This window comes from Sciurus vulgaris (assembly GCF_902686455.1).
Source record: "Sciurus vulgaris genome assembly, chromosome: 2".
NCBI classification, from domain to species: domain Eukaryota; kingdom Metazoa; phylum Chordata; class Mammalia; order Rodentia; family Sciuridae; genus Sciurus; species Sciurus vulgaris.
Genome location: NC_136462.1, coordinates 50,893,963 through 51,182,320, shown reverse-complemented (window position 1 = coordinate 51,182,320; position 288,358 = coordinate 50,893,963). Strand labels below are relative to the sequence as shown.

The window sequence follows — 288,358 nt, the reverse complement described above, 5'->3', positions numbered from 1 at the left end:
AGGTGAAATCATATAGTATTTGTATTTTGGTGCCTAACTGATTTCACTTAGCATGGTGTCCTCAAGTTCCATCCTTGTGTTAGCATGGGATAAGATTTCCTTTCTTTTGAAGGTTGAATAATTTTCCATTGGATGTATATGCCACATTTTGTTCATCTACTCATTTGTCCATAGATATTTGTGTTGCTTCCACTTCTTGGCTATTGTAGACGGTGCACAAATTGTGCAAATATCTTTTGGAGCCTCTGCTTTCAGTTCTTTTGAATATGTACTTAGAAGTGGGATTACTGAATCACTTCCTTCCTCTCTCAGGCTGAAGTGCATATATTTGTTCTTGTCTTTCCATCTGTCAATGGACATTTAGGTTAATTCCATCTTTTTTCTACTGTGAATAATGCTGCTATACACATAGCTGTACAAACAACTGCTTCTGGATTCTTTCTGGGTGACCATGTGTGGCTCCCTGTTTGTTTATTCATTCATTCAGTCATTCATTTATCATATATGCCTTACGTGCCCGCTATGTGTCTGGCACATTTCTAGATTTTTAGATACTTCAATGAACTCATTGGCAAAAGTCCCTACCTTCATAATGCTTATAATTTAGTAAGGGAATATATCCAATAAAACAAAAACATAATGAACAGATGGTATGTTATATGAGATTATGGGGAAATAGGACAGTTAGGGTAATAGGATGTAGTAGATGAGCTGCCATTTAAAATGGGATGCTCAAGATAGGCCTTACTGAGAAGTGACACTTGAGCAGAAACTTGATAGATATTTAGGGAGGAAGTCTTATTCAGTCATCAGGGAGAAGTGACAGAGAGTATCAATGTAAGTAATTTTTGTAAACCAAAATTAGAAGCATTCAAAGAATTGCGTTTCTAGGGTTATGTCAGTGACAATCTTCACTCCAGTGAGCATCATTTAGTGCAATCCATAAATGAAGTATAACTTGTGGCAGAGACAACTTTCTGTGTTCACCCAACTCTTTGATTTTTTTCTTGGATTCAGAGGAACACTACTTCTTGTCATCTGTGTCTATGTGGGACCATGTGGCTAGTCTGGGTAAAAGAAAGCAGATAGAAGTCATGTAGGTCACTGGGCCTCTGAATCTCCTAGGTGGTCCTCCATATTGCCTCGTTCTCTTTCTTCCCTTCAGCACTTTGGCTGAATGGAAACAGATAATCCGGTGGAGGACTCCAAGATTCTAGGGGATAGAGGAACCATAGGCTAAAAAAGCCTGGGCCCTTGAGTTATGACACAGAGCAAAACCTGTCTGAATTGGATCATTATATGAGCAAAAATTAAACCTTTTGTGTGAGTGCCAGCTATTGAGATCTGAAATTGTTTGTTATACCAATTAACCTGTCCTACCACTTACCCTATCCTAACACAGAGTTGAAGCAAGGTAGCTATTTCTTTTCAAGTTCCCTGTAAAGCAAGTATCCCTAGGCTGGGCCCTAGGTAGACAGCTCTCTGGGCAGGTGTTGCTGCTTTTCTTGAATAGGTCTGCTGCTACCATTTATGTTTGCTGGAATGAGAGAACAAAGCCTTCTCCATTATGAAAAAAAAGACCCTAGATTCATCGCCTTTGGATGCTGTCAATTTTTTACCTTCTGCCTAATTATAAAAAGGCTCTTCAATGGGCAGTCTTCTATGAGTAAACTCTTCCCAATATAATATTAAATATATATATATATATATATATATATATAAAACCAGTTTCTCTACTCCATTAATGCACCTTTGAATTAAAGTATTGACTAGTCTCTTCCAGTCGTTCCCTGTTTGATCTCATCCTGCTGAGGGGATCCTTTCTTCCTAGTTTACTTTGACAAACTTGGCTATTCTATTTAGTTTTCTTAGTGTCTGAGGAACTATAGCACTTCTTCCTAGGTCTCAGCTTTAAGGTGATTGGCATCTCTCTGGTTTTACCTAAAGAAATTCTTTTAATGAATTTTATGCCTATTCTTGATTTTATAGTTTGGGGGAATGAGTTGATTATCCATGGTTCTAAAGGATTCATTGTTTTGCCTTAGATCTCTCTACTCACTAATTTCTTGTAGAAGATGTTTGGAGTGCCCTGAACAACAGCCCCAGCCCAACTGATTTCAGTATAGTCATGGGGAACAATTCTATGGGTATGGCCAGCCTCCTACCCAAGGGTAAACCATGCTGGCTTTCTGCTTTTCTATCTGAGTGCTTTCTTAGAAGTTGTGGAAGGTGTGCACATGGCATCAGTGAGGGAAAGGGATGCCCCTGAGGACAAACTACAACCAATGCAGACAGAAGGTGAATAGGCCCAACTGTGGGCCCAACTCTCTGTGCTTCCACATCCTTGGTTGGATGATTTTTGAGGTGCTGTCCATGAAGTTCTCCAATCCAAAAGAAATGGGCCCTAATTTCTCTTACAGTTACCAATTCAAAATGCACTTTCTCACGGCATTTTTCCCTTTCCTGTTTCACTCTGTTCTGTTCTGCTCTAGGTCTATTCTCAAGTAAGCCACCATACCTAGTCCTTGTTTCAAACTCTGCTTTAGGGGAACCCAAACTAAGACATTTAAAATGAAAGTGACCCTAGAAATAGCAGATCCTCAGGATGGGACACTGAAACTGGTTGGATAGCAACAAGGACCCCACTATCAGTGATATGTGGGTGGTAAGAATTTCCCTACAGGAGGATGGGGAAGAGGATTAATTAAAAGAAGGAAGTGTTAATTTCTCATAAATTTTTGTTTCTAAGAGTAAATAATGAGGACTATGGTGTTGAGTGATTTTTGTTACCTGCTCTAGAAACCTTGAAGAAAGAGAATCACTGATGGTCTGTCAATTTAGGAAAACCCACAAAGTACACGACGCACTAAAGAGATTCTTATCTCCTACTGATGAGGGGAAGATGTATTACTAAGGAGGATGATTATTCTTTCTTGACAGGTATCCTTTGGTGAAATTGGGAACCTTGTACAAGAGAAGTAGAGAACTGAGAAATGAGATGGTTTATTGGGAGAATGTACCTGAGAAATTTGGGGTCCTGTATTCCCCTGGCTTTGAAGAATTTCCCTTTACCTTGCTAGAAAAGAGTAGCCCCTCTTTGCCAAAAGACCAAATAAAAACCTCAGAGGTAAGATGATGCTTGTCTTTTTCAAAGTCTATCCCCACACTGCATCACCACCAGATGAATCATTTGTATCAGCTCTCAGCATAGCCCAAGCAGTTACTGCAATAGGAGCAAATAGCTTTCTTTCTTCTGGAAAAACTGCAGAATCGTACTAATATATATTGGCAGGAACTTGAAAACATGTGTGGCAATGGATCTTGGAGGTGTTGGACAGAGAGATGAAATGTAAAGTTGTTTAGGGGAGTTGTTTATTGACCTGGGATCATCCTTCCATGACTCAGGATTTGACTTCCTGGCAAGGACATTAATACATTGTTGGCCAGGTTCTTTGATATTTGGACATGGTAATAACTTATGGCAATTGAGACAGAAATGCCACAAATACCTCAACAAAGTGTTGAGAGAAGAACGAGAAAGGCGTGTTAAAACAGGCTTATTACATGACACCAGAGAACAAGAGAAATACCTATGTTGCCCAGGAGGGTCCTGAAGACAGTCCCTTCACTAAAACAATAAGGGATGTGGTAATGAGAGAAGCACTGGTATCGCAGAAAAGTCAATGATGGCTTTCTTCTGCGGGCCTAGAACCAGGTCCCCTTAGCTCATCTGACCCAGCACAGATTACAGATGACAAAATGGAACCAATCAGTGGACAATCCCTATAAGTGGCCAATGTCTTGCCTCAGCATATCCAAAGACATCTCTTAGCTTTTGTCTTAGGACAAATGAAAGCTGGAAGTATAGGAATGTTATTGTGGTAGGGGACTATGATGGCTAAATATATGCATCAACTTGCCTGGGTTAAGGGATGTCCAGATAGTAAAACCTTTATTTGTAGGTGTGTCTATAAGGGCATTTCCAGAAGACCTTAGCATTTGAATCAGAAGACTTAAAAAATTTGTCCTTACCAATATGAGTGGGCATCATCCAACCCATTGAGGATCCATGCAGAACAGAGGAAAGACAGAGGAAAAATGAATTCTCTTTTTCTCTCTCTGCCTCTCTCTCCTTGAGCTGGGACATCCATCTTTTCCCTTTAGATAGTGGAGCTCCTGATTCTCAGGCCTTCAAATTCAGACTGAACTCTATGTCCAGCTTGCCTTGTTCCCTGACTTATAAATGACAGATTGTGGGGCTATTCAGTCTCCATAAATATGTAAGCCAATTTCCATAACAAATTTTCTCTTATCTATCTATCATCTATATCTGCCTACTTTCTACCAATCTACCTGTCTATCTATAATCTCCTATTGGTTCCGTTTCTCTGGAGAACTGACTGATTAAGGGACAAACTCAATGATTGAGGAATAGATATTAGTGAACAAACTCCTCCACTGTCTTATATTCATTCTGTTAATATCAGATTGTTCTCTTTCCATCTGTATCAGTAAGAAATCTTCACATATTTAGATCTGAGATCTTGAAATGTTCTCTCTGGCAGGACCCAACTTGCCACTTTATTTGAAAAACTTCTGGAATCCCACCTTCTACATGTATCTTCTCTCTGAGGAGTGGAATATGCACCAGCTCCTCCTTTCAAATTCAGCATCCTTCATCATCCTTTCATAGCCTCCCACGAGAGGCAGCCCTTAACAGACACTGAGGTTCAGACTGGTTGTTCAGAGGCCCCTGTGTCCTTTATTCCTCTTCTCAAAGCATCATGGCACTTCAGCTGGAAATTTCTGGACATCAAAAATAATGTCTTTGTAATTCAGTTCCTGGCACGAGGACATGCATGAGGAAACACTTAACAGCCTTTTTAAAAATGAAGATTGAGTCAGATTTAAAAGGCAGAGAACACAAAAGAAACATTTTAAATGTGAGATTTTAATACCTAACAAGTGAACAATATTTTGCTCTGGATTAACTTTACAAGGATTAGTAAGTAAGTTCATGTGGCTCTGATGTACTTCACAACACTCAAGTGTCAAAAGTAATTTTAAAACACAGAGACTGTAGTTTATATGGGATGGAGTCTTGTGGAGTCAACCATATTCCAATATAATGTTGAGTATTCTTTAGGGCATCAAGTAATATCCTAAATTCATGACCAATGGTATTCCTTGTGTCTATATAGCCTGAAAATGAATAAGAAAAATGATGGATAGGAGACAGGTCCACTAAGCAAATCCAAGAATATTAAACATGGACAGGTAAGCCAATAAAAACAGTGCTGGATGCATCACAATACTCAACTTCAAATCATTCTACAGAGCTATAGAAACAAAAACTGCATGATACTGGCAGAAAAACAGACACGTATAGCAGTGGTGCAGAACAGAAGACAAAGAGACAAACCCTCACACCTACAGTCATATGATGCTTGACGGAGGTGCCAAAAACACATTGGAGAAAAGACAAGCTTTTAAACAAATTGTGATGGGGAAACTGATTATCCATTTATAGAAGAATGAAATGATGCTGATAAGTGGATGAGGACATACGGGGGCAGGGTAGGAGGGGCTAGTGTTAGGGTTAGGGTTAGGTTTAGGGTTAGGGATAAGGAGGGTGGTAAGAATGAGGAAGAAAGGAATGTATAGAGGGAAAAGAGGGGTGGGAGGGGAGGGGGGAAGGGAAAAAAATAACAAAATGAATCAAACAACATTGCCCTATGTAAATTTATGATTTTTAATTAAAATTAAAAAAATATAAATAAAAAAAAGAATGAAATGAGACCCTTATATTTCACCCTGAACACAAAGCAACTCAAAACAAATAAAAAATCTAGAAATTAGACCAGAAACTGTACAACTCCTAGAAGAAATCAGAGACAATACTCCAGCATACAGGCACAGGCAACAGCTTTCTCAATAGGAGCCCTAAAGCTCAGGAAATAATGCCAAGAGTTAATATTTGGGATGGCATCAAATTAAAAAGTTTCTGCACAGCAAAGGAAACAATTTAGTATGTGAAGAGAGAACCTACAAAATGGGAGAACATCTTTGCTAGCTACTCTTCTGACAGAGAATTCGCATCTAGACTACACAAAGCACTCAAAAAATTAACACTAAAAATCAAATAAACCAATTAATGAATGGGCAAATGAAGTAAACAGATACTTCTCACAAGAAGAAATACAAATGACCAACAAATATATGAAAAAATATTCAACCTCATTAGCAATTAGGGAAATGCAAATCAAGACTACATGGAGACTTCCTCTCACTCCAGTTAGAATGACAGTCATCAAGAATACAAATAATAATAACTAATACTGGCAAGAATATAGAGAAAAACAAACATTTTTACACTATTGGTGGGATTATAAATTATGGAATTATAAATTATAAACTATGGAAATCAGTATGGAGGTTCCTCAAAAGACTAAGCATGGAACCACCATATATGACACTTTATTTATCCTAAAGAATTGAAGTCATCATACAACAGTGATACATGTATACCCATATTTATAGCAGCACAATTCACAACAAACAAATTATGGAACCAGTCTAAATGCTCATCAGTGGATGAATGAATAAAGAAAATGTGGTTCATATACACAATGGAGTTTTATTCAGTCATAAAGAAAAATGAAATTATGTCATTTGTAGGAAAATGGATGGATCTTGAAACCATTAAGTTAAGCAAAATAAGCCAAACTCAAAAGAATCAAGGTTTGTAAGTTTTCTCTCATATGTGGAAGCTGGAGAGAAAAATGGACAAGAAAAGTGGCGGGGAGCAGGTATCTAATGAAAATCAAAGGGAGATCATAAATAGAGGAAAGGGACTATGGGGTGAGAAAAGGAGAGGGAGGGAAGAAGTGGTAGGGAGTGATACTGAAAAATTATGTTGTCATATTGTGTGCATGTACGAATATGTAACAAAAAATCCCATTATTATTTACAACTATAAAGCACCAATAAAAAAATGCAGAAAGAGGGGCAAAAAGATGGATAGGACCCTAGGGATTATCTACTTCAACTCCCTGATTTTGCAGTTATGGACACTGTTACAAAGAGCTCAGGGTATCCAGCTAGTTAATGGGGTAGTGAGTCGTCTGTCTGGTAGGCCATGCCCTTTTAACATGCTATGTGGTTGTGGGCAGGGAGCCTATTGATTTTTCCCATGAATTTTGGACAGGACATCACATTCAAACCGTAGCAAGGACACTTGAATCTCACAGGCATAACACCGCATTCATATCTTCATCATACTCAGTCATTGGTTGGGAGCAGCCATGGGAATTACAGCCGGAATTGCAGTACAACTTGTGATGCGCTCAGAGGGACAGACACTGGGGTCATGGTCAGTTATGCTCATCACATTAGCACATCTGAGTGGCATAAGTTCAGTGTCATCATAGTCATAAGATGTACACTATAAGAAAATGGATAGATGGATAGCTCCCTAAATCTTTGAAACACAGCATGAGTGACCTTGACATTTTCTTGAGGTTCATTGCTATAAGCAGCTGTGCCAAGAGGCAATGCCTAAAGCAAGCTGGAGTAAAGCACATTTGAATTCATGGGCTAATAACACATGTGATTTCTGAATTGCCTCACAGATACACAAATAGCTGTAGTGTGCATATTTAACTTCTCTAAATGAACTTTGGCAGAGATCAGAATACCCGTCTATTCTGATACACTTTGGATTTGTTTTTGCTAATTCTCTGTTTCAGGTAAATATAATAAAGATAATGATATATTGTAAATGAGATGCCAATTCAGAACATTTCACAGTACTCCTTTGGAAGTGTTGGCTCAACAGACACTATAATTACTGGAAAGCAAATATGTAAAGCTGTCATACAAACTGAAGGGTTTCTACTGTTTCAACGAGGCATTTAATCAATCCATCCAGAGCAATCAACAAAACCAGTTGTTTATTGTTATATGTTACAAATTGCCTAGTGACTGAGTTTCTCCAGGTTTAATTGACTAGATGTTGAGCTGCTGTGATAACATAAACCAGCATGCCCACATGGCTCTTAATGTGGTCAAACTGCAGAAAAACGTACTAGAGCTAATATTAGTAAGACTCCATCCCCTCTCAATTATTTCACACTTGAAAACAAAATCACTATTGACTTTTTTTTTTTTTTTTCCTGCTCTGCTAACCTTGGTTCGCTCTGCTAACCTTGGTTCTCTTTATTCTGGGCCTCTCATTCAGTTATTTTTTTTTTTAATTTAGCTTTTAATTTTACACAGACTGCATTTTGATTCATTGTAAACAAATGGGGTACATAATTTCGTTTCTATGGTTGTACACTATTGACTCTTAAAATGATCACAACAACCTGGAAATTTAAATAATATACTGTGAGCTTATTGATTTTTAAAATTATCTTGCTGTAACTGAGGGGTGACTATATTTTTAAATCTTATCTGCTTCATCAGGATGCCTTTGTATTTCCAGGCCAGAACAGACCCTGTATGTACTACTCAGTGTATATGCTCAATGACCACTCCTTGATTTTATTTGTGTTACTCTAGAAAGACAAAGACAAAACCAGATCATTTCAGACTGTGATTCATTCTTGAAGTGTGGTTCCTGGACCCAGCATTGACATGCGTCCTTGTTAGAACTGCAAGTCCTCAGGCTCACTCAGACCTACTGAGGCTGACATTTTGGAGATGGGGCCAGCAGCATGTGTTCTAACGATCCAAGAAGAGGTTCCATGCCTACTTGGAAGAAGTCTTCATAATACCACTTCTCATGGTGTGTTTTCTGCCCTGCCATTATGTATTCTTTAGAAAGGTATTCTGTGGCATATCAATAGTGTTATCCAATGAAGGTGTTCCTTGTTTGAATAAGTGTGTGGGGAATTCTGGGCTAGAAAAAGTGAGAGCCAAGGGACCATGCCTTTTCACAGAGTGCCCTGCAGCCTTTACTCCACAGGCACCTGATCAATGTCCCATGAATAACACATCCCATGTTCTTTCTCCCAAAAGCCTAAATCTCCATCCCTCTCAGCAATTTAGAAAGAGAGAGAGAGAGAATTCTCCTTCTTCATGGCCAAAGTCCATCTTTCTTCATCTTGTGACTGACAGGGGAAAATAGTGTGATTTGATGTCATCCACTTCATGGCAAGGTGGTCACATTCACTGATGGACAACATGTTAACCAAAGTCTAAGATATTCAGTCTTGAATAATTACCCCTTTGGGACAACATTCAATTCCATTCAAATATGTACATATTTGAAGAGAAGATAGTTTTCTTTAAAGATACAATCTTGCTAAGTATGTACACAATTCTATTACCAAACTGAATTAAAACATCTCAGTCAGATGCCTCTATATTTGTATTATTTCAGTGGTTCAGGACATTCCCAAAATTAATATGGAGTTTTTTGCTTCACATCTGTCTGCAATGTAAAACCTAGTAAGGACTTACCCACAGAATAGATTTCAGTTTCCAATTTAGCATGCAGAAATTGGTTATGGACCCCGGGGGGGGGCGGTTTTTCAGTTCTGGTCACTTAAAATTCAAGCTCTACTTTCAGCAATAGGCAGAAACTGCAGGCAGCTGGAATATACTGATTTACCACTGTATAGGGGCTACTCAAACTTGAATTAGAGTCCAAATTATTTTTTCATTTAAAACAATTAATATGATTCAATGCTGTAACATTTAAATTTGTTTCACTGTTGATCCCATATTACATGCCAAACATCAGGAGGACAAACATGTAGAAAAAGGGATTCCTTCAGCCTCCATAGAAATGCTGCTGCATTTCTCATTTTCCTTTGCTTGAGTCAAGATAGACACAATGAACTACAAACCTCTAATAGCCATGAAAGGAAGAAGCTTTCCAAAGCCCAGATCCTAATGAAGGCTGATAAAATCTGGATGAGATCAAATTTGGAGAATAACTCAAGCATGACTTAAAATTTAAAGCCTCTTAAAGAAACACTCCAAATTATGCCAAATGGCTTATGCCCAGTTGCAATGAGAACACTTCAGTTCTGAAGGGGAAAGGGCATTAATTTAAGAATTGCTGGCATGGCAAACAATAGATGACGTCTCATCCCTTTATAGTCTATAATGAGTGTGTGTCATCCCAGTCTTTCCTCTAGCTCCTCTGACTCTAATTCATGCATTGTTAAAAACTTATTAAAATGCATTGAATCAGAGCACTGCAGACAACGAAAATAGAGACAATTTTTGACAGCAAGCCAAATAATGATAGTTTTTTTTTCTCACAGCGCATGTAAACAAACTGTCAGACACCCATACATACGAATGGAAAAATTATTCATAAAGGCGGTTGATGTCTGAGGTTCTGGGAACAGTTACCACCACAGGGAATTAATTCACTCACACATGTTGTCTGTGGAGAGCTGTTCTTTCCCTAAGTGTCATGTCACATTAGCAAACATTTCATTTCATGTTGTCCACCACTAAACACAAAACTCATGTAAATTACCATAATTAAAATTTAGGTCTTTCAAACCAAAAATATTAAGGCTTTTCCATGTTCTACTTCTCTTCTTTCCATGGGAAAAAAAATGAGGGAGTAAGATGTAGGGTAACTGTCCTGGAAGTTTGGAAGTCAGGTCTTAGAGAATTATTCGATGAACTAGTCATATCTATTAGAAAGGAGCATGGAACATCAAACACTCATAAGGGAGTTAGAATAATCCAAGCCTCATGAGATCAGAACAGTAGAAGTGTAACTGGATTATAAAAGGTCAATGCATATGCATCAGTTAGCTTCATGTTACTAGAGCAAAAATATCTGAGATAATTTATAAAGAGAAAAGGTTTATTTTGGTTTATATTTTTAGAGGTTCCCCACGATGGGGATGAGCATTGCTTCGGGCCTGGGATGAGGTAGCACATCAAGTCAGGAGTGTATGGTGGAACAAAACTGCTTACATCATGAGCCAGGGAGAAAAGAGAAAGAGATGAGGAAAAGGCCAGGGTCCCACAGTCCCCTTCAAGAGCACAACCCCAATGACTGAGGACCTCCCACTAGGTCCCACATCCTAAAGATTCCACCACCTCCTAATAATGCCACCCCGGGGACCAAGCTTTTTACATGTGAGCCTTTGCAGGGCACTTATGCAAATGATAGCAATATGCTAATGGATTTATTTTGACTGGATGAAAAGTTACAGTTGTTAATTAATCCTTATAGTAAGTCAGAAAGTAAAGTTTTAGTTGTAACTGAGACTGTCAGATGCTCCTGAATCTGTCCTCCCCCATTCTATGGTCATAGGATTGATAGCTAGGTTCATGGCCTTCAAGTTTGTCTACATATCCTAGGCTCCCTAAGAAGCCAGATGTGGCCTATGACTGATTTCTAACTGCAGGGATATATGCAAAAATGATTTTGTATCTTTTAAGCCTATCTACTCAAAGAGAAGGGGATGCTTGCTGGGTATGATGGCACAAGACTGTAATCACAGTGACTTGAGAGGCTGAAGCAGGAGGATCACAAATTTGAGGCCAGCCTCAGCAACTTAGTGAGAAATGAAGTGAGACCCTCAGCAACTTAACAAAACTCTGTCTCAAAAAATAAAGAAAGAAAGAAAGAAAGAAAGAAAGAAAGAAAGAAAGAAAGAAAGAAAGAAAGAAAGAAAGAAAGAAAGAAAGAAAGAAAGAAAGAATGGGGAAGTAACTCAGTGATAAAGTACCCCTGGGTTCAATCACCAGTACCACAAATTAGCAAAATAAAATGATACAATAAATAGAAGAGAAGGAATACTCTCCTCTTCCCCTTCCTCCTTTCCCATGACTGAAAGATGAACGGAGGCGTAGATAGAGGTGAGGGCAATTCTTCAGTGACCAGGACTGATAAGAGAGGATTCTGAGTCCCAGAATCATGGTGTTGCTGTGCAGCCCTAAGAAAAGGCATCTCTGCTGTAGAGGGAAAGAAAAAGAAAAACCAGTTCATCTAGTAAAAAACAGGAAAGAGGGAGAAACAGTAGCAAGTAGGAAACAATGAAAAATAAAGAATTTAAAATTACAAGCCAAGAATATGACTAAATAGATTGGTGGTTAAAATAAATGTGAGTGGGCTAAATTCCTCCACTAAATATGTTAACATTCATCAGGTAAGACAATGAGTCAGGCTGGGAGCTGTTAGGAAATTTAGATGAAGAATTAGAGAACTTCAGAGGAGCAACAACAGAAAGGATTTGGTGTGGGCAGAATTTTCCCAGGAAAGGAAGAACTTTACTTTCAAGAATTTCTGTGTGTGAAATTCCAGTTAGTAAGCTGAGAAAATCAGTAAGCTTTTCAGCCCCAAATCAGAGACAGAAAGAAGGACAGACTTGCTTCTTGAGTGATCTGAAGGGGCCTCCGTGAATTCTCAAGGAATGGAAGCTGGCGTGGGAGCATAGATGCAATGTGACAGTCAATTCTAGCGAAGAACACAGTCCAAGGTCAACCAAGTGAGGTTAAGTACTTAGAAATCCTCTAATTAGTAGGTAGTGTCCACCCTGCCATCCCCATACATTTAGTGAAAAACCCAAATGCCTCGGTGTCTTATAAGGTTCATACTACAGGAGAAACACAGAGGATTCCAGCAGTGGTGAAGGAGAAGAACGCTCATCCTCTAGTGTTACCCAAGGGCGGAAATATGAGAGAGCCTTCCATCTTCAGGTTTCTCTGGGCTTATTCTGCCATGTGCTGCCTGAAGGAGCCTGCTGCCATTCTTGTCACTTGTCCAGCTATGGTCATGCCTACTTTCAGTGGATTTTTGGGTGGAGTTCCTACTAATGTCAGCACCTGTTAGGATATCCTATGCCCCAGCTTCAACCGCTCTGCCGGGAAAGACTATACAAATTTCCCAATTATCTACAGAGCCAAGTAACAGAATAGTGATGTGAATTGAGTAAGATGCTGGGGAGGGATGGGTGGGAATGGAGGCGCAGAGGTAATGCCTTGACTCCTTTCTCATCCTTGGAATTAGGGATCTTCCTTTTCACTTCCAATTTTATGGTAGAGTAACATTCTTCAAAACCACAGTCAGGGTGAAGTTTTCTGGGATGTTACAGGCTATATTTTGCATAACTAGTCTTATTCTCAGTCTCTTAAATAACAATGTCCTAAGAATTGCCTTTATGTAAGGTATTCTGTTAGGTACTGAGGATCCTAAAATGGATAAAATGTGTCCTTTGCTTTTGATGAATTTACATCTAATGGAGAGAAAAAAATTCAAGGATGCACTTCCTCCTTTGTCTTCTCACCACATTTTCCTAATGCACAAAGACAAGAGCACACCAGCTGTTGATCATCAAACTTCTACAACTATTACAATACACATGCTGAAGAGGACTCTAGAATTAGCTGTGTTTGAAAGCAAGGGGACAGAAAATAAGTGTCTCATGTTGTTATAAGTTAAGTTCATTTTGCTAATATCTTAACATTACCAAAATTTAGAGGTAAAGTGAAAATATAGTATCAGTATTTGAAAAGACAATTTTGTATCTCTTAAAGTCAGTATTTAATTTGTAATTAAAAACAAACAAACAAACAAACAAAAAAAACAGTTCTGACATTACTGACACCCAAAAGATACCTCTTTTAAAATGTACTAATGAAAACTGTAAATATATGGTGCAAATGATTTCTGTTCACTTTTCAATGTTTTAGAGAGTTTTAATTCATGTACTTCTAGACTACTAATGATTTCTCCCAAAGAAAACAAAACTGAACTTCCAGTAAAAGGTAAAAAGTTTAACCAAGAAATTTGGAGACAAATCTTCCTGTCTTAAACATACAATTTTGAGACTAAGATTTTCATTGAAACTATAACTTCCAGAGATATCTTACCCTCAGCAAATGTGTTTTATACATAACAGAACAAAGGAAAGTCATTTGAGCTATGGTAGCATCAAATATTGTCATCAAAGAGTTGCATGTAATTCCTTACAACATTTAACAGTCACCGAGATATGACTCAATCTTAAGATTAATTAATTAATTAATCAGTGGCTTTGCTGTATTTTATTTTGAGATTATAACTTTACATTTATCCAAGATTAATATAAGAAATGGCCATGTGGAGAACCATTTTCATCTTTCTCTAAATAACTGTGAAAAAAATGTCACTCTGTTTCCTATGTACTAAGGGTTCCTTTTAAGAATATAGTATCAGAAAAAAAATGTCTTTTTCTGGACCAACTGATGTCTTTCCTTGTAACAAGTGATCATCATATAATGCATTACAATAAAAATTGTATTTGAGTGAATTCAGGAAACTTGGAATTCTATTAATGTTTAAGCATAGTAATGGTGTTAATCTAGGGTTGGGGCATATTTATTCCTTTCTGTATTTTCTGTACAGATACTCTTAGAGTAGAAATCTTTTTTAATATGGGTGCTTTGTGTTTTCTTAGGATACAAAATTTAAATTTGATTTTAAAATATTATGCTTCCAAGAAGCATATGTGCAATTTCCCAGGATCATAGGCAAACAAATGACTTAACCCCAAACGGTAGTTATAATGATGATCCAGGACATGCCATGTCCTCAGTGGGGGATTCTGTCAGACTGGCAGTCTTTTGGTTTCCCTCAAATGACACTTCTAGGAAGTTGTTTTTATAGGCCCACACTTGGCCTGGACCAGGGAGACTCTGCCTGTGTCAACTGCATTAAGAAGAGAGTTTGGTAAACTTTTCTGGGGAGCTGAGACAGTTGGCTTCCAAGAGTTATTCAAGAAAATGCGAGAAGCATGTCAATTTGTAATCTAGTCTAGCCTGGAAGTTTATGAAGGAAGACCCTATGAAGGGAGGAGGTAAAGGAGAATTTATCAACAAAGCCCTTTGATATTAATATTTGAACCTAGTTTTCGTTGGTCTAAATGCTATTTTTATGTCTAAAATAATACCCTGTGGGGGAAAAAATCAAGGCAACTAGGACATGTCTGTGCTTACCTGGGATTTTATAACAGTTCTAGTTCTAAGTAAAGGTTCTGTTTCTATTGTTCATCCACCCCCCCAACCTAATTCCCATCTAGTTCTCTCTTAACTTAGAAAACCTTCATTTAAAGAGAACCTTCACTGTGAATCTCCTTTACATGATGTAAAATGGCCTCTTTTAGAATTTAATTCTGCACAGCTGGACAAGCAGGGGGGTGGCGATACAGGTTGCCACAGAAACTGCTGTTGGTGCTGGGATTCTTTATGCTTTGCTCCTAAAAATAAGATGTGAAATGTACCGAGGGTGTGATTAGCGCAGCACAGAAGGGAATTTCTAAAAGGAGAGCCAAGCCTCCCGCCCCCACAGGATCGGGGGTGTTCTTCATAGTTGGAGGACAGGACAAGAATTCGGGAGCAGATGCTCAACATGGTTCCTCCCTCAAAAGGTGCAGGGAAAGACAAATGGGAAAAGTGGCTTTTGAAGAAGAAAACAGTCTTCCATCTAGCATAATCCACATACATTTCAAGGTTGAGCTGTCCTGAAATTACCCAGGAAGTAAATAGAACTCTTCTCCCCAAGCTACAAAGAAGCAAGGAGGTTGAATCAGACTGTTGCAGCCCTTGTCATGACCAGTTCAGGATGCTGTCAAGTTCCACCTTTGCCAGATGGTCCCCTGGTCAGTTTGGACATATGCAGTGAGTGACCTTTTCTTACCTAGGAAAACATCTGACAACTGGAATTCTCCGTCTATAAATAGAGTCTTTCTGTAACTTCTACTCACTTCCTATTTTACCTTTTGGAGCAACCAGGAGAAAACAATTATCATTATTATTTTTACTTAATAATAATGATTCCCTTAACACCAAAATGGAACAATTAACCTAGTGTGTCCACTCAGAGCTCAGGGAACCTCACCAAACTGAGAAGTCACTTTCATAGATCTCTGACTTTGGTGAAAAATGAAAATTTCAATGCAGTCATTCAAACTTTATCAACTTGAAGATTACATACAGAAAATTCTTATGTGTTTCTCAAATAAGGTCTCACATATGATTCATCAGCTGTGGGTCAGACACTATGGTAAGTGCCTATGTTACTTCATTTTATCTAGTTACATGAGGTAAGTACCTTTATTATCCCCATTTTATTGAGGAAATTCAGTTCTGTCTGAATGGTAGAAACTTCTTGGGTGTGCTCACAAAGTAGAGTCGTAAGAGCATAGACTTCAGAGTCAGAAAGGGTTGAATCTGAATACCAGTTCCTCTACCTGCTAAATCTGTAATCTTAGAAAACTTATGTAACCTCTTTGAAATCTAGATTTATCTTAAAAACCAGGATAATAAAATATCATGAGTTATCAGAAATTAAAAAAAAATATATGCTCAAAATGTCAAATATGCACTAGTGAGTCCTAAAGGAACTCTAGTTTTCTTCCCTTCCCTTGCAGTCCTAGAGGTCTCTGCTCCTGTTGTGTAGCAGAGCTGTAAATCAAATGTCACCTTAGAGCCATATATAACCAATCCCGGAAAAGATACCTATACGGCTATTAAAGAGTCAATCTGAGCAAATCAACCATTAAATTAATTAATCCATTTGTTAGCAGATTATAGTGAAATGATATGAGCTGCTGATACAAAAGAATTCACATACTTAAGGAGGTAACATAGAAATCTCTTTGATCACTAAAATGGAAGAAAAAATAAATATGTACATGCCATTGAGAAAAAGATTGAGACAGACTTTGTGCTGGATCTGAAATTCCCTGCTGTAACTACCACCTCCCATTCTTTCTGTTTTCACAGTCCCTCACCTGTGCCTTATAGCCCTATAGGACTGTCAGCAAGACCCTGGGATCCTGTTCTTTGTTTCCTCACTTTCTTCCCACCCAGCTGGACCCCATGAACAGCCTTTTCATTGAGATCTAGGCTCCTTTTCCTATGGTCACCTGCCAATGCCCCAACTCTGGACAATGCCGTGCTCTTCCTATTCCCCTGATAGTTTCAGTGTTAGCAAGATTTTAAGGGAAGTTTAGCATGGAAGCACACCCTCCACCTTTAAGGAAACCTAAGACATGTAAGTTCTCAGAGATGATAAGATTGGTTAGGTAGGCCTCATTATTTTTATATAAGTGTGAAACTTGTATGTATACATAAATAATGAAGAAACATGTGTTTTGAAACTCATGTATAGTTAGTTCTATGGCAGACAGACCTTGGTTCAAATCCTAATTCTGACATTTTGATTGTGGCCATGAGTCCATTACTCAATCTATCTGTGCCTCTGTCTTTATATGAAAATAGAAAAAAGGAGTAATACTAGCTAAAACATATTTAGTGCTTGCTTCAAGCTAGGTTCTCTTCTAAGCTATGTATAAAATATTTGTATTTAATTCATTTAACAGCCATAGTATTATTGTAAAAGCCAGAGTTGCTATGAAAAAAAAAAAAAAAAAGTAGTCCAAATTAGAAGCCTAAAGAAAAAAGACATTGATTTTTTTTTCCCTTCAACAATCCAATAATGATAGATGGATTGTTCTGCTCAAGTCATCCATGAGCCCAGCTGGTAGGTTACTCTGCCAACCTCAATATTCAGCTTTAACATCATTGCTTGTTGCCCATAATAATCATTTCCAAACAGCTGGGAGGAAAAGGGAGAAAGAGCAAAGGTCCAGGGAATGGACTTTTCTTTTTTAACCAAGTAAAACTGAGAGCATCTGCTCTCAATCCATTCATTAACATTTAGTCACATGGCTACATTTAGTTCATTCTAAGGGAGGCTGAAATATATAATCTTTAGCTGAGCAGCCATCTGCTTGGAAATGCTCAGGAAGGAGAGAATGAATATGGGGAGACAGTCGGGACCTTCCATCACAAAACCTTGTTAGATAGTCATCTTATTCACACTTTGCAGATAAGGAAACTGAAACACAAAGAGATTAAGTATACTGTCCAAGGACAAACAGTTCATAATGGTTGGGTCAAGATTTGAATCTCAGGCAGACTGTCTCCAAAGGGTTTCCTCATATTTACAACACACTTCCGCCATTTTTGAGCCTCCTGAGTTTTGTGGTTATTTACCTTTCTTTCTCTGTACTATTCTATAAGCTCCTGGAGGACACACTCTAATTCACCTTTAAATTTCTTAACATTGTAACTTTGTATATAAAGGATGTGTCAATCAGTTTAGTTCCAAGTGTCAGAAATTCATTCTAACTAGTTTAAGCAGAAAAGAAATGTATCAAATGATATCGGTAGCACAAGAATCTTCAGGAGGACCAGAAAATCAGTTTTGAAGGTCATAAGGCCCAGAGCTATGTGCAAATGCTACCATAGGATGGGTCCCTGTGGAGTCACCAGATGGAATCAACACTGCAGCTCACTGCTGACCTAAAAAATTCTCTGGAAGCTTGTCTTTGCAGTCACTTTCCCCAGCATGAATCTGTGTAGCAGTAGCCTTGGTGGGGCCCCAGCTTTTCATCTGAGTTGTTATATGTGTGTGTCTGATTGGGATGGCCTCTGTCATTCACTGGTTCCTACTTAAATGGGAGGTAAGAGAGAGTTTCTGACTTTGTCAAGGGAAGGCCAGGACTCAAAAGATGGAGAATTTCCTGGCATAGCTAGAGTGTTCAAACGGACAAGGTAGCCCAAGTATATTAACTGTCCACCCCAGAGGGGCTTGAATCAAGTGACTTTCCTCCTAATATTCCTAAACCCTTTCTTTCTTCCTAAGAAGTGCAGTACCTGATGATACTGAGATGATTTTCCTGCATCATCTTTTTTGCAACATCATTATTTTTCCTACAACAACGTTTTTAGAGTTCAAACAACTTTCCAATTCTAAAGCAGCTTTAAGACAATTATTTAATAGAACAATGGTAACCTAACCCATTTAGCTGCTGTAAGAAGTAATTAGCAACTTCAGTTACACCATAGCCTTTAAGTGGACTTTCAGTTTTTCTGTGTCTGCCTCACCTCACTTTTTTTCTAAAACAGTTTTGTTTTTCTTGTCATTTTTCCTTAAGGTTCTAGTGATAACTATCTACAAATAGTAAGTTTTCACATCTCTTGTCAATTGATATTTTCCTAGTTCACAAAAATCTTTAAAAGAAAAATATAAGTGAATGAAGAAACACTGAATTAGGGTAACATACTCATAAAATTTATTTGAAAAAATAAGTGATAACAATTCTTATTATAATACACAATGGAAAATTATTAAAGTATCATAAATGAAATTTATTAACCAAATGGTAAGAAATGGTAAGAAATTCAGAGATATAATAAACTGGAAATTTGACTGCCTTAGTTGGGTTTCCCATTGTTAGACAAGGATTCAAATGTGGATAGTTTATCTTAGAGGTAAAAGCAACAAAAACAAGAGCATGAGAACAAGAGACAAAGGTGTAGAGAGCGGTGACAGCGAATGGGAGAGCAGTGCCTGAGATTGGGGTCTCTGATGATTTCATGGCTGTGGTGCACCTGCTGCCTGGGAATGTTTCTGTGTAAGGGTACAGGATGCACAGTTGCTATGGTGATGCCTGGTGCAAGAGTCTTATCGGCTTTGACCTTGATCTCAAGCACATAGCTCCCAGGAATAGAGGAATTCTGAGCATGCAAGACAACCACAATGTTTCACCAATGCTACTACTCCAGAACCTGCTGGACAATGGACTTCTAAGTGCTGCACATTGCAATGTGGAAAAGCTACATAGATGTTTCTAGTCCTGCAACTTTCTTGAGAACAAAAACATATGCTTTTATAGTCTTTAACTTGATTATGAAACATATATAAATAAAATTGCTGGAAAAGCTCTTTAGATACTGATTCTCCATCAGATAGTAGCACTTCACCTGATCTCAGCTATTTATCTTCATATCTGTGTGTGTATGTGTTTTCTTAATCCCCCAACAGCTCTCACCAGTACTGTGGGTTTAGCTGTGCAGGTTGTTGCAGAAAGGAAGGCAGTCAATGCAGGGTGTGTTATTGCTTCATCCCACTGGAGGATTTCTGGGAGCCAGCGTAGGTCCCATCCCTCAGAGCTGTCAGCCTAAGAAGTGACAAAGTGCAGGAGGGGCCCCATTGACATCCCAGAGTGGGATTCAGCAGCAAGAATGCTTGCCCTCTGGTAAAGAAATGGAGCTGCTGGTAGTGGAAAATCAGCTAGAGCTGACCCTCAGATATGAGAGTGTTGGCTGCCAAGGTCAGTTACGAGGGTTTCTAAACTGATCCAAATCTCTTCACCCTTGATTCACACAAGATGTTGACCTACTAGTTAATCCCTTTATCTGCTAAAAGACATATTTGGATTTGATGTTTTCTATAGTTTCTGTGATCATTTTCCATTTCTTCATTTACTTAAAACCCCTGGTCAGAGTTCCATGGTTACTTGTTGTCACTATTACAATGTAAATGGAATGTCGAATACTTCTGCTATGTTGGAGAACTAAGTTCTAGGATATTATTTGTAGTATATGTATCAAAATATCTGATTTCTTGGTAGGATCTTATGGGATATTAGTCTAACTCTAATCTAGTACATTTTATTGCAATGTTTTCTGGCCACAAATAAGAGATAAGTTTTACATATTTGGAGAGGCTTATCTTGGAGAATGTGGATTCAAGGAATGCTACAGGAACACTCCTCATAATGAGAAATCACTATGGGCCTATGACTTCAATATGGAGCATAGATGTAAATGTTTGTCCAATTGCTCCTTCTCTGAGGGTGGGACATTGAGTTTTATAGATTTGTCATCAGATAAGCATCTGATCATAATGTTGAAATGGTAGCTACCTTCACTTTGGAGTTTGGGATGACATGGCCAAATGTTTTCTCCTGGTGGGCTTTAACTCCATTCTACTTCTGCTGAACTGGCACAAATGGTGCTTTCCTGTATGGCTCTATCTTCCTTATCCTGTTCTTTCTCTTTTCCTCTGTCTTCTTCCTTTCTTGTTCTCTTTCATTTTGTTAACCAGTTAATTTCAGTCCTGATAACACCTGGAAGAACTCCCAATTCAGTGCAGTTGTTTTTTTTTATCTAGGTTACCTTCCCTTTGCGGAGTGAAGTTGTTGGTACCATTCCATCGCTTTAGGAAAACAGCAGATGAGACCTTTTTTTAAAGCTTTCTTTCTTACCTATGTTTGCCAGATTTAGCACATAAAAATATAGGACATGGTGTAAAATTTGAACTTCAACTAAACAACAAATAATTTTAAAATATATGTCTCATGCATTATCTGGGACAAACTTATACTAAAAATTATTTATTACTTAACTGAAACTCAAATTTAACTAGATGATTTGTGTTTTATCTGGCAACCCCTGTTCTTAATCCTCTTCAAAATCTGCTCCTGCTTTTAAATCTGGCCTACCAACAATAACTGCCATTGGACTTCCATTTCTAACTCTTAAAACCAAGGAAATATCAGCATAATCTCATCATTTATGGTACAAACACAATGATTACAGCAAGAATACTTCACTAGAGAAAGTTTCCCCCTGACTTTTTCTCTTGAAACTGAACTGTTTCCAGGATTACATGGAATAATTAAAATGAGGAGTTCGATCATTATGGTGTTAAGTTGTGGGATAGAAATTAACAAGCTATTACTAAAAGCAGTTCTCATCTATCACATATGGCCTTTACAATTATCTTGTGTTATTTGTCAACCTGAATATACTGATATATACTCAAAGAGTTCTGTGTGGTGTTTGTTTTATGGAGAGAATTTAATATGTATCAGCATACAATGATAATTCTATATTTTTCCATTTCCTTTACATCTTTATTACTTGTATTTAATTTAGTGACTTTATAATTAATAGTATGGGAATTGTCAATTCTGTGACTTTATAATTAATAGTATGGGAATTGTCAATTCTGTCCTACCAATTGCTCTTTTTTTCCCTCTCCCTCTCTTGGGATGATTCTAGAGAGATTTGTACATTAAAGAAACACAAAAACGAATGAGAAAAAGGTGACACTTTTATTTCCTCTCCCAATATCCCTATTGTTGCACTAGAGTAAAGATGGTCTGGACCATGTGGCTCAGGGACTGGTGACAAAATCTGAATAGAATGAGGAAGACGTCCATGTGGGAGGGTAAGCCTGGCATGAGGTATGAGAACCTTAGCAGATGAGGAGAGAATTCATTTGGAAGGAAGAACAAGGGTAGGATATTGGAACCCAAGTGGGAAGGTGTTGGTCTCTCTCTCTCTCTCTCTCTCTCTGGCTTAGTTCACTGGGAGTGCGTGGGAACAAAAATGTTCTGGGAAAGAGGAATATGAGGTATGTGGATGGATCTGTTGGAGTGGAAACAAAATGTAAGATCTCTGTGTTGTGTGTTAGTAACTACCAGACAGTATCCACTGTAGAAGAAGCACCAAATAACCATGTGGACAGGAGGATATCTTGATCAGCGTGTTACCAACTTCTATTATTATATTTGTCCAACATGCTCAAGAACAGGTAGACACAGAGGAAGAGATGGAGATATGCCTAGACCCAACAATACATAAAACCATTCCTTGTCGCAGAATGTCTGACCTTTCAACAACAGAAAACAAAACTGACCCCTTGATGTGGTACCATCCTCGAGGAGACACATTAGCCACCAAGGCGATTCCATTAGATACCTTCTCTCTGGAAAGGTCAGTGATTGACCCTGATCAGGAATGACATAATCCAGACATGGGTTTGCCCTTTCCACCCACAGTGTCTCAGCCAGAACCAATATAAACGAGAACTCACAGGTTGTCTAATATCCTGAAAAATACCACTATACACTAGGCAAGTCTTCATGGCAAAGATGTTCAATGGGAGAGCATGGAGAAAATGAGACCACATAGGATGCAGCAACAAATAGATTAAACTGCACACGGTAAGTTCTACATGGAGAAGTATTTGTTTGGAGGGAACCATGTTATCATTGACATTATTTGGAATTTCTGGCAAATGATGATTTAAAAGATTGATTTTTAGTCAACTAAATGATTGTTTTAAAATTGTCTACAGACAATACAGATTTCTATTTTTTGTGCCAAGGACAGGTTTCTTACTTCCCTGTTCTTTGTTTTTTAAATTTTATTATTTTTTCTATTTAGCTTTTAATTTTTTACAAAGTGCATTTTGATTCATTGTACACAAATGGGGTATATCTTTTCATTTCTATGGTTGTGCACAATGTAGATTCATACCATTCGTGTAATCATACATGTACATAGGGTAATGATGTCTGTCTCATTCCACCATTTTTCATACCCCCTCCCTCTCATTTCCTTCTATATATTCTAAAGTTCCCCCATTCTTCTCTCATTCCTCACCCCCTTACCCCCATTATATATCATTCTCCACTTATCAGAGAAAACATCCAGCCTTTGGTTTTTTGGGTTTGGCTTATTTCACTTAGCATGATATTCTCCAATTCATCCATTTATTTGCAAATGCCATAATATTATTCTTCTTTATGGCTGAATAGTATTCCATTGTGTATATATACCAAAGTTTCTTAATCATTCATCTGTCAAAGGGCATCTAGGTTGGTTCCACAATCTAGCTATTGTGAACTGAGCTGCTATAAACATTGATGTAGCTGTGTTACTGTAGTTTGCTGATTTTAGCCAATATCATTCTTAATGGAGAAAAACTGAAAGTATTCCCTCTAAACACTGGAACTTCCCTGTTCTTGATATGACAATGACTCATGCATGGGACAGAAGACTGGGATAAAGTAACAAGAATGTTTGACAACATTTCTGTGTAAGACACACCTGTGGACTGGAGTTGCTTTGTAAAAGTAAGATATAGTAAGCTCTTAATTTTTTTTTACAGCAATTTGATTTTGCTGATATCCAGTATTATTTTCTAGTAATAAATTTTCATTGCATTTTACTAAAAATTTTGGCATGTTACAGTAAAGAAATCTTAGGAAGTGGTTCTTTATCACAGATACTTTGAGAAACATGAGTTTACAAGTGTCCTATTGGATTATAGAACACTTTAAAGTGTTTTGATTAAGCAAGATGGTAAGTTCTTATGAAAGAATGACTTACCACATGACTGCAGTTGAGCAAAGACACCAACAAAGCAGATTAGGTTGGAACATAGCTTATTACATTAGGACAATTCTGAAGATCAGAGTTTGTCCTTGGACAAAATTAATATGGTTTTCCCAGTACAAAGCTGACTAGTACCAAAGAGATTAAGATGTGACTCTTTAGATGGCTGGTTTCATTTACTTACTGAAGATGAAAGATTGGAACCAGATAATGCTGTGGGAATAGTGCTCATCTTGAATTCTTTCATGGGAAAGAATACAGGAAATTGAAAGAAAGCCAGAATCAAATTAGTAATATTCGAATGACTGTGTGCAAAGAAAGAGTAGGAGAGAGTTCGCATTCAACTCCAGAGCAATGTTAACAGGACTGACTAAGCTACTTAATAGAAGACATTTCTGACTGAAATAAATAGAAGAATAACAGAAGTGTCAATCTCTTAAGTGACAGGGATTTCTTTCTACTCCAATTTTAGTTCAGATTCTCCCTTGGTTCTTCTGTCATTTGTAATTTTCTTAAAACAGTTTAGCATTTTCTTTTCAAAAATGCCACCAATCATGATTCAGGTCGCAACTTAGTTCCATGATTGTAACTTTTTCTGTGATGAAGCACAGAGTAGAAAAAAAGAATACTTATCTCACAGGGGATTTTAAATCTGTGACTCTCATAAATTCTACTATAGATATTACCTAGTATAATTATTAGTTATCTTCACTTCATTATTCATCCATTTATTTTATACTTTTTTGGTGTACTATGAAATAATCCTTTGGCAAATAAAGGGACTAGATGAACAAAAAATAGAGAAAAGTAAATTGAAGTCTGAGGAATGCAAGATATTCTTGCCTATGGTAGAAAATGATTTTTCCCCCTTTTGAATGTATTATGTTTGGAAAATAATCTGAGAAAACCATTGTTTCATTCCAGCAGTCAACTGTGCTAAAAAATTTAGGTATATCAGCATCTAAATGCTTTATGCTTAGAATGTCTCTTACAAATACAGGTTTGTTTTACTGACTTTTTGAAATGAGAGACTATGTAGGCTTTACAGAACATATTTATATAGTATACATGCAAATATTATACACACATATCTATACATATATATTGAACCCAGGACCTCACACATACTACACATGTACACTACCACTGAGCTGCACTGCTATCCCCTATAGAAAACATGTTTGATCCAATAATCCATCATCCAATCTAGTTTTGTCTGTAAATTGCTATGGTCATCCAATAAACAGATTATCATATTTAAGTGTAAAATGTTACCTTTCTATTAAATAGTTATCTCATGGCCATGTTCAACATTCAACCCCAGGGTATAATCAATCTTGCCTCTAGAGAATGCTTCATATGCCTAGCTTCAATTTTCCTGCCATGGTTTCACCTCTCTTTCTATAGCTTTTCATGGCACAACTTTCTTCAAGAATTACTTTGGTAAAACATGATTGTAGGGCAAGGTATGAGAACAACATTTACAACTGTTTGATAGTTTTTCGATTGAGCCCAAAACTTACTGGACTTTCATTTTTCTTTCCCATCCATATCCCACAGGAGACAAAGCAGGACTCTCCTGACTGAAGCAAAGCAGAACCTTCAGGAGGAAGCAGAAGGAAACAAAGAAGGTAGAGGGGGTTGAGTCTCCTGGGAGTTTAGTTCCTATGGAAGGCTTAAAGTTTCCACACTTCCTACCTATAATCCAATTCTCCCCTGTGGCTAATAATTTCTAGTTGTTTTTCATGTGTTATTTCCAGAGGGAACATTACCCTTAACAGTAAATACCACACTATTTTAGAAGAAAGCCCAAGAAAAATGCCAAGTGTGTAAATGTAGAACTTACCAGTTCACCCATTAATAATCCCAGGTGAAGCAAAGAGTGGGCGAGTTAAATAAGGCTCTTCAAAGCTAAATTTCAAATGGCTGATTGATCTCCACAGCTTCTCTCAGCGTATGGATTGTAGGTATTTTCATTTGTAAGGAATTTTAAAAAAGTTTTAAAAAATGTGCAGAAAAATTTATTGAACATAAAACATAGGATCCCTTGTCTTCTAAGTTAGAGCTTTTCCGTGTTATTAACATTAGCATTGTATTTAAATATAGCAGTGTTTATTCGTAGAATAATCTTTTACATAATTTCCCCTCCATAAGACAATGAGTTCTAAAACATACCTATACTGTTGATAATGGTCATTAATTAGTAATTTCACTTTTACTTGTAAGTAAAATTTACGTGCGATTTCCCCCATTTACTCCAAGAAAAGCTATACAGGTTCAAATATTAGTGAAGTAGAAATGTTGATTTTGGCTTTTGTATAGGGCTACTTATATGAGACCCTTGAATTCTGAAAGCTTAATGAATTATTTGACTTTAATAGGTAAACATCTTTTTTTGTTTTTAAAAATTAAACCTTTAAGGTTCAGATTTCTCCCTACATACTCAGATTTAAAACATTTTGTAAATATCTTATATAGTACCATGGTGAAGGATAATTTCCATACCTATATTTTCTTGATTAATTATTATCTGCCATTATTATTTTGTAATTATTTAAATGGAGAATAAATTATTACACATTGTTTGTATTACATTTGTAGAAAACAATAGCATCTATGTTGGGTAATATTGGAGAACCTTAACATTAAAAGGCATTTCTAAATATAAAATACATTTCACTCCTTTATAAAACTTTCAGAAAGAAGTGTAGATAAAAAATTTATAGTCTGTATAAATTTCCCTTGTCATTTAAGAAAAATTAATGATTAAGTAAGTTCATGCATTTATCTGTATTTGAAGTCTGACACTCTCTATAATGAGAAAGATATACTCATTTTTCTTGGTTAAACTGCTTTGTACAGAATGGTTTTTTTTAACAGAAATTCTGCACTCTGAGGCATGGGTAATCCTATGGAGGCAAGCTGACAATTAGCTGGCTTTTAGTAGCCTTGAACCCAGCAGTTCTCTCTCAGTGTAATTGGGGAAAACATGGCCTCTTAAAGTCATCATGGGAACAATAAGCACCTCTGTATGGAATGAATGCCTCTCAGCCTGCAGCACACACGCCAGAGGCTGGTAGAGCCAGTGCTCACCTGCTGATGCAGAAGGACCCATGGATGCCACAGGCAGATCTCTGGCAGAGAGGAGTCTGGTTCCATCTCCCCCTGGAGCTCATTCCTTACTACCCTTTACTGCTGTTCATATCATGGTAACATGCCGCAGCAGTGGCTACATGGATTAGCGGTGGCAGGGAAGAAGGTGGTGACAAGGGGAGATGAGGGAAGTGAAGAAAGTTCCCATCTTTACCAGGGAATGTACCACGGTAGGAAAACAAAATTAAAACTAAGCAAACAAGCAGAAAACAAGTTGTTTTTCCTATGCTCGTGTTCACCTCTCAATGCTCCTAGTACTTCACTTCTACCCTGCACATATGGGCTTGTTTCCCACACACCAATTTGTGCCTCCATCAGGCACAAACTCTATCCTATACTTCAATTCTGAAACCACCAACCTGGAGTTAGGGTCAAATCCCACAAGTTGAGTACTTGGTCCTACAAAACTGCCCCCATTTCAGATACCAGTCACAAGTCTAGTTCTCCAGAACTTCTGACCAACTAGCTATAAATTGGGGGTTCCTAAGACCCCCCTCTTGAGTTCAGTTAACTTGCTAGAGTGACTCGCAAAACTTGGGGAAATAGTTTATTTACACTTACCAGTTTATTATAACAATTTTACAAAGGATTCAAGTGAACAGCCAAATGGAAAAGATGCAGGAAACAAGGTATGAGAGAAGAGGCATGGAGCTTCCATGCCCTACCTGGGTACACCACCGCCTGGGGACCTCCACGTGTCAGCAATCAGGAAGCTTTCTAAGCCCTGTAGTTCAGGGATTATTACACTGACTCCATCATGTTGGCATGATCCCTCCTTAACCCAATCGCCAACCCTTCTCCTGCTCTGGAGGATGGATGGTGGGACAGAACATTCCAAATTTCTAAACACAGCTTGCTATTTCTGGTGACCAGCCCACATTCAGAAGCCCACCAGGAGTCACTTTATCAGAACAAAAGATGCTCCTATCACTCAGGAAATTTTAAGTAATTAGGAGCTTTGCACCAGGAACCAGGAACCAAGACCCAATATTAGACCAAAAGATGCTCCCAGCACTCCTGCCACTCAGGAAATTACAAGGTTTTATGAGCTCTGTGCCAGGAACCAGAAACAGAGAAAAATACATATTTTTCTTATTATTTCACAGTCCTACTCATAAAAATGAAAAAGGATTCAGTATTAACTATATTAAACATCTGAGGCAACGCCAGAACAGAAACCACTTGGGGCATCTCAGAAGTTACTGCCAGTAGCTGGTATCTCCTTGAGCCTAGAACCCAGCTTCTGGAGTGATGAAAATTACCATGTTCTTAAAGATCAGATACCTCAATTTTTTTAAACTTGAAAGTTCTAGGTCATTTTCGTGGGTGATTTTTCTCTCAGATTTTTATTGTTTAAGTACATTAAGCTCATAGACAAAATAGTTTCAAGTTCAGGTCAAGGGCAACTACACTTTGGAAAAATAAAGGGAGTATGACTTAGTTATGGTCATTTGAATACAAAAAGCCTGAGAGGAGCATCCATCTTAGGTTATCTCACCTATTCGTCTCATGCTCATGTTTCAAATTATAATGGTCCAAATTTTCTTTCCTGAATTTTAATACTCAATGTTTATAGCTGTTTCATTGATTGCCCTCATTTGTTTCTCAGAGGGCAGGTTTTCATCCGAAGGTACCTCATAAATCACTTTCATCCATTCTCCCATTCGGATAGGCTATCTTCTTTTCTAAGGATAAATGGGATGGCAAAATTTGTATTCAATCCAAATGATATAAAATTGGCTGTGAGCCACTGCTCAAATTTCTATTTTTATATGTCTCCCTACCTTTGTAAAAGTTCCTTTGAACACAGCTCAGATTTCTGTTCCTCTTGATAGGCTACATGCAACATCTTACAATTATTTATATTTGGTTTTTGCAAATGTTTTTAGTTTATCCAATGTTGGCAAGTCTTGCATTTCATCAGGGGTGTCCAGAATCTCTGTAGAATCATGTTACCTAAGCAGCTAACAAATCCTTAAAATGCTATTTTACTACTTATGAATGATAGTTACCTGGAACGTTGAGTCTCATTATAGGCTGATGCTGTAAGACCAAGCCAACAGATTTGCTGACTGTTGTCATTTTACTTGGGGCTTGGGGTTTTCATTTATTCAGAGATTCACTAATGTGCCAACATCCGTTATGTAGACTTTATGTAGAAGGGGCAAGAACTCACCTTCCCATTCACACGGCATCAGGATGGGCTCTTCTCATGGATGGGAACTATGTGACTGCTTGGGCTGTGCTCACACAAGCCCCTCTCCTTCTTCTCTTCCTCCTACCAACTGCTGCTGCCTGAAGGCCTGGAATGATTCTCTACTGAGGTTCAGATTGACTGGACTGGATCCCAAGGGACATTTGGATGTATTTGCCAAATATTCTTACCAACTTGCCAGAACCAGCTCTGTGTGCTTTGTGAGAGGGAGAAGGAGAGCTCAAGATTGACTTGAGGTGGAAATTGCAAACTACTATGTTGTTAATGATGCTTCTGCTCCCAAGGACTATAAGCAAATTATTACAGTTCATATATATACTGTTTGTGCCCCACATAATGATATTTGCCAACAACAGATTGCATGTATATTGTTGTCCCCAAGACTATAGTGAAGCTGAAGAATTCCTATTGACTTGATAGCTGACTCGAGACTATAGAGTGATGCATTACTCACGTGTTATTTGTTGTATAAACAAATGTACTATGCTGCCAGTCACATAAAAATATATTAAGACAATTATGTATAGTATATAATATGTGATATAATAAATGACTGTTACCAGCTTATGTATTTTCTTATACTTTTTAATCATTATTTTCGCATGTACTCCTACTTACTAAATGAAATGTTTATGCTAACTTATACTTTTTAATCATTATTTTCATGTGTACTCCTACTTACTAAATAAAATGTTTATGATTAAATAGTATGCTGTGTTATGCTGGTAGCAGCCTGTTACATCTTGTGTTTACCTTATCTCTTGATTACATGGAGGGGCCATGATGAATGATTGACCTGTACCCTCTAATCCTATGTAAGTACATTCAGTGGTGAAATTACCTAAAGACTCAGTTCTCAAAATAGGTCAACATCCTTGAACGATTCATGACTGTAATTCCTGTAAGAACTGGGAAGGTCCAACAAAGGAAAGAGCAGAAAACTGTGTCAGGCGGAAAATGGTGCACAGTTTTCTGGGCTTCCAAGTTTCAAGACTTCCTTCCTGGGAAAGAGATTTTCTAATTTCATTGAGGATTACCAAGAGCTTCTCACTTACCATGGATTTACTTGCTCCTACTACTCAGTTTATATTCCCTTGCATATTTCCCTTTGGAAAAGAAAGTTATAATTCAATTATAACATTTTCCTCCATTGTAAAGTGTTTCCTTCAGTTTCTGCCAGCAGTATTTCATGATGGAGAGCAGTACCAGTAATCTACCTGCTTGTCTGAAAAGTAGACAGATCTTTCAGATAACACTTAACATACTTCAAAAGAGTACATAATGACTGCAAATGGCTCTATACCGACTACCCTCAAAAACATGAACAAGAACTTCTAGTAGACAAACACCATTCAAAGGAAGTCAGGACAAAGGAATACATTTGGGGTATATAACTACAACTGTGAAATAGAATACTGAATTCTAGTGATACTTTTCAAAATTCTGGTTTAGGACCAAAGAATCTTACTAAAGAGAGATCTTTGGGAGGTGTACTTTTGGTAGAATATTGACTGTGTTATATTTTTGTAGAGGTGGAGATCCTTTTATTAATCTAAAAGGTTAATGTCATTGAATCTTCAAAGTATAAAAGAGAAAATAATAGGTTTTATAGCTTTACTCAGTAGTAATGAATGGAAAACAACTCTCACTTTGAGTCTCACATTAGGCCACAACAAGCAGAACAATTTACGGATCTATCTTTTCAATTTCAGCTTCAGGCCATACTGAGCACCATGTTTTACAACTATGATGTTAATAGATGTCGTGTAATATGTTAATCAGGTATACCCTGAAGTGTCAGGCAGCCAGCTGTGCCCAGCAGGTTCCCATGACCCAGCAGATGGCCCACCATTCAAACACATTGCCACACCTGTTCTTCAGGGGACTCCTAACCCTTGATTTTCCCTTAAACTAAATGAACTTTTTTTCAACTGTGTATGGAAATCATTATATTATATTTTATTACACAAAAGCTTGTATTTCAGGTCTCCACTGGGGAGGCAGAGATCTGAATGTTTTTTGAGTCCACAGTAGGAAATAAATGGGAATAAATGCAAGTATTATGGAAAGAGAGAAAGATTTGTGGCCTATAAGCAGAATTCAGAAGGCTGGTCCCCCACAGCTGCCCTCTGTTTGCTGAGCCATTTCTTTTGCAACTGGGACAATACCAGAGGCTGTGTTGGACAATTAAATTACCCCTGCAGATGGCCACTCATGAACCAGGTGCTGAACCACCTTTAACCTAAAAAAAGCAATCAAGTTGGTCTCAGAAGATAGGTTAATGCCAACTCATAGCCCATTTTAGATGACTTGAGAAGTAAAACTTGAGATAAAAATACTTCGTGTTTTAAAAATCTTTCAAGGACTGGGTCATTAAAATATTTTTATCTTGGAATTTCATTTCTTTATCTCCAGTTTTTTGAAGGTACAAGTTTGTATATTTATACAAGTCATCCCCTGTGATATAAGTAAAAGAGCTAGTCACAGATCCCTGAAATATTTTCAAAAAGATCACTGGGAAGATCAAGGTGTATTGAGGCAAATGTCATATGCATGAGAGTTTCTTGGAGGGCTGGGGATGTAGCTCAGTGGTAGGGTGCTTGCTTAGCATGAGTGAGGCCCTGGGTACCACAATCCCCAGTACCACAAAAGAAGAAAAAACAAACAAACAAGCAAAAAAACCACTTTGGATAGTTTTCTTTAAGTTTTAGAATCTACAAATTACTCTACTAAAAATATAACCACAGATAGTTGTACTGAAGCAAATCAATATTTTTATGTGTTCAGCTGCAACTCAAAATTCAGGTGTTACTGTTAGTTTGATTTAGGACAAAATGGTAACCTATAATTTAAAATAGAACACAGTCAAGACATGGAAAACTAAATCTCAAAGTTCTTCATTAAAAGGCAAATTAATGAAAATTGAATTAGGCCAATGGGGCAGAAAGATTTCTAGTTGTAAAATGAACCAAAGCAGGTCATTGGATTGACAAACAAGAAAAATATCTGATTCTCTAAACCAGAGGCAGTTTGACAGTAATTGCTACATAGGAAAACTCTCAAGTAGGCATATACAGTGGTGGAAGGAGGACAAGGTGGAGAGTTTCTAGTATTGGGGGCAAATGTAAACCTTCAAGACATTATGTTTGTATACTTTTCACACAATAGGCCACTACTATTTATATCGGCTTGAGGTTATTTAATCTAACATACTCCTTAGAACATTTTCTAAAACTCTTTTAGTCAAATCTTGGGGTGGTCTGGGGGGCAAGAGCACTGGAAAGCAGAATTTCCTAACTGTAGTTTTGTCAAATGGGAGCGTGCATAAGTGAGCTGGAATGAGCAGAAAGAAGAGTTGTCAAGTGTGTATGCAGCATAGTTTCTACAACTTCTCCCTGTCTTAAGATGGATCTTAGAGCAGGGATTATTTGAAAGTTACTATGTGGCAGGCTTATTGCTTGGTGTTGGGGATCCAGTGGTAAATCATATATATATACACCTAGTCTCAAACCTGTGGGATGGGTTTAAAGCCAAGTCAGTAGAGGTTAGGAGGAAAGAAAGGGAAACTAGAATGATTTCGGTTATTGTGGTATCTCCCAATTCCAACTGCTTCAATTTTGGGGGTGAGGGAAGGGAAAGAAGAAAGGAGAAGAGACAAAAAATAGAACTAAGGGAGAAATGGAAGCAAGAATATAGATATGAAAAATGAATAAATACTTCAGAAATAATAATGGCTAATAACATTTTGAGAGCTCACACTGCCAATTCTGTTCTTTTGTTTGTACAAATGCACATAATATATTTCTATCATAATATATAAGTATGTATTATATATTACATACTTATATAACATGCATGAATATAACAAATTAAGGATGAAAAATTTTTAAAAATACTATGAGCAGTAATTTACTGGGAATGGTTTAACATCAGCTTACAAAAATAAAAAATCCTGAATTATAGTGTTTTTGCTGATTTCCATCAAGGCCAATTTCAAGCTACCAACCTGTGAAGTTATTGAACATAGAAGCTGGGTAGAGATTCACAGCAGCCCAGAAGGACACCATTATATGCTGTTTTCCTGAATAGATACGATAGACACAAATAACCTCAAAAACATAGATATTAGTAAAATGTAGTTAAATATTTAGGAAGTGATGAGTTCTGAGCATTATCTTTGATTGAATATAGTTCATTGATTAAATTGCATCATAATTTATCTTTTAATAGTGACTTTAACAGTGGATTGCAAAATTCCTCAAAATTTAACAATTGTCTTTTGCAAATAGGAACAAGCCCTCATGCTACTGCCTTTGAAATAAGTACTACTATTATTCACATTTTACATTAACAGAAAACTGAAGAACAGAGTTTTATAATTTGCACAAGATTCTATAATTTGTGAATGACTGAGCTGGGATAACAAATACAGGCTTCAAACTTCTTTTACTTCTGGGGACATGTAGTAATTCCTAGTGACCCCAATTCATCTCCTTTTAGTCTACTTACTGATTGTAACAGAAACTATTTTGATAGATATTTAAGTAGGGAGTGTTGCTTTAGGGAAGTGTGGGTGATTCTTTGGCTTACATGGGTAAAAGACTAGTTAAAGGGAGCCCTGAGAATAAAAAAGTCTACTACTTCCCTCCTTTGTACCACAGTGGGTGGCTACATTTCAAGTCAAGCTCAAAATGCAGAATCTTGTTGAAAATACTTTAGGGGGAATAGCAATGTGAATTTACTTTTTTTAAAAAAAATAAATTTAGCCTAAGATGTCATTTCTGGCTAAGATGAAATGATTAATAGCAACATAAGAGTCATTGGGCTAACTCCATACTTTTGCCAGAATCTCAACAGAGATTTCTGTGTGGGTCATAGTTCTAAACACAGAAGACAATATTTAGGGAAGAAATGTTATTTAAGCAAAAAGTTTTCCATGAGAGTAAACTAAACATTGCTGGTTATAGCCACTACTAACTCTACATTGACGAATAGCACATAACTTTCTATCATGACTTTTAGTGATTTTCATTTTATGAATATTTTTAAATAATAATAATTTTAAAATTTAGAGCAGAATAATATATACCCTCTAGAATAATAGCTAATTTGGAATATAATATTAACATTAAGGTTGATACCATGTATAAAATTTTTTCATTATGGTTATGCATTTTAATGATCTATAAACTATTAAAAGCAATTTATATTATTACATTTCATTTTTGCTATGAAATTTTGTGATGAACTAATAAATAGCTCTAGACTCATAAATGAATATTCCAGTAAGTTAATTTTATATCTATAACTTCTGGTCCTAGGCTATATGTTTATAAAACTCAAGCAAGTAGAAAATATCCATATTCATTTTTGCCAAAACCTATAATTCATTTCAAATTTAATGGAAGTGAACAAATGTATAAAAACATTAATTGCTTGAAACCCAATTTATTTAGGTTGTGAATTCACAAAGATTGTGCCTCCATTGTCTCCATGGTAACAACAATAAAGTTAACAGAAGAGGTGTCTTTTAATCTCTATATAAGTGGTTACAGACTTTACTCAAATTTAAACCATCAAATTAAACTTACATTCAGTCAATTTAAAGATTAAAAATATGATAAATATACTTGAATGTAATTTTTAATATCCAAACAGTCTAGTTATCAAATTCATTGCTAAGTACAAGTGTTCTTCAGAGTACAAGGATTAAAACCAATGTTTGAATGTATTTCAATATCACTAAGCTATTCAGTAATACAGTTGTTTAATGACCCTGTATAACCTTGCTAATTTTTTCATTCAGTTTTTCCTGGTGCCAGTTCTATTAATGAATATTGACCACATTGATCACAAGTTAACTGCCAGAGATGGTGTCCAGATTATGCTAAAAGCATTGGGAAATGAGATTTGGGCAGTGGCCTTGACAAAGTCAGGTGAACCCAAACCCCTGCTTTGGCTATTGCGTGTTCATTTTCTCTCTTTCATGCTCATTCACGGCCCCATCTGCTCTAAAGCCTCCCAAAGCCACATGACATTTAAAACTCCTCAGTGATAGATCTTCCTGGCTTCTTACTTATCCAGTTTCACTTTCTGCCATTTCAGTTACCTTCAATCAACTGCAGTCCAAAAATATAAAAGTTTTAGAAGTAAACAATTTATAAGTCTTAAATTGCATGCCATTCTCAGTACTGATGAAATCTCATGCTGTTTTACTCCCTCATGCTCAGGACATGAATCATCCCTTCATCCAGCATATCCACAATGTATATGCTACCCATCCTTTAGTCACTCAATAGCTCTCTTAGTTGTCAGATCAACTGTTGTAGTGTCAAAGTGCTTGTGTTCAAGTCACCTTTGTTTTACTTAATAATGGCCCCGAAGCTCAAGAAGAGTGATACTGGAAATTTGGATACAACTAGAAGAAGTCGTAAAGTGCTTCCTTTAAGTGAAAAATTGAAAGTTCTCAACTTAAAGAAAAACAACAACAACAACATAAGTTGTGGTTGCTAAGAGCTACAGTAAGAATAAATCTCCTATTGGTGAAATTGTGAAGAAGGAAAAACAAATTCGGGCTCTATTTTTTTTCTGATCTAAAACTGCAAAAGTTATGGCTACAATGTGTAAGTGCTTAGTTAAAATGGAAGAAGCATTAAACTTGTGCATGTGAATAGGAAAAAAACACAGTATGTATAGAATTCAGTACTCTCTGTGGTTGTAGGCATCCACTGAAGGTCTTGGAATGGATCCTCTATGGATGGGGCAAGGGGACTACTCTATAGTTCACTTCAAATGTTCAACATTAATTGTATTGGCCGAATAGGGACATAGCCTGAAAAGTCTCAGACTAAATCATTTCTGAATGAGGAAAACATAAAAGAGCTGCTGACATTAACTTTTTTTACAGGACTGCTACTATGGGCTTGGCAAAGATGGCTACATGCTTAACAAAACATTTCCTTTACTTCCTGGCTGCAGGTTCAATATTTCCCAGTCTTCCTTACAGACAACTGAGTTATGGCCAATGGAATGAGAGGGCAGAACCATTTGGACCAATGACAGGTTTGTCGTACCAACATCCCATGTGATCCTTCATATCTTCATAGTCTCTTTTTGCCAAATGGGTGCAGAAGATCCAGTGGAGAAGGCTGAGATCCTTGCAGACAGTAGAGCCCCAGACGGAAGGAGGATTTGCCTAAATGACCACGTTGAAGTCTGCCCTTCAACCTAGAACATGCTCATTAGACTTTGCATGAGAACAAAATATGAACTTTAGGTGTATGAAGCCATTGACATTTTGAGATTGGGCTGTCACAGCGGCTAGCCTTACTTGCCCTACAATAATGGGAAAGTAATGTTTCATACAATATGAAACCTTTTATCTTTTATTCTTTTGCTAAGCCTGCTCCGTTTTGTTTAAACTAAACTACTGTTTTTTATACAATAATGACTCTTGATGCTGATCAGTCAACTAAAAAACAGCTATTTTAAGTGTAAAACAAAAGGCATTACAGAGGTTCAGAAAAAAGGAGAAAAGTACAGACAAATACACAAAATATATGGCTTTCAATGATTTTATCACATTAAATATATGCCTTTCAATGATCTTATCACATAACATGCAAATCGTGGAAAAAATAAAACACAAGTAGTAGTCTCTTGTTAAATAAGGAATAGACACAAAAGAATAGGACCCAACAGAGGAAACAAGTCAGCTAAAATAATATTGTGCAGGATAATTACATCTAAATGTACAGAATTTTAAATTGTTAAATTAGAAGTGAAATCTCTTAACATTTCTTCAGATGAAAAGCCTCTCAAAATTGTTATAGGTAAATATAACTTATTTTTTAAAAAAGATAAAGATAAAAAGGAGTCAGCAAACCACATATGAAAAATCAATCGGTAAGGTGACCGTAAGTGGCCTGCAGATGCCAATCCCTGATGTGCTTCTCTAGTTCAAAGAGATGGTGTTAAAAAGTTACTTATCAGTAAGATTTACAACCAGTGCAGTAGTGATTTTTTTCTTTCATATACTTCAGACACAGGGTTCTTGAAAATTTTACGTATTTATTTTTGTTCTGTTTTTAGAAAAATTCTTGGTTATGTAAATTCACACTTCATTGTCACATCTAAAATGTAGAGTCATATGAGATATTTGAGTTTGACCAACATAAAGTTTGAATATTTGAAAGGCAACCAAATGGAGAATTCTGAGTTTTCATTTTGCATATTATACTAACATAATTTAAAAAATTAAAAAACCCTAAGATGTAGTTTAGATATTAATACAAATAACTATCACATTTAACATCCAATAAACTATCTGTCCACTTCTTTCTTTGTCTATTTCAAAACATGGCCTTAAATATCAAAAGTGGGTGTTTTTTGAAAGCACCTTCTAAAACATAAAAAATGATATGAATGCAGTATTTAAGATATTTTCATTCAATTTAGATGTTTTGAGACAATTTCATAGCTTACCATGCAATTAAGACATGAGACCTAGACTTCTTTCTTCAACTTCATACCCTCACTTTAATATCTAAGAAAATGAAGATTTGGAGACATTCTTTTATTTAAATGACATCAGCATCGTTATGGGGTCCCTCTCTCTTTCTTCTCTCTCTCCTCTCTTTTTCTTACACACACACACACATAAGAAAAGAAATAGAAAACACAAGGGTAAAAACAATAAGTAAAAAAATAAGTAAAAAAAACAGGTAACAGGAGCAGTCCTATGAGATTTTCTAGTCATGTTGTGCTATGAAATTTCTACAAGATCACCACCATTCTGATTTACATTTATAAGACAGTCACACATTACCACAGGGTTCAATATTAACCAATATTGTCTCCATAATCTCTCACTCTTCCCATCATCGCCCTTAAACCTTTATTAAGTATACTTAAATAATAAAGACAGACTGCCTTCTCTTGATTATGGATGCCTTCAGTTAGGCAGAGCTTTTAGTATATGGTATAATTTTCTGAAGATAAGCTTACGGAACTTGGAAAAACAAAATTTTAACAGCTCTGACAATGAATTGAAATTCATTTTTTCATGTATACATGGACACTGTCAAACTATTATTCTTGCCAATTACATTGTTGGAGGGGACTTAAAATTTGGGGGCTAGAGAAAGTTCTGTAGGAAAAATTGTCTTTCATTGACAAATTATTGTTTTAGGAATACCAGGACAATAGAAAGGAGTTTCTGGGGAAATGGGTCAATCATAATGGTTAAAAAATAAAAATGAGGGGTTGCAAAGTTCTTAATTAACTCTTTATTTCATCTGGACATTAAGGATTAAGTTCACCAATAGGACATCGAAAATATGAGAACATGTCTGAAGTCAACACAAGCCTAAAACTAACTCCATCATAAACTGGTTCAGCCTTCCAAAAAAAAAAAAAAAAAACCTTCTCCCAGTTCTGAGTCTTTGGAGTGAGGCTGTGAATTACTTAGTCTCTGAAGTCCAGTAGATCTGATTTGAATCCAGTCTCTGTCACTGTCAGAAGCCCTGGCACATTGCTCAGCCTCTTTAGGACTCAAGCTTCTTCCTCTGCAAAATGGAGATTGAGAGTGTACACCTCATTCAACCACTGTGCGAAAAAAACAGCATGTGTATGACCCTCTCAGTCCATTGCCTGGTATATAACAACCATTACATAAATGTTTGTGTCTTGCTATTATTGTTGTTGTTATCATTAATACTATAATACAACTGATAGGCCAAATAAGCTCATGGCAGAGCCATGGAATACTCTTACATCATGTTGCTCTATCACATCTATAATATGATTTAAAAAAAATGTTTTCTAAAATTTGTTTTTACTGAATTCTCTTAAGATAATCTCTCATTGTAATCAAAAGAAGCATCTTCTGCCATCTAGTGGTTTCTTACAAGCAGCAAGGAAAAACTTTAAAAAGACACCAAAAACCAAATAAAACCCACATTAATTTTAAACAAAAGACCCATGTTGTCAGTTTTTCAAAAGAAGCAATACATAGAAGACAAAAACCATTACATTTCAAATACTGAAATTTTATTACTGTTTTCCTCCAGAATATTGATTAAATTTCATCTGAATATTTAAATGCTGACAGCATCTCTGCAGTGACTGGGATCATTTATGGTTTTTTGGCAACAGTAAAGTTTGTTTCTTTGTGGCAGAAGCAAAATATAATGTGATAATTCTGCACTCTATGCTTTCAAAATACAAGTAGAAGGAAGCTGATTTTTTTAAAAAAATGTAGAGTGTTCAGGACTTTCTATTTGTTTCTTAATGTGGGAAGATAAACCTGCTTCTATCATTCTTTAAACTAAATACATGTGTATTATGCAAGAATTACAAAAGTCCACTGAACAAAAGAAGCAAGAAACATCTCTAGACAGAGGGAACACTGGATGTCAAGGCAGATGTATTAGGGTTTTCCAGAGAAACAACCAGTTAAAAGTGTGTGTGTGTGTGTGTGTGTGTGTGTGTGTGTGTGTAGATAAGGATGGGGGAGAGATTGATTTTGACTTACTATAGAGAATTGGCTCATATGATTATGGAGGTGGCTGGTCCCGAAATCAGAGTGAGTGAGTAGGTAAGCTGAAGACCCAGCAGAGACAATAGTTCAGTTTCTGCCTGGGTTGAAGACCTGCGACCCAGGACAGCTGAGGGAGTAGTTCTAGTCTGAAGGCTGGCAGGTTTGAGACACAGAAAGAAAGTTTCTATTCAACTCCAAAAGCAGGAAAATAAAAAGCCTGTGTTCTACTGGGAAGGCCATGGGCTATCCATTAGGAAGAATTCTTTCTTCTTAAGGGGAAGGCCAGCCTTTTTGTTCTTTTCAGGCCTTCAACTAAATGGATAAGTTCCAACCACTCCAGGGAGGGTAATCTGCTTTACTCAGTCCACTTACTTAAAGGTTAATCTCATCAAAAACATTCTCTCAGAAACACCTAGACAGCAATGGATATGGAAGGACAAGTTCTGGAAACGGCAAGTAACTGCAGGTGTTTGGGCCTTTGGGGTTCAGGGTAAGGAGAGTGAATAGGAAGGTAGGTGGGGCTCAAAGTGCTTGACTGTGATATTTTTGGACTTCAGTGTGAAATACTGGGAATGACCATAGGTCTCCATACAGAAAATTAGATGATAATAGGAAATTTTGATAAGGACAAAAGCTACCATTGATTACTTACTATGTGCCATAAATCTTTTTGTTTCCAAATGTTACCTCAATACTTATGATAACCCTGATTTGCTTGTTTTAACTTATTTTACTTATTAGGAAACTGAGGCTCAAGGAAGTTAAATAACTTAACTTCAAAGATTCAAAGATGATCTGTCTTGAGATCACACGTCTGTTCTAGTAACACAGAAGGCCAATGGAATGCTTCCTGAGATGGCCATATTTGTTTTTTGATAGTAAATCATGTTCTGTTCTTTTGATTCAATCTTTGAGAATTAGGGAACATACTTTGAGGAGTTGGGTTTTATCTTAAAATGTTTTTGCTAACTTTATGCACAGTAATTAGTTAGGTACTTGCCATATGATTCAACATTTTCTACCAGCTTCTGATTCCAGAAAGGGTGAGTGTATTAATTAGTTTTTTGGTTGCTGTGACTAAAAGACCTGACCAGAACAATTTTAAAGGAGGAAAAGTTTATTTGAGGGCTCAGGGTTTCAGAAGTCTTAGCCCATAGAAGGCCAACTCTATTCTTTGGGGCTCAAGGTGAGGCAGAACATCATGGTAGAAGAGTATGGAGAGAGAAGCAGTTTGATCAGGAATCAGGGAGAGACTCCACTCTCCAGACACAAAATATATACCCAATAGCCATGCCCCAATGAATCACTCCCCCAGCCATATCTCATCTGCCTCCACTCAGTTAATCCCATCAGGGATTAATCTACTGATTAGGTTAAGGTTCTCACAACCCAATCATTTCTCCTCTGAACCTTCTTGCATTGTCTCATACGTGAGCTTCTAGGGAACACCTCACATCTAAACCATAAGAGTGAGTGAAAGGTGTTAAGGTGAAGCATTCTTGGATGGAACTGTACCTTCATCCAGTTGTCATTATGACACAAGAAGACAACATGAACAACTGCCCTAGGTTTACTGGGCTAATCTACATTAATAAATAACATGCATTGAGTATGTATTATACATATTAACTGTTATAAGCTTCACAGTTATCTAAGACTGAAGCACAGAGAGATTATATAACTTAAGGTCACAGGTTATTAATTGGTAGAAGCACGATTGAAAGCAAAGGTATCTGATTTATGCTATATTTTTAATCTTAAGTGTCCCCCAAAGGTCTATGTGGCTTTGTCCCCTGGGAGATACTATTGGGAAGTGATGGAAGCTTTTAAGAGGTGGGACCTTATAAAGGTCTTTGGGTCATGGGTGTACATTTGAAGGGGATAATGGAACCCCAACCTTTCTCTTTCTCACTTCCCAGTCATGAAGTGAGTGGTTTACTCTGCCACATTCTCCCTTGCCATTGCCATCTGGTATTCCCATCAGAGACTTAAAGGCAAGGGGTCCAATTGATCAGGAGCTGACCCTGTGTGCTAATAATAAACATTTTTTCTTTTTAAGTTGATTATCTCAGATACTTTGTTACAGTAAAGGAAAGTTGACTATCCTGCTCTAAGCCCTCACTTTTAAGCATTTTGCTGTGTAGTCCCCACTGTGCTAGACTGCTTCCCAGAGAAGACTTGTTCTATCCAATATGACAGAAGGGCATCAACTTCTTGGATGATAGTGGGCATGGGCAGCCTTCAGGCATCATGCAGGAAAAAGAGACTTCATTGCCTGCTACTGTATTCCATGACCTCCAGCTAAGGGGTAAATAGAAGCTCAAATTATACCTGTGATCCCCCTCCCCTAGAAAAGCAGTGTCCTCGAGTCACCATCCCTACCAGTACAGGTCCCCTGAAAGGCTTCCTCTGTGAGGAGGAAAGGGTGTCTTTTCCTAATATCCTCAGTGTTGCATGGGGATCTGATTTGGTAGGGACAGTGGAGTAGAAGGTAGGATAGTGTGTAGAAGAAACACACACTACACAGAACTCTGAAAATCATAAAACACGATCCTCTATTTCAAAGCTTTTTTCAAGAAAGAAGGAAGACACTGTTCAAACACCAGATCCCTTTGAGAGTCAAGTTATTAGATGAATTTAAAATGACCAGTTTACAATGCATGGTTTTCCCTTAGGACTGCTTAATTAATAACTGTTGGTCAGTTTGGATACAATTGGAAGGGAAAGATTGTATTAATAAATACTCAACTTCTCTGAAATAATCTTACTAGCAAGGAGACAGGGAGTTAATTTAGAAGATCCTGGGCTGGGAATGTGATTCAGGGGTAGAATGCTTGCCTAGTGTGTGTGAGTCCCTCAGTTCCATACCCAGTTCTACCAAAGAGGGGAAAGGATTCCTCCTAAAATCCCACCTTGGATTATATGGACAAGACTGAACAGGAAAAAAAAAAAGAAAAACTCTAGCAAATCATGATTTTTTAGCAAAGCCACTGTTATTATTTAACCATTACAAGTTTTCTGCATTGATACATTCCTTGAACATTGGGCATTAGAGATATACATTGATTGATATTAAATGATAATAAGATAAGCAATATCTTATGTAAATAGATCTTGACTTTAAAAAAAGTTACAAATTCAAATAACAAAATAAGAAAGATTGTGGAATCAAAGAAATATCTGGGAATGTGTAACACATCCAGAATTGCTTTGAGCTAGGGCAATGCTCTCTAAAAGTTTGTGTCTACCCTACCACAACCTCCATTCTATCTTTAAGATGCCAGATTCCTGACTATAATTTTCATTAGAGGTAGGTGCCATTCTGAAATCTATCTTTTAAGGAATCTTTCAGCTGGGCATGGTGGTGCATGCTTGTAATCCCAGTGATGTGGGAGACTGAGGACAGAGGATCTCAAGTTTGAGATCAGCCTCTGCAAGAGTGCCATCCTGTGCAACTTAGTGAGACCCTGTCTCAAAATAAAAACTAACAAATGGGCTGGGGATATGGCTCAGTGGTAAAGCACTCTTGGATTCAATCCCCAGTACCAAAAGAAACAAATAAATAAAGGACTCTTTCAACAGACATTTTATGAATAAAACAAAATGACTCAATGAAAGTGCTCAAACCCTCACTGTGCAATAAGAACTTCTTAAAGTCTAATTAAACTTTCAATTCAGCCAAAACAGACACATTCACATACATAGTACAGTAGTTGACATCTCCCTCCTTCCCAAGTGTTGTGATATCTGATTCATGCTACACTCTCACAGATGAGTATGCTTTAACTTGGTGGACAACTCATCAGTCCTGAGGATTGCTGCTTATCTGATGAGAAAAGACCCATTTTTCTGGTAGAACAATCTTTTTAAAAAGTCACTTATAAGAGACAAATTCTCCCTTGCACTTCCCAGTTTCATTACTTTTCAGAGCATCCCAACTTCAGGTACATGATTATAGCTTTTCTTTAAAAAGTATTACTACTGCATAAATAACAAAAGATTTTGAAAACCAAAGAGTACATTTACGTGTGTGGTCAGAGGATGACGGTGGTAACAGCGAAGCTGGTAAGAGCTAAGATTTATTGAATTCTTATGATGCTCTGGATCAAGCAATGTGCTGAGTAATTTACAAGCATTATTAAATTTTTAAACCAATATTTATGGAGCATCTACAATAAGCCGGGAATATCTCTAGGCACTGTGGTGGAATGAGAAAAAGTCCTTGTGGAATTGACATAATAGGGAGAGTTGCAATAAGCAAAGTAGGTAAACACATAATAGAACGTCAGGTAGTAATGAATGCTATGAACAACAACAAAAATGATGCATGGAGCATCTGACCTTTAAAACCAACACGATATTGTGAAAGGGACTGATGATAAGCAGTTTCTTAGGCCAGATCCTAGGAAACATTGTTGCTTCCACTTTTGCTTTCTTGGATGGCTCACTGTGGAGGAAGCTGGTCACAGAGACCTCAAATAACCCTGGAAGAGACCTATGTGGAGAGGGGCTGAAGCCTCCCACCAACACCCAGCACCAACTTGCCAGTCACATAAGAGTCACTCTGGAGGCAGATTCTCCAGCACCAGAAAAACCTTCAGATGAAAGACCCGAAGGACATTTTAACAACAATCTCATGAAACACTTCACACCAGAACCACTGGGAGATAAACCACTGATCAGAGGACTTACTGATACAGAAACTGTGAGAGATTATTGATTGATTGATTGATTGATTGATTGTGTTGGGGAGTGAACCATGAGTCTTACTCATGCTAGGTAAGCATTCTACTACTGAGCTACATCCTCAACCCTTTAAAAAAATTTTTTTTTTTTTTTTTTTTTTTTGAGACAGGGTCTCACTAAGTTACAAAGACTGGCCTTGAACTTGCAATCCTCCTGTTTCAGCTTCCTGAGTAAGTTGGATTGCAGGTGTATGTTACCATGCCCAGCTATTTTTACTTTGCTACTAGTATCTTGAGGTAATTTGAGGCAGAGGCAGCAATAGCTAAATAATATAACAGGCTTTTGTAAAAACAGATGCTCCTGTTACTATTGGCTCAAACCATTATGTAGAATAGAAATATTAAAAACCTAAAGCATATAAACTTGTTGCCTTCAATTTTTTAAAATAAGTGATCATTTCTACAATTATTGAATTTCAGAGGGATAATCACGTGTAAGTATAGTATATCAGTATAAATTCAAATAATTTGATATTTATCTACTACAATATGATACATAAATATATGTTAACATGCAATGTTTTTCTTTATTTACCTGTCATACTCATGGGTAGAGAAAGTGTCATCTATAGCCAGGAGTGCTTAGATAACCATCTCTGTGATTGTCTAGTTCAAGCATTTCTTATTGTCCTGGCTATGCATCATTTATGATTCTTTCTGTGCCTTGGGCCATCTGCATGGGAAGAGATGCTACTTCAGTTGGAGATTTTAATGCTAAGGGAACACATTTCTCTTTCTCCTTCTAAAACTAATCACATTTCAGAATTTAAGCACCGTGTCTCTACCTTTAACTTTCCTCATGCCTTTTGGGCAATTATAGCAATGTATATTAAACTAATCTTGAGCCTCCAATCCCCTGAAACTTGCTAGTTAATTACAGTAGTGATAAGTTATCTTTCAGATGGCCAAATCTTTGTTTATTACCTACGAAATGGTAACTTAGGGTTTCACATGGTAGAATCTCTTTGAGCACTTAGATTTTTCTCTAGGTAGATTTAAATATTTTATCCATGAACAAGAACATTATAAAATATTTAATATGTTTCTTTAAAGTTAAATTTTAAAGCCAATCTCATGAATTTAGAATGACCCTTACTTTTGCCTTTCTGCATATAAATGGGAGAGGAGAATATGTGATTAATCTCTCTAATCTTGGCCTACAGAGCTGTGAGATCATTTGAGGAGCTATGTTCCTTCATGATGACATGTGGTCCCATGCTTCTCCAGCGTGTTTTGCTTCTAGTTTTAGTGACAATCTTCCACTGCCACTTATTAGGCAATATGAAAGTATTTCTTTTGCAAAAAGGTTTTACTGATATAAAACCTTTTATCTTTGATGATGTTAGTGATGCTATTTACTGTACTATGTAGAAGATAAAATCTTTCCTATAATTCATCAGTAATGTGTAAGAAGATTTCTTTCACATACATGTCAGGAAAAGTCCAACATTTCAGTTCATTTGGTAAGTTTTGCATTAAAGTTCAAGACTGCATAAACATATTTCAAATTCTTAAAACATATGGTCAAATTATTTCCAAAAGTGCTGTTATATTTATCAGACTTCCAGCCCTCTTTGATGACTATGCTGTTGCAATACATTCAGCTCTATGTATCCTCAAGTTTCACATCTTTAGATTCAATCAGCCTCAGAATAAAATATTCAAAACAACTGTATATGTACTGAACAACTGTGGACATTTTTCATGTCCTTATTCCCTAAACGATATAAGATAGCAACTACTTATATAGCTGCTACATTGCATTAGGTATTATAAGTAATCCAGAGATGACTTAAAGTATGTGTGTAGATTACATGCAAATATTATGCACTTTTCTATGAGGGACTGAGCACCTGAGGTTTTTGTTATCTGGTACCAATCCCCTGTGCTTACTGAGGAATGACTGCATCAATTACTTTTAATTTTTAAAAACTTAAATCATATAAGAAATCCATACTTTTCATTATGTTTATATTGTTAAGAGAGAAAAGTTTCATTAGATCGACTGAATATATATGTATATATATGCCCATACACACATAACTGTATTTATACACAAAGTATATGCACATTCATGTCTGTTGAGTTAAGTAATTTTGATGCCTTTAACTCTGAGCTGAAGATTTAATTTGCATACGGAATCTTGTTGGGACTAATGACACATTAACTAACTCAGGCTGACTCCTTACTCCCTGGCGAGTGAGCAAGATCAAGGCCTCAAAGGCAGTTTCAATAGTTAATCGGACCACCGTCAGGGATTGGTTAACAATAGTTCCGCGAACGTGATCAGCTCCAGCTCGTGCTTCCATATAGTCTTATGGGACTCTTGCCTGCGTGAACCCCCCATGCCTTGCTGACCTTTAAGCTGATTGGTTCCCACCTAGCCCCCACCCTACATAAAAGCTGTGTGACTTCCTCAATAAAGGAGTTCCTGCTGTGATGGGTCTCCCTGACGCCTCTGATTGTCCTCCGCACGGAGGGCTGGAAGCGGGCGGTCAGTCGGCCTTACCTATCCCGGTCTTGTTGGGGAGAGTCCCCTTCCCTTTCCGCTGGTCGAGAAGAACAAGGGGGCTTAAGACCCCAACATCTGGCGCCCAACGTTGGGCCCCTCAAGGCTGAATCGCAGCCAAAGCGAAGAGGCAGTTTCGAAACCGAAAGTACCGGCAGATGGGGCCAAGCGAGTTCCGAGTAAGGCATCCCGGAAAAGATGGGGCAAACACACACCACACATGGTGACCCTGCGCTCTCAGCTCTTAGACTCATGCTGAAGAGTAGGGGCCTTGAGTGGTATGATACACAGGCGGAAAAAGCCTGGGACACCTTTACTCGGGTGGCCTCTTGGCTTCCCGCCGCTAATCTTTTTGACTGGTCCACATGGGATCGTGTAAAACGACTTGTTAAGAAGAGGGAAATCAATTTAGGGGAGGGTCCCCCATTGGGAGTCTACCCTACATTATCTGCCCTTAAGGCCTGCTTCTCTCCAGGACCTCCCAAAGGGGGCTCCAAGTTTCTCCCCAAAGAGCCGCCACCTAAAGAACCGCCGGCTCCTCCCATTACATCTCCTTCCAGAAACTTGCCACATAGTAAACAATGTTGGGAGACCTTTAATGAGGAGCCCAATCCATCTCCATCCGCTCCTCCCGAGGTTGAGGAACCACGAGGGCAGCCAGCCTCTACACATAGGGAGGGCCCACTACCGCCCTAGGGAGGCTCATTGATGCCATCTTGTATTCTGGGGCCACATCAGACTCCAATGAAAGCCCTCGCCCTCCTCCTTCCGGAAGGCGGGAAATCTTCCCGGCGGCCATTTTATGATGCTGGGGGAGAACGCACTGACTCTACCCTCCCCCCTCCCTGTATGGCCTTCCTGGTAAATGCTAATCCAGGGGGTAACCAGCCTGCTCTATGGTACCCATGGGAGACACAAGATTTAAAGGAACTAAAGAAAGCTGTTTCAGAGGATGGGCCCAATTCCCCTTGGGCTGAAACCATCCTTCAGGGCCTCGCCCACCAGCAGTGCACCCCTCAGGATTGGAAGAACCTAACTAAAGCTGTCCTTCCTGGTCCTTTATATTTAAAGTGGTGTGCCTTTTTAAATGAAGAATGTCATGCTCAGGCTGAACGGAACCAGGCCGCTAACCCTCCCGTCCTGGTTACTTATGGGATGCTCTCGGGGTCCAGTGACCAATTCTCTACTGGCCTCTTACAGGCTGCCATCCCAGCCCCATATCAAGAACAAGTAAGAGCCCTAGGTTGGCGGCATGGAAAAAGCTAGAGGAGGGCCCCTCAGAACCCCTCATCGCAGGAATTACCCAGAAGGCAACTGAAGACCTAGCAACCTTCATTGAAAGGGTAGAAAGAAGCCTTCAGAGAAAATTTCCTCCAGGGCCCCTAAGAGATCAATTTGTTAAAATGTTAGTTTGGGAAGGAATGACTACCGATCACAAATTGGCCTGTGCAGGGATGAAAGATCGCTCCATGGGAAGGTGGATAGTGGCTACCAAAGATATTGGCACGCAAGCGCATCAGTCTCAATCCTTGGTTGCAGCCCTACAGGCCCAAACAGCCTCACTTGCTGAGGCTCTCACGGCAGCCTTGTCACCAGTCGGGGCTAAGGGCAAAGGAGTATGTTATGGCTGCAGGCAACCAGGCCACTTCAAGAGGGATTGCCCCACTGGTCGGGTGTATTCTGAGGCTCTGCCCGGACGCTCTAGAAGTTCAGCTCAAAGTCTGGCCAGTTCAACTCAAAGGCTGGCCATCCCCAAAACGCCTTGCCCAAGATGCAGAAAGGGATTCCATTGGCAGAAGGATTGCAAATCTAAATTCGACATTGAGGGGAAATCTGTAAACTAATCAGGGGGCATCCTCCAGCCCCATCACACAAAGGAGGTTTCTCCCCCAATAGCCCCCCTAAGGCACATTGGACTGTTCCCATTGTCCCCGGGGTCAGGCCAAAAATGGACATTTTTATAGCAGGAAAGAAATTCCGCTGTCTCATCAACACTGGAGCAGATAGGACTGTGTTAAGAAAGGAGGAAGTTCCACCTCAATGGAGGTTGATTCCTGGCCCCAGTTGCTTGGGGTAGGAGGTAATATTAAATCAGAAGAGACCAAAGATTGGCTCAAATGGCGGGATGTGGACGGTGCCCAGGGAGACGTGCGCCCCCTCGTGGCCTCAGGTCTTACTGCAAATTTACTAGGACAGGATATCTTAGGGGAAGCAGAGGTCTTTATATAACAACTGATCACAAGGCAGTGTATGATGACCTCCTTGAGCAAGAGGAATATGAACAGCAATTTAATCTATCTGGCCCTTTTAGCAATTACAGAGGAGACCTTCTTTTTGAGGCATCTAGGCAGAAGGTCCCAGCTCCCTGGGTAAAGCCTCACCACCTAAGGGCCACTGTTCCAATAACGCCAGCCATCCAATGGCTCTCAGGTCCCCCAATATGGGTGGAACAGTGGCCGTTACCCCAAAATAAGCTTCAACATTTAAGAAATATTGTACAAGAACAACTAACCTTAGGTCAAAAAATCAGCCTTTAACTGCCTTCCAACGACACTGGGCCAATCAGGTGCCTTACCTGAAAGTTGAAGTTGAATGGAAAGATCCATTAACTGGATGCTGGCGTGGTCCTGATCCACTAATAAGTGCTGGCAGAGGTTTTGGATGTATGTTCCCAATTGGAGAACCAAACCCTATCTGGGTGCCCGCCAGGAACCTCAAATACCATCAACCAGAGCAATAAAATTCACCCAAGAGCACACCCTCTTGAGGTATGTTTACTGCAAGTATTCTAAAATCCCTCCTCCTCCTCCAACTTGGACTCAGCTGTTTCTGCTTCCATTCCCCAGCCCAGCCCACCTAGTCCTCCTGCCACGAGGTCCCACATATACCGGTGTGGAGGGAGTAACCAGCCCAACAATCAGTGGCATGTCCTAGTACGGAGTATGATATAGTAGCCCCAGTCCCCACAAGTACTGGGAGATAATTGTTTCACAATTTTCTGCATCCAAACCTGAATTGATTACTAATCAGGAATAAGGTTTAAAATGCCCTAGGCATCAAGTTTCTGCTGGAGCATTTTAGCCCCTTTCAGATCCAAATCTCAGTCAAGGCTTACATTGAAATGTAAATAGAGAAAGCCTGAAGGCTCACTAGGACACTGGTCTCAAACCCAAGGAAAAAAAAAAAAAAAAAAAAAAAGAGCAAAAAGAGTCTTTCTTGAACTCCAGCAAAAGTAAATTTTATGGTGATTTACTAAAGTACTTAACGGCCATATCATTTTTCCAGGACTCTTGTTTTTTTTGAATTCTACATTTTTTTTGAGCTCATGATTTTTTTGATCAGTTCTATTTTTTATTCAACTAGAGTTTTTGAACATCTGTTACATTGCAATGGAGAGTCACCTATAAGTTACAAGGCCTTTGATGTTGTGTTATGTGTATGTCGTGCTGTCTGGTGTCATGTTTTGTCTGTATCAAAACTAAGCGCTCCTAAAATTAAAATTTAAAAATGGATCCAAATACTTTTAATTCACATGATTTAAAAAGGTTCATTTTAAATTGGGTAAACTAATAGAAGTAAAATGTCTTTAAGATTAACTCACAAGTCTCTAGGTGGTCGAACTAATAAAATGTTGATGTTTATAAAACATCTAACATCAATTTTTCTAGTACTTTCCTCCAACAAGAAAAAGCTGGCAAATACTGTTCAGGACACTTGTCTGATATCTTGGTTTTTACAAAATAAGTGAATTAGAGTTGACATGCATGGGATTCAAAGGGTTCTAAAGGTTTCAACTGTGTTTCAAATTTCAGTTGTTTCAGAATGTGAACAAAAAGGGGTCAACAGGAAAAAAAATAAAAGGTTCTAGATATGGAAATATATTTAGTGAAAAACAAAATGTTTCTGGGTAAGAAAGTGCTTATGTGATAAAATACATGAGGGTCTAAATAAGTGCTAAGAAACTCTGTAAAGGGCAAGTTTCAATAAGTTTGCATGTAACTAAGTTGGTTGTATGTATATGACACAGTTAAAGCTATTTAAGGTTTTTTCCCTTAGGTGAAATACTAATGTTCTGATATAAACCAAAGTTTAATCTATATGGTAAAATGACAAGGATTTCTTAGAAACACTAATTTACTCTTAACTTTGTGTCTATTAAGTTTTATTCTTTTAGAACAAATAGTCTTAAAAATTGGGGTATACAATTATGGTTAAGCAACTGTTAAGAGTATTGTACTATGTTACAGAGTCTAAATTTTTCTTTAAAAAACTAAATTTGGATTAAACAACATGCTATTATATGATGAATGGATAACAGAAGATATTAGGAAGGAAATTAAAAAATTCTTAGAGGTAAATGAGAACAAAGAAACATCATATCAAAATCTCTGGGACACTATGAAAGCAGTACTTAGAGGGTAATTTATTTCATGGAGCACATTTAATAAAAGAAATAAAACTCAACAAATAAATGACCTAACACTACAGCTCAAAGCCCTAGAAAAAGAAGAACAGAACAGCACCAAAAGTAGTAGAAGACAGGAAATAGTTACTAACTCAGAGCTGAAATCAATGGAATTGAAATAAAAGAAACAATACAAAAAATTGACTAAATAAATAGTTGGTTCTTCAAAAAAATAAACACAATTGATAAACCTTTAGCCACACTAACAAAGAGAAGACGAGAGAAAACCCAAATCACTAAAATTCGGAATGAACAAGGAAATATCACAACAGACAGGATTGAAATACAAAACATAATTAGAAGCTATTTTGAAAATCTATACTCCAATAAAATAGAAAATTTCGAAGACATCAACAGGTTTCTAGAGACATATGAATTGCCTAAACTGAACGAGGAGGACATAAACAATTTAAATAGACCAATTTCAAGTACTGAAATAGAAGAAGTCATCAAAAGCCTACCAACAAAGAAAAGTCCGGGACCAGATGGGTTCTCAGCCGAGTTCTACAAAACCTTTAAAGAAGAGCTCATTCCAATACTTCTCAAAGTATTCCATAAAATAGAAGAGGAGGGAACCCTCCCAAACTCATTCTATGAAGCCAATATCACACTGATACCTAAACCAGACAGAGACTCATCAAGCAAAGAAAATTTCAGACCAATATCCTTAATGAACATCTACGCAAAAATTCTCAACAAAATTTTAGCAAATCGCATACAAAAACATATTAAAAAGGTAGTGCACCATGATCGAGTGGGTTTCATCCCAGGGATGCAAGGTTGGTTCAACATCAGGAAATCAATAAACGTAATTCACCATATTAATAGACTTAAAGTCAAGAATCACATGATTATTTCAATAGATGCAGAAAAAGCATTTGATAAAATACAGCACCCCTTCATGCTCAAAACACTAGAAAAAATAGGGATAGTGGGAACATTCCTTAACATTGTAAAGGCTATCTATGCTAAGCCCATGGCTAATATCATTCTAAATGGTGAAAAACTGAAAGCATTCCCCCTAAAAACTGGAACAAGGCAGGGATGCCCTCTTTCACCACTTCTATTCAACATCGTTCTTGAGACTCTGGCCAGGGCAATTAGACAAACCAAAGAAATTAAAGGGATACGAATTGGAAAAGAAGAACTCAAACTATCCCTGTTCGCTGATGACATGATTATATATTTAGAGGAACCTGGAAATTCCACCAGAAAACTCTTAGAACTCATAAGTGAATTCAGTAAAGTAGCAGGTTACAAGATCAATGCCCATAAATCCAACGCATTTTTATACATAAGTGATGAATCTTCAGAAAGAGAAATTAGGAAAACTACCCCATTCACAATAGCCTCGAAAAAAATAAAATACTTGGGAATCAATCTCACAAAAGAGGTGAAAGACCTCTACAATGAGAACTATACAACACTAAAGAAAGAAATTAAAGAACACCTTAGAAGATGGAAAGATCTTCCATGTTCTTGGATAGGAAGAATTAATATAGTCAAAATGGCCATACTACCTAAAGTGCTATACAAATTCAATGCAATTCCAATTAAAATCCCAATGACGTACCTTACAGAAATAGAGCAAGCAATCATGAAATTCATCTGGAAGAATAAGAAACCCAGAATAGCTAAAGCAATCCTTAGCGGGAAGAGTGAAACAGGGGGTATTGCAATACCAGATCTTCAACTCTACTACAAAGCAATAGTAACAAAAACGGCATGGTATTGGTACCAAAATAGAAAGGTAGATCAATGGTACAGAATAGAGGACACGGACACAAACCCAAATAAATACAATTTTCTCATACTAGACAAAGGTGCCAAACATATGCAATGGAGAAAAGATAGCCTCTTCAACAAATGGTGCTGGGAGAATTGGAAATCCATATGCAACAGAATGAAACTAAACCCATATCTCTCACCATGCACGAAACTAAACTCAAAATGGATTAAGGACCTCGGAATCAGACCAGAGGCCCTGCAGATTATAGAAGAAAAAGTAGGTCCAAATCTTCACCTTGTTGGTCTAGGATCAGACTTCCTTAACAGGACTCCCATAGCACAAGAAATAAAAGCTAGAATCAACCACTGGGATAGATTCAAACTAAAAAGCTTTCTCTCAGCAAAGGATACTATCAGCAATGTGAAGAAAGAGCCTACAGAATGGGAGAATATCTTTGCCAATCATACTTCAGATAGAGCACTAATCTCCAGAATCTATAAAGAACTCAAAAAACTCTACTCCAAGAATTCAAATAATCCAGTCGACAAATGGGCTAAGGAAATGAATGGACACTTCACAGAAGAAGATCTACAAGCAATCAACAAACATATGGAAAAATGTTCAACATCTCTAGTAATAAGAGAAATGCAAATCAAAACCACCCTAAGATTCCATCTCACCCCAATTAGAATGGCGATTATCAAGAATACGAGCAACAACAGGTGTTGGCGAGGATGTGGGGAGAAAGGTACACTCATACATTGCTGGTGGGGCTGCAAATTAGTGCAGCCACTCTGGAAAGCAGTGTGGAGGTTCCTTAGAAAACTTGGAATGGACCCTCCATTTGACCCAGCTATCCCACTCCTTGGCCTATACCCAAAGGACTTAAAATCAGCATACTACAGAGATACAGCCACATCAATGTTCATAGCTGCTCAATTCACAATAGCCAGACTGTGGAACCAACCTAGATGCCCTTCAATTGATGAGTAGATAAAGAAACTGTGGTATATATATACAATGGAATATTACTCAGCCATAAAGAATGATAAAATTATGGCATTTGCAGGCAAATGGATGAAATTGGAGAATATCATGCTAAGTGAGATAAGCCAATCTCAAAAAGCCAAAGGACGAATGATATCGCTAATAAGTGGAGGATGACACATAATGGGGGGGAGGGAAGGGTTAGTGTTAGGGTTAGAGTTAGGGTTAGGGAGGGGGGCAAGTATGGAGGAAGGAAGCACTGTATAGAGGGTAAAGAGGGGTGGGAGTGGTGGGGGGAAGGGAAAAAATAACAGAATGAATCAAACAACATTACTCTATGTAAATTTATGATTACACAAATGGTATGCCTTTGCGCCATGTACAGAGAAACAACATGTATCCCATTTGTTTACAATAAGAAAACAAAAAAAAAAAAAACAAAAAAACTAAATTTGGTAAGATAAAAATGTCAAGGTAATTGTGAAATGGTCACTCTTTATATATTAAATGTGTTCATATTTTCCAGGTATACAAGTTTTTAAAGCAGGGAATTTATCAAGCTGCTATTCTCCAAACTAAACTTGTCTGTAATAGTAATTTTAAACTTAAAAAGAGTAAATTTTATTGGGAATTTATTTCTATCATTTAATGTTCTATTATAGGACCTGTCATCAATAGGGTATATGTAAAATTTGTTAAATGTATTTCTGAAGGTTATTGAGAGCCTGATTTGTTTAAAGGTTAAACATAAAAACATTTTGTCACTTTGCCACACAAAAGGAAAGTTAAAAGCTCTCTTAGCATTTCTTAAATTCATCTTTAGATACAATGTTAATCTGTGTTAACTAATGTTCATATAGACTCAGGATTCAATATATGTAAACTGCTTAAAATGACATTTAAGAAAGAGTGTAATACGCAGTAGCAAAAATGGGATAGCAGTGATTGAGATTGGGGTCTCTGACCTCATGACTTTGGACAGTGGACTTCCTTGAGAGCTACACAGAGCTCCTAACATTGCACTTTGCAGCTCTACCATCTTAGATATACAAGCTCAACTTGATTCCTTGGCCGCTGTTGTCCTGCAAGATCGTCGTGGTTTGGATCTGCGAACAGCGAAGGAAGGAAGGTTTTGCCTGTTCCTTGGTGAGAAGTGCTGTTTCTACGCCAACCGCTCTGGCATTGTACAAGATAAAATCAAAAACCTACAAGAAGATCTGGAACATCGTAGGAACGAGCTCCACTCTAATTTCCTCTGGACTGGGTTACATGGGTGGCTCCCCTACCTCCCCCCGCTTATGGGACTGCTAATCACCATTATCCTTGTGTTCACCTTTGGGTCTTGCATAATCAATAAGCTTATCCATCTCCTGAAGAGCTAGGCTAAATCTGTGCAGCTCATGGTGGTCTGACAGCATTATACTGCCCTTCATAATGATGATTGGGAGCCCTATAGGATCATGGATCACTTGTATCAGGACACTAGAGTCTAAGTGTCTCTCCCTTAAGCCCTGCTCCTTCTGAGGGTCCCGCCTGAAGTGCTAAGGTGGTAGCCAATGACGGGTAAGATTCATGGGGAGCTCATACTGACCTAAGACAGGAAATGAGGGCTAGAGCCTCATTGTCCAATGACGGGTAAGGATGTTGCTCTGCCGTGGACAACCTGAGACAGGCACACCTTCGAGTAAGGCGGACCCCCAAACTGCTAGGGTGATGGTCCATGACGGGTAAGACCCTTCCAGGGGCAACCTAAGACAGACACACCCTTAATATAAAACAAAAAAGGGGGATATGTTGGGACTAATGACATGTTAACTAACTCAGGCTGACTCCTTACTCCCTGGTGAGTGAGCAAGATCAATGCCTCAAAGGCGGTTTCAATAGTTAATTGGACCACCACCGTCAGGGATTGGTTAACAATAGTTCCGCAAACGTGATCAGCTCGTGCTTGCCATATAGTCATATGGGACTCTTGCCTGCGTGAACACCCCATGCCTTGCTGACCTTTAAGCTGATTGATTCCCGCCTAGCCCCCACCCTACATAAAAGCTGTGTGATTTCCTCAATAAACGAGTTCCTGCTATGATGGGTCTCCTTGACGCGTCTGATTGTCCTCTGATAGAGGGCTGGGAGCGGGTGGTCAGTCGGCCTTACCTATCCTGGTCTGACCTTGTTGGGGAGTGTCCCCTTCCCTTGCCGCTGGTCGAGAAGAGCAAGGGGGCTTAAGACCCCAACAGAATCTGATGATACAAATGACCTGTAGGTACCAAAGAAACTTTAATGAACATGATAGTTCATAATCTAGAGCCACAGTCCTATGGGAGAGACACAAGCAGGCAGGCAAATTCACTACTGTATGATAAATGTGAAGTTGGAAATTCAGGGTTCAGTTGTGTATGAGGGAAGATGCCTTACCCAAACCATCTGGCTCAGTTAAGACTTTCTGAAGAAAGGGATACACAGGTAAAGTCCAAAGATGGAATCTGAAGATGGCATAGCTAGTTATGTGGAGCAAGAGAATGAGGACGGTAATAGGCCTTCTGTAAAACCCCAGAAGAATATGGCTTGGTTAAAGTACTGTAAGAAACCCAGTGTAAGCTGGGCTCAGTGACAAATGCCTGTAATCCTAGTGACTAAGGAGGCTGAGGCAGGAGAATCACAAGTTCAAGGCCAGCCTCAGCAAATTAGAGAGGCCTAAGCAATTTAGTGAGACCTTGTCTCAAAATAAAATAAAAAAGTGATGGGGATGTAGCACAGTGGTCAGGTATCTCTGGGTTCAATCCCCACTACAATGTATATGTGGGAGAGAATGTAGTATCTCACCAGGAGGGGAGGTCTCCAAAAATTTTATCCACTCCAACAACTTTTGAGTTTCAGAGGCTGAATTTCTGGTGAGTTGACTCCACACATGGGATGAAAATTCTGCTTCTAGGTGTAACAGATGGAGAATGTTGGAACCCTGATCACCCCACATTGCTCATGTGGCAGAGGTTCTACTCCAGGAGAAGCAAGCTCAGAACACCAGAGCCTACTGCCCCACCCAGTGCCTGAGTAGTGGCTGAGAGACTACCCAGGGGGAGAAGCAGTCATTCAAAACAGAGCTCCAGCCAGTGTGGGTGGGGTGATGTACACACCTATAATTTTCACTACTTAGTAGGGTGAGGCAGGAAGATCTCAAGTTCAAGGCCAGACTTGGCAACTTAGTGAGATCTTGTCTCTAAAGTAAAACGTGTTTAAGGATATAACTCTGGGGCACTAGCATACATGGGACTGAATTCAAACCTAGGTATCATCAAAATAATCAATAAAAGGAAAAACAAATAGAAAAAAAAAAGTTTTGAACTCTCCCCTAAGGAACTGACTTTTTTGGAAAAAGTGTGTGGGAGACACACAAGCCTAAAGTCAACATCAAATACAGTAGTTTCCCTAAATGCAGAGCAAGAAGCTTTAAGTCATTAGTTCATCAGAGACCCAGGAAAAGAAACAGCTAAAACATACTCTCCTGGTTTCAAAACCTAAAGCTGCATTTTTTTAAATTATTAGAATATGAAGCAAATAATGCCATAGAGAGTTTTATTTTAAATAGAGCAATCACCCAGCACTTGGTATAATATAACAGCTGGTTGTGAGACTAAATTAGATGTAATAGGGACATCTAGAAAAGATACAAAGAGAACCCTGCTAAAACTCCTATATTCCTATGGTGACTTGTGTGCAAGTTCAAGGCTGCATCCTCTGAGAAGTGATAGCATAGGATTTGCCTTTTGGGAGAAGTGGATTTCACTAAAAGACCCTAGCCAAGTCACTAAACAATCAAATGACAACCAAAGACAAATCTGAGGGAGGAGAGGGAACTCGGTATCCAAAGTTACTACGATATACCACCTAAAATGTCAGTTTTCAATGAAAAATTACGAGTCAGGCAAAAAAGAGGAATGTATGACCCACACACAGGAGGATCAAAACCAGGCAATTGAAACTGCCTGTGACCTAGCAGCTTGGGAGAATGAGGTAGGAGGATGGAGAAATCAAAGCCAGCCTCAGCAACTTAGTGAGGACCTAAGTAACTTAGTCAGACCCTGTCTCAAAATTAAAAAAAAACAAGCTGTGGATGCCGCTCACTGGTAAAGTGCTCCTGGATTCAATCCTTGGTACCCCAAACAAAACAAAACAAAAAAACAAACAAAAAAAAATCACAAAACAAAAAACACTACCCATGAGAGGATCAAGGTGTCAGATTTAACAGAGACTGCATTATTGGTATATTCAAAGAACTTAAAGAAATTGCCCTTAAAGAGTTTAAACAAGTTAGTTGCAATTTATATAAAATACTTAGCATATGGAAAACCATACAAAAAGTACACTAGCATTTACCTAAGGCCAGAGAAAGAGATTATTGCACAGAAGTGAATGCTAATAAATATGGAGTTTCTTTTAGGAGTGATAAAAATGTTCTAAATTAGATTGTGGTGACGGTTTCAACTCTGAGATAAACTAAAAAACATTAAATTGTACATTTTAAATGGGGAATTGTATGATATGAAAATTATATGTCCATAATTTTATTTTATTTTTTTAAATTTATTTTTATTATAAACAAATGGGATACATGTTGTTTCTGATTGTACATGGAGTAACAGCATACCATTTGCTTAATCATACATTTACATAGGGTAATGATGTTTGATAAATTCTGTTATTTTTTCCCTTCCCCCCCAACCCTCCCACCCCTCTTTTCCCTCTATACAGTCCCTCCTTCCTCCATTGTTGCCCCCCTCCCACCCGCCATTATGTGTCCTCATCCACTTATCAGTGAGATCATTCACCTTTTGGATTTTTGAGATTGGCTTATCTCACTTAGCATGATATTCTCCAATTTCATCCATTTGCCTGCAAATGCCATAATTTTATTATTCTTTATAGCTGAGTAATATTCCATTGTTTATATATATCACAGTTTCTTTATCCATTCATCAATTGAAGGACATCTAGTTTGGTTCCACAGTCTGGCTATTGTGAATTGAGCAGCTATGAACATTGATGTAGCTGTGTCTCTGTAGTATGCCGATTTTAACTCCCTTGGGTATAGGCCGAGGAGTGGGATAGCTGGGCCAAATGGTGCGTCCATTCCAAGTTTTCTAAGGAATCTCCACACTGTTTTCCAGAGTGGCTGCACTAATTTGCAGCCCCACCAGCAATATATGAGTGTACCTTTTTCCCCACATCCTCTCCAACACCTATTGATGCTTGTGTTCTTGATAATCACCATTCTAATTGGGGTGAGATGGAATCTTAGGGTAGTTTTGATTTGCATTTCTTTTATTACTAAAGATGGTGACCATTTTTTCATATCTTTGTTGATTGCTTGTAGATCTTCTGTGAAGCGTCTGTTCATATCCTTCGCCCATTTGTTGATTGGGTTATTTGTATTCTTCGTGTAGAGTTTTTTGAGTTCTTTATATATTCTGGAAATTAGTGCTCTATATGAAGTATGAGTGGCAAAGATATTCTCCCACTCTGTAGGCTCTTTCTTCGCATTGCTGATAGTTTCCTTTGCTGAGAGAAAGCTATTTAGTTTGAATCTATCCCAGTTGTTGATTCTTGCTTTTATTTCTTGTGCTATGGGAGTCCTGTTAAGGAAGTTTGATCCTAAGCCAACAAGGTGAAGATTTGGACCTACTTTTTCTTCTGTAAGATGCAAGGTCTCTGGTCTGATTTTGAATTCCTTGATCCATTGTGAGTTGATTTTTGTGCAGGGTGAAAGATAGGGGTTTAATTTCATTCTGTTGCCTATGGATTTCCAGTTTTCCCAGCACCATTTGTTGAAGAGGCTATCTTTTCTCCATTGCATATTTTTGGCACCTTTGTCTAGTATGAGAAAATTGTATTTATTTGGGTTTGTGTCCGTGTCCTCTATTCTGTACCATTGATCTTTTGGTGCCAATACCATGCCGTTTTTGTTACTATGCTTTGTATAATTGAAGTTCTGGTATTGCAATACTCCCTGTTTCATTTTTCCTGCTAAGGATTGTTTTAGCTATTCTGAGTTTCTTATTCTTCCAGATGAATTTCATGATTGCTTGCTCTATTTCTGTGAGGTACATCATTGGGATTTTAATTGGAATTGCATTGAATCTGTATAGCACTTTTGGTAGTATGGCCATTTTGACAATATTAATTCTGCCTATCCAAGAACATGGGAGATCTTTCCATCTTCTAAGGTCTTCCTCAATTTCTTTCTTCAATGTTTTATAGTTTTCATTGTAGAGATCTTTTACCTCTTTGGTTAGATTGATGCCCAAGTATTTTATTTTTTCTTTTGAGGCTATTGCAAATGGAGATGTTTTCCTCATTTCCCTTTTAGCTGTTTCATTGCTGCGTATAAAAATGTTTTAGATTTATGCCTGTTGATTTTATAGCCTGCTATTTTGCTGAATTCATTGATGAGGTCTAGAAGTTTTCTGGAGGAGTTTTTTGGATCCTCTAAATATAGAATCATGTCATCAGCAAACAGTGACAGCTTAAGTTCCTCTTTTCCTATTCATATCCCTTTAATTTCTTTAGTCTGCCTAATTGCTCTGGCTAAAGTTTCGAGGACAATGTTGAATAGAAGTGGTGAAAGAGGACATTCCTTTCTTGCTCCCATTTTTAAAGGGAATGGTTTCAGTTTTTCTCCATTAAGAATGATGTTGGCCATGGGCTTAGCATAAATAGCCTTTACAATGTTCAGGTATGTTCCTACTATCCCTATTTTTTCTAGTGTTTTGAGCATGAAGGGGTGTTGTATTTTGTCGAACGCTTTTTCTGCGTCAATTGATATAACCATATGATTCTTATTCTTAAGTCTATTGACATGATGGATTATGTTTATTGATTTACGGATGTTAAACCATCCTTGCATTCCAGGGATGAACCCCACTTGATTGTGTTGCACAATTTTCTTAATATGCTTTTGGATATGGTTTGCCAATATTTTGTTAAGGATCTTTGCATCTATATTATTTAAGGATATTGGTCTAAAATTTTCTTTCCTCAATGTGTCTTTTCCTGGTTTGGGTATGAGGGTGATATTAGCTTCATAGAATGAGTTTGGTAGGGTACCCTCCTTTTCTATTTCCTGGAATACTTTGAGAAGTATTGGAATGAGTTCTTCTTTGAAGATCTTGTAGAACTTGCCTGAGAATCTGTCTGGTCCTGGGCTTTTCTTGGATGGTAGGTTTTTAATGGTTTCTTCTATTTCATTGCTTGATATTGATCTGTTTAATTGTGTATGTCCTCCTGGTTCAGTTTGGGAGGAGCGTATGTCTCTAGAAATTTGTCAATGTCTTCAGTAGAGTCTATTTTGTTGGAATACAGATTTTCAAAGTAGCTTCTAATTATGTTATGTATCTCAGTAGTGTCTGTCATGATATTTCCTTTTTCATCACGAATTTTAGTAATTTGAGTTTTCTCTCTCCTTCTCTTTGTTAGTGTGGCTAAGGGTTTGTCTATTTTGTTTACTTTTTCAAAGAACCAACTTTTTGTTTTGTCAATTTTTTGAATTGTTTCTTTTGTTTCAATTTCATTGATTTCAGCTCTGATTTTAATTATTTTCTGTCTTCTACTACTTTTGCTGTTATTCTGTTCTTCTCTTTCTAGGGCTTCAAGCTGTAATGTTAGGTCATTTATTTTATGATTTTTCATTCTTTTCTTGAATGCACTCCATGCAATGAATTTTCCTCTTAGTACCGCTTTCATAGTGCCCCAGAGATTTTGATATGTTGTATCGTCATTCTCATTGACCTCTAAGAATTTTTTTATCTCCTCCCTTATGTTTTCTGTTATCCATGTTTCATTCAATAGCATATTATTTAGTCTCCAGGTGTTGAGGTAATTTCTGTTTTTTATTTTGTCATTGATTTCTGCTCTCAGTCCATTATGATCTGATAGAACACAAGGCAGTATCTCTATTTTTTTGCATTTCCTAAGGGCTGCTTTGTGGCATAACATATGGTCTATTTTCGAGAAGGTTCATGTGCTGCTGAGAAGAAAGTGAACCCACTAGTTGATGGATGGAGTATTCTATATATGTCTATTAAGTCTAGGTTATTGATTTTGTTATTGAGTTCTATGGTTTCTTTGGTTGGTTTTTGTTTGGAAGATCTATTTAGTGGTGACAGCAGTGCATTAACGTCACCCAGAATTATTGTGTTGTGGTCTATGTGATTCCTGAAATTGAGAAGGATTTGTTTGATGTACAGGGATGCACCATTGTTTGAGGCATAAATATTTACTATCATTATGTCTTCCTGATTTATGGTTCCCTTAAGCAGTATGAAACGTCCTTCTTTATCCCTTCTGACTAACTTTGGCTTGAAGTCCACTTTATCTGATATAAGGATGGAAACCCCCGTTTTTTTACTGAGTCCATGTGCGTGGTACGTTTTTCCCCATCCTTTCACCTTTAGTCTGTGGATGTCTTTTTCTATGAGATGAGTCTCTTACAAGCAGCATATTGTTGGGTCTTTCTTTTTAATCCATTCTGCCAATCTGTGTCTTTTGATTGATGAGTTTAGGCCATTAACATTCAGGGTTATTATTGAGATATGTTTTGTATTCCCAGTCATTGGCTTATTTTTGGTTTTTAAGTTGGCTTGGTTTCTTCTTTGAGTGGTTTTTCTCTAAGGTAGTTCCTTCCTTTGCTGACCTACTTTGTTGGTTTTCATTTCCTCCTCATGGAATATTTTGTTGAGAACATTCTGTAGTGCAGGCTTTCTATTGTAAATTCTTTTAACTTTTGTTTATCATGGAAGGATTTTATTTCACCTTCAAATCTGAAGGTTAGTTTTGCTGGGTATAGAATTCTTGGTTGGCAACCATGTTCTTTCAGAGCTTGAAATATGTTGGTCCAGGCCCTTCTAGCTTTTAGAGTCTGGTTGAGAAGTCTGCTGCTATCTGTATTGGTCTCCCCCTATATATAATCCGATGCTTTTTTCTTGTGGCCTTCAAAATCCTGTCTTTATTTTAATGTTAGGCATTTTCATTATAATGTGCCTTGGTGTGGATCTGTTGTGATTTTGTGCATTTGGTTTTGTTCTGTAAGCCTCTTGTATTTGATTTTCCATTTCATTCTTCAGGTTTGGGAAATTTTCTTCTATTATTTCATTGAATAGGTTGTTCATTCCTTTGGTTTGTATCTCTGGGCCTTCCTCAATCCCAATAATCCTTAAATTTGGTCTTTTCATGATGTCCCATTGTTCTTGGAGATTCTGTTCATGATCTCTTACCATCTTCTCTGTTTGGGCAACTTTATTTTCAAGATTAAATATTTTGTCTTCATTGTCTGAGGTTCTTTCTTCAAGTGGTCTAGTCTTTTGGTGATGCTTTCCATTGAGTTGTTTTATTTGGTTTATTGTTTCCTTCATGTCAAGGATTTCCATTTTTTTTTTTTTTGAGAATCTCTCTTTGTTGAAATGATCTTTTGCTTCCTGCACTTGCTCTTTCAGCTCATTTGTATGATCATTCATTGCCTGCATTGCTCTCTTATCGCATTCTTTGCTTCATGAATCATCTTAATCATGTATAATCTGAAGTTTTTTTCTGACATTTCTTCTAACATACTGTCATTAGATTCTATTACTATAGAATCTAGATTTGTTTGGAACATTTTCTTCCCTTGTTTTTTCATGTTGTTCATGTATCTTCCCCTCTAGCAGTGCAGATCTGGGGTATTGCAGATTTCCCCCTATAGGCTTATAGTGGTCCTATAGGTTTCCAAACCTTTTCTTTAAGGGGAGATCAATATTAGCAGTGCCCAATTCAGACACTATGCAATCCTAGACCAAACAGCCTCTATGAGGACAATAACAAAATTGTCATAATAAACAGAATGCGTTCAAATATTAACAGATTTGCACTAAGGTCTGCAGTTTCAAATGGAGGACAAAGAGGATGCAGAGGGATGTAGAATGTGGCTGTTAATGGGATAAGAAAAGATTATACAGAAGTTCTAGATAATAGAAAGGGTGAGGTTGTAATGAAAAGAAATTGGATGTTAGCATGCAAAAAAGGGAGAAAGAGACTCTGAGGGAATAGGTAAACAAAAGGTAAAGAGGGCAAGAAAAGTAAAGAAATAAAAACAAATTTTTCAATAAGGAGAAAAAAGAAAATCTACAGTATAACAGTCATATAGTAATGAAACCTCCCAGTGTTCAATAGCCTGATGCACGATAGGTACCTGACAATGAGCTTCAAGCCTCCTGTAGGCGTCTCAGGATGGGATTTACCCCACCTAAAGATGGGAGCTCCTGCTTCCAGGATTATCCAAGCTGGCCACTCTGGCTTCCAAATGCGTTGGCAAATGGGGAGCTGCAGCTCAGGGTGTGGACGTGGTCAGCTGGAGGTCCTGGGGCGGGGTGAGATTGGTCAGGCAGGGGTCCTGGAATTCAGGTGTATTTGGTGTGTTTGTGGGATCCTGCAGGCACTGTGACAGAGAACCTCCAGGCATCAGCAAGCAGCTGGTGCTCCACCCGTGGTCGGTGATCAGTTTGCTGACTATTGTCGGACGATCTGGAGGGTGAACCTCGTGCATTGGGTCATGGATAGGTGCAAGGCAGGTGACTGATGGGCGAGAGGCAGGCAAATGGCGGATGACAGGCGCCTGACAGTGAGTAATCTGCACTCAAAAAAGGTGTCGATACGCTGGCAGACTGCAGGTCATCACAGCAGACAAATGGGCCATAATTTTATTATTAAAAACATAAAGAATCCCTATAGACTCCAGAAAAAGAAAAAAGACCATGGTCTAGGATCTATGTCAAAGCTATAGCACTAAGATAAGAGGTGGATTTGAGATCAGTTAAGAGTCAGAATCAACCAGATTGCGGTGGTTGATTAGTGAGGAGGGTTAACCTGGTTAAGTAACTAAAATTCAATAGTATTTCCTTGAGAGCTTTCATGGTAAGAAGAAGCAGTGAAGCAAGGTCATAAATGGCTCCTTGTCCTAAAACTAACATAATAAACCAAAACAAGGAAAAAACTATTACTTATTCTAATTAGGATCCCATTCTTGTGGTTGTTCATGATGTGGAGTTTCACTGGTGGTATAGTCATATATGAACCTCAGAAAGGTATTCCACTGTCTTTCTATTCCCATTCCTGCCCCACCCCTGTGCCTTCCTTTCATTCCTCTTTCACTTTTTGAGTTTTAAAGCACTTAATTCCTAGGAAGTTAAAATTACAAATGTGATTCCCATCATATTTCTGGAGAATGGCATTGCCTTACAGCGGTTTCTTTAACGCCTGTGTGGTGTTTATGGTGAGGTATCACTCACATCAATCTCAGGAGAGTCTGCTGTAGGGAGCAGAGCTGGTGATGGTCCCTGGCTATTGCCACTGTGAACGCTGAGGCTATGTTCCCTTCCCTTTTTTCCATTTGCTGCCCCAGGTCAATGACTGGGTGGCAGATACATTAGCACCAGTCTTCTCAGGCTGAAATGGGATCCTTCTACTAAGCAATTTTCACCCAGGACTCCTGGTTGGTCTGACTGAAACTTTCTTAGAACTCACAGTGCTCTAAGGATTTTTCCAGCCAATCCTCCTTCCCCTTATTTTTTCACAGGTGTGGAAACAGGTGTGAGGTAGTAGTCTGAATGTTTCTCCCACCTCCGGCTCCTCCTGCTTCTTTATCCCAGGTTCTTCACAGGTCTTTCCCTCAGTGAATCCCTTGTGTTCAATCCCATTAGAGATGGAAGACTATTAGAAGGAGAACAAAGAATTCTGTATTTTGGTCATGCGATGCTCGAGCTGCCTGTTAGGCATTCAAGAGCTGTCCATTAAGAAACTGAATATATTTGTTGGTAATTCCCAGAAGGGTCAGAATTGGAACGTCAGGATATTGAAGGTTTTTAGTTCCAGGATTAGGTTAATTGGAGGAATGTATTGATACAAAGAATAGAAGATCTGGGGCACGACAAAGTCTGGAATTCAAGCAGGGGAGGAACAGCCAAGAAGTTTGAGGAGTGAGGAAGAAGAAAAACAAGCTGCCCATAAGATACAGCAGAGCATTTCAAGGAGTGTGTGTGACAGTAAAATGCTGCTGGCAGTCAAACTAGATAAACACAGAGAAGAAACTAAGGGGACAAATGTGATGTGGGCAGTGCACTTTTTGGTTTGCATTTGTATTCACAAAAGTTTGGGTGGGGGAAAGCCTCGGATATCTATTATAGTCCTGTCTCCTATCATTTTGAAATTCTAATCTAGGACCTCTGTAACTACAGTATTTTCTTGGAGAGAAAACATACATTTGACAGTGCACAAAATGTACTGATCTTAAGAGTGCAGCTCCATGGTTGTTTACTTATGTGTATGCCTAGTTAATCACTGTTCATACCAAGAAATGTAACTGGGATCATTTTGTTTTGAGTATAAACCTTGTTGCTAGACCTTAGGGGGCATTTTTCTCTCTCTCTCTCTGGCTATCTCTCTATCTATTTTATGGATTAAGGCCAAGGGCGCTTAATCGCTGAGCCACATCCCTGGCCCTTTTTATTTTGAGACAGGGTCTCGCTAAGTTGCTGAGGCTGGCTTTTAACTTGTGATCTTCCTGCCTCAGCCTCCCCAGCCACTGTGATTACAGTCATGCGTAATGACATCAGGCTCAGGTGGCTTATTTTAAAACTGACATTTTTTTTTTCTTCTTTCCCCTCTCCCTTTAACATAAGGGAAACAAGACTAACATTTTTCCATTCCCAGGCTAAGTTATCATGCCCTTCACCGGAAGAATGTCACTGCCCACAAGAACAAAGAAAACTCCAAACCTAGGAATTGAGCAACAGCTCCCTCAAGGACACCCCATGGACACTAATTATATCTACTGATAATATTTGGATCCCAGCCCTGTGTTTCTCTTAAAAGCCCTGTGTTCCTCCAGGCAGAATCACAGCCTTTGGGACAGGAGTCCACTCTGTCCTTTGTTAGCAAAACAATATAACTTTTTCCTTTTTCTTAAACCTTGTCCTCCTTATTGGCAATGGGGACAAGGACCACACTTTAGGTAGCAGAAATGGTACTCCATAATGTTCCTTTGCATCTTCTTATTATCCTTCAGAAAGGTAAAATCAGTATTTTGACTCCTATTAACATCTGTTACCTTTATGACAACACTTTTCAAAGAAAGAGAGGAAAACTATGAGGAACATTTAATTGGGAACTGCCTTAGTATAAACTTAATCAGCTTGAGCGATCGTTACAGGTCAACCATCTGGTGCCGAAACCCCGGCGTCAAATCCGTGTTCCGAAAAGCCTCGCCCCACTGCACCCCACGTCCCATTTCGGGCTTTTCCGGGGCCTGGTCCCGCCGCACCGCAGTCGGGGTAACGCTTCGACTTTTTGTCATGCGCACTACTTCGGCGCGCTTCCCTTTTTCCCTCCGCCGCCACCCACAGGGAGCAAGGCCCAGTCATGCGCACTGAGTTTGCCCTGGGCTCGCGCGCCTCGCCGCGCCGCCGTGCGCATGAGCGGAGCTGCCGGCCAGAGCGGAAGTGGGAGCTGCTGCGGGAGGCGGGGCTGCGGAGCTGTCCCAGGGCTGGGCGAGAGGCGGTCATGGCGCCCCCCGGGCGTCTCGTGGTTCTCCTGACGGTGTTGGTGCAGTTGCTTTGGGGGGTTCCTCGGACCCATGGGCGGCGGAGCGACGTGCGTGTCATCACAGACGAGAACTGGAGGGAGTTGCTGGAAGGAGAGTGGATGATAGAATTGTGAGTGTGGGGCGTTTGTCCCGCGTCGCCGGCGGGGGTCCCTCCGAGCCTGCACACCCGACCTCACCCCCTCTTCTCAGGCAGGCCCTGGAACTTCACCTCCCTGTTGCCGAGCGGGCGCCTCAACTCCTCTGGATCCCCAGCTCCTCCAGGGAGCTGCCGCCGGCGTGGTCGCATCCCTCCCGGTTTCCTTCCTGGAAATACTAAGTTTCTCCTGCACTGTGTTCCCGTGTTCCTCTTCTAGTGCCGTGGTGCGCCACAGGATTTGTGCTACACCGAATTCTTTCTTAACTTTTCTTCATGGCTTTGGGATTGGTGTTCGGGCGGGAAGGGGTGGGGGTGGCGTCTGGCTAGTTCCCGGATCGTTTATTTTAGAATGATCCTTTACAGATGGACATCCAGACTTAAATTCGCTACGCTCTACAGAAGAGGATGTGGAGCACAGTCTTGCTTTTCGTTTATCCTTCAGAAACATCTATTTGTAGGGTTGAATTTGGGACTTTTTGTTGTATATGCTAATTGAAATAGGGTTATTTAAAAATATTCGTACCCCCCCCCATACATTCTTTTTCCGCATCTTTTTCTATTGTGTATTCGCAGTGTAGAGAATTCTTGAGTGGTGACTCCTAGCTTTGTAAGTGATATTGTATTAAAAGATAAAATTAATCATTACTTTGATTATTGCAAACCCTTAGGAGTGCTAGGTTGTAGTAGTTCGAACAAAATAATGTATCTTGTGTGGTAGTTCTACTTTAAAGTCCTTTGTGCTGCGGTAGGAAATAACTGCCTTTGTTTTAGTGCTAAATTGGTGGTGGTGGTAGTATGACTGATAAGAGTGGTATAACCACTATTGGCCAAAAGCACCATTATTGAATATTGTCTGTGTACAACACACTACTAAGCACCTTTAAATACATTGTCATATTTAATTCCCTGATGATAGTATTATCCCATATACAAAGGAGAAACAGATGCCTAAGACCTTAATTGTCCCGTCCAGATATTGCTATACTGGCTTTCTTTGGGCCTCTAGAATAAGCATGCAGTAATTGTTGGAACACCTGCTTCTTTAATAAGGCTCAGGTGTTTTTCTGGACCATGGATGAAGTAAGAGTTGAGGGTTACGGAGGCAGATGGGGGGGTGGACATCCTGTGGAGACAACCCAGCAGACAGAGTCAGTAACTTTTTTTTTTTTTTTGATTCATTGTATACAAATGGGGTACAACTTTTCATTTCTGTGGTTGTACACAGTGTAGAGGATGTAGAGTCAGAGGATGTAGAGTCACACCGTTCCTGTAATCATACATGTACATAGGGTAATGATGTTTGTCTCATTCCATTGTCTTTCCTTTCCCCTGCCTTCTCCCCAGCCCTCATTTCCCTCTACACAATCCAACCATCCTCCATTCTTCTCTTGCATCCCCCACCCTTACACCCCACCTTACACCCTTACTCCTCCCACCTTACACTCCCCCACCCTGTTTTGGAAAATTTTTCCTAAAATAAGTAAAAAAAAATAGAAACTTTTTTTAAACATGTGTAGTCTTCATATATTGTGGTTCCATAAGCAGAGGCAAATTGCAATCTACAATAAAGTAGAAAAGGAAAATTCTAGAGCAGAATTAAGACCTGGGAAGATTGTGAATGCCATTTAAATGCTAGTGTGGTTGGCCATAGAATTTGTAAACCTAGGATCTTGGAAATTGGCTGGCCATGAGTTTTGTTTAGCCTGGTTAGTATTTGTGTGGGGGTCAGATTTTGAAAAAATATTTTTCCATGAAAATGCAGGTCTCTAGGGTCTTTTAATGTGAATAGCCTTCCTTCCTGGGCCAGCCATCCCTGTGGCAATCCTGCTGCATAGTAGTAGCTGCCTTAAGTTGGAACTTGTGTTTCCTCATTCACCATAGCCCAAGGTACTTTGTATTTTTCCAACACCTTGCATTCGAATCTGTAGTATAAAATTGTTAAAATGTGAACTTAAAAAAAAAAAAAAAGTCTCAAGCTTTCTGGTGGCCACATTGTAGCAGAATAATACAAGGATTTTTTATGAGCTGTTTTTCATGCGAAAAGGCCTTTGTGTCTTTAAAATTTTATTTTCAGGTTTGCTTTATTATGGATGGTTATGATCCTTAGTTCATATTTCTTAATATCCAGATTGTTAGACCCACAGAACTGTTTTCATGAGTATAAAATTAACCACTTTATTTTCATGTTTTAGTATAAAATATTCTTCATGATTTTGTTTTATCCCAAGATGAGTGATCATAAAAGCGCTTAACTCTTCGTTTTTAAACTTTATTTTAGTTATGCACCGTGGTGTCCTGCTTGTCAAAATCTTCAACCAGAATGGGAAAGTTTTGCTGAATGGGGAGAAGATCTTGAGGTTAATGTTGCAAAAGTAGATGTCACAGAGCAGACAGGTACTGTAAGTCTGGTTGGTTTTGTTTCTTTGCCAATTATGTTGAGATTTATCTTATTTTTCACATTATATGCTCTTGACCTTTCATTACGTTTTGAAAACATAATGTTCTGCATCTAGTTAAATTAGTCCACAGCTAGTTAAGCCCACTTGACTCATCATTTCTCTGATGAGGGCTCAGTTGCAGTGACTGCAAAAAGCAGATTCCCTTGTTGTGTATACAACTCATTTCCTTGTTTGTGTTGCTCTATGGGACCTTGGAGACATCATTCTCTCCCTATTCCTGCCCATTTAAGTTTCTCTTATCTTTTTTTGTGCTCCAGTCTTCAGACTAGTAAGTAAGATGCCTTTGAGAAATCTTAGAGCTCTGTGGTCCAAGTAGACTTTGGCCAAGCCATCATTTACAACTCACTAAGCTTCAGAATAAGGGCATTTTTTTTTCAAAGTCAAGATCACATTCTCTGATTTGACTCTAAAATTGAATTTCAGATTTAATACCTATGATTTGAGGATGTGGACTCTTTAATTACAAAGCCCCAAGATAGTGGGATCAAATACATTCTTGTCATGGTCCCCTGCACAAGTGGTGGGTCTTGTCCTTGGTGCTTCTGTCTTGACCAGCCTCAGACTTTTTCTTGGTGGTCTAAGTAAACCTGGATTCCTGGTTGTGCTGTCCCAGATGGTAACAATAGGAACTATTTATTGATCACTTACCTATTGCAACTCTGAAGGGTTTTGCATTTCTGGTTTAATCCTCACATACATATGAGATACAAAATATACCATATTACAGATAAGAAAACAGGTTAATTCTCAGTCATCAGGTTGACACATGGTTAATGACAAATGTCAGCTGGAATGGAAAGCTTCATAGTCTTTCCCATTTTTAACAACAATATAAACTGCCTTTGTTCTCGTATGTCAAGTATGATTTGATTTGAGACCTAAAACCCTATTATAATTCTCTTGACTCATCACGAGTAGTTTTAATTATACATTAGTGTAATTGACCAAGTGCTTACATATATACACAAATGTAAATATTCAAACTTGACAAATTTTTAAATTGAGCTAATATGCAGTAATGTGTTTTCAAAAGTTGCTTTAAGTACATAATTTATATTTTCATTGTTTATTACAAAGCTCAACTATTTTAGGCATAATTTACATATTCTTAATAGCATTTAAATAATTCAGAATTACCTTATACTAGTGATTGTCCCATATAAAACCTGCTGTATGTTCTTTATTACTTACAGGACTGAGTGGACGGTTTATCATAACTGCTCTTCCAACTATTTATCAGTAAGTATTTGAAGATTCTCATTTATGGAAAAGAATGTATCATAGTATAATCAGAATAGTAGGCCTCTCTCTTGGATCAGTTTGAAGAGCTGAGGTAATCTCATTCAGCAAGTATTTGAGAGAGCTCATTTTGCTTTTATAGTACCCTAAGTTCCTTTAGATAGACAAATGACACATGAAGCAGTCCTTGTCGTCAGAGATTTGCAGTTGTTTGGAAAGTGATGCTCATGTGAAATGGTGTGATCCTGTTCAGCATAGGTAATGATTGTGAGCCCAGAGTGCTGGTGAATCCTTTGGGAAATAGGGCGAAGGGGAGACCTGGCTGTTTGCTGGAGCAGTTCCTGGAGAACATGGGGTTTAAATGAAATCTTGGAAGTAGAATTTTCAAGAGTGCAGGGTAAGCATTCCATTCCATGGGACATTCTCATAAACAGGAATATGGTATTTTCAAAAAAAGCAGCTAAGCTTTTGTGGGGTCGGGGGGACAGTAGTGGGTGATAGGGTAGTGTTAAGTCAGAAGGAACAAGACTGTGTAGTGTCAATATCAGGTCTTTTAGTTTGACTTTACTGATATTCTAATCTGGAGGTGGGAAATCTCATATCTGTCTACCTGCTCTGTACCTTGATGTCATCTAGTTGGTAGGCTAAGTATTAAGAGGTACTTCTCTTCATTTAAAATTTTTAAACCAAGCTGACATTCTATTGGGTGTGGTGGTGCATGCTTGTAATCCCAGTGACTCAAGAGACTTAAGGAGAATCACAAGTTTGAGGCCAGCCTCAGTGAATTAGCAAGACCTTATCTCAGTGTAAAAAATAAAAAGGGTTAGAGATGTAACTAAGAGCACTCCTGGATTCAATCCTTAGTACTGCAATAAAGAACAACACAAAAACAAATGGGCAGTTCCTTGTGTATGTCTATATCTTGTTTTCTCCTTGTCCATTTTTTCCACCTTTTTAGCCTTTTTAGTCACCCATCCTCCCTTTGTATCTATTTAAATTTCTTTTTTCTATATCCTATAAGTGCTTTTCTCCCTCCCTTTTCATTCATTCCTTTTCCCCACATGCCCTTTAGTTGGCTATAGTCAGTATTCCTGTTTCTTTTTACTTCTCAATATCACTGAACTGATCTGGAATTTCCCATCCCTTTTCTCTCAGTCCTGGCATTTGCCTTGCCTTTTTCTCAATTTTTTCTGGCTTTTGCAATCTTACCATCCTTCAAAGAAAACTTTAATTTTCATCTTCTCCTTAAAACTGTATTTTTGAGTGGTAGTTTCCTTGTGGTCTTTTTCTTTGGATGGAAAAAGGATCCCCTAACCCTGTGGTACTAGGTAGTATGGAGCTATTGAGATTTTTGCACTTGAAGATGCACAAGACTGGAAAACATTGGACTGTTTGACAGAATCCCATACATAGGGAATGGGAAGGTGGAGGTGGATGGAAGGAAGACTGCAAAGTTGATTGTAAATAGGATCACAAAGTCCTTGGGAGGAAAGTACTGCCCCAGATGCTCCTTGTAATTTAAAACAGGTTGGCAGAAATGATGTGACTATGATGGAAAGTACCAGCAAAAAAAAAAAAAAAAACTTATAATTTAAAAATAGCTAATAATTTTTATGTTTCAGGCACTATTTTAGTAACTTTTCATATGGTAATTCCTTTAATATGAATATTATACATAAGGCTTAAATAATTTTCTGAGATTTATCTGCTTACTGTGCTTCATAGTACTTTCATACTTGAAAGAGTAACAACCAAATCTTAAGACTTATGATTATATTTGGACCTGAGTAATTTAATATGCTGCTGCTGCATCGCTAATGATTTGAATATTAGAATTGACTAAAATGAGGTGAGGCAATAGTGAAAACAAATACAAAATTTATTTCCCTTTGCTATTAATATTTAATTCTGATCCTTAGTTGTAAAGATGGTGAATTTAGACGTTATCAGGGTCCAAGGACTAAGAAAGACTTCATCAACTTCATAAGCGAAAAAGAGTGGAAGAATATTGAACCTGTTTCATCATGGTTTGGTCCAGGTTCTGTTCTGTGAGTATGAGGGATTTTTCTCTTGTTTTGTTCAGAATTCATTGGAAGAGATAATTATATTTCATATAAATAAATACATGTACAGTTTGTTTCTTGGACTCTTAAGGCATATTTAGATTTATTATGTTTGCTATGTTTAGTTAGATCTTGTAAAACAAACAGATAACTTTGCTGCTTAATAAACTAGGTGGAGCCATTCTATAGAATTAGGCTTCGTGCCTTTTTAAGAATATTTTGGATGCTTAGATTTGATCAGATTTGTCATTAAAAATTTAATAGTGCCCCAGAGACTAAACAGTGTAATGGGCATGTCGTAATTTGAAAGACTCAGATACTTACCTACATATATTACCTTTAAACTTCTTGCTGCACAGTGATTAATTACATTTGATTATTCTGCCCATTTAACTTGTATGGATAGTGTCTCTGAACAATAACTAATGATATAATTAATCCCTGAGCTTAAATTCAGTTAGGAGATGGATATATTTTTTTATACTAGTTAGTATTGGGAATGGCAAGCATATTTCCTGCTACACAGTTGGCGTACAAGGCCTTACTGGTCATTCAAGAGACTTGTAAAAATGGTGAGGTTTGTGGAGGTTATGTTCTCATCTTGTTCTGGTCTCCTTACCATACTTGCGCTTGGGAGATGGAATGTTGGATCACCAACCATCAGAGAAAAATGCTTTGGATTCTGGGAGTGGGAGAAAGATGAACTCTAAGTAATATTTTGAAATTGAAGTGTGTCTTTTCTTTTTGTGCCTCCAAATTATTCTTTAGATATTAGAACTTCTCATCGAACCACCGTATCCAATGCAATGATGGAACCTAGTATTCCTGATATAGTTTAATCAGTGCAGACAATAGTGAGCCACACAGATTTAGTTCCTTGTTGCTATCCCTGCTTGTCTTTTTTTTTTTTTTTTTTTTTGCCATACTGGGGATTGAACCCAGGGGCTCTCTGCCACTAAGCCACATCTCCAACCAATTTTATTTATTTTTTGGGGGGTACCAGGAATTGAACTCAGGGATACTCAACCACTGAGCCACATCCCCAGCCCTGCTTTGTATTTTATTTAGAGACAGGGTCACACTGAGTTGCTGGGCGCCTTGCTTTTGCTGAGGCAGGCTTTGAACTCTCGATCTTCTGGCCTCAGTCGCCCAAGCCACTGGGATTATAGACCTGCACCACCATACTCAGCTTTCCACTTGGCCTTTTAAACAACAAAAGCAACATGATTAAACTAGTTTTCAATGTTGAACTTAAAATGTAACTGATTTTTTGTTTTTTAAAATCTCTTAAGTGAATCTTTTTCTGGTAGAAAAGGCATTTGCTTTTAAGTTTCTGTTGAATCTTAAAGGCAGCAGGCTGTACCTTTTTTATTGGGAGACTGTGTAGACAGGTCACTGCAAGCGTAAGCTTGGCAGGTTCATCTACCCCAGCAAATGGCGGCATTGGATTAAGCCATCCTTTTCACTTGTGTGTGAAAAAACCCTGGGCAACACCAACCTCTACTTCTTGCTAGAGGGAATATTGTTGGAAACCCTTCTTCCTTTGAAGCATTTTTTTTTTTTTTTTAACTGCCTATCTAAACTACCTGCATTTAATTACATAAAAAATTGCTTATATGATGATTTATTTCTTATGTAGTCATTTATATTTCATTGAAAGTTATTAAACTGTGCTATTATAAATTTTAATTTTTAACAGAATAAGAGAGGTAATTTTGTTTTGGAGGTGCTGGGGATAAAATCCAGGGCCTTGTACATGCTGGACAAGTATTCTGCCACTGTGTTACATCCCCAGCCAGAGAGAAGTGATTTTTAATTGGGAAGAATCATCTTAACAAGTGTTCCCAGTTGTTCCTTCAGACTCCCTTGTATGCTCATTTTTTGGGAAGATTTCAGGGTGAATAAGAATTGCCATTTCCAACTAATTTCATACAGCCAGTTGGTCAGTGTTTTGAGAAATCATCAGATGAAAGTTCAAAGTGAATATTGAACTGGAAGCAGTGGTGCATGCCTGTAATCCCAGCTACTTGGGAGGTTAAGACAGAGGATCACAAGTTTGGGATCAGCCTCAGCGATTTCATGAGAAAAGAAAAAGGGATGGGGGATGTAGTGCAGCAGTGGAATACTTGTTACCTAGCATATTCAAGGCCCTGGGTTTAATCCTGAGTACTGGGGGATGAAAAAGTAACCACTAAAACTAGAAAAGGAAAGAAAAAATAACTTACCAAGTATTTTCTTTATGAGATGATCAGATGAAGATAGCAATTCAGAAACTTACTTTTTCTGAACAAACCTTATTACAGTCATGAAGTGAGTAAGAGATTACTTGTCTCCATAGTAGCAGTAATATCTGTTGTTGGGGGAAATTATGGAGTAGATTTTAAAACATGTAGACAATGCTGTGTATCTTACTCAGTTTTCAAATCATCTCTTTTTATTTTAGGATGAGTAGTATGTCAGCACTCTTTCGGCTGTCCATGTACATCAGGGTATGGATTAAAATATTTCTATCTTAAACTGTCATTTTTGTAAAGAAACAATTTTTAGTTCATTTGTTTTTTTTTTTTCCCCTTTTGATTTCAGACTTGCCACAACTATTTTATTGAAGACCTTGGATTACCGGTTTGGGGATCATACACACTTTTTGCTTTAGCAACTCTACTTTCAGGACTGTTATTAGGACTTGTGAGTTCATTTTTAGAGCACTAAAACGAAAATATTTTAAAATGACACAATTGCATTAGTTATATGTTATGATTCTGTTTATTTTTACAGTGTATGATTTTTGTGGCAGATTGCCTTTGTCCTTCAAAAAGGCGCAAACCACAGCCATACCCTTTAAGTAAGTATATTTTAAAATGTTTTTGTTTTGGAGTTTTCTTTGTTTTTTTGTTTTTTGCTGTGTGAATCCAGGACCTAGCTCATGCTAATAAACAAGCTCTTTACCACTGAGCTACAGCCCCAGCCCTAAAATGTTTATATTTTTATTCAACTATGATTCTGTTTGTTTCTGTAAACACAATTACACACTTAATAGGTTTCTCTTCAGTTTTGATTCCTAAATTTGGAGTGGTGACCTCTATCAGTTGTGGTATAAATGAAGGAGGAGGAGATGTGTATTTCAAGTGAGAATAGTAAGTAGCCCATTGAATTTTGGAATATGGTTTTTGTCTAGACTCAGAGAATTTCAACCTTGCATTTAGCTTATAGCTATTTAATAACATTGATCTGATGTCAGTGTATTTGAATACTTCATGTTATTCATGGATCTGTTTCAGTATACCTGAGTCAGAATTCAAATTTTTAGGTGAATGTACTCCGCTCTTGTTCCAGCCAATTTTCATTTTTTTGGTAGAATATTGAAAAATGCAATTCCTGATCTGGATTGGCATTGACCTGAACTGTACTATAAAATGAATTTATATAATTCAAAGCATTTAATCTGCCTGTTATAATACAAGTACTTTCTAATCTCTTATTTTTGATTTTGGAAAATTGTGCTGGTGGTATAAGCCCTCATACTTTTAGTTAGTAAAGAACGTGTACTTTTCTGTTTATTTATTGGCTCTTCAGCAACTTTATAGTTGACTGTTTAGGTTCTCGTTTTTAGTTGAGAAAACCTAAGGTTCAGAGAGATGAAGGTCACACAGAAATGACAGAACTAAGTGTAAACATAAATCAAAAGCATGACTATCATGCTATTTCCTGCATTTTGCTGCCCTTCTTGAGGATTTATTGAAGTCAAAACTCCTGACATGAAATCAGTGGATATTTAATTTACCGTGTTTCTATCCTTCCTGGATAGTCATGTTGATTGGAAAAGGGGCAGTTATGGGCAGAGGAATAATTTTATTCACCAGGGGCTACTGATCTGCCAGGAAAAATGTAAGCACAGATTACTTAAAAGATAAATTTGTTGTCAGGTTTAAGGTTTTTGAGGTGAAATGAATATAATATGTTCATTCGCCAACCCTTAAATTGTGAATAAAAATAAGATTTGATTTCACAAATAAAAAAAATAACTACATAGAAATACTTTATTATTAGTTTCCTTGATTACTCTTCTCTAATTTTACTCTCTCATAACTTCTGCTGCTGTCAGAAAATCTATAGGTTGATAGGGCAACTGACCTTATATCTCATAAATGTACCAAAGTTCATTCTGAATCATACTATGTAGACTGAATCATTTTTGGGACAGCTGCCAGATTCTCATCTCTATCGAAGTCATTTGCTGAGAGAATTCTCTCGGAGTCTGTGTAGATTTAATTTCTCTATCTGGGAACGTAGGTATCCGAGTCAGAATTGTCTTTCCAATTAGAGAAAACTTGAAAGCGTACTGTACTTGCCAGGAGAACTTGTTGAAATAGGTTGCTGGTCCCTTCTCTGGTTTTGGAATCAGGTTCTGTGATGAGGCTGGGAAGCATTTCTGATAAATTCTAGGTGAAGTTAATGCTGTTGGTCTGAAGACTGCTCTTTGAAAAGCACTGTCTTGGCAGAAAATGGTTACCAATAGAAAGCTGTATAGGTCCCTACCCATGAAAGAACTTGGTATTGACATACAGACTCTTAAAAAATTAGTGACTCTGGTAAGCTCCCCTCTATGGAATAAACTGGGGAATATATACTTGGTGTACATAAAAGGAGGTAAATATTCTCGAAAGAGGAGGGTAGGTATAATTTTAGAAATTTTCTGAGAAGAACCAAAGGAAATGGCAGAGATGATACTGTACATCTTTTAGCAAGTTATAAGGAAATTAATTTCTTAGAAAATTTTAAAAATGACAGCTAATTCATGTCAAACTAAAGTTTTTCTCTTCTCTACTAATGTCAACAGTAAAAATTTATTAGAAAAATTTGTACCTTAACATATTTTTTATTTGGAGAGATTGGAAATGATAAAGTAATGGATTGTAATGTCTTTCCAAATCATTAAAAAAAAAAAAAAATAGGTCTGTAGTGCTCACATTATCCTGATGATGCGTATCAAGTGCCTAGTATTCACTGTTCATGTGCTCAGGTAATTTGTTTTCCTTTAGTGACATAACTGATAGATATTAATATAGACTTTAATGTGATGTTGCTCCTTCTGGAGCATGCCATGTGATTTTCCCATATAAGTGTTTGGCTAAGATTGTGAGTTGTTCAGGGGAAAAAAAAACCCTGCCTATTGGCCAGTCTACCTATTGGTCATGTAACAAGAAGTTCGACAACAGAACTGATTGAATCCTTGGGACTCAGATGATGTTTTTAAGATACTGTGTGTTTCTTAATAGCTCAGTTTTCCATACCTTGTTCCAGTTTCAGCTTGGCTCTTTGTAGTAAGTGACACAGGATGATCAAAGAAAGCTGGCACTCGCAGGCATGAAGAAGGAAACCCACTTTCCTCCTATACTTATCTGACTTTTAGAGAAATCCCAGTACATTCCACTTGTAAAGGGTTCACTTGGAAGAGTTAATGTAAACCATGGTTTTTCAAACTTGAAATTATTGCCCACTTTGAGCAGATGTTTTTTAATTGTAATGGATTACCTTTTGTATATTGTTGGATGTTCAACAGTATCTCAGTAGTTGCTAGTAGCATTGTCCAGCTCCCCTCCCCAGATGTGACAACCAAAGATATCTCAGATATTGCAGAGTGTTCCTTGGGGCACATATCATTCTTGGTGGAAAACCACTGTTGTAAAGTAGTACTCACTGGAACCATGTGAGATGTGATGTAGCATAGAGTCTGTTAACCCAGCATAAAGAGGGATGCCAGGCAGATCAAACTATAGGTTGTCTGTGACTGGAAATTTCTTCTCATAGTTTGCTCTACTTACTAATCCTCCCCCCAATTCTGGGTTGCCTAGGATTCTCAGCAGTCTAGGAAGAGTGAACATAGTAAAACTCTTGGACCCAATTTCATTTCAGTAACATAGTGTGCTCTGAGCTTAAGTTAATTAGCAATTGACCCTGTAACAAATAGGGAGTGCATATGTGCACATACTTAAATATTCATTGAACTGGCTGCTTAATATGTGTACATTTTATTGCTTGTAATTATACCTTAATACAATGGTGAAGGGAAAGGACATTTATGAAAAAATGGACAAGAATATGACCTTTAACTGTACATTTGTGATTTCTTTTTCCTTGGGAACCAAAATAGGATAGTGTTGAAGTTTCAGTATACTTTTATAGAACAAAAGATTAATAGCAAATTAATATAAGATCTGTTTAATGTATTATATTTTCTTAAAATTTCCACATTCACAGCATTAATGCTTACTGATTAATTTCAGTTCAGTTTTTAATTAGGTGGATAATAAGAATGAGTTTGGCAAGTAAAATGGATCTTCCTACCAGTTTTTATAATCTCCACTGTTTTCCTAATAATTTATTCCTTTTGGAAGTCCAAACATTAATACATGCTAAACCAGTCATAGACATGAATCATTGTATCTTGATTTTAATCTAAAACAAATCTACTGTATCAACAACAACACATTTCTGGTCCTTGTCTTTAAGAAAAATCATTACCAGAATTTTCTCAACCTTTGAAAAAAGTGGAGGAGGAACAAGAGGCTGATGAAGAAGATGTTTCAGAAGAGGAAGCTGAAAGTAAAGAAGGAACAAACAAAGACTTTTCACAGAATGCTATAAGACAACGCTCTGTGGGTCCATCGTTGTCCACTGATAAATCCTAGTTAGCTTTTATGGATATCTTAATATCATGATTTTAACAAAAACTGAAGGTTGATCATTTGTTTTTATGTGAACTGTGACATATATTACAGGGTTTGATCTAGATTGTTGGATTGAACAGTTTTCATTAAGAAAATAAAAGTAGGTATAAAAGTTTGTAATACGATTTAAGAACATTATGGTGGTTTAAGCAATGTTTAATTTTGGAAAATCTGGTGCCAAGCAATAAGATTTGTACATTTGTTTAATAGTAACCTGTTCCAAGTCTGAATTGAAAAAATTACATTTCCCAAGGTTTGCATTATTGGGGTATTTAGATTAGAGAAAAAGATTTCTCATTTGATAGGATTTTTCTCAGTTTCACTGTGTGAAAAAAAGAACATATTTCCCATAAATGGGAACTTTTTGCCCATTGTCTTGAGAAACGCATATTTCAGTGATAACTCTGTGGTCTTTTAGAGATATAGTTCAAAATTTCCTCATATTTTAAAAATTATGCAACTAATAAAAAACTGCCTTGCTTTAATTATAGTTTTCTGCACATCATATACATAATATGCTACTGATTGAGGAAGGTTGTATAAGTGTAGGTAATCTCTTGATTCCTTTAAAGGTTAATTTTTTTTTGTTCCCTTGGTTAGTGTATGGTTTGTATTTTTTAATTTGCCATGGATTACATTTCTCAAATTGGATGATATGAATAATATCACTGTTACATTTATTATTGGTAAATAGTACTTTTTGTTGTTTCAAATTGAAGTTTACTAAAAGATCCATCAAATTGAGCTATCTTGATAATTTGAAGTTTTGGTCATTCAGTCCAAATTTTACATTATTGTTGAACTTTGTCTTGAATATTTTGATTTTGTTCTAGAAAAAACATTTTCTGTATGTTTTCAAAGTATCTTTGTCCTCATGTTCAGAAAATTCTTTAATTGATTTTATAATCAGTTTCCACTTAGCGTTTTATAATTATAACATTTTTATGCTTTTAAAAGACAAACTTCATGTTCTATTGTTCTTGACTGTTAATGTTGTGTGGTATTTCCCAGGTGGAAGTCAGCAAGAGGAATACATAGTTTTCACCTTACATCAAGGGGAGTGTGCATTGGAGGGTTGTATAACCACAGGAATGACCATAAATGCTCAAAATGAATCATCCAGCCATTATGTAATAGATGATATCTGTAAAGTTCCCCAGTTTTAAGGTTCTCCTTGTGTGTGACTTCATTAGACTTACAGTATCTTAATGTACAGCAGCTTTATTTAAAGGCTTCCTTTTCAAATATTAAATATTCTGCCCTTGAATGGTCTGGATGTGTAATTTGTGATACTGTAGAAAAATATTTTAAGCACAGAATAAATTTTTCTAAACACTTCACTAAAACTGAAGACAGTATGAATTCTAGTTGCATATTTCAAACTACGCTTAATTGCTTTGTGTTAACAATGTTTAAGATGAATAGCTGTGCATTGCTATATGTATACCTTTTATATGTGCAAAGTCTGGATTCTTTTTGTGTTATTTGTGATGATTGAGGAAATTAATGCTCATTAATCAAGCATTCTTTTTTTTAAACATTCTAGTATTTGACATTGTCAGATTTTTAATTAGAAAATGCTATATGATAGAAAATTAAATGTAGGCAAACAGGTAAGGTCGATATTTCCATAAACATCGAATCTCACAGTAGTTGAAGATTGTCACTGTAGATATCTAAATAATTTTCTGTTGATCGCAGAACCTATATGGCGTCATTGACAAGTGGTTCAGGAATGAGTAACGTGCAGTGTTAATGATATCCTGGGGAATTCTGGCTCATTCACCATTCATCATCATTCAGCTCCACCACTGAAGTATTATATAATATGGTCTCTTCCACATATTGCCTAACGTTTATTGGTAAGACTGAAAAAGAGTCTTAATGAAGATTCCTGGGTATATTCTTGGGTATAATTTAGATATGTGTCTCCTGAAACTCATGATTAGATTATGAGATATATAACCTAATTGGTGAATTAATTCATTTGATGGATTAATGATTTGGAAGGACTGCTCTGCTGGGTGGTAACTATGGGGAGGTGGGGTGTGTCTAGAGGAAGTGGGTCATGGAAGTGTGTCTTTAGGGATTGTTGTTTTGTTCCCCTAGCTCCTTCCTTGCTCTCTGCTTCCATGCTACCATGTCCTGAGACGCTTTCTTCTGCCATGGCTTTCTATCTGACTTTATGCCCAGAGCAATGGATTTGGCCCACGATGGATTGAAAGCTCTGAGCCCAAAATAAACTTCCTCATCTAGGATGTTGTTGACAGATATTTTGGACACAGCAATGAAAACTTTGACAATTAATCAAATACCTATACCAACAAGGAGTACCTGTTGGAGCTTCGTTTTCCTGTATTAATTCAGTTAGCCCTAACTACCATGTGTCTTTAAGGAGAATAGGCTCACAGTTGTGGTAGAAATAGGTAGAATTTGAATACAGTTCTGATTCCAAATCTTGACCTTACTTTGTGTAAGAGCACAGAATTCAATCTTTTTCTCTTAAATTTATGAGAATATAGCAACAAATGCTATTAAGAAATATCATAATTATTCAGTGTTTGCAGTTTTGTGATGTTGGTTACTGCATAAAGAAAGTTATTACAGTAAATGATGCTTTTGATAGTTTTTTCTGAAGTTTTGTCCAACCCAGTGCATAAAGGCATAGTTCTTGACTTAACTAGGATAAGATAATCATTTTTGAATGAACTTTCTAACTCATAGGAAAGATATATTAATTCATTCTTAAAGTTTATAAGGTAGAATTCTTAAATTACTTTTGATTTGTGTTTTTACCAATATAATAATGTGAGTTGGAATTTAAATTGGTAGTCTTAAGTGGGTACTTAATTCTAAAGATGAAAATTTATATTGACCATCTTACAGATTTAGGTAAGTTGGTATTACATATGAAGCACCTTTTTTTACTTGAAATAACAAAACTAGAGCTACAAATGTAATTTAGAAGTTTGTATTCATGAACAAATCTAACATTTTTTTTTAAACTATTTTATTAATTTATTGAAAATGGTGATAGTATCAGTATTTTGGCCATTAATGAAATCAGCTTATATCTTCTACCTACTTGGCTGTGTATGTGACATTTCTTTTAAACCTATTTTCATAGTGACCGCAACCTAACCTGATTTCTGTATTGAAAATAAAAACATGAAAGATGAGGATATAAGAAATGATGAAAGAGGTTTGATGTCTAAAACATAATTGAGTCTATTTAAATTCAGTGAAAATATACTTCAATTTGAAGAATAACTTAAGAAACAAATTCTGTTGTTGCTTTTTTTGTTTGTTCTTTAAAACATTCCTGGCTTCAGTGTTTTTGGTAAAACATGTCAGAAATATTACTAGTAGGAAGGTTATTAGGAGCTTGGGTTTAACAGCTCAGGTACTTAGGAAGATTCATCTTGTTGCTACTTGGGCATTCCTAAGGAGCTTTCTTTAAACTTTAGATATCTTCCTTTTTCCCCAGAATGAAATATATTTGTTTTTTCTTTAAAAAAAATTTTTTTTTTGTTTTTAGTTGTAGGTGGACATAATACCTTTATTTATTTGGTGCTGAGGATTGAACCTAGTGCCTCACACATGTGAGGCAGATGCTCTATCACCAAGCTATATTTATTTCTTGGAAATTTAATTCTGATGGTACTGGGAATTGAACCCAAGTCCTCCCACATGGTAGGTAAGTGCTGTACCATGGAGCTACATCACAAGCCCTTTCATTTCATTTTGAGACAGGATCTTGCTAAGCTTCCTAGCCTTTTCTTGCATTTTTCAATCCTCTTGCCTCTCCCTCCTGAGTAACTGGGACTGTAGGCATGTACCATGCACTTGGCACTTGGTTAGAAAATTTAAATCTTAACTATATTCCCCAACCTACCCCAATTAATATTCCTGTATAGGAATAGGAATATTAATTGAAAATCAGCTGTTCATGAACTTGCTTTATATTCAGTTGGTGGGACTTAGCTCAAATCCTTTATTTGTTGTTTGTTATCTTCAGTCTTTCTTCTTCAAAACTATAGTGTGTATTTTGCCATTCTCTGACAGTTAAATCATGTTTTGTAATAGTTTTCTTACATTTATTATATACATTAGCTGAGTGACTGAACAAATTACCATCAAATTACACCATTGTTCAGGTGTAAAATGATATCTGAGGTTTCTTTTCCTTCAACAAGACAATCACTACATTCATAGGTTCTCAAACCTGATTCCTTGAGACTTCTTTGTGTTGTGGTGGATACTTGCAGGTTTTGACTTTGATGTTCATGAAAGAAACAAGTCATTAGACACTAACTTCTCTCTACCTAGATGGGGGAGGAAAAGAAAGCTGTCTTGCCCTTTACTCTCATACCATTAAGTCACTGTACTAATGTCACATCCTTCACTGTAGAAGCCTCCCTGTATCCATATGCTTCAGAGGAAGCTGACTTCATCCTGGCCTACTAGGCTTTAATTCTTATTATTAAGACTCATGCTAATCCAATCCTATAATAGAAATACTCAGTGAACTTGAGATGTTGGGGGCTTCTTCAAAAGACCCTGGAAGGAGGGAGTGGAGAAAATGAGGCTTAGATAGAAGATAGTGGAGTTTGGCATTATCCAAATGTGACATGTAGAATTTTCTGTCTATCTCACAGCCTGAGGATGAAGCCAATAAGCAGGCAGGCAGAGCCAGAAGAATCTTGGAAAAGCAAAGCTAAAGCCCTGGCACAGTTCAGCCTACCTCTGGACATCTTGAGATAATTTTCCTTATTACTTAATGATTTTGAGTAAGGCTCTTCAGTTACTTGAAAGTAAAATGTGAGCATAGCTGCTACCTTGCTGGAGTTTGTGAACAATGATGTCTTTATTTATCTTAAACTACATACAGTTCCATGTCTGTTTCATTATCTGAAAGTACTTCAAGCAATGCTTTATTTATCACTGGGACATTCCAAGATCAGGAGAAAAAATTAATATGTGTGGTTCAAACTAACTCATGGGCCAAGTCAGACATGTCCTGCATATAGACTGGGTAATGGAAGGTTAGATGAATGTAGTTTGGGGAGCTTTATTTATTGCTTGTAAATTTTTACACCAATGTTCTGAAAGCATGAGAAATCTGAGAAGCAAAGACAGTGTGTGTTGGGTTCAAGGGTAGCTGTTCTGTGTGAAATCAGGATAAAAAGCCTTGTTTAGATTTTAATGCCTAATGACCAAATTTCTTGTGTATCATTTTAGATAGTAACTTTAATCTTTTGAGAGTGGGAGCAATATAGGTTCGAAGATGCTGTGAAGGCTTTATTTTGTCATTTGTCCTTATAGGGAGGAGGAAGGAAATGTTGGAATATCTTTATGTCATCTAGAATGTTTGTTGGTCTAATGTTTATGCAAACGGATTCCAGTTGAATAACCCTAATGCCAAATACTCTATAACTTGCATTGTAACTTGAATAATTTTTGAAGTGTTAGTTTGCAAACTTGTCAAGAGTGATTACTTTTTTTTTTAAAGTCTTCAAATGTATTTTATTAAGTTGATGCTGCATTACTTCTCCATTCTCAGAAAAACTCCAAATTGAAGGTATCATGAACAAATCAAACATGGTACACCAATAAAAAATGCACAGTATAACTACCTAAGATTGGCAAGGCTAAGAGCTACTGTCAGACCATCAGCATACAGCAACCCTGTTCCCAAGATTATACTAGGTCTATCAAGAAAAGCTGTGAATAGCAACATCATAGACACAAAAGAGTCAATCTTGGGTTGTCTTTACCCAAGAAAAAGATGGAGGCAAGTTAACACAAGATTTTTTTAAAGATATACTAAAATGAAAAGTTCTAAGAGAAAATGTCTTCTTTAGGACATGAAGGGGTAATATATGGGGTATAACAGAACTGTATGTATGTTGTCTGTGACCTCTGTGGGCATTTGCCTGAATTCTCACCTGGGAGCAAATGAAGTAATGGGGCTAAAGGTCATTGGGGGATGTTTTGTTTTTGTGGTATATGTGGCAGTGTCTCTGGGTTCAAGGGGTGTAAGGACAAGAAAGCAAATAAAACATGATAGGGGAAAAAACGGAATGATCAAGATTAATGGGGCTCTAACTGGATCCATTTTGCTATGGGTCCCCCAGCCCTCAATCACATTTGAGATTTCAGGAATGCACCCACAGAATCAATTAACCAATATGCCACACAGAACTGATTTGTTACATACCTCCCCTCCCTTGCCCTCTGCCTCCAGCATACTCCCTAGAGTAGTACAGGCAGGGAAGACCTAACTATTGGGAAGAATCCCTAACACTTGTCCAGGGTAGAATTCTGGCTAGTCCAAAAAGGGTCCTTCTTTTAAGGGTTTTGGGAAAGTAGACATTGCAATTTTATTAGTATCGGTGACATTTGTTTGGAGCAAATTCGGTTCCAGGAGCTGCACAGTTGAATGCAGGAGGGGTTCCATCAATTGCCCCAATTTCTTCCATTGTGGCAGCTTGGACAAAGAGTTCAGTCATTGGTGGGGTCAGTCCCAAAGTTACATCTGGCATCATAGTGGCAGGTCCTGGAGGAGCTGGGGTACCAGCTGGCCCAGGAGCAGGGGGCATGGTGCCTGTATTATTTATGCCTGTAGCACCTCCCATAGCCATCTGGCCCATCCTTATCTCTTGCTCTCTCGCATCAGGGAAGGTCCCTTGAATCCCTCCTGCTGTCGCTGCATCATCTCTTGTTGCCGCCGCATTTCTTCCTCACAGTGCCTATGCTTCTCTTTCTGCCTGAGCTCCAGTTGCTTTCTTTTTTGCACCTCTTGGTTGTGCAGCTCTTCCATTCTTCGAAGTTCTTGGTGTCTCATCAAATCCTGCCTTATTAGCATGACTTGGTGCTCATGATGAGCAGCCTCCATCTCCATTTCCAGCTTCTCACGAGCCCCCTTGATGTTGCGGTCCACCTGGTCCTGCTGCTGTTTTTCCATCTCATTGAGTGCCTTCCAACGTATAGCATACTCATACTCAAAGGAACCAGGCTGTGCAAAATCTGGGTGGCTGCTCTCACTCCTTGTGAAATTGCTGGTTCTTTATAACCAGCTTCTCTGGAAGCCCTTCTTCATCATCTAACTGGTCCATCAGCTCCACAGTCACAGGCCGAGGAAACGTGGTTAGCTGGAAAGAACCTTTACTGCATCTGTCCAGAGCTTTCCAGGCAGCTGGCTTCCCTGAGAACTCAACAGTGCCTTTTCCTGAGGGTCTTCCTTGATCATCCACAATGATTACGGCCCTCTCCACCTGGCCAAACACAGAAAAAGCTTCTTCCAGCAGTTCGTTAGACACGTACTGAGGAAGGTTTTGAACAGTAAGGGATGCACTATGACAGGAAAAGCGCACACGCGGCTGTTTTCCACGGAGTGGCATATTGTCCAGCTCTACTTTGGCAATTTCCGCCAGGGTTCATATTTCCAAGCGGATAAAGCCAAAGCCTTTATCCTTATGAATGAAAACTTTGCCTGCCTTCCCGTGTTTCTCAAAAAGTTTCCTTATTTCCTCCTCAGTGATGTCAGGAGACAGATTGCCCACAAAGAGACAGCTACGTTGGGTGAAGGTCTTCTCTCCTGGAATCCTAAAATTCTTCAGGTCAATAGTCAAGCCTTCATTTTGGCTGCTGGCCTGTTGCCCATTTGCAGGTATTGGTGGTGGAGGTGGCTGCTGCTATTGCTGCTGATGGTGCTGCTCGTGGTGATGCTGATGATGTTTCCTTGGAGTATGGTTCTGTTTCTTCAAATTAAAGGTTTTATTGCTCTGCATTTTTGCATCCCTCTACACACAGTCCTTTCCTCAGAGCTCAGAGTAACGGCAACCGAGTGATTACTTTTTAAAATGATTTTTCATGCTCCTTGTCAAGGCATGCTTTGATACTATTACTTGGGAAGCCAAATTACTTGGTAAGTTTTAGTACTATTACATATAAAGGTTTTTTTAGTTATGTTCAATATTTATATATGAGTTCAAGATGCTAACTGGCCTCAGATTTCAGGCTGATTTTTAAACCTGAATATATGCAAGTTGCATAAAATGATGTCTTTTTCTCACTTTTGGATATAAGCTTACAGAGAAATTACAGTACAAAAAGCAGGACAATGTGGTAGATTTTTCAATAATCTTTAGTTTCTCTTTATTCTGGTAGCATATCCTGCTTCTTAACTTTTAAAGCTTAAGAACGCCAATATATTTTTTAAAAATGACTGTACTTAGCAAAATCTCTGGTGAGTGTCTAAAATTTGGAGGACAAATTTGCTGAGCCATAAATTTCTGGGAGAGTCTGGAAACCACTCATTTAATCAGAGGCAAACAAACTGAAGTTTCCTCGCTAGACATCTCCTGAAAGAAAGGATTGATTCAAATCTTGTGATTAATTTACTTCCTCCTTTGCAGAGTTTACTTTGAGTGGAGTTATTGGAATCCATGCTCTGTTCCACAACTGTAAAGTTAAATGTCTTTTTCACATTATTAAGCAGAACCCAAGTTTTTGGTCTAAAAGGGCTATGGGCTCTCAGGTTGAAGTATGTATTACTGTACTACTCATTCATTTGGCAATCTCATCTTCATATTTTTGTTAAAGATAGAATCATTAAGAGGAATGATTCTCTTTGGATTTTAGTTGCTTTGGTGGCATTGCACATATTGATGATTGAATCTTACATTTGGCCGTAAGGAATTGAAGGGCCAATTGGATATATTGAGATTCTGTAGTTTTCTTCTTGTTTGTTTTTGTTTTTAAAAGAAACTTCATTATAAAAAACATAGTAACAAGAAGTGTTCAAGTTCATGTAGATCATAGTATCTTGGTATTGTGGCACTTAATACCTGTATGCTGTATGTACTTTTTCATTCAGCTATGTTTACCACTGGTCTTGAGTTAGACATCAAAGAAATCCCTGATTGTACTGGTTGTCCCATGTTATTTCACTAGTAATGCTCTGTCATGATCCCCATGACTTTGTGCTATTTTTAATGTGAAGTATTGTAAAAACACTTTACTTGTGTGTATTTTGCTTTGGAGTTTACAAGGGTTTTCACATTTGACACTTAACTTTAAGTGCATGAGGATGGTAGGTATTGGTTGTTAATATTATTTCACAAATAAAACTGCAGCCAAGAGATTTGCCTGAGGTTGCACAGTAAGTGTTGGAATTAAGACTTGAACCTGGAATTGACTTCAGTAGATAGAATTCCGTTTTCCTGATTGTCTTCTGCAGAACATTACCTGTAAGATATTCATGAAGAAGATCCACACTTAATGGTCAACTGAGTTTGTGAAAGCATGTATAAAATATGTCCAAGTAGGTGTTACAGTACAGTGCAGTTTACCTTTGTTCAACCTGATTTTCTTTTTAATTTTTTTATTTTTACAGATTGCATTTTGGTTCCTTGTACGCAAATGGGGTACAACTTTTTGTGTCTGGTTGTACACAATGTAGAATCACACCATTCATTTAACCATACATGTATGTAGGTAATGATGTTGGTCATGGGTTTTCTTAATTTATTTGAATATAGAACCTTTTAAAGGTAACACCCTTTAGAGTCTAATAGATTAGACTGTCAGAGATTCTAAAAGATTTCTCTCTTCTGTCTATTCTTTTTGCAACACTAGGGATTGAACCCTGGGGTGTTCCACCTCTAAGCTAAACCCTCAGCACCTCCACCTTTTTTAAAAGGTAGAGACAATGTCTCACTAAGCTCCTGAGGCTGGCCCTGAACTTGTAATCCTCCTGTCTCACTTGCTGGGATTACAAGTGTGTGTCACTGTGCACAGCGGACATTAGTGTTTCTTAAAGTACACTCTAGAAGAATGGTAGAATAGTAACTTTCAACCTGTGCTACCCTAATCTTGGGTGGAACATTTTTGTATGATGCCTTGTAATTTAAACTTCCTACTCTATTGTAAATGCCATCTAGCTTTCTAAAAATACACCAAATGATCCATTGACTAAGCAAAGCTGAACAGATTGCTTACCACCATAAGTGCAATCACTGCATGAACAGGGTCTTGATAGTGTCAGAGAGGAAGAATGTAGGCAGGGTATTTAAGATTGAAGATTTTTGGCTTAAGGTGCATTGATTTGGAGGCTTGATGACAAATTCAGGTTTAGTGTTTTAATGTGAATCTTGAAATTATTAAAATTAAAGTTATTTAATGCTATAGTTCTGAGAAGGGAATATTTACTTTGAGGATAAGTTCAGTAGTGTTCAGATAAATGAGGAAATTTTTGAAATAAATAATAAAATTATTTGCAACTTTAGCTTCTTGGGCAACTTTCCTAGACTACTAATGCCATGTGAATGAAGGTGACTGAGTAGTTGCTGACAGGAACAGTAAGCTGTCTGGGTACAGATGGTTTCATTCTTGGTTTTCCTCCTTGTGACAATATGAAATATTTATTTGGTTTCTGTCCCTGGTTCCTGAGAGAATTCCTAAAACCTGTGTAATTTCCCTAGTGATGGGGTGATAGGAGCATCTTTTGTTATAATATTTTCTCTTGGTTTTTGATATAAGAGCTTAAACATTTGGCATCACTGGAATGACTGGTGAATGTCTTTTTGTTTATTAATGGAATGAGTGGTAGCTAAAAACCCCCAGCGTGGATGAGGGCTGGTTGCCAGAGGAACCAACCATGTGTTCAGAAGGTGGGAACATTCAGTTTTACTTTTCCAGGAGAGGACAGGGGCTGGAGATTGAATTTTGTCCCTCATGGCCAGTGATTAAATCCATCCTACCGCCATAAAAACTTAACAACTTTTCTCTGTGGTCAACTTTATTTTCAAGATTATCTATTTCATCTTCATTGCCTGAAACTGTCTTCCAAGATATTCTTGGAAGCATCTAGTCTGTTAGTGATGTTAGTGATACTTTCCAGTGAATTTTTAATTTTGTTGATTGAGTCCTTCATTTTGAGGATTTCTGCTTGATTTTTCCCCAGACTTTCTCTTTTTTTGATCTTTCACTTCCTGTATTTTCTCTCTGATTTAACTCCTTACATTGACCTTTACCTCACAGATCAGTTTAACTATGTACATTCTAAATGTCTCTCTCTGACATTTTTTCCACTGTGATGTCAATGAATTTGTTATTGAAGTATCTTGGTTTGTTTGGGGTGATTTGTTCCCTTCATTTTTTCATGTTTGTGTGTCTACCCATCTAACACTAAGGAGGTGAGGCAGTAGAATTTGTACCCTGTGGACTTATAATGTCCCTAAAGGTTTTCAGGTTCAGATATGTAAACGAAAGGAGTGCACAATCTTTTCAATGAAATAATATCAGAAAATTTCCAAAACCTAAAGATGAAATGGAAAATCAAATACAGGAGGCTTACAGGACCCCAAATATATAAAATTACACCAGATCCACACCAAGGCACATTATTATGAAAATGCCTAACAGAATAAGAATAGAATTTTAAAGGCTGCCAGAGAAAAAGGACAGGTCACATTTCGAAGAAAACTAATCCAGATCTCAACTGATTTCTCAACTCAGACCTTCAAAGCTAGGAGGTCTTAGAATAATATATATCAGCCCCTGAAAGAAAATGGATGTATTAGTAAGAAAAATACCTAGCAAAATTAAGTTTCAGAATAGATGATTAAATAAAAACCTTTCATTATAAAAGTTAAAAGAATTCACAACTAGGAACACTGCACTACAAAACATACTGAATAAAATATCTCATGAAGGAGGAATAAAGAAAATTGTGAAAACTACCAAAGGGAATAACTGCATTAGGAGAATAGTCAGAGGAGAAATTAATTCAAATAAAAAACCCAAATAATAGGGAACAAAAATAATTTCTCAATAATAATGGTGAATGTAAATGACCTAAATTCATCAAAAGACACCCACTGGCAGATTCATTTAAAAAAAAAAAAACACTCAACAAAATGTTTTCTCCCATAGACTCACTTCATAGGCAAAGACTTCGGCAGTCCAAAGGTAAAAGAATGGGGAAAAACATTCACGTGGATCTTGTAAACAAGCAGGGATTTCTATCTTCGTATCAGATAAAGTGGACTTCAAACCAAAGTTAGTCAGAAGTGACAAAGAAGAACATTTAATGCTGTTAAGGGAATTATACATCAACAAGACAAAACAATGAGTCATTTCTTCCCCAAACAATGGAGCATCTGCGTACATCAAACAAACCCTTCTTAATTTCAAGAATCAGACCACAACAAAAACTGGGTGACTCTAACACAACTCTTACCACTGGATAGATCCTCCAAACAAAAAGAAGCTAAAGAACTAAAATATACAATTGATAATTTGGACTTAACATATTTAGAATATTTCATCCATCAATGTTTGAATACACTTTCTTTGCAGCACACAAATCCTTCTCTAAAATAGAGAATAACGTAGGACTCAAAGCAACTCTTAACAAGTAGAAAAAAATAGAGATAATACCTTGAATTCAGTCAGATCATAATAGAATGAAATTAGAAATCAACAATAAACAAAAATCTAAGCTACTGTAAGACCTGGAGACCAAATAATACACTATTGAATGAAAAATGAATAGTAGAAGAAATCAAGGATGAAATAAAAAAAAATACTTAAATGAGAATAGTGACACAACTTACAAAATCTCTGGGGCACTATGAAGGCAGTATTAAGAGCAAAGTTCATTGCATTGAGCTAATTCATTAAAATAATAGAAAGTCAATAAATAACATTACATCTTAAAGCCCTAGAAAAAGAAGAAACAAATCAACACCAAAAACAGAAGACAGGAAAATAATTAAAATCACAACCAAAATCAATGAAAATGAAACAAAGTTCAAAATATCAACGAAACAAAGTTGGTTCTTTGAAGATATAAAATTGATAAAGTCTTAGCCAACCTAATGGAGAGAGAAAACTCAAATTAGTAAAAGATGTGATGAAAAAAGGAAGCATCACAACCAACACTACTGAAATACAGACAGTAATCATAAATTATTTTGAAAATGTATACTGTAATAAAATAGAAGATATTGAAGTAGAGATATATGACCTGCACAAATTTAATCAGAAGGACATAGAAAATTTAAATAGATCAGTTTTAAGCAATGAATTTGAAAGTACCATCTAAAGCCTACCAACCAAGAAAAGTCCAGGACCAGATAGATTCTCAGCTGAGTTCTAGAAGACTTTTAAAGAATTAACACCAGTACTCCTCAAATTGTCCCATGAGATAGAAAATGATGGAACTCTCCAGAACTCATTCTGTGAGGCTGCTATCACCCTGATATCAAAACCAGATAAAGTCGCATCAAGGAAAGAAAAATTCTGACCAATGTCCCTGATGATTGTAGATGCAAATATTCTCAATAAAATTCTGGCAAATCCCATACAAAAACATATTACAAAGATAGTGTACCAGGATGAAGTGGGGTTCATCCAAGGGATGCAAGGTTGGTTAAATATACAGAATCAATAAAAGTAATTCATCACATCAATAGACTTAAAGACAAGAATCATATGATTACCTTGTTAAATACAGAAAAAGCATTTGACAAAATACAGCACCTCTTTATGTTCAAAGCACTAGAAAAACTAGGGCTAGTAGGAACATACCTTAACATGGTAAAAACTATGCTAAGCCCGAGGCCAACATCATTCCAAATGGAGAGAAATTGAAAGCATTCTCTCTAAAAACTGGAACAAGACAAGGGTGCCCTCTTTTACCTCTTCTATTCAACATAATCCTTGAAATTAGCCAGAGCAATCAGATGGGAGAAAGAAATTAAAGGGATATGAATAGGAAAAGAAGAACTCAAAACTATCCCTGTTTACTGATAACATGATTCTATATTTAGAAGATCCAAAAAATTCTACCAGAAAACTTCTGCAAATAAGAAATGAATTTGGCGAAGTAGCAGGATATAAAATCAAATTCCATAAATCAAATGCATTTCTATACATCAGTGATGAATCCACTGCAAAAGAAATTAGGAAAACTACCCCATTCACAATAGCCTCCCAAAAACAAAACAAAAAATCAAAACAAAACAAAACAAACAAAATCCTTGGGAATCAATCTAACAAAAGAGGTGAATGACCTCTATAATGAAAACTACAGAACACGAAAGAAAGAAATTGAAAAAGACCATAGAGGATGGAAAGATCTCTCATACTCTTGGATAGATAGAATTAATATTGTCAAAATGGCCATACTACCAAAAGTATTGTACAGATTTAATGCAATTCCTATTAGAATCCCAATGACATTCTTCATAGAACTAGAAAAAGCATTCATGAAATTCATTTGGAAAAATGACCCAGGATAGCCAAAGAAATCCTTAACAAGAAGAGTGAAGCAGGAGGCATCACAATACCAGACCTTAAACTGTACTACAGAGCAATAGTAACAAAAACAGCAAGGTATTGACACCAAAATACAAATGTAAACCAATGGTACAAAATAGGAGACACAGAGACAAACCCACATGAATAAAGTTATCTCATACTAGACAAAAGTACCAAAAATATACATTGGAGAAAATATAGTCTACTAAACAAATGGTGCTGGAAAACTGGAAATCCATACATAGCAAAATGAAATTTAACCTCTATCTCTTACCCTGTACAAAGATCAATTCAAAGTGGATTAAAGACTTAGGCACTAGAACAGAGACCCTGTGTCTAATAGAAGAAAAAGTAGACCCAAATCTTCATCATGTTGACTGAAGACCTGACTTCCTTAACAAGATTCCTAAAGCAGAAGAAGTAAAATCTAGAATCAATAAATGGAATGAGTTCAAACTATAAAGCTTATCAGCAAAGGAAACAGTAATGTGAAGAGCGGCTACAGAATGGGAGAAAATCATTACATGCACCTCAGATAGAGCACTAATCTGCAGAATATATACAGAGCTCAAACAAAACAAAAACTGAGTAACCCAATTAATAAATGGGCTAAGGAACTGAACAGACACTTCACAGAAGAAGAAATAAAATCAATCAACAAACATGAAAAAATGTTCATCATCTCTTGCAATTAGAGAAATGCAAATCAAAACTACTGAGATTTTTTCTCACTCTAGTCAGAATGGCAATTATCAAGAATAGAAGCAATAACAAATGTTGGTGAGCATGTGGGTAAAAAGGTACACTCATATATTGCTGGTGGAATTGCAAATTGGTACAACCACTCTGGAAAGCAGTATGGAGATTCCTCAAAAAACTTGGAATGGAACCACCATTTGACTCAGCTATTCCACTCCACCAATGTTTATAGCAGCTCAATTCACAATAGCTAATTTATGGAACCAACATAGATGTCCTTCAGCTGATAAATGGATAAAGAAAATGTGGAACATATAATAATAGAATATTACTCAGCCTAATTAAGAATGAAATTATGGCATTTTCAGGTAAACGGAGCTGGAGAGTATCATGCTAAGCAAAGTATGTCTATCTCAAAGCACCAAAGGCCAAATGTTTTATAAGTGCATGCTGATCCATGATGGGGTAGTTGGGGGATAGGGAAGAATGAAGGAAATTTGAATTATTTAGAGGGGAGGGGGTGAGGGGATGGGAAGGACAGTGGAATGAGACAGACATTATTATTATTAATGTATGATTACACTATCAGTGTGACTCTGCACAATGTACAGCCAGAGGAATGAGAACTTGTGCTCCATTTGTTTACAGTGCGTTCAAAGTGCATTGTCATGAATAACTAATTAGAACAAAATAAGAATTTCTTAAAAGTCTTTTAACAAATTACATCATCATTCATGTTCAAAACACTAGGAAAAACTAGGGATAGTAGGAAATACTTCAAAAAGGAACATACAACCTGTAAAACCTATGCATGTTAAACCCAAAGCCAATATAATTCTAAATGGAGAAAAATTAAAAGCATTCCCTCTGCAACAAGACAGGGATGCCCTCTTTCACCATTCCTATTCAATATGGTTCTTGGAACCCTAGCCAGAGCAATTCGACAAAAAGAAAGAAAGGGAGGTTTTCAAGATGGCGGCCTAGAGGGTGGCTGCATTTCATGTTGCTCCAGGACTCAGGATTCAAAAGAAGAGATATTGAGAGACTTGGGACCAACTCAAAGCAGACGGGTGAGTCTCTCCCGTTGGGGAGGCGTCCCAGATGGGACGGTAGTCCTGGAACGCAGGGAACTTTGTGAAGTAGAGCTGCCCGGCGAGACACCCCTCCCCCTGCTGGAGCAGGGAACTCGGACAACTGGGAGTGTCGTAGAGGAGGCCGCTCAGCACAGAGCTGGGACTTGGAGCAACCACTGGGGCTCCGGTGGCTGCCCAGGGGAGGAGCGGTGAGGAGAGCTGTGTGGACTCAGAACACCGGGGCCTGCCCTGAGGAGGAGGAGGAGGAGCGTAGCCGCTTGGATTCGGAGTGACTGCACCAGAGCTACAGGCGGTTGCCAGAGGAGGAGCAGCGCGGCGAGCTGTTTGGACTCAGAGCGACCGCTTCTGAACACCAGGGCCTGCCCTGAGGAGGAGGAGGAGGAGGAGCGCAGCTGCTTGGATTTGGAGTGACTGCACCAGAGCTACAGGCGGTTGCCAGAGGAGGAGCTGCGTGGTGAGTTGTTTGGACTCAGACCACTTCTGAACACCGGGGCCTGCCCTGAGGAGTAGGAGGAGGAGGAGGAGGAGCGCAGCGGGTCGTTTGGACTTGCAGTGACTGCATTAGAGCTCCAAGCGGCTGCTCCGAGGAGGAGGCGATTGGTGAGTTGTTTGTACTTAAAGTGACAGCTCCTGAACACAGGGGGGCTGCCTGGAGGAGGAGCGTGGTGGGTCGCTTGGTCTCGAGTGGCCGCACCAGAGCTCCGGGCGGCTGCCCAGAGGAGGCGTGCAGCGGGTCACGTGGATTCAGAGACACTCAGAGCGACCGCTCCTGAACACCCGGGGGGTTACCTGGAGGAGGAGGAGGAACGGGGCGGGTCATTTGGACTCGGAGTGACTGCCCAGGGCTACGGGCGGTTGGCAGGAGGAGGAGGCACGCAGTGAGTTGCTTGGACTCCTAGTGACCGCACCGGAACACTGGGCGGCTGTCTGGAGGAAGAGGCGTGCGGCGGGCCTCTGGGACTCAGAGCGATTGTACGGGGCCCCAGGTGGCTGCTCAGAGGAGGGGCCGCATAGCCAGGCGATTAGGTGCAGAGCAGGGTCCCAGGATCTAGGAGGCTTCTTGGTGGAAGAGCCGCACAGAGACACGCTTAGGGGTGGAGCGAAGGTTCCAGGACTGCGGCAGATTCTCTGAGGAGGGGCAGCCTAAGGAGATTCATCTGTGAAGGGTGAGGCTCCCAGGCCCAGGAGGTAGGGCCAGGCCCCTGGGAACTTTGCAGAGGAAGGCAGCCCAGCCCAGGCTGTAGCTGTAAATTGAGGGGAAACTCGAGGAGGGTAACTGACCAGCGAGACCTCCCCACCGGGTGAGTCTTCCCTGCCGGGTGAGGTTTCCCCAAAAGGACGGTAAAATCAGAGACACAGGACCAAACAGGCCTTGCCTCAGTCCGCAGCCTAGTTCCTCTTTGGATGACCATTGGTCAACAAGTGGAGGCACCTCTGCCCACTAGCAGGGAATATACCCTACCTGAAGGCCACCACTCCTAGAGAGACAGGTTCCTTGTGGAGCACCGCATTATCAACTTCCTCCAAGACTTCAGCCTACTGAAGGCTAAGAGGGGATATATATAGAAATCTTCAAGGACATTGTAAATCAATAGAGGAAATCTGCAATATCTCAGCGGTCCACTGATACCTGAACAATATGAGAAAACAAGGAAAGAAAATGCTGCAAACAAATCTAGATGTTACATCAATAAAACCCAATGACAGCATGGCAGAAGAAATGACAGAAAAGGAGTTCAGAATGTACATAATTAAAATGATCAGAGAAGCAAACGATAAAATGCAGTCAACAAATGGGCTAAGGAAATGAATAGACACTTCACAGAAGAAGATCTACAAGCAATCAACAAACATCTGGAAAAATGTTCAGCATCTCTAGTAATAAGAGAAATGCAAATCAAAACCACCCTAAGATTCCATCTCACCCCAATTAGAATGGTGATTATCAAGAATACGAGCAACAACAGGTGTTGGCGAGGATGTGGGGAGAAAGGTACACTCATACATTGCTGGTGGGGCTGGAAATTAGTGCAGCCACTCTGGAAAGCAGTGTGGAGGTTCCTTAGAAAACTTGGAATGGACCCTCCATTTGACCCAGCTATCCCACTCCTTGGCCTATACCCAAAGGACTTAAACTCAGCATACTACAGAGATACAGCCACATCAATGTTCATTGCTGCTAATTCACAATAGCCAGACTGTGGAACCAACCTAGATGCCCTTCAATTGATGAGTGGATAAAGAAACTGTGGTATATATATACAATGGAATATTACTCAGTCATAAAGAATGATAAAATTATGGCATTTGCAGGCAAATGGATGAAATTGGAGAATATCATGCTAAGTGAGATAAGCCAATCTCAAAAAGCCAAAGGATGAATGATATCGCTAATAAGTGGAGGATGACACATAATGGGGGGGAGAGAGGGGTTAGTGTTAGGGTTAGAGTTAGGGTTAGGGAGGGGGGCAAGTATGGAGGAAGGAAGTACTGTATAGAGGGTAAAGAGGGGTGGGAGTGGTGGGGGGAAGGGAAAAAATAACAATGAATCAAACAACATTACTCTATGTAAATTTATGATTACACAAATGGTATGCCTTTGCGCCATGTACAAACAGAGAAACAACATGTATCCCATTTGTTTACAATTAAAAAAAAAAGAATTATTGGGATTGAGGAAGGCACAGACATACAACCCAAAGGAATGAACAATCTATTCAATGAAACAATATCAGAAAATATCCCAAATCTGAAGAATAAAATGGAAAATCAAATACAAGAGGTTCATAGGACTCCAAATACACAAAATTACAACAGACCCCACACCAAGGCACATTATAATGAAAATACCTAACATACAAAATAAAGACAGAATTTTAAAGGCTGTGAGAGAAAAAAATCAAATTATATTCAGGGGGAAACCAATACGGATATCAGCAGATTTTTCAACCCAGGCCCTAAAAGCTAGAAGGGCCTGGAACAACATTTTTCAAGCTCTGAAAGAAAATGAATGCCAACCAAGAATCTTATACCCAGCACAATTTACCTTCAGATTTGACAACAAAATAAAATCCTTCCATGATAAACAAAAGCTAAAAGAATTTACAAAAAGAAAGCCAGCACTACAGAACATTCTCAGCAAAATATTCCATGAGGAAGAGATGAATAGCCAAATAAAGGAGAAACCAAGTCGTGTTAAAAAACAAAAATGAGCCAAATGACTGGGAATACAAATCATATCTCTATAATAACCCTGAATGTTAATGACCTGAACTCATCAATCAAAAGACATAGACAGGCAGATTGGATTAAAAAGAAAGACCTATCCTTATGCTGCCTGCAAGAGATTCTTCTCATAGAAAGAGATACCCACAGACTAAAGGTGAAAGGATAGGTAAAAACATATAATGCACATGGACTCAGGAAAAAAGCCAGAGTATCCATCCTCATATCAGATAATGTGGACTTCAAGCCAAAGTTAGTCAGAAGGGATAAAGAAGGACATTTCGTACTACTTAAGGGAAGCATAAATTGGTAAGACATAACAATCATAATCTATGACCCAAACAGTGGCGCATCCATGTACATCAAACAAATCCTTCTCAATTCCAGGAAACAAATAGGCCACAACACAATAATACTAGGTGACTTTAACACAACTCTCTCACCACTGGACAGATCTTCCAAACAAATTTGAACAAAGAAACCACAGATTTCAATAACACAATCAATAATTTAGACTTAATGGACATATATAGAATATACCATCCAACAAAGAGCAAATACACTTTCTTCTCAGCAGCGCATGGATCCTTCTCTAAAATAGACCATATATTATGCCACAAAGCTACTGTTAGAAAATACAAGAAGACAGAGTTACTATCTTGTATTCTATCAGATCATAATGGACTGAAACTAGAAATAAATGACAGAATAAAAAACAGAAACTACTCCAACACCTGGAGATTAAATAATTGAATGATATTGAATGATATTGAATGATAAATGGATAACAGAAGACATCAGGGGAAATTAAAAAATTCTTAGAGGTTAACAAGAACAAAGATACATCATACCAAAATCTCTGGGACACTATGAAAGCAGTACTTAGAGGAAAATTTATCTCATGGAGCGCATCCAATAAAAGAAGAAAAAAAATCAAGAAATAAATGACCTAATACTATAGCTCAAAGTCCTAGAAAAGGAAGAACAGATCAACACCAAAAGTAGTAGAAGACAGGAAATAGTTAAAATCAGAGCTGAAATAAATGAAACTGAAACAAAAGAAATAATTGACAAAATTGACAAAATAAAAAGTTGGTTCTTTGAAAAAATAAACAAAATTGATAAACCCTTAGCCACACTAACAAAGAGAAGGACAGAGAAACTCAAATTACTAAAATTCGGAATGAAGAAGGAAATATCACAACAGACACGAGTGAAATACAAACCATAATTAGAACCTATTTTGGAAGTCTATACTCCAACATAATAGAAAATTTCGAAGACATCAACAGGTTTCTACAGACATATGAATTACCTAAACTGAACCAGGAGGACATACACAATTTAAATAGATTAATTTCAAGTACTGAAATAGAAGAAGTCATCAAAAACCAACCAACAAAGAAAAGTCCTGGACCAGATGGGATCTCAGCCAAGTTCTACAAAACTTTAAAGAAGACCTCATTCCAATACTCCTCAAAGTATTCCATGAAATAGAAGAGGAGGGAACCCTCCCAAACTCATTCTATGAAGCCAATATCACCCTGATACATAAACCCAGGCAGAGACACATCAAGGAAAGAAAATTTCAGACCAATATCCTTAATGAACATTGATATAAAAATTCTCAAAAAAATTTTAGCAAATTGTATACAAAAATATATTAAAAAGATAGTGCACCATGATCAAGTGGGTTTTATCCCAGGGATGCAAGGTTGGTTCAACATCAGGAAATCAACAAATGTAATTCACCATATCAACAGACTTAAAGTCAAGAATCACATGATTATTTCAATAGATGCAGAGAAACCATTTGGTAAAATACAGCACCCCTTCATGCTCAAAACAGTAGAAAAAATAGGGATAGTGAGAACATTCCTTAACATTGTAAAGGCTATCTATGCTAAGCCCATGGCCAATATCATTCTAAATGGTGAAAAACTGAAAGCACTCCCCCTAAAAAACTGGAACAAGGCAGGGATACTCTCTTTCATCACTTCTATTCAACACTATCCTTGAAACTCTAGCCAGAGCAATTAGGCAGACCACAGAAATTAAAGGGATATGAATAGGAAAAGAACTCAAACTATCCCTATTTGCTGATGACATGATTATATATTTAGAGGAACCTGGAAATTCCACCAGAAAACTCTTAGAACTCATAAGTGAATTCAGTAAAGTAGCAGGTTAAAAGATCAATGCTCATAAATCCAATGCATTTTTATACATAAGTGATGAATCTTCAGAAAGAGAAATTAGGAAAACTACCCCGTTCACAATAGCCTTGAAAAAAATAAAATACTTGGGAATCAATCTAACAAAAGAGGTGAAAGACCTCTACAAGGAGAACTATAGAACACTAAAGAAAGAAATTAAAAAAAACCTTAGAAGATGGAAAGAGCTCCCATGTTCTCGGATAGGCAGAATTAATATTGTCAAAATGGCCATACTACCAAAACTGCTATACAGATTCAATGCAATTCCAATTAAAATCCCAATGATGTACCTTACAGAAATAGAGCAAGCAATCATGAAATTCATCTGGAAGAATAAGAAACCCAGAATAGCTAAAGCAATCCTTAGCAGGAAGAGTGAAGCAGGGGGTATCGCAATACCAGATCTTCAACTCTACTACAAAGCAATAGTAACAAAAACGGCATGGTATTGGTACCAAAATAGACAGGTAGATCAGTGGGACAGAATAAGTACACAGACACAAACCCAAATAAATACAATTTTCTCATACTAGACAAAGGTGCCAAAACATGTAATGGAGAAAAGATAGCCTGTTCAATAAATGGTGCTGGAAAAACTGCAAAACCATATGTAGCAGAATGAAACTAAACCCCTATCTCTCACCCTGCACAAAACTCAACTCAAAATGGATCAAGGGCCTTGGAATCAGAGCAGAGACCCTGCATCTTAAAGAAGAAAAAGTAGGTCCAAATCTTCAACATGTGAGCTTAGGATCAGACTTCCTTAACAGGACTCCCATAGCACAAGAAATAAAAAAAAGAATCAATATCTGGGATAGATTCAAACTAAAAAGTTTTCTCTCAGCAAAAGAAACTATCAGCAATGTGAAGAGAGAGCCTAGAGTGGGAGAATATCTTTGCCATTCATATTTCAGATAGAGCACTAATTTCCAGAATAAAGAACTCAAAAGTTTACACCAAGAATACAAATAACCCAATCAACAAATGGGCTAAGGAAATGAACAGACACTTCACCGAAGAAGATCTACAAGCAAACAACAAACATATGAAAAAATGTTCAACATCTCTAGTAATAAGAGAAATGCAAATCAGAACTACCCTAAGATTCCATCTCACCCCAATTAGAATGGTGATTATCAAGAATACGAGCAACAACAGGTGTTGGCAAGGATGTGGGGAAAAAGATACACTCATACATTGCTGGTGGGGCTGCAAATTAGAGCAGCCACTCTGGAAAGCAATGTGGAGATTCCTTAGAAAACTTGGAATGGACCCACCATTTGACCCAAGTATTCCACTCCTAGGCCTCTACCCAAAGGACTTAAAATCAACAAACTACAGTGATGCAGCCACATCAGTGTTTATAGCTGCTGAATTCACAATAGCCAGATTGTGGAACCAACCTAGATGCCCTTCTATTGATGAATGGATAAAGAAACTTGTGGTGTATATATACAATGGAATATTACTCAGCCATAAAGAATAATAAAATTATGGCATTTGCAGGCAAATGGATGAAATTGGAGAATATCATGCTAAGTGAGATAAGCCATTCTCAAAAAACCAAAGGGCAAATGATTTGCTGATAAGCGTATGATGAGACATAATGGGGGGTAGGAGGGAGGCAAGAATGGAGGAAGGAGGAAAATTGTAAGGAGAAGAGAGAGGTGGAGGGGTGGGAGGGGTAGGAAAAAATAACAATAAATCAAACAGCATTGCCCTGTGTAAATGTATGATTACACAAATGGTGTGCCTCTACTTCATGTCCAACCAGAGAAACAAGTTGTATCCCATTTGTTTAAAATAATAAAAAAAAAAGAATTGGGATGATTAAAAAGTAATTAACACATTTATTTTAAATGTTTTACAACTAAATTTTAGAAAGATAATTTTATGTTTCAAAATAATCATGTTTATGTCTTTCTGATTGTCTTAGAATTTATAGCCTTTCTAAATAGTTATGGTTTGGCATGTGATGTGCAATGAATATTGGAATATAAATTAAAAAAAAAGATTGATCATTTCTGAAAAAGGCTCACAGAACTCAGGGAAATGTTTCATTTATTATTGCTGGTTTATTATAAAGGATATGACTTAATCAATAGTCAGAGATGCACAGAGTGAAGCATGTGGGAAGGTATGTAATTTCTATGCTTTCATTAACATGCCACTCTCCCAGCACCTGTATGTTAACCTCAGAAGCTCTTCAAATCATTTTATTGGTTTTTCTCTTGTTGTTGTTGTTGTTACACATGACATTAGAGTGCACTTTGACATATTATACATGCATGGAGTATAACTTTCCATTCTTATGGTTGTAGATGTGAAGTTTCACTGGTCATGTATTCCTACATGAAAACATTAAAGTTATGTCCAATTCATTGTACTATCTTTCCTATTCCCATCCCACTTCCCATCCCTTTTGCCTAATCCAATGAATTCCTACCCCCTCAAACACACACACATTGTGTGTTGGCATCCATATATCACAGAGAATATTCTGTCTTTGATTTTGGGGATTGGCTTACTTCACTCAGCATGATAGTCTCCAGTCCATCCATTTACCAGCATATGCCACAATTTCATTCTTCTTTATCGTTGAGTAATATTCTTATATACCACATTTTCTTTATCCATTCATCTGTTGAAGTCTACCTAGATTGGTTCCATAGTTTAGCTATTGTGAATTGAGCTGCTATAAATATTGATGTGGTGATGTCACTGTAGTATGCTGATTTTGAGTCCGTTAGGTCTCTACCAAGAAGTGGGATAACTAGGTCAAATAGTGGTTCCATTCCAAGTTTTCGGAGGAATCTCCATACTGCTTTCCAGTGTGGTTATACCAATTTGCAGTCCCACCAGCAATGGATGAGTGCGCCTTTTTTCCCCACATCCTGAGGCTATCTTTTCTCCATTGTATGTTTATGGCCCCCTTGTCTAGTATGAGATAACTGTATTTGTGTGGATTGTCTCTGAGGTGTCTTCTATTCTATATCACTGGTCTTCAAGTCTGTTTTGGTATCAATACCATGGCATTTTTGTTACTATAGCCCTGAAGTATAATTTAAGGTCTGCTATTGTGATGCCTCCAGCTTCCTTTTTCTTGCTAAGGATTGCTTTGGCTATTTTGGGTCTCTTATTTTTCCACACAAATTTTATGACTGCCTTTTCTATTTCTATAAAAAATGTCATTGGAATTTTAATGAGAATTACATAAAATCTATATAGCACTTTTGGTAGTATGGCCATTTTGACTATTTATTCTGCCTATCCAAGAACATGGGAGGTCTTTCCATCTTCTAAGGTCTTCTTCAATTTCTTTTTTAGAGTTCTGTAGTTATCATTGTAGAGGTCTTTCACCTCTTTTGTTAGATTAATTCCCAAATTGATTTTTTTTGAGGCTACTATGAATGGGATAGTTTTCTTAATTTCTCTTTCAGTTGACTCATCACTGATGTACAGAAATGCAATTGATTTATGGGTGTTAATTTTATATCCTGTTACTTCATTGAATTCACTTACGAGTTCTAGAAATTCTCTGGTGAAGTTCTTTGGATCTTCTAAATATAAAATCGTCATCAGCAAATAGGAAGAGTTCGAATTCCTGTTTTTCCTATTCATGTCCCTTTCGTTCTTTTTTGTTTGTTTGTTTTTTCATTGTTTCTAATTTATTTTTTTTATAATGTATTTTTTTATTGTAAAAAAATGGGATACATGTTGTTTCTCTGTACATGGCGTAAAGGCATACCATTTGTGTAATCATAAATGTACATAGAGTAATGTTGTTTGATTCATTCTGTTATTTTTTCCCTTCCCCCCCACCGCTCCCACCCCTCTTTTCCCTCTGTACAGTCCTTCCTTCCTCCATACTTGCCCCCCTCCCTAACCCTAACTCTAACCCTAACACTAACCCTTCCCTCCCCCCATTATGTGTCATCCTCCACTTATTGCCGATATCATTCGTCCTTTGACTTTTTGAGATTGGCTTATCTCACTTAGCATGATATTCTCCAATTTCGTCCATTTGCCTGCAAATGCCATAATTTTATCATTCTTTATGGCTGAGTAATATTCCATTGTATACATATACCACAGTTTCTTCATCCATTCATCAATTGAAGGACATCTAGGTTGGTTCCAGAGTCTGGCTATTGTGAATTGAGCAGCTATGAACATTGATGTGGCTGTATCTCTGTAGTATGCTGAGTTTAAGTCCTTTGGGTATAGGCCAAGGAGTGGAATAGCTGCGTCAAATGGTGGTTCCATTCCAAGTTTTCTAAGGAATCTCCACACTGCTTTCCAGAGTGGCTGCACTAATTTGCAGCCCCACCAGCAAGGTATGAGTGTATCTTTCTCCCCACATCCTCGCCAACACCTGTTGTTGCTTGTATTCTTGATAATCGCCACTCTAATTGGGGTGAGATGGAATCTTAGGGTGGTTTTGATTTGCATTTCTCTTATTACTAGAGATGTTGAACATTTTTCCATATGTTTGTTGATTGCTTGTAGATCTTCTTTGGTGAAGTGTCTATTCATTTCCTTAGCCCATTTGTCGACTGGATTATTTATATTCTTGGAGTAGAGTTTTTTGAGTTCTTTATAGATTCTGGAGATTAGTGCTCTATCTGAAGTATGATTGGCAAAGATATTCTCCCACTCTGTAGGCTCTTTCTTCGCATTGCTGATAGTTTCCTTTGCTGAGAGAAAGCTTTTTAGTTTGAATCTATCCCAGTTATTGATTCTTACTTTTATTTCTTGTGCTATGGGAGTCCTGTTAAGGAAGTCTGGTCCTAAGCTGACATGTTGAAGATCTGGACCTACTTTTTCTTTTATAATCTGCAGGGTCTCTGGTCTGATTCCGAGGTCCTTAATCCATTTTGAGTTTAGTTTCGTGCATGGTGAGAGATATGGGTTTAGTTTCATTCTGTTGCATATGGATTTCCAATTCTCCCAGCACCATTTGTTGAAGAGGCTATCTTTTCTCCATTGCATATGTTTGGCACCTTTGTCTAGTATGAGAAAATTGTATTTATTTGGGTTTGTGTCCGTGTCCTCTATTCTGTACCATTGATCTACCTTTCTATTTTGGTACCAATACCATGCCGTTTTTGTTACTATTGCTTTGTAGTAGAGTTGAAGATCTGGTATTGCAATACCCCCTGCTTCACTCTTCCTGCTAAGGATTGCTTTAGCTATTCTGGGTTTCTTATTCTTTAAGATGAATTTCATATTTGCTTGCCCTATTTCTGTAAGGTACGTCATTGGGATTTTAATTGGAATTGCATTGAATTTGTATAGCACTTTAGGTAGTAGGGCCATTTTGACAATATTAATTCTTCCTATCCAAGAACATTGAAGATCTTTCCATCTTCTAAGCTGTTCTTTAATTTCTTTCTTTAGTGTTGTATAGTTCTCATTGTAGAGGTCTTTCACCTCTTTTGTGAGATTGATTCCCAAGTATTTTATTTTTTTCGAGGCTATTGTGAATGGGGTAGTTTTCCTAATTTCTCTTTCTGAAGATTCATCACTTATGTATAAAAATGCGTTGGATTTATGGGCATTGATCTTGTAACCTGCTACTTTACTGAATTCACTTATGAGTTCTAAGAGTTTTCTGGTGGAATTTCCAGGTTCCTCTAAATATATAATCATGTCATCAGCGAACAGGGATAGTTTGAGTTCTTCTTTTCCAATTCGTATCCCTTTAATTTCTTTGGTTTGTCTAATTGCTCTGGCCAGAGTCTCAAGAACAATGTTGAATAGAAGTGGTGAAAGAGGGCATCCCTGCCTTGTTCCAGTTTTTAGGGGAATGCTTTCAGTTTTTCACCATTTAGAATGATATTAGCCATGGGCTTAGCATAGATAGCCTTTACAATGTTAAGGAATGTTCCCACTATCCCTATTTTTTCTAGTGTTTTGAGCATGAAGGGGTGCTGTATTTTATCAAATGCTTTTTCTGCATCTATTGAAATAATCATGTGATTCTTGACTTTAAGTCTATTGATATGGTGAATTACATTTATTGATTTCCTGATGTTGAACCAACCTTGCATCCCTGGGATGAAACCCACTTGATCATGGTGCACTATCTTTTTAATATGTTTTTGTATGCGATTTGCTAAAATTTTGTTGAGAATTTTTGCATCGATGTTCATTAAGGATATTGGTCTGAAATTTTCTTTCCTTGATGAGTCTCTGTCTGGTTTAGGTATCAGTGTGATATTGACTTCATAGAATGAGTTTGGGAGGGTTCCCTCCTCTTCTATTTTATGGAATACTTTGAGAAGTATTAGAATGAGCTCTTCTTTAAATGTTTTGTAGAACTCGGCTGAGAACCCATCTGGTCCCGGACTTTTCTTTGTTGGTAGGCTTTTGATGACTTCTTCTATTTCAGTACTTGAAATTGGTCTATTTAAATTGTTTATGTCCTCCTCGTTCAGTTTAGGCAATTCATATGTCTCTAGAAACCTGTTGATGTCTTCGAAATTTTCTATTTTATTGGAGTATAGATTTTCAAAATAGCTTCTAATTATGTTTTGTATTTCAATCCTGTCTGTTGTGATATTTCCTTGTTCATTCCGAATTTTAGTGATTTGGGTTTTCTCTCGTCTTCTCTTTGTTAGTGTGGCTAAAGGTTTATCAATTTTGTTTATTTTTTCGAAGAACCAACTATTTAGTCAATTTTTTGTATTGTTTCTTTTGTTTCAATTTCATTGATTTCAGCTCTGAGTTAGTAACTATTTCCTGTCTTCTACTACTTTTGGTGCTGTTCTGTTCTTCTTTTTCTAGGGATTTGAGCTGTAGTGTTAGGTCGTTTATTTGTTGAGTTTTACTTCTTTTATTAAATGCGCTCCATGAAATAAATTTCCCTCTAAGTACTGCTTTCATAGTGTCCCAGAGATTTTGGTATGATGTTTCTTTGTTCTCATTTACCTCTAAGAGTTTTTTAATTTCCTTCCTAATATCTTCTGTTATCCATTCATCATATAATAGCATATTGTTTAATCTCCAGATGTTGGAATAGTTTCTGTGTTTTACTCTTTCATTTATTTCTAACTTCAATCCATTATGATCTGATAGAATACATGGTAGTGTCTCTATCTTCTTGTATTTGCTAACATTAGCTTTGTGGCATAATATATGGTCTGTTTTAGAGAAGGATCCATGTGCTGCTGAGAAGAAAGTGTATTCGCTCTTGGTTGGATAGTATATTCTATAAATGTCCATTAAGTCTAAATTATTGATTGTGTTATTGAGATCTATGGTTTCTTTGTTCAATTTTTGTCTGGAAGATCTGTCCAGTGGTGAGAGAGGCGTGTTAAAATCACCTAGTATTATTGTGTTATGGTCTATTTGGTTTCTGAAATTGAGAAGGATTTGTTTGACATACATGGATGAGCCACTGTTTGGGGCATAGATGTTTATGATTGTTATATCTTGCTGATTTATGCTTCCCTTAAGCAGTATGAAATGACCTTCTTTATCCCTTCTGACTAACTTTGGCTTGAAGTCCTCATTATCGGATATGAGGATGGATACTCCAGCTTTTTTGCTGAGTCCATGTGCATGGTATGTTTTTCCCCATCCTTTCACCTTTAGTCTATGGGTATCTTTTTCTATGAGGTGAGTCTCTTGCAGGCAACATATTGTTGGATCTTTCTTTTTAATCCAATCTGCCAGTCTATGTCTTTTGATTGATGAATTCAGGCCATTAACATTCGGGGTTATTATAGACATATGATTTGGTTTCCCGGTCATTTGGTTCATTTTTTAAATTTTATTTATTTATTTGTTTGACACAACTTGTTTCCTCCTTTATTTGACAATTCCTTTAGGATAATTCCTCCCTTTGCTGATTTGCTTCTTTGTTTTTCATCTCTTCCTCATGGAATATTTTGCTGAGAATGTTCTGTAATGCTGGCTTTCTTTTTGTAAATTCCTTTAGGTTTTGTTTATCATGGAAGGATTTTATTTCATCGTCAAATTTGAAGGTAAGTTTTGCTGGGTATAAGATTCTTGGTTGGCATCCATTTTCTTTCAGGGCTTGAAAAATGTTGTTCCAGGCCCTTCTAGCTTTTAGGGTCTGGATTGAAAAGTCTGCTGATATCCGTATTGGTTTCCCCCTGAATGTAATTTGGTTCTTTTCTCTCACAGCCTTTAAAATTCTGTCTTTATTTTGCATGTTAGGTATTTTCATTATAATGTGCCTTGGTGTGGGTCTGTTGTAATTTTGTGTATTTGGAGTCCTATAAGTCTCTTGAACTTGATTTTCCATTTCATTCTTCAGATTTGGGAAATTTTCTGATATTATTTCATTGAATAAATTGTTCATTCCTTTGGCTTGTTTCTCTAGGCCTTCCTCAATCCCAATAATTCTTAAATTTGGCCTTTTCATGATATCCCATAGTTTTTGTAGATTCTGTTCATGATTTCTTACCATCTTCTCTGTTTGTTCAACTTTGTTTTCAAGGTTGAATATTTTGTCTTCAATGTCTGAGGTTCTGTCTTCCAGGTGTTCTATCCTATTGGATATGCTTTCTATGGAGTTCTTGATTTGGTTTATTGTTTCCTTCATGTCAAGGATTTCTGTTTGTTTTTTTTTTTTCAATATCTCTAACTCTTTATTGAAATGATCTTTTGCTTCCTGTATTTGCTCTTTTAACTGTCGATTGGTGCGATCATTCAATGCTTGCAATTGCTCTTTCATCTCATCATTCAGTGCATGCATTTGCTCTTTCATCTCATCGTTTGCTTCTCTGATCATTTTAATTATGTACATTCTGAACTCCTTTTCTGTCATTTCTTCTGCCATGCTGTCATTGGGTTTTATTGATGTAACATCTAGATTTGTTTGCAGCATTTTCTTTCCTTGTTTTCTCATATTGTTCAGGTATCAGTGGACTGCTGAGATATTGCAGATTTCCTCTATTGGCTTACAATGTCCCTGAAGATTTCTACATATATCCCCCCTTAGCCTTCAGTAGGCTGAAGTCTTGGAGGAAGTTGATAATGCGGTGCTCCACAAGGAAGCTGCCTCCCTAGGAGTGGTGGCCTTCAGGTGGGGAATAATCCCTGCTAGTGGGCAGAGGTGCCTCCACTTGTTGACCAATGGTCATCCAAAGGGGACCTAGGCTGCAGGCTGTGGCAAGGCCTGTTTGGGTCTGAGTCTCTGGTTTTACCGTCCTTTTGGGGAAACCTCACCTGGCAGGGAAGACTCACCTGGTGGGGAGGTCTCGCTGGTCAGTTCCCTCCTAGAGGTTCCCCTCAATTTACAGCTACAGCCTGGGCTGGGCTGCCTTCCTCTGCAAAGTTCCCAGGGGCCCGGCCCTACCTCCTGGGCCTGGGAGCCTCACCCTTCACAGATGAATCTCCTTAGGCTGCCCCTCCTCAGAGAATCTGCCCACAGGCCTGGAACCTTCGCTCCTCCCTAAGCCTGTCTCTGTGCGGCTCTTCCACTAAGAAGCCTCCTAGATCCTGGGACCCTGGCTATGCAGCCCCTCCTCTGAGCAGCCACCTGGGGCCCCGTACAATCGCTCTGAGTCCCAGAGACCCGCCACAAGCCTCTTCCTCCAGACAGCCGCCCAGTATTCCGGTGCGATCACTAGGAGTCCAAGAAACTCACTGCGTGTCTCCACCTCCCACCAACCACCCGTAGCCCTGGGCAATCAATCACTCCGAGTCGAAGTGACCTCCCCTTTCCTCCTCCTCCTCCAGATAACCCCCCGGGTGTTCAGGAGCGGTCGTTCTGAGTGTCTCTGAATCCACGTGACCCGCTGCACGCGTCCTCTGGGCAACCGCCCGGAGCTCTGGTGTGGCCACTCAAGACCAAGCGACCCACCGTGCTTCTCCTCCAGGTAGCCCCCCTGTGTTCAGGAGCTGTCACTTTAAGTCCAAACAACTCACCACTCGCCTTCTCTTGTGAGCAGCCGCCTGGAGCGCTAATGCAGTCACTGCGAGTCCAAATGCCCCACCGCGCTCCTCCTCCTCCTCCTCCTCCGGGCTGGTCCCGGTGTTCAGAAGTGGTCTGAGTCCAAACAGCTCGCCACGCAGCCCCTCCTCTGGCAACCGCCTGTAGCTCTGGTGCAGTCACCCCGAATCCAAGCGGCCACGCTCCTCCTCCTCCTCCTCCTCCTCAGGGCAGGCCCCGGTTTTCTGAGTCCATACAGCTCTCCTCACCGCTCCTCCCCTGGGCAGCCGCCGGAGCCCCAGTGGTTGCTCCAAGTCCCAGCGCTGTGCCGAGCGGCCTCCTTTACGGCGCTCCCAGTTGTCCGAGTTCCCAATAATTCTTAAATTTGGCCTTTTCATGATATCCCATAATTCTTGTAGATTCTGTTCATGATTTCTTACCATCTCTGTTTGTTCAACTTTGTTTTCAAGATTAAATATTTTGTCTTCAAATCTGATGTTCTGTGTTCCAGGTGTTCTATCCTATCAGTTATGGTTTCTACGGAGTTTTTAATTTGGTTTATTGTTTCCTTTATTCCAAGGATTTCTGTTTTTTTTCCCAGTATCTCTATCTCTTTATTGAAATGATCTTTTGTTTCCTGCAGTTGCACTTTTAACTGTTGATTGGTGCGATCATTCAAAGCCTGCATCTGCTCTTTCATCTCATTGATTGCTTCTCTGATCTTTTTAATTATGTACATTCTGAACTCACTTTCTGACATTTTTTCTGCCATGATTTGTTTGGGACATTTTCTTCCCTTGTTTTCTCATATTGGTCAGGTATCTTCCCCTCTAGTAGTGAAACTCTGAGTTATTGCAGATTTCCCCTATTGACTTATAGTGTCCCTGTCAATTTCCAATAATTCACCTCCTAGCCTTTAGTAGGCTGAAGTCTTGGAGGAACTTGATAATGCAGTGCTCTACGAGGAAGCTGCCCCTCTAGGGGTGGTGGCCTTCAGGTGGGGTATATTCCCTTTTAGTGGGCAGAAGTGCCTCCACTTGTTGACCAATGGTCAGCCAAAGGGTGACTAAACTGGTCTGGCCTCGCTCTGTGCAGAAGTCTCTCCCTGAGTGGCACTGCTCCAAGAAGCTGCCTGTGGTCCGGGCCTGCCTCCCGGGCAAGGGGTCGGGGGGAGCCTAGCTGTGCTTGGAAGTCTCTTGCTGGGCGGCCATCCTCCGAGAAGCTGCCTGTGATCCAGGCCTGCCCCCCCGGGCCCGGGTAGCCTCACCCTGTGGGAGCGACTCACCCGTTGGCTCTGAGTTCATCCCGAGTTTCTCAATGCCTCCTCTTCTTGAATCCTGAGTTCTGGAGTGACATGAGATGCAGTCACCCTCTAGTCCACCATCTTAGTCCCCCCTCAAATGATCAATCTTGAGAAGGGATTCTTGGGACCCTCACACCAATTTTGATGTTTATATTGTCAGAATTTTAGGAGACTTGGATTTGTGATTGACATGTGAAGTGGTATGGCAAGCAATCTTGTGTGACTGAACCCATAACCTGTGAAATCTGCACTGACTCTGGGTAGTTTGTATCAGAATTAAATTGTGGGATATTAAATTGTGGTATCCTCAGAAAAGTGGAAAACTGCTTGGTGTGGAAGACTCCCATATATTTGATGTCAGAAGTGTGAAATACAAAAAACTATCCTTCTTTTTTTATTTATCCCCTGAATTGTTATTCTTTGGCCTCAGTAGAAGGATTCACTAATGGGGATGTGATCAATCCAGATTTTCACTGCTATTTATGGTATTATGATCATACATCAAGTTTCCCAGATGGGTGTCTCAATGTCTGTAAGTATTAGGTTTTTCATTGATTGTTGGACAATCATTTGTTTAATCATACTACAGGACAATAGTTGTGCAGTAGTATTTAAAAATTTTCAATCACCCCTCCGAGCCCTGTTACAAATACCAAGAGAATTATGATCAGTTTCTGATCTTCCAAGCCATGAGTTAGGAGTGTCCAAATTAAGCCAGAGGAATAGATTTCTTCTCCAGTGTGATTCTGCAATACCGAATATGATTATAAGCCAAATTATAAAATATTATGATTTCTTAATTTCCCTGATTATTTTTGCATATTAAAGATGCCAGAATAGTCTATATATGCATGTATTTCCCATAAAATAACATGTTCCCTCTTAAGACACCAATATCATATCCAGTGGGCTCTTATTTAGCTCAATATCCTGAAACCCTGGGATGATGAGTTTTATAGCCTCAGTGGCACTGTGTAACTCTCCCGAGGTTCTCTGAATGGAACCTGTCTCACTATCTCTCAGCCTGTTGTAAAGTGAAATGAAGAGGCTTGGAGAGAAAAGAAAGCAATCCAGAATCCCCTGAAAGTGGTTAGGCTTTCAGTTCTCAGATGAAGGCCCAATTTTCTTCTTTCATTAAGTTATATAATCTCTATCCAACAGGGCAAATTGAATCAAAATAGACCCTGGTGATATCAGAGACTAAACAGGACAGGTATTAGCTTAGCAGGTAACAAACCTCTGTTCAGTTTGCAGGTCGTAGCCAATAGGCTTTTATGTTACAAATCTATTCTTCTGGTTTTGGTCCAATTTCCCCTGCAGGTTGTCAAGTACTTTGGCTATGATTTGGGACCACTTAAGTAGGGTGATCTGTAGGCAATGAATTTATAGTGACAAGACATTGACTGGCTAACTCCAAAGTGAAAGAGAAGTAATGCATTTAACCTGTCAAACTGGATCAAGTGAGGCAGACTTTGATTTGCACCTTCTCTTCCCCAGTTCTCTTCTAGACTTGTATCTGGGAAAGTTCTGGTACAAAAGTTAGCTCCCACAAAATGTCCCAAGCATAGTTTTGTGAAGACAGGAGCCTCTTTTCCTGGGTATAATAGGAGATTTTGGATTTCTGGCTTTCTATTATGTTATTAAGCCACTTAAAAAGTCACCTAATACACTGACTGAGTTCAGCTACCCAGAAAATCACTTGCTGTCATTACAAGGAAATGGAACGAGTGGAAGCTGGTGACTCCTCCTAAAGGAACATGTGTACATTCATGTTTGACTGTATGCTTTAGCTAGTTTATGAGGAAATTTTCTCCTCCAGAAGACTGGGTCTTTGATTTTATGTTGTGCAAGATTTGTTGAAGAGGATTTTAAGGAAAGGATTGCTCATTCCTATGAATGATAAGACTGATATATTGCCTTAGCTCCTTGCAATAGTTGGTCCTGTTCGCTTGCTAGTAGTGTGAAGTTAAGAATAAGATGTAATATTCCTAGATGCCTGGACAGGTTTCTTACCAACGAGGCAAGAGTTGATAAACCCCAGAGGAGTCATTAAAGCCAATAGGAATGTCTTAGCCCTTAGGACCTTGAGAATCTCTGAGAGCTTTGCTAAGTTGAGTTTTAGAATTTCATTTGCTCTTTCTAGTTTTCCTAGATATTGGGGAGAATATGGACATGAAATTTCTGAGTAAGCAGCGGGGCTGTGTGAAATGAAATTTGTTTCTCTGTCACTAGAGAGATAGGTTTGTATTCCCCAGTTTGCAGACATGACATCAGGTAATATTTTTCTTACAGCAGAGCCACAGCTGCCTGGCAAGGAGAGGCTTCTATCTATCCTGAGAATATGCAAAAATGATCAGGGCATATTAAAAATCCACTGGAGAGTATAACTGTATGAAACCCATTTGAAGGTTCACAAAGAGGACCTGAGTTTGGGGCTTTTGTCCCTGTTCAACCTTTACAGTTCTACCAGGTTTGTGCTGGTGACATGAAACGTGTATTGATAACAACTACTAGCAATTTTAGTAGTTTCCCCAATGTTTGTTCAGTGCAGTAGCCACATTACCTTACTGTGGTAATTTCATATAAAACTTTTACAGTATCCCATGCTGAGAGCTCCAGAGATGATCTAAATGCAATTTGTGTCTAGATTTCTCCAGTACCTCTTTCAGAATATGGATCAAATTTCACCTTTTTAAACACCTCCCAAGGTTTGATCTTTTTGTGTTTCATGGGTGCCAGGGTCTTAGCAAAGAATGCCTTTCTTGCATAGTGATCAACCATGACATTTTGCTTTGTGTTTAAGTTATCCCTTTTGCAAAGAATGCCTTTCTTGCATAGTGATCAACCATGACATTTTGCTTTGTGTTTAAGTTATCCCTTTTGCAATGAATGCTGACTTTAACAATCAACACCACCTAAAGAAGAGAACTTAAATATTCTTTAATCTGTTGAATGATCTTAATTGGATTCTCTTGAGCCCTTATTGGAGCATCCTAAAATTATGGACTATTCCAAGAGCACATCTGCTATAAATCTATATATTAAATCTCTTATTTCTCACTATCCAACAAGCTCTGGTGAGTAAAATGAGCTCTGCTGTCTAGTCAAATTTTACTTCATCTCATATTCTGGAGGTGAAAGGAGATGTATTTTAATGTATCTTTCCTGACATTTTGATTCCTTATTTTTAATTATTAAGTCTTAAGATTTGACTGATCAACAAAAAAGCTTAAGTTTGAATTTTCTAATCAATTTGGGGTATAGATCATTTGTGAACAGCTGTTAATCAGTTTCTCTTTTCTCCAGGCACTGGAAGAAGAGGAGCAGCATCTCAAGTACTATAATGGATGGAAATGTGTGTAAGAGTAAGTAACAGGACTGCATAGGAGGTAAGCCTACTTGTGAGAAATTGCATTCTAGTAAGCAGCAAAGATTTTACAGCATGAGACACCATCAAATTTAAAGGTCACCTTAAAAGCAGGTCTGAAGAACTAGTTTAGATACTGTACCTATTGCCCTCATAAGCTCAGAAAATTTTGCCAGAGGTTGAGAGATTATAGTAGGTCATTGACTTATAGTAATTGTTATGAAGTTTAGTCAGAACATTAAAAGCTTGTCCAGAATATTCTTGTATGAATAGGCAGAAAGATTTAGGATAATTAAGAAAATCCAAATGAGATATTATTGAAGAGATCAGCTTTACTCTTGTAGCACAAAAACCCCATGAGAATATGTAAATAAATGAGTGTAGTTATGTTTCAGTAACATTTTATTTATAAAACTGGTGCTGGACATGGTCTTTGGAATGATGAGTATCTTCTTTAACTGAAGAAATTAGCCCTTTAACATTTATTGTAGTAACATATATTTGGAGTTATTTCTATCAGCCTCTTTTGTGTTTTATAAATATCCCACTTCTTAATATGTAATTTTCCCCTTTCCCTTTGATTAATGGAGAATTTTTTTCCAGTTTTTACTTAAAATGTTTTTGTGAATCCTTTTTTTCCTCTCCAATGGAAAATGATGCTCTCTTAATTATTTTGTAGTTCTCCTAAAAGTTCTAAGAAGCATGTTTAACTTTACAAATTCTAAAGTTAATCACTATTTTCAACTATCTTCCAAATCATATGCTATTACTTTTTATTTTAGTTCATTATATTTTAACCCCACAGTGTAGGTATTGTTGTTGCCTTATGCAGCCAATATTACTTTAGATTTTCCTATGTATTTTTCATTTACTTTGCTCACCTTTGTTTCTTGTACCATGGGCATCTTGGCCCCATTTTAGTTTTTGCTAGAGCAGAGCCTCTGAAGTTTAGAAGTCAGTTATGAACTAACTTCTTTCTACATAATATGTTTTCTTCATTCTAGATGCTGTTAGGATCTGCTCTTTGTTTTCTAAAGTGTCTAGAAGTAAATCTCTGTATTTAAGCTTTTTAGAATTATTCAAGATTTTTTAATCTGTGGACTTTTGCCTTTCACCAGTTTTGGAGATTTTTCAACCATTTTATCTTTGACTATTGCCCCTGTCCTGTATTTTCTGTTATCTTATACTCTTTAATTAGAATTACATTAAACATTTTCCTTCTGGCCTAATAGATTCCCCTCAATTCCCTTTTATAAATTTTTTTTCTTATTATTCTTTTCTTAATTCTGAATAATTTATTTAGAATAATTTATTTATTTATTTATAATTTCTTAATAAATTATTTAGAATTTATTTAGAATAATTTATTTAAATTTTCAAATTTATTCTTTAACCATGCCTAATCTTCTATTTAATCTCTTCATTGGGTTTCAAAATTCGATGATTTTTTTTTATTTGGTTGTTTTTCTGGTACTGGTGATTCAACCAGAGTTACTTTATCATTGAGTTACATCCACAGCCCTTTTCATTTTTTATTTTAAGACAGGTTCTCACTAAATTGCTTAGGGTCTTGCTAAGTTGCTGAGGCTGGCTTTGAACTTGGGATCACTTTGTTTTAGATTCATGTGTTGCTGGGATTACAGGTGTGCTCCATGGTACTGACCCTAGCCATGAATTTAGAGATTAAAAATATATATTTACCCAGAACTTATATATATTTGTCACAGGAGTTTTTCTCAAGTTATCCCTTCTACTAAATTGTCTGAAGCAGAAGTATTCTTTTGATATAATGGGTTTATACTTAAAAATTTTTTTAAACTTCCTTACTATTACTTTAGTGGTATTTTGAGAAAATTAAAGATTAACATTTTAAACATTGTAGAAGATGATTCATTTATTACCTTGGGGCCCTCTTTACACTGAAACATAGTGATGATGATGTCACAAACACAGAATTTAAATTTAAATTTATAGCTGTATCCTGAAATTGTGTGGCACTTTCATTCCTCTCTTTTAGCATCAAATATTACTGTTAAATCAGTTGGATTTTGCAGCTGAGTATATGTGTTCTTGTGTCATTTATCTCATTTAAACTGTTATAACTCATAGCTGCAATGGATAAATTCTCATTTTAGTGAAGATTTAAAATGATATAAATATTTTAAAGTTATAAATATTGGGACTTTTGCTTCTGGATATACTTTCTATAATGTTATTCTTTAAATTTATGAAGGTTAAAGAGTAACCTTTTAAGTCATTTTTGAGAAGAGAAATTGTAGAGAAAATACAAGTTTTTTTTGTATCAGAGGACAATATAGTTAATTAAGTTGGTACAAATAAATTTTCTTTTACCTTGAAGAAGGCCTATTTGTAATTAGTTTTATGCCTGAGGCATGATTGACTCTACGAATTCTCAGTCAATATGGTAAAATGCAAATCCCAGTTATTTGGATGGAACAAAACAGCAGGTGTTTCTGATTCTGGGATCTGGGCTTCATAAGAGCTTGATGTATAGTTTTACATATATATTTCGTGCATTTTGGGGGACCCAACCCTTCTTGGCCCTTAGGTTTCCTTTGACTTGGTACTTTTGTGCATTGTACAAGCTGTGTAACTGGATGTGATGATCTTGACCTTAGTTTTAGAGGGATTTACTATTTGAGAAAATATTTTAGGAAATTTACATTTCCTAACATTTTGCATCCCATAGTTTAAAAAACTGAAAAAAAAAATAAATGGAAGCAACATGATTTGACATATTGAGAAAACACCTTAAGGGATTGGCATTTAGAAACTTAAACAGCATCCTTATCAGTTGTATTAACTGTGGAAGTGATTAAAGTGAACTCATCTGAGTCAAACAGTACTCTTATTCTTTTCATTTATATTAAAATTGTGTTTGTTTACAATACCTGGGAGAGGTCATTCATCTTAGAAGGGGCCCTCTTTGTCCAGTTATCCTCAAAACCTTGCCTCATATCTTGAGGACCAGATTTAAGACATACTATGCTTAGTGCTTGGCTCTTTCCAGATGATTTTTTATAGCAGCAAGGAAATTGGAGACTCGTTAACAACAGCCTTGCTTCCTAATTCCCATTTTTCCTTCTTAAGGGAAATAGCTTATAGATCTTTTTAAACAAACAAACAAACACAACCTTAAAGAAAGGAAGCATGGGGTCCTGTGGACATGTATAGTTCATTGGTAGAGCACTTGCCTAGCTTGTGTGAGGTCTAAGGTCACCACACACACACACACACACACACACACACACACACACACACACACACACATACACACACACATACACACAAATGTGGGGGAGAGTATGGGAAGAAAAAAAGCAGCAAAAAAAAAAGTTTTGTGTGTAAAATATAAACTAATGTGACTATGATTGGTGTAAATTATTAGGCAGGCAGCTATTTTGTTAAAAATTAGTAATAGGGCTGAATTTACTTTTAATGACAAATTGAAGTTTTGCTTAGATTTTTGTTTCTATTAGACTTCTCTCTCTCGCCCCCCCTTTTTTTTTCTTTTCTTTATGTTCCTATGGATGACTGGTGCTCATTAAACTTCTATTAGACTTCTCTTTTATAAATACTTGCTATCCAGCATTTCTCATGGGAACTATTTTTTTAAAAGAAAACAAAATGTAGGACTTGTCTTTGGTTCTGAGATACCTCTTCTTTTTCCTCTCTGACCAAAACACTTTTATTTTTCATCTTTGTTGCTAATAGACTTCTTTGAGGGTCCATGTACATAAGAAATCCTTGAACAGGGCAGAAGTAGTTTGAGTCTTTTTCCATGTGGCAATAAGATAACCCAACTTAATTGATTTCGTTCCTGGTGTTCTTTGTCCATGAACATGAAATGCCTTCTTGGCTTATTCTGTTATTCCCCCAAGGGTTAGCTTACCTCATACTCAATCTCCTCTGGGATAGGTTGTTCACGTTTGCAGACTTCTTTATCAGTATTTTGTGAGCTAATTAATATATTCCCACTGGTAGGCTTCTGTTTCTTAATTTGTACCTGCAACTTGTCCTTAAGGGTAAGACTGTGTCTTTTCCTTAGCTTGATTCTCCACTATTCTTCTTCCTATTCTCCCATTCAGAGTAGCCTAAGACAGAGGCTGGTGAGAAGGTAGTTTATGTGGAAGTAATCTCATTAAGCTAGAGTAAGGCATTAGGGCAATGGAACAGGGAGGGGGGAAGTATGTGATGTAGAATTGAGTTGTCCTTTCCTGTGGTGACTGGTATTCATTCTTAAGGAGATGTTCTTTTAAATATTTCTCAGATCTCTTTGCCTAGGGAACAGAAAAGGGAAATGTTTATCTATTGGTATTTGCCTTCTTTTAGTTAAGGCTGACCATGCAAGCATTAATTCCAAGGGGTGGGACCAAAAAGATTTGCATCTCTTATTTGTGGTGCATAAGAGATGTCCATTAAAGTTTTCCAAACTAATAGGACCCAGATCAGTTTTGAGCACATACTGTTCATCCAGTGACTACTTATGGACTTGAAAGTTATGATAATACCTCTGAAAATAGAAATATCACACATTGCACATTATTATTCCTGTTTTTCCCAGACCTGCTATACAAATGGACTATTTTATTATTATTTTTGTGATTCTAGGAATCAAACCCAGGGCCTTGTGCATGCTGGGCAAGTACTTTGCTCCAGTTCCCTATATTTTATTTTATGATGTTTAAAAATTATATTATTCTGAATTTTTTGTGTTCAGTATTCTTCTTACATAACACTTCAATATCTGCATAGCTTAAATTCAGTAATTATTAAAAGATATTCCACATGATCACCCCTTTCAGAAATGTGCCACATGGAGATGTTTTCACCTTATGAAACCAGTTTATTTTGAAATGTGTATAGACTTACAGAAAAAATTTGCAAAACTCATACAGAGTTCCCTTATACCCTTAACCCAATTTTTTCTCATGTTAACATTTACTTATTCTACAGAATAATAAGGAAATTAACATTGACATTGTACTATTTACTAATATACAAATTATTCAAATTTCAACAGTTTTCTCACCATGTCCTTCTTCTAGCAGAATCTAACCAGGACCCCACAATGCATTAGTTGTCACATCTCTGTACTTTCTCTAATCTTTGCCTTTCATGACCTTCACACTTTGGTACAGTACTTGTCAGTTATTTTGTAGATTATTCCTTTATTGGGGTTTATCTAATGTTCTCTCATGAGTAGAGTGAGATCATGCATTTTTTTGCCCTTCTCAGTGTGTGATGTCAGGGGGTACCTGGTTTCGGTTTGTCTTATAATTGGTGTTATTTACTTTGATCACTTTATTGAGGTATTTTATGCCATATTTCTATACTGTACAGTGACTACGTTTCCTTCTGTAATTAGTATGTATCTTGTAGGGAGATACTTTGACTACAGAAATATCCTGCTTCTCATATTACTTTTGCCCACTTATCCATTGATGGTTCTTTGCAACAGTTATTCAAGGTATTTTCCTAATGATGATTTTCACTTTCCATCATTCCTTCCTTATTTATTAACTGGAAAGCAAATTTATTTTTATCAGTTTGGACTCATGGGTGTAATCCATTGCTGTCATTCCATGCGTTGTTCAAAGCGTTTCTACCTTAGCCACAGGGAACTTCTGCTAGTTAGCACTTATACCCTTTGCACATTCTCTAGCCATTTTTTGAACATTTCCTTTGTGGTGTCATTTTCCTGTTCTGGGCCTGGAATCAACCATTTTCCCTATAAGCTTTGGTTCTGTTTACTGAGAAGGATATTTTGAAACTAGGATCTTAGAGCTAGTCCTTTCAGAAGATAGAGCTTGGAAATCTATGGATGTATCTTAGCCCCAAACACTCATTCACAGTTCCTTGGGTTTTCACTTCCTTACACAGTAGCAACAGCTGTCTCCTTCCTACCTTTTTGTAGCTATTATTCTTCTCTAGTACAGTTAGGTTCATGTGTTGAATTCCTCCCCCCCCCCAAACCTGGTTTATTGTAGCCATTTGTTTATTTGGTGGGTATGTGGAGCATTGTGTGGAAGTTTCTCTTTCCCCATTATCACTACTGTCCTATTTCTCTTTCCTATTTTTTTTTCTGCCCTGAACCTGTTTACTGTCTGTAAGCAACCATCTCATTAATTTAGTTTAATTCAATGTCAAATTTCCTTCCAGAAGCATTGTACCAATCTTTATTCCCATTAGCAATGAATAAAAACATTTCCCCCACAGCTTTGCCAAAAAAATGTATTGTCATTTTAGATTTTCACTAATCTGATAGATAAGAAATGGTATCTCAGTGTTGTTTTCTTCTATGTATTTATAACTAAAACATCTTTTTTCTTAGCTAAGAAATAATATCTCGATTTTTTAAAATGTATTTATACCTAAAACATCTTTATATATATGTATATTTTGGGGGGATTATGAAGTATTTTGGGGTGATTGTTTGTTTATATTGGGTTTTTGGTCTTTTCTCCCTTGGTGTTCAAGAACTCTTTACCTGTGAGGGTGATGTATAATGTTGATATTTTACTCCTGCTTTGTCAGTTGTCTTTTGCTTTTGTTTATGTTGGGTATTTTCTGCATTACATTTTATTTTTATGTGATCAAATTATCAATCTTTTATTGATAATTTTGTCAATATTTTAAGTCTTATAGGACTTTAGAAAAAGCCTTGGTAGTTTAAGTCTTAGTCTGTATACTGAGATTGAAGAGGAATTTTTTCATGTTTTTTCCTAGTGCTTGAATAGTTTTATTTATTTTTGCACTTAGACCTCTGATACATTTGGAATTTGTTCTTTTGTGTGGTTGAAATACAGACATAATTTTATCTTTTTCTCCAAATTGCCTTTCGCTTCTCCTAATATCTGTTGTTGAAAGTTCATCTTTGCCCCAGGGACTTGAGATGCCGTTTTTATCATGTATTAAATTGCATTGGATCACCTTTAAAATTTCCTTTTTGCTCATTTTGTACTTTGTCATGGTGTACTTTTTCAGAGTATGTGGAAAATGCCAGAGGAATTTATGTTATCTGTTCATTGCCTGTGGCCACAAATAATGTTCTAGGTTGGTATTTGTTCTCCTGAAAGAATAGTTAATTGTTGCAGCAATAATCTTGAAAGCTAGAGAAATTTACCTTCTGGCTATGTATTTATAAAAGGCTGTTACCCAAATTGAACCCACAGTTATGAGACATTACTCCTTCTGTCCAAATGTTATCAGTGTTTGTTCTATTGTAAAATCATTAGGCCGAAGTAAAGCTTTCTAAAATTAGTCCCATTGCTACTTTGAACCACTGTATTGAAGCCTTGATGAATGGTCTCATGAGCACTGGCTTTATTAGTTTATTGTCCTTGGCTCTTAGACTTGTTTCCTTCATTTAGCTGCTGGATCTAGGTAGACAAATTGTGATACCATGATTACTGCCAGAGAAGATTCACTGGAATTATAAGGTATTTTATCTTTCATGTCACCTACATCTAGAGAACAAAGTTGCCTGGCAACAATGGTGTCCTCATTCAAATTCAGAAAACCTGAGACAGTCCAGACATTGTCTTTTGGGAAAGACCACGTTGGTCTGAAGAGGAACATCATCCTAAAGAAACCTCACTTTCAGAATAAGCAATTAGCTTTTTGGGAAAATAAATTAGTGAAGGCTACTGCAGTTTAACATCTTTCCCCCATCTTATGAGATTGGTCTTAAGCATTTGATTCATGCTATAGGTTTGACCTTGCTTGCAGAGCACCCTCCTACCTCCCAATTTCTGGTCTTCAAACTTCAGGGTATGTGGAAAGTAACAGATACATTTTAATTTCTTGCATTTATTTTGCCCTTCTACTCTAATACTTATTTTAAAGTGATAAAGAAAGGTACTCCGAAAAATGAAGCTGTGTTTTCCATTAGATTTCTTTTACAGACATGTTATTTATCCCATTGACCTCTAGAGGGAGCAAGAAGTTTATAGTTGTTAAGTAATAACAATTCCTGAAAAAGGACTCAAATCTTATCTCCTTCTCCCTAACCTAGATGGAAATTGGGTTCAGCAGGTGGGGCTGTTTCCTTGGGAATAGTTTTAGTCCTTACAGTCCTCACACCTGTTCTATTCTCCTCTCTGTTGTCCCTTCACCTTCATTAAGGTAGAGAAGCTTATGAGTTCTTTTTTACCCTGTTCCTGCCCAGCAAATGTGTTAGAGTACATGATCAAAAATCACATCATGTGATTTTGAACAGTTGGAGAGCCCACCCTCCAGGTCACTTCTGGGCTGAAAAGTCTGTGTTATAAGCCTCCTTGTGGGTAGCAGAGTCAAGGCTGCTAGGGAAAGCCTTGTTTCTTACTGGGATCTTGTTTCATAGGGAGTTTTCTCCATGATACTGTTGTCAAATAAGTACTTGTAACTTCCTGTGGAATAAAAGCTTAAACAGTGATGATGACCCAGTTCCAACATGCAATTTCTTCTTTCTGGTTAATGCTAAATTCAAGATGGGTTTGTGGTACCTGTGCCTTTGTCTTAAATGCTCTGCTACATCTGAGGGAACTTGTCTTGAGGTAGTTTGGGGATAGTTGGGTTTTTTCTCCCTGTCCTGCCATGGACTGGCTTACAGAAGCTTCCTGCCCTGGTGCTTTCTCTGCACAGACAACACTTTGTACTGTGTGGTGGACCTGAAGAAACCCATCTATTTGGTGCTGAATTCCAAACCTTTATCTGTGACCCTCTTTTGGCCTACACTATCTGTGACCCTCTTTTGAGTGATCTATTTGACATTACTACTTGGATGTCTTATTGGAATCCCAGATTTACTAGATTCAACAGAATCATTGTGTTTCCCACATCAAACCTGTTTCTTCCTTAGGAATTCTCATTCCAGTAAAACAGATCATTGTCTGGCTAATCTGCTCACTTATGAGTCATTCTTGGTTCCCCTGTTTTCTTCATTCTCTACCATCTGATCAGTCCACCAGCCAGTTCTGAAGTTCTACCTCTGAAGTATTCCCTAAACGTGCCTTCTTCCCCTCTCTTTTGTTCTCTACTCCGCTTCTACCAGATAGCAAGCTTTGGTTATTTCTCTCCCAGAACATTCAGATAGCTTCCTAACAGGTGTAATGATGGCCATGTTTGGAAAATTTTAACATGCTTTTCTCTTTTTCCTGAATATATCTGTCTCCAAAAGTGGATAAAAGAATGCAAGGTAAAAAAGTTAAACTTTCCTTCTAATATTCGAACATGAGGTTCTGCAGAAAGACAAAAGGTTTGAAAACTAGTCTTTATAGGGAAAGAATTTCATAAATGTTTTTAGTTTCCATTTATATGGCAAGGATTAACCTGAAAGGTTATATAATTTTCCCATAACATAACCATTAATGCTCAATAATAAGACTGGAGGTCAGGAGATAAGTTCAATGATTATGAAACCTGCTCTCCAACCAGCAGGTTAGGAGTTCTTTTATTTCCTTGTGACTTTATTGCATCAATTTGCTGAACACTGCTTTTCAGGTATTGTTTGTTATATAATTTGACCACTTAGGAAGCCGAAAGAAGATACAAAATAATAGTGTTTCAGATTAAACCCTTTTAATGGAAACATGGAAAGGTGTACCATGCTGTCCAGTCTCTCCATCTTCTTTCCCTTTTCAGATGTGTCTAATCTCAGCTGGTAATAGAAGTTGTTTTTTGCATTTTGTTAAAATCCGAGATAATGGAGTTGGGGATGATGCTAAAAGAATATCACAAAACTTCTTGTGTGCCAGAAAATGGGAAGTGTGCTCTGAGAGGTCTGTGTTGGGTGACTTGGACTGTGTATAAATATCACTTACAGAATGGTACCCAGCATGAGCTGATTGCCCAAGTCATTATAGAACTTCCACAGCTCGCCTTAGATACATCAGGAATGCAGCCAGGGTCCAGTCACTGGACTTACCTAAAGAGAATGGACTCTGCTTAGCACCATAAATCCAGGGAACTAATTATGTTGTCTTAAATTTCCTGAACGATTAGCACAAGGCTTATGAGCCAAACACATTTTATGTTTGAATCAATAAATGTTTCCTCTCATGTCTCTGAAAGTATTTCTCAGCAACAATTGAGGTCTTGAAAACTTGACATTTGAAAACTCATATTGTTTTAGTTTATAAAGAAAGGAATTGAAGTTGGAAAGATTGGTGAACTTATTTGACCACAAAGCATTGAGAGTGCTCTCTTTTTCCCTTTAAGTCTTATTATAACTCAACAATTCATTGTATGGAGATCTTTTGACTTTAAAATGAGACCCACATCAGGATTCTATAGACAGTTTTGTTTGATTCCTCTTGTTTCTCTTAATACCCCTATACTTTATTTCTGTAAAGAGCAACTTCATCAAGAGTTTGGTATTGCTGGGAAAGTCCTGTCTTCAGAAAATTTCTCCAGATCATTTCTTTTTTGATTGTTCCTTGTAAAATAGCAAATATCTGTGAAGCCAACTGATGTGCTCACTGGTCCATGTCGTGCATACTCAGGTTGCACAGATTTAGAATTCCATTATATATATTTTCCATTTCTATTGTGCCATAAGTATTTTAAAAATAACATTATTGAGGTATAATTTACATATAATGAACTATACTCATTTAGGTATAGGTAGTTGATTGTACAAGTAGTTGGGTTTTTATAAATGTATTCACCTTATAATTGCTTCCACAATCAAAATAGCATAATTCCATCATCCCTGAAAATTCCTTTGCACCCTAATGTGGTCAATCTCTCCTTCCACTTTTGGCCCCAGGCAACCACTCATTTGCTTTTTATCGCAACAGATTAGGTTTGCATTTTCTAGAATTTCATGATTTTGTTGATCTTTTCTTTTACTCAGCATAATATTTTTAGATATAAATATGCTTTCATTTTATTCTACTCCTTTTTTCCCCTTAACTAATGTTTCCACTACCATCACCACCCTTGCTCTCTTAAATCACATAACTTAAGCTTGATGTGCATGTTTCCATCCCATCTACCAATATTCATACAAATATGTACACACATAAGGGAGAGTAAGTGATTCTGTCTGTAAGGGTCATCTTGGCAGTACAAAAAATAGGACAGCAAAAGGCAGAGGATGAATTTGGATAGGGAAAAGGAGAATAATAGGAAGCTCTTTTTTTTTTTTTTAAAGTGCAGCAAAATTTATTCAAGGAAAAAGGAAAACATCCTCAGGAGAGGATAGGTCATATCAGAGAAGAAAGCAACTAGGTATTCCTTTTTAACAGAAAACTGGGAAACTCAGAAGGATCTCACAATTAGTCAATGGCAAAACCAGCATTCCAACCCTATTTCTGACTTTGAACCCCATTTCTCACTTTGTTCCAAGAGGTTTTATTGCTCCATAAAATTTTGAAGGTTCCAAGGGCAAGGACCTTTAGGATCTATAGAAGAGATAATGATCTTAGTTATACTGAGGTGACAATGATGATTACGTTGATTGTGATGATGACAGGGATGATGGAGGTGATGATGGTTATGGAGGTGATGATGGGGATGATGACAGTGATGCTGGTGGTTAGGTGGAGGTGGTGATAGTGATAACAGGAATGGTAGTACTTTAAAGAGGTCTCAGATCCAGGGAGAGCTGGATCTGATCTTTCTGCAGTGCTTTTACCTGTTTTCTTTTCTTTTCTTTTTTTTTTTTTCTCATTTCATCCTCCTATAATCTTTTGAGATGAGTATTGTCCCATTTTAGAGGAGGAGTCTTAAAAACAAAGTAGTTTCTCAACAATTTGTAAGAGAAACCAGTGGTAAAAATTAAATCCACTATTTATATTTTTAGGTATTTATGAAAATCAGTTAATGAGCATTTCAGTGGCATAAAAATTTAGAAAAAATCACAAATTTTTCATGCTTCACATAAAAGCAAATTTCCTTCATGCCAAGTTATTACTAAACCTTTGAGAATGATTGAGGTGGTACCTATTAACTTAGGGGGATTTCAAATTTTTTTTTGTTGTTATTGTTGTCCTTAGGCAAGGAAATGAATGTGCAGATAAAGCTATATAGTACATTCTGTTTTTAAAAAATACATATTAAAAATATTGTTCTCTGACTTTCAGTTTGGCTTAGCCAAGCCATGGCATTTTCAGATCAACATGTAGGAGGAGAGAGTGGTTAGGGAAGTTATTCCCCTACCTTTGCCCAGTTCTTACCTTTCTTGGCCATAAGTTTGGCAAATGGCCACATCTTTTCCTGCTAGGCAGACCACTCCCATAGCTAAGGTCTAGATGGTCCTGACGAGGTTCCTGAAACATCTTTCCTTCCTCTTGCTGCTTAGTCAAGGGTGCTAACTACTCTGCTGTTCCTAGTGGTGAATTGTTTTATCATTCTCTTAACACTGTCCACATTTTTTGTGTTCATTGTTAAGCTAATTTTGCTCAGCTCCTTAACCACCGTTCTCTGCCCTGCTCTTTGATACTAGTGCCAGGGGACTTTACAAATGATATCCCCCTTTGTCAGCAGCCCCCTGTCAGATTTGCCAATGCAGGGTGCTGTGAGGAGCATGCAAGGCTGGAGGAAGAAGAGCCCAGTTCCTCTCTTTGCTTTCTCTTTCTGTTATCATCCCCTCAGCAACAGCCCTTTCCCCTACAGCATGTGGATTCCAGCCTCCTGGTGTTTGGTTTGCTTTCCTTTTCTCTTCTTTTCTTTGTTTTTTTTTTTCTTCATCCAAATCATCCTCAGGGTGCTTGTTCCTGAGTAGCCAGCAGTACCTCTTCTTTGGATACCTGAATCCCGGATCTACATTCCCCTCTGAGCTTCTTGGCTCTAACATCCCAAGTTCTTCAAGTTCTTCCCTTTTTTCCCAACTAGTAGTGCTAGTTGCTTTATCACCTTTACTTTTCTTGGTTACTTGAATGTATTCTCGTCTACATATTTGGGTCTCTAACCTTTTTTTTTTCTCTCTCTCTTTTTACTGTGTTGAAAAACACATAGCAAAAATGTACCATCAAAACCATTTGTTAAGTGTGGCGTTCACTAGTATTAAGTATATTCACATTGTTGTGTAACCAATCTTTAGCACCTTTTCATCTTGCAAAATGGAAACTACCCATGAAACAGCAACTCCTCATTTTCCATCCTCCAGCCCCTGGTACCCACTATTCTACTTTCTCTTGCTACTGTGATTACTTTAGGTACCTCATATAAAGATCTCCTTTAAAATTAATTTTTTATATTTAATTTACTTTATTAAAATAATTGGTGTAGTTTGTTTTCCTGATTAGACTCCAACTGATTTATCTCTAAAACTAGTTCTATTTTAAAATATTTTTCAATTAAACACTTTGTGTCTTCTGATTCATCTGATTCCTACTGGGAACCTGATAAATATTTAAGGGATTATTGGGGGGGGGGATCAAATGAACATCAAATTAAAATAAGAGCAAAGGTAAAAGCCCTTTTAACTAAGAGCACTCTATGTAATTACTATTACTGTGGATAGTTGTATTCCAAATGAAGCCATGCTTCAGCCCCCATACTGTCCCTTTGCTAATGTCCAGTGGAGAGGAATAGCAAAGAAGAAATGGCTGCAACTTCAGAGTTTCAACAGATATGCTGCAGCCCTAGACCTGAGGGTCAGAAAGAAAAGTCAAGAGCAGAACTGTATTCTTGATAATTGCAATCCTGATTGGAATCAGATGAAATCTTAGAGTAGTTTTGATTTGCATTTATCTAATTGCTAGAGATATTGAACATTTTTTCATATATTTATTGATTAATTATATATTTTCTTCTGTGAAGTGTCTGTTCAGTTCCTTAGCCCATTATTGATTGGATTATTTGGTTTTATGGTATTAAGTTTTTTGAGTTCTTTTTTAAAAAATATATTTTTATTATAAACAAATGGGATACTGTTGTTTCTGTTTGTACATGGAGTAACAGCATACTATTTGCATAATCATACATTTACATAGGGTAATGATGTTTGATTCATTCTGTTACTTTTTCCTCCTCCCACCCCTCTTTTCCCTCTATACAGTCCCTCCTTCCTCCATTCTTGCTCCCCCACCCCCTATTATGTGTCATCATTAGCTTATCAGCGAGATCATTCGTCCTTTGGTTTTTTGAGATTGTCTTATCTCACTTAGCATGATATTCTCCAATTTCATCCATCTGCCTGCAAAGCCATAATTTTATTATTCTTTTTTTTAAATTTATTTTTATTGTAAACAAATGGGATTCATGTCGTTTCATTTGTACATGAAGTAACAGCATACCATTTGCGTAATCATACAGTTACATAGGGTAATGATGTTTGATTCATTCTGTTATTTTTTCCCTTCCCCCCCACCCCTCCCACCCCTCTTTTCCCTCTATACAGTCCCTTCTTCCTCCATTCTTGTCCCCCTCCCATTCTCCATTATGTGTCATCATCCGCTTATCAGTGAGATCATTCGTCTTCTGGATTTTTGAGATTGGCTTATCTCACTTAGCATGATATTCTCCAATTTCATCCATTTGCTGCAAATGCCATAATTTTATTATTCTTTATAGCTGAGTAATATTCCATTGTGTATATATATCACAGTTTCTTTATCCATTCATCAATTGAAGGACATCTAGGTTGGTTCCACAGTCTGGCTATTGTGAATTGAGCAGCTATGAACATTGACGTGGCTGTATCTCTGTAGTATGCTGATTTTAAGTCCTTTGGGTAGAGGCCAAGGAGTGGGATAGCTGGGTCAAATGGTGGTTCCATTCCAAGCTTTCTAAGGAATCTCCACACTGCTTTCCAGAGTGGCTGCACTAATTTGCAGCCCCACCAGCAATGTATGAGTGTACCTTTTCCCCCACATCCTCTCCAACACCTATTGTTGCTTGTATTCTTGATAATCGCCATTCTAATTGGGGTGAGATGGAATCTTAGTGTAGTTTTGATTTGTATTTCTCTTATTACTAAAGATGGTGACCATTTTTTCATATCTTTGTTGATTGCTTGTAGATCTTCTGTGAAGCGTCTGTTCATATCCTTCGCCCATTTGTTGATTGGGTTATTTGTATTCTTCGTGTAGAGTTTTCTGAGTTCTTTATATATTCTGGAAATTAGTGCTCTATCTGAAGTATGAGTGAGTGGCCAAGATATTCTCCCACTCTGTAGGCTCTCTTTTCACATTGCTGATAGTTTCCTTTGCTGAGAGAAAGCTATTTAGTTTGAATCTATCCCAGTTGTTGATTCTTGCTTTTACTTCTTGTGCTATGGGAGTCCTGTTAAGGAAGTCTGATCCTAAGCCAACAAGTTGAAGGTTTGGATCTACTTTTTCTTCTATAAGATGCAGGGTCTCTGGTCTGATTTCAAGGTCCTTGATCCATTGTGAGTTGATTTTTGTGCAGGGTGAGAGATAGGGGTTTAGTTTCATTCTGTTGCCTATGGATTTCCAGTTTTCCCAGCACCATTTGTTGAAGAGGCTGTCTTTTCTCCATTGCATATTTTTGGCACCTTTGTCTAGTATGAGAAAATTGTATTTCTTTGGGTTTGTGTCCGTGTCCTCTCTTCTGTACCATTGATCTACCTGTCTATTTTGGTGCCAATACCATGCCATTTTTGTTACTACTGCTTTGTAGTATGGTTGAAGTTCTGGTATTGCGATACCCCTGCTTCACTCTTCCTGCTAAGGATTGCTTTAACTATTCTGGGTTTCTTATTCTTCCAGATGAATTTCATGATTGCTTGTTCTATTCCTGTGAGGTACATCATTGGGACTTTAATTGGAATTGCATTGAATCTGTATAGCACTTTTGGTAGTATGGCATTTTGACAATATTAATTCTGCCTATCCGAGAACATGGGAGATCTTTCCATCTTCTAAGGTCTTCCTCAATTTCTTTCTTCAATGTTTTATAGTTTTCATTGTAGAGATCTTTTACCCTTTTACCTCTTCGGTTTGATTGATTCCCAAGTTTTTTTTTTTTTTTTTTTAGGCTGTTGCAAATAGAGTTGTTTTCCTCATTTCCCTTTCAGCTGTTTCGTCTCTTGGGTATAAAAATGCTTTAGATTTATGCGTGTTGATTTTATAGCCTACTATTTTGTTGAATTCATTGATGAGGTCTAGAAGTTTTCTGGAGGAATTTTTTGGATCCTCTAAATATAGAATCACGTCATCAGCAAACAGTGACAGCTTAAGTTCCTCTTTTCCTATTCATATCCCTTTAATTTCTTTAGTCTGCCTAATTGCTCTGGCTAGAGTTTTGAGGACAATGTTGAATAGAAGTGGTGAAAGAGGACAACCCTGTCTTGTTCCCATTTTTAAAGGGAATGGTTTCAGTTTTTCTCCATTAAGAATGATGTTGGCCATGGGCTTAGCATAAATAGCCTTTACAATGTTCAGGTATGTTCCTACTATCCCTATTTTTTCTAGTGTTTTGAGCATGAAGGGGTGTTGTATTTTGTCAAATGCTTTTTCTGTGTCAGTTGAAATAACCATATGATTCTTATCCTTAAGTCTATTGACATGATGGATTACATTTATTGATTTACAGATGTTAAACCATCCTTGCATTCCAGGGATGAACCCCACTTGATCGTGGTGCACGATTTCCTTAATATGTTTTTGCATACGGTTTGCCAATATTTTGTTAAGGATCTTTGCATCTATATTCATCAAGGATATTGGTCTAAAATTTTCTTTCCTTGATGTGTCTTTTCCTGGTTTGGGCATGCGGGTGATATTAGCTTCATAGAATGAGTTTGGTAGGGTACCCTCCTTTTCTATTTCCTGGAATACTTTGAGAAGTATTGGAATGAGTTCTTTGAAGGTCTTGTAGAACTCAGCTGAAAATCTGTCTGGTCCTGGGCTTTTCTTGGATGGTAGGTTTTTAATGGCTTCTTCTATTTCATTGCTTGATATTGATCTGTTTAAATTTTGTATGTCCTCCTGGTTCAGTTTGGGAGGATCATATGTCTCTAGAAATTTGTTGGTATCTTTGATATTTTCTATTTTGTTGGAATACAGATTTTCAAAGTAGCTTCTCATTATGTTATGTATCTCAGTGGTGTTTGTCGTGATATTTTCTTTTTTATCACAAATTTTAGTAATTTGAGTTTTCTCTCTCCTTCTCTTTGTTAGTGTGGCTAAACATTTGTCTATTTTGTTTACTTTTTCAAAGAACAGACTTTTTGTTTTGTCAATTTTTTGAATTGTTTCTTTTGTTTCAATTTCATTGATTTCAGCTCAGATTTTAATTATTTCCTGTCTTCTACTACTTTTGCTGTTATTCTGTTCTTCTTTTTCTAGGGCTTTGAGCTGTAATGTTAGGTCATTTAGTTGTTGACTTTTCATTCTTTTCTGGAATGCGCTCCATGCAATGAATTTTCCTCTTAGTACCGCTTTCATAGTGTCCCAGAGATTTTGATATGTTGTATCATCATTCTCATTGACCTCTAAGAATTTTTTTATCTCCTCCCTGATGTTTTCTGTTATCCATGTTTCATTCAATAGCATATTATTTAGTCTCCAGGTGTTGGAGACTAAATAATTTCTGTTTTTTATTTTGTCATTGATTTCTGCTCTCAGTCCATTATGATCTGATAGAACACAAGGCAGTATCTCTATTTTTTTGCATTTCCTAAGGGTTGCTTTGTGGCATAACATATGGTCTTATTTTCGAGAAGGTTCATGTGCTGCTGAGAAGAAAGTGAATCCACTCGGTGATGGATGGATTATTCTATATAGGTCTATTAAGTCTAGGTTATTGATTGTGTTAATGAGTTCTATGGTTTCTTTGGTTAGTTTTTGTTTGGAAGATCTATTTAGTGGTGACAGCAGTGCATTAACGTCACCCAGAATTATTGTGTTGTGGTCTATGTGATTCCTGAAATTGAGAAGGATTATTTTATGTACATGGTTGCACTGTTATTTGGGGCATCAATATTTACGTTCATTATGTCTTCCTGATTTATGATTCCCCTAAGCAGTATGAAATGTCCTTCTTTATTCCTTCTGACTAACTTTGGCTTGAAGTCCACTTTATCTGATATAAGGATGGAAACCCCCCCTTTTTTACTGAGTCCATGTGTGTGGTAGGTTTTTCCCTATCCTTTCACCTTTAGTCTGTGGATGTCTTTTTCTATGAGATGAGTCTCTTACAGGCAGCATATTGTTGGGTCTTTCTTTTTAATCCATTCTGCCAGTCTATGTCTTTTGATTGATGAGTTTATGCCATTAATGTTCAGGGCTATCATTGAGATATGCTTTGTATTCCCAGTCATTTGGGCTTATTTTTGGTTTTTAAGTTGGCTTGGTTTCTCCTTTGAGTGGTTTTTCTCTAAGGTAGTTCCTCCCTTTGCTGACCTACATTGTTGTTTTTCATTTCCTCCTCATGGAATATTTTGTTGAGAACATTCTGTAGTGCAGGCTTTCTATTTGTAAATTCTTTTAACTTTTGTTTATCATGGAAGGATTTTATTTCATCTTCAAATCTGAAGGTTAGTTTTGCTGGGTATAGGATTCTTGGTTGGCAACCATGTTCTTTCAGAGCTTGAAATATGTTGTTCCAGGCCCTTGTAGCTTTTAGAGACTGGGTTGAGAAGTCTGCTGCTATCCATATTGGTCTGCCCCTATATGTAATCTGATTCTTTTTTCTCGCGGCCTTCAATATCCCCTGTTTATTTTGAATGTTAGGCATTTTCATTATAATGTGCCTTGGTGTAGATCTGTTGTGATTTTGTGCATGTGGTGTTCTGTAATCCTCTTGTATTTGATTTTCCATTTCATTCTTCAGGTTTGGGGAATTTTCTTCTATTATTTCATTGAATAGATTGTTTGTTCCTTTGGTTTGTATCTCTGGGCCTTCCTCAATCCCGATAATTCTTAAATTTGGTCTTTTCATGATGTCCCATAGTTCATGGAGTTTCTGCTCATGATTTCTTACCATCTTCTCTCTTTCTTCAACTTCATTTTAAAGATTAAATATTTTGTCTTCATTGTCTGAGGTTCTTTCTTCAAGTGGTCTAGTCTTTTGGTGATGCTTTCCATTGAGTTTTTAATTTGGTTTATTGTTTCCTTCATTTCAAGTATTTCCATTTGGGTTGTTTTTTTTTTTGAGAATCTCCATCTCTTGTGAAATGATCTTTTGCTTCCTGCACTTGCTCTTTCAGCTTATTGGTATTATCATTCATTGCCTTCATTGCTCTCTTATCTCATCCTTTGCTTCGCGAATCATCTTAATCATGTATAATCTAAAGTCCTTTTCTGACATTTCTTCTACCATACTGTCATTGGATTCTATTAATATAGAATCTAGATTTGTTTGGATCATTTTCTTCCCCTGTTTTTTCATGTTGTTCATGTATCTTCCCCTCTAACAGTGCAGATCTGGGGTATTGCAGATTTCCCCCTATAGGTTTATAGTGGCCCTATAGGTTTCCAAACATTTTCTTTAAGGGGAGATCAATATTAGCAGTGCCCAATTCAGACACTATGCAATCCTAGACCAAATAGCCCCTATGAGGACAATAACAAAATTGTCATAATAAACAGAATGAGTTCAAATATTATCTTCAGTAAGAGAAAAAGATTTGCACTAAGGTCTGCAGTTTCAAATGGAGGACAAAGAGGATGCAGAGGGATGTAGAATGTGGCTGTTAATGGGATAAGAAAAGAATATACCGAAGTTTTAGATAATAGAAAGGGTGAGAGTGTAATGAAAAGAAATTGGATGTTAGCATGCAAAAAAGGGAGAAAGAGACTCTGAGGTAACAGGTAAACAAAAGGAAAAGAGGGCAAGAAAAGTAAAGAAATAAAAACAAATTTTTTCAATAAGGAGAAAACAGAAAATCTACAGTATAACAGTCATATAGTAATGAAACCTCCCAGTGTTCAGTAGCCTGATGCATGAGAGGTACCTGACATTGAGCTTCAAGTCTCCAGCAGGCATCTCAGGATGGGATTTGCCCCACCTAAAGATGGGAGCTCCTGCTTCCAGGATTATCCAAGATGGCTGCTCTGGCTTCCAAATGTGTTGGCAAATGGGGAGCTGCAGCTCAGGGTGTGGCTGTGGTCAGCTGGAGGTCCGGGAAGCAGGGTGAGATTGGTCAGGCAGGAGTCCTGGAATTCAGGTGTATTTGGTGTGGTTGCGGGATCCTGGAGGCTGGTTGCAATCAGTCGGTCTGGGGTCCCAGTAATAGGGCACAGTCACTTGGTCTGGGGGTCCTGGTGGCAGTGAGCAGTAAGTCGATGTGAGGGTCCCAGAGGCAGGGAGTGATTGGTTGGGCTGAGGGCTCCTGGAGACGGGGCTTAGTCAGTCTGGACAGGGGTCCTATGGGGCCTGGCTGTCATCTCAAAATGGCAGCAGCCACATGTAATCAAACCTGCAGGTACTGTAACAGTGAACTTCCAGGCAACAGCAGGCAGCTGGTGCTCCACGGTGGTCAGTGATCAGTTTGCTGACTGTTGTTGTACAATCGGGAGGTGAACCTCGTGCCTTGGGTGAAGGATAGGTGTAAGGCAGGCGATGGACAGGCGAGAGGCAGGCAAATGGAGGATGATAGGTGCCTGAGAGTGAGCAATCTATACTCAAAAAAGGCGTCGATATGCTGGCAGACTGCAGGTGTTCACAGCAGACAAATGGGGTAAACAGCAGGGTATTGATAAGCAGCAAAACCTGCCTCACCAGGAAACAGATATCCTCTGCTTGAAACCAGAGTTACAGAGTGACAAGGAATGCAGCCTCCCTCTAGTCCACCATCTTGGATCTCTTTTTGAGTTCTTTATGATGCCTAGAGATTAATACTCTATCTGAGGTTCATGTAGTGAAGATTTTCTCCCAATCCATAGGCTCTCTCTTCACATTATTGTTTCTTTTGCTGAGAAGAAGCATTTTAGTTTGAGTCCATCCCATTTATTGATTGATTTAACTTCTTGCACTTTAGGGATCTTGTTAAGGAAGTCAGATCCTAGGCTGACACAGTGAAGATTTGGGCCTGCTTTTTCTTCTAGTATTTGCAGGGTCTCTGTTCTAGTGCCTGAGTCTTTGATCCACTTTGAGTTGATTTTTGTGCAGGGTGAGAGATATGGGTTTAATTTCATTTTGCTATATATGGATTTCTATTTTTCATAGCACCATTTGTAGAGTAGGCTCTCTTTTCTCCAGTGAATGTTTTTGGCACTGTTGTCTAGTATTAGATAACTGTATTTATGTGGGTTTGTCTCTGTCTTCTGTTTGGTAACGTATGTGTTTTGGTGCCAATACTATGCTGTTTTTATTACTATAGCTCTGTAGTATAGTTTTAGGTCTGGTAGTGTAATGCCTCCTGCTTCACTTTTCTTGCTAAGGATTGCTTTGGCTATTCTAGTTCTTTTATTTTTCCAAATGAATTTCATGATTGCTTTTTCTAGTTCTATGAAGAATGTCATTGGGATTTTAATAGGAATTGCTTTAAATTTGTATAACACTTTTAGTAGTATGGCCATTTTGACAAATTAATTCTCTCTATCCAGGACCCTGGGAGGTCTTTCCATCTTCTAAGGTCTTCTTCAATTTCTTTCTCTAGAGTGCTATAGTTTTCACTATAGAGGTCTTTCACCTCTTTTGTTAGATTGATTCCCAAGTATTTTTTTTTTTTTTTGAGGTTACTGTGAATGGGTTAGTTTCCTTTATTTCTCTTTCAGTGGATTCATTACTGATGTATAGGGATGCATTTGATTTATGGGTGTTGATTTTATATCCTGTTTCATTGCTGGATTCATTTATTAGTTCTAGAAGTTTTTTGGCACAATAAATGTTGGCAAGGATGTGGGGGAAAAGGTAAATTCATACATTGCTGGTGGGAATGCAAAATGGTGCACCCATTATGGAAAGCAGTTTGGAGAGTCCTCAGAAAACTTGGAATGGAACAAACATTTGACCCAGCTCCTTGGTTTATACCAAAAGGACTTAAAATCAGCATACTACAGTGATGCAGACATGTCAATGTTTATAGCAGCTCAGCTCACAATAGTTAAACTATGGAACCAACCTAGATAGCCTTCAATAGATAAATGGATAAAGAAAATGTGGTGTGTGTGTGTGTGTGTGTGTGTGTGTGTGTGTGTGTATGATGGAATATTATTCCGCTTTAAAGAAGAATGAAATTCTAGCATTTGCTGGTAAATCGATGGAGTTGGAGAATATCATGCTAAGTGAAATAAGCCAAACTCAAAATCAAAAGGCTGACTGTTTCTCTGATATGCAGATGCTAATTCACAATAAGGGGTGGTGGGGCTAGGGAATAATAGAGTTGCTTTACATTAGGTAAAGTGAAGGGAGGGGAAGGGGTTTGGGGGTAAGAAGAATAATAGAGCAAAACAGGCATTATTACCTCATGTACATATAGGACTGCGTGACTACTGTGATCTTACAATATGTACAATCAGAAAAATGAGAAATTACACTCCATTTATGTGTGATTTATCAAAATATGTAAATGCATTCTACTGTCATGTACAACTTATTAGAACAAATTAAAAAATTAAAAAATAAAGTTATACTGCCTCTTTAAAAAAAAAAAAAAAGAGCAGAATTGTTCCCTTTCCCAAGAAAGGATGTGGTGAATAGAATAAAAAGTCCCATATTCACATTCTTCAGTTAATGTGGGGAAAGAAGCCAGGGTGTCTGTGTCGTTATGTGATACAGAGACTCTGGCTCCACCAGGTCAAGGCTCTGATCCCATTTGTCAGTCCCCCATACTTCAGTGACACTTTAACATCCTGACTTAAAAAGTCTGTCACTTTTCTAGAATAGTGAAGACTGGAAAATCCTGACCACCAGCCAACTCCCAAATGCCAGGAACTCCTTACAGCTTTAGCCCTGGCCAGAGATTTCCCTGCCAGGGTTGGGTCTCCTGAGCTCTCGAAGAGGAGTCGTCCTTTTCAAGGGGTTAGATGGTAAAAAGAGGCTCCAGTGGTCTTGCCCAAGAGCTATACAAAGGCAAATAGAGCTCAGACTGGGGTGGAAAGGGGGCAGAAATTGCCCTGGTTCAAATGTACTAGCTTTGATAGATGAAATAAGAATCAGTTACTTGGTTTTATTTCCAAATTACTAGAGGAGAAAAAAAGACAAATTGAGGAAGAGAAAAGAGATAGAGTGGGATATTGACATCAAGGTCACAGTAAAGAAACCTGATATATTGTAGGTGAGTAGGTAAGACAGGTAGCTTTGAGTTCTTCACTTTAAGACAGAGTGATGAAAATGAGCCAGAATATTATAAAAGAGAGAGGACTATTTGTTTTACATTATCCTATCCTTAGTTGGAACCATTTTCCTCTTCATCTTATTTATAAATGACTGCTAGTCTACTAGGACATTGAAAAAGCAGGATGGGATAGGGAGTTGGAACCATATTTAAGTGATTCTAGGATGCTCATTTTCCATGTCCCATCATCTCTGGGGATCATTTGATGTGGCTAGCCTCAGTGGAGTTACAATTGATAATGTTAAAAGTTAGTCATAGCAGTTCATACTGCCATCTCTTCAGTTGCATTAAGTGCATTGTTAGTACTGTAGGTTTGGAGTTCGACTGCCATTTAAACAGTCCTCCACAAGATTATGCTATGAGTTGAAAGCACAATGAAAAAACATGTGCAAAAAAGGCCCAAAACAGAGCAGCAGGACTTTGAGATTAGTGAAGTAGATATACATGATCAGAAGGGTGAATGTGATAGTACATATTTTTGCAAACTGACAACCAAAGTACTTTCTGGAAACCAGGAGAGTAAAAGCTATCCCTCAGGTAGAAGAAACTGTTACTGAGATCCATGATGATGTTAACCACTCCAAGTCCAGCCAGTGACAGCAGAAACTGGTGGCACATCTTGGTGAATGAAAAAAACCAGAAAGCAACCAGAGACTAATGGTGGAGAACATGGTTAAGGCATCATGTTCTATAGTAAAGGACATCGTTTGCTCTCAATGACATTTAAGATAAGGTGTGTCTTAGAATCAATGGAAAATGGTACAAATGCAGTCTTACAACATTAGGGATCCACTGCTGTTTTCACTGTTAAGCAAATGGACCTAATGCCTCCTTTGTGGGTGGCCTCCTCTTTTGAGATTCAGTCAGTGCAGAATTGGCATGTAGTTGGCCAGGCACTCTTAGTGGGAGTGTCTGTATGCCTATAATCCTACTTGCCCTGTGGCTTAACAAACAGGAGATGAACTGTCTAAGAGTATGGAGGGGAGTCTATTCTCTTAGGCATGTGAATTTGAGACAAAGGATTTAAAAAAATTACTATATAATTTTACTTAAAGAGTACTCAGTTTGGGCATTATAAGGTAAGTATTATAAAACTCAAAAACAACTAGATTTTTTAAAAGTCCTGCAGTTTCAATATCTCATAACAAATGTTTTAAAGTAAATTCAAGTAGTAAATATTTGTCTTCAAGATTATACCTTTAAATTTACCAAGCATGATTATTTCATGAGCATACTAAATTTTATATAATCAATTATTAATGTCCCTAAAATAACAAAATTACTTCAGATTAATAAAAGCATCAGAAAATTATTGCATATATCTACATGCCTACCAAATTTCTATGAACAAACAGAACATGAATAAAAGGAATAGTTACAAACTTGTTTCCTTATTCATCATACCCATCCCCACCTTGACTTTCTTCAGGGTTGGATAAAAAATTCTGGACATTTCAGGTTTTTAATTTTCCATCATGTTTATGGTAGTACTTAATTAAGACTCATAGGGGCAGCGTTCCATGTATTGGGCTTCAGGAAATCCTGTACCCCTGAAATAATATAAAAAATCTTGGGTAGTATGTGCTTTATGGTGGTGTTAGGGAGAGGAAAGAATTCTGTTTGTCAAATAGATTTATTTAAAATGTCAAGTGTTCCCCTCTACCTCTGCTCCAGTACTGATGATTGAATCTAGGACACTCCACCATTGAGCTACATTCCCATCCCTTTTTAGTTTTGAGATAGGGTCTTGTTAAGTTGCTAAGGGTGGCCTAGAACTTGTGATCCTACTGCTGCAGCCTCCCAAGTGGCTGGAATTACAGGTGTATAACACCAGGCCCAGCCAAAAGTGTCCATGTTTTAAAGAAGGAAAGGGTGTGTGTTATTTGTATCTGCTGTGACCAGGGTGAGCATTTGGATTTGTTGTGACTAGGCCCTTGGCCCCTCCCAGAAAATGGGCACTTAAGGTGAATATTTTGCCTTAATAGGAGGCTGGAGTTGGACCCTTTGGCAACTGAGTGGGAGACTTGTGAGTGACAAGACACCTCAGAAATAGCTTTGTGATTCTTTCTTGATTTGGGGATTTGGCTGCCAAAATGTCCCTGCAGTTCCTCAGAATAAACAAAGAAAGCCACTGCATTCTTGTGCCATCCAGATTTAATCTGGCACTTTGAACTTTGTTTTTTGAGTGACAAAACCCAGGTCCCAGTTCTTTAGTGTTCGTTTTCCTCTGACAGGGTCAGATATACTGTGATTGTGATAAAAATAAGATGAGGGGAGGGCTGTAGGGGCAGTTACCCAAGCCACTTGCCACTGGTGGTAACTATTATACTGTAATTTGAAAATGCAAAATGGCCAGGTCCATGGATTCTTTATTAGTTCCTTAGGAGTCCTCTACACCATAGTCCTGGCCTAACCCAAATTAATGCTTAGCCTCTGAATGTCTGTTAAGAGGTGACTTGGGAGTTAAGAATGTCTCCAAATTTAGCAAGCATTAGAATTTGTGGGATAGCTAGTTCAAAAGAGATTCCTTGGATCATACCCAGAGGTTCTGATTCAGTAGATTTGGGATGGAGTCCTGGAATTGGCTTTTTATAACCAACATCTCCAGGTGATTTTGAGAAACAGACTGCCAAGAGTTTTGGTATTCCAAATGTTGGGAACTTGGGTGAAGAAGAGGACCCTGGGCCCTTGATCATTCTGTCCTTCACATGCTAAATATGTTGGGTCTGAATCCTTTCCTAATCTTCTGAGCCTAGCTTGAGAGAGGAGCCCTGGGCCTGCTTCTGCTTTCTCAGAGATGTGCTGTGGGGACCAGGCTGACCTGGGTTCTGGTACCCTGACTCCCTTAGTCTTAGAAGCTGGAAGGTTCCTACTCAGCTCTGCCACTACATATCACCATTCCTTTCCAGCCAAGGGAGCACATCTCCTGAATGTCATTGAGAGTGGGATGCAGTATGTAGGCTAAATCCTTAACCAAGAATTGTCTGTCAGGGCCTGAACTTGTCCAAACCCTTTTCCAAGAAAAAGTCCAAAGCAGCAGTATCTGGAGCCTTCTGTCTAGGAGGAGATAGAGTGGTACAGTGGAAGAGCACTAACCTGGGACTCCTGAGTCTTTTAGTCATTCATTTATCCATTTGTTTATTCATCAGGTACCCTGTTGCTTGCCATATGCTAAGCATTGTGTTAGGGACTCAAGGGTGGATGAGACATAGTCCTTGCTACCATGGACCCTTCATGCTCATCAGAGTGAAAGAAATTTAAAAAATAGATCTAAAGTTTCTGCATGAGAGGGGATTGGGACTGCAATCTGGTTTTAAGAGATGGAGTGGCATAGAGATTTGTCTTCAAGATGATTTTGTATGGCAAAATGACTCACATCATTTGTTTATTTGGGGTAAATGGTAAGGAAAAGCTAATGGAGATTGTTTACTGGTTAAAGATACCAACCCCCCCAACACAACACCAAGCCCCTTGGTGCCAGTATCAGAGGGTGAACAACACATTATCTAATCTCTTTAATTACTCTTTCAATCAGTTGACTGGTTAGTGACAGTCCTGAGTGCTAAGAGGTACACAGCATTATGGGAGCATTATGGGAGCTCCTGAAAGAACTGGCATTATGGTATGCAGGCAAAGATTTCTTAAACAAGTGCTAAACTGAGCTTAGAATAAGAGGTCATAATGGGTGTGGATAAGTGGTGTGTTGGGACCTGGCCAGGGTGCCAGAAGCCAGGGAAACCTAAGGGAAAGAGGTCTGGTAAGATCCTATAAGGGCTTATATATTTTTTCTTTCAACCTGTTGATAGGTGATCTTGAGTAAATTTTCTTAATTTCATCATCTGTAAAATGGGGGAACAGAGCCAACTTGACAAGGTTGCAGCAAGTTGTTTTGCAAAATGTAGCTTTATAAAAACTATATCATTAGTGATTAGTCCTGATAACTTATGTTGTACACTCTTGAGAATGATAGAATGGTTTTGTCAGGAACCCAGATGAGACCCTCCTCAGCATCTCAGAAGGCTTTCTATGCAGAGGAAGGAGGCCCATCTGTCCTGCTATGCCAGCCCCTGATCCTGAACCATCCTGTTGAGAGTCTTCTGTGGGCTTAGCCAGACTGTGTCCTCCAGCAGGCCCTCCAGCTCCTGGGAAGGAGATTCTAGTTTCTGGGTGTACTTTCACATACTTTTGTGCCTTCTCTGACTTAATGAATTCTAGACCATTTATTTTGTTGATGTTTTTGGAAGTATGTTGGAATCAGCAACCCTTGTTTAGATATATATGCATTTTTTCTAACTCAGTAAATCCATATTAATAGAATCAATGAATCAACATGACATTTTGTAGTAGCATCACGAAACAGAAATTGTACCTTTAATTTAAAATTTTTACATTAGTTTTATATGGTTTACAAATGGTCAGTGGAGATTCTTCTATAAAATGGAAATCTGTGTGCTCTTTACCTTCTCCTCTCCTTATTGTCTCTCTTTCTAAAAGTTGGGTAAACTTGCTCAAGCAGAGTTTTTAGACTGAACCTGCTAACTACTCTCAAGGTATTATTTTCAGCCAGGCACTGTGGTGCGTACTTATAATCCCACATACTCAGGAGGCTAAGGCAGGAAAATCACATGATTAAGGTCAGCCTAGGCAACTTAGTGAGACACTATCTCAAAAAAAAAAAAAAGGACTAGGGATGTGGCTCCGTGGTTAAGTGCCCTGGATTCAATTCCAAGTACCCCTCCCCCCCATAAAAAAGTTAGTTCAGAGTTTCTCTGACTTAATGAAGAAGGAATAGAAAAAAAATCTTTTGGGCCTTAAATCTAATGTTGGCTTAGACACTTGCTACTGGTATGACATAATATGGGGTAGATTTGGCAGCAATTAACAGAAAACTTGACCAGTGGTGTCTAACCCAAAGATTGATTGATTGATTAGTCAGTTATGTACGTAATAAAACATGAAGGCTGAAAGCAAGAAGTTGCTGTCTGGATTGAGCCTAGCTGAATTATGTCATCCAGGACCAGGTTCCCTATGTCTTTCTCTTTCACCTCCCTTATCATGTTGTAAACCTTTTGGTGTTGGTCTCCATTTGCCCCTCCATATTCTTTGCCTCTTACCTCTACCTTGGTTCTGATTCCACTGCGTCTGGCCAATGGGAATCAATCACAAGAGACTGTGGCTTATTGACAAGATAGAGGTTAATTTATTTACTTGCTTTCCCCACTGGCAGTTGCTGTGTACTTTAAGGCCACAACTCACGTATATGGCTTCTCCTATAGTTCCCACTGGTTTCCACTGACTGTTCCCCACCCTTGGCCATTCAGTGCTGATGATCACTCCATCCCCTCTTTCTAGAAACTGGGCGTCTTACCATCCCTTTTTGGTTCCCTTAACCCTGCCCACATCTGTAAATAGTCTTTTTGGTTGCTGTCTTCTAGTGTGCCATGCCATTAATATAGACCAAATACATTTGTATCTTTCCACAATGTCAGAATTTACAAGTTACACCATTTTTATTGACTGCTATTCACCAAATAATATACCAAGTCACATACCATATTTCAAACAATGATATATGTGGGTTACAGAAAGGCTATGGATGAGTTAAGGTGGGTTCAAGAGGATGAACTGAGAGCAAAGGCAGATAGACATGCAAGAGTCATTGCAGGTGGTCAAATAAAATTACCAGCAGAAGCCATTCAGGACATCAGAGCTGTCAGAGCACAGAATAGGGTCTTAATAGACCATAGTTTCAGAATGTCACCTTGAGGTATCAGATTGGAGTGGGCTGTGCATCCTAGTCCCAGATAGGACAAACCACACTGCCTGCCCTTGACACTCAATGTTATGCTGAAGCATAGACTTCCGGAAGCATTGGCTGTTTTGGAATAGGGATGGGCTCTGAAGAAAGTGATATATAAGAGAGGGGAATCTGGATATGCAGAATTGAAGGTATGTGGGGAGAACCCTGGCAATCGGCTGTCCTTTCTACAAAGCATGCGGTTATTCAACTTCTCAGAATGCCTCAGGAAAAATGACTTTCAGTCATGTGTGCCCAGTGTGGGAGTCAATCACTGGTTTCATGTTTTCCATTTCCATTCCGCCCTTTGGTAGGTATGAGGAGGCAAAGTCTCTCCTTCCTTTTCACAGGTCCCAGGTCGGAACTCATGTTCTTGTATCATAGTGGCAGGGAAAAGGAAAAGATTGAGTCCTTTTTGGGATCTAGTTAGTTTCATTTACTGAAGGACTTAGAGGCGGTCCTGCCTCCACAGCCCATTATGTATTCATGTGCATTGGTTCTCTTATTCCCAGGGAATACATTCCGAGATCTCCACAAGACCTCCAGGGAATTCCTGAAACCACTGCTAGTTCTCACCCCTGAATATATTACTATAGGTATTAATTTATAAATTAGGCACAGTAAGATATTGACAACACAATAATAAAAGAGAACAATTATAACAATATACTATAATGAAAAATATTTAAAACTTATGAATTGTTTATTTCTGGGATTTTCCATTTAATGTTTTCAGTCCAAAGTTAACCACAGGTAACCAAAACCACAGACAGTGGGACTACTATCATTTTTGTTTTTATTTACTCAAAGATGAATTTGCTCTTTTTCTGTTTTGCGTGTGGAGGTATAAATTTAAGTTGAATCTAATTTTCCTCAGCTTTACTGTGGTAGTGGTAACACCCACCTGATTGTGCTGTGTATCTTCATGTGCATCCACATCACAGAGACTAACCCAAAGTAGGCGTTCACAAATATTAGTGGAAATTGCTCCCTCCTCCTCCTTCCCACTTTCCTACCTTCCATTTAAAATCATTATGAAATGATACTAAGGATTTTGGAGGGCAATCTATCATTTTCCTTTTACCCCTTCTTTCCATCTTCTTACTATGAAAAATTTCCAACATACATAAAAGAGATGGTTTTAAAATGTGCCTTCATCATCACCATCATCAAGATGTGATAATGCTCAACAGCCTGCTGTATTTGGTCTATTTCATTTTTGTTGAAGCATTTTAAAGAAATCTCTAATATCAAATATCTCAAATGTATCAGTACATGTTTCTATAAAATAATATTTTAATGCAGTGCCATTAATATACTTCACAAAATGAATAACACCTATATACAAGTAATACCCAGACCATATTCAGATATCTCCACTTGCCACCAGTCTTTTTATAGTTGATTTGTTCAAATCAAGATCTACACATGGTGGAGAGTACAAGAGAGACACCAACTACATGGACCCTGTTTACAGTTTTTAGAGTAGAGTTCAGGAATTCCTTTGCCTTGTGCACAGTGATTCAGCTTTGCTGAGAAAGTACACTCTGACATTTGTGGTTTTGGACTGTGGAAACAACTCCAAATGGCCATGGCATTTAGCAATGTCTGCTAAGGCACAAATGTGACTCCTAGGCCCATCCAAACCTGGGAGGCATTTGTTCATCTAGAGAATGAATGTAGCTGAGAGCTGGTGCTTGGCTTCTCAGTGACACTTTGTTGTTCTCTCTTCTTCTTCTCTGATTTTGAATTTCATAGGCTGGGACAATAAAAACAATTAGGATAGGATTAAATTGATTTTTAAATTTTGCTTAGTAAGAACATTAAAAATATTTCCTATCACCTTTTGCTAAGGTTTGGACATGCTTGACCAGCAAAAGTTAGTGTTGAAAGGATGTCCCTAGTGTGGCAATGTAGAAGCGGGACATTTAAGGGATCATTACTGGCCCCTCTGGGCTGTCTGACTTCCTATCTCAACATGTAACCTCTCCCTTTTACCCATCCTTTGGCCATGGTGATGCCATGGTCATGAGGTAATGCAGCCAGGAGAGCCCTCACCAGTACCATGCTATTTGGACCTTCAGCCTCCAAATTTTAAGTAAACCTCTTTTCTTTATGAAATACCCAACCTCGGGTATTTTGTGTATCAGAGAACTGAAAAATATACCATCATTTCATAAGAGAAAGGACAGTTACATACTAAAAAGCAGGACTGACATTTCAGAAGAAAGGAGCATCTTTCCCAGGAATGATAGCTAGTCACCTTTTGATGACATATATATGATCCATGGTTCTAGTTTTCTCTTTTTGTCATGGACTAGTAAGCACCTTGTCACAGTTTGGTATTTGGGAAGCATTATCCGAGATTGCTTGGAGAGTAAAGGTTGTAGAGTGATCAGAATGTCATCCTTTTTTGAAAAATAGTTAAGTAGGAGATGAAATTTTTAGTAAGAGCTGAAAATGAACTTATGATGTTGAGATGGGCATAGAGATGTTACTTTTTCAAACTGTGGTTTGGGGAAGTGAAGTAGGTATAAACAGTTCCTGGAGTTGGATCTGGAGTTGGATCAAGGAATGTCAAGAATTATTTTCTTAAGTTCATTAGACTTCTCACCCATCTTTCTCTTGGTTCCCAAGAACCCTTGTTGATTTTGCTTACTTTTTCCAAAACCACATCCCCATCCTTGTCTTGTACTCCATACCATCATCCCTTATATGAGACCACAACAATTTTCTACATCCTCAAGCCTTCTTCCATAGCTTAGCACCAGTGCTAAGTGAATGAGTCCCCCATTTAAATCTTTCACCCACTCTTCTTTACTGAGCTTCAGACCCATGTAACCAATTGCTTCTCAACAACTTCACTTGATTTTCTCAAATGAGAACTCTTTCTCTGCTTTTTCAATCTGGTTCCTCCTCCTCTTTTCCCCAGTGGACAAAATGGGGAAGTAGATCATGTCAGAAAATGAACACATCCATCATTCCTCATATTCATTCCACTAACTATTCCTAAAGAATTTACTTCCAAATATATTTCCAATTTATTTACTTCATGCTATTCTACTGCTGCCACCCAAGTCTAGGACACTGTTAACTTCTGCCTAGACTATTGCTACAATTTATCTTAATCCCCCATCTCTTCCTTAACCACTTCTAATCCATTCTTCATACAGTAGCCAGATGGAAATTATGTCACACCCCCATTCAAAACTCTTAAGGGATTTGATACAAATGAAAAAAAAAAAAATCCCTAACAGGTGCTACAAGGCCAGTGTGGTCTCCCCAATGCTAACTTTGTCTCAAGCTACTTTCTTTCCCATTTACCATGCTTGATTGACACCTACTGGAATTTGATTTCCTTGAACACTCAGCCCTTTCCTGCCTCAGGGTAGGGAACACGTAGTACATCCTTTACTGAAAAGGGACTTCTTCATTGCCTCCCCACCCTCTGTCTGTTCCTCCTTCCTATAGTTTAGGTCTTGAATGTCCTTCAAAGTGGTGCTATTGAGAGGTGGTGAAAACTGAGAGGAGGGGCCTTGTAGGAGGTCTTTGGTCATTGATAGAATGCTCCTGAAAGGAACTGTGGGACCCTGGTCTCCTCTTCCTCCCTTTCACTTCCTGGCTATAATGTGAGTGATTTTGTTTCACCATGTACTCCTGCCATGATATTCTGCCTTCCCACAGTCCCAAAGCAATAGAGCCAGCCAATCGATCATGAGCTGGAACTCTAAAACTGTGATCCCACATCAAACTTCTTTCTTTCTAAGCTGAGTACCTCAGATGTTACAGTGATGCAAAGCATTGGAAACATAGAAAACACTGAAAATTGGTACCAAAGAATGGAGTTGTCTTTACCATTACTATATACCTGACAATATGGAGAAGACTTTGGATTGGTTTACAGGAGGAGTTTGAAAGAGTTTGAAGGAGTGACTAAGAGAAAGCCTAGAATGCTGAAAGCAGAACTTACAACATTCCAGAACAACTCTGGTTGAGGCTCAGAAGACTAGAATGTTGATGAGATTGTTGGAATAGTTAGGACAATCATGGGGACAAAAAAGGCAAATGTACACCTGAGGCTTTAACTCATACCATTTGAAGTACCACAGACCTGAACAAGCTAGGGCCCCAATTATAACAGGAACATAGAGGTTGCTTTTGCTAAAAAGCACTGACTTCAGTTGATGAGTAACTAAAAGAAGGATAAAGGCTTGGCATCTCTGCCTTTGTTTTATATCTGTTTTCTTTACTGCTTTAAACTTTGAGTCAAATTCCTGCTCAGTTCTGCATGTAGGTATGTTAATCACTTCAGGTTATCTGTCTAAAACCTGTTAACATAAGGTTTGTTAGCCCTGAATTTATATAGCCTATCTCATTCACCTTCAAGGCTAAAGACACTAAGATAATACCAACTAAGATACCTTCAAGGGACACTCAACTGCCAGCTTTTACAGTGTCCTGTCCCAGGCCTTCTGAAATGATGCCTATAAGTCTTGTGCCATTGCCCTGTGCCTTCTAGGAACAGCAGTACATAGCAGGCAGGTTGTCCTAGGATGAGACCGGCCCCCTAAACAGGAACAATCACCTTAGTACAATCAAATTGGCCCTCTAAGATTATAGGTTTGATACACAAACGTCCTATAAAATAAAATGAAGATTGTCTCCTCCAGTGATAAGGACTTCTCCAGAGCCACCTAGCAAAACCAGAACTGAGATAATGATCAGTCAGAACCTAGCATACAACAGTAACCCAGTGTTTTACTCAGCTTTTTTGCTACTGTGACCAAAAGACCTGGCAAGAACAACATAGAGGCTGGGAAAATTTATTTGGGTCTCATGGTTTCAGAGGCTCAGAGAGAGAGAGAGAGGAGAGAAAATATTAACCCCAAAGGCATGCCCTCAGGGACCCACCTCCTCCAGCCGCACCCTACTTGCCTATAGTTACCACTAAGTTAATCCCTATCAGAGGATTAAGGCACTGATTAGGTTGAACCTTTTAGAACCCAATTATTTCATCTTTAAACTCTCTTGCATTGTCTCACACATGAGCTTTTGGGGGATACCTCACATCTAAACCATGGCACCCAATAAAGGACTTGTCCCTTACCTTATTTGGGAAATAACCTAATCTCTCTCATTGCTGGCCCCCCTCTTCTTGAGGCACCCACCCCCTGCAACTAAAGCTTTGCCTATGTAAAAACCTGACTGGTTTTCATTTCTGTTGTCACTGGACCAGAAGTTCCTGTCTGTGATATAAGTGACTGACAAGAGTGCTAACAGAAATGGGAACTTTATTGGGTATCCTACTAGGGGCCATCCATTATTAACACCACCACAAAGAGTTTGACTGCATTTTGTCTGGGTTTTTTTTTTTATTAAAATATTTTTTAGTTTTAGACACACATCATTTTGATTCATTGTACACAAATGGGGTACAACTTTTCATTTCTATGGTTGTATACAATGTATATTCATGCCATTCATGTAATCATACGTACATATATATATAGGGTAATACTGTCTGTTTCATTCCGTTTTTCCATCCCTACTCCCTCCCACCCCTTTTTCCTCTACACCATCCAAAGTTCCTTCATTCTTCTCTTCCCCCTGCCAACCTCCATCATTATATATTGTCATGCACTTATCAGAGAAAACATTCAGCCTTTGGTTTTTTGGGCTTGGCCCATTTCACTTAACATGATATTTTCCAATTTCATCTATTTACCAGCAAATATCATACTTTTACTCTTGTTTATGGCCGAGTAATATTCCATTGTGTATATATACCACAGTTTCTTTATCCATTCATCAACTGAAGGACATCTAGGTTGGTTCTACAATCTACCTATTGTGAATTGAGCTTCTATGAACACTGATGTGGCTGCATCACTGTAGTATGCTGATTTTAAGTCCTTTGGGTATAAACTGAGGAGTGGGATAGCTGGGTCTAATGGTGGGTCCATTCCAAGTTTTCCAAGGAATCTCCATACTGCTTTCTAGAGTGCTGTACCAATTTGCAACTCCACCAACAATGTATGAGTGTGCCTTTTTCCCCACATCCACGCCAACACTTATTATTGCTTATGTTCTTGATAATAGCCATTCTAATTGGAGTTAGATGAAATCTGAGGGTGGTTTTAATTTGCATTTCCCGAATTATTAGGAATGATGAGCACTTTTTCTTATATTTGTTGATCACCTGTATATCTTCTTCTGTGAAGTGTCTGCCCATTTCCTTAGCCCATTTATTGATTGGGTTCTTTGTATTTTGGGTGTAAAGTTTTTTAAGTTCTTTATAAACTTTGAAGATGAGTGCTCTGTCTGAAATGTGTGTGGAAAAGATTTTCTCCCATTCTGTAGGCTCTCTTTTCACATAATTGATTATTTCCTGTGCTGAAAAAAAACTTTTTAGTTTGAATCTATCCCATTTATTGATTCTTGCTTTTATTTCTTGTGCTATGGGGTCTTGATAAGGAAGTCTGTTCCTAAGCCAACATGATGGAGATTCGGGCCTATTTTTTCTTCTATTTGGTGAAGGGTCTCGGTCTAATTCCTAGATTCTTGATCCATTTTGAGTTGAGTTTTGTATAGGGTGAGAGATAGGGGTTTAATTTCATTTTATTGCATCTGGACTTCCAGTTTTCCCAGCACCATTTGTTGTACAGGCTATCTTTTCTCCATTGTAAGTTTCTGGCACCCTTGTGTAGTATGAGGCTACTGTATTTATGTGGATATGTCTCCATGTTTTCTATCCTGTACCATTGATCTACCTGTAGTTTGGTGCCAGTACCATGCTGTTTTTGTTACTGTTGCTCTATAGTAGGGTTTAAGGTCTGGTATAGTGATACCTCCTGCATCACTCTTCCTGCCCAGGCTTGCTTTGGCTATTCTGGGTCTTTTGTTCTTCCAGATTAATTTCATGATTGTTTTTTCTGTTTCTATGAGAAATGTCATAGGGATTTTAATTGGAATTGTGTTAAATCTGTGTAGCGCCTTTGGAAGTATGGTCATTTTGACAATATTAATTCTGCCTATCCAAGAAAATGGGAGATCTTTCCATCTTCTAAGGTCTTCCTCAATTTCTTTCTTCCATGTTTTGTAGTTTTCATTGTAGAGATCTTTCACTTATTTGGTTAGATTGATTCCCAAGTATTTTATTTTTTTGAGGCTATTGCAAATGGAGTTGTTTTCCTCATTTCCCTTGCAGATGTTTCATCATTTATGTGTAAAAATGCTTTAGATTTATGAGTGCTGATTTTATAACGTGCTATTTTGCTGAATTCATTAATAAGGTCTAAAAGTTTTCTGGAGGAGTATTTTGGATCCTCTAAATAGAGAATCTTGTCATCAGCAAATGGTGACAGCTTAAGTTCCTCTTTTCCTATTCATATCCCTTTAATTTCTTTAATCTGTCTAATTGCTCTGGCTAGTATTTCAAGTATGATGTTGAATAGAAATGGTGAAAGAGGGCATCCCTGTCTTGTTCCCATTTTTAAAGGGAATGCTTTTAGTTTTTCCTCCATTAAGAATGATGTTGGCCATGGGCTTAGCATAAATAGCCTTTACAATGTTCAGGTATGTTCCTACTATCCCTATTTTTTCTAGTGTTTTGAGCAATAAGGGGTGTTGTATTTTGTCAAACGCTTTTTCTGCCTCAGTTGAAATAACCATATGATTCTTTTCCTTAAGTCTGTTGACATGATGGATTGTGTTTATTGATTTATGGATGTTAACCATCCTTGCATTTCGGGATGAACCCCACTTGATTGTGGTGCACGATTTTCTTAATATGTTTTTGGATACGGTTTGCCAGTATTTTGTTAAGGATCTTTGCATCTATATTCATCAAGGATATTGGTCTAAAATTTTCTTTCCTTGATGTGTCTTTTCCTGGTTTGGGTATGAGGGTGATATTAGCTTCATAGAATGAGTTTGGTAGGGTTCCCTCATTTTCTATTTCCTGGAATACTTTGAGAAGTATTAGAATGAGTTCTTCTTTGAAGGTCTTGTAGAATTTGACTGAGAATCTGTCTGGTCCTGGACTTTTCTTGGATGGTAGGCTTTTGATGGCTTCTTCTATTTCGTTGCTTGATATTGATCTGTTTAAATTGTGTATGTCCTCCTGGTTCAGTTTGGGAGGATCATATGTCTCTAGAAATTTGTCAGTGTCTTCAGTATTTTCTATTTTGTTGGAACACAGATTTTCAAAGTAGCTTCTCATTATGTTATATATTTCAGTGGTGTCTGTTGTGATATTTCCATTTTCATGATTAATTTTAGTAATTAGAGTTTTCTCTCTCCTCTTTGTTAGTGTGGCTAAGGGTTTGTCTATTTTCTTTGGAACCAACTTTTTGTTTTGTCAATTTTTTGAATTGTTTCTTTTGTTTCAATTTCATTGATCTTAGCTCTGATTTTAATTATTTCCAGTTTTCTACTACTTTTGCTGTTATTCTGTTCTTCTTTTTCTAGGGCTTTGAGCTGTAATGTTAGGTTATTTAGTTGTTGACTTTTTATTCTTTTCTTGAATTGTTCCATGCAATGAATTTTCCTCTTAGTACTGCTTTCATAGTGTCCCAGAGATTTTGATATGTTGTATCGGCATTCTCATTGACCTCTAAGAATTTTTTTTATCTCCTCCCTGATGTTTTCTGTTATCCATGTTTCATTCAATAGCATATTATTTAGTCTCCAGGTGTTGGAATAATTTCTGTTTTTTTATTTTGTCATTGATTTCTAATTCCTTTCCATTATGATCTGATAGAATATAAAGCAGTATCTCTATTTTTTTTTTTTTTCATTTACTTAAGGGCTGTTTTGTGGCATAATATACAGTCTATTTTTGAGAAGGTTCATGTGCTGCTGAGAAGAAAGTGAATTTGCTTGTTGATGGTGGAATATTATGTCTGTTAAGTCTAGGTTATTGATTTTGTTATTGAGTTCTATGGTTTCTTTGTTTAGTTTTTGTTTGGAAGATCTATCTAGTGGTGAGAGTGGTGTGTTAAAGTCACCCAGAATTATTGTGTTGTGGTCTATTTGATTCCTGGAATTGAGAAGGATTTGTTTTATGTACATGGATGCACTGTTGTTTGGGGCATAAATATTTACGATCATTATGTCTTTCTGATTTATGGTTCCCTTAAGCAGTGTGAAATGTCCTTCTTTATCCCTTCTGACTAACTTTGGCTTGAAGTCCACTTTATCTGAAATAAGGATGGAAATCCCCACTTTTTACTGAGTCCATGTATGTGGTAGGTTTTTCCCCATCCTTTCACCTTTAGTCTGTGGATGTCTTTTTCTATGAGGTGAGTCTCTTACAGGCAGCATATTGTTGGGTCTTTTTAATCCATTCTGCCAGTCTATGTCTTTTGATTGATGAGTTTAGGCCATTAATGTTCCCGGTTATCATTGAGATATGATTTGTATTCCCAGTCATTTGGGCTTACTTTTGGTTTTTAAGTTGGCTTCATTTCTCCTTTGAATGGATTTTCCTTTAAGGTAATTCTTCCATTTGCTGACCTTCATTGTTGTTTTTTTGTTTCCTCCTCATGGAATATTTTGTTGGGAACATTCTGTAGCACAGGCTTTCTATTTGTAAATTCTTTTAACTTTTGTTTATCATGGAAGGATTTTATTTCATCTTAAATCTGAAGGTTAGTTTTGCTGGGTATAGGATTCTTCGTTGGCAACCATGTTCTTTCAGAGGTTGAAATATGTTGTTCCAGGCCTTTCTAGCTTTTAGAGTCTGGACTGAGAAATCTACTGATATCTGTATTGGTATCCCCCAAATGTAATCTGATGTTTTTCTCTCACAGCCTTCAAAATCTTATCTTTATTTTGTATGTTAGGCATTTTCATTATAATGTGCCTTGGTGTGGATCTGTTGTGATTTTGTGCATTTGGTGTTCTGTAAACCTCTGTATTTGATTTTCCATTTCATTCTTCAGGTTTGGGAAATTTTCTTCTATTATTTCATTGAATAGATTGTTTGTTCCTTTTGTTTGTATCTCTGTGCCTTCCTCAATCCTGATAATTCTTAAATTTGTTCTTTTCATGATGTCCCATAGTTCTTGGAGATTCTGTTCATGATTTCTTACCATCTTCTCTGTTTGTTCAACTTTATTTTCAAGATTAAATATTTTGTCCTCATTGTCTGAAGTTCTGTCTTCCAAGTGGTCTAGTCTGTTGGTGATGTTTTCCATTGAGTTTTTTATTTGGTTTATTGTTTCCTTCATTGCAAGGATTTCAGTTTTTCTTTTTGTTTTTTGTTTTTGTTTTTTTTTTTTTTTTTTTTTTTTGAGGATCTCTTTGTTGAAATGATCTTTTGCTTCCCACAGTTGCTTTTTCAACTGCTTATTGGTATGATCATTGATTGCCTGCATTTGCTCTCTTATCTCATCCTTTGCTTCAAGAATCATCTTAGCCACGTATAAGTCCTTTTCTGACATTTCTTCTACCATACTGTCACTGGATTCTATTAATATAGAATCTAAATTTGTTTGGATCACTTTCTTTCCTTATTTTTTCATGTTTTTCATTTATCTTCCCCTCTAGCAGTGCAGATCTGGGGTATTGTAGATTTCCCCCATAGGCTTATAGTGACCCTATAGGTTTCCAAAACCTTTTCGTTAAGGGAGAGATCAATATTAGCAGTGCCCAGTTTAGACAGTATGCAACCCTAGACCAAGTAGCCCCATATGTATGTTAACAATATTGTCATAATAAACAGATTGAGTTCAATTATTATCTTCATATAAGAAATAGATTTGCAATACGGTCTGCAGTTTCTAATGGAGAACAAAGAGGATGCAGAGGGGTGTAGGATGTAGCTTTCAATGGGATAAGAAAAGAATATACCAAAGTTCTAGATAATAGAAAGGGTGAGAGTGTAATCAAAAGAAGTTGGTTGTTAGCATGGGAAAAGGGAGCAAGAGACTGAGGGAACAGGTAAACAAAAGAAAAGAGAGCGAGAAAAGTAAAGAAATAAAAACTTAAAATTTTTCAATAAGGAGAAAAAAGAAAATCTATACTATAACAGTCATATAGTATTCAAACCTCCCAGTCTTCAGTAGCCTGATGTATGAGACATACCTGGCAGTGAGCTCCAAGTCTTCAGCAGGAGTCTCAGGATGAGTTTTGTCCCACCTAAAACTGGGAGTTATGGTTTCCAGGATTATCCAAGATGACTGCTCTGGCTTCTGAATGTGTTCGCACATGGGGAGCTGCAGCTCAGGGTGTGGGAGGTCTTGGAGGCGGGGTGCAGTTGATCAGGCAGGGGTCCTAGAGGTGGGTTGTGGTTGGTCTGGTTGCAGGATCTGGAGGCGGGGTGCAATCAGTCGGTCTGGGTGTCCTGGTTCTAGAGATGGGGTTCAGTCAGTCCGGCCAGGGGTCCTATGTGCCTGGCTGTTGTCTCAAAATGGTGGCAGCCATGTGTAACCAAACCTGCAGGTACCGTGACAGTGAACTTCCAGGCAACAGCAGGCAGCTGGCACTCCACTGGTGATCTGCGGTCAGTCAGTTTGCTGACAGCTGTGGGATGATTGGGAGGTGAACCTCCGGCAGTGAGTGATGGGTAAGTGTGAGGCAGGCGATGGACAGGAAGAGGCAGACAATTGGTGGATTATGGGTGCCTGACAGTGAGCAATCTGCACTCAAAAAGCGTCGATATGCTGGCAGACTGCGGGTGATCACAGTAGACAAATGGGGTAAACCACAGAGGATTGATAAGGTGCAAAAACTGCCTCACCAAGAAACAGATATCCTCTGCTTGAAACCCGAGTTACAGAGTGACAAGGAACACAGCCTCCCTCCAGTCTGCCATCTTGGATGGAAGAAGCTTGTCCAGGTTTTTATATGTTGTGGAAGGTTGAGCTTAAAGTGATATACTGGTTTATCTGCAGGAGGAAATTTCAAGGTAAAAGCATTCAGACTGCAGTGTGGATATGGTTGCTGTTAGGCAAATTTATAGTTAGAAAATCGGGACCAAAAGAGAGCAGAGCAGGTTTTAGAAAGCTTGCAGTTTGGTCAAAAAGAACATGTATAAATGTGTTATAATGGGTTGACAGATCTGACTCCATGAGAATGTTATAGGCCAGACTCTGGGGGAAATGACTAAACAGACTCCATTTTGCTCTGAGACTCCATGTTATGTAGGAAATAAGCTTCTCCCATGGGAACACCCGCCTCTGTGCCCATCATCAGTTACTTGGTGTGACATGTTTAATAATATACAATGGCAACTCCTATGTAGTAAAAAATTGCTCTCTTTTGATTCCTATTGCTCCTAAACAATGTACCATGTGAACGGCGACTGTGTGGATGTTAGCAACCATTCTTTAGTTTGTACCTAGATAAGGGTCATTTTGACCCACTTCCCCCTCTGTCTCATGATGTTAATGTGTAATTTCGAATCATAGCAACAGACACTTATGATTAATGTGATTTTTGGTATAAGAACCCCTACAACCCTGTGGTTGGGGCTGTTCTCCCAATAACCATTTTTTGGACATTGTGTGAGACAGTCAGCAGCTTAATAAAGACTCTCAAATTTGGACTTCTCAGTGGTGATCAGTCTATTCTTAAGTTGCGCCCCGTAACAGTGTGACCATGAGGGTGCAATTGCTAGCCTTCATAAAAAGAAGCCAAAGAAGCCAAGTGCTTTCTTTCCAAGGTACAGTAAGGAAGATGCCTCAGGGCATCTCAGGAATCTGCAAAGTCTACCTCAGGCGTCATAGGTCCAAAGGTGTAGAAATGAAAAATTCCTTGAAAGACTTTCCATTTCTTTAGAAAAGGAGCATTGGGACTGCCTGCCTCGGACCACCTGAGAGAATCTTTTACCCTGGGTTTTTCTCCCAAGTTTATCTGACAAGGCACTCAGAGGCCACTGCAGAGGTGGTTCAAGTAGCCAGTTATAGCTCATGCTGGCCTCGGGCCTTGCCATTGTCCACATGATGCTGTTTTTGCAGACATGTAGAATGTAAGACTTATGGAGTCATGGAGTCTTCCACCAAGACTTCAAAGGAAACTTGGAATGCCAGGCAGAGTGTTGTGGGGTGACAATACTTGCAAGCAGCCCCTGACAGGGAAGTGTGTGAGGCTGAGAGTGAAGCCAAAACTGCAGTGGAGAACCCAGAAGGGTAAAGGTACTGGCAATGTGCATTGACCATCAGGGAAAGCTACAGGCAACATGTAAGTCAGTCTGAGAAAAGGCCATTTGGGTTGCAACCAGAAAGACCAAGGAGGCAAGGATGCCTAAGTGTGAGAGCTGACATTCCACTACAGTATGCTGGACGAGGAGACTTGGAATTTAATGTTTGCCTGCCAGGTTTTGATATTACTTTGGTCTGATCTGATCTTTGTTCCCATGTTCCTCTCTTTTGGAATGGAAATGTATACTCTGTGCCAGACTACCAATGTACCTTGGAAGTTTATTGCTTTCTTTTATATTTTTATAGGGACTTATAGCTATATTTGCTTAGAGCCTTAGAATAGTCTTTGGTCTTGCATTTGGAGCAGTGCTGGAACAATTAAGACTTTGGGAACTTTGAGGGATGTAATGAATTCATTTTTATATTGTGAGATGGACATGACTTTTTTGGGAATTGGGGCAGAATGCTGTAGTTTGGAGCTTGAGTGTCCACAAAGGTCCTTGTGTTTAAAGCTTGATCTGCAGTGTGGGATTTTTGGGAGGTGGTGGAGCTTTTGAGAGGAGGGGCCTTGTGGGAGGTCGTAGGGTCATTGGGGGCATGCTGCTGAAGAACATAGTGTGTTCTCAGTTACTTCCTCTTTTTATCTTTTGTTTCCTGGCATGAGGTGAGTGATTTTGCTCTGCTGTGTACTCCCACCATGATGTGCTACCTCACCACAGGCCCAAAGGAACAGGGCCAATCAATCATGGACTGGGACTTGCAAAACGGTGAGACAAAAGAAACCTCCATCAGTTGATTATTGCATATGTTTTTATTATAGAGATAGGAAGCTGACTAACACACTCCTCAAGAAGGTAAGTTCCCTGAGGACTGATTTAACTATTCTGCCCATTAATGAATTGCCAACATCTGGTATACTCTCTGCAAGAGAGTAGGTACTTGGTTAATCTCTGTTGAATTAGTGAATGACCATTCCAGTTAATACCAAACTTTCTCTGTCCATGGAGAGGAGAGGCAGAATATATTTTAAAAATAAACAAGGTCATATTTTGGTTAGATCACCTTAATTGATATTGAGTATTCAGACCAATATTTGCCTTTATAGTTATAATGATGGACATTTCTGTGAAATAAAGTAAATCATATTTGAATGATACTAAAATCTGCTCCATTTTATCTGCATTACCAAAATTGCTCAGGTTCCTGTAAAACTGCTGAAAAGAGTGATTACCTTGACTTAGTGGAGTGTTAAATCTGTCCGTTTCTGAAGGACAGGGACCAATAATATGTTGATTAAAAAACACTAAGTGTCTTATTAGTGCTGGCTATTGAAAAGGCTAAAATCAAATACATGGAAAATGGCCCCATAAATTAAACTCACACCTTTATAGCAGTTTTAAAAGAAAAGTCACCGTATTTGTGGAACCATTTCCTATAATACTTCTTAATAAATTCTATAATTTTAAGTTTTCTTTTATTTAATGGAAATGAAATGTTTCTGAGAACTGCAAGCCCTTTACTCCCTTTTAATGCTTTGTCTTCATGGCTCACCATTGGCACCATATCATATTTGCTAATTATTTCTACTTTGCAAATTAGACTTTTTGCTTTAGGTTAATTTGTTCCTTACTTTTGTGAATATGATTTATTTCCTCATCTATACTATAAGCTTCTTATACACAGGATGCCAGGTCTTTTTCTACTTCTGTATCCTCAGTGTAACATTCAGGATAGATAAAGTCATACAGTGGTAATCAAACACCTCAAATCTGAGGGGATTTATTTCCTTCTCCACCTACATATCTATGTGGGTCAGCAAAGGTACTCTGCTCATTGTGTTCTCTCAGGGACCCAAGTTAATGAAGGCTTCATCCTGACACCTGCTTCCCTGATCAAAACAACAATGCGGAGGAAGCATGATGAACCACACCGCCAGCTTTTGAAGTTTCTGTCAGTGTACAAAAGCATATCATTCATGTACAACCATAAGAAGAAGTTATCCTCCATTTATGTATGATGTGTCAAAATGCATTCTACTGTCCTGTATAACTAATTAGAACCAATTTTTAAAAATGGCATATCATTCCACTTGTGTGTCACTTGTTAGTTACAGGTCCAAGTGACAGGGCTGACTTCAAAAGGGATGGGCAATAGAGGGAAAAGAGGGGTGGGAGGGGTGGGGGGAAGGGAAAAAATAACAGAATGAATCAAACAACATTACCCTATGTAAATTTATGATTACACAAATAGTATGCCTTTACGCCATGTGCAAACAGAGAAACAACATGTATCCCATTTGTTTACAATAAAAAATTAAAAAAAAAAAAAAAAAAGGGATGGGCAAGGGCAACCTTAGCAAGTGCTGGGAAAGAACAACCAGGAACATTGGAAGCACTGGAAGGGTGATTCACACTCAGTGCTCTGCTTGGTGAGATTTCTGTATGCTTTTTTCACTGAAGTTGTAGGCTAGCGGTAAGGGAGAAGAAGGTTGCTGGTTGAAAATGAAGGACGTATTAATCACAGTGTATTTGTGCTTCCTTTCCTGATTTTAACTTCTAAAATTTGGAAGGGAACACCCTAGAGAATATTTCAAAATAAAGGACCCATAGGAACACTTGCCTTTATGCAGGAAACACACTGATTAATCATTTGGTTTTCCACCCTGACCTCGTCAACATTTCTGCCAATGATTTGAATGACTGCAGATGTTGATATGTAGAAAACACTTGCAGGCTACGTTAACCTGGAAGCAAATTACTAGAGTGAGTAATTTGGGTGATAGAATTATGACCCAAAGCTGGAGTCATGGGCTGGAATAATGAGTTCACTCTAAGGGGTCAATGTGTAATGTTTGAATCTAAAGATGGGTTGCACAACTAAGGGATGGTGGATTTTGAATAACAGCACATGTGAAGCATCTCCCTGGCTCTCTGTTGACATGAATAGTACTGTTATTGAATGGTGGGATATAGTGACCAAATGAGCTAAAGGAATGTCAGTTTGCCCTCTTGGGAACATGACAACCAGGAGAGGACAGGGCCACATAGACTCTGCTCAGGCAAGGTGCAGATGCTTGAGCTCAGTTTGGGATGTCATTCTTTGAGGGATATGGACAGATGAGTCTACCCAGTGGAGAATAATGAGGTTATCAGTGGAACAAGAACACTCAAGGAGCAAATGAAGGAACTGGATCAACTTAACCTAGAAAGTATAGAATGGACTGGGGAAATGTGGGATGGGAAGGCAGTCTTTGAAAACCCAGAGCTTCTAGGTGGAAAAGGGAATAAACTTTTATTTTGTTGCAGAAGACAGGGTAGGAATAGGTTATAAGGACACTGATTTTCACTCAGGGTGTAGAAAAGAAAGTTGAGTCTCTTGTAGGTTATATCAGTGAGATGATTTGTGAACCCAAAGAGTACAAGGACCAGGTTTGTCTTAGATTTAGGGTTTTTGTAAGGCTTGGGATTTTTAGTGATAAAGCCAGGAAAATCCTAGGCAGGTCTGTATAAATCAGTATCCAATTAAAGATTGTCTTTAATATCTTTCTCTAAATATATTCTATGATTTCTAAGAAAGATATGTTGGTTTTTCTCAGAAAAATGTCAGACAAAACAATGATTTTTTTTTTTAACACAGTATTTTTGGTTTTCAATTCCATATTAATTTAATCACACAGTACTTTTTGCATGATGCTTGAGCAATTGTTCCAGGTCTGTGTCTAAGATTTAATCATTGCTGGTAGATTCATGCCCTATAATTGTGTCACATAATCAGGTGAACATATCCCTGCAAGCCCAAAGTCATTCATTATATAAATGAACATTTTAAAAATAAAGGACTGCACCTTTTTTCTCAAGAAATCACAATGGATAATTTTTTATTGTTCAAATTGCTGTAATTCTTAGATAAAGCATGAAGGAAATGAACAGCAGTATAGGCAGTTAAAAAGTTCCATCAAGATGAAATTTCTCTGTGTTTATGCACAATGAAAGAGCTGTTTGTGTTCAGCACGTACTTGTAGAAACTTTGTTCCTTTCTTTTGATTGTTTTTTTGTATTTGTGATTCTGGAGTAAACTTGTTAAATCAAACTGCAACCTTGCAGATCTGTTCATTCTTCAGGGATCAATGTTTGTGTTTTTAGGAACAATACCATCACAAAGAGGTTTTGCAGTTTTCTCCCAGCATTCTTCTTGGGGATGTGTCACTTTTCCATTCTAACTCTTCAACTTCAGTAAAACCATGAGATAGGTAACAGGTTTGCCAACTTCCTGAAACCTTTCCCCTTGTAATACATTTGGTAAAACCATGTAAATAGAGTCCTTTGAGAGGAGAAGTAACTGGTGAATGGATTGTATTTTTTTCTAGTTGGTGATTTATGGAGGAGAGGTGTTCTTTCAAGTTTCTGTCTTTATATCCAGTCCCAACAGTAGAAATACGTGGATATGAGAGAATCCTGGGGAGGCTCTGATGGGACTGAAGGATAGTGGCAATACAAAGAATCTCTGACCGAGAGGGAAACAGTGGGAAACCAGTTGCTTATTCAGACTCCTTTCCTGCATGCTCCTTCCTTTCAGTTTGGCATCACACATTCTGGGAATTTTCCTTGGATCATGCACCTGTCTCTTCTCTTTGCCCACAAATAAATATTACTCTGTTCTTGGTCCTGTGCTGTCCACTCCAGTTGTTGGTAATAGACTTATTGTAGGATCAGGAAAAGAAATCTTTCAGTTCTTGAAAAGTAGAATCCATAATGGATACAGTCTTAGTACCCTTTAATTGTCTACTCCTTTAATTGTTATCCATGTAGAAGAGGCATGCAATTGTCTTATTCCCTGGTTGTATCACTGTGTGTACTGTGACTATGGTAGCCTGTGAAACTCTAGTTGGGAACATAATAATGCAATTTAGAAGGACAGTGATAGAGAAGATGTACATTTGTTACTAGAATTTGCAACTCCCCACATATTCTCTCCAACCTGTTAAGTCCCACAGAAACCATTCTGGAATATGAAACTGAGCATGGATTTCTATGCTCACCTTAACAACCTTTCACATTGATTTGTGAAGAAAATCAGGACTGAAATTTTCAGTGGACACTGCACTTTTGATCCAGAATCTTTCTGAACTTTTTATGAATCGACCCTGGGGTAAATATTGGAAATCCATTGTTCAAGTTCAGAAAAAGGCTCGCCAAAGGTAAATAGCACGTGTGCTCATCAATGGTAATCAGCTTTATTTTATTTTGCAATAGTCCAGCCACATTTAAACACTCATGGGAATGTCGCTGCCCTTTTCCAGGTTTGCATTTGAAGTTGTCTAAAAGGATAAATGTGGATTCTCCCCACCCCTACCAAGTGATTGCATACATCTTCTCTCTTGGTAGTCATCTTCCCTAGATATAATGATTTTCTCACACTATTCATATTGAGGTAAAATGAACATCCCCTCATTATTTCCCATAATTAGGATGAAGATGACACTTAGTTGTAGAAAGAAACCTATCTTTAAGAGAGAAATTGGAAGAGTATTGAGAAATAGTTTGCTTGTGGTGGTATGTCATGATTTGGATGTGAGGTGTCTCCCAAAAGCTCATGTGTGAGATAATGCAAGAAGATTTAGAGGTAAAATGATTGAGTTATGAGAGCCTTATCCCAATCAGTCAATTAATCCCCTGATGGGATTAACTGAGTGGTAACTGAACGCTGGTAGGGTGTGGCTGAAGGAAGTGGGCATTGGGAGCATGACTTGGGGTAAATATTTTGTATCTGGTGAGTGGAATCTTTCTCTGCTTTCTGATTATCATGTGAGCTGCTTCCCTCCACCACACCCTTCCACCATGATGTTTGGCCTCACCTTGAGTCCCAAAGAATGGAGTCGGCTGTCTATGGATTGCGACTCTGAAACCATGAGCCCCCAAATAAACTTTTCCTCCCCCAAAATTGTTCTGGTCAGATCTTTTAGTCATAGTAGCGGAAAAGCTGACTAAAATGTTTTAAAAGAATATAAAGAGACTTACTAGTATTGGGTCTGGAAACTCAGTATGATGGGAATGATGTGCATAAAGGACTTAACAGTGTCAGGAATACAAGAGAAGCTCTGTGGCAGGATAGTGGGGTTGGCTCCAGGGACTGCTGCTCTTGTGGCCCTGCCAGGGGACGGTCCCTGTCTATGCTCTATGGCTCTTCCTGTGTTGTCCTAGACTGAATGTGATGTGATCTCACAATGACTGGTCCTGTACTTTTTGGCAAATAGTGTTCTAAATTTATGAAAATATCAAAAACTGAATGTTACTGATTGGATGTATTTCAGGAAATTCTTCACAAATACCCAGGGCAACCCTAAGCTCATGTAGGTCCCTCTTGCTGCCCAACTGCTATTTAGATCTGCTGGGTTCTCTTGACTGCCCTGTTAGTGTGGCACTCACTGAACATGGCCACCCTCCCTGACACCATCCACACCTCCATCCATGCTTCAGTTTCACTACCATGTTATGAATCTCTCAAATAGTTCTAATTTTCTTCAACTGGTATCAAAGCAAAATTATCCTTGGGGCAGCCAAGCTCTTTTTCCTTTACTTCACTTGCTTTTGAAAGGCTTTATAAAATAATAATGTGTATAATTTATAGTTATGAATTAATTATGGTTGGAGAAACAATCACCAAATTACTGTTTGGTTTATAACTTTATTCTCATGACATTCATCAAATGACTGAAATAAATTGCTAACACCAGCACACATTTTCATTTCTTATAAAAGTTTTGTCTCTCTCTCCTATATAATCCTCAAGCACAAAACAAATGCATGTGCCATCTGACTTTTCACTGAACCCGCAAAATCAGTGCAGGTCCTTGTTTTCTCCTCTTTTCTACTTTCAAAGTAGAAAGTTAGTTCTAATGTCTGAGGCAATCAGCACAACCATGATAGGTATCTCACCTCGTTTGTGTTTGTCATTATACACAAAGGCACTGCAGAGATGGTAAGATTTAATTTACCTATTTTATTCAGAGATGGGGGGGAAATCTTAACATAAAGAGAAAATGCAGCATTGGGAAGAGATTGATTTTTCACTAGAATTGCTTGGAAGGCAACGAACTGGTGTAATTCCTTAAAATAAAGCCAAACCACTCTGAATTTAACTCTGAACACATTCATCTTCAAACAAATTGATATTGGGTTTTCAAAAGGATTTTTTGGAAGGTGATTTTAAAAACTGTCCTGCCTTTATGGTAGTCCCCACTTATCTATGGTTTGCTTTCAGTGTCAAAGTATGAAAATATTAAATGAGAAATTCCAGAAATAACTCATAGATTTTGAATTATCTATCATTCTAAATAGCATGATGAAATCTTGTGTCTTCCCTCTCCAGCCCACCCAGGATGTAAATCATTTCTTTGTCTAGTGCATCTGTATTGTACATACTTCCCACCTGTCAGTCAATTAGTACTTGTCTCAGTTATGGGAAGTACTGTCGTGTATTGTAGTGCTTGTGTTCAAGTAACTCTTACTTACTAGCCTAATGCTGCATCACTTCATCTCATCACATAGGCACTGTGTGGTCTCACATCCTCACAAGAAGAATAAGGGCGAGTACAGTACAATAAGATATTTTGAGAGCGAGAGGGGAAAGAGCACATTCACAAAACTATTATCGCAGAACATTATGATGATTGCTCTATTTTATTATTGGTTATTGTTATTAATTTCTTACTCTGCCTGATTTATGGATTAAATTTTATCATACCTGTGTACATATAAGGAAAGGCATAGTGTATATCAGGTTTAGTTCTATCTGCAGTTTCAGGCACCTGCTTGGGCTCTTGAAATGTGTCCCCTACAGATAAGGTGAGGTTACTGTAATTACACTTCTGCAACATTATTTTGGCTACACAGTTTTTCATCAGATGACATACATAACTCAACTCCTGATATAATTCATGGTGTGAATCTCAGTGATATTTAAAAGTTTGCCAGGTTTACTCGTTCCTCCAATCCAAGTGCTTGTCTGCTTCCACAAAGAATATTTAGCTTCTTATGTTTCAAGTATGGCAACTTTTAGCAAGAGTTTTGTGGAGAATCTAAAAATCATTTGTTTATTCATTAACTAATTGATAAATATTTATTTAAAGTATAGTATTGGTGTTTCTAGAGAAGTTAAGCAATATGTGGCAAGAATACTAAAAATATGGATGATCTTTGTTCCAATTTTTCTGTTTTCAGAAATTTATCATGAATTATAGATGTGCAAATAGGTTTATGTACATGAATGTTCATTGCCATGTGGAGAGCAAAAGAATGGATGTGACCTAAATTTCCAGCAGGGAAATAGTTGAAATAATTGTGGCCTATCCATATGATGAAATGTTTTTCAACCATTAAAAACAGTATTTCTCTAAGAGTATTTAAAAATGTGGGAGTTGCGTGAAATAGAATGTTAAGTGAAAAAAATCAAGCTACAATATGTGTACATTATGTGATCTCAGATACATACAAAACAAATCAAAATCTATCCATAAGAAATAAAAGAAAATATCAAAAGATAATTTGTTTCCTCTAACAGCATGATTCCTGCTCACTTCTTTATTTCTTCCTATATATGACAAATTATCTATGGAAAATATGCATTTCTTCTGTGGTTAAAAATGTTTTGAGCAGTTTAAATTATTCAGGATAGTTTATTCATTTCAATGGAGAACTTTTCATTGGAATCATTATTTTGTTTTGGTAAAATGAGATGCTTCAGTTATAGTTTGATGCCACACCTTTATGGTGATGCCAAAAAAATTTTTGGAATCTTGTTGTATTTTAAAAATTTTGTAATTCTTTTGAGATATACTGACAATAGAGTGTATTCAACATATTATATGTACGTGGAGAATATCTTATTCTAATTAGGATCCCATTCTAGTGATTGTACATGATATGGAGATTCACTGTGGTACACACATACATGAGCGTAGAAAAGTTATCTGTGATTCATTCTACTGTCCTATTCCTATTCCCCACCTTCCCTTCATTCCTCTTTGTTTAATCCTTTGAACTTCTGTTCTTCCCTCCCCCACCCCCTTGTTGTGTCTTAGCATCCACATATCAGAGAGAACATTTGACCTTTGGTTTTGGAGTGTTTTTTTTTTTTTTTTTTTAATTTAAAATTTTTAAAATTCTTTTTGGAGTGTTTTTAATGAAGGAAATCATATCAAGGATATGGGAAGCATCATCAATATACCCTGTACACTTGTTCTTCAAGGACCAAAGGAAACTCTCCTCAATTTTCTCTGTACCCTACCCTAGTACCCCCACCACAAATCCTGTGTAGCCACTTGTCACCTGTGTTGTGATTATCCATTTCTTTTCCCTCCTGAAAGGGCCAAGCATAGTACCTGGTTTATAGGAAAATATTGAATGCACGAATGCAGAATGGATAATTAAATTAATAATTTATTAAATAATTAATTAATCACCTTCTGAAACCCCTAATACCCAGGCAAACTGAAGCTGGTAAGTTGGACTTGATGGAGTGATAGCTCAAGAGAGGATCCACTCACATGTCTGGATGTGGAATGGAAGGTGTCATTACAACCTTCATGAATGTTGTTCATGTGCTTTCCTGACCTTATTCTCCATGATTGGCTTGTGCATCACCTACATTAAGCTTCACACTTTCTAAATGAGAATTGTAAAGCAGAAGGGAGGCAACCTGCTCTATATTCTTGCATTATTTGATCCTGAGTTCTGGTAGGGCTGATCCATTTCTACACACTGACTACGTTTTTAGGATGGGTTGAGCAAGGTTTCTGGGGTCCTCTGACCTCAAAATCCCAATAATAACAGAACAGCCATATGGTAAAATATGTTGAGGAGAGAGGCTAGTGTTTTGTATGTGGCAGCACAAAAAGATGTGTGAGTGGGCTGGAAATAGGGGCCTTGCTGACAAACAACAGACCCTGTGAAGCTCTGGCTGCTCTTGGTCCTGGAGAAAATGGCTGGAACACAGGACCCTTTCTGTTAACTGCAGATTCCATTCCTATGGTGTAGGACTGATTAATAGGACACAGGTCACATTCTGCCCCCCAATGCCATGCTCACAATTCCTGCTGGAATTAGTGGGGAGCTGTGGGTTCACAAGCTGGGGGAAGTCTGGTTTCCTTGGATGAAGTACTGTGTGTGTGTGTGTGTGTGTGTGTGTGTGTGAGAGAGAGAGAGAGAGAGAGAGAGAGAGAGAGAGAGAGAGAGAGAGAGAGAGAGAGAGGATGAAAGAGGATGAATTGGCCTTCTCCAAGGGAAATGACTGAGGACATCATTGTACTGGGAAGGCCTTTTCTTTGCTGTTATGAATTGCTCTACTAAGAGAAAGAATTAACAAGTACTCCATCTATCTTAAATCCCATTTAATATTCATGCCTAAAATAAACTGAGTTCTTGCCCTAATCTGGCTTGCTGACTGTTAACTTCTCAGCCCCAGGGAAAGGATCATTCCAATGAATTCTCTTCCAAATATTTGGATAAAAGGGAGTGGAGATGGAGAAAATGAAAAGGCTGATTCTGCCTTCTGAGATTAATGAATGCCACTACCTTGAATTGCTTTGTGGCAAATGGCTTATCCTGGTTTTCTGAAGCATCTACTTCCAGTCAACACAGGCCATTCAAGGTCACCATGACTGGCCATAGTCTCTGAAGTATCTCTCCCTACTGTCCTGGGTAAAGCTCGGTTTCTATTTTGTTTCCTGATTAGGCTGCCTTTTCTGCAAGAAAAGATCTGAAAGATTTTTCTTTGATATTCAGTTTTCTAGAATATTTGCATTGTTCAGACACAGGTTGACTGAGTTTTCTGTTTTATATAGGGATTCTTCATGAAGGGTGGAAGAGAATTTGCTTTTATGATTTGACAAAACCACACAGACAGTCATGTGTTATCAGTACTCTCGGCCATTGTAGGGCCCACAAAACTCTCTCGGGTGAGTCCCACCCTCTTACTTCAAGGTGAACCTTAGTACCCAAACCTACTGTATTAATTAGTATAATTTTAATACATTTTGATATAAATGCAAATAAATGCCTGTGACTTATTGTTCTTTAAAATTATTTCAGATATTCTTGTTCCTTTGCTTTTATATAATGAATTTAAAATCATATTGTCAAATTCCAGTCAAAATTATTTTTGGTTGGATTGCACTTTTACTGAATTTATAGGTTAATTTGGAGAGTTATCTCCTGTAGAATATCAAATCCTCATCACGTGGTGTTTTCTATTCATTTGGTCTTTCTTTCATATCTTTCCAGAAGTCTCCATAAAGGTCTTATGCATACTATTTTTGTGTCTAGTTCAGTGCCTGGAACATTGTAGATACTCAGTAAATTCTTATTAAAAGAATACATTTTGTTGCTATTGTGAATGGAATAAAAGTGCAACACATTTTTCTATATTGATCTTTTGTCTAGAAAGCTTTCTGATGTATTTTTCAATTCTAACATGAATTCTATGTAGGTAACAACATTATCTGAAAATCAGTTTTTTTCTTTCCAATTCTTACAGGCTTAATTTTCTTTATTAACTTATTTTACTTGGAATAATCTCCAATACATTGTTGAATAGACACATTAATAAGGCTAACCACTTCTTTTCCTGAATTTAATGGAAAATTTAAGTCACTATAATAATATATCTGCCTTCGGTAGATGCCCATTATCATATTAAAGATGTTCCCTTCTATGACTAGTGTTCTAAATGCATTTTTTAAAATGATGAGGGGGGGTTTCACATTTGACTAAATTCTTTTTAAAAAATTTGCTTAATTAGATGTGATAATAATTTATTAGTATTTTTGGCATTATGGTTTTCCTTCTTTGTTATTTATACATGTTCACAGATGCAGTGCAGAAGGGAATATGGCAAAATGGTTAAGAACACAGGCTCTGAAGTGAGACTATTGTTCTGCCATTTCAGTTATTACATTGGGCATATTATGTCTCTATGCCTCAGTTTCCTCACCTCCAAATGGAGTGACCAGTTATACCTACCACATAGTGGTTTTTCTGGAAGAAATTAAATGAAATCATCCAAGTAAAACAGAATAGTTCTTAGTACCTTGTTGAATATTCAGTGTATGTCAGCAGCTGTTCTTCTATTACTATTGTTTTTCAGATTCTTGGTATCAAGGTTATAATAATAACTAAAAGGAGATTGAAATAGAGTTCTTTAATTTGCTTATATTGTTTATATAAAATTTGGATTTTATGTTCATTGAATCTGTAGTAGTACTCATTAATAAAAATCTGGCCCTGGGAATCTACATGGATTTTTTTTTTTTTTTTGCTATTCTTAAAGAATGTTAGATTCTTGATTACTTCTTTTGTCAATATTGGCAAGTTTATCTAAAAATTACAAATTTAGTTCTCAAAATTTGGGTTCATAACATTCACTTAAGATTTTTTTAAACCTATTTCACCTGATTTCAAATGATGACCTCCTTTCTAATCCTATCATTAAAAAATGTGTACCATCTCCTTTTTTTTGACCAGTCTTAACCAGAAAATGATCCATTCGATTCACCATTTCAGGAAAAAACTCAGTTTATTATTCCATTCTGTTATTTCCTTGTTTCTTCCCCTTACTTTCTTTGAGTTCTGTTTTTTCTTTCTAACTTCTTGGGTTGAATGCTGAGCTCACTACTCTGGTTTGGATATGGCTTGAGTGTGGTGGAAGCTTGGCCCTGGTGTGCTGGTCATGGGAAGTGTGGAAACTGGAGAGGTGGGGCCTCGTGGGAGGTGGTTAGGTCACGGCATTCTGCCCTTGGAAGGAATTAATGTTCTCAAGAGATCCCAAGTAGGTTCCCTCAAGAAAGGGTTGCTGTACAAAGAACAAGCCCAATCCTTGAATCTCTGGTTTATCATCTCATGTGACCTCTTCGTGTGGTCACTTCCCTTTACATTTCTCTTCTGTGTTGTTGTGTTGTAGTTAGGGATCCTTCTCCAGGATGCCAACAGGTACGCTTGAACTTACAGAACTGTGAGCTGAGTAGACATCTTTCCTTTATAAAGTCCTGTCTTGTGGTACTGATTTTATGTGCCTGACCTATGCCACTTAGCATAATGTCCCTCAGGTTCATCCATGTTGTCACAACGGTGGGATTTTCTTTCTTTTTAAGGTTGAATGTTATTACACTATTGTATATATGCCTATATGTATATTTATATGTGGAATTTATAAGGAGAAAGTGTTTATTTTTTCCATTTTTTGTTGGTGCATTATCTTTGTACATAGGCAGAATTCATTCTTACATATTAATACATGCACACAATATAATTTGGCCATATCATTCCCCAGTATTTCCCCTTTCTCACCTTTCCTCCCTCTTCCTTGTCCCTCTCCTCTACCTAGTGATCCTCCTTCAATTTTCATGAGATCCCCCCACTTTTCCTTTCCTTTTTTCTCTCTAGTTTCTACATATGAGAGAAAACATAGTATCCCTGACTGAATAGGTTTACTTAATTCTCACATTTGGAGGCTAAGAGTCCAAATGACCTATCACACGCTCAGCATTCATACTTGGCTGGGCTACCTCGTGTTGGGGATGGCAGTGGTGGCTTAGCCTATGTGAGCCAGAGATTACATCTCAAACTGGGATTGCAGTTTGTGTGTGTGTGTGTGTGTGTGTGTGAGAACATGGCCATATTCTGTCTTTTGTAATGGTTCTCTTACAAAAAACTACAAAAGGAACCTCAGGAGAACTACTTTTTGACCATGTGCGTACTAGGACCTGGTCCTACCTCCTGAAGTTTCTACTGCCACCCAATAGTGCAACACAGGAGACCAAGCCTTTGATATATGAGCCTTTGGGGCACATTCAACCTCCAACCCTGTTTTGGTTTGGATGTGAGGTGTCCCCCAAAAGCTCATGCGTGAGACAACACAAAAAGCTTCACAGGAGAAATGATTGATTGTAAGAGTCTTAACCCAATCAGGGATTTATCCCCTGATAGGCATTAACTGAGTGATAACTGAAACAGTAGTGTAGCTGGAGGAGGTGGGAACTGGGACATGGCTTTGGGTATATATTCATATCTGGCAAGTGGAGTCTCTCTCTGCTTTCTGATCATTTATGTGAGCTGCTTCCCTCTACCACACTCTTCCACCATAATGTTCTACCTCACCTTGAGCCCCAGAGGAATGGAGCCAGCCTTCTTATACACTACAGCCTCTGAAACCCTGAGCTTCAAATAAACTTTTCCTCCTCTCCAGTATGTTGGTCGGATCTTTTAGTCACAGTAGTGAAAAAGCTGACTAAAACAAAGCCATAACGCTCACATTTTCTTCATCCATTCATCTGAGCACTTTCACTTTTTAAACTCAGGTCTTTCATTTTCATGTTGTTGTGACTACTGTTTTCATCTATCTTCTTCTAACTTCCCCATTAGGTATTCATATTATTATGCTTTGTTTATATCAATTTTTATTCATATTTATTACCTATATATTGGTATTTGTGTTTGTCTTTGCCTCTTACTCTTTGTTCTGGATAAAATTTCCTTCTTAATGAGGTTTATTTTTCAATAGGTAATTCAGTAAGAATCTGTGAATGATAAATTCTCCCTGTGTTCATTTACAAATGTCTTTATTCAGCTCTTTTGAATTTTAGTATAGTTAGGTATAGGATTCTAAATTGATAGTTAATTTCTCACAATAGTATGAAAATACTGTTTTATTTTTCTGTGGAATATATTGCTGCTAATGGGAAGTCTGCTGCCTATCTGATATCTGGCTATCATTTTGTTATAATTTGTTTCCCTATGTTTGCTTGAGAGATTTTCTATTGTTTTTGATATGCCATAATTTTACCAAAATGGCACCCCCCCCATTCTCTCTCTCTCCTCCTCACTCTTGCTCCCTTCCTCACTCGTGCTCTCTCTCTCTCTCTCTTTCTCCCTCTCTCTCCCTCTCTCCCTCCCTCCCTCCCTCCCTCCTCCCCTTTCTCTTTTTCTTACATCCTGCAGGGAGACACTCTGCCTGTCCACTTAATAAAATCTCTTGCGTGAGTTCCTGTGTCTGGAGTGGTTTTTGGGTGCTTTCAACTTGAAATTCAAAAAAAATCTCTGGGGATTGGGAAATTTTGTCTAAAATATTCAGATTCTCAAGCTGCTGGAGAGCCTATCATGGCAAATATTTCAACATCCCTTGAGCCTTTGAGCTCTGTTCCTTCATGCCCTTGCTTGTGACACCCGGCACCTCTGCCTTCTGGTTGAGGGCTCCGTCTGGATGTGTTGTAGGCCCCTCCTCACCTCCCCTCAGCCATGATGTTCATTTTCCTTGGTGAGCTACTCTCCGCCTCTGCAGAATGGTGACTGTCATTAGCAGTGCTGTGGCTTGGCTGTTTTCAGTGCCAGCTGTGCTGGAATCTGTTCTCCCTTTCCATAGACACGCTGGCTGGCTTGGGGCTTCACCAGATTGCAGCGGGCTTTGCAGGCCTCTGTCAGCATTTTTTCCTTTTGCCTTCATTGTCTCAGTTGTTTCTAGGAGGTCAGAACTTCATCACTGAATCTTCACTTGCTGAGATGTGTGAAGAGAGAACAACTCTTAAACTTTCCCTGCTAATTTGTGACTCCTCCTCTACCCTCCAGAACTCTAATGGTATCTTCAGGGAGCAGATTCATAGGAAGAGATTAATCTAGCAAGAACAATAGGTTGGGATGGACATAATTCCTCCATGTCCAATCACTGCCCACTTGGATGTGGGGAGGGGGTTGGTTAATTGTGCCACGTCATTGGAACTTGCTTTGGCGTCCATGCACTATGATGAATGCAGGAAAAGTAATGATGGGATTGCATTAGCTCTCCAAAAAGTGCTTATTTGAAAAATAGTGTGGAAAATAGGGTAAAAAAAGAAGGAAAGTTTTAAGGCAGAAAGAAAGGTGGTGGTAGGCAGAAATAGAGAACCACAGTGAAAGGCCAAGCAAATGGGTTGCCTCGGCTCCAGTGTCCCTGGACTGTGCTCCTGGCTCTGCCCTGAGTTTTCCATTCTTGCTGACATTTCCAAGTCATGAGTCAAGGGGGCATATTTGAAGAGCCTTATGTATTTGTTGACATAGGAGCTGCTGGGAGCCCCTCTGAGTGTAGGAGGACTTGCAGGTGCTGGAGGTGGGCAGGATGTGAGTTGAATAGCAAGGAGGGACCATCTAGGAAAGGGTGGCCACTGCTTGTGAATTCCAGGATTTCTCCATTTTTAATGAAACTTTGGGGTTTTGGCCTGTAAAGGACAGTCCAATGAGTCACTTCTGCTGAGCTGGGGTGGAAAATTGCTAGTTTTTGTTCTCTTATGATTCCAAAAACATCTGTAGGTGTGCAACCATAAGTCTTATTTATTTCTCTGCACTCTGCCTTTAAACAACTTAACAATTAGCAAAACTTCCTCATTCTGCTCCTGGTGGATGAAATTCTTTTTCTGTCTTTTGACCCTACAATAATCTTGAGAACTTTCTGGGCATTTATTAGATGAGGAAACTGTGTCTTGCCCCAAATCCTGTCCTTGTGATGGGATTTCCCAAAGCTTATGACCAATCCCTGACCAAAGTTATGTTTTTAGATCAGCGATGATTTCACTTTTGTGCATGTTCTAACACTTGACATGGGCATTTATCTTAAAGACTTTCTTTCTGGACCTCTTTAAGGACTATTCTTAATTGCTCAATGCCATAGTCTGTGGCAGTGGCTGTGTTGTTGGTATTGTGTTCATTTCCAGACAAACATGATTTTATTTAATTTTTACAACCCTGCAAAGTAGGTATTATTATTATTATTGTTGTTTGCTACAGGAATACAATGAGGTTCAGAAAAATTAGTTAAGGTAACCCAGAATCATGCAGTTGATAAATGGCTGAGTCAGGATTTGAACCCAGGTCTGTTCTACCTTAAAACCTATGTGTCTAACCAGCCTGCAAGGGACTCAATCTGGAGTTCATGCTCCTGCCATCCCCACGTTGTATGTGAATTTTGTGTGTGTGTGTGTGTGTGTGTGTGTGTGTGTGTGTGTGTGTGTGTGTGTTTCTATGAAGTGGGATCATGGTCTCTCTTGGACCATAATCAAAGGGTTGTGATCCCACATAGGTTAGAAACACTGCACTAAACTATTAGAGTCAGTGGATTGGTTAGGATGCTTTGGGTGTATCAGTGTTCATGTAGAGTTCAATCAGGATTCCTTCTTCCTTGCTCTGTAACACTCTTGGCTTTGCCCTCCTCTGGTTTCCCTCACTGATAGCCACATGCTTGCAAGAGTTCCAGTTCAATGTCTGCTCACCACATATCCAAAAGGAGGGCTCTTCTGACCACTGTTCAATAGTACCTGTAGTCTACATTCTGACTGGACCAACTAGGGTCAAGTGTGCTGTCCCAACCAGTCTGTGGGGCTGAGGGATGTCATGCATTCATTAGGAGGCAGATAGCTGGGAGAGTACAGTGGAGGGGTGGAATGATGTGAGCACACCAAGACTGTATGTCTTCATGGCTTTCATGGTAAACTGAAGAAATGGAAGCTCAGAGATCCCAAATCACAAATCCTGGCTTGCTCAGCAAGTCAGTGGGAAAGACAAGATTCTTGTACCTAATTCTGAAACCTATGCTCTCATTTGGAAACATAATCTTATTTTTTATTTTTATTTTTTTGGTACCAGGGATTAAACTCAGGAGCACTAGACCACTAAGCCACATCCCCAGCCCTATTTTGTAATTTATTTAGAGACAGGGTCTCACTGAGTTGCTTAGTGCCTCACTTTTTCTGAGACTGGCTTTGAACTTGCAATCTTCCTGCCTCAGCCTCCTGACCCACTGGGATTATAGGCATGCATCATGGTGTCTTAGAAACCTATAATCTTAGGGTAAGATTATATTGGGTACCTTAGGCCACTCAAGACCCACCACTGGGACTTTGGAGAAGGGTCATTCTTACCCAAACAACAGGCTGTTTCATAAGTCAGAGATGGGTGAAATGGATCATGGGGAGCCATCCCACAATACCCAACATGGTAAGTATTCTCCAAAGGAAGATCTTAGAACAAACTCCTTATCTTAATGGGAAAAGATGAAAGCAAATTCAACATCTCGTAGTAAGCTTTTTGGAATTTCATTGTTCTCTTTGATTCGAGGAGTTTAATATGCTGCCTTCTCCCTATCCCCAATCAGAGCCTATTTAGTGAGGCAGGACGCCCCTACCAGCTAAGAGGTATTTCCTTTGAGATACATGTTCTAATTAGAATCGCTGCTCCTGAGAAGCATTTGCGTGGCCTGAGTTAAAGATTTCTTAGGTATATTTTCCACTTGTTTAGGAGTATGTCATTTCAGACTTCAAGTGCGGATAGGGTAGAGGAAAAACATTTGAAAATGAGAACATGAAGGAAGACAGAAGTCTTTTTGTGAGAAACTAAGCAGAGTGATGACTGCTTGTGTCTGAAAATATAATTATCCTCTTTTGTTTGCTTGATAGAGTTTTGATAGATAGAATCTTGACAGCTCTGTTATGAAATGTTAAAATATAATTTAAGTTAAAAAATCTTAATTATCTTAAATTATAGTCTGAAGTCATGTTCTAGGCTTTGATCCTTTTCTGTGTGGGACACAGCAGGGGCTGCAGGTGCAGCTAATCCAGCTGCTTTGTTTGCATAAAAGAATGAAAAAAAAAGGTTGATTGACTCACTGGCCACCCCTGTGGTATATATGTATGTACAGAGAGACACTAGCAGGATTTATCTCCTGCCCAGAAATTCCTAGATGAGACTTTTAAATTTAGAGCAGAGGGGCCTTGTGGATATTTCCATTCATTGGAGAATAAAGCCCAAGCTCCTTAGTGCAATATTCAGGATCTTAAGGACTTGGTCTTAAACTGCTCTCTTGGTCTCAAGGAGCTTGATGCTGCAGAGAGGAGAATGGGTTTTAGAGTTGGAGACAAGACTTATTTCCCTGCTGACCAGCTGAGCAAGTCAGGATTTGCTATTTGAGATCTCTGAGCTTCAGTTTTTTCAGTTCACCATGAAAGTGATGAAGGCATACCATCTTGGTGTGTTCTCATCATTTCATCTCTTCTCTGAACCCTTCCAGCCATCTGCCTTCTTTCCATTACTCAGACCCTTCCATATATTCTGTTCTGTTTATTTCTCATGATCTCTTCCTTTCTCCCACTCATGCCAGGGAGACTGACTGTTCACTGGAGACACAAGTTGCATATCTTTCCCTTCCCTCTTTGTTCCCCCATCCTAGGAGATTAGTAACATGGTTTAAGTGCTGGGTACAACTTTGTAACATGAGTGTTCCCCAACATTTTCATCATCCATTTGGTTTTCTTAGAAAATGTCAATAGAAAGATAAAAAATACTTCAGTGAGTCAGAAGGAGAGGTGAGCCATAGCTCTGTAGGGTGAGTGCTGGAGTCAGGAGCTCTGGGTTTAAATCCTGACTGATGACATTGGGCCTCAGTCTGGTGGGCAATGATGGAGATGGATTTGTATCGAGGCAAGTCTCATTCCAAACCCTAGTCTTCGCCACCAACCTGCCAACTTCTCCACTCATGATATCTGTGCCCCAGTGGTACAGTATGACCCTGAGTCCATGTTCTCATAAGGCTGGCCCTTCCCATCTGGGTGCTCCTCCAAGTCTATTGGACGGTGATAAAAGTTAATAGAGTTTTGGACTTTAATACCTGTTTCTACCTGTTGCAAAGGGGGAATCATGATTTAAAAGAGGCTTAGTGAAGTTTCACAAATTCAGAAAGATAATTCCCCTAAGCTTGGGGTGAGTTGAAAGAGAAATCAACACATGCCAATCTGCTTGATGCAATGTCATTGCTTAGGGTCTGCAAGGGTTCAGTACGAAACAAAAAAAGTCCCAGGTGCAAAAATGGGAAGACATGCATTTCCTTCCTTCTGCCAATGGGTGTCCTTACTCCCAGTCTTTCCAGAGACTCTTCCCATCTTCCACCCCTCCCCTGGCTCAGAATCCCTGAACACCTGCAAGAAAGCAAGAACCAGTTTTACCACAAACACATTGCACATGCTTCTTGTGAACTCCAGGGTGGAATCAAGCCCCCGAGAGGGAAAGAGGAAATAGTGAATTTTATTTTTCTTCAAAGCATGTTGAATTCCACCTGCTTGTCTCAGGAAATACCAACAGTGCTCTAGGGTATCTCTTGGGCCAGGAAGCTCCCAAGAACATTCACTGCCACAGGAGAAATCTCCAGAGAAAATTTCTCTCAATTGATTTAAGTGATTCTTGAAGTAGAGATTCTAAACGATGCTTAGAGGACAGTGGATATAAGTTTCTTTCTCCTTGGAGCCTGTTGTTTAACATCTTTGGGGAAAGTGTATTTGGAAGACAAAAAGAAAACTTTCTTTTTTTTTAAATTAGTAGTTGTTTACCCTACAAAGTTCCCATGTAGAAGGATAGGTGTTAATAAGGCTGCAGAAATTATTGTGGGAACCATCTGGCCTCAGGCCTCTGTACAATATGCTAAGACACAGGATCACTCTACCTGGTTGCCTGCTGGCCTGCTCTCCTGGGCTCTACGCAGCCTCTTAGAAAGGTTTCCCCATTTTCTTACTTTTGACATGTGGGGCTGTAAATCTGTGAGCTTGCTGAGATGTCAGCCAAATGTGAAGCCAGATTCTGTGTACTGCTGCCTGTGTCATCTTCCAGACCTGAAGCCTTTAAAATAATCAGACATATAAGTACTTGAAAGGCCGAACAGGGAAAACTGAGCTGAAGACAGACTGCAACAAGATGTGACAAGCCTCCTACAAATTATTCATAATTCCATTCTGATTCATAGCAGGAATTAAAATAGCTTGCAAGCCCAAAGACCACAGCTGGTTAAGGGAGAGCACTGGTGTGTTTGTTTATTTCCTCCAATGAGGGCAGGCCAAGTGGAGGCCTTGGGGAGGGAGATCCCTGCAGATAACAGTGATTCTTCAAGGCCAAATGGTCTTTTGGCTGGGGCTCTTGGAGATTTGGTAACCAGAGTTGGACTGTAACCAAGGAAGAGGCTGAGGAAAATCTCAGCCATCAGCTTCCTGGATATTTTCTGGGGGTGGTGGCTCCTTCTGTGCCTTTACCTCACTTATTGCAGATTGTCTCTGGAAAATGAGGTTCCCATAGCCCAGTTTTTGGTCAGAGTAGTATTGATGAATTATGTACTTCCAAATTACCTAGAACACTTACTGAAATGCACATTTCAGGTCCCACCCCAGACCCACTAAATCAGAAACTTCATCAGTGTAGCTGGGGAATCTGCTCTTCTAGAAAATACTCCTGTCTCTTTGTATTAAATATTGAAATCCACTGCAGAAGCCTAATAGGCAAATACTTTCCTGAGCTCTAGCATAATCTAAATGTTTATTTCAGTAAGAGAAGGATCTATTATGATCCAGATTGCACATAGAAGGGCAGGAATTTGATGTATATGGAAAGACTTACTGATTCGAAAAATGAATTATAAAGTGCTTACCAAGCACCTCTGTTAGAGAAGCTCAGTAATGTTGGTTGTGCCTGTTATTTTGTGATGTCACCAGTGAGAAATGCTCAGGCCATGTGGCAGGTACTTGGTCTCAAAGGACTTTTACTCTATGCAAATCTCTGAATCCTGTGAGGTACCATCTAATAACTACTGAATTACCTAAGGCGAAAGTTAAATATTAGGTAAAAGCTCAGGCCTGGCACAATCAGGGAAGCTTCCTGGAGAAGATGGGATATAAGATGGATTGTGAAGATTTGGTGGATTTGGGGTCTTAAGAAAGAGAAGATATTCTCAGCAAGGGGACATGATGTCCAGAAGGTCTGGAGGTAGAGGTGGGCTTGGAGACTGATGGCACAGTAAGAACACCACAATGGCTGGAGTGAATGGGGTATGCTGGAGGTGGGTAGGATGGGCTGGATGGATCACGAAGAATTTTAGAAGCTACACAGAGGAATTTATACAAGAAAAGGGAACAATTGAAGCTATTGAAAGCTGTTGAACAACAGGGACCACACTATTGCATGGTCCCAGCAAGACCAGAAGAGTTATTATTTCTTTGGGCATCCAGAAATAAGTGCCATTCATATGCTAAGCAGAAAAGGTAGTGAGAAATCAGATACATCTGCAGAGATTCAGTGTAGAATCTGTATTTGAGAGGGATGGATGGGAGGAGATGGGGAAATAGAGGGCAGGCAATCCCAGGTCTGTGAAGCTCTGGCTGGCAGGGAAACTGGGCACCAAATTCAGTCCAAAATGGCTTGAGCCAGATATGGAGTTGAGTCGAGGTCATGGGTTACAGAATCCACAGTGGAGGAGGCCAGGGCTTCACAAGCAGGGCAGGAAGCCAAAGAAGACATTCAATCTAGCAAGTAAGGAAGGTTTGGCACTGCAGAGTCTGTGGAATTATTCTGATTATCCATGGCAAAATGAGGCTCATGGGATATGCTCTTTGGAAATTCCAACAAAAAGTGAGTGCTGGGCCTTAAAGGGCCATCTCTCATTGCACAACAAGGACTGGAGATACATTCCACCCAGCTGTGGGTTAGAGTCACAACGAGTATAGTTTTCTTCCACATGGTATGCTGGCAAGATCATTCCACAGTTTGCTTAGAGCTGCTGTGGAAAAGACAGTAGGCTCTAGATGTGTTACTGTTGACTTCCAGGATGTCATGGCACTTCTATTTCTGGTGATGCTCATCAATCAGCAAACCTGTATGTTCGGGAAATCCATGTCATTAAAGAGAGAATGTTCAAATAATAAGGGGAAGTTTTAGATCAGAACTCAGGGATGGTAAAGAGATTGTCAGTTCCAATTATTTGATGGTTAGTTTCCTGGAGTGCTGGATCTAAACTGGGTTCCTCAGGAAAGAATGTCCTGATTAATTAATGGTGTGTGCCATGGAGGTGGGAGGAGTGAGTGAACAGTGGCACCAGCACTACCTATTTGCCACGTCTAATTTGGTACCAACCTCCTGGCCCCATATGAGAGGAATATGAAGCCCATACACATAGTGTTACTCAAGGCCACAGAACTCAAGGGGCCATCTAGGGCTGGAGCTCCTGACTCCTGGTCCAGTGTTTTTTTCCTTTGGCTCATGCAACCTTCCCACCCTCCTACTCTCCATGGGGCTGTCACACTGACTTCATTTTCCCAGTCCCGCCCTTGGCTTCTGTTAGACTTTGCATTAGGAACTTGGCCACGGAACTAATTTGCACAATGGCTAAACTTGTTTCACATGTGATGAGGACTCTTGGGGTTGGATTCTAGGAAGAGGAATGGCAGATTGATTCAGAATTCCCAGGTGCTGGAAAATGTAACTAGGTAGGGGGATGGCAAGAGCTGACTGAGCGTGAGGAGGAGGATTAATGAGGGAAGATATTATGAGTGAGGCAGCAGTAGATTGTCACTTCTTTTACAGAATTAAAGATGCAAAATTGAAGTTGGCGGTTTTGGGCTACTCAAAAGGGGAACATTGGAAGAAAGAAAGAAGCTGATGTTTATTGAGTAATGCTGGGAAAAATAATGTGGGGTCTTGGGCACACTCAAAACTTAGCTCTGCTGACATGAAGTAGGCATACAATCAATGTTAGCTAAGATAACCAGCTGTGCTTTCGTCATGTTATCCTCACAGCCAGCCTAGGAGTGATGATTACTGCAATCTGTACAGTAGTATGAAGTGACTTGGGTTTTAGAATGGTTAACTAACTGTCTAGGTCTACAAGGGGCTGATCACAGTTATAGGTCCCGAATCTCATTCTCTTTTCCCTGTTAGTGAGAAGGTGCCCACAGGGAACCTTCTACTTAAGAGAAAGAAAAGGGGTTTCTCTCTTTGCTTATTACCCTGCTTGCTGGTGAAAGTCAGTTAGCTTCTAGTCTGTGGGACATCAATCTAACTTAATTCCTAATCCCTAGAGTAGAGACAGCTCTGCGTGCTGATTTGTTCTTGGGGTGTGTACATGTTGAAAACTAACTTTATAACTAAGGAGTATGTTTGTAACTTTTGTTAACTGCATTTGTTACTTGTATTATTGAACCTCTTCTCTTGTTTTTGCTTTTTAAAAAATGGCAATAAACCATTTATTTGGAGAAATGTGCAACCTGCTGAGTCCAGACCATCCTTACGTTCCTTTGGTATTTTGAGACATAAAATGTTGTTATTTGAATCTATTCAAAGATGCTCCCAGCACATGCCCAGGCAGGGCCTCAGGGTGAGCAGAGCTCAGCTTGGCTGCTGGCTCCACCAGGCTAATCACAGGGTAATGTGGCTCCACCTCACTACAAGCTCCAGAAATTCAGCCTACACTTCTGGAGCCTGGTTGTAAACCGCCAGCCCTGGGCTGCCAAGCAGGAGCTGTGCCCTCAGGGACCATCTGCAGGGGTGGTGTGGCCACTTATGGGCATTAAAAGCAAGCCAACTGGTTTAAAACATCTTTTGCTGCTAGTGTTGGCAGTTGGCAAGGAATCCAGAATCTAGAAGCCACTGGGGAAGTTACCCTGCAGCCTCTCTTCAGTCTCACAAAGGTCCCATGTCTAATTTAACTTAGTGCAATGGTCTCACAACTGCACCATGAGCTGTGAGGAGGTCATCAGTCTCCTTTAACACACGAGAACCAGAATGCAGACTTAATAAATGGCCTGCATAAGATTACATTGAGTCCCTAGCATTTTAAAAGGGAAAGCCATCTTCTCCATTTCTTTAGACATGATTGTTTAAATGAATACAAGCAATCAGATTCTGTTTTTATTACAGTGCTTCTTTCTGAGGAGAGATCATTATAATGCAAGTGAAAAAGAGAAAGAAAAAAATATTAATAGTTTCCTGCTTTTCTTTTTGGAGGGGAAGAGAACAAAATCATGCCAACCAAAAACACTTAACTACATGGTATTTCAACAGCTCCTACTGTTTTTCTTTAAAGACTTTGCATGTGTTACAGATTTGTATTTTTAAAACCCTGTATTCAAAAGTCTTTGCAGTTATGATTTCTAAAACTTTATACATACGTTATTGATAAATAAACTCATAGGTGTAAACTTAGAAATTGCTATAAAAATAGAAAGTGAATGCTGTGGTACAGTAAAAATTTGGAAATAGCTATTTATATTCCTATATTTCTCAGTTTTTTTTAATGCCTACATACATTGTTTAACAAAATTAACATTTCTCCTCCTTGCCAAGTGTAAACAATTTCTATCCAGAACTACATCCCTGGCTTCCTTGTCAAGGAACTAGTGACTTCAATTATACCTCTTCTTTTTGGTATCTTTGAACATTCCCTTTCACTGGGTCTTTCTCCAAAACATCTAAATATGATCAAATCTCTTTCATTTCTACATATTGTAAGATCACATCCGTCATGCAGTCATATATGTACATAAGGTAATAATGTCTGTTTCATTCTACTATCATTCCTATCCCCATATCCCTTCCCTTCCCTTCACTCCCCTCTACCTAAGATAAAGTAACTATTTTCTCCCTATTCTGCCCCCTTATTGTGAATTAGCATCCACATATCAGAGAAAACATTCTGCCTTTGTTTTTTTGGGTTTGACTATTGTGCTTAGCATGATGTTCTCTAACTCCATCCATTTACAGGCAAATGCCATAATTTCATTCTTCTTTAAAGCTGAGTAGTATTCCGTCACATTTTCTTTATCCATTCATCTGTTGAAGGGCATCCAATTGGTTCCATATTTTAGCTGTGGTGAATTGAGCTGCTATAAACATCGATGTGTCTGTGACACTATAGTATGTTGATTTTAAGTCCTTTGGGTATAAACCAAGGAGTGGGATAGCTGGGTCAAATGGTGGTTCCATTCCAAGTTTTCTCAGAAATCTCCATACTGCTCTCTATAATGGTTGCACCATTTTGCATTCCTACCAGCAACGTATGAGTGTACCTTTTTCCCCACATACTCGCCACCATGTCTTCTCTTGATCTCTGACCAGAGATCCATTGGCCATTTTTTAAAGAGATGTTTTCTTTTTAATTGACCTATAGCAATTGTACATTTTTATGGGTTATTATATAATATTTTAATACACGTATATAATGTGTAATGATCGGATCAGGGTAATGGGCATATCTATCACTTCAGGCATCTATCATTTCTTTTTGTTGGTAGCTTTAAAAATCTCTATTACCTATTTTGAAATATTCAATTAATTGTCAATCATAGTTACCCTACTATACTACTGAATAGTAGAAGTTATTCCTCCTGTTGGACTGCACCCCTGAATCCATTAATTATCCTCTCTCCATCTGCCCTCTCCCACACACTTCCCAGGCTCCATTAACCTCTCTTCTATTCTGGACTTCTTTGAGATCAACTTGTAGCTTCCTTATATAAGCAAGAACATGCAGTATTTGTCTTTCTTTGCCTGGTTTATTTTACTTAACAAAATATTCTCCATTTCTATCCATGTTTCTGTAAATGACAGAATTTTTCTTTTTTGTGGCTGAAAAATATTCTACATTTTCTTCCATCTGTCAGTGGACACCTAGGTGAATTCCATATCTCGGCTATTGTGAAAAGTGCTGCAATAAACACGGGAGTCTCCTCAACTTACTGATTTAATTTCCTTTGGATATATACCCAGTAGTGAGAGAGCTGGATCATATGAGAGTTGTGTTAGCTGGTGGTTTTGAGGAAACTCCATACTGTTTTCCATAATGACTACACTGTTTACATTCCCACTAACCATGTGTGAGAATTCCCCTCTCTCCTCATTCTTACCAGGATTTGTTAGTTTTCTTTTTGATAATAGCCATTCTAAATAGAATGAGATGATATCTCATTGTGGTTTTGATTTGCATTTCCCTGATGATTAGTGATATTGAACAATTTTTCATATACTTGTTCGTCATTTGTATATCCTCTGTTAAGAAATGTCTGTTCAGGTATTCTTCCATTTTTAAAATGGATTATTTGTGTTAAAGGGGTTGTCAATAAACCTTTTTTGTAGTTCATTTCAACATGGTACCATCATAAAATGGTGCTCAGTGATTTATTTGATTACCAGTTAGAAAAATTCAGTACTTCAATGGTCCTTCCTTATTTTAGGCCAAGTTCATTAATAGAGACCTGGTCTCTGGAAAATTGATCTTTAATGTCAACTGCTAAGTAGTACTCTTCACTTACTGGGCATCTAACATTGACATTATATTACTCAACACTAATATTGCAGGTTTACTAAAGGCACAAAATTCCCGAGACTTACAGAATTTGGGAACCCATGTTGTTATTTGAACCTATCATTAAATTTCTGTTGTTGCAGGACACACATGTTATGGCCCACTTGAATGCTTTGATGTTCCTGTGTAGTACTGACCCCTATACTGAAGAGAATAGTAATCAATTATGTAAGAAACACTTGAACAGTTCTTTAGTACCTGTAGAAGGCACAATTTCAAGACGATCTCCAGTGAGTCACAATCTTGTAATAAGTCACTTCCTCTTGAATGTTGGTGGAACCTGTGAGTTGTTCTTATCAAATAGCATATAGATAGTTGCCCTCATAGTCATGTTATTGTTATATAAGACTCCATTGTAAGAGACAGGAGAGAAGGAATATCCTTCTGGCCTTGAAATGGTAAGCTATCATATAGCATGGTCACTGATATCCAGACGGAAAAACGGGGACCTCAGTCCTACAGCTGTAAGGAAGTGAATTCTGCTAAACCAGTGTGCATGTCATGTGTTCCAGAAGGGAAAGCAGCTGGGCTAATACCTGGACTGACCCTTATGAGACCTTGCAGAAGATTCAGTTAAGCCATGCCTTCTCTCCTAACTACAGAAACTGTGAGATGATAAATGGATGTTGTTTTAAGCCATTAAGTTTTTGGTAATTTATTACATAGTAACAGAAATTTAGTACAATCTCCTTATCAGGGTGGAATGTGAGAGGGTGGGTATAAATCTCAGTTCTACTACTTATTAACTGTTTAACCATGACAAATTACTTAACCTCCCTGAGCTGTTTACCTTAACTGTAAAATAGGAACAAAAGTAATATTATTTTAAGGTGAGGAGGATTGAATGAAATAATGCATGTAAGTCATTTAGTCGGGGACCCAACCCATAGTCATTTCTCTATAAGTGTCTTTCATTGCCACCAGAGACTGGACAGTTTTAGTCCTCAGATTCTAAACATTTCATTACATTTTTTCTCCATGGATTCAAGGTTTTGAAGATGTTTGCTCATCATATTATTTATTTGGATTTATCAAATATAATTCATTTTCTCATCATTTCTAGATCATAGAATACATAGAGCTTCTGATTCACTTGAGATATTCTTAATAGGATAATTATAGTTAATGTAATTTGACTAAAAGCAAAGCCATTTAGTGTTATAGTTAATATAATTTCCATTAGCTTTGAAATATTAGAAATGGATTGCTGAAACTTGTTAGACTGGCAGCTTTGGAATCATATTAGTTAATGGATGGTAAATAGACATGGGGTGACTTCTGTTGGTAAACAGAGTGGTCATGGTTTACCCCTAAATGAAACTGTCTGCTCAGGTATTGCTAGGGATTGGGAATGGCTAGAAAGAATATTGTAAGTTCACATGAAATATAAAGGTGCCAGGAAAGGAAAAGAAAGCTATCTGATTCAATGTTAACATCATTTACATACTTAAAGGCTGGAAATTCACTTGTACATCCTTGAGATTTTAGGAATGGTTGTACAATGTCAATGTTTGAGTTATGCTAAAGTGAGCATATAAATGTTCTGCATTTATATTAAAATGTCATTATTTTGCAATTTATTTTGTGTATGGCACTAATATTTGAAGTATGATTGCTATTCTTTCATTAGTGCTTTATTTTCTCTGAATATTGTCTGGAAACTAGCATTTTGTTGTATTATTTGCATCGGGCATAATGTATTTAGTTCTAGTTGAACACTTTTCAAGTTGATTACATTTTTTATAGAAATTTGTATTTATTTAGTAGAAGTCTCTCTTATGCAAGCTTAGCTAAAATTCTGAGAAAAATAGCTTTAAGGAACTGTTTCATCTGGTCTTAAAGTACACTGATTTTTTTAAATGCAGAAAACAAAAATACAGCTTAAGAATTACATTTGAAAAGTTAAATGAGACTTGCCATTTACACTCTGTATATACCTTAAAAAATACCAGTTCTTCAATATAACACACACACAATATACACAGTCACATAACAGACCTACACTCACATAACAGACACACAATACGCATAAAACCCACAGCTCATACACACAAAACATACAAATGGCAGCCTGCGTGAGTGTATTAAGGGCTCTGGGAAGTCCTACAATAGAGACCAATTAAACTTTGTTTAATCATATGCTCTTCAAATTAAATTAATCTCAGAATCCCCACCCCCACCCCACCCCAGTTAACTCTGATTTTTGATGCCTTAGTGTTTCCTGGAACATACTTTGTGAGAATTAAGTGTTGCATATGGTAAGTATGAGGTTCCCCAACATTCATGGGTACTTGATACATACACCATTAAAACAACCCACAAGCCAGAGTATAAAGAACATGGAGAATTATGGCAAGTACTGAAAATCTTTCTTGCTTCCTTCCGGGGTCAAGGTTCTTTCTTTGGGTGTTATGTTGTGATAAAGCCAGGTTTGGCTGCAGGCAGTCACTGCTCTGCTATCCCCTTTCACATAGGTAGAGAGATCCTGCTCAGCAGTAAAAGGTAGTCATCTTCCTGCAAAACAATCCCATAACACAGGGATGGAATCCACAACTCTCTGCTGCCTTCAGCATCCTTGGACTTGACAACATGATTTGCAGCATTATCCTTCCTACCTTCCTGCCTTCCTGCCTCTGAGGACCAGAGACAACTCCTTATCAGCTTGTACGCTTCTCTGTTTACTTCATAAAGAATGAAAAGGCATATATTTCAACATCTTAAGAATCTATGGTCGGGCATTTGGAGAGTGCTTACTCTAAAAGATTAACATGGTTTTATCTTCATTAGGAAGCTTTGACATTTGGTGTCAGGATGCCAGACCACAGTTCTATATAAGCTCTCCTCAGGGTTTCACTGATGACTGCTCAGGTATAGGAAATCTTTATTGCTGCAACAAGAAGCAAAGGGCTGTATAGTTGAATGCATTAATATTTTAGATTTTGAATAAAACCATAATCTTCCACTGAGTGAATTCTCTATTAGAGAGTTTGAAATTTTGGTAACTCCTAGATAAGCCTTTTATTAATAAATTACTCATTTATTAAGATAGAGCAATGAAAGAACTTGCTAGAAACTACTTTGATTTGGTTCACTCAATATTTGAATACATGCAAGGTATTTTGCTATGTACTGTGCCTGTCTGTGTGCTCCATAAGCAAGAAGCCAATGCATGATATCCTCATTTTTCCAGGATAATTTCCACTCATTGAAGGGCTTATTTGATGGGTATTAGTAGACTGAATTTGTGCCAGAGGCAAACTGTCCTTTCTTCTTAAATACATAAAACTAGGTTAGTAAGTGAGCAACAAATAGCACCAAACTAGGCCCAGTTCACAGGAAATTTAAAATATTAAAGAACTACATCTATTTTTAAATTAGTTTACCGATTAAATGAAAAATTTCTTTTATCAATATTCTGAACTGACATTTTTACCAGGCTCTTCCTGCCTTTTTAAGTGTAGTGTCTTGAGTTGAAACACCAGAGTCCCGACTTTGGAATGCACATATGGTTTAGGAAGTCAGATTGTTATAGAATATTTATGCCCCATCAATAGGACAAAGACAGGAGCTTCTCAGCTTTTTGCCTGAGATCATTTCTAGAGGTTCAACTCTGGGTGTTGGGATGCAGAGGACTGCCTTTTATTTGTAGCAGGTTATGATAGTTAATTTTACATGTCAACACAGTTAGGCCATGATACCCAAATATTTGGTTGAACAATATTCTAGATGTTAATCTCATATTCTAGATGAGATTAACATTTAAATCAGCAGATCTCAACTAAAGAAGATTGCCCTCCATAATTTGGGTGGCCGTTGTCTAATCAGCTGAAGGCCTTTTATTAAAAAAAAAAAAAAAAAAAAAAAAAAAGACTGGCCTCCCTGGAGGAAGGGAAAATTCTTCTAGTACACAGCTTTGGGACTTGAACTGTAACATCAGCTTTTCCTTGGGTCTCCATCCTGCCAGCTTACCCTGCAGATTTTGTACTGGTAGTCTCCATAATATGTGAGCCAATTTCTTAAAAGCTTTCTTTATAAAAGTCCTATTAATTCTGTTTCCCTAGAAAGTCCTGACTAATACACAGGTGCTCTTTAATATGTCACAGACACCTGACTAATACACAGGTGTCAAATGTATGAGTTTCTTCATAAAAATAATCTGGGATGGCAAGGAAGACTTTTGGCCATATGGCTTGGTATCTAAATTTGCCTGAACTTTAGCTGCTCTGTGACTCCCCGAAAACCCTACAGCTGACCCTCAGAACCCAGCTGACTGCCTCTTAGGGAAAAACCTAGGTTCTCTTATACAGAGCTGAGCTGAAGCCCCTTGGCATTTTTTCTCCAGCTAAAATTACACATGGCACACTTCTAGCCTTGCACAACTCCAGAATCTATTCAGAAATAGAAAATAGAAGAGGAGGGAACCTTTCCAAACTCATTCCATTCAGAAGTTAAACAGCATGTCTGAGTGCCAATATCATACAGGTTGGCCAATTACTAGTTTAAGGCTTAGGTTTTGCTGTACTTTCCCCATTCAAGTCACATAGAACTGGCCCTATTCTATTATTGTGCCATTTTATACAATTTTGGTGTATTTCTGCTTATGCTTTTCCCTGACCCTATTCTGGAGAGAGGACCTATAAGACAAGCTCACAGATTCACCTGCATGGATACAATATTATATGTGGATGATCTAACTCTGAATGTTGGTAATGCTAATTATTATAATATTCATACATAGAGAGTGCTTACTACGTGGCAGTACTGTTTTACAGATACCAAATCCTTTAATGCTCACACCAACCTTAAATGCCATAGCTTTATGATCCTGATTTTAAATGCGAGGAAACTGGACCACACCCAATAGCACTAAAAATAGCAAATGACCCAGAGGTGGTCCGGCTATACTTATTAGGAGGCCTTCCTAGTGTTCCACTGCTGGCCTTGGGAGTTTCCCCGCCTGCCTCCATCCACAGGTGCACACAGCACTCCAATCCCCTAAGCCAGCCTTTGAGGACACCACCCTTTGGAGCAGAGCAGATGTGACTTGGCTTCCCACCAGAGAGGGTAGCTATTCAACCAGATGTTTTCTGGTTGGTTCTCTTTCCCAAGATTTCTGTGGCTTCTGACCTATAGTGTCTAATTTGTCCTAATTTCCTTTTCCCCCGTACCATCCCCCTCAAAACCTGTGGCCCAATTTTGCGTGGTCTCTGTGCTCTGTTCCTTCTCCAGCAAGTTTCAGCAGGTGTTCCCAGGGGCCCAGGGTGCTAGGTCTTCAGCTCCACCACCAGAGAGTGACTCTGTGCCTTTGATCTGCTTCCTGTTCTGAAATGTCCTACAACACTGAGGGCTCTGGCAACTGGAGAATTTTCCATCAGACAGAGAAACTGACCCTCTCTCCTGACTTGTGCCTAAGGTCATAAAGTACATTTCACATACCTTTTTTCTTTTTTAACCAAAGTTCAATGGCACTTATTTCTTTTAAGTATGGCTTTAATCAACATATGAATTTGTAGAGTTATAAGTTCTCAGTGATTCTGATTAAATTCTTAACTGTGAGGAAACAGTCTTCTCTTGCTGGAATATACTGGAGAACTCTTCTTGAGTTAAAGGAGCCCTTTCCACATGTCTCTCTGGAGCATCTTCCTGTGCCCAGTGTTCCCTCCCTTCAAGTGTAGGCACGTTCCTTCACCATGTGTCCTTATATCTCTGACATACCATAAGTCCATGGAGCCCTTTATACCCTATGGTAAGATGACTGTCCAGGTAATTTTTTTAAAATGTTACTCTCCAAAAAAGAGCAGCCATTATAACCCAAAGAATTAATTCCTGCTAGAACTACAAGGTCTGAGTCCTGCCAGATATGGGCAGACTGAGCTGTCACTGTCAGGAAGCAGGAGTGGGCAGGAAGGAAATGCAGACTAAGAGATTTGAGACCCCAAAACAGGATCATAGAGTCAGAAACAGAGGTGGTAGCTCCTGATGGCCACTGACACAGACACTGAATAAATAATGGCCAGGAGAGGAATGGGGCCACAAGTGGACAGCCAGGACAAAGTTGGACTTGGGTTCAGGCCTGGGCTGAGAAGACTCAGAATTGAGACTCAGAGACATCACTGTTGCTCTTGCCTCAGAAAGTGATGACTTTCCTGAAGTGTTAGGTAGATTCCCATTCTCTGAGGAGTGAAAGATCCTATTGTCCTGGGGCCAAAGTGTGAGAGATCTTCACGTTGTGAGTGTTACTCCTGGTTGCATACTTGTGTGCTTTTAAGAAATTTAGATTTTCTTGGACATTGAGAGCTTGTTTGGATGTTCCAGCAGGGAAGCACAGCTACTCATATACCCTTGACTAAAGAACGGTTCTCCTCTATTGGGGAAGGTTGTCCTCTTCGACCATGTGCACAGCTTTGGGAGGAATATACCCAGTGAGGCAGTAAGGGAGGAAGGGGACACCCGCCAGCCAGCCAGATCAGCCGAAATCAACCCTGGTAATCAGTGGGGTGACAGATGTTACAGTCAGATCGCCTTCACATCCTAGATGTTCTTGGAATACTGAGCTGAACTATGTGAGAGAAAAGGAGGAGGAGGAGAAGGGGAAGAAGAGGAGAAGGTGCATAACCAGTGAATGAGCCACAGTTGAGACAACCTTCTCTGAAATGCATATTTTAATATTTAGTTGTTTATCTGATTGTCTCTAAATATAACATTTCATTTAAGGAAGGAAAGGGGATCTAATGCATGACTCAGATATCTTGCAAATCTCATTTGTTATTCCTCTCATGGTAGAGGAAAGCAAAGTGAACTAAATATATAAAATAATTACATTTCATATTCTTGAGTGATGCATTTGCCAATTCTTTTCCTTTTTTCCATTTTTTTTTTTTGGTGAATTATAGTTGGGCATAGTGGAGGGATTTGTTGTTATATATTTGAACGTGCACACAATAAAACAATATAATTTGACCCATATCATTCCCCAGTAGTTTTCCTTGCCCTCCTCTCCTCTCTGTCCCCTTCCCTCTTCCCTGACCCCCTTCCTCCTCCCTTTGTCTACTCTACTGATCTTCCCTTGAATCTCATGAGACCACCCCTCAATCTTTCTTTTCCTTTTTCCTCTCCGTCTTCCACATTTGAGAGAAAATATATAACCCTTGGTCTTCAGAGTTTGCCTTATTTCACATAACATACTGGTCTCATGTTCCATCCATTTTCCTGCCAATAACATACTTTCTTTCTTCTTTATGACTGAGTAAAGCTCCATTGTATATGTACACCACATAGAGTACACCATATATCCATTCATCTATTGATGGACACCTAGACTGATTGCATAATTCAGCTATCGTGAATTGCGCTGCTATAGCATGGGTCACGGGAGTACAGTGACTTCAATTCTGAGGAGTGGAACAGCTGGGTCATATGGCGATTCCATATGTAGGCTTTTGAGGAACCTCCATACTAATTTCCATAGTGGTTATACTAATTTACAATCCCACCGACAATGTAAAATTGTTTCCTTTTTTATCCACATTCTGTCTAGCATTTATTATTATAATGTTTGTATTCTTCATTGTTGCCATTCTAACTGTAGTGAGATAAAATCTCAGTGTAGTTTTGATTTGCATTTTCCTAATTGCTAATGATGTGGAACATTTTTTAAGTGTCCTAAAGTATTTTTTGAACATTTTTTTTTTTCATATATTTGTGGGCCATTTGTATTTTTTCTTTTGAGAAGTATCTGTTTAGTTCATTTGTCCATTTATTAATTGTGTTTTTTTAGTACCAGTGATTGAACCTAGGGACACATAACCACTATGCCACAAACCCAACCCTTTTTTATACTTTATTTAGAGATAGGGTCTCTCTGAATTGCTTAGGACCTCCCTAAATTGCTGAGGCTAGCTTTGAACTCACAATCCTCCTGCCTCAGCCTACTGAGCCACTGGGATTATAGGTGTGCACCATCACACCCAGTTTAATTCTTTATATATTCTGGATATTAATCTTCTGTCCGAGAGTACCTATCAAAGATTCTTGCTCATTCTGTAAGTTCTTTCTTTACACTCTTGTTTTCTTTGCTCTGCAGAAGCTTTTTAATTTGGTACCATCTCATTTATTAACTCTTGACATTATTTCCTAAGCTTTAGGGGTCCTACTGAAAAAGTCATTGCCTGTGCCTACATGTTGGAGTGTTGATCCACATTTTTTCTAGGAGTTGCATAGTTTCTGGTCTAATTCCTAGAACTTTGATCCATTTTGAGTTGACTTTTGTTCAGTGAGAAATAAGGATCTAGTCTCATTCTACTACATATGGATAACCAGTTTTGCCAGCACCATTTGTTAAAAGGGCTATCTTTTCTCCAATATAAGTTTTGGCACATCTGTCAAGGATCAGATGACAGTAGATGTATGGGTTTGTCTCTGTGTCTTCTGTTCTGTACCAGTGGTCTATGTGTCTGTTTTTATACCAGTACCATGAAATTTTTTTTACTCTAGCTCTGTATGGTATACTTTGAAGTCAGCTATTGTGATGCTTCCAGCATTGCATTTTTGGCTTAGAATTACTTCGATATTCTGGGTATTTTATTCTTCCAAATGAATTTTAAGACTATTTTTTCTAGTTCTATGATGAATGTCATTGGTATTTTGATGGGACTTGTATTGAATATGCATATTGCTTTTGGTAGCAGGACCATTTTCAAGTCTTTCCTAACAGCCTTAGAACAAATTTTGTGGAGACCCCTGAATAAGTGCAAAAGGTAGTAGATATTAGCAGAAATTAAAGTTCACCTTCCTAAGCATTGTGGAAAGAGGCCACCAATCCACAGATTAGAGGGATACATATCTAGAGAAAACAATGTTTGAGACTTCTTAAAGATGTTACACTTACTGGGTGCAATGGCACACAATTGTAATCCCAGTGATTTGGGAAGCTGAGGCCGAGATATGTTTGAGGGTATCCTGGGCAACTTAGAGAGACCCTGTCTTTTTTTTTTTTTTTTTTTTTTTTTTTGGGTGCTGGGGATTGAACCCAGGGCCTTGTGCTTGCAAGGCAAGCACTCTACCGACTGAGCTATCTCCCCAGCCCGAGACCCTGTCTTAAAGTAAAAAATAAAAAGGGCTGGGGAGGTAGCTCAGTAGTAGAGCACCCCTGGGTTCAATCCTCAGTACCACACACACATACACACACACACACACACACACAAAAGATCTTACTCTATCTTAATCTATGCATAATTATTGCATTCCCCACTTATTTTGCAAGTGTTTCATTATTCTGTCCCATCCAGAGAAGACGCCTCTCTTTGGCAGGATAACTCTCATTTTCTTCCAGTGTAGCAGCAATTCCCACCTATAAACCTGCATAATTAGAGACCTAAAGGAGATCCACATTCCTTTTCTTGTTTTGTCTCTTTAAAACTCTCATTCATTTCCAGTTTCCCTGACACATCATACATGCTCTTCCTTCCCTTCATGCTTGCTCAGGGCCCAGCCTTGGGACAGAACACTTTCTAGAACTTTCTGGAGACATGGTGCCTCTATCTAAATGCCCTGTGGCTGGAGTTCTGGTAAACAATGAAAGGCATGTGTGAACTTGTGGGCGTATGAAGGTTTTGCCCTTTTGCTTCTTGGTGGGAAGCCTGGGAGGCTGGCCCCAGTTCAACCTCCAGCTCTTTCTTTTTATGAAGATAATGATGATCACAGAGTCATATTATTGGCTTCCCTGCGGGCACTTGGAGGCAGCCAGCCTGATGCTCTCACGTTCCTTTGCCTTTCATTTGGAAATAACATGTAGGGGCACATAGGCTTGGTCAAGATAATTTTAAAAGAAGAATTTTTTTCATTTAATGAAAAAATATTTAATAAAGTTAGTTCAATTGCACAGCATATTGCAACATGCAAAGGACTTTCAATGTACTTGAAACATTGAGCTGTGTTTGTGATTGCACAACTATTAAAGTAGATGTTTTTCTCTGTTTCCATTGAAAGTGTGGCAGGAATGGAATATTTGCCATTGAGTCTTTTGTTTAAGCCATCGCAGTCTCATGTTTTTCGGCACAGACTAAATCCCACCTTAATCTAGTGCTCCTCAAAACACCTTGTACTTCTTTTATAGCCTATCATTTAAGCTAAAATTAGGATTCATGGTCATATACTTGTTAATTCCCTTTATAACAAGGTGTGTTGTTATCAATCTGTGCTGATGATCTGTTAGTTTGGGCTTGCAACTCACAGATTCTTAGAGGGAAAGCAAAGCACAAGTGGGCTGGCCTCCAGGATGTTATTTCCTCTTTTCTGTAATAGCTTAAACCTCACACAGTCTCCCAAGAAGACGGTGTGATAAAGTTTTCACATTTGGGAAATACAAGTCAACTTTGCAAAATGGTATGGATAAGCAGAAATCTTTCTGAACTAATACATGAGACAGAAAATAAGCAATATTAAAAGGGAAGGTGAATCTCTGATCTTGAACTGAAAACATGGCTTTCTTTTCTTCCTGATCTTTCAAAATACTGAGATGGGCTGCATGTTGCCCCTCAGTGGGCTCCACTATCAGGAGTCTAGACCAGTAAAGAGGGAAAAAAATGTATCATTTCAATAACAATAACAAGAACACCCTTTTTACTGAGTATGACACACATACAAAAAGGTGGTATGTTGTGACTATGTATTTGTGGGCACACGTATGTTTCCTAACTCTGTTTACTGACAAGGCTTAGAAACAATGATCAATTCAGTAGCAATGAACATCCTTAAGGCCCAGATACGTCTTGAAATACCATTTCCCACTAAAGGAAACTAGAGAAATGGACAGGTTTGAGATGGGAAATGTACAAGATGTGTCTGGAACATCCTGTCATACCAGATAATGAGGAAGCTGTCCAACACCAACACAACCACGTCACAAACACTCAGAAGTCAACTTGAAGAGGCTTCTAAGAGCCAAAGAGGGGGAAATTTGAGCTTCAAAGAGGATAATAATTGTAATTATTTGAAACCCATCAAATAAGTTGAAATCCATGACTTAATAATGATGCAGTCAGCTCTCTATCTGCAGTTCTGTATTGTGGATTCAATCAACTGCAGATCAGAAATATATGGAGCTGGGTATGATGGCACACACTTATATACTGGGGATGCCAAGACAGGAGGATCACAAGTATGAGGGCATCTTATGCAACTTAATGAGACCCCATCTGAAAATAAAAGGGCTGAGGGTATCACTCAGTGGTACAGCACTGGCCTAGCATGCTCAAGGCCAGTCTCATGCTTTTCGGCACAGACTAAATCCCACCTTAATCTAGTGCTCAGTCCCCAGTACCACAAACAAAACAAAACAAAACTGTATCTATACTGAACTTTTTTCATGTCCTTATACCTTAAACAATAAAATGTAATGAGTGTTTATATATCATTTACATTATTTTAGATATCATAAGTAATCTAGAGATGGCAAAGTATCCAGGAGAATATACACAGGTTATGTGCAAATGCTATGCATTTTGTACAAGGGACTTGAGCATCTGTGGATTTTGATATCCACAAGGGTTCCTGGAATCAATCCCCCGTGGGTACCAAGGAATGACTATGTTAAAAATTGACTTCCTTCAGAGGATATAAAACCAGTTAACTTTTGTGAAAATTGGTAGATAAAGGAAGAATCAAATATTCTATTTGTCTATGTGAAGGTGCCCCTGAGTAATCAAATAATAGATGAGGGAACCATGCTTTTATAAAAGCAATCCAATGGATAAATTAATAAATGGAAAAGAAATGAGAGAACTAAAGTATCACCATCTTGCAACCCTCTTGAATGAACAGATCTTGGCATTGAGCATCCACAGCTGCTATCATCACAAGAGAGACAACCAGACATTAGTACATGGCTCAGGATGAAAGAACAAATCACTACCGAGAATCTTGCCAAAGATCAAACCGGAGACTGACCAGTTATCTGGATCCAATTCCTATTTGCAGGAAATCTGGAAGACAGAGGAACATGGTGACTTATTCCACAACTGTACAATCAGCGAAGTCCAGATGGCAGGAGGTCTATAGGTTAAATACTCAGATACGTAGTAAGAAAAAGAAAGGAAAGAAGTAGGGGGGACCTGTAGAACATGAGACGTACAAGACAAGTTGAAATTTACAAATGGGTAATATTCTGTTGTGGTGTTTAGGGATGAACACTCAGGTTTTAACCAGTGGGAAAACACCAACACAGAATATAAACGCATAACAAAATAAGGGTACTTTAGAAGTCAGGGTAGTGGTTAGCTTTGCCAGGAGGAAGCCAAATGGACCATAATAGGACACATGGAGAGACTTGAACTGTGACTGGAAAGTTCTCTCTCTTGGCTTGGTTGGTGGTTGCTCAGGAGCTCATCTTGGAACACCTCACTAAGTTACTCAGCCACTTTGTGTAGTTTCTGGAATCTGTGTTTTATTTTATAATGGAAAGGTTAAAAGAGAAGAAGAATATAAGCATAGTAATTTTAAATTTACATTTTATCAATGCAATAAAGTGCTTAGATATTCAAGAATAGTTTGGGTCAAGATACAATATAATGGGATGAAATAAAGTGTGAGCTTTGGAACCACTCCAACAAATCACAGCTTGAACATTTTTCTGGCTGTGTAAACCTGGCAGGTTACTCAGCCTCTCTGTTGTCTCAGTTTTCTCTTCTATGACATGCATGCTGTTGTATTTCCTACTTCAGAGTGTCGTCATGAGGTTTAAGTGAGATAATGCATGTAAACATTTAGAATACTGTAGGCATGCTTAGTAAGGGTTCAATATGTGATAGGTAAATTAGTCCTCCTTCTTCCCATTATTTTTCCTCACACACTGCAGCACTATCTCTGCCTTAAAATTCCTGGTCAGGGGTGGGGGCAGGTCCTCCCCTAGTCTTCAACTGTATCCTCTTATCCTCCTTTTCTTCCCATTCTGTGTTAAAGACTAAAGAAGGAATCTCTCAGAATCCATAGGGAAAGATCCCAACTGGACAGATCCAGAATCTGCTTAGTGGCCAGCAAGGAAGGAAAGGGATTTCTCTTATTTGCCACTGGATTCCCAGTCCCTAGAACAGTGCCTGACAGAGTGAGCAGGTGATAGACATTGCTGAAAGGATGAGTAAAAGAGCGTACAGAACGTGATTTAGAAAGCCCTCCTCCAGGATTTCTGTCCTGCACGCAGAGTCTGAAGTGACCCATGGCTTGGCTTCCTTCCTGCCCAACTGTTTCTCTTCCTTGCTGCCCCATTTCAGTGTTCATGAGTCAATTCATGTCTATGTAATTGCCCTTGGCAAAATGTACATATCATACCCATCCTTCCTCCAGAAAGCCAGACCTTGACCCCAGCCCACGCCTGCCAACCCCCTGGTCAGTTTCCTCTGGAGCTCCCCCTGCCCAGCAGACTTGCCCAACCAATCCCTTCTTCCTCCAGTGCTCTTCAAGTCCTTCTTTCCACACCTGGCTCATTCCCATCCTGTAGTGTCAGTGTAGATACTATAGTACCAGTATCCACTGGAGCAAAGCCTTTCTGGACCAGCCTATCATTGGTAGGTGTCCCTGTCCCCTGCTTATTGAACCTCCTGTCTTCCTTCAAAGCACTCACCATGTCTCTTCCTGTGAATAAATGTGATGAATACATGGAGTGGCACTTGGTCACAAATGCCTAGGAGCAAACTGCAGGAGTGGAGGAGGGAGTGTGAGCTGATTTTTCCATTGTCTTCACCATAACTTTCCTGAAGGGACCATGACTTTTGAGCTTAATAGCTGCTGCTCCTTAGTGGGAGTTCCATAAATCCTTTGCAAATTAATGAATAAACAAAAAAAATGTGAAATCTCAGGCTTGGGGTTGGGGCAGACAGTTCTACAAGATGAAGAATCGCATTCTCATTGAAAAGGTAGACCAAGGAGTTGGGGAATCCAGAGCAGGGAAACTCATCAAACTTAAGGAAATAAGATTTTCTACCTGAAAGATGTGCCTACAGTGAAAGGGATCATCCCTGTCTTTACTCAGAGAGGGACTGGAAGGCAGGACTTAAGATCAGGACTGAACCTGTAGCCAAGGATGAGGGCTTAGGGACAGTGAGTAGGATTCCTGGACATCACTGGTATCCAATGGACAGTCCTTGAAATGGATTCCCATGGGCATTTTTGAGGTTTCTGAGAGTGACTGATGCCTCAGTTCTACCAAGGACTCAGCATGGCCTGTCCCTTACAGGGTTCATTAGGACTTGGTGTGCTCTGTACCTGTAGACAATCTGACTTAGAAAGGTTTGAATTTGAGTCTTGGTTTTGTCACTTCCAGTGTGGACAGGTTCTTAACTTTTCTGAGGTTTGGCTTCATTGTCTAGAAATGAACATTTTTCTATCTTCTTTTGCCATTCTGAAGGTAGATCAAGATCATGAGAAGTGCCTCATCCTATGTTGCTCAAACCTGGCTGTGTGTCAGAATAGTCTTCGGAGAATTTAAACAGTGTACCAGCACCTGGGTCCAACTGCTGGAGATTCCTACGTAAAAAATTGGGTGGGTTCCAAGAATCTGTGGTTTAAGAAAGCTTAGAGATGACAACAAAGCTCAGGCTGCTGTGAGCAATGGCATATATGCAAAGCCACAAAAAGTGGTAGCTTTTTCATCTACCTCTTTCTTCTCTGCCACCACCTCATCTTTTTTCAGGTCCTTTATGTGTATGTGCTTTTCTTTGTTATTAGGTGCAGCATAAGTGGACTCAGAAGCAGAGCCATAAAAAACAAGTAAAGGCTAATAGCAGACATTTTGGACACCGAGTCCAGCAAAAGGCCAGATGAAGGCAGCAGGAGCTGAGTTCTTGGTGCTGATTAGTCAGCCTCAGATGTCTGGAGCAGCAAATGTGAAGGTGAGATAGACGGCTCTGCCAAAGCTTGCTTTGCATGAAATGACACATACACATCTTCCCAGTTTTTCTGTATTTTGAAAATTCACTATTTGCTTAAAAAAAAAAAAAGTGCTTTTTGCTAGAGAGTTTGAAATACTCTTAAACAAAGCATAATCACATAAAATAAAAATTGTGGCATGGTTTAATTTTTTCACGTAATGAAAATTTACCAAGTGGCTCCTGGGTACACAGAACTGGGCCACTGAGGTATGATTACATTCATTTATTTATTCAAAGTGTTTATCAAGCACTATTTAATAAGCGTTGGGATATAACAGTGAAAAAAAATCTCTACCCTCTTGGAGCTTACATTCTAGTGACAAAAGACAAGTCATAAAAGAATAAACATAAAAATAAATCATAAAATATTAGAATGTGATGAAATGCTTAGAGGCATACAGGGTATGTCTAGAGAACAGCCAAGGCCAGGTTGGTCTGAGTGAAGAGCAACTGAGGAGTAAAGGATGAAGTCGAAGAGAAAATGACTAGATTATGTCAGGTTTTGTAGGAAATTTCTTTTACATTGAGTAGGACAGAAAGCCTACTGGTGGAAGGGTGGTGAGACACAGAGGGATGAGACTTATATTATAACAGGATCACTGAGAATGTATTTTAGGCAGGCCAGGATGCAAGGAGGAGACACAAAAGGAGGTGCTGCAGGAACCCAGGGAGAGCCCTGGTGGTGCCGACTGAAGCGGAGCCAGTGCAGGTGGAGAAAAGCAGATCGATTTTGGAGGAAATTCTGCAGGATTTCCTGACAGGCTGAAGTGGGGTGTAAAAAATAGAGTGGGGATTAGAAAAGAATCCTAAGGTTCTTTTGTTATTGTTATTGTTATTTTGTTTTTCTCTTGTTTTGCCAGAGTGACTAAAAGGACAGAGTTACTTTCAAGATGGGCAGATGGTGGGTGGATCCAGTTTGGGGAGGGATATTAAAGTTTGCTTTTGGTCATTTGAGTTTGATTCCCAAGTGGAGACATCAGGAGACACTGGACCCAAGGGTCTGGAGTTAGGAGAGGCAGGAGGTGTACACGTGGGACCCTTGAAGGATAGAGGGCTCCATGCCAGAATCTGCGAGAAGTTGCCAAGGGGTCGTGGTGCCATGGAGGGAAAGTGCAAGGACTGAGCTTCAGCCCTCCCCAGGAGGTGGGGGCCGCAAGGAGGAGCCAGCAGAGAGTGATGGGGGACAAGTCAAGGGAGTGTGGTGTTCTAGAAGCCGAGGAAAGCCGGCACGGTGAGAAAGGTGAGGGACGGTCAGAGGAAGTAGCAGATGCTGCTGGTGATCAAATGAGAGAACTGAGAGGCGACCATCAGATTTAGTTCTGCGGAGACCACTAGTTACTCTGACAGAAGCAGAGGGGTTAAAGCCAGCATGGGGAGGAATTGGAGACAGAATAGGGAAAGAGGAAGTAGCTTACAGGGAACTGGATGAAGAGGTTTATATATTTTTGTTTTTAGTGGGAGTGATAAGAGCATTTTTGTGTGATGATGAGACTAATGCATGAGATGAGGAATTCTTGATGCCAGAGAGAAAGAGAGGGGGATTGGGGGAGAAGAATTGCTGGAGTGACACCCTTGAGTAGGTGGGAGGGGATGAGGTCTGTGTGCAGCGGGGGCTTGGCATTAGATGGGCACATTGACAGGAAGCTGTAGGATCAGATCGAGGCAGCACATATGGTTGCTGATGCTGGCTCTGGTTTTCTCTGTAAAATGATAAGCAAGCTCATGATCAGGAAGGAAGGAGGGGGAGATGACATGAAAAGCCCAGGAAGGGGTAAGGCATTGCGTGGACTGCCAGGACAGCGGGAGATCTGCAGGCTGGGGAAGTGGTCACGGCTGCCTGGCAGCACGAGAAGCTCACTGATGTTCACCCTGAGCACAAAGTGGGATCAGTGAGTGTCGTTGTGACTTTGTCCCCAGTCATGTGTTCTGGTTTGCGGGTTTAAACAGAGTTGAGGTTTTGCAGGTGATAGAACTGGAGAGGGGTGAGGGAATAGAGATCAGATGCTCAGGGGTCATTGTGACAATCCACCAGATCACTTAAACAGGCTATAGAGTGAAGAGGGCAAGGTGGCACATAAAAGTGGCGAGATTAATATAAGGGAAGTCCCAGAAGGTGGAAGGCTTCTTGTTGTTGGGGTGCTAGGTAGAGAGCTGGAGAGGTAGGAGGAAAGTGTCCAATGACTGGTTCTGGCAAAGGGAACGTGGTGGAAGAGATGTACCCAGTTTCTAAGCCTGGCACGTAAGAAGTCCCCTCCTGCGATCGTATCTCCTCCCTCTTTTCTGTCTGCCAGCTGAGTGTAGAGAATCCAGCCAAGGACCGTGAGACCAGGGAATGGCCACACCTCAGGCCAGAAGGAGCCTGGTTCCCTGAGCCATCACATGGAAACTCTCCACCCGACCCAATAGTGTGATGTAGCACAAAAAATGAAATATGTTTAGCATGTGCTCATTTAGTTAGATTTGTAATATATTTTTTAAAAAATTATCCTCCCCCTACAAAATTGGAGCTGCTGGGATCACCCAGGGATCTGGTTAAAACACAGACGTTGATTCAGTAAGTGGCTAAAATCTTGCTTTCCTAAGGAGTCCTAGTGATACTCGTGCTGCTGGCCCATGGACTGCTGGGTGAGAATCTCTTCCAGGATTGTTGGAGGAGAGGAGTTCATGTGACTAAGAGGACAGGTTGTTGGAGCCCCTTTACATGTATTGAAATCACCAAGAATAGAGAAAGAAGTAGTATAGGAGAGACCAAATGAGCCAGGAGCTGAAAAAATCAAACAAGGAGCTGTGAGTAGAGAGCAAGGAGGAGAGGTAATGGGTGGGAGGAAATGCAGAAGATTTTTAATCAGGGGAGAGGTGAATAGTATAGAAGCAGTGTTTGGTGGCAAGGGGAAAACCACTTAACCTCCAGGCCCAGGGGTTGGAAGAATGAGCGAAAACCATCACGGGTGCAGGATGGGGTTGACCCAGCAGCAGTGTCTCAGGGGCTCCAGAGGAAAGGAAGATTCAGGACAGAGAGAAGGAACTTGGCTGGAGGATTGTGAAGCCAAAGGGCACATGGAGGGGTCTTGAGATGGAAGATGGAGACAGAATGAGGGGTGTGTGAAGCCTTATGGGGGCTGAGAATAGGAGGAAAAGGGTGACCTGAGAGCCTGGACTTCCTGTGACCACAGACACAAACAGGGATAAAAAGCATGATGTGATTAGTCCTCAGGAACCCAAGGCAAATGGTGGTGATGAGGGACAGGGAGTGGTGTGTGACTGGAGCTGCCTTGACTCCTGCTGGTGGAGGCAGGGAAGTCTGGGGATGCACGAATGGCATTAGTCCCTCTTCAGTGGGGACTTCTTGAGCCCTTTTTAGCTCCTGTGGATGGAATGAAGGAGCCTGCTAGGAGTCGGGTCTAATAGTTATGATTAAGACTGTCGCTCTCAGGAAGCATTTTCAGTTTATACATAGAGGGAAAACATGCCTCTACGTATAATATGCCTACACTGGCAAATCAGAGCAGTCTTCATTTAAACGTTTGCTCTGTGTTCATTGCAGAAAGCCGAGTCTGTGCTCTTGGCATTCTTTGCATGACTGGGTGTCTGTGCCCAAGTTCCACCCATCAGGTGAGCCTTAGCTAATTCCCTTAACCCTGATGCCCTGCTTCTCATCAAGTGGTCTATGGACCAGCAGCATGGATATCACCAGGACTTCTTAGGAAGGCAGGATCTTCGCCACCCACTGAATCAGTGTCCCCAGGTGTATTAAAATCACTTTAAAGTCTGAGAAGCACTGTGATGCATTCCATATTATTAGTAGGAACAAAGCAGGTGCCTCCAACAAGGAAAAAAGCAAGTCTAAGAAGAAGCCTTAGGAAGGATTACATGTTACTCATGAACCTTCAAATCCCAAGTTCAATGCATTTTTTTCTAGCCCTGGCAGTGTACTGGATTCATGTGAACTTCATTAAAAAATAAAACAAACAAAGTTCTAACTTGCATGACTTGAAAAACATTTCATTGTTTCTTTAGGGAGAAATAGATCAGAACAAAGTTGATTATACAGAATAAGGGAGAAAACAACCCTGAACTTTTAACCTGCATGAGTTGTCATTAGAGTCTTAGACAACTCCAGAGTTTGGAGCAGTCTTTCTCCATGCTGGATGTTGGCTGCTCATTAGCATCACCTGGGGAGCTTTCAAAACAGGGAAGAATAACAGTGTTGAGCCCCAACCCCAGATATTCAGATTTAAGTAGTCTGGAGTGAGACCCTGGCGTCAGATGATTTTCAAAAGCTCTCTGAGTGATTCTAATATGTAGCAAGGAGTGAGACACTTTAGTAGAAATAAAATGCAAGGCACTTTATCTAGAAGCCAAATTAAAGAGGGAGACACAAGTGAAATTAATTTTAATAATGTATTTAAAATATTCAAAATATTACCATTAAACATGTAAAAAATGATAATGAGGTATTTTCTTTGTTTTTTCGTAAGGCTTCAAAATCTGGCATTTATTTTGGGCTCGGAGCATACCTCAGTCAGATCAGCTGTTTCAGGACTGTGAGAGCCATATAGGTGCTGGCTTCCTATGTTCATGTGATGGTTGTGGTGGCAGAGTGCCGCTTTGAGTACTAACTGTGGAGCTAGGCTGTGGTTTGGATGTGAGGTGTCCCCCAAAAGCTCATGTGTGAAACCAATGCAAGAAGAATTAGAAGAAAAATGATTGGGTTATGACAGCTTTAGCCCAATCCGTGAATTAACCCCCTGATAGGGATTAACTGAATTGTAGCTGAGGGCCGGTGGGGTGTGGCGGGAGGAGATGGGTCATTAGGGGCATGCCTTTGGAATAGATATTTTATGAGCTGAGTTTAATCTCTCTCTGCTTTCTGATCATCATGTGAGCTGCTTCCCTCTGCCATGCTCTTCTGCCATGATCTCCTGCCTTATCTGGAGCCCCAGGGAATGGAGCCTGCCTACAGACTGAGATCTCTTAAACCAGGGGATCCTAAATAAACTTTTCCTCCCCTAAAATTGTTCTTGTCAGGTATTTTAGTTGCAGCAATGAAAAAACTGACTAAAACAATAGGTTTCCACCTCCGGATATGAAACAATTGACCATTTAAAGCAGAGGAAGAGCGTCAGAAGATAATGAGGTGTAATTCAGCATTTCTTTTAAATTTTTCTCTCAGGACGATTATAAGCAGCCCCTTAAAGATCATTGTGGAAGTTCTATGAAGAGGTAGGATTTAGAAAGTTTCCATATTTTCTTCCTCAAAGGGAAATGTTGTCTGGGATTTCAGTGACGTAGTCATATCCTTTGTGATGCTCTGCTCTGAAGGTACACAGAGGAGTGCAGTGCTGGGTCCACATCCTAAGGTGTTGGCAAATAATCCTGTTCATCTGGTTTTGATGTAGGGAAAGTTCATGTCGGTGCTGGCTTCATATGTACACATATAGTCACACTTTCTGCCTTGGAATGGGCCACTGTGAAGTGCAGGCATCTTTGGGGGTTTTGGTATCTGCATAACTGAGTCAATGTTGGAATCAGGGATGGGAGAGGGTAAAATTCTGTGGTTTGGCATTGGCCCAATTCCCTTCCTCCTCTTAGAAAAGAAGCATCATTCATGGATCTTCTCCCAAACCAGCTGTGGAGAATAAAAAAGACCTTAGTATTAACATTAGATTGGTTTCCTAGGCTCTAATTTTTACCATGTGTTTTTTCCTAAAAAAAAAAAAAAAAAAAATAGAGGAATCAGCCACTGGCATGTGTTAAACGACAACAAGGTCACACAGCTCTTCAGAGCCTGAGGCAAATAAGCAGAAAGTCTTAGTGGCATGTGCTGAGAACTAGGTTAAACCAATTTCTCAGGACAATTGCAGAATGGTTTGCTAGCACTGGCAGTCAAGTGTAGTGACTTGGGAGGGATGATCTCCCCTGTCCCTCCTGTCCCCACAACCTCTCCAATCCGTCCAACTCCCTATGCTTATGTCAAGCCTCCTTTCCATGTGTCACCAATATGTCTTAGCTTCTATCAAAGCTACTTTTTCCTGAAACTGACCATGGTCCATAAAAAGAAACAAAAATTGTCTTTGGTTCACCTACCCTCTCCATTTTGGACCCTTCTCAGTGAGGGAAATGTAAGACTTCTTCTCTTCTGAAGGCCCTCAAGTATATCTCTACTGTCAGAATCCCCCTCAGCAGAGCCATGAACTTACCCACACCAAGATATAACTTTTTCCTTCAAGGTGCAAATGACAATCAGTTACAATCAGTTGTCTCTTTCCCAAGATTTTTGTGAAAAAGGAATAAAGCTCTACCAGAAGAATATCAGGCATCAGCCGGTTAGTGGGAATTTCTAAAAGGTGATTATTAAATTAGACCTAGTGGAAACCTAAAATAGCACTGGGTAGGCAATAGTGTGACTTTTTGGAACCAAGGGCATGATTAAGTTGGAGAACCTTCAAGGGATCAAGTATAAGCCTGCAATTATGTTAGGCTGCCACCAGGGGCACTTTGGGGCTGTGGCCATGTTGCCAAACGCTCAGGCTAAATATAATCAGAGAATAAGGTAATTTTTACTTTTTTTAAAAAATGTAGAATTTAAATACTATTGCCAAAATTAGGTTTAAAGATGATTCATATAAGTAAATTCTTTAGAAAACCAAAGCCTAAGAAAAAACTTTCTACCTGCCTTCACTGTTTTCATCATGTAAGGCTATAGACATTATTTATAGCCAAGATATAAAATGACTGGTTCCTTCTGGCTCGCACTGATTTCTTATTTGTGAATCATATCTTTCACTATGACAAGGGAGAACTTTTAAACAGGATTTTCCCAATTGCAGTGGCCCACCAATTCCTGTAACTTTCCCTTTTCTACTGCCACGTGGAATGGGAGGAGCATTGTGTCAGCATGTGGAGAGTGCTTTGTTGACTTGACCGTGGAGAACAGTCACATGAATTATTATTATTTTTTTTTAATAAATGAAGTAATTTCAGTGGATGGCTGCAAGATATTTTAAGGGCTTTTTGGGTCAGATTATTCTGAAGTCACTCGTTAGGAGAGGTCTGACACTTATGAGACAAAATGTGTGTTACTTCATTTGTCTGCAACTCTACTTTGTATAAAGATTGGGTATTATTTGTTCTGTCTAATGTGAATGTCTGTAGGACACATAGAGGACTGTTTTAGGTTAATGCTGGAAGATAAGGTGAAGACAGGTTATGAAAAAACCTTAGTGTTGTATTCTAGAGGTTGCACTCAATTTGGTGGGTGGCAGGGAACCACTGAAGGTTTTTGTGTAAGTGGGTTGACGTTCTTAGAGTGGTACTTTAATAGCAGGAAGAATGAATAGAAAAAGGCTCAAAAGCTTGATGGAAGGACCATCTATAGGACCAGGCTGCAGATTAGATGTGGAAACTAGGGAAAAAAGAGGAGTAAAAGATGACTGATTTTGAGCATAGGAGCATGCTAGTGTCCTAAAAGAATAGGAAGACCAAAAGTTGTTCAGAAGAAATAGAATAAACTTGATTGTGAAGATCAAATAAAAATATTTACTGGAAGCCCCTTGAGAAGTATAAAATGCTATTCTCATGTAATAAAATAAATGTTAGCATTTATTAAGCATGAAGCAAGTATTTCCGGTACTCTCTCAGAGACAGGCTGAGCTCTCCCTACATTAAAATGATCTTTAAGTCCAGGAGGAAGAACCTCTGTGCAGATGGGGACTAGGTCCTGGGCTTATTTTCCAGCTGGGCTAAATGAAAGGAAGCAGCGAGAAAGGAGCAAAGGTCCCATAAATGGTCACTCAGCATGACATGGCAGCTCAGACATGATGAGCTTTGGTACAGGAGCATGGGCCTGTTCAGACTCTGCTACTTAGCCAGCTAAGTTATCTTGGGCAACTTAACCTGTGTGTGCTTCAATTTCCCCATTTTTTAAAACAGCTAATAAATGTAACTGCTCCTGAGGACGAAGTGAGAGCATGCTTGCAAGTGCTGAAAACAAACCCTAAGCATGGCAATACCGCAAGAGCTGTCAATAGTGGTGTCATGGGAGTTAAGTCAGAGAAAGCTGCAAGGACGTGGCCAGTGATATCAAATGCTGTGAGGACTCCGTGACAATGAGGAGGAAACAAGATCATCATGTTTGGCAAAAGGGAGCTGCGTAATGACATTATGCAGGAGAGTTTTCTTTGAGTTGTGGTGAGGGATGGCAAAGCTTGCCTTTGGGATGCTGTGATTCACTTATTATGTTAGAGTGGTAGTAATAGCAATAAAAAAAGAAAATATCTATACTTATTTATTTCAAAGTGGCCTTCTGATAGAATTGTTAAGCATTGAGGGGATTTTTTTTTTTTTTTCAGTTTTCCTCATGCCCATGAATAAAGCCCAATAAAGAAACAATGTGTTAAAAGAGTGGGTGTTCTTATTGTTGGCTGTCCATATCTGTGGGTTTTGTAATTGCAGATTCAACCAACTGTAGATCAAAAATATTTGAAAAAAATTGTACCTGTACTGAACCATACCAACTTTGTTTTTTCTTACCCTTATTCCCTGAACAGTGCAGTATGGTAATTATTTACATAGCATTTACATTGTATTATGTATTATAAGTAAAGTAAAGATGATTTAAAATATATGGGAAGATGTGTAGTAAGTTTCATGCAAATACAAAGCCATTTTATTTGAGGGACTTGAGCCTCTATTGAGTTTGGAGGGAGTGTCCTGGAGCAAATCCCTCAGGGATACCAACTAGATGATTTAAAATACACAGGATGTTGTTTATAGGCTATATGCAAATACTATGGGGACTTGAGGTTCCTAGGATTTGGTATCTGATTTAAAATACCTAATACAAAGTAAATGCTATGTAAATAACTGGTATAATATTTTGTGTTTTATTTGGATAATTTTTATTATTTTTGTTTTGCTTTTAACATTCTTAACCTGTAGCTCATTGATTCCTCGAAGATAGAGAATCTGAATTCAGAGAACCAACAGGTTATACTAGATTATTTCCCAAAAGGACACATGTATGTGTATGTGCTAATAGAAAAATATGTCTTGCTTCTTTTCTATTTCTCTAATTACTTCTAAGTTTCAATACTTACTGATTTCATTCCTCTAATATCATTTGCTGGTTCAGCTTTTTGTGTTGGTTTATTTCCAGAAAAATGATTCTTTAAGTTAACCTAAGATGAAGGTGATAATAAAGTTAGACTATTTATTACTTTCTGATACTCACTAACCACCCCCCCCCAAATATGGACTTCAGTCTAGAGCTGTGCTTTTGAAATGCAATCACCATGTCAAGGTTTGATGCATATGAGCTTTAAAAGGGCCAAATACTTACTGTTCCTACTCAAACAGAATAAACCACCTGAAATACTTCCCTCAGGGGAAAACAGACAAACAAACAAACTTCAGAGGTCTTTAAAAAGAAAAAGATCTTTAAGAAGTAAAATTTGATGTAATATATGAGCAGCTCAAAGTACTTAAAAAACAGTGGGGCAATTTGAAAGCTTTGTTAAGAAAGTAATCAGGTTTTTTAGATAGATTAATGAAAACCTAAATGCAAGATTCCTTACCATCTTGTACCTACAGAATCAATTTCTTTTTTTTCCATGAAAACTGTACTTTCAGTTAAAAATATAGAAAAAGAAAATGGAAAGCTTGGAAAATGGAAAATGACCAGTATATGGGTTACAAGTTCTACCATTTGATGTCTTTGACACATTCATTATGTCCTTCTTGTCCTGGTGTATTGATCAATTTGCAAGGAGAAAAAATCAATTCCAGACAAAAAAGTAGGAGAAAGAAAGGAGGGAGAAAATTGATGGGAGGCTTAAAAGAATATCTCAAAGAATCCAAGTTGGGGGTGCAGCTAGTCTACAGGAAGAGCCAGTGGGGAGCCTTTTGGGATTGCCTCCTTTCTCTCAATCTGTCTCTACTTCTCTCTCAGTGCCAACTTGTTCTTTTACTCAAGGTTTTTCATTCATGAATCCAGAATTTTTGGGAAAGAACCAGTTGGCTGAGCTTATAGGAAACTACCTATATGTGGGTCTCCTATAGCTGTGTGGGCAGAGATTCCATAGTATGAAGGCATGGCATTTCCTACTACGATTTGAGTGGTGGATGAGTGGATAGAAGCTGTTCTCAGCAAAATGTAAGCTGGGAAAAAAATTAAATAGTGTGTCTTCTATACCTGCTGCCTTGTTTTCCTTTGTGCCAGCCAACTGCAACTTCAGTTTTGCAGAAACTCTTGATACACTCTAACTTGTCCATTCCTCTGGTGAGCTATTCTATGGCACTTTTTGTATATTTGTGTCTATGTTCAAGTAATGAATCATAAATACCTATGCATTTATCTCCTGTGTCTGTATAAGTAGAAAGAAGCATTTCTTTAATTGTGCTTATGAAAGATTTCTAGAGAAACAAAATAATATTCTCTGTTCAAATAAAAAGCACTGAGCTAAACAAAGATATAGTTTTTTTTTATTACATGACTTCAGGGTCTTTCGTGTGCTAGCATGTATTGCATATGTATGTATGATGGAGTTGGGGAAGGAGAGAGAAAGATCATTAGAATTTCCTGAACTTATTGAAATGTACGTGTGTGTGTGTGTGTGTGTGTGTTTAAATTTGACAAATATCTAGAAACATCTTGGATGTCATCTAGAATGCAATTTTAGAAATGCTTAGTTTTAAAGATAAATATGAATTTCCTTTCAGATAATGGAGAGAAAAGGTGTTGTGTGCAAAAGAGATGAAAATTTGTTAATAAAAAAGCCGAAAAGAAAAGACAACTGGAGGAAGTGTGCATCTGAGGGAGAAAATTAGCCAGGGGAGATGTGAGATGCAGCCCTGTTTTCCATTGGCATGTAAAACGCTCAGGTGAGAGAGGCACCCACTACCCAGTGTAAAATAGCAGAGTGCACATTTTATGCTTCTGGAGCACCAACTGTATTTTTTGTGGTGTTTGTTTTGATTTATGAAATACTCTGCCTCAGAATTTCACATGATCTTAGGTGTGTTTCTATGTAAGTTTAGGAGAAAAACATCGTTCAGCAATAGCAGTAGGTCTACAGCCAGATGCTTCAACTGAAATTACCACATTCTTATAATTGGTAACAGGATGTTTCAAGCTCCACATTTCCCCTCTGCATTAAAGTCTTCTCTTCTACATCCAGAGAAGCACTGTCACCCCTTCCCCACCCCAGATTTCTCTTTTAGTGATAAACTACCAAATTACCAGTTTACAAACTAAAGCCTTTGTTTTTAATATCCTGCAAGGCCATGGACAAAGGCTATATAAAGGTTTTAGCTATCCTGATCACACCTTAGGAGAGCCGGTCCTTCATTTAATCCACAATCTGTTACAGACCAGATACTGTTTTAGGTGCAGGGAAAGTGGCAGTGAATGAGGCAAAGCTCTGCCCTCCTGGAGCTTCCATATGAGTGTCTGTGTGCTGCTGGGAGTGTGTGTGTATGTAGACCAAGTACAGTGAACAAAAATATAATGTCAAATATGCATGTGCTAAGAAGCAGACTAAACGCATGAAGAGTGACAGGTGCCATTTTAGGGAGGGGTGGTCAGGGAAGGTCTCTGCGTTCAATAACACCAGAGTGCTCACCTGGAATAGCTGAGGGAGTGAGACACAAAGCTATGCCAGGGAAGAGAGTTCCAGGTGTCCAGAAGAGCAAGTGCAAGTCTTGGGGAGTCCATTTGCTGGATGTGTTTGGGGAGCAACAGGTGCTCTGGGGGCTGAACTAGGTGAGCAACAAGGAGAGAGATGGCAGAGGAGCCAGAGCTGTAGTGGGGCCAGGGTGGGTGTGTGTGTGGCCACGGGGTCAGATTGTGAAGGGTCCTGTGGACTCCAGGAATCTTTTTTTTTTTTTTTAAATTTTTGGAATCATTTTAATTTAATTTTGTGATAGGGTATAATAACCAGAATACAAATTATCAGCAACAGCATGCTCTACATTCTGTTGCTCTTTCTTCTCTCAGTCAAAAAAGTCTTATGTGAAAGGAAAAACACACTTGCTCTCTGTGGCGCACGTTGGGAGAAGGGCCATGAGGAACGGCAGTACTGCATGTGTGGAGCCCCAATGGACAGGCCCTTTAAATGGGGTGGGCATGGCCACTGATTTGGTATTCCATTTGCTGTCTATAAATATCACTGTTAATGAGAGCCATTAGCTTGGTGACTGGGTGAAGAAAGGCAAGTAGCACCAGGTCGCAACTGCTGAACAGTGAGTCAGAATGGCTCTGTTCTTACCTGCATGCCTTAAAGAAGTGAAAAGCTATTTGTAGGTGTATAGAGGCATGCTGGTGCAAGCCAGGAAGAGGCATAAATCAAATGACACTCAAGACTTACTGGTGTCAGGAGCAGAGAGAGCTTTTACTATACCCTCAGAAATCCACTGAAGATAGATTAGTTCTGAGGCAGTAAACCACTTTCTATTATCTTTCTAACACACCCATTACAGTGAGTTTCAAGCAAGGTACTCAGACCTGACTCCCAGGAACATCTTTGTAATGGCACTTAGAAATGGTCACATATTCTAGGTGCCAGGCTCTGGTGATGTGGCTCTGCAGGTGCTCTGAACTTGGTAGCTTTAAATTCTCCCTCTGGCTTTGCCCCTGAGGGGTTCTGTTGTATCCCTGACTCCTTTTGTTTCTCTCTTCCCCTTCACTGTCTCATATGTCAAAACCAGAAAGATTCTGGGCTCCAATTCTAGCTTCAGAACTCAGCGACCATGTGTCCTAACTAGCAAGTATAGGATCTTTCAGGGCCTCAGTTTCCTCATTTATAAAATGGGGGCAATATTATGTACTTGTTATAAAGTGCCCAGAAAAGGATTTGGCATTCAGGAAGCAATTGAGAAATGTAATGGATGTTAGACTGTAATAAATAGGAATCTGAGTCTTCTGGAGTGATTACTTGTTGATTGTCTCACTTGAGGGAAGTTTTTACATATTGTTGTTAAAAAATAAAAATTTAGCTGTAAAATGTATACAGTCTCTATTTGTGCTTCAACTGGACACTAATACTCTTACCATTCCTATAATTCTGCCCAATTACATAAAGGGAGAAGAATCAAGATTTATTGAGCACCTACTACTGTTGAGGCATTTTATATAGATATTTTCTCTCATTTGAGACTCAACATTTTTAAGTATGGCTATGTTCATCCAATGATTGAGAAAACAAAGCTCTGAAAAACTAACATTAAGAATTTAGCAACTGATGAAATGGTGGAAGTGGATGCCAACCAAGGTCTGCTTGAATCCCAGACCTGAACTCCTTCTAGGACCCTGGGTGGTCTACCAACAGCACATCACTGTATGTGAACACTCAGTGTTGCACCTGAAGAATGTCCTTAAAACAACAACCAGGGGACCAGCAGGCAGGGGATTTTACCTTCCTGGCTGAGTCTTTCAAGCTCACTGGACTCTGAATAATTCCCAGAAGTGGGGCCAGTCTCGTTGATGGTTAAGTATAAACCTATCCTTAGGCAACACTAGACAGAGATTCTTCTAGTCTATTTTTAAACTCGACACCTCCCTGGCAATCAGCTCTGCCATCTTATACCCTTGTAGAAGTACCTATATTCAGCATTAGTCCCCTTCATGGGGATGCCGCCACTCCTATCAAAGCTCTACTCAGTTGTGAAGACAGATTTTGAATCCCACAGTACACTTCTCTTAAAAAAAATAATAGCCTCGCTCCTTTAGATTTCTCATAAGGTCCATTTCCTTTGCCTTTTAATAAATTTCACAACTCTTTTCTGGACACTTTTTTCAAACTTTCCACCACTTGCCAAAGTTACTGAGTCCAGAATCGGACATTTAAATCTAATAGAGCGCTAAGGTAGCCTGGACAGCCCTATAAATTTATATTCTCACCTCCTGCTTCTGCACCCCGGGGGGTGTGCTCCATGTTTATGCTGCAACATTAACACATTGAGTCATTTTCCTCAAGAAATGCCAACTTGGGAAAGAAACCCAACAAATGAGAAAGCCAGGGTTTCTAACAGTATCTAATAAAGCTCCTGCTACTACTATTGTAATGGACAATTCCCACACATAGTTCCAAGAAGGAACATACCTAAAAATGAGCATTTTCTACTTGTCTCCAGAACTTAAAAAAAGTGCCAGAAAAATGGATTAATTAAATGCACATTATTAATATTCCTGGCCCCCAAGAATAAAATCCTTAGTTAATAAACAATTCCCATACGAGATAAGCAAATAAGCTAAGATAAAGACTTTTAAAGTGTTTTTTTTTAAAATTAAAGTAATAACAAGCAATCAACAGATATATGAAAAAATGTCCACATCTCTAGTAATGAGAGAAATGCAAATCAAAACTACCCTAAGATTCCATCTCACCCCAATTAGAATGGCAATTATCAAGAACACAAGCAACAATAGGTGTTGGCAAGGATGTGGGGAGAAATGTACACTCATACATTGCTGGTGGGGCTGCAAATTAGTGCAGCCACTCTGGAAAGCAGTATGGAGATTCCTTAGAAAGCTTGGAATGGAACCACCATTTGACCAGCTATTCCACTCCTTGGCCTATACCCAAAGGGCTTAAAATCAGCATACTACAGAGATACAGCCACATCAATGTTCATTGCTGCTCAATTCACCATAGCCAGATTGTGGAACCAACCTAGATGTCCTTCAGTTGATGAATGGATAAAGAAACTGTGGTATATATATACAATGGAATATTACTCAGCCATAAAGAATGATAAAATTATGGCATTTGCAGGCAAATGGATGAAATTGGAGAATATCATGCTAAGTGAGATAAGCCAATCTCAAAAAACCAAAGGATGAATGATCTTGCTGATAAGCGGATGATGACATATAATGTGGGGGTGGGAGGGGTTAGCATTAGGGTTAGGTTTAGGTTTAGGGTTAGGGTTAGGTTTAGGGTTATGGTTAAGGAAGGTGGCAAGAATGGAAGTAGGAAGGACTGTATAGTGGGAAAAGAGGGGTGGGAGGGTGCGGGGGAGGAAAAAAATAACAGAATGAATCAAACAACATTACTCTATGTAAATTTATGATTACACAAATGGTATGCCTTTACTCCATGTACAAACAGAGAAACAACATGTATCCCATTTGTTTACAATAAAAAAATTAAAGTAATAACATTTGGTTTTCATTTATAACTTGGGGATTAAATGGGTTATTTGGAATAAAGAAACAGGTTGCTTATTGTTTTAAAAAATACACTCATATACATCCAACCAGAGGGAAACATGTTCACAATTTGATATTTGAAGTTTCAGTATTTGATTTGGTTCATTTTTTCAGAGTTATCATTATTACATTTAAAATTTAATTCAGCTTGCGGATTAGAAGAGCTTTCAAGATTCTTACACAAGATTTTTTTTTTCTTGTCACATCTTTGATCAGTATTTTTGTCCCCTTTGGGACTGTATTTTTCAGTTTCAAAGAGTCAATGAAAACATGAATGCTTAATTTACAGAAAATTCTTATTTAATAAATTGATCAAAACTAACAGGCAGACCTGGCTACAAATCCGGTCTCCCACATTGACAAACAGTGTGACCTGGAGAAAATGACTTAATTTTCTGTCTTAGGATTTTTTGTAAAAATGAATGTACTTGCAGTTCTTAATATGGGCTTGAAACATGGTAACAGCTCAACAAACATTAGTAGCCCTTACATCTTTGCCAACTTCTATTCGTTTAGTTAATTTGAATTCTAATCCAGTTCTTCAAAGTATCAGTCATCTCACCATTTTAACAAACTCGTCTTGGGGAAAAACACAAAATACCATTCAAATTAAATAAACCTTTGAAATTCAAATTGAAATGCATTCAGAATCAAACTATCTCTTGCATTTTTTTTTTTCACTTTATCTGAAAAAGTCTACCATTAATGAATCTTAGTAACGTGTGACATTTTCATTCTTTAGGACATTTCTATGAACTTTATGTCTATATGGCTTTTTTTTCCCATACAGCATATGGTGATTTTCATCTGTGATGTGGGCACCCATCTCCTTGTGGTTTCCTGATAATTGTTATTGTTGTTTTAATAAGAACTTTTATTTTCCTGATTTTATTAACCCAGAGTACTTTTTTTTAATCTCATGGAACTTTTTTCTCCCCTACCATTTTCATAAGCGAAATGAAAACTTAGAAACTTAATTCAATGTTTCCTAATATGAAGTATAGAAGTGGACAAATATTACCAATTCTCAATGGTAACAAAATTGTCACATTCCGTGATAAACTGTTACTGTGATGGCCCCCAGTGAATTGTCCTTGTGTAATCTCCTCCCACGCTGACTCTGCTCTTGGTAATGGAGATACTTTTGGTCAAGGAGACATTAGCTGTATGATGCAAGGGGAAGCTGGGTAAGTAGTTGCATATTGGAGCAGGGTGTTTTTGATATTTGCTCTTAGGAAGTAACTGCCATACTGTGACAAACCCCAAGTAGCCACACAGACAGGACTATGTGAAGGAAGACTGATTCCCTGACGAATAGCCCTAGTTGAAGTCCCAGCTGACAGTCAGCAGGAGCCTGCTAACCTTGCAAAGGAACCCTCTTGAAAGTGGATCTCCCAGCACCATTTGAGCTGTGCCAAATGACATATGCGGAGCAGAGACAAATTGTCCCTGCTGAACCCTGACCAAATTGCAAAACTGTATGCAAATAAGTAATTGTTCTTGTTTTAAGCGACTGGATTTTGGGATGGTATGCGTGTTGCAATAGACAATTGAAACAATCACTTTCATTCCTGACCAAAAATGCAAAATCAAGAGAAACTGGCAACAAATTGACTTAATACAATAGTGTTCATGCTAGATAAATGCAAATCTTTCCCACCTAAGGCATAACTAGATGTTGAGAACAGGGAGAGTCCTGAGGCTCAGAGGAGAATCAGATGTCATTTTTCTAGTGGAGGCAACAGTTCATCTGTTCTTTCTTCGCTTTCTTTTTTTGACACATATCCATGAGGCACTCAGAGTCAACAAAGGAAATAGCAGTCTCTGATGGAGTTAGCTTACTTTCCTACTGCTTTAATTTTTTACCAGATGTCATGACCTTTGATAGATTGAAGTCTGACTGACTTTCTTATGCCTTATACAATGCTGAATTGTTAAAAAGCGACTAGTGGTAGACCAAGGAGGAGCAGCAACTGAAACATAAGCCCAACTTCCATGAGAATGACTGATACAGATGATAGAGATGATGTCTTACATGTGCCACATTCATACTTAACAAGTCAGTTCTTCCACACATACATGATTTGATCGTGGAGAAACTGCAGCTTCCTTTCTTGGTGTTGTATCTCAGCAGGTTTTGAGACTCCAGCCTTCCCTGTGCAGTGTTTCTGGCACCTTCCTGCTGAAGGGTGTGGTTCTCTTCAGTACGCATAGAATTCCTGATACCTCTCCAGACACTGTACACTCCTTGGTGTGTGAGATAGTAGATTTTAGAAGCTGGGGACAAATCTGAAGGGGTGAGGCAGCTCTTGCCTTCCAGCTAAAAATAAAAGTGGTGTCTTTATGATTAGCAGCTGCCATGAGGATAAACTTTGAAATCCTGGAAAGGATCAAAAAGGTGGAAGAGAGTTTGTTGCACTATAAATACAGTCCCTGACCTAATGATGGTTTCAATTACCATTTTTGACTTTATGATGGTGCAAAAACAATATACATTCAGCAGAAACTATTTCAAAGTTTGAATTTTGATATTTTCTTGGGCTAATGATATGTGGTACCCTACTCAATAGAGATGCTGGCCAGAGGCAGTAGGCTGCAGCTTCCAGTCATCTGGTAACAAACAATAGGGAACATATATACTTTGTTTACTCCAAAGCAGAGAAATTGCTGATTATTTCATCAGATAATTGAAAATTAAAGGGTTTTCCTTTGAAATCTGTAGGGACTGTACAATGTAATAGTTGTAAGAACTGGAGTTCTTATAACTGGAGTTTATAAGAACTATAAGACTTCTTTGGTTCTTTTTAAAAAAATTTTAGTCATAGATGGACATGATGCCTTTATTTTATTCATTTATTTTTATGCAGTGCTGAGGATCGAACTCAGTGCCTCACACATGCGAGGCAAGTGCTCTACCATTGTGCTACAGTCCCAACCCTTGCATTCTTAATTATCCTCTACCACTTACTAATCCAGGGAACTTAAACAAACTGTTAATATCACTAAATCTCAATTTCCAGAATCTCTAAGATGAAAGGAATAACAGTACCTACTTCATAAGTTGTTGGAAAGAGCAAATATGCTTGGTAAATATCCAATAAATATGGCCTATTAGTACTGGCTATTAATTCTCTCCTCAAGCACTTTCCAACCATTCATTGATTGAACTTGCTCTTAACTGCAAGGCAGGAAGGATCATTTTAACTATTCTAAAGATAAACTTTGAGATGTTTCCCATTTAGATTTTCTCATAAGAAACCTAGCTGCAAATCTGGAAATGTCTAGCTTCAGAAAACCTTTATTTGATCTAAAAATATATTATAAAATTGTATTTCAAGAGCTTTTTCATTTGTAAGCATTTAAATGATCTGTGTAGTGGAGATATTAAAGTAATGCATATCCCTCACAACTAGTTATAGTATGTAAATAGGTTTCTGAGACCCTATTTGAGTCATCTCTGCCCGAGGAAGGCTTTTGATCATGGAACCTTTTTTCAAAAGACTATTCACTGAGGGAGCACTAGGATCACTATTACATACTTAGAATCTTCAATGTTTTGTGTTAGGAGCTTTATTGGGAAACCAGCAATTCATCCATTCGCATGCAAGTGAGTTTACCAACAGAGCTTGACAAATATTGGATATCCCTGTCCTGACCATTCCTTCTTTAATTTGTTGTAAAAACATCTAACATTAGATATGGCTTTAAGTGTATAGTACGATATTGTTAACTATAGGCCGTAATACTGTACTGCAGATCTCTAGAACTTATTTTTCATTAAAGAAACTCTGCAGCCATTGAATAGCAACTCGCCCTCCCCCAATCACTGGCAGCCAACATTCTACTCTCTACTTCTGTGAGTTCACCTGTTTTAGACACCTTATACAGGTGGGTTCATAATGTATTTGTCTTTCCGTGACTGACTTATTTCACTTAGCAGAATGCCCTCAGGGTTCGTCCATGTTTGGATGATATTCCATTGTATGTGTCTACATAATTTTTTATCCATTTATCTGACATTACTGTGAATAATGTAATGAACATGGGAATGCAGGAATCTCTTTGAAATCCTGATTTCAAGTTTTTGAATGCATACCCAGAAGTGGGATTTTTGTATCATATGGTGGTTCTATTTTTAGTTTTTTAGGAACCTCTATACTATTTTCTATAGCAATTTCACCATTTAACATTCCTACCAATAATGTACAAGGATTCTAGTTTTTCCAAATCTTTTCCAACATTCGTTATCTATGTGTATATCTATCCACCTACTATCTGACCATCTATCTTAATGATCAGCCTCACAAATATGAGGTAATATCTCATGGTTTGGATCGGCATTATTTGCATTTTCCTGATTACTAACATTGAGCATATTTTCATATAATATACCCATTGACCATTTATATGTTTTTGGAGAAATGTCTATTCAAGTTTTTTCCTATTTTAACTTGAATTTTTGTTTCTTTTGAGTCTTAGGAATTCCTTATATGTGTTAGATAGTAATCCCTTATCAGATGTAGTTTGCAAATATTATTTCTATTAGTATATTGACTTCATACTCAGTCAAGTGTTGTCTTTTCCATGCAGAAGTTTGATTTCCTTTTCCATTCCCTCCTTCACTCCTTCCTTTCTTTCATTTCTCTTCTCTCCCTCATTCCCTCTCTCCTATTCCTTCTGCTCTTTCCTTCCATCTCATTGAGTTCTTCTCCTAATACACTTGGGCTCTTGGAGTGTCTGTTGTGGTCATAGAAAAAAATGGCAATGAAAGTTATCCATGTAATTTAGAAATTGTACTCTGTGCATTGGGAACTTGTTCCTTCTCCTCTGTTTGGACCATGTTTTAAAGTCTGGGGTAGAATTTTCTTTTGTTTTTTTTTTTTTTTTTTCTTTTACTTGAACCCATGGTTTTGGCCATGGTAAGCAAGTGTGCTACCACTGAGCTACATCCCCAGCCCTGTAGTGAAACTTCCTAAACATATTCAATTTCAAGGTCATGGCTCATAGAGCTGGTTTACTTAGTTAACTTAATCAATCAAAAGACTGGAAGACTTCACACCCACTGGGATGACTACTACCCTAACAACAAACAATAACAAGAGTTGGTGAGATGTAGGTAAATTGGAATGTTTGTACATCATTGGTGGTATTGTAAAAGGGTGCAGCTGCTATGGAAAAGCAGTAAGTATGGTAAGGCAGTTCCTCAAAATATTAACAATAGCATTGCTATATGGTCCAGAAATTCTACTTCTGGGAACATACCCAAAAGAATAAAAAGGAGGATTTCAGTGAGACGTTTGTATACTCATGTTCATAGCAGCACATAAATTCACAATAGCCAAAAGGTAGAAGCAGCCCAAGTATCCATGGATGGATGAATGGATAAAGAAAATATGGTGTATACATATCATGGAACATTATTTGGCCCAAAAGGGAAGGTAATTCGGACACGCACTACAATACGTATGGGCCTTAAAGAAGCCAGTGAAAGAAGCCGGTCCCAAAGGAACAAGTGTTGTATAATTCTACTCATATGAAGTATTCAGAGTAGTCAACTTTATAAAAACAGAAAGCCAGGGCCCTGGTGAGTTAGGGTTTAACGGTACAGTTTCACTTTGAGAAAAAGAAAATTCTGGAGATGGATGGTGATGATATAACTGAATTGAACAGCATGAGTGAAAATGGTTAAGGCAGGAACTAGAGATGCAACTCAGGGGTAGAGCACTTGCCTAACATGCAGGGGGCCCTGGATTCAGTCCCCAGCACTGCAGGATAAAAAATGGTTATGATGGTAAACTGTATGTTGGGTATTTTACCAAGATTAAAAAATGTTTAAAGGATAACACACAATAAAAAGTCTTAAGAAGGTCTGTTTTATTTCATTTCTCACTGGTTATGAAAATACTATAATCCTAGTACCCAAGTTTTACAATGCTTTTTTTTGCACTAGTTGACCCTAATGTTTTTAACAGATGACATAGAATGAACACCCACCTGTGTCATTCACACAGCGAACATATGAAGGTAATATTATTATCTTTATTTTAGAGATGAGTATATTGTTCTTAGAAACCCAGCTGTTAAAATTGGTTTTCTTGAGCATTCCTAAGAGAGGCAGGAGGTATGGCAGAAATGATTGGGCCCACTCAATCAAATGAAGAAGTCGAAGGGACACAGGTATCTACTTCTCAACACCTATAAAGCTTTAGAATAAGTTGGTCCTAAGTATAGCTGGTTGTGTCTCATTTCTTTGAGATTTTAAAAATGAATTCTGAAAAAGTGACACAAGCTATTTCTCCCTGCCCAACAGGTGTCAGACACACAGGTTTATCTCAGAACCTGGAATCATTCTGAGAGCTGGATGTGAGGCATGCTGTAGTAGTGTACACGCACACACACACCACACACACACACACACACACACACACACACACACGAAATTCATAGGCCCCACAATTAGAAAACCATGTTCCCATTGATTGTCAATTTTCACTAGTTATCCCCATGCCCAGTACCCACTTGGTGGAGGTATGCCTCTTAGTTCCCTGATCTTGATGTAGTCTAATCCTAAGAATTGGCCCACCTTGAGTGCCAGATAATAGCAGGACCAAAATTTCAAATGTTTGTTTTGACCAGACAGGTCTACAGGGCACAAATCCTTCTGTTTCTTCACAGGTCTGCTCAGAGGGCCAGGCCCAAGCACTCAGAGGGTCCTGGGTCTTCCTGGTCCCCAGAAGTGAGAGACCTCCTGTTTTTAGAATGAACCTGAGTCCTGGGATCTGGAAAAGCACTAGATGCCTTCAGTGAATGGGTAAGAAATGATCAGTTGATGACTTCAGAAGGTGAAAAAAATATTTCCATGACGGCTTTGAGCAATACTTAGCAACACTATGATACAAATAGCATGGTAAAATGATGGGCTGCTTCACTATCTAATATCCTGTGAATTTCTCCTCAAGAAAGAGCCATGTCTTATTCCTCCCTGTGTCTAGCCCAGCACTGAGCACAGTGTTGTCAGCAAGAAGCATAGAGCTGATTGCCTGAATGAATGTGTGCTCTGTTCAAAGTTTGTCAATTACATCTGATAAATGTAATTGTTTCTGTCATTAAGACTCCTCAGTTCTGATGTTGGCAGAGAACACAGTGCCATGTGTAAATCCATGGGTAACCCTTTGGAGTAATTCATGCTTCTCTTAGGGTCCAGTGGAATGTTACCTTGGGATGTGGGAACCTAGGTTTCTTGGACACAGGCAAATTTGGAGGGGAGGTGCCAGCGAAGCTCAGTGGAGAAGGTTGGTGAGGCTGCTTCAGGGTTCCCAGGGTGACCCTGGAAGAGCTTCTCTCTCCAGTTGTGGTGCCTACTACAGGGATGGGTATTCGGTGGAAGAGAAGGAAAGTGAGTGAAGAAACTTGTACTTAACATCTTTTGTATGACTTCACAGTTTTTCTGTAACATTTGTGAAAAAACAAAGCAAAGAACCTTCATTTCTTCTAGAACCACATTGAGGAAAAATAAATTAGGTTTGCACTTCTCTTCCCTTCTTTATTTTATATATAGTTTAACCTTATCATTATATAGATGAGGAAACTAAGGGTCAGAGTGGCAAAGTGACTACCCACTTATCTAATTTTGTACATGAGAACTAAAACTCATGGCTCTCGACTCTCTAGACAACTACTGTTTCTACTACTTTCTACTCTGTCTTCCACCAGTCTCCTTTCTTAGAGCGCTTTATTCTCCTTCACAATTATTATAGTTGTAACTTATAGAATCTTCCTTATGTCCCAAAAACTGGCAAATTTCTATGTATTTTTATTTAATCCTAATAGCTTTTAAGGTCAATACAATTGTTTTAGCTTTTTTTTGCTGCTGTAACTAAGAGACCTGACAAAAACAATTTTTAGGAGGAAAAGTTTATTTGGGGGGCTCACAGTTTCAGAGGTCTCAATCCAGAGAAGGCCAGCTCCATCCCTCAGGGCCCTAGATGAGGTAGAACATCATGGTGGAAGAGTGTGGGCAGAGGGAAGCAGCTCACATGATGATCAGAAAGCAGAGAGAGACGCCACTCACCAGATACGAATATAAACCCTAAAGGCACACCCCTAGTGACCCACCTCCTCCAGCCACATCCTACCTGCCTTCAGTTACCACTGTTAATCCCATCAGGGGATTAATTCACTGATTGGGTAAAGGCTCTCATAACCCAGTCATTTCTCCTCTAAACTTTTTTGCATGGTCTCACACATGAGCTTTTCGGGACACCTCACATCTAAAACATAACAATTATAATTTCTACATCATGGATGAGCCAACTGAAGTTCAGAGAAGTTGAAAGAGCTGACTTGAGGTTCTATAGCTAGTGTTGATTCCAAAGCCCATGCTCTTAAACACTGTACCCCAGCATCCTCACAAAGCTCCAGGTCTGTACATGGTCTCCATTCCTCAGCACTATAGAGTCTTGCTTCTTTTTTACTATCAATAATTCCAAGTGAAAATACTCTATGTAGTGACTTAAGTACCTTAGACAAGGTGACTTGAATAATAGAAATTTATTTTCACATGATTCTGGAGCTAGAAGTCTGAAATCAAGGTGTCCCCAGGGTCAGTTTCTTCTGAGACCTCTCCCCCTGCTTTGTAGGGTCCTTATCTAGGTGTCCCCTCTGTATAAGTCTGTGTCCTAATTGTCTCTTCTTCTAAGGACATCAATCATATTGGATTAAGGCCCACCCTAATGGCTTCGTTATAACTTAATTACCTCATTAGATAATTTAGGCCTATCTCCTAATCCAGTCACATTCTGAGGTACTGGAGGTTAGGACTTCAACATAGGAATTTTGAGGGGACAGAATTCAGCCCATCCATGTAGACTGGTATACCCTTCCAAGAATGCTCTCATTTCGAAAGAAATGCCTTAGATTAAAAAAAAAAAAAAAAATGCTCAAGCCTAAAAGAATAACCAGGTAGTTGCTTCATGCAAAAAAGGAAGGCAATACGTACTCCATTTAAGAGCAGGTGGGAGGAATACAGGTTTTAATTCACTTTCAACAACACTGGTCAGTCCTGACTCTCAGCTGGTATGGATGAATTCTCGGTCATTGCAAGTTACTTAGAGGAAAAAGAAAATAACAATTCAAACTGGTAGTGCCTGTTCACTGGAACCTCATGGACACCTCACATTTCTAATGATCATCCCTTCTGGAAGAATCTGTAACTCTCACAATTTAATGTGATTAACAGCAATTTTGAAATTCCAGAGGCACCTCAGGCGAATTCCCAGGGTCAGTGAACGACATAGCTCCACAACCATTTACTGTTAGTTTGAGAGTTATTTGCTTGGTGTGCAAATAATTCCCTGACTTCTGACTGAAGAGCAGCCAATTCTTCTTTCTCAGGAAGGCCCTTAAGTTCTGTTTATAAATCCTCTTTTGTCATAAAATCCAGACCCAAAGAGTCTCCAGTTGCACTCTTGTTATTTCCTGGCATGAAGTAAATCAAGGATGGGATGCAGGGACAGCTCATGCAAGTGGACTTCTAGTGCTGCCCACCTGGAACTTCAAGAATCAGGAGTCCTTGAAGAAATGAGGAAGAAGCACTACTTTGCGGGTCACAAAGTTGGGGGCCTCTTGAGTTTCTCCTTTCCTGGAGGTCGTGGGGTTTACACAGTGGCTCCATTGTTCAAAACGAAATGAGGTGCCAAACTCCTGTCCTGAGAAGTAGAAGCCTCTCCCTGTTTCTTCTCTTCCTGTCCCTGCCCCCTACTCCAGCCACACTGGTGTTTGAACTTGCAGTTCAGGTCAAGCAAGTTGGTGCAAATGGTATATTATTGTATTTGACATGTTCCTGTGGCAAACAGGTGTGGATTTAGTAACATAAATGATGCCTGATGTTTCTCTTTTCCCCACCACTCCTTACTAAGTAACCCTAAAGTCCTGCCATTATCTTTCCTTGAAGAATAACCAAACTAAGGTTAATACTTCTCATTTAGACTAATCCATAGGATGGCCAAACATTAAAAGTAAGGCACCCATCCTTGGATCTAATGCCAACTCTTCACTACCTCAGCGTACCCATGTGAATAGCTCTTCCTGACAGCTGTAAAGCTCTTGCTTGTGTAGGTCATCTTGAAATTCCCCTCTAGCTCTCTCTGACTCTTGTAGGAAGTAAACCCAGCAGTCTGCAGCTGATCACCAAGCTGAGGGCCCGTGAGACCCAGCCAGGTTGCCCTCCCCACTACGTGAGGAACCGCTGGGTTGACTGGTTCTGCCTCTCAGGCTGGGTGAGGACAGGTGCCACATGATGGCTGCTACGCGAAGCCCTCTTGGGAACAAGTCTGGGCTTCACCCCAGTGCTGGTGAAAGCAGGTCAGAGCCTGAGCGAGAGGGCGGGGGCCAGGGCGGGGAGGCTCCACGCATTTGTTTTTGATCCTCAGAGCACGCCAGATGGACTTAGGATAACTTGGGATCTGTAAGAGAACATTCTTGTCAGGAGGCCAGAGGACAGTGCCAGAACCTTCAGCACTAGGTTGAGCCGAAGGGTGACGCTTCCCCTCCTAGGCTGGGGAGGCCGAAGGCCCACTTCCTGCTCCAAGGAGGGACAGATGTGCTGCAGAGTTTCCCGAGTTCCTACTTTGTTGTTGTTCATAGGTCTTAGGCACCTTGGCTAGCAAAGAATCCACTCAAACCTCCCCTTCTTCTTTCCCATTCATCCTTCCTTTTCTTTTCCTCTCTTGCAAAAAAAGCATTCATTTTCTCTTTTCAAAACTACAACAAAAATGTTTGTTGTTGTTTCTAAACAAGAGGATGAAAGCAGAGGGAGGAAGTTCAGTTCTCACTTCATGCAGCTTCTCTTCCCTTGTGTAGTGGTCTGTCTACCACTGGAAGATCCAGTAACCTTTGATGTGTCATCAAGAACAGTTCGATTCACACTATCCAGAAAAGCTGGGAAAGTAAAGACCTTGATGTTCCATACATTCCCACTTATTTAAAGAATATATTTCGTGACCTAGAAAATTTCTTATACATGTATATGTAGTCACAGATGTACCACTAGTTAGTAAATAACTTGGGATATTTGTTCATGGAGGTGGAAGGGATTTTTCTCATGATTCACCACCATCTGGTTAAATAGCAGGAAATGAGATGTTTGGCAGATTTCTTTTCTTTGGCCAGAGGATTCTTTTCTTCCTGAAGAAGCTGAACATGTGCTGCGTGGCCTGTGACCTGCGAGAGGTCTTATACTCTTTTTCATTACAATCTATGGGCTTGTGGTGTCCATGTTGCCACAGAGCGGTGGGCTGGGAACACAGCTGCCGGGGGTTAATGACTCGGAGCCACCACCTGTGCCGATTTGTCTCTGGTGTCCATCACACAGACATGTGCAGAGGCCAAAGCAACGTTCACACTTGCAAATTAACATCCTGCTTGACAGAGCAACTTTCCAGGTAGAAAGTCCAGTCTTCTGAGCATTAAAATTTCAGATGAGTCACTAGAGTCTGCATTCAGAGAGTCTGTTGGCCAAGTTAGTCAGCCAGCCAGTGTGACAAGTTGGACACTCATATGTAACTTGGCAAGCCACAGCAGCCTTACTAATCAGTTAGTTTGAGCAGGCTCCTCTCATGATTGCAGATCTGATGGTGCAGTGGTGGCTGTTTTTGTCCCTATAGTGACTGTACTTCGTGCGAGGAACTAGGAGCACGTGTCCTTTGCCATGACTGCTCTTAACTCACCTATACGAATTTGCACAGAGGTTAGGTCAGGAGCCTGGTGACCTGGTCAGGGATCTGACCCTGTGAGGTAGAACTTCATCTGCAAGAGGAGACTGGAACATGGATCCATGAAGGCTGTTCAAGGAGGTGACATCCAAATACCCTGGGGCTAAGAGTCAGGCTGTACATGTGTAAGACAGGTGGGAACTGAGGAAAAATGGAGCCACAAGCAGAGGATGGGATGCATTCTGGCGTGGAGAGTTGCCTTCACAGGGAAGCTGCAGTCCCTTCTTATAGGGTGTCTTTAGCTAATTAATTGCACAGGTGGGAAGGAAATGTCAAGATCAACAAGGTAGCCCAAATGCCTTCCCTTTGGGCCTATGATATCATAGGCAAGAGACAAGCTTGAGACATGAGATGGGAAGTTTCCAGAAGTTTTGAAATTTTTGCAAAGTATATTCTGTGTTTGAGTAGCAAGGATGAGTTGAGAACAAGAACAACTTTTACCTAGTAATTTTTTTCCTTTCTTCAAATATTAGAGGCCTAAATATGTACTCTGTAGTTGCTTTGTTAATAAATTGGTTGTGTTTGATGTATTTAAATGTGTGAAGTCCTGTGAGAAAGTTTAGAATCAATAGAGCATAGTATTTTTTTCAAAGATAAAAAGGGGAATGTCCTTAGGAGAAACTTGTTTTGTGTTTATGCTTGGATATACCACAAACTTTCTTTGAGGATTTCTTTCTCAGTTTTAGAACTGAATAGATATTATCTCAAAACTAGTTATTTAAAGCTTTGCTCTATTCCCTTGCGGGCCACATGGAGGTGTTGGAATATGTTTAGATTGTTGGAGCCATCCTGAGATGAGAGCAAGCTAACTACGCCTTTCTGCCCATGCTCCCATCCCCTGAACACCCAGCTGCAGGTGGGTATTCATTTCAGTGTACATGTAGAAGGTAGAAGTCATGGTCTTTGGACAAGAAGGGCTAATTTTCTTTACTTCTATTTTTGGTGGTGGAATGTGCTTAGTAACTCACTCAAGAATGTTAGATATGCATTAATGGCAGTTTTTCAAAGCACATTCTCTCATCATCTGTATAAGAAAAAACATTAATGTCACAAACAATGTCAATTAAAATGACCAGTGTTTGTAAGTTGAGCAAACTGTATTTTTATTTTTTTTATTTTTATTTTTTTTTTGCTTATTTAACTATCTCACTAGAGGTTCTTAGATTATGAAAGGGCACTAAAAACAAAAATCTCTAACAACCAGTCTTTTTGGAATGAAGAAATAATGATATTATTTTTCCAAATTCAAAGAAATAATGATAAACCCAATTTATTACTTTTCCAAATTCAAATAATTGCATTCTGTTATGCTAATCCGAAAACAGCAGGTAAACTGGAAGACTGGAAATAAGAGTCTCACCCAGGGACAGTGGCTCCCATAATCTTCTCACTGGTCTCCAGGTTTTCCTGAGTCCAAACCGCCCACCCACTGCAGCCAGAGACAGTACCCCAAACCTACAGCGACTTATTCTTTGGCTCAGAAATGCCAGGAGGGGGTTTTCAAGATGGCGGCCTAGAGGGTGGCTGCATTTCGTGTTGCACCAGGACTCAGGATTCAAAAGAGGAGATATTGAGAGACTTGGGACCAACTCAAAGCAGTCGGGTGAGTCTCTCCCGTTGGGGAGGCATCCTGGATGGGGCGGTCGTCCCGGAACGCAGGGAACTTTGTGAAGTAGAGCTGCCAGCGAGACTCCCCTCCCCCCGCTGGAGCAGAGAACTCGGACAACTGGGAGCGTCGTAGAGGAGGCCGCTCAGCACAGCGCTGGGACTCAGAGCAACCACTGGGGCTCCGGGCGGCGGCCCAGAGGAGGGGCTGTGAGAAGAGCTGTTTGGACTCAGAGCAACCACTCCTGAACACCGGGGCCGGCCCGGAGGAGGAGGAGGAGGAGGAGGAGGAGGAGCAGCGTGGCAAGGCGCTTGGACTGGGAGCAACTGCACCAGAGCTACAGGCGGTTGCCAGAGGAGGAGCTGTGTGGCGAGCTGTTTGGACTCAGAGCGACCTTTCCTGAACACTGGGGCCTGCCCTGAGGAGGAGGAGGAGCATGAGGAGCATGGCAGGTCGCTTGAACTCACAGTGACTGCGTTGGAGCTCCAAGCGGCTGCTCAGAAGAGGAGGTGAGTGGTGAGTTGTTTGGACTCAAAGCAACCGCTCCTGAACACCGGGGGGCTGCCTGGAGGAGGAGCGCGGTAGGTCTCTTGGTCTCCAGTGGCCGAGCTCCAGCCTGCTGCCCGGAGGAGGCGTGCAGCGGGTCACGTGGACTCAGAGCGACTCAGAGTGACAGCTCCTGAACACCTGGGGGTTACCTGGAGGAGGAGGAGGAACGGGGCGGGTCACTTGGACTCGGAGTGACTGCCCAGGGCTACGGGCAGTTGGCAGGAGGAGGAGGCACGCAGTGAGTTGCTTGGACTCCTAGTGACCGCACTGGAACACTGGGCGGCTGTCTGGAGGAAGAGGCGTGTGGCTGGTCGCTGGGACTCGGAGGGACGGTACGGGGCCCCAGGTGGCTGCTCAGAGGAGGGGCCGCATAGCCAGGCGATTAGGTGCAGAGCAGGGTCCCAGGACCTAGGAGGCTTCTTGGTGGAAGAGCTGCACAGAGACACGCTTAGGGGCGGAGCGAAGGTTCCAGGACTGCGGGCAGATTCTCTGAGAAGAGGCAGTCTAAGGAGACTCGTCTGTGAAGGGTGAGGCTCCCAGGCCCAGGAGGTAGGTCCGGGCCCCTGAGAACATTGCGGAGGAAGGCAGCCCAGCCGAGGCAGTGGCTGTAGATTGAGGGGAACCTCTAGGAGGGGAACTGACAGCGAGACCTCCCCTCTGGGTGAGTCTTCCCTGCCAGGTGAAGGACAGTAAAACCAGAGACACAGGCCCAAACAGGCCTTGCCTCAGCCCGCAGCCTAGTTTCCCTTTGGATGACCATCAGTCAACAAGTGGAGGCACCTCTGCCCACTAGCAGGGAATATACCGCACCTGAAGGCCACCACTCCTAGAGAGGCAGCTTCCTTGTGGAGCACCGCATTATCAACTTCCTCCAAGACTTCAGCCTACTGAAGGCTAAGAGGGGATATACTAGAAATCTTCAGGGACATTATAAGTCAATAGAGGAAATCTGCAATATCTCAGCGGTCCACTGATACCTGAACAATATGAGAAAATAAGGAAAGAAAATGCCCCAAACAAATCTAGATATTACATCAATAAAACCCAATGACAGCATGGCAGAAGAAATGACAGAAAAGGAGTTCAGAATGTACATAATTAAAATGATCAGGGAAGCAAACGATGAGATGAAAGAGCAAATGCAGGCACTGAATGATGAGATGAAAGAGCAAATGCAGGCATTGAATGATTGCACCAATCGACAGTTAAAAGAGCAAATACAGGAAGCAAAAGATCATTTCAATAAAGAGTTAGAGATATTGAAAAAAACCAAACAGAAATCCTTGAAATGAAGGAAACAATAAACCAAATTAAGAACTCCATAGAAAGCATATCCAGTAGGACAAAACACCTGGAAGACAGAACCTCAGACATTGAAGACAAAATATTTAACCTTGAAAACAAAGTTGAACAAACAGAGAAGATGGTAAGAAATCATGAACAGAATCTACAAGAACTATGGGATATCATGAAAAGGCCAAATTTAAGAATTATTGGGATTGAGGAAGGCTTAGAGAAACAAACCAAAGGAATGAACAATCTATTCAATGAAATTATATCAGAAAATTTCCCAAATCTGAAGAATGAAATGGAAAATCAAGTTCAAGAGGCTTATAGGACTCCAAATACACAAAATTACAACAGACCCACACCAAGGCACATTATAATGAAAATACCTAACATACAAAATAAAGACAGAATTTTGTCAAAATGGCCATACTACCAAAAGTGCTATACAGATTTAATGCAATTCCAATTAAAATCCCAATGACGTACCTCACAGAAATAGAGCAAGCAATCATGAAATTCATCTGGAAGAATAAGAAACCCAGAATAGCTAAAGCAATCCTTAGCAGGAAGAGTGAAACAGGGGGTATTGCAATACCAGATCTTCAACTCTACTACAAAGCAATAGTAACAAAAATGGCATGGTATTGGTACCAAAATAGAAAGGTAGATCAATGGTACAGAATAGAGGACACGGACACAAACCCAAATAAATACAATTTTCTCATACTAGACAAAGGGGCCAAAAATATGCAATGGAGAAAAGATAGCCTCTTCAACAAATGGTGCTGGGAGAATTGGAAATCCATATGCAACAGAATGAAACTAAACCCATATCTCTCACCATGCACGAAACTAAACTCAAAATGGATTAAAGACCTCGGAATCAGACCAGAGACCCTGCAAATTATAGAAGAAAAAGTAGGTCCAGATCTTCAACATGTCAGCTTAGGACCAGACTTCCTCAACAGGACTCCCATAGCACAAGAAATAAAAGCAAGAATCACTAACTGGGATAGATTTAAACTAAAAAGTTTTCTCTCAGCAAAGGAAACTATCAGCAATGCAAAGAAAGAGCCTACAGAATGGAGAAAATCTTTGCCAATCATACTTCAGATAGAGCACTAATCTCCAGAATCTATAAAGAACTCAAAAAACTCTACACCAAGAATGCAAATAATCCAATTGACAAATGGGCTAAGGAAATGAATAGACACTTCACAGAAATAGATCTACAAGCAATCAACAAACATATGGAAAAATGTTCAACATCTCTAGTAATAAGAGAAATGCAAATTAAAACCACCCTAAGATTCCATCTCACCCCAATTAGAATGGCAATTATCAAGAATACAAGCAACAACAGGTGTTGGCGAGGATGTGGGGAAAAAGGTACACTCATACATTGCTGGTGGGGCTGCAAATTAGTGCAGCCACTCTGGAAAGAAGTGTGGAGATTCCTTAGAAAACTTGGAATGGAACCTCCATTTGACCCAGCTATCCCACTCCTTGGCCTATACCCAAAGGACTTCAAATCAGCATACTACAGAGATACAGCCACATCAATGTTCATAGCTGCTCAATTCACAATAGCCAGATTGTGGAACCAACCTAGATGTCCTTCAATTGATGAATGGATAAAGAAACTGTGGTATATATATACAATGGAATATTACTCAGCCATAAAGAATGATAAAATTATGGCATTTGCAGGCAAATGGATGAAATTGGAGAATATCATGCTAAGTGAGATAAGCCAATCTCAAAAAGCCAAAGGTCGAATGATATCGCTAATAAGTGGACAAGGACACATAATGGGGGGAGGGAGGGGTTAGTGTTAGGGTTAGAGTTAGGGTTAGGGAGGGGGGCAAGAATGGAGGAAGGAAGGACTGTATAGAGGGAAAAGAGGGGTGGGAGGGGTGGGGGGAAGGGAAAAAATAACAGAATGAATCAAACAACATTACCCTATGTAAATCTATGATTACACAAATGGTATGCCTTTACTCCATGTACAGAGAAACAACATGTATCCCATTTGTTTACAATAAAAAAATAATAAATAAAAACAAACACCATATGTTGGTCTACGACATTATTACAATTAACAAGTGGTGCATGAACATTAACCACAGTCTGTACTTATTCAGAGTCTTAGTTTGTACCCACTGTTTTTTTTATTATTATTATTTATATTTATTTATTTTAATTAAAAATCATAAAAAAAAAAAAAAAGAAATGCCAGGAGACCCCCAGGCCCAGGCTCCCTGAATGACCTCTTATTCTCCGTCTGATCTGACCCCAACCTCATTCCCTGATTCTATTTCCCACATACTCATTTGTCCCCACGGTGCGTAGACACACCCTAAACTCACAGCAAACTGCTCACTGCCCGGGAGCCAAGGCCTTTTCCTCTGTGTGTGCCATTACTCATGTGCTTTCTTCCATTGATCTCCCTTGCTCCAGCTCTGATTTTGGAAATTTTACCCTGTCTTTATTTCCTGAGTCAGGCATTACCACTTCCTCTCCGGCTTTCATCCAACATCACAGCAGATCCTCCTCTTCCTTCGTGTGCGTTCTATCAAATGTGTGTCCTGCACTAGTCTGCAGGCTACTGCATCAAGACTCTTGGTTGTTACTCTTTCATTCCTTGCAATTACCTGAAAATACAGGTTCAGTATCCCTTATCAGAAGTGCTTGGGACCAGAAATGCTCTGAATTTTATGTTTTTTTCCAGACTTTGGAACATTTGCAGATACATAATGAGGTGTCTTGGGGATGGGACCCAAGTCTAAACACAAAATTCATTTATTTCATGTATATACATACATAGTCTGAAGGTAATTTCATACATTTTTAGTGCAACTGTGTTTTGGTTTCGACCTGTCACATGAGGTCAGGTGTGGAATTTTCCACTTCTGGCATCGAGTCAAAGTTTGAAAAGTTTCAGATTTTGGAGTATTTTGGATTTGAGATTTTTGGATTAGGAACTCTCAACTTGTACCAACTGCTTAAATCTATTACTTTCCTCTGTAGTAGATATAAGCCACAATTTGAAAGTGCTAAATCTTTCAGGAGGCACATGAATACCTGTGAACCCTCACTAATCTAGATTAAATTTGAGATACTGGTCTGAATTAGAAAAATATCTGCTCCTTAGAATATTATTTCCAAATTATAACATTATTACTTTTGAGTACCTGCAGTTACCTGAGTTAGGCTGTCAAGTTTTGGGCCTCCTCTAATTGATCCTGATGAATGAGTTCAAAAACATTCTATCACCAGAGTCTTATAGGGTTTCCTGTTTCAAATTCAGCCAGGTTCTGGGTACATAAGTAGATGCTTCCCAAGTCTTCATCTAAGACAGCTGTGCTGGCTCTCTCTCCCTTTCTCTCTTTCCCTGTTTTTATTCCAATTATAGTCATGTTATTGATTGACTCTCACAGAATAAGCTTTAGCCAACTCTTGTTAAAATGAGTGAAATCGTTGAATTGATTTAAATAGAAATGAGAGGTTTTATTGTATAAGGCAAAAATACAGGGAAGCATGGAAATGAATATTTTTTTAAATTTGTATTTTCTTTTATGTTTCCAGTGTGCAGGAAGATTTGGTTTTTTCAGTTAGGAATTATTCCACAATTACAGACCATTAGTAAGTTGATCAGATTTCACAAAGGTTTTCAATGTGGGAACGCCTAGGCTACTTTCAGATAATAGTGATATATCAAGTAAGTAAAATTAAAAAGAGTGACATTTTAGAATTAAGTAATATGTGAACAGGCTTCATTATTTATCCCCTCCATAATTAGTAACCAGAGTTTTGCACTTATAGAAGCCAGTTTATAGAAATGTATAAAACAGATGTCTGTACTTTTTGTGCTAGTACAACTAATAGAAACTAACACTTAGCGAATGTTTACTATGTGCCAGACACTCTTCTAAGTATTTACACTTATTGAATCATTTAATTATATTAAGTAATTTAATTCCTGTAGAATTTTGGAGACATTATAGAATAATCATTTTATTTTAGAGATGAAGTAACAGAAAAATTGAGCAACCGGCCTGAGGCCATACAGCTGGTAGGTGGTGGGGCCAAGATACTGAGGTAGTACTGTCCAACAGGGAGGGATTAACAAAGCACCCTGAGAGATAACACAGGAAACAGCCTATGTCTCCATAATGCCACAATCTAAAAGAGAAATGAGACGTACATAAAATTCCAAGGGGTGAAAGAGAGAGGACAAGAGAGGGGTTCAATCAAAGGCTGATTGAAGAAGGTCAGCAAAGGGAATAAAGCTGTTGTCCTAGTTGCTGAGGAAGACTGCTGGGCAGAGATACCACTTAGCTACCAGAAGAAGAGGACTTCATCATGTTGAGATGGAAGGTGTGGGAAGGGAACAAAGAGAACTTCAACCCCAGGTCAGAAGAGTTTGTTGCAAGCCCAAAGAGGTTGTGCTGAAACTGGGCTCATGAGCAGGAATAGTGTGAGCTTAAGGTTAGAAAGTCATCTGGGCCCATCCTGGAAAGCCATTCTGTCCTTCATGGGACATTTGTGCTGTCCTGGAGAGGAGGGGAAGCTACCGAGGAGAAAAGGGAGCTGTTGTTGGAGAAGCAACTCCAAACTATTATCTTTAAGATGGATGGAAGGAGAAGACCAGAAGCTGGGATGTGTCAGATCTGTCACCTGGTGTCACCTGGTAGAGACAGGTAAAGAGGGTCCAGGCAGGTGGAGTAGTGAACCATGGGGAGGAGCCAGCCTCTAGCTGTGTGACTTCTTTACCTTTTCTGAGGGAAAATGGCCTCTACTGTTGGGAGGAAATGAGTGTAGAGATCCTAGCACCCGGTGTGCCCATAACAGGTGCTCAGTTACAGCCATGGGGAAGGTCACTGTCATTATTATTGTTGCTACTGACACTTGATTAGAGGGAGAGGAGACCCTTGAAAGGGCTCTAGGTCTCACATCTCTCTGATAGGAAAGCTGGGCACTGCTTTAATAAAAATAAGAGAAACATGGGATTTAGACCGAGTTTGAGGGAGGACAGAGGAGCTGTTTTGCACAAACAGATGGAAGCCTGTTCTTGTAGGTAGACATGGAACTCTGGGAGGCTGCCAGGGCCTGCTTTAAGAGTCACCTACAAGGAAGCTGTGCTTAGCCCCCAATTTTTAGAGCAATTTGGGGAGTCCCCTTCTGGGAGCACAGTTCTGCAGGCCCAGGTGCAAGGTCCACATGCCCAGATGGGGAACCATTTTTCTTTGGCTTAATTAGCATTTTGCAGGCAGATTTGGAGCCCCAACTCATTCTGCATAAAGTAACACATGTGGAAAGAGCTAACCAGGTAAGGGTAGCATATCCTACATAGCTGCCTCAAGAGGCTTAGAAGGTGACCTGGGCAGGGGGATGCTTCACTTTCCTCTTCACTTTTCCCAGGAAGGAAAATGTGACAAGCTCCCTCTTTGGACACTGTTTACCCCAGAGAACAAAGAGAACAAAAGAGACTTTAGAGGGGAAACTGTAATGCCACAGGGCCCTTGATCTGGTGGCCTTGGACATAGGTCTTTAATAGTGTGGTAGGAAGGAGCCTTAACGGGGAGTAGGACAAGCCATCTGGAACTGCTGCTCTGTCTTCAACCGAAGGAGTGACCTTGAACCAGTCATTTGCTTCTCTGGGTATTGGCTATTTTCTCTGAGACTGCCAAGGTCAGATTGGAATCATACCTGGATAATAAATCATAATGCTGCTTCCCCCCATAATGGTGTGTTCCCAAGGGTGTGGCATGTCAAATGTGTGGGGAGGGAACTGGGTAACTTGAAAAAGCCCTAATGTCATTTTTCCATCTCTCCTCACATCTTTTGGTGTTAATTGCCAAATCTCTTCTGGTTCAAACAATTTATGGGGTTATTATGAATTTGAGGGAACCTACCACTGTAGGACAGAGAACAGGTACTCACTTTCTTTCTTTTTTTTTTTTTTTTTTTTTTTGCGGTGCTGGAGATTTGAACCCTGGGCCTTGTGCTTGCAAGGCAAGCACTCTACCAACTGAGCTATATCCCCAGCCCCTGTACTCTGATTCTGAATCAGAGTTATGTATAGTTAATGTTTTTATTTTCAAAGTCTCCTATGCTCAATATACATATACATGCTTTTTTATTTTACAATCATCCAATAATTATTTAATGCCTACTATAAGCCTGGTAGAACTTGATGCACAGTTCATATTTAAAAAGTATCACCCAAAACATAGATACTGGAAGTTTTTCATGCTGGAGGGGATTGTGAGATTATCTCTTCTCCAATCCCCTCTATATTGCAAGACAAGGAGACTGCAGTCCAGAGAGGTTAGGCCATCTGCCTAAGGTCACAAGTCAAATAAGCTACCACCAAGAGCAGAACTCGGTTCAGTGATGCATGTCTTAGAGTCAAACAGAGGAAATAAAACTGCATTTGCCTTTCACTTTAACAGCGGTTGGACAGCAGGTCTCACATATTAGTGTATGCCAGAATCCTGGGGGTGCTTGGAAAAATGCAGACTCTTGAGCCTCCACCTAGAAAATTGATTCAGTAGGCCTGTGAAGTCCAAGAGTCAGTATTTTAAGAAGTTCCCTAAGTCATTCTGATGGAGAATCCCCAAAGGCAGCTTTCAAGAAAAATATTGTGTTCAACTGATATATTATGTCCTTACTGATGTTTAAATGTTGGGCCGGTTAATTTATACTCACATGGACCAGAATGAGCCCCAACCATAGGCACAGGGCAATGTGCTCATCCCCTTTGATAGGAATGAAATATGAGCATCAAGCAAGGACTGTGGCTTCAATCTATGTCCCTCACCCAGGGTGACAAGGCTGAGAACAGATTCCAGGTTGCTGGGGACATCCTTACTGGCTCTTCCAGACTCAAACAGTCTCTCACATCTTCTTAGATTTATTCCTTGTCAGATTCAACACAAAAATCCAAAAGGGAATGGACCTTCCCAGTTATTCATGACAGATTTGATGACATTTGGATTCCAATGCAATTAACAAAACCTTAAAGATATTTGATTACATACACACATTAAGATAACCCAAATTTTATGTGAGTGTGTGCACTCATTTAATTACTTATATTCAATCAATTCTTTATTACTGTAAGAGAAACCTACCTTAAACAAAAAGGAGGAATTGACAATATGCTATCTTGGATAACCATGGCCTGTAATACTTCCAGAACTCAGAAGAACATGGGAGCTACTTACTAGGAAATGAAAATGGAAGCAGAAAGCTCATCAAAGCCTCTCAGCATCTGTTGTCTTACCAGACCTCTCCCCTTTATTCAAACCTCACTTCATCCCATACCTCTGTAAACTACTGAGGAGTGAGATAACTGGGTTAAATGGTGGTTCTGTTCCAAGTTTTCTGAGGAATCTCCATCCTGCTTTTCAGAATGGTTGCACCAATTTGTAGTCCCACCATCAATTTATGAGTGCATTTTCCCCCACATTCTCACAAACGTTTAATTTTACTTGTATTCTTGATAATTGCCATTCTGACTGGAGTGAGATTAAATCTCAGTGTAGTTTTAATTTGCATTTCTCTAACTGCTAGTGAGGTTGAACATTTTTTCATATATTTGTTAACCAATCATATTTCTTCTGTGAAATGTCTCTTCTTCTCCACTTACTGATTGGGTTATTTGGTTTTTTGGCTGTTATGTTTTTTGAGTTCTTTGTATATCCTGGAGGTTAATGCTCTATCTGAGGTGCAGGTGGCAAAGGTTTTCTCCCATTCTGTGGGTGCTCTGTTCACATTCTTAATTGTTTCCTTTGCTGTGAAGAAACCTTTTAGTTTGACACTATCCCTTTATTGATTCTTCCTTTTACTTTTTGAGCTTTAGGAGTACTGTTGAGGAATTCAGCTCCTAAGTCAACATGATGAAGAGTTGGGCCTACTTTTTCTTCTGTAGGTGCAGGGTCCTTGGCTTAATGCCTAGGTTCTTGGTCCATTTTGAGTTGAGTTTTGTGCAGGATGAGAGATAATTTCATTTCGTTACACATGGATTTTCAGTTTTCCCAACACCATTTGTTGAAGAAGCTATCTTTTCTCCAATGTATGCTTATGGTGCCTCTGTCTAGAATGAGATAACTATTTATGTGGGTTTGTCTCTGTGAATTCTATTCTGTACCATTGGTTTTCATGTTTGTTTTGTGCCAATATCATGCCGTTTTTGTTACTGTAACTCTATAGTGTAATTTAAGGTCTGGTATTGTGATGCTTCCTGCTTCACTTTTCTTGCTGAAGATTGCTTTAGCTATTTTGGGTCTCTTAATTCTCCAAATTAATTTCATGACTGCTTTTTCTATTTCTATGAAAAATGTCATTGGAACCTTAATAGGAATTGCATTAACTCTTATAGCACTTTTGGAAGAATGACCATTTTGACAATATTAATTCCGCCTATCCAAGAATATGGGAGATATTTCCATTTTCTAAGGTCTTCCTCAATTTCTTTCTTTAGAGTTTTGTAGTTTTCATTGTAGAGGTCTATTATCTCTTTTGTTATATTGATTCCCAAATGTTTTTTTGAGGCAATTGTGAATAGGATGGTTTTCCTAATTTCTCTTTCAGTTGATTCATCACTGATATTTAAGAATGCAATTGAGAGAAGAAAGGAAGGCAACTTACACCTTGTACAGCTGTTTGCTACGTTGAACTCTTATGCATAGGAAAAATGCTAGGAACTTGCATGAACAGTTGCTGGATTTGTTGACTGAAGTTATAGGCTGTGCTGGGCCCACCAAACTACACATTCTTGGAATCATCACTTATTAAGGAAGCATGGCTTCTGTTGAGCAAGACAAGCTGGGTCAAGCCTTTGAAGATGCTATTGAAGTACTAAGGCAGCATTCATCTGGAGATCTTCAGTACTCCCCAGAACAGTGCTGCTGCAGACTTCTATTTTGAAGGAAATATTCATCAACCTCTACAGAACATAACTGAAAATCCGTTCATAGAACCTGCTGTCTTCCAGCAGAAGGGAGGAAAAGAAGAGAACAAGGAAGATGTCAAGTGGTTGCTGATGTCTGCCCAGCAAAGGTTCAAGCCAGGACAGAGTCTAGAAATGAGAAGATGAATCGCACTACAGAGCTCTACATGCTGAAGACTGGTGTCTCTCTTCTCGGGGATTTTAGTGCTGATAAACTTGGGGTGACACCACTATTTCTATTCTTTTTGTTCTCTTCCACATTTTACAATGTATCATTCATGCTGATAGTTCATTCACTTTGCTAATAGCCTTATACATAATGCAGGCATTATCAATGAAGAACCAATGCAGCCTAAGTGTGGTCCAACACTGTCCAATCAAAATAGACACAAATGGAATTTAAAATTTCTAAATAGCTACCTAACAAAGAAAAGAAATAGCTGAAACAAATTTTCATGTCTTATTTAACCCTGTGTATTCAAAATATTATTATTTAGAAATGTAATCAATAGAAAAATTATTAATAAGATATTCTTTGTATTTCATACTGTCTTCAAAATATAGTGCACATTTCACACATGCAGTGCATCTCAATCCTGACTGGCCACATTTCAAGTACTCAACAGCCACATGGCTTGATGGGGACCATATTGGACAATGCAGAGGTGAACTCTGCAGTCAGAAGTCCTTAGTATAATCTTGGGAAAATTATATCATCTCTCTGTTTCTCTGTGCTTCAGTTTCTTCACCTATAAACCAGAGGAAATGATAGTTTCAACCTCATTTTTAATTGTTATGGAGATTAAATGAGCATTTAGAACTTTGTCTGACATAATTGGTACTGTGTTAACTCTTTTTCTTCTTTTTTTTAGTGTTAGCTCTTTCTATCATCAGATGGAAGCTTAATCACATCCTTATAATGATCAAAGCAATCCTACCATACACATAAGGACCACATATCTTTTAGCACATCAAGATGGTGAAAATCATACACACATTCATCATTCCCACCCTCCTTTAAGCTTACCAGGGAGAGCTGTGCTTTTGCAAAGCTGGGTAACCTGTAAACCGGAAAAGGTCTTTCCACCAATTAAGTCTGCAAATAGATTCTTATTGAATTTTCCAAACAAACAGTATCAGATTTTTACTAGGATGTAAAATTAGGTCCACAGTATAAAATTTTCCCAGCTTGCTTTTTGGTGATCTCTTAAGAGATTGAAACCATATTTCACTAAGGTAAGAAGATAGTATTTGTCTTCTCCAAACTGTGGCTTACAGCCACAAATCCATATTAATGTCACAGGATCTATTTGAGGACCTAAGCATCATGTTATATAAATTGTTACCTGGGGCACTGGCATGGCAGCTTTTAATAAACAATGAAGTGATCCAGCAAAAAAAAAAAAGAATGCAATTGATTTATATGTGTTAATTTTATATCCTCATACTTTGCTGAATTCATTTATGAGTTCTAGAAGTTTTCTAGTAGAGATTTTTGGGTCTTCTAAATATTGAATCATATCATTGGCAACAGGGATAGTGTGAGTTCTTTTCCTATTCATATCCCTTTAATTTCTTTATTCTGTCTAATTGGTCTGGCTAGAATTTCCAGGACTTTGTTGAATAGATGTGGTGAAAGAGGGCATCCCTGTCTTGTTCCAGATTTTAGAGGGAATTCTTCCAATTTTTCTCCATTCAGAATATGCTGGCCTTGGGTTTAGCATATATAGATTTTACAGCATTGGGGTATATTTCTACTATCCCTAATTTTAATAGTGTTTTGAACATGAATGTATGCTGTATTTTGTCAAATGCCTTTTTTTTGAGTCTATTGAGATAATCATGTGTGATTTGTGTCTTTAAGTTTATTGATGTTATTACATTTATTGATTTCCATATGCTAAACCAACCTTGCATCCCTGGGATGAAACCCACTTGATTATGGTGCATTGTCTTTTTTATATGTATACAATTTGCCAGTATTTTGTTAAGAATTTTTGCATCTATGTTCGTCAGGGATATGGTCAGAAGTTTTCTTTCCTTGATGTGTCTTTGTCTGGTTTTGGTATCACTGTGACACTATCTTTATAGAATGAGTTTGGAAGGGTTTCCTCCTTTTCTATTTCATGGAATAATTTGAGAATGATTGATGTTAGTTCTTCTTTGAAGGTCTTGTAGAACTCAACTGAGAATCTATTTGATCCTGGGTTTTTCTTGGTTGGTAGGCTTTCAATGGCATCTTGTATTTCATTGCTTGAAATTGATCTGTTTAAGTTTTCTGTGTCCTCTCAATTCAATTTGCACAAGTCATATGTCTCTATAAATTTGTCAAGGTCTTCATGATTTTCTATTTTATTAGTATATAGATTTTCACAATAACTCGATTATCTTCTGTATTTCAGTAGTGTCTATGGCAATATTTCCTTTTTCATTGCAAATTTTAGTAATTTGAGTTTTCTCTTTCTGTTTGTTAGCTTAGCTAAGGGTTTATCAATTTTATTTATTTTTTCAAAGAACCAAATTTTTGTTTTCTTGATTTTTTGGATTGTTTCTTTTGTTTCAATTTCATTGATTTCAGCTCTGATTTTAATTATTTCCTGTCTTCTACTGCTTTGGGTATTCATTTGTTCTTTTTCTAGGGCCTTGAGATGTAATATTAGGTTATTTATTTGATGACTTTCTGTTCTTTTAACAAAGGAGCTCAATGCAGTGAACTTTCCTGTTAGTATTGCATTCATAATGTCCCAGAGATTTTGATATGTTGTATCTCTATTCTCATTTACCTCCAAATATTTTTTATTTCATCCCTGATTTCCTCTGCTATTCCTTGGCTACAGTGTATTATTTAGTCTCCAGGTGTTAGAGTAGCTTCTAGTTTTAATTTTATCATTGATTTTAATTTCATTCCATTATGATCCAAAATACAAGGTATTATCTCTATATTTTATATTTGCTAAGAGTTGTTTTGTGGCCTATGATATGGTCTATTTTTGAGAAGGATGTTTGACAAAGAAGAAAGTGTATTCAGTCTTTGATGGAAGAAATATTTCATATGTCTGTTAAGTCTGAATTATTAATTGTATTTTTTAGTTCTATAGCTTCTTTATTTAGTTTTTGCTTGGAGGATGTATCCAATGATGAGAGAGGTGTGTTAAGTCACCCAGTATTACTGTGTTGTGGTCTATGTTAAGAAGGGTTTGTTTGATGTATGTAGATGCTCCATTGTTTGGGGCATATATATTTACAATTATTATGTCTTATTGATGTATAATTCCCTTAAGCAGTATGAAATGCCCTTCTTTGTCCCTTCTGATTGACTTTGGCTTGAAGTTCACTTTATCTGATATGAGAATAGAAACCACTGCTTGTTTATGAGATCCATGTGAATATGTTTTTTCCCATCCTTTGACCTTCAGTCTGTGGAAGTCTTTGCCTGAGGTATGTCTATTGAAGGCAGCATATTGCTGGGTCTTATTTTTTTAAAATCAATCTGCCAGTCTATATCTTTTGATCAATGAGTTTAGGCCATTTACATTCAATGTTATCATTGAGAAATGATTTTTATTCCCTGTTATTTTGATGTATTTCTGGTTTTTAATTTGAATTAGTTTCTCCTTTGATGGACTATTTTTCTAGTGTAGTTCCTCCCCTTGCTGGTTTTCACTTTTATTTTTTATTTCTACTTCATGAAATATTTTATTTAGTATGTTTTGTAGGGCAGGCTTTTTAGTTTTGAAATTTTTTTTCTTTTTAATGATGTTTGATTCATTCTGTTATTTCTTCCTTCCCCCCATCCCTCCCACCCCTCTTTTTCCTCTATACAGTCCCTCCTTCCTCCATTCTTGCCCCCTCCCACCCCCTATTATGTGTCATCATCTGCTTATCAACGAGATCATTCATCCTTTGGTTTTTTGAGATTGGCTTATCTCACTTAGCATGATATTCTCCAATTTCATCCATTTGCCTGCAAATGCCATAATTTTATCATTCTTCATGGTGGAGTAATATTCCATTGTATATATATGCCACAGTTTCTTTATCCATTCATCAATTGAAGGACATCTAGGTTGGTTCCACAACTGGCTATTGTGAATTGAGCAGCAATGAACATTGATGTGGCTGTATCTCTGTAGTATGCCAATTTTAAGTCCTTTGGGTATAGGCCAAGGAGTGAGATAGCTGGGTCAAATGGTGGTTCCATTCCAAGTTTTCTAAGAAATCTCCACACTGCTTTTTTAACTTTTGTTTTTCATGGAAGGTTTTTATTTCATAATCAATTCTGAAGCCTAATTTTGATGGGTATATATAGTATTCTTGGCTGGCATCCATTTCTTTCACAGCTTGGTATATAGTATTCCAAGACCTCCTAACTTTGAGGGTGTTTGAGAGATTATCTGAGATCTGGATTGGTTTCCCTCTAAATGTCACCTGATTTTTTTTTTCTGGCAGTCTTTAAAATTCTATCCTTGTTCTGTATGTTAAGCATTTTCATAATAATGTGCCTTGATATGCGTCTGTTGTAATTTTGTATATTTGAGGTTCTGTAAGTTTCCTGTATTTGATTTTCCATTTCATTTTTTAGGTTTTGGAAATTTTCTGATATTATTTCATTGAAAAGATTGTGCATTCCTTTTATTTATATCTCTGAGACTTCATCTCTCCTGATAAATCTTAAATTTGGTCTTTTCAGGTTGTCCCATATTTCTTGGACATTCTCTTCATGGTCTCTCATCTTTTTTCCACTGTCAACTTTATTTTCAAGATTATATATTTTGTCTTCATTGTCTGAAACTCTATCTTCCAAGTGATTCAGTCTGTCCATGATGTTCGCATTGAATTTTTCATTTGGTTTATTGGTTTCTTCATTTTGAGGATTTCTGTTTTTCTTTTTTTCAAACTGTTTCTTTATTGAAGTGATCTTTCACTCCCTGTGTCTTCTCTCTGATATCATTCCCTACATCATCCTTTCCCTCACTTGTTTTTTCATGTTGTTTGTGTGTCTACCCATCTAACAATATGCATCTGAGGCAGTAGATTTCTAGACTTATAATGTCCCTGAAGGTTTTCAGTACCTCACTGTTTAGGTGGAGACTAATAATAACAGTAAGCAATCCAAACAATATACTGTATTAAACCAAATATTTCTTGCTATGATATCTACAATGTTTTCACAATAAACAGAAATGATATGATCAGTTATTGTCAACAGTAAAAACATTAAATTTGCAAAATGGTTTATAATTTTGAATGATGGACAAGGAGAGAACAGAAATGATATAGGATGTGACAATCATGAGGGAGGAGGAGAAAGGACAGAAGTAAAAATTAAAGGATGAGTGAAAGAACAACAGAGATTGGCTAGTAGCAGAAGAATAGAGAAAAAGTGATTCCAGGGAAACAGATAAGTGAGAGAAATAATATATAAAGTAAAAACTTTAAAAATTAAAAATTAAAAAAGAATAGAAAACAAAACTGAAATGTACTAATCAAACTTCCCAGTCCTCAAAAAAAAAAAAAAAAAAAAACTGAAAAACTCACTGATGAAAAATAACTGGTTTCAAAAATACTAGAAATGAGAAAAAAACAATATGAATATGTATAAATGTACATGAACCATTAAGGTCACAATTAAGCAGAGAAAAGAAAAAAGGGATAGGAAAAAAATGGTCTCAATGAAAAGTTAAAGAATTGTTTCTGTTGGAATTAAAAAGTTTCTCAGCTTCTCTTTTCAGTGGTTAGGTTGGGTTGTCTGGAGTATGATGCTTGCTCCACCCTAAGCTGGGGTTGCTAGAGTGAGAGGTAATCCTGTAGGTGGAACTCCTACAAGGAAGGTTTCAGGCTCTTTGCTGGATACCAATTGGCCTGGAAATTCTAAATTGGCAATCTCTAGGGCCTAGCAATTGTGGTTCCATGCTGGAAGACTGCACCTGAAGCTCTCCCCTGGGTTCCTCTCCTATGGTAGAGGAGCCAATTCTTAGTCTATTATATCACCTGCAGACCCCAAGTTTTCTGGTTTCTGGTTCAGTCTCCAAACTGTCTCTCTCATCCCCACCCTTTCAAATTCCTGGCCAGGCATGTCTCTCCCAATGCTCCTGCAAGTACCTGGATTGAAGTGGGAGGGCAAGAATATGGTGGGTTATCCAACCAGTTATCCCCTGTGTACACCTCTCTCCATGTTTAATTTTCTCTTGGTCACTTAGGAACATTGTATGTCATGCAGTGTGGTTTTGCCAGGCCTGGATTTCAGGCCAGATTAGGGTTTTCCAGGACTCACCTCCCTCAGCTGCTGGCCCCTGTGCCAAGGTTGCAAAATGGTTCCTTTCTCTGTCCTCCACACCTCTGCATGCCACTGGGAGAGATGCAGTTTCTTTCCTGTACAAGGCTATTTTGCACTGCACCTTTCAGTTTAGCTGGGCAGTGTCTTTGATCTCTAAACTCTGTGTACCCAGGCACTCCTTAGTCCTCCTAAAGTGCAGGTTCCTTGAATTTCCTTATCCCTCCACTGTGCTCATGGAGGGACAATTCTGGCTGGTGCCTCCAGCCACAGCAGCAGCTATAGTGCTGGAGATTTATTCCTTATTTTATTATATCCAAACTCCTGAGTTCCCAGTCTGCTTTGAGGGTCCAGTATTAAATTCCAGTAAAGTTGCTCCCCCTGCCCCAGCTCTCTCTTTTTTCTCTTCCATTCACCCACCTTGCTTAGAAGCTTCCTGTCTGCTTTCTTGGTTTCATGCCACAGAGCAGCCAGGAAAGCAACCTGCTCTATTCCACCATCTTGAAACCAGTCTACACAATTTATTTTTGATTCAACATTCAAATCTACCTTTATCTACCATGTAGACAAAGGGCTTAGACATTATTCCTGCCTTCTCTCCCATCAATTTACTCTTGTCCACTGTCCCTTGTTTGATAGTCTACATTTTGCAACTCCACCCAGTCTTTCTAAAAATTTCAATCTAGTTTTAAAAGAAATTAAAAATTCTTTTATAATTTCATTGGCATACATGTTACTTAATTAACTTGCTTAATTACAATAAAAACCATAGCAGCATAAACAGGCTTGGGTACATGCAGCTCAGCTAGTGGGAGCAAGTGTGTGGGTTATTTAAAAACAGCCTAGAGGCTGTGAGTGCTCAGCATGCTGGGGCATTAGATAGCAAGTTTACGTAGAGAAAGGAGAGTGATGGTTAATCCAGAGGGCTCTTTAGGTTCTAAAGAGCATTTCTACTATACAGTAATTTATTTAAACAATTTCCTATGTTGGACATCTAAGCATTTTTCCCCCTGCTTTCATTGTTAAAAAATAATGCAGAATTAAATACCTTCCCAGAAAAATCTTTGGGTCCCTTCATAATTATTAACAATTGGAACCGCTGGGTAAAATTATACACATTTTCAAAGGCTTTGAATACATTTTTTCAAACTGTTCTTCAGAAAGATTTCCTTGGATTTAATGTTTTAAAACACAATTTAAAATAATAAAAGACCTCTTAATAGGCAGTCTAATTAAGCAACCAGCTCCATTTTCCTGCATGTGGTAGGAATTTAAGTCTTTTATCCTAAAACAATGACTTCACCTCTTTTAAGACATGGCATAAAAACACCTTCCTTTTGTTTTCTGCGACAATAGCAACAGTTCCCACGGATGGAATTTATTTTTCATCTAGTAATGCAATCCATTTGGTTTTAGGATGTGGCTAGGAAAAATGAGCCAAAAATGCAAGATTAAGGCAACTTGATTTCCATGCTGTGTACATAGTCCAGCTTTGGGTTTGGCCAGTACAGTTTCTATGGTTTGGGAGTTTTTGTTGTAGCAACAAGTTCCTCAGGCATCAGTTTGTAAAATGCAACGTCCCACTTGTGAGGAACATTTTGAACTCTGAGAGGAAAAGAACCAGATCAGGTGTTATCTTGGACAGATTCTCTGGAATGCCCATCCTAGCCCAAGCTCAAGCCAAAAGTGAAATAGTCATTTTTCCCTGAAGTTTTTCCATTGTTTAGAACTTCCCAGTGGGAAGATTTGACTTGCTAATGTTAGCAGGGTTTGTATGGGGACAGTGGCAGAAGTATATGACTCAAACTAATATGAAACCACAGAAGTGTGATGAATTTGGAATCACTGCTCTTCTCTGACCGCCTCCCCAGGTATTTGAGATGAGGAGGTATCTGAGAGAGTTGAATTTCTTCATCCCTAGGGTTTTCCTTGGTAGAGATCAGAGCTTGAGAGTGGACCCTGGGAAACAGGCTCTGAAGAGAGGGCTGAAAACAAAGCAGAAACCCTCAGCTCAACCACGCCACCCAGCCACAAGGGCCGCATAAACAGCAAAAGCCAAACAACTGGGCCGGAAAGGAGGGAGTTGGGGTAGCCAGGAAAGCCTGGGGCCGGTGGAACGAGGTCTGGCTAGTTTCAGCCAAGACTGGATAGTGCTACCCTTGAAGGCTTTTTATGAAACTTTGGCAAACATGTGTGTGGGCAAATACTGTTCATTTAAAAAGGCTAGGATGAAATGGGCTGTTATGATTTCAAAGAGAAGATCTGCACACAACAGTAGGCAAGTTGGAGAGTTACTTAAACACTGAGTCTTAAGAGAGGTGAGAGAACAAGGAGTCCAGAGAGCATTTTTGGCCAAGTCTGCGGTTCTCTTACCCCTAGGGAAGGGACAGGAGGGCTTCTGGGTTCCCTCTTGTCTCTCTACTTTTTACAGCAGTTTATAAGTTCTCCAGTAGAAATTTAGTATTTGGGGAGTACATGCTATTTGAAAGTATTTTCAAAATGACAGAGCCAAAATAGATAAAACACATGCCAGGTAAAGGGAATAATAATACCATCCACCTAATTGAAGAAAAATAGTTTATTATTATGTCTGAAGTCCTTGTCAGGCCCTTTCTCTTCCAGAGAAAACTGTTATCCTGATTTTTGTGCTAATCACCCAGTCTTTCTTTAAGATTTTTACCTTTCATATTTATTTCTTTGTAAAACATATTGTTCAGTTTGACCTTTATTTGAACTTCACGTAGATAGAATCTGACCATGTTCTGCCACTTTTAAAAATTAATATAATGTTTTGGGATTCATCCATGTTCTTGTACAGATCTTCAGTTTTTGTTTTATTGCTATGTAAAAATGGATTGGCTGACTAGGCCACAAGTTTAAGTTTATTACAACTGAAGGGCTTGTGGATTATTTCTTGATTTTTTTTCCCTATTAGTACACAGTGCTGCTGTGAATATTCTTACATGGATCTTCTGGTGCCTGTGTGCAAGTTTCTCTAGGTTTATTCCTAGGGCAGGAGTTGCAGAATCACAGACTTGTGAATCTTGAAATTTATTAGGAAATGCTAAATTATTTTCCAAAGTGGTTGTGCCAATTTTAACTTTTAGTGGTGTACAAGTGTTAAAATCATCACCAATTCTTATTTTCAAATATTTACTTTACTTGTAAGTATAAGATGCTATTGGATTATAATTTAAATTTGCATTTTTCCTTAATACTAAGGAAATTGGTATTTTCACGTTATTGGTATATTTTCTTTTTGGTCTTATGTCCATTCAAATTTTAACCTTCTTTCCTTCCTTCCATTTACAAATTTATATACCCTGAATATTCACCTTTGGCCAGTTGAATTTGTTGCAAATATGTTCTCCCAGTCGGTGGCTGGTCTTTTTACTGTATGATACTCTTTGGTATTCAAAAGTACTTAATTTTAATATGGTTGACATTTGCCAATTACATCCTTTGTGGTTTAGACTTTTATCTCTTATTTTCTAAAATGTTTTCCTAAAAGCCATAAAGTTACTCATCCATATTTATTTTTTCTAAAAGTGTTAGAGTTAGCTCTCCCCCTTAAGTCTTTAACCCAACTAGAATTTAAATTTTTTCATTAGTTGCTGATGAACCTTCATTTACTTGTATGTGATGCTGAGAATTGAACACAATGCCTCACACATGCTAGGCAAGTGCTCTACCACTGAGCACAATCCCAGCCCCTAGAACTGAATTTTTATATAAACTGTTAGGTAAAGATCTATTTGATTTGTTTTCCTTGCAATTAAACTACAGTTTAACCATTTTAGAAAAGTCCATTCTTTCTTTACTTTTCTATAATGCTCTCTCTGTCAGAAAACACATGATGTTCTCTGTTCAATCACATTCCACTGTTTTAATTAACATAATATATGATAATTTTGGCATTGGATTCGGTGAATTCCTTTACCTTCAGCCCAATTATTCAAGATTATCTTTAGAACTTCCATGTGCATTGTAAATGCAACTTGTCTAATTATATATGTGATCAAAAGGGAAAAATTTGTAAAAAGATCTGTCAGAATTTTGATTTACATTATATTTGTTACAGATTTTAGGAGACTTAGCATGTCCACAATGTTGAGTTAGCCAATTCATGCTGAAATCTAGTTCTGCATTTGTTTATGTATCTTTCAAATTATGTTTTGTCATTTTCTTTGTGAAGGCCTTGTAGATAAGATATATTGCTTTACATTTTTATGTTATTATATTTGGTATTTTAAAATTCTCATTTTGGAAATCTTTTGTTGGTATTAGGAAAGAGTTGCTGTTTATATCTAGATTTTTATATCCAGAAAACTTAAATAATTCTCTTACTAGTTCTGATTATTTATGTAAAGGTTCTTTGCGACTTTCTTCATGAGTAGTCAGATTAATTGCAGTTAATGTGAATTTGTTTTGTAAGTTTCTACATTTCCTACAACTGGCTAGAACTTACCACATTGTATCAACTTATTAAGTCAACTTATTATTCCTAGGATAAACCAAGTTTTGTTTGGAAGATACATTTTATACATTATTATATTTGTTTTGCTCGTATTTTAAATTCTGCATCTATGTTCGTAAGTAGTATTGACATGTTATCTACTTTTCTCCTACTATTCTTGTGAGGACTGAGTATCAAAGTAATGTTATATGATGAGTTTGAAGGTATTCCCCCTTTTCTCTATTGTAGAATAGTTTGCAGAACTAGAATTATTTCTTTCTTGAATGTTTGATAGAATTGCTGGTAAAGCCCAATAGATCTAGAATTTTATTTGTATAAAGATTTAATTCCTTTAACAGTTATGTAATTATTCAGGTCTTCTATGTCTTCTTGAGTCTATGTCGGAAATGTACATTTTAAATAAGTTTGTCCATTTGCCCATATAAATATTTAAGACCACTTTCTATATTTAGTAAATAGAGTAATAGAGCTTTCTTTCTAATTTCTATTTTGATTCCTTATTTGGTCCACAAGCAATTTAGGAGTGTGTTTCTTAATTTCTAAACATGTGAATGTCGTCTAATAACAGTTTTATTGTTGATGTATGATTTAATTACCTCATTAGAGAACATGAGATGTACTTTATGGTTCACATTAATTTGGTCAATTATGAATGCTTTATGTGTGCTTTGACAGTTTGTGTATTTCAGAGAATTTTTCTATTTTATATGTAATCAAATTTATAGGCACAAAGTTCATAGTATTGAACTTTATTGTTCTTTTCAGCAGAAGACTGAATGCTATTAATATTTTATCTCTGGTGTTCTGGAACTTGACTAAGATGACTCAATTTGTGGACCTTTTAAAACTTATTATAACTAGGATATACTGGACATCCTGAGTCTTCACACTGTTATCTTTTATTACTATCAGAAAATTCTGTTATTATTAAAAAAATTTTTTTCCTCTCTAATTTTCTCTCACTTCATTCCTGGACTTAAGGGACACTGCTCAGATTTATGTCAACACCACTTCAGTCTATTTTACCTAACTCTAAACTTCCCCTTTGAAGTGTCTAAATACATTTGTTTCAATTTTTGTATTCAGGATTATATTTTCAGGTCTGCTTTTCAGTATAATGATTCTCTTTTTAGCTTTGTCAAATCAACTGTTTTCAGACAGGCATGGTCATTTTTATAATCTCTTGCTTTCTACTTTGTTTGTTTTGGCAGTACTGAGGATTGAACCCAGCTACATCTGCAGCCTTTTAAAAAATTTGTAATTTTGAGACAGGGTCTTACTAAGTTGTCCGGGCTGGCTTTAAACTAATGATCCTCCTGCCTCAGCTTCCCATGTCTCTGGGAGTACAGGCATGCCCACCCTGCCTGGTATACCTTTTACTTGTATAGCAATCCTTTTTTAGCCTCTTCCCTGAAATCTTTTCATTGTTTCCTGCCCATAATTTTGGTTGTTTCTCATTTCTTTGAGTATATAAAGTATTTTTTATTTGTGTCCAATAATTTAAATGTCTAATTATTATGTATATCTGCTTCTCAGTCTATTTCCCAGCTTTCTTTAATAATGGTTGTTTTCTGACATTTCAGGGATATATATATATATTTTAACATGAACTCATATCTTTAAAACTTTGTATTTGGCATTTTTGCACATGGGTCAAAAATGGTTTCCATTCTAGAGGTTTTCACTTGGCTTCTGTCTAGTTCCAGGTCTACCACCAACCCCAAACACTTTAAAATAAATATTCGCCTTGAAGATTTTTGAATAACCTAAGGTAAAATGAAGCCACATAAAATGTGACTGGTAGTTAAGAATATTCAGAATTGTTCTCCCTCCTATCATCCCCACAGTTTGAGAGAGTCAATTTTCCTTATTGGGATGGGGCAAGTCTATTCCTAAACCACCCTTTACCTGAGCACATAGCCCTTGTAAGCTTTTATGGGGATCTCTTATTAGCCATCCCACTCTCTGTGTTCAGGAAACAAATTCTTCCTCCATGAACTCTTTGCTGTACGAAAACGAAGATACACTTTCCCCGGGGTTTGACAAATCCCTTGGAGCAAAAGCCGACCTAAGTACTCTGCTTACTTTTCTAGATTCTTGCTTTAAATCAGTTCTTTTTTGATCTCAGAATGTCTTCATTCCTGGACAGATCATCAACCAGGCAAAAAAGATGCTAAAACACATTTCATTCAGGATCTTTAGAGACTGTTTCCAGCAGTGGAATGGATCAGTGTCTCTAGCTCACCACAGTACAGAGAAATGAATATCAATTTCACTCCTTTAACCTAAGGCTTGGATCCTTTTAAAAATGCAAATGCCTGTGCTTGAGATAGGGTGTTAAGGCAGCTTGTTTCTTAGTGTTATCTTAAAAAACCACCTCCAGGAAAAATCATCTGATATGCTTATTAAAATGCCAATCATAGGTCCCATTTCAAAATTTCTGAATACAGATCTTGGAATGAGGCAGGGGGAGAGAATTTTTATGAAGCATTCCACTGGAGAACTACTTTTAAGTTGTTATCTTTTATGCTTTTATACAAATTTGTTTCAGATTCTCTTCTGAAATAAATTTTTATACCAACAACAGCAACAACAAAAACTTAGAAATACTTCATGTCTGGAAGAAAAAGTTTTCCTGATATTGACTTAAAAATTTTTTTTTCCAGGTCCTGCATTGGGGGTACTTCCTCTAATTATCATCTTTATCTATTGATTATTTAGTCTCAAAGTCAGAGGTTAACTTTTGTTACTAAATTGTCTGAAGAACAGCCAAGAAATTGTGAAAGTTTATTTTTTTGTCACACTTGTAGAGAAACCACAGATCCTCAAAAAGAGTAAGTAGCTTCTTCTTCCAGAAAGGGATGTGTTATGTTTTAGATAAGTCGTGTCCTCCAAAAGCTCATGTATGAGATGACAATGCAAGAAGGTTTAGAAGTGAAAGGATTGGGTTATGAAAACATTAATCCAATCAGAAAATTAATCTCCTGTTAGGGATTAACTGAGTGGTAACTGAAGGCAGGTAAGGTGTGACTAGAGGAGGTGGGTCATTGGGGGCATGCCTTTGGAGTATATATTTTGTCCCTGGAAAGTGAAGTGTCTCTCTTCGCTTCCTGATGTGATATACTGAACAGCTTTCTTCCACCATTTTCTTCTGACATGATGTTCTGCCTCACCTCAAGCTCCAAGGAATGGAGCTGGCCTTCTATGGACTGAGACCTCTGAAACCATGAGCCCCTAGAGAAACTCTTCCTCCTCTTATTGTTCTCATCAGGTCTTTTGGTCACAATGGTGAAAAAGCTGACTAAAACAGGGATAGGGACTTTGAATGTTTTTATAAAATATGTTTGAGTACAATTCTATAGTGATAGAGATCTTTGAAATACATTTACTAGGTCAAAAGGTATGCATATTTTATGATTTTTCCATTCCTAACAAAAATAGCTTTAGTATCCAGATTATTTTAAAAAAACAGTATATACTCAGTGTTAAATATGTAAAGATATGTCAGAAATATTTAGGAAGAAGTTAAAATTATCCAAACCTATCATAACCTAGAGAAAACTATGGTCAAACATGTTCATATTTTATTAAGCATTTTTCTTATGCATAAACACATTTTTCAAAGCCGTATTATTTTGTACATCCTCTTTTATAATCTTATTTTTCACCATTATATTGTAACTCTCTTTCTACATCTATAAAGGTGAAATTTAGAAACCTGAATAGTGTTATGTTATGCTTGGTATCTAGTAGAATACCTGATACTAGAAGTTCTCAGCCCCTGTCTTTGTAGAAGGGACAATCATTAGATATTCAGGTTTAAGCCATTAGTTTCCTCCTACCATCAGTCATTGCATATTGGATGAGGGGTAAGCAAGCCCCCCAAAACAGCCAGTCCATGGACTGACCAGAGAACTGAGGTGTAATCTCATAATCAAGGACTGTGATAACTCATGAGATTCCCTTTTCTTAAGGAATTTGAATTGAGAATTACATAGAGGAAAAGACAACAGCAGGAGAGCAGAATTGAAAAGTCCTTCAGTGCAAGACATCAGAGGTCATGAAGGGATGTGTTTCAGGTGCATTTCATCAAAAAGCAAACTCCGACATAAAGATAAGAAATGGAAAGGGAGCGTCTGGGATGCAGGAAGAAGCAGTCAATTCACGAGTCAGTTCATGGCTGAGCACAGGAGCAGAATCCACGCTTAGGCTTCTGGACTCTCCCTCGGGTCACCTTCTGCTGAGATTGGGGATGGCCCAGTACGGGGCTCTCACTGTTAAATTCCTGTTAGATTTCATCTCCCTAATACTCATGTATCCTTACAATTTAATCTACCAATTCATCCACCCGTAATTTGAAAGTTTGAGTGAGTCTCTGTTCTGTGAAGCTTGAAGAATATAAATAGCACAATTGTTTTGATTGTTTAGACCCAAGAGTTAAGACAGTGGATTTTTTGTTTCAGGATTATAGTTGGGGTGTGTGTGTGGGTGGGTGAATTTTTGTTTAAATATATTCCTTATTTCTAGTTTCATTGCTGTGATTAGGAAGCATGACCTATATAGTTTGCACTTTTCAGAATGTGAGGTTTTCTTTGCACCTATGAATAGTATATATTTCTACACACACTAAAAGGAATGGTGTGAATGTGCACTCTCAATGTGAAGGTCCAATAATTTAATTTTATCAAGTGTATTATTTAAGTACTCTATGTCTTTCTGTTGGCTTCCTGATCTATCAAGAACTAAAGAGTGGTCTGGAAAAGTCTTTACTTCATACTGTCTCTGACCATCTTTTTCCTTAAACTTCCAGTTTTAACTTTATACAGTTTGACATTATCATTTCCTGAAGTGTTTTTTCTATTTAATGTCACTCACCTTGACACTTTTTGTCTGATGCTTATGTGGCTACCAGCTTTCTTTTTTGTGTGTTTGTGATATATCTTTTGTCATGTCTGTATTTTTAACTGTTCTGCATCACTGTTTTTGTTCAGGTGTGTCTCTTAATAAATATATAGAGATTTTGTTGATATTTTTGTTTGGATCTGTCAAAAGTCTCTGGAATTAATAGAATGACTTCAGACACTGTCTAGCCATCCCTAAGTCCATTGATTTCCTTCCTGGTCCCTTAGTTTCCCTTGGTGTTAGGTGTGGCTATGTTTTGGCTAAAATATGGTGAGTGAAGTCTGTTCATTTCCCTGGCTCTATCCTCTTTACTTTTTCTGGTTTACTTGACAACAGCCAAGGCAACCTTGTAAAGTATAGGTGAACAGCAGAGCCTCTATCAGTCTGAGTCCTTTGATAACTGCATGGAGCAGAGGCCCTGTTCTGCTGTTTGAATTACTTAGAAGAGAGAAATTAACTTCTCCTACGCAAAGTCACTCAGTTGACATTGTCACACCAGCTAATGTGAACTGATGCAAGAAATGGTAAAGAATGTGGAGTGGTTTAGTAACAAAAACCTAGAACATACAGTACAATCTTAAGAGTTGGGCAGTCAGGAAACTGAGACTGAAGGCCAATGAGATGGAGACCCACGAGCTGCAAAGGTAAAACATTTGGAGAAAATGTTGTCATTGGACTGGGGAAGTAGCTCAGTCATAGAGCACATATCTACTTAGCACATGTAAGGCTCTGGGTTTGATCCTCTGCACTGAAAAAAAATCACTTATGTGTAAGGTAGATAAAATGCCTACTGATCTCATAATTTTAGGGAAAGAAACCAATGAAAGAATGTCAGTACTGTGTGCTAGTTGACGGGGTATATTTTGCCAAGTTTTAGGAGGAAAAGCTTATTATGCAACAACTGGTTTGCTCTTCTGATTTGAAAACAAAAGGAAAATAGAGTCCAGAAATTTGGAGCTTAAGGATCAGGAAAAACTGACTGTTTTGGAACACAGACAGCAGCAAATGAAGTTGAAAACAGATTTTGAGGGGTACAGTCCTTTGAGACTCAATCCTAGAGCCAAGCACTCATTAAGGTTGTGATATTCCCTCCCAAGTCTCCCCAGATCACCACCATTTCACCAGGTGAAAAAGAGAGCAAAGGAATTGAGTGAGGAAAAATATTAGGCTCAAATATTATATCTAGGAAAGAAATCTGGGTATGGATTTGCTATCAGGGAACTTCCTGATAGCAAATAAATTAGAAACTATTAAGCACTTGGAGAGAATTGTACAGCCTAAGTGTCTAGAGTCTATATACTATTAGAAACTTCCTCTCTGATATTTAAACTCTGGTAAATGGAAGTGCCACATCTGTCACCTGATATAGCAATATGGGAAGAGTGGCCACAAACTAGGGCATGGTCAATACCAGTTGAGGCTATTTCCATGCAGTTTCTGCCTTATGTTTGGTAAAGCTGTTGAATAAGAGGTCAAGTTCTGAACATCATTTGCCCACACATCTGGAGGAGTCCTACAGCACGTGGGAGGCAGCCCACACCTTCAGGCTTCTCTTTGCTCTGGATAATGCTGCAGGTCTGTAACAGGAGAGAGGTTCTACACCAGCTGGCCTCACCCATCCCATAGCTGTCTCTCACACAACCCTTTCCCCTTCACACTTAGAAAGGCTAGAACAGTTCTCTGAGGCTTCCTTTCTTTTGTTCTCCCTTTTCTTTAAAAAAATTTTAACAGTTTTGTTGATATATAATTCACATACCTTAAACAATTTACTTATTTAAATTATACATTGTCATCATAAAGCTGAAAATGTGCTTTGAATTAATTCAGGCTCTGTTGACACACATGAGTCTGTTTGCTATTTCTCTAAATGGTTTTGAAAAAAAAAATTACCTCTTATTATTATCATCAGCAGTAGCAGTAATGATTTATTGAGCACTCATTATGTAATGGGCGCTCATTATGTAAAGGCTATTTAGGGAATGATATGTATATTAAATCCACTGTGATATGCTTAGTACAAAACTTAAACATATAATCTGTTGAAAATTCTTTAATGAACAAGTACATAGAAAAGTCAATGATTACAAATGATGATAAATTCTATGAGGGAAATTAACAGAGTGAAGTAAGAGAAGATGAGAGGAAACTACTCAAGTGTTCTGGGAAGCATTATCCATGGAAAATTTACCATGGAATGATTTACTGCAATAAGATTGACATTTGAGAGTTAAAATATGTTTTATATCTGAATCTTTTCATTTCATATTTGGGCAATGTTTCAATGAAGACATGAAATCAAGCAGGCAGTTGGGTTTTCAAGCCATTTTGTATTCTTTTTTTCCCCCACATAATGGCAATATATGTACATATTAATTTTTAAAAACATGTAAAATTAGAGAAACTTTTAAAATACAAATTTACATCTTTGGTGATCATAGCAAATTAAATAGTCGAGTGCTTAAAATATGATCCCAATTTTTCAAAATAACATGCAAGTTAGTATGTTTTATATATATCATACATATGCATGTATATATTTATTTGTTCTAATTAGTTATACAGAACAGTAGAATGCATTCTGACATACATAAATGGAGCATAACTTCTCATTTTTCTGGTTGTACATGATGTAGAATTACACCAGTCATGTGACATATATGCACATAGGGTAATAATGTCTGATTCATTCCACTGTCCTTCCCACATCCACCCTCACTTCTATTGAGAAGATTTTCACTACAGTGAGTAGGCAGATGAACATCCTCTGGGTAAGCTGTTCATTCCATGGGTGGAACGTTGTTTGTGCTGTTCACAAACATTTCCTTCCAGGGACAGGTAGGATTATACTTCACTGCCCTTTTAAATTTAGGCATGGCCAAATGATTTGCTTTGGCCAGGGAGATGTGAATAGAACTGATGTGGATCTTTTCTGGGATTAAGCTTTAAGGCCTATTGTGCAATTCCCTTAGCTCTCTTTTCACCACTGGGGTCGTGGAAACTCACAATGAGATGAAGGCTTTGTCAGTCTGGCCCCTGAGCCATGTTCCTAGCAGAGCTCTCTGCCAACCTACTTTGGATCTGCAGTGTGAATGAGCTAGAAACCTGTTGTGCCAGGCCCCTGGGGTTCTGGAGTTATTTGGTTTATTCTCATTCAGCACATGAATATCAGAATTGGGTCACTTTATAAGATCAAGATAAACCAGTTCCTTCTGGGAGCTACCACTTCCCCCCACATTCCCACAAGTGTCCAAGCACACAGCTGTGGCCATGTGAAGACGCCACACACTGCTGCCCTCTGGGTCTACAAAGCTGTCACAGAGCAGCTTCAGCTCATCTCTGTTATAGCTCCTCTTGCCTGTGGACGGAGTCTTGGAACTGAGCTCCTGACGTGGCTCACCTCTCTTTTGACTTTGGACCAACTATCTTCTTTTTGCTTTTTAATGGACAGCCCTTCCTAGTGATTCATCTCCCCTCTCCCAGACCCTCCCAGACAAGTACTCCTCTTGCTGAGTCCCAGGAGTCTTCTAAGGTTCCGTGGTTTGGTCTTGTCTCCCTGGACCAGCAAAGGATCTGGGATATACCTTTTTCTTTTGTATCAACAGTGGCAAAGCTGACTTCACCAATTTCCTCTTAATCTAACTTGTTTACTTCTCCCTTGCCATTCTTACTAGCCACTTCTTAAGGCTTTAGCAGTAAGTTTACTTACATCTGGAGAGTTGGAATATTCCTGTGTAAATAGGTATCCAGCACTCTGTTGGCACTTAATATGGGAAAATTTAAAAAAATAAAATACGTACTTCTTGAGCACAAAATGTTACCTTTTTAGAGAAAGAACTCATTGTATGTGAAATAATGTGTGCCTTTTTTTCAGCATTATATATGTATCAGTAAATTCTATGAAATGTGGTTTAGACAATTGAAAAATTGGGCAGCAGTTGATTAGGTTCAAACTACAGAGCACCTACTTTATTGAGAAGGGAAATAACCCTGATGAGGTCTTGGAAAGATGGCAGCATCCTTTTTCTCGTCTTCTGGGAAGTGAAAGAACAATAGTTCAGGGGCAAGGGGCTGGGGGAAGCCACTGATTACATTTCAGAAGAAATGTGAAAATAGAACATTTTTGTTTCATTGGGTAACAGATTAACCTCCCGAGTCCACATGTGGATGTAGGTAAATAAGTATTTGGTAAAGTTATTTTCTAGGGTTTCTGTAAGAATTATCACCAGAATAAGTGAAAAATGGCAAATGTGGCAAAATCAATCACTTAAATTCCCTTCTTTGACCAGCATGGAAGGAGTGGAGAGAATCTTAAAGCCAGAGAGACTGTGGGAATTATAGGCTGCATGTCACTTTGCCTCAGCGGAGGGCAGAGGCCCCCATTTTTGTCAACCTCCTGTCTGTACCCAAACACATTCCAGAAAATGGCCTCACTTTGCAGGATGTGTCCCTTTTGGTATATCCTTCTCTTCAGGAGTCCCACGGCAGCACATGCTAAAATGTCTCCCTGTAATAATGTTGTCTATAACAGTGTTCCAAAAAGGAATTCCTGTTTCTTCTTCTTATAAGTGTAAGAGTAGGCATGTGTTGTGTTGCTCTTTAGCAACAATCAATAAAACTTATGGGAAAAGAAAGGATCTCCAAAAACAGGAAGGAAAAGTGAGAAGGAGCAGCTGTCCTCTCACTCCTAGCCTTTCTGAGCCATCCGTTCAGCTGTAGATTTCTCCAGGACTACTCCCTTGCCTAGCCCTGCTCTACTCACTCCCAGGAGAACAAAAGGTCAGCGTTTTCTGTGAGCATGTGGTGTGTTTGGACTTGGCAGGACTAGCTTTCATACAAAACAGCTGAAATACAGGATCCGGTCTATGGTCTTCACCCCTAGGGCGCTCTGTATCTGTGTCAGCTTGGGTAGCATTTGCCCCCAGCCCTTCCCTCCTTTTCTTTTCCAAGCTTATGTCCTTTGCCCTTGTTGGCACCAAACAGTGCAGCCCAGGCTTTTGAGCACTGGATATGACTTTGGGTGAGTTGGATGCTGCTACCCAATCTCATTTCCTGACCAGGTCTTGGCTCTTGACCAATTATCTGAGCCCTTGGAATCTCCACTTGAACTCCTCAGTTCTCTATCCTCCATCACCTCGATCTGCTCTTCAGTGGCTAGGCCAGAATACCTGAGGATTCCCAGGGCTGACCTTGCACACTGCAGGATTCTCTGCTTTGTCCAATCTCTGTATCTCATGTGCCCATTCATCTTCCATTCCTTCACTTGGTAACTGGCCAAATGCACTACCTCACTTCACTCCTTGAAGGCACAAGTCCTATGCCTTCACCTTCTGGCAACTACCTTGCTGTTTTCTGGATGCTCACTGGCCCCTCATCTGTAGTATGCCCCAAACTCACTCTCTTTTCTGATTGCCATGTTCCATTTAATCACCATCCTCTTTAAGGTCTCAGGACCTGCTACAGATTCCTTTCCCTAGGGGGTGTCCCCTGTCCCTCCTCCTTCAACCACATTCTATGCATAGTCATCACCTCATTTTCCTTTCAGTCTCAGTGTAATGTCTGATCCCTTACTAGGTATAAGCTCCATCGGAAGCATTTCGGCACTGAATACTGAGTGTAGTGGCTGCACACAGCGAGAGCGTCATGATGGTGTATTGGATGAGTGTTGGATTTTCCTCCCACCCTAGACCCTGAACTTCAGAGTCATGTTGACTTTCTCCTCTATCTTGCTGTCCAAATCCAGTCTCAAGTCTGTTAACACTCTTGCTCAAATAAGACCTCTGTTTCTGGATTATTAAAATAACTTCCCAAGAGGTATCCTGATTTATCTATTGTCTCTGCCGTCATTGCTCCTCAGTGACTTCTCTTGAATTATTTGCCATGATTTTTGTTTCATAGTAAAACACCTTCTACTTTCCTTGTACCTTAGCCTGGAATTTAAGATGTCTCAATGTTGTTTTTATCCTTTCCCCCCTGTCTTCTGTCAGGTCAAGCTGCATCTCAGCCTTACCATTCTGTTCACATCATCTCCATGTGCCTGTGCCCTGTATCCTTCACCTATACTCACCTCTATCTTCTCCATTCTACCTGCAAGGTCCTCTCCCCAGTATGAGCTGGAATTGGATACTGCTCCCTCAAAATTCTCTGATTTTTGTTGATATTACTAGTATCACATTACTTTCTACCTTGTACGATTATTGTTTATATGCAAAATGTTTTAAAGTGGATTGCAAACTCCTCTACATATGGGACTAAATATGTATGTGTAGTTAAGTATATATGTGTATATGTGTGTATGCACACACACATGTATGTGTGTTTGTATATACATATGCATACACATATGCATATGTATGTATATACACACACACACACATATGCATATGTATGTTACTTAGGGTCTACAAAATTTGATTTCAATAGATATTTGCTGAATAAATGCACAGGGGTAACTGATTTGTAATGGAAGTAAGCAGTACCAAGTAAGACAAGAGATGCTAGGTACATTGGCAGTGTGGGAGTGGAACAACTGAGCCCAGAGTTTAGGATCACTGTAGCTCCCCCATCAGAGAGGGCTCAGTTACTGAGGAGAACTTTCCCTTGAACTTCAAGACTTCTGTATTACCATCCTCTTTGAACATTGAACTGGTAATGAGGATCTGGCTTCAAGGCTGTTATGGATGGGGTTTGACACCCAGCTTTGTGTCCTCTTGCTTCATTTCACAGTCTTAGAGCTGACAGAACAAAATTTCATAGACTGAAATGACCACAGGAAAATTGAATCTGGACTCCAATTAGCTTACTGGAGTATGGAACAACTGATAATTACCAATTTTTATTTAAATTTTTTTTCTCTCTTCACACACTGGAGTCTAAGTTTCTAGTCAAATAATAAAATATGATTTTTTGTTGAGTTAGGAAAGTTAGAGTAGTTGCTTTCTGAGACCTGGCAGGTATATTGTTTTTTCCCTTGAGGCTCAGGATCCTGTATTAGCAGAGCTTATAGCAGGATGGAAAAATGGGTTTATCTCAGAGCTAGTTCCAGTTGGGTAGTAGAGGCTCCCTAGAGTATCTACCATCTTGTAGCCGAGTATCATTAAAAGAGAATTGAGCACATGTGTTCTTTTGTTTGGTCAACACATGGTTAATGAGCACTTTAGTATATTCCAGACCCCTTGCTGATCACTGGGGATATGAAACCAAAGGAGAAAGGAACTATTTGACTTCACGCAGCTCACAGACATTTGAGGAAAGCAGACAAATTGTGAGTGTGTGAAGAGTCTTACAGGAAGAAGCAAATAGGTCTCTTGGAATACCTGATTGCAAAGAAAGGGTAAACTTAACCCCAGGCAGTGGCAATTATTATTATCCCCATTTTACATACACAGAAATTGAGACAGGAAACCAGCTTGTTGAGGGTCATGTGTTGTAACTAGTAGAATTAGAATTCTCAACCAAGATAGTTTTACTTTGAAGCTCCTGATCCTCTGTTCTTATTGGGTTTTGCTACTCTATATCAGACATGACCATAAACTAGAATAGAATGATATGTCATTTAGCTTGTGCTGTCTCACAAGGGGTGATTGTGTATTTTCAGGAACTTTGCAAGTTTTTCTGTGTTGTGCTAAGCTTGACATCAGCCATGGTGGGAATATCTACGAAATAGAAATTGGCATTCTCTATAAATCAAACATTTTTCTTTTCCAAAGAGCTAGTTATTAAACATCTACCAGCATACCACTGAATGTGCAATGCTACCACATTCTTTAAAAATTCATAAAATCAAGTTTTTAAAAAGAATTCAGTCCAGCAGATCTGAACTGTTAGTGGCATGGGAATCATTTGGGGAAGGTAGGATTTGTTAAAACGGATTTGGGTTCAGGAGGTGTGATGGTTAATCTTGATCATCAACCTGATTGGATTGAGAGGTATCTAGGAAATTAGTAAAGCTCACTTCTAGATGTGTCTGTGATCGTGTTTACAAAGATGATTGGCTTGTGCGTCAGGGACCTGAGAGGGAAAGACCTACCTGAATGTGGGTGGCAGTATCCAATAGACAGGGGATCCAGAAGGAGCACAAAGTGGAAGGAGACAGCACTGGGGCAAGTGAGTTCTGGATGGGCACTGGGCAATTCTGTGCCTTGCTGAGGAAAACCAACTAAACTTGGGCAAAGGAGATCCTAAGAAGCTGAGAGGCTAAATGTCATCATGTGCATTCTCTGTGCAAATTAGCCAGGAGGAGCCCAAGAAAAACCACCCAGATGCTTCAGTCAACTTCTCAGAGTCTTCTAAGAAGTGCTCAGACAGGAGGAAGACAAGATCCATTAAGAGAAAGGAAAATTTGAAGACAGTGGAGGCGGACAAGGCCTGTTATGAGAGAGAAGTGAAAACCTATATCCCTCCTAAAGGGGAAACCTATATCCCTCCTAAAGGGGAAACCTATATCCCTCCTAAAGGGGAAACAAAACAAAGTTCAAGGATCCCAACATATTCCAAGAGACCTCTGTTGAACTTCTTGTTCTGTTCTGAGTATTGCTCAAAAATCAAAGGAGAACATTCCAGCCTTTCCATTGGTAATGTTGCAAAGAAACTGGGAGAGATGTGGAATAACATTGCTGCAGATGACAGGCAGCCTTACAAAAAGAAAGCTGCTGAGCTGAAGAAAACTGTGAAAAGGATATTGCTGCCTCCTGAGCTGAAGGAAAACCTGATGCGGTGAACAAAGGAGTTGTCAAGGCTGAAAAAAGCAAGAAAAAGAAGGAAGATGAGGAAGGTGAAGAGCAGGAGGAGGAAGTTGAAGAAGATGATGAAGAAGATGATAATGAATAAATTGGTTCTAGTGCAGTTTTTTGTTTTGTTTTGTTTGGTCTATAAAGCATTTAACCCTTCTGTGTACAACTCACTACTTTTAAAGAAAAAAAAAAAAAGGAATGTAAGACTGTGTAAGATTTGTTTTTAAACTGTACAGTTTTCTTTCTTTCTTTCTTTCTTTCTTTCTTTCTTTCTTTCTTTCTTTCTTTCTTTCTTTCTTTCTTTCTTTCTTTCTTTTTCTTTCTTTCTTTCTTGTTTTGTATAGTTAACACACTCTCTAATGTGTCTTTAGATAGCCCTGTGTCCTGGTGGCATTTTCAATAACCATTAACCTTACCTGGTACAGTAGGGGGGTTGTAAATTGGCATGAACATTTAAAGCAGGTTCTTTTTAGTGCACAGCACAAATTAGCTATATACGGAGACAGTAGCTTTTTACTTTCAGTTGCCTCTGACACAGCTTATATGAAATAATTGTTCTGTTAACTGAATACCACTCTGCAATTGCAAAAAACATTTTTTTTAAAGAGTGGAAGGAGAAGAAGCCCACCAGTGCCCACAAACTCACTTCTCCCTCAGTGGGTGTGATTTTTGCTGTTGCCATCACTGGTGAACATCAGACTCCAGCTTCTTCAGTCTTGGAAGGTGGACCCACATCAGTGACTGTTCAGGAGCTTCCAGACTCAGCCTTGAAGTGGGACTGCATCATTTGTCCCTCTTATTCTGAGACTCCAGTTTCTTGGACTGAGTGCTTCCTGGTTTCTCTGGCTCTTCAGCTTGCAGATGGTCACTGTGGGACCATTCAGCCTCTAATGTGAGCTAATTTAATAAATTTGCTTTTGATAACTATGTGTCTATAATTATACCCATATATTTATCTCTATATATATATGCCTATACATACATATGTGTATGTGTGTGTATAATATTTGTATATTTCCTATTGGTTCTTTTCCTCTAGAGAACACTAATACAGGAGGTTGGGAAAGAGAAAAGAAATTTTCATTTCCAAAAAAGATCCAAAAGGAAATGGGAACCACTACTACAGAACACACTCAAACTTTTTAAATGATTTTTTTTTTCTTCCTTCTCTTCCTCCTCCTCCTCCTCCTCCTTCTCCTTTTCCTTCTTTTAACGTTAAAGGTGCCATGTGAACTCCCTGTCAGAGGTTTCAAACCCTGGTCACCCATTAGATTTACCATGGGAACCAATAAAAATATGAGGAATTGGTAATATGTGCCCAATTGTATTTCAGAATTGATATGGATAAGTAACTCTGTGACTTCTGATGACCCTCTCTTGGTTTTGAACTTGAATGCTTATTGCATTTGTCTATCTCTATTGGATACATGGGGCAGATAACTTGGCTCCTTAGTTTATAAGTTTTCAAATCAAAACAAACTGTATTTGAAGAATCATACCTGAGTAGACTCATTTTTTACCTGGGCAAGATTTAGAAGGTGAGATTCTGGATTTTCAGTCTGAGTCTATTGCTGTAACGAGATGAAGTTCTTGGGGATTGTGGGAAGGGGTGAGTGTATTTTGCATATGGAAGTAATACAGAAAATTGGTGAATAGAAGATGAACTGTAGCAGATTAAAGTGGTCACAAATTCTTTGATACCTCTAACCCCTGGAAGGTGGGATTTATTTCCCCTCCTTGTGGGCCTGGAAGCCTGATAGCATTGACCAATAGTGAAGGCAGCAGCAATGCTGGGTCAGAAGGGACCTAATCTTTAAAAGGAGGGGCAGGGCTGGGGATGTATCTCAGTGGTAGAGTACCTGCCTACCTGGGTTCAACCCCAAGCACTGTTAAATAAATTAAAGGAGTGGTATTTTCTACCTTACTCTTGAGCTACCATGTGAAAAATTTGCCATAGAAGAAGACTATGCAAATATTCCCTGAGAAGACATGACGAGAAGAAGAGACCAGGCGAGTCCAGACTTCCATTTGCTCCTATAAAGGCAAAAATCATATGAGGGAAGCCATATTGGATTCTCCAAACCAGTTCAGTTGCCAGCTAAATACCACTGAGTGATTCCGATTGATACTGCCTGGAGGGCTACATGGTTACTCCTGCTCAAATTCCTGTCTCTCACAATGGTAAAATCTGTAAAAGACCTTTGTTGTCAGCTACTAAGTTTTTTTGGTGGTGTGTTACATAGCAATGGATTAGCAGAACCCTTCCATAAGTGAGTGCAATGTGCAGCCTCACTGCATCATTCACCTGGGTACCATGAAGATTTTTTTTCCCCTAACCTTTTATCCACATATTACCCAATCATTCTGTTCATTTCCCACCTAAGTAAACTATTTTTACTTGGCAAAAGATATCTCATGCATTTAGAAGAAAGAATCCATTACCTCCATTTAGCATTCAATAAAATGTTGAAGACTTTTAATGAGATCAAGTAGTAGATAAAGAGTCAGGAAAATTTAACGTTAGCCTCAGATTTGACATCAGTACCCCCATAACTTTGAGCAAGTCATTTGTCTTCTCCTGGTCTTGTTTTTGACACTTACACAATGAGGAAGTTAGACTACTTTGTCTATAAGTTCCCTTTCACTTGTGGGATTTTGTGACCACCAGTGTAATGATATGTCAAGTGGTAACTACCAGTGGGGAGGGTTTATTTTCACAGAAAACACACAGCTCATCAATCTCCTCTTGATCACCAGTGACTCAGTCCAGATTCATATTCACCACCCAGGGGTGAAAAGTTTTGTTTCTACATCACTAGTAACTTCCTCAGGTGCTTAGCTTCCTGAGTATGCGTGCCTATTTCAAATGCACATAGCTCAAGAAGAAAGGGAAAAAAAAACAAAAAAAAACAACAACAAAGTTCAACATCCATTCTTTTATTCCATAAAATTCTATGAAGGCTTTGTGTTCAGTGTGATTATGCTGGGCAAAGGGTGCTTCGTGCCATGGGCTGTTCCGGTGGAATGAGAGATAGAGTAATGAAATTCATGACATGTAAGTTTGGATTTACAATTCGGCAACAAATCTGTCTGTGAGTCTTTCAGAATTTATCCACCTCGCCTTAGTGACATGTCAAAAGCAGAAAGAAAGCATTCTTTGTGTGGAAAACTGAAATATGTACCATCCTAGGACTGTAAATATAGTTGGTCACTTCCTGAAGCTCCAGTTAATCCCACTGACCTTTCCCAAAATGTTTTTTTCTGGCCTCCATTAATAGCAGAGGACCTAACCCACTGCTGTTAACAATGCACTTTACAGTTCTTGAAAGCTGGAAAATAGTAGCTCCATGTAATCAGAACTGTTTTTTTCAAATTCTTTTATTTTCAAAATTCAGATATAACCTTGCGTAGAAGTTCAGATATTCCTGGTAGTTAAAAGTCAATGTCAAACTCTTAACATGCCCCAGAGGATCATTAAAAAAAAAATCCTGCTTCTTCCCCTCATCAATCAGACCAAACGCATTCTCCAGCAAGAATATTTTCTCTCATCCTTCGCTCAGTGCAAAAAGCAGCAGTACAAAATATGAACTTCTTGATGTGTGCTACCCTTGGATGGCAGCTGGTAGAATGCAACATTGCCATTTGTATTCAAGGGACCTTTTATTCCCAGCTGCATGAGCCAAACCACAGGGCTTGCAAGAATGCTTGGGATGCTTCCTGTGGACTTAGGACACAAAGAAACTGTGGTGTGGCTCTGAAATAGGAACCAGTAGAGAGAGAAGAGCTGAAAGGGACATTTATTATGTTAGAAAAGGCATTGGTATTCATGCTTGCAGTGAGTGTATATGTGGAAGAAAGCATGTGTGTATTTATGAGGATATGTATATGCTGACTTTGGTTTCTTTATTTGAAACAATTGAAGTTATTGTTTTCAACATATAACCTAGAAGAGTGTCAGAATGTCTTGGTGGGCACTGAGCCATCATACCTGTGGTTGGCCAAGTTGAATGAGAGAATCACAGAATTAGAGAAGAAGCCTGTGTTTTTCCTATTAATGGTTAAGCCATTGCCCCTGATAAAATTTTGAAAAGTTTGCAAATAGGAAACTGGTCACTCGAGCTGGAATTCCTTCCAAAATAAACTCCTTATTTCACTAAATATTGAGCAATTTTGGTATGCCAGGGAGTTCCAACAGAAGTTGTTTTCCATGAAACATTCAAAACTGATATGTTTCTAACTCATCCCATCTGCCCTATAAAGGCCTTGGAAAGTCACCAGTAATATCACCTGGTATAGCAAGTGAAAGATTTGAAACATTTTTGTGTATGTCTAAGTCAGGGGATCACCACACACACCAAAGAGCTTTTGAGATGATTAACCAAGACTGTGGTGAAAAAGGAGCTTGAGTTTATAGTTCATGGTCCTTATTTGGAGCATCATGGATTTAAGTGTACAGAAATATAGTGATAGTACAAACAAGACCTTGAAGGTTATCTGACATCAGTGATAGACTCCCCTTAGTTACTCTTTTCCAAATTATAGATGCACTAATGAGCATTGTAGGGCAAGGGGGACCCCAATGTATAGGTCAATTGTTCTTAGTCTCATAAGTAACAAATAGAGAGGTTCTATGAAAGAATGATTTGTAGGTGTCAGGCTGGGGTTCTTGGTCGTGTGAGATCTCTCATGTGGAGAGGAAGCCCAGCTTTTATAGGTGCCCACTGCACCTTATTTAGTATAAGCCTTACTTAGGCTTATACTGCTTTGCTTTTCTTCCAGCCTTGGAGACTATAAACAAAGGAAGATATTTCATTTTTTAGTATGATAATGGTGCTAAATTAAACAACAATCTCTTAGAAAATCAAAAAAAGACAATATGTGTCAGAAAATGTTGAGATTAAGAAACAGTAATGACTTGTTCAGACAATCCATTTCTTACTGACGTAGCATTGAAAAAAAGACAGTGGTAGAAATGCTCTCTTTGCTGAAGGTTTAACCTCAATGGATCAAATCCAGCTCCATTTCTGACCTGACCACATACACGTAATTGATGCTTAAGTGCGGATCCCCAGGCAGTGCTTGTAATTTACAAGATTGATTTTTTTTTTCCTCCAAAGAGCTGTTAAATGTGATTCATTCAAATGAAACTCAGGAAAAGTCCCTTTTCCTTTTGCAAACAGAGAAGTAGAAGAATTCACAATGATCTGGAACACAAAATCATCAGTCATGGGGTCGTTTGGCTCTGACCTTTGTCAAATGGGGAGTTGAATGACTTTTCCCAGCATGAGACATGAGGACTAAAAACTGAAACTCAAATGTTAAGATACTCAGAGCTCATGTTAATTGTTAACTTCATGATTTCTACATCAAACACAGCGCTTACTCTTAAGCATCTGCAAAAATTATTTTTATTGACACAGGAAACCTAAAAATAACCATGACCTTGGACTCTCTGATGACACAGCCTGGTCAGGACACCAATGAACCTGCAGGATCGAGGTCATAGACAGCGCTGCAAAGAATAGAATTCTGTTTGCCCAGCATGCTGGTTGTGTGGATAGGGCTGAGAAAGCATGCAAGTCTAAGGTCACCAGGTCTGGAGCTCGGTTTGGAGGGTTAGGTCCAAACAACCTTGGAGCCAGATCTAAAAGTCTTTTGGCCATTTCTGTTTCTGGATTCTGCATTCATGAATAGATAATTTAATTTACAATAATGACATTAAAAATGACCCTTAAACGTATGAAAGTTTTTCAGACTCATATTTAGAGGGAAACAAAGCAATGCTGAGAGACCATTTCTTGCTTATTGGATTTGATAAAGTAACTTTTAGAACATATTCTGCTGGTAAAGGTGTATGTGAATGAAATAAACAAATGAAGTTTCACATATCTTGCTGGTAGGAAATTAAACTGACCCAAACTTTTGGGAATGAAATCAATACCTTTTAAAGTTATATCTGCATTTACTGTTTGACCCAGCAATTCCATTTTAGAAATCCAACCTAAAATACACTCCCAATGATAGAAAAATACATGTGCACACAATTATTCATGGAAGCAATATTTATAGTTGCAAAATATTGGAGAGAGTCTAAATGTCTGTAGCACTCTATAAAAAAAAAAGAACAAAAGGCTGGGTACTGATTTTCTAAGATATTCTTAAGTGAAAAAAAAAACAATGTACAAAGAATATTCCACATAAGAAAGCATAGAATATTAAAAGCATATACCTATATCTGTTCATTTGTTTATAAGTAATACAGACAGAATAAACCAGGAAGGAGTGTTATTGGTTACCTACAAGGGGTGGAAGAAAGCAGGGTGGAAAGATTGGGGAATGAGCACAGAGAAGAAAAGATTTGGTGTGAATATACCACTCTGTGTGGATCTGACTCAATGAGATCTAAACCTTCCATGAGAATGTTTCACATAGTTTTCTGCTTACCAATAATTAATTAAATTCAAAGAGGATGCTAAGAGAACCTGAAATAGAACACAATAGTAAGAAAAGAGCTAACCTAAATAACATCAGAAAACAGTATGTTGACTGTCTACTGAAGGCCAATGTACAAAAAACTGCAAAAAATACCGTGTATAAATAACATTGGAAAACAGTATGTTGACTGTCTGCTGAAGGCCAATGTACAAAAAACTGCAAAAAATACCTGTGTACAAATGTTAAAATATAGTTGGTAAATGTGTTTCCCATGGGGATGTGGTTCAGCAATTCTGAAACTACTTTATGTGTCTACTAGGATTGAGTAGATAAAAACATTGTGAATAATGAGAACCATATTTCTCAAGTAGAAGATAGAAGTTACAGATAAGGAAGAGGGAGGAAGCCAGAATGAAATCAGTGGTGTTAGAATAGAAACCAGGATAACTAGTGATTTTTGTTATATGAATGGGCTAAAGAAGTAAGTACAGATATGTGTATTCATGTGTAACATGCGTGCACATATTTCCTATACCTGTCATCATAGTAGTGATGAGCACGCCTAGAACATGAATATTTGTTCCTAAACACTATTCTTCAATAAAAGGAACCAGAGTTCCTTGTAGAATTGGTTGACTCCAGGTCTGAGCCAGAGAAAATATAAGCTTGGTCTCGAATATCCTATGGTGCCAGAAAGTAAGAAAGTACTCAAAAACTGATGGACACGTGTTGAAAAGATACAAAAGATTTGAAAAGGCTCAGCATGGTGAAAACTGGAACAATTTGAGCAACAACAAAAGATGGTAATAAAGGATCATACTACCTAGAACAAAAGAAAAACTGTAAGTCTCAATAGATATTATTGAAAGAATACTTAAGAAAATGAAAAAAAAAAAAACCCACAAGTCTTTTAGTAGGATTCCAGTTAACAAATGTAATTAACAAAAGAAATGATGGAAATAAAAATTACTCTTCATCAAAGAGCAAACTGTTCAGGCAACAACACTCATTGGGCACTAAAATTAATTGGTAAAATAGAAAGAATATTGATAATTTTAGTCTCAAATTTTCTCTCAAATATTACACAGGGAGAATGCAATGTCTTCATAGTGGAAAAACCTAGCAGACACTACCTTTATCAAATCATCCAAGTTAACATTACCAGCAATAAAGCATGTGGATATTGCATTATCCCTTGACACTAAGAGTAAAAATAACTTCCAGAGTATTCTTGCAAAAAAAAAAAAAAAAAAGTATAATTGTGAGAAATAATCAGAAAAACCAAAACTGTGGGACTTTCTAAAAAATAACTATCAGAAGTGTCAAAGCATGAAGCAAAAAATGACTAGGACTTGTCACAGATTAGAGACGTAGGAGATATTACAATTAAATGCAATATGGAATCCTGAATCAGGAAAAAAAAAAAAAAAGACATTATTGGAAAAAATGGAAAATTTGTAGTAGGGTCTATAGATTAGTTAATAGTGTCTTATTATTGTTAATACTCAGGTTTGCATAATTGTACTATGGTTGTGTCAGACGTTAGGGAAACTGGGTGAAGGATACTTGGAATCTCTGGATTTTCTTCACAACTTTGCTTTAAGTCTAAAATTATTTCAAAACAAAAAATATTTAAAAACTGGTAAACAGGAGTGAAGGGAGACACAAATAAGCATTTGCTTTTTATTAAAAACTTTAATAGACCACATCTTATTTTTTACAACTTAAGAAGTTAAAAACTGCATATCATCATGTTTAACCAAACCCATGTTCAAAACTACTTATACTAAGAGACTATGCCTTAAAAATGACCCTAAGAGTTCAACTAATTTTTCCTCACCTGATGAAACACAGCTAGAAATAAGAAATAAGCCAAAATGACACTATAGACATATGTCTCAAATTCTGTGCACACAAGTCTCTATACTGGACTCCAAGGAGATGCCCTCAATCATTACTCAGAGCCTATTCATTCTTTGTTCCTACATGGCTCTGTTAAGGTTGGCTCTAGTTTTCTTGCTGATAATAAATGAGAAGAGAATAGCACTGCATCAGATCACTGCAGAGGCAGGTCCACAGTGAGCGACCCCTGCGCTGTGTGCGCCAGGTCTTAAGGTTTTGTAAAACTGCAGAGGTGAACTATTTTAATCCCAACTGGCTCAGACTGCTGGTGCCACTGTGACTTGCCCTCCAGTACACATCACCTCATGTCAGATGGCATGTGGATATGGCATGTGGTAAGGCTGCAGACATTTTTGGAGATCCTGTTAAGTAGAGGTTGATTAGGGTTTATTGGGATGTATTTATGTATTTTATAGTCACTGCTGGGTATTATTAAGTCATTTCTCCCCTAGCCAGAGTGGGATTGTCTGCCAGAAATGTCCTCCCTGTCCAGTTTGGTATCTTATTTCATATTTTTAATTTTGTACTCTTTCTTAAAGAGCACCTTTCACCCCAAAACCACCACTTGCCGAAGCTTCAGGCCCCTAAAATTTTGAATCCACCCTTGGGATTATACTAATATTTGAGGGTAGAGACAGTTAGAAATGTTATAACAAGGAACTAGGCAGAAAATAAACCCTCTTAGTTAATGTAAACAAAAGATCAAAAAGCTTAAGTGCTCTGGAGCTATTTAGTGTATGGATTAGGATCCAGAAAACTTCAAGAGATCCTAAAGCCCATTGCATGGGAGCATATATGATAATTGCTTCTAGTACTAATGACTGTGAGTCATGAAGAAATGCTTGAACTATTGAATTTACTGTTACAAATAAGCAGAAGAATGTAGTTTGCTTTAGGAAGATTTTTAAAAGTTTAAAAATGTTGGTGCTTCCATATCTTAATCTTCAATGATCCAGAAAACATAACTAAGAACAATTAATTATCCAAGGGTATAGATGACAGGGGTTACACTCTAATCAGGTTAATTAAAGCTGGAATTGTGAGTTCTGATCTTCAATCAAAAAATAAGTGTGCTGGACCAATCAGTTGAATCAGATCTTCCTTGACCATAACCTGATTTCTTCCTATACCTTTTTTTTTCTTCTTTTTTTGGCACATTTCTCAGTAAACTGTTATCAGTGGGGCAGACCACTCTCAGAAAAATGCTGTAGAACTAAGATTTTTTGTTGAGCCAGAATGGTATCAAAGATGAGCCATAGGTCATAGAACCAAGTATATAGAATTGCACCTTTTAAACAGAGAAAGGATCACCAATATTTATTGAGTATAATTGGTTAAGCACTATGCAAAACATCACTTCATATTGTAACACATCTGATTTAACCAGCATAATAATTTCAATAAAGTAGGTATCTACTCATCTTGTTTTTCATATGAAGAAAGTAAGGTCCAGAAAGGTTAAGTAATTTGTCTAAGGTTTGCTAACTTCTCAACCCTGGCACTATTAATATTTTGAGCTGTACAGTCCTTTGTTGTAGGGGATGTCTGTGTGATTTAGATGTTTAGAGTATCTTTAGCCTCTACCAACATGATTCTAGTTGTGACAACCCACACCTAGTTGTGACAACCAAAAATATCTGCAGGTATTGCTGGTGTCCTCTGGGGGAGATCTTCTTTGGTTGTTAAACTTGCACACCAATAGGAGTGGATTCACTGCTGCAGACCCAACATCCAGTCCTGCTCCTTTTGCCCAAAGGATTCCTTTGTGCCTTTTTCAGAAATCTTTGTATTCTCAGTATCTGGCTGGCCTCGCTCCACAGCCAGGAGCAATACACAGGGGGCACTTTGGGCCCTGCCCATATTCCTAGATCCTGACACTCAGTCACTGGGTCACTTCTTTTGGATAATTCCTCTTTGTATCCCATCAAAGATCTGTAGAGATTCTTGTCTATTCTTCTGTCTCCCTCAGGTCCCATTTTCACCCTACTTGAAATCCATTCCTTAGAGACTGAGGTTTGGAGTTATGACTTTCTCCTAGTTTCAAGCAAGATGGTGGGGTTTTTATTTTACTATTTTCCATTCCTCTTAAATTTTATGTGGCTTTAAGAAAGGGAGTTGAACCAATATACCTCTATGCTGTGATCTGCACGCAGAGACCCTGATCCGTTTTTTACTTCCTATGTCACAACATTCAGAAAGAGACAGACAGGGAGAGAATAAGTGTCTAAATGCATGTCAATGCCCTTTGAGCTTTGGCATTATGCACCCCTCCTCCTACATTGATGGTGGGATGAAGCTAAGAATGGATATAGAGCTCCATGAGGTGGCACACACCTGTAATCCCACTGGCTCAGGAGGCTGAGGCAGGAGGATTGTGAATTCAAAGCCAGCCTCAGCAAGACCCTAAGCAACTTAGTAAGACCTTGTCTCTAAATAAAATACAAAAAAGGAGCTGGGGATGTGGCTCAGTGTTTAAGCATCCTTAGGTTCAATCTCCAGTACCAAAAAAAAGAAAAAAAAAAAAATAGAATATATATAGAGCTCTTCTTAGAAGTGTAAAATTTCAGAAAAAAATGCATTAAAAATCTTGTGGGAATAACATAACATAATGAAATAAAATTGTCTTGAAAGTTGTCATAACTCTACAGTGATATCAAATGTGCTTGATAATTATATAGTACTTAATGACATAATTAATCTCTTCTACCTCTATCCTTTCAGATGAATTCAGAGACATGCTCTATTTGAGCACCTGAAGAGTCAAGGTTCTCAAGGCCCCACCCTAGGCTGGCTCGTTGTTCTCTATTTGTGTGAGTGCTCACAACTTCTACCATCAGACAGCCCGCTGGGTGCCACAGGTCCCTGTGTAAGGCCCTTTTATAATCAGCTTGTTCCATGAAGTGCATTAAATGCTTCTTGTACATTTAATATCTTTAAATCATTTGTGGCTGGTGGTGACTTTAACAATTTTGATATTAGCAGAAAGTGCTTAGTGGATTCTGAAGGTGGAGAGGGATATTGATCTGGGTTGGGGGTCCCTTTCTCCCCTACCCTCCTCTCTGATGTCCTTTCTTTCCCTTTCTGATCTTCCTTTCCTCTTCTTTCTTCTCCTTTTACCTCATTTCCTTTTTTTTACTCCTTTCATATTCAGTCCTCTCTCTCTCTCTCTCTCTCTCTCTCTCTCTCTCTCTCACACACACACACACACACACACACACACACACTCCTTTCTTTTTCAAAGCCCTGACAAGGGCTTGAGAAATAATCATTGTGGTTACTGCCCAGTACAGTGCTAGTTGAACGAGACCTCCAGAGGAAGCCAACCTCTTCCAACACCCAGCTCTTCCACACAACAGACTAACCGGCCTTGCAAGTGTTTCTGCCTTGGATTTCACCCTGACAAGCTCCTAGAAAGCCTCCCCCTTTGTTTGCCTTTAGTTTTACTATCTTCTAATTGTTAAATCTTTATCTCTTACCGCCCCCTACCCCTGTGGAATGTTATAAGGGCCTCAAGGGCAAGGACTATGCCTTTTACCTTTATATTATTCCAGAGATTGCTTAGAAAATATTTGTTGACATATTTGACATGTTGACTTTCCCAGGTCACCTAACTTCCATGGCTTATAACTAGACATTGCTGATCGCTTCTCTCCTCTGAGGCAGCCTTCTTCAGGATAACTATATGCCAGATCTCTTTAGTATGAAACATTCGGAAACTTTATGCTCCGCCTCAGAAGAACAGTGAGAAAATCAACAAAGTAATGCATAGTTCATCAAGAAACAATGGAGTAGCAAAATAGGTGAATTTACCAGCTTCTGGCCCGTGCTCTGATCCTCTCTGAGCTGAAGGAAACCGGCTTCTCCACCTTTAAGGAGGAGGTGAAGGCAAAGCATGGGGAGAGCCGACAGGAATTCAACCTGAAGGCCATCATCTCTGGAAGACTTTGCCCACTTCTCTCTACCCTGGCCCAGGACACATCCAGCTCTAAGAAATAAAACAAATTTCTTCTCTATCTTTCAACTAAGCTTCCCAGTCTACTGTTTTCAAGATATTCAAAGGTTTGAGCAAAGGCTGTTCTCTCTCAGATTTGTTTTATTGAGGGCAGGACTACTAAGGGACACAATGCACACTACCAAGAAGAGCTTGAAAACGTCTAAGACGTCTAGATTTCTTATTTCTGCTCCCCAGATCTTTCTATTTATATTCTCCTGAGTGTCAGAATGGATGTGACTCAGCTGTGATACACCAAAAGATTAGGTAGCGTGTAATTCAACCCTCGCTCGCTCATTCTCAGCATATGGCAAGGTTTGGCTGCCAAGCACTGCTCAGTCTTGCCTCCAAATTCAGATGAACAAAGCCCCCCATGCTTCATGAATCCAGCTTACCCAGGACAGGCCATCCTCCTGGGTGTGGGTCAGGCTGAAGTTCCAATGACTTACAGGACCCGAGTTGGTTTTCCTAAGTGGGGTTCATCCCTCATCCAAACGACCTGCCTTCCGCTTCAGCCTTTGCTCCCATCTGCCAAAGAAACCAGGCAAAGATCTCTCTCCCCAGTGCATTTGAAGCAGCCTTCCCTTTAAAAAATAAACAGGGAAGTGTTTCCTTAGCATCCTCTACTATGCCAGGCTTGCCTCTCACTAACAGAGAAGATTGTAGAAAGAGAATTACTTTTCCTTGAGTGAAAAAATTTCGTGCATATGTTTGAGGTGAGCATGGGAAGAACGAATCATGCCCTTTGAATTGTTGAATTTTTAATAGAATGATTTTTTTTTCTTGTCAAGTATAGTACTGGCAAAAGAGACCCAGTGTTACTTTTGAGGTTCTCAGACCCTGAGGTTAATTCCTGATATTCACCCCCTATGGCTGGAGAGTGAAAATGTACCCTGGCTCATGGACACACCACAAGTTGTTTATGCCTGGTTGCCAGGATATAAAATTGGTATTATGCTTCAGTTCAGTTTTTCCTGTTTTTCCAAAGCAACCTGCGACAATGCAATTGTGGAATATGCAATATGGATGGTAGTCATATAGTAAAAATGCCAGCCTACACCTATGGGCTGATAAAAAATGGGAGAGAGCAAAGGAATTTATACTCATGACCCATCTTTTTCCCTATTGCAAAGATTCTTTCTGCCTCAATTATGGACAGGGTTGAAAAGCCAGCTCTGTCTTGGTCCTGGCAAGGAGTCACTGAGCCCTACCTCCTTAGAGTTTTAGTCATCTGATTTCTAATCTGGTTTCCTAAATTGCTTTGGCAGACAACTCTTGTGCAGCTGCTGGGGTGTGGAAGCATCCCTGTGCTTGAGAGTTCCTGCTTCTCAAATGTAGGTTTCTACAGAACCTACATCCCAGTGGCCCAAGATGAAGCAGCTCCTCAGAGGTATTCCTTTTAAGTGCTCACCCCCATTTCCTAATGCACTGGGCTAAAAATCTTATTCAGAGATAATTTAAGGATCATTAAAATGCCATAGAAAACAATGATCAATTTCTTTTTCTATTTATTTAATGAACCAGGAAGAAAGTGAGGGTCTGCCTTTATCCAGTTGACCTCCAAGGCTTGGCGAGTCTCTGCATAGCTTTGCTCTCTACTGAGGAAGGGTGGATGGGGGCTGGAAGTTTAGGGAGGCCCCCATAGAAACCTCTGGCACAGCAGCCTCTGGAAAAATTATGTGCTTCCCAAGCCTCCTTTCTCTATCCTGTGGTCATCAAAGTCGGCCAGGGCTGGTCACGGGGTCTGGGCTCTTTTTTTGTAATCTCAAAAATGGGCCCCCTGTGCACTTTCCTGGTCCATAGAAAAGGAGAGTAAAAGAAAAGCACTGAAACAGAAGTGAAAATTTTACAAACATCTAAATCTCCATGATTATAAAATCATGCAATTTCAGAGCTAGAAGGAGCTTATAGACCAACTAGTCAAACCATCTGACTTTGCAGCTGAAAAAACAAAGAACGAAAAGGACTAAGGTACAAAGTTACAGAAAAAAATTTTTGACACACACTAACATCTTATTAGAGGTACTTTATAGTGTTAAATGTAATTAGGAAGAGGAGAGAAAAATGGTATTTTCACAAATAACAAGTGCTGTGAATTGATATGAAAAATATCACATCTAGCAAAGGATATCCAGGGTTGCGATTCATTTTTCACTTACCCATAATTATCTCAACAAATATTTAACAACAAATATTAAATGATTTTTATGGTGCTACAACTATTACGATGCTAGCTAACAACTCTTGCTTTAACTATATGACAGGTATGTTGCTACCTATCAGGCATTTGATCCTCGCAGCAGCTCTGTCTCTGTTTCATGAGGGCGCATGAGGGGGCAAAGGATCAAGAAGTTTGGTACTTACCCACTGTCAGAGCTGGGAAATGAGAGAGTAAGGATTCAAGCTTGGAGTGACCAATTCCAGAGTCCATTTTTAATTTCCACCATCTGTGGGCGTCCGTTATGGGCCTACTGCTGTGCTTAGGAGTTAAGAAGACAGTTTTCTTCAGCAGTTTACATTTTCTGGGTGGGGGCAAGATCTTCATAGTGGCAAAGCTCTGAGTTGGGCTGGGGGAGAAGAGGGGACCCTAGGGATGGTTTTCCTTGTGCTCATGTCTCTCGTTTCTGTCTTTGAGATAGAATTCACCCTACAAATGAGGAGAAGGTAGAGATAGACTGGAGGATAGATTAGAGAATGCACTGCCCTAAGGAGAATAGGAGGAAGCAACAGAGGGAAACATGTGGCACACAGGATGGTAGTCCTTCTCTCTGTGCAAGTTGGGGCTGCCTGTATTGGGTCCTGGGTTTCATATTTTTCAAAATCTATAGCACATCCAAAGAAAAGTGAGTTTAGAAACCATGCAACGTGGTTATCATTTGACTCACTTTTTCAGAAATAATTCAGCGAATGTTTATCTACTATATGTATACTAGAACCTCAGACTCTGGGTTGGTCTGCAAGCAGCAATCATTGTCCTGAAGGTACTATAGTAAAGCCGTAGTGAAGGGGTTTACAGGACAAGAAAATAGACTCTGTGATTGACAGGGACTGTGCAAATCCTGGGAGAAGAAAGAAATAGGGAAAGAATAGGGATAGTCAACATTTTGGAGAGAAGGTCATCATAGGGAAGTACAATCTCTGGTTCCTGGGAGAGCTTGGGGATCAGGGGATTGAGCCTTGGTCACACAGGTCTGACAGAAAGTTCCAAACTGGTTGCAAGGAAACACTGAATGACCTCGAAGGATTGTGAGTTCTTCAATATTTTTAAAAACTCTGTCCCCATGCGAGTGGGCAAATGAGGCCAGAGATGCAGGACTCACAAGAAATCCTTCACAGCATCTGACTCCTTGCATTTCCCATGGTGGGAGTGAAGAAGTATAAATAAACAGAGGGCTCCCAGGGGCCATGGGAAGCAATAGCTGGGGCAGAGGGAGAAGTGTAGGGATTTGTGTAACTGGTTGACCTCCTTACATTAGGAATTCTAATAGATCCCCAGTGTGCTCGGAAACCACATAGATTGTATTCTAGAAGGACCCTTGAAGCTCCTAATGAGGTTACTCAATGTTCTGCCTCTTATAAAATGAGTGTTCTTCCAGAAAGTTCAGAGCACAAGTTGAATACCAGGAAGGAGGAGGTTGTGCTTTCTGGATGCAGACACTAGAGCATTCTACTGTTTTCTATTGCCTGAACATACCACAGAACTCCATGCATACCTTCAGGACTTGGCTTGGACTTTGCCCTGTGTAGGGCCACCAACCTGAGAAGTTAGGGAGTGCTGATATTCAGCTCGTAGCCTATGCTCTGGACACTTGAATGGAACTGGGATGCGTTAGAGATAGAGTCTTTTCCTCCTGCAAAGGAACCTTCCAACCAGCTGCAGTTCTGCCTCCCCGGGTCCCAGCCTCCTAAACCCCACTCAATTGTATGGATCCAAATGTAGTTATATGTCACTTGTTCCATTCACCACTCCTCCACTCCACCATCTGTGCATACTTAATTGCGCCTTTCTTGACTTTCTCAAAGCACTTCATTTACTACTCTGTTACAATAGTCATCACAGTCTAATTTGTTTTATTATTGCTTTGTGGGCATATCATGCTAGCTTGGCAGTTACATGCTGCCCTGAAGACATTATTTCTCTGTCTTTTGAGGCTTTTGTACTGTCATACAGAAGCTAATGTCATTCTGTTGCTATTGCTTTGTAGGTAATATGGTTTCTCTCTGGATGCTTTTAAAATGATCTCTCCACCTTTGGTGTCCACAGTCACTATGATGGATTATTGGCAGATTTCCTTTTATTTAATCTCTTTGGGATTTCTTTGAGAATGATTGATGTTTGGAGAATCCTCAATTTGAATATTGAATATTCAATTGAATATTGCTTCTGTATCATTTCTATGATCTCCTTCTGAATTTCCAGTTAAATACAGGAAATTCCTTAAAAAATATTTTGTATGGCCCGGTGTGGTGGCACACACCTGAACCAGTGGTTCAGGAGGTTGAGGCAGGGGGATCACAAGTTCAAAGCCATCCTCAGCAACTCAGCAAGACCCTGTCTCTAAATAAAATAAAGTGCTGGGGATGTGTCCCAGTGGTTAAGTGCTCCTAGGTTCAATCCCAAATACCAAAACAAAATAAAACAAAACAACAATAGCAACAACAAACAACCTTTCATATGTCTTTGATGATTATTAAAAAATATTTCTGGAAAAAATATTAAAAATATTTCCATTCATCTGTTGAAGGGCATTAGTTGGTTCTGCACACAATGGAATATTATTCGGCCATAAAGAAGAATAATAATATGGCATTTGCAGATAAATGGATGGAATGGGAGAATATCATGCTAAGTGAAATAAGCCAATCCCCAAAATCCAAAGGTCAAATATTTTCCCTGATAAGTGGATGATGATATATAATGGGGGTGGAAGCGGTGAGAGAAGAATGGAGGAACTTTAGATTATGTAGAGGGAAATGAGAGGGAGGAGGGTATGAAAACGGTGGAATGAGACAGACAACATTACCCTATGTACATGTACGATTACATGAATCGTATGAATCTACATCATGCACAACCATAGAAATGAAAATTTGTATCCCATTTGTGTACAATGAATCAAAATGCAGTCTATAAAAATTTTAAAAAATAAAGTGTCAAAATCAGAAAAAAATATTTCCATTGTTTTATAATTCCAGGTTTTATTCTGGATAGCTTATTTGACTCCACATTCCAGTTTACTGATTGATCCTTAGGGGTGTGTGTGTCTAATTCCACACATTAAATTCTCCTTGAGGTGAGGAGCTACATCTCTTTCTTTTTGGTTTAGAGTCTGGTACATGGCCAGTGATCGATAAAGATCTACTGAGTTGAATAGGCAGGCAACGTAGAAATATTCGCCGAACTATCAATTGGTTATCCAGTAGCAAGGAAAGAGGTATCATGGTCATTTAGTGCTTGCTAGTGGCATGAAGCGCCGATTGGCTTGTAATTCTTGTCTGTCATTAAAGGGTACGTTAGGCCAGGCAGAAGCATGTAGCAGGTGTGCTTAACAACCACCACGGCCAAGCCTAATTTTCAAATAAAACTCTCAAATGTCATCCTGCTTATGCAATAAAAATTGAGGCAGGAAATGAGACCTACTGCCAAACTTCAAACTAAGGAAAAAGTTGTTTTTAAATGGGTTACCTCACCTGGTTTGACACAAGTATATTCTGGACACATTTTCTCACTTAGAAAGAGATGAAGAAAGGTTACCATCGAGAAAAGGAGTTCAGTAAGTCTCAAAAAGCTTGCTCAGACTGGTTGTGGTCTCTCGTCTCAGGCACCAGAGAAGTGGGACAAAGGTAGGCAAACAATATTTGTAGAAATACGTGATGCTGTCAGTAATCAGAGTAGCCCCTCTGAAGTCTCACTGCAACCAACTGACTCTCTTTATGGGGCAGATGTCTGCCCTGCAATTGCTGTTCCTAGTTGCTGGTGGCCACAGTCATGTACACTCAGTGTCACAGTCCAGAAAAGATATGCATGACTTCAGAGGGAGTTTCCCGGCATATTTTTTGGCAAGGGGGAAAGGCCTAGTGAGAAGGGTGAGTCTCTCCTCATGGCATTCAGTGCCTGGCCTTTAGCCATTCTTCAGTGGGAGGTTCTTGGGGAGAGACACGAAAATCAGTCTACAAGGCAGTTCTGTAAAACAGCATGTGATGTCTGCTGCTGATCTTGAAATTCTACCCAGTGAGAAAGGAATCTCAGCATGCAATGAAGTTTCCCCTCAGCTTATTTGATTATCGGGCTGATCCACATCTTCTCCTGTCTGTCAGTGCTGCTGTAGAATAGTTCCGAAGCCACAAAGAAACAGCTGGCCCGCTATTCCAAAGAAGGCCATCTGAAACACATCTGTAGTCCCCAATTTCAGTTTCCAAATTGAGCATGTTGGATGGTGGTGTAGTGATCCCAAAGAGTGTCATCAAATCCTCCCAATTGAATTCATTTGAATCAACTTTATTATTATTAATAAATACATATCCAAAAGCATATACAAGTAATATCTAGTAGAGCCAAACATTACAGGGTGACTGTTGAAGCTGGAAGTCACCAACACCGTCTGCATTCAGTCCAAGTCAATTGCAAACCCACAGCTGGATGATTCACAGGTCCCTCGGGAGCCCCTACCTCTCAGGTCAGCACAGAGGAACAGATGGCAGCACCAGTAGGTCAAATCTGATTTCCTCTGCCTAGAAATCTGCTGCTTTATCTCAGTCGGGGATTTCAGCTATTCCTGATGGCAGCGATTTCCATCTGGGCCTGTGGTGAAAAAAAACTCCTGAACCATTAAAATTCATAAAGCTGTTAACAGTTAAGATGCAAAAAGCTCTTGAGATGTCTCCATGCATGTGATTGTTGTCTGTTTTGTGTGAAAACAATCATACCTGTGGCAAAAATTCAATATACTTTTAAAATTGAATCTCTTATGCCAAGACCCTGTGACTTAATGTCACAGAGGTAAGAATTAGATGAGATGGCAATGATGAAAGTGCTAGTTTGAAGATGACAATGTCACCGACAATGTCTGACAGCTCTTTAAGGAAAAGGTATGAAAGGAAATTTGAGATAAAGTTGAGTTTCAAAAATTTATCTAGGAATTGCAGGGTTTTGTTTTGTTTTGTTTTGTTTTTTGTACCAGGGATTGAACTCAGGGGCCCTTAACCACTGAGCCACATCCCCAGCCCTATTTTGTATTTTATTTAGGGACAGGGTCTCACTGAGTTGCTTAGCACCTCGCTTTTGCTGAGATTGGCTTTGAACTCATAATCCTCCTGCCTCAGCCTCCCGAGCTGCTGGGAGTACAGGTGTGGGCCACCATGCCCCACAGAGTCTTTTGATTTAGATGTTAGGCAGAAATCCAGACAGGAAAGGAGCAAAGGTGCTCTTGGCCAGGGTGAGTTTCTCCCTTAATCTTGGGTCACCAAGTTGATCTCTTGACTACTGCACCCGTCTGCTTTGCACAGAGCCTGGCAACTCTCTGCAATGAAACCCAACCAAAAAATTCCCCCAAACATCTCCTTGAGCAGAGCAGACATGAAGAACTTGTCCTTGTGGTAGAAATTCCCTCCAGGATCCAGAGAAAATGTGGACTACAAGTAAATTCTGAGGATGTGAGCAGGTGTCCTTTCTAATGAGGTCAACTGCCCTAGCAAAATAGGAAACTAATGTTTCCAGATATTTAGACTTCTTAAGAGATTCCAGAATTTGGGATTTTTGTATAAGGTCTTCAGATTTTCAAACATTGACATAGAAAAAATAAAAAGCCATCATGTGCCTGGTGTGGTGGCACATACCTATAATCCCAGCAGCTCAGGAGGCTGAGCCTGGAGGATCATGAATTCAAAGCCAGCCTCTGCAAGTTAGCAAAGTCCTAAGCAACTTAGTGAGATGTTGTCTCTAAATAAAATACATAAAAGAGCTGGGGATGTAGCTCAGAGGTAAAGTGCCCCTGGATGGTTAAATTCACAGTACAAAAAAAAACCAAAGAGCAAACAAAAACTATCATGTGACCCAAGCAAACCATGCATATGAAGAGTAGAATTTGACCTGCTGGCCACCAGTTTGTACCTGGAAGAAATAGATAAGTTCCACAATATTTTTTTTCAGAGCTCTCTTGTGCCAGATATTGTCCTAAAGACTATGGACACAGAGGTGAGGAGAACCCAGTGTCTGCTTCTGTGAGTTCACAGCCCAGAGGAGAGGGAAGCTGACTCATAAATAGATCTTTCAAGTGCACTGTGGAGTGTGGTCTGAGTGACAGCAGGCTCACCTGCAGAGTGCGCATGTCATGAAAGGCCTCCTGGGGGCACTGATGTGGGAGGAGTTGAGGCTTGAACCTGAATCAAGTCTAACCAGGTAGAAAAGCTAACTAGGTAAAGAAGGTAGATGGGGTAGAGAAATAAGGACATACTAGGGAAAGGTCCAACCAAGAGGACCAATCAAGAAGGTGGAGCAGGAATCGGGAGAGAAGCAAACTCTCAATGGGGAGAATGTTCAAGAAGCCAAGGTAGTAAAACCAGCATGAGATGGTAAGGGCATGGCCTGGGGTGAAGAGGAAACAGGAATTTAATAACTATTTAAGAAACTAAGTTGGCAGGACATGGAGATTAAAAGAGACAATGAAGGGGGCTAGTCACAGACCTCTCCAAGGTTTTAGAGCTGGTGGTGAGTGGGTGGTAGTTAGGTGACTATCCTGTTTGCCTGGATTGTTCTGGTTTTAAGAAGAAAGTCCTGTATCCAGGGAAGTCCTTCAGTCCTGGGCAAACAGGGATGGTTGGTGATTTCAGTGATGGTTCTTCAACTAACATGGGGGAGAGTAGAAGAAGCTATAAGTTTGGGAAGATAATGAATTTGGTTTGGAGCCTATTGAATTTGAAATGCTGGTGGATATCCAGGGGAGGATATCAGCAGGCACTTGGAAAAGGAGTCAATAGCTTAGGAATGGAAGGTCTCTGACAGAGAGAAAATGTATTTAGGGCCCATCAATATAAATATAGGTTAGTTAGGACCATGAATGCAGGTTACGTCACCCAGGGACAGATTGTACAGCAAAATGAATAAAACTCTGGAGAATGTTATATTGGAAGCTTCAATGTTTAAGGAGCATATGGAGAAGGAAGAGCCTCTGAAATACTGAGAAGGAACCATTTAGAGGATGTAATGAGGACAGACCAAACATGAGATTTTCGAAGCCAAGGGAGTAGAAAGCATCTCAAGGCATGAGCCATCATCAGGGTCAATGGTAAGAGAGATGTCCAGTACCACCAAGTGTGAAGACTCTGGCTCAGCACGGGTGACCTCAGCAGAGATGTTTGCAGAGCTTTGATGGGTAGACAGTAGGTGGCTCCTGGGGAGAAGGGAGAATGGGTTGAAAAGTTGAGGCAATGAGTACAGCCTAATCTGCTAAGAAGCTTAAGGAAAGGGGGACAAGAGAGATAAAGCAATGGCCAGATGGCTATGAAAGGTCAAGGGGGAGTCATTTAAGATGGGTGAGAACTGAACAAAGAGAACTGAGAGAGGGGAAAACTGGTAAAAGGAGGAAAATCAAAGACATGGCATCCAACAGAGGTCATTAATGAATCAGGGCCCATGGAGAGATCAGATGATATGAGTGGACTCTGAGACACAGAGGAAGAGTTGGGTCTTAAATAGGGGAGAGAAGAATACAATACACTCTGGAACTATGTGATGGAGGGCAGGTTAGGGCGATGAAGAAGTGAAGGTGCAATAACTATGTAGAAATGGGAAGTCATGAAACAGAGTTGCATTTAATGTCAGGTAGAGGAGATAAAAATGGAGAAAAGTTGAAGGAAACTATAGGCAGTTGAAGAGAGCCCTCAGCCATGACTTTTAAGGGGAACAATAAGCGTCTATAGATTCTAAGTACTTAAAGATAATAGTGGACACAGAATTTTTAGAAAAGTTCAAGCAAACAGATATTGCAGAAGTGGCTAAATACATGCTATTTTTCAGAGGGTTACCAAATTATTCCCTTTAGAACTAAAGGATCTGAATCAGATTCAAGTAAACTATTAGCTCTATCTCACATACGCACATGTGCAGCTGCATGTGTGCACACATGGATACACAGAGCCCTGATACACAAGCAAATTACTACCGGCTTGGATTCCAAAATAGGCTTTAAAATCTTTGAATAGTAATGTTTTCAGACATAAACTGAAGAGAAATTTTTTGCTATGTGGGCATAAATACAGAAAGGCAATGTAAAAAAAAATGTTTCCCAACTAAATTTGTATATTCAGTTAGGATGCATTGAGAAATCGTAGAGGAGTGGTTCAGAGTCAGTCTGGAGATGCACGCTTTGAAAGGAGATTACCAAAACCCACGAAGCAAGGCTTTGCTCGGCACCAGTTGGTGGGTGAAGCCACAGCAGCAGGATGTCTGTCAGAGAGGGTATTACCTGGCCAGCAGTCAGCAGGGAGGCCTAGCGCTCCTGTGAGTCACCCCTCCCTCACAGCCTAATGCCTCTCCTGGCACGGGAAGTACAGAGGCATTTCATCAGCACTGCTTATTTTGGTCAACCACTAGGAGGAATGTATTTTACCTTCTGGGTTTATTTATTTTTTATTATTATTATTTTAATTTTTAAAATATCAGTGTCCCCCCACCCCCACCCCAGCATTAAAGCAGTATGTGTCTTTATAGACATTTTGGTCAATGTAGAACAAAGAGAACAAACAAAACAATATATAACCTCAGTCTCAAACACATTATCATTTTGGTGAATTTCCTTCTCACCTTTCCATTATGGTTTTCAAAATGAAAAGGACTGAGATCTTCCTTACCTAGGAGTTCCAAGACAGAGAAAATTTCCTGGCAGAGGCACCAAAAGATCTGGGTTCTAATCCCAATTCCTCCTCTGCAGAGTTGCCAACCCTCCTGAGCCTGCCTCCTGTTTTTTCAGATGATGGCATTGATGGACCAACCTCTAGGGCCTGTTCCAAGACTCGAATGTCACAGCCAGGGTGTTCTTACTTCCCAGGAATTTTGGACACAAATTTTTCTTGAGCAGTTATAGCTCCCGCTCCCAAATCTGGAGTCTTTCAAAGCTGTGACTACAGGACTACAAAGGAAGGTCTTTGAAGTGATGTGACTGATCTCTTATTCTTTATTAAGTTCTAGACATTTTTAAAAAGTGATTGCACTGAGTAAGGATGCATTTCAATGTAGGGCACATGTCAGATCTCTATTAACATGAGGTTTGATTATTCAGTGAACTGGGAAA

The 288,358-nt window shown here is 38.7% G+C and overlaps 1 protein-coding gene, 1 long non-coding RNA gene and 1 pseudogene across 4 annotated transcripts; 2 read left to right on the top strand and 1 right to left on the bottom strand.

Annotated features, from left to right (window-relative positions):
* Positions 1–67,854: 67,854 nt before the first annotated feature.
* TMX1 (thioredoxin related transmembrane protein 1) lies at positions 67,855–80,711 on the top strand. 2 transcript variants are annotated; one of them, XM_079128663.1, is made up of 8 exons: positions 67,861–68,079; positions 70,385–70,500; positions 71,759–71,804; positions 73,724–73,852; positions 76,311–76,356; positions 76,451–76,552; positions 76,643–76,709; positions 80,378–80,711. In XM_079128663.1, exons 1-8 carry the CDS (start codon positions 67,928–67,930, stop codon positions 80,554–80,556), a joined length of 837 nt encoding a protein of 278 aa, XP_078984789.1. In that variant the 5' UTR covers positions 67,861–67,927; the 3' UTR covers positions 80,557–80,711. The 2 variants fall into 2 exon arrangements, with proteins under 2 accessions (XP_078984790.1, XP_078984789.1); XM_079128664.1 differs by lacking the exon at positions 73,724–73,852 and having other exon boundaries at positions 67,855–68,079.
* A 5,252-nt stretch (positions 80,712–85,963) lies between these two features.
* On the bottom strand, positions 85,964–89,353 carry LOC306654791 (non-POU domain-containing octamer-binding protein-like; annotated as a pseudogene). Its single transcript has one exon. The product of its transcript is annotated as a non-POU domain-containing octamer-binding protein-like (transcript).
* Positions 89,354–113,475: 24,122 nt separating this feature from the next.
* On the top strand, positions 113,476–276,079 carry LOC306650047. Its single transcript, XR_013760793.1, has 7 exons — positions 113,476–115,840; positions 116,677–116,759; positions 169,717–169,834; positions 200,781–200,938; positions 222,861–222,996; positions 265,349–265,634; positions 275,801–276,079. It is a non-coding gene; the product is annotated as an uncharacterized lncRNA (long non-coding RNA).
* Positions 276,080–288,358: the final 12,279 nt, after the last annotated feature.

What these genes read in the sequence shown, in the direction of transcription:
- TMX1 (XM_079128663.1), top strand. Translation starts at nt 67,928, where the DNA reads ATGGCGCCCCCCGGGCGTCTCGTGGTTCTCCTGACGGTGTTGGTGCAG. An exon ending in AGATGTCACAGAGCAGACAG is followed by an intron (nt 70,501 to 71,758) that starts GTACTGTAAGTC and finishes TATTACTTACAG; the next exon opens with GACTGAGTGGACGGTTTATC. An exon ending in ACCACAGCCATACCCTTTAA is followed by an intron (nt 76,710 to 80,377) that starts GTAAGTATATTT and finishes CTTGTCTTTAAG; the next exon opens with AAAAATCATTACCAGAATTT.